This window comes from Petaurus breviceps, unplaced genomic scaffold, assembly GCF_028583685.1.
Source record: "Petaurus breviceps papuanus isolate PSGF00001 unplaced genomic scaffold, PetGlider_PUasm1.0 151, whole genome shotgun sequence".
NCBI lineage: Eukaryota > Metazoa > Chordata > Mammalia > Diprotodontia > Petauridae > Petaurus > Petaurus breviceps.
This window is the reverse complement of record NW_027185712.1, coordinates 6,811,608-7,074,001: the sequence shown is the minus strand read 5'-3', so window position 1 is coordinate 7,074,001 and position 262,394 is coordinate 6,811,608. Positions and strand designations below refer to the sequence as shown.

Genomic DNA, 262,394 nt, shown 5'->3' with positions numbered 1-262,394 from the left:
TTTTTTTTTCCTGGAACTGCATTGTTTTTGCCATAATCTCCATAATCCAAAGGATGCCAGCAGTTTGATTCTCTTGTTCTTCTGCCTCTTCAAAACCCAGCCTACATTTCCAGTAATTCTCTGTTTATATATTGCTGAAACCTAGCTTGCAGAGTCTTGAGCATAACCCTGATGGCGGGTGAGATCTCCTGCCTTTCCCGCTCATTTAAGAAAACTTTCTTACCTCTCTTTGCTATTCTCTGCAATTCTAGATTCAGTTGGGCATATCTTTTTCTTTTTCCTTCACCTTTTGCTTTCCCTTTTTCCTTAGCTATTTGTAAAGCCTCAACAGACAGCCATTTTGCTTTCTTACTTTTCTTTTTTGGGGGGATATTTTTGTTTTGTTTTGCTTTGGGTGTGTGTGTGTGTGTGTATTTATATTTCAAAAGCAATGGGTATGGAATAGAAACTCATGATTTTATTTACATTTCAATTTCTATATTCTATTTAGTATGTGAAAATGCACATTTTATTTTAAGGGATATTTGTTAAAGAAAGAACAAAAATATTCAAAAGAAGAAAAGAAAAATGTAATGGTAATCATTTAAACAGCAAATGGATACCACTTTTGCAGAAATGTTATGAGAATAATGTATAAACATATTGATGTCATCTTTGAAGAAAAATAGGCTAGTTTTAATAAACAATATTCTGTAGTGGACTACAAGATGGAATACAATAAGGATTAATATAAAATTATACACTTTATATTCAGGCCAAATAATCTGCTTCAGAAGCTCAAGACAGGGGAAGTAGTAACTTCCCTATCTCAGCAACCTCAAGAGAAGAATAAGTGCAACAAATTTATAGTAATTAATGATGCATCAATAAAAATTGAAAGGAACACTATTACTTCATTTTAAAAGTTATGAAATAAGGCAATAGCAAAATCTAAATTACTACAAAATGCATAAAATATCTAAGAGTCAATCAACTAAGGCTCACTCAAGACATAGAAATATAATGACAAAATACTTTTTAAATAAATAAAGAATGACTTAAATAGTTAGAGGTATATTCATTGATAACGATTAGGAAAATGCAATATAATAAAAATTACAATTTTCCAAAATTAATTTCAAGATTTAGTGCTATGAAAATTAAACTACCAAAGGGGTACTTTATAGGGTTGGAAAAATAATAACAAATTTATTTGGAGGAACACATATCTGGAGTCTGAAGGGGAATAATAAAAAAATAGAAATGAAGGAAGAATATAGTACTTGAAAATTTTGTTATTTTTAAAGCAGTAATCATCAAAACTTTTTGATATCTGTTAAAAATAAATGAATAAATTAAAATAATAAAATATATAATTTACATTAATTACAATATTAAATTAAATATAATATATAAATAAAAATATAAAATAAATAAATAAAAATAAAAGAATAAATCAGTAGAATAGACTAAATAAAGAAGAATCAGAAACAATTACACTCAATATTCCAGTGTTCAGTAAACCCAAGAAGATACATTACTTAAAGAGAGAATTCTTATTTGACAAGAAATACTGTTCTTATTGAAGCATGTTAGCAGAAATTATGTTTAGACCAATATCTTGCACTACACACCACAATATGCTTAACATAAATAGATATCAAATACAAAGATCACACCATTAAAAACAACCAGAAGATAATATCAGGTGCTTTCATGATATAAGCTAGAGGTGATCAAAAGACATAAAATAGATAATCTAAATTAAATTAAATTGAAAAACTTTTGTACCAACAAAATCAATGCAGCAAGGATAAAAGGGAAAAACATTAATTGCAGAAAATCTCTGTATCTTTTATCTCTGGAAAGAATGTGTTAGTCACAGTGTGCACACATTAAAACAACTATATGAGGTTCAGTAGCCATTAGTAATAAAAAGTAGGCAAAATATAAGAATGGTCTCAAAAAAATTGAAACTATTTACTACTACATGATAGACACCTCTAAATCAATTGTAATAAGAGAGATACAAACAAAAACAAAACACTTTCCTCACAATAAACCTGTGAAGCAGGTAGAATGAGTCCCATCATCCTTATTTTAGAGATAAAGAAGCTAAATCTCAGAAAACTGCAGTGACTTGCCCATAGTGGATGCCAGAACTCAGATCTGAAACCAGCTAACTTTTGATTCCAAGTCTTTCCACCATACCCTTGGAGTTCTGGACAATTCTGTTTAATTCAGAACATGACTGTGTGTAACCAAATGGATAGCTATGGGTTTGAATGTTGTGATGCTTTCTAGATAGGCACAATAATACACTGTTGGTAGAGCTTTGAATTGATCTAAACATCTTAGAAAGCATTTTGGAATTATGCTAAGGGGAGGGGGGGGGTGGAAGGAAAGAGAATGACAAAATTTCCATATGTTGTGATTCAGAGATCTCACTGCTAGGCATTTGAAGGAAGCTGTGAAAGAAAGTTTCCACATGTTTGAAAGTGGAACAACAGAACTCTTTTTGTGGTAGCAAAGAATTGGAAAAAAAAAATAAACAACCACTGATTGAGGAATAGTTAAACAAATCATGGTGGAGTCTATGAATATAATGGAAAATTATTGCACCATGAGAAATAACACATTTTAAAAATCCAAAGAAACCTAGGAAGTCATATGAACTAATAAAGCAAGCAAAACTAGGAAAACCATGTACATAATAAATATGACAATATAAATGGTAAGAACACTAATAACAAAAACAAACTCTAAACCTGAAAACAGTATACATATAATGACCAAACCTAGACCTGAAAAAGAGTCAAGAAAATGCACCTCCCCTCCTTTTTTTTGGAAGAAGTGGGGTGGGTGGGTACAAAATATTGTATTTACTGTTACATGCAGTTGTTATGTTAATTGGTTTTACTGAGTTGCATTTTTCTTTTTCTTTTAATTTTTGTTAAAAGGCAGGGATTCCTGGGTAGAGGATTAGGCGGGACATACAGTAGAACCTCAGTTTATGAGTAACCTGGTTTACATATGTTTTACTAGACAAGAAAAAAAAATTTCTGCAAAATTTGTCTTGCAGGAAGAATAAAAATTCACAGTACAAATATCACGTTTGGACTTGAACGGCTCTCAAAAGGATGAAGCTCAACTAGGGCAATGGTTTTTTTTTTTTTTTATTTTTGCTTTCACATGTCAAACAAAGGAACCTCGGGTCAGTATACTGCCTCATTCAGCATTGACCCTAAGTGAAGGTAGTAGTGTTAGCCTTACTTTTAGTGAAAATAGCATAAGAGAGAACACTCCCAACGTTGAAATCCCTGATGTTCTCATGGAAGGAGATTCTCCTTCCAATCAATAACCCTTCCTCCTCCTCCTCCCTCTCGTTTCCCTCATGCCATCTACGACTCTTCTCAAAGGTAAAGTGCAGGTTAATTTGTTTTATTTTTGGTTTATATTGTGTACTAATCATTGCTATTGTATTTCAGGTGCATTAGGGACAAAAAACTTACTTAAAATTATAAATAATTATTTTTATATGAATATTTTTGGGGATGTGGTATCAATCATCCAACTTTACATTATTTCCTGTGGAAAAATTCACTTTGCAATACGACCAAATCGCGTGACGAACAGAATCTCAGAACGAATTAAATTCATAAATCGAGGTTCTACTGTATTTGGAACTGAATGCTATATAAATGTAACCTGTGTCTCAAAGTCCATTTGATTAAGATTCTCCTCTTTGTTGGAGACTGATTATCCAATGTTCCATGCTTTCATGATGGATGGCAAGTGCTTGGGAGGAGAGAGAGCCTAGTCATCTTGCTTCCAGCTTCTAGAAAGAAGCCGTATAATTCCAGACTTCTTTGGGTGTCTGAAGAGGGAGAGAGAGTCTCTCAAAAGAGGCAGAATATAGAGGATCTGGCACCTTGGACATATGTGTATATACACATATACACATATATGTATACATATATACAAACATACATACACATACATATACACACATATATCTTCTCTGAGTTTTGTATTGCTATTGACTTGGATAACTGGGTTTATTCACTTTTCATTACATGTGCCTACTGTGGAACTGGAATTTGGTAGGAAGGGTGTCAAGCCTTGAATGTAGAGGTTGGGATATTCCTTCCACATTAAGGAATAGTGATCAAGACAGAGCTTGAACCTAAAAATTTCTCCTAGACTAACAACATTTAAGGGAGTAGATAGATATAATTCTTTCTGTTCCAGTACTCTTTCTTTAACAAGAACAGAGTGGCCAGTCTCTGGCCCCAAAATCCTGCTTCCTTTCTTGGCAGGAATTAGTCTCCTTTGGAGAAGGATGGGGGAGGAGACACTAGAAATAACTATTTTTGCCTCCCTTTGAGCCATGAAAATGTACATGGACAAACAGCAAATACACCCACATTACATAAAAATAAAAGGCACTGAATTTTTTTTGAGTAGATTTCTTCAAACTAACAGCCATACCAGAGATGTTTGGTATATACCCTAGAAGATCCCCCAGAATTTTGCACAATAAGCATTTATTGAATGAAATAATGAATAAATGAAAGCATCTATTATTTAAATTGAGACATATTAGAAAACACATTATGATCTTTAATCATCTCAGCTACTCATCATGCTAGTTAAGACCAAAGAAATATTGGACCATTATTCATAAGACCTGAATGAAAAAGCATTGACTCTCAGATATAATCAGAAAAGAGTGAAATTTCTTTCATTCAGTTTTAAATGTGTGTGTGTATGTGTGTGTGTGTGTGTGTGAGATAAGCCCCTACAGAGACAGTAAAGGAGTTGAGATGGGGCAGCTATGCTGTACTTAGGAGCACTATGAAAACTTCCATGGACAGAAAAATTTTGCTAATTGAGAGCCAAAAGATTTCCTTTGGAAAAAAAAAAAAGATTCCCTAAAGTGCAATGTGAGAAAAACTCAGTAACCCAGAAGTCTTTTGGGATCACATAGCTAAAATGTACTCAGAACTGAAGTTACTGTTATGACAATGTGTTTTACTATAAAATAGAATTTTAAAATAAAGATTTTTATAATTTTACCATCATCTAAATTTTATTCATGAATTGTTTTTTCTTCATTTCCCTTCCACAGACATATTCTAGTTTTACTTAAAATAAAGGAGAACATTTTTTTTAAATGACACAATTTATGGTAGTAAGAGATAGGAATATCACAAAGAGGGGCAAAAGCTCAGGTAAAGAACTCTAGAGATAGAGTAATGGAGAGAACATGAGACTTTAAATCCTGGGTTCATATCTTGACTCTTGGTTCTTGGCCATTCATCACTTGTATGACCTTAGGCAAGTCCATTGACCTTTCTGGGCCTCAGTTTTCTCATCTATAAAACAAGAGGTCTGACTAGATCTTTGAGATTCTTTCTAGTTCTAACTCCTATGATCAAGGAATAGTTTCATAGAAAATTGCATTCTTATAAGTGGAGAGATTCAGCAAAGGGTAGTCTAGTCAGTCAGTCAATAAGCATTCATTGAGTGCTTGCTACACCTCATTCACTTTTCCTAAGTATTGATAGTTCAAAAAAAAAAAAGGAATCAAATAGTCCTTGTTCTTAAGGAGCTTACACTCTAATGGGGAGATAAATTACAGGGAACAGTTGGGTGAACAAAGAACAGGAGCCACAAAGTACAAGGAAAAGTAGACTGGGATGAGATTATGGAAGGTCTTAAACACCAGACTAAGAAATTTTTATTTTATTCAGTAGGCAGTGAGCTTTCATTAAAAAGTCACAGATTAGAGAAAAATACATACTTTGGGATAATTATTGATGATGGGAATGACGATATGGATGGTGGTGAAGATGATGATGATGATGCCGAGGAGAAGGATGTTGATGACATAGAAAGCAATTATATTATAACCTGAGACAACTTTTTCTGAAAGAGTTTCATTCTACTATATGGAGGAAGTGTGGATACTATTCTACTATATGGAGGAAGTATAGATACTATTCCAAAAAGGGACTGAACTAAAGGAAAGCCAAGGCACTGCAGCAAGAGATATAAGAGGTGAGGGTACACTGGGAAGAGAATATTAAACATAGATTTTTTGTGGATTTTGTGCATCCTCTTTGTGGATTCCCTGAATGGAAAGTTCTTTTGGTAGAAGTGAATCAGATAGCCAAAATAAAATTCAACACATTTTTTTGAGTGCATATGATATGAAAAGTACAATTCAAAGCACTGCAAGAGATACAGAAATAAATCATGGAGTCCCTGCCTCATAGAAGAAAGACTAGGGCAGTACATAGTTCCAACTTGTGCACAACAAACTATAATACAACTACAATACATGAAATAATATTATATATGAACACATAAAGGCACAGGGTCATATATTTAGAGCTGGAAGTGACCTTAGGGTCATCTTGCCTAAACTCTTGAGTTGATTTAGGAAAATGAGTCTCGGGAAGGTTAAGGTCCTCTTACTCCAGGGCCTTTCACCTATATTAATCTGCTTCCATAGAAGAGGAAAGGAGAATTTTAGAGATGGAAAGGACCATGGAGACAATCCAGTCAAACCCCCTCATTTTGTAGCAGAGGAAACTGAGGACAAGCACTAAGTGAAGATAATAGACTAGGTGGCACTGGTTAAAGTAAGGCCTGTTGAGCTGTCTGTCAATCACTCCTTTGGGGTGGGGAGGAACTCAACTCCTCTTCTCTTCATAAAAGCATGGCTTTCTTTCCCAGAAAATTATTACTCCCTCCTTTCAAATGGTAGAGATTTCTTAAAAACTCCCAGGGTGCTGTGCCTAAATGGCTACCTCCTCGTACTTGTTTAATCACCGCTGGGGTGGTTTTTTCCCTGACTTACATCTCAAAGGAATCTGGTCATATAGCTCTGATAACTTCAACTCTAATTTGTTATGGCATCATTACATACAATTAGAATCACAGATTTTAGAGCTAGAAGAGACCTTGTAGGTCACTGAGTCCAATCCCCTCATTTTACAAATGAGGAACCTGGGTCTGAAAAGGTTAAATGACTTGCTCAGGGTCACAAAGGAAGTAAACATTTGCAGGAGGATTTCAACTCAGTTAAAATCCTGACTCCAAACCTAGCATTCTACACACTAAGCCACCTAGTTGCCTCAGGTTTATAAATCCACAGTAATTTAAGTCTGTTCCACTTTGAGGCTCCTCTCTTCCCAATCTCCTGGATGGACTCAAGTAAACAGAACTGGCGCAAATCCGGATAGCTATCTGGCTTTTAATAGAGTGTCACACATATAATGAGAAAACCTAAATCAATACTACTACAAGAGATAAGAGTTCTAAAGAGGCTGGCCACTCCTCTCAGCATGACAACTGGCTGGGAAAAGAAACACTATAGCTGTTTTCCTTTTGATCCCATGCTCCATTGGAGGGACTTGGGATGAAAGAGGAAATGAAAGCAGGTCCTGGGGAACAAGTCCCTGTTGACTGAGGAGCACAGAGGAAAATTTTCATCTCAGTCTCATCAACATGTGTTCCTGCAGGTCAGCTGGATACAGGCAGGATCTGGATTGTGGCTTCTATATTCAGTGTCCCCAGGCCTGAAGATTCCTTTTCAGTGCCCCTGTCATAGTGAGTTGAAAGCTGCACAGGACACAACTCAACCTACACCACAAGGACCTTTTTTGGGACACTGTCATGTCTCTACCTCTGCCATTTTTCACTGTTGTCAAAATAAGATCAATGGGGACTTTTACCAAGTTCCCCCAAACCAGTGCAAACCTAGACGTTAGGCCAGACCAAATGTCCACAGGCCTCCAGTAGAATTCATGTAGCTCCAAGACCTACAACATTCTCATTGTCTTGCACTTAGGAGCTATAGGAATGAGAGGTACAGAAAAGGGCTTCATTATTCTAGGGAAGGAAATGATTGTTTCTGGCTGGGGAGATTAGGGAAGACTACATGGAGAAAGTGGCACCTAATTGGGTAGGATTTCATCAATCTTCTGTGGCTCCCTATTGCCAGTAGGATAAAATATGAACTCCTTGGATTGCTATTTAAAGCCTTTCACAGTCTTCCTTTTCCAGTCTTTTTTCTACCCTTCATGTACTCTATGTTCAATTCAAATTGTACTACTCTGTGTTTCAAAATTGGCATTCCCCTCCCCCCAGTGCCTTTTCACAGTCTGTACTACATCTCAGGAATGAACTACTTTTTCAACTCCATCACTTAAAATTCTTAGCTTCCTTTAAGAATCAACTCAGCTGTCACCTACAAGAAACATCCCAGATCCCTTAGTAACAACTAAGTGCTCTTCTTCACTTTAAATTATCTTATATTTGCTTTTCTGCTTACAAGTCTAATCCTCCAGTAGAACATAACCTTGAAGTCAGAGACTTTAGATTTTTTTTTGTATCTATGTAGGAGTACCTTGCAAACAAAAGGCACTGAATAAATACTTATTATTTCTTGATTTGATGTGGGGTATGAGAAAAGCAATTCTAAGTATACATGGAAGCAGATGAGAGAAGAAAAAGTCTGTGGATTGGTGATCAGTTCAATTTGGCCGGAATATTACAGAAAAAGAAGGAGAGTATGCATAGGTTGGAAACATGATATTGAGAGACTTGAATTCTAGATGAAGAAGTTTAGTCAGTGAGCAATAAGGATCCTGGAAAGTTTTTTTTTTTATTATTAGAGCTGTAGTTCAGGAAGGTTAATTCATCAGAGAAATGTAACATGAAATGGAAGGGTCAGAGAACCTAAATTTTAAAATCCTAACTCAACTCAATAATCAAGTGTCACCTATGAATTATAAGAAAAAAAAGACAGGTTGTATTATATACCAAAGATTGGTGACTTTTAAAAGGGGTGCTTTTGTGAGTTTGTCATACCTTTGGTCTGTGATTCCTTCCCAAAACGCAGATCATACAGCCTTTCATTCACTATGAAGTTTTCAACCATGTTAACCATAAGTTTTCTACCAAAGATCAATCCAAAGCACTGGAAGCTTTTGTTTTGCTCAGTTACTATCTTGGGTTGGATAGAGAACTGATCTCAAAGCCAGAAACACATGTTCAAGTCCCACTAATGACACATACTGGATGTGGGACCCTGGGCAAATCACTTAACCTTTCAGCGCTCTAGGCAACTCTCTAAGAAGATAAGTCATGGAGAAGGTGATCTGTATTGGTAATGACATGGAGTTCCCTATAAAAATAAAATCACCTGTCAAGCCCCAAGCCCTGTTATCTTGGATAACTACTCAAGCAGTCCTTTATTGTTTCTTAGCATTATTGGGGGGATGGAGGGTATTAGTTAGAGAATCTACATATAAAGGGAAAAAATGGAGAACCATGATCAAACCATAAAGTTCATCTATACATATGTATAGATATACATGCACTTATCTCCAGCCCTTGGCACAGTGCTGGGAACATAAAAGGCACACAATAAATAAATCCTTTTTGATTGATTGTTATAAATATATATGATAATTACAATACATTTTATACCATTTTTAAAGGAAATGATAAAAGTTAAATGGGAAGAAAAAGGGTAAGAAGGAGAAGAAGGTGAAAAAAGGAGAGGAAAAGAAAGAAAAGGAGAAATGATGTAAAGAACATTGTACTAGGAGTTAGGAAATACGGGTTCTTGTTTTAGGTCTGTGATTATCTGTACGACACAACATCTCTTGAGAGTTTAGCTTCTCATATGTATAATGAGATATAATATGTAATGCATAATATGTATTAGATTAACACCGAAACTCCTTCTAACTTTAAAATTTTATGATCCTCAATCTCAGCTTAGGCCTTGCCTCTTACTTTACTGAGAAGATCAAGACCATCTGGTCTGAGTTTCCTCATCTTTTCCAAATTTCAAAATCACTCTTTGCCTTCACTCTACAGTTTTGCCCTCATCTCATAGAATGCAATAGCCCTCCTCTTTGCCAAGGCTAATAGATCCATCTGTGTCTTTGATTTTCTCATCTCTGTCTTGGGCTCTCTACTCTTCTCTCTCTAAACTACTTTCCCTTGCTGTTTTCATCAGCTCCTATAAATATAATTATTGTCTCTATGCTGATGATTCTCAGATCTACCTATCCTGTCCCTACCCTCTCTGCTGACCTCCAATCTTACATTTCTAATTGCTTTTCAGATAGCTCAAATTGGATGTCCAGCAGACATCTTAAATTCACCAGAATAGGACTTTCCCCTTAACTCTCCATCCTTTCCTAACTTTTCAATTACTGTCAAGGGCAAAATCATCCTCCCAAGCCCTCAGGCTCACTATATACCTGTTATTCTTGACTGCTCACTATTTCTCACACCTCCTCCTCTCCACCCCCCAACCAATCTGTTGTTAAGGACTGTCAATTTCATCTTCGAAACATCTCTTGAATATGGCTCCTTCTCCCTTCTGACATTGTTGCTACCAGCCCTGGTGCAGGTCCTTATCGCCTCAAGCTTGAAATACTCCAAGAACCTGAAAGAAGGTTTCTTGACTCAAGTCTCTCCCCACTTCAAACCATTCTTCATTCAGCTATTAAAGTGATTTTCCTAAAGCATAGATCCAACCATCTCACCCCACACTCAATAAACTTCAGTGCTCTCTATCATCTCTAGGATCAAATACAAGATCCTGTTTGATATCCGAAGCCCTTCAACTATACCCCAACACACCTCTTTAGTCTTCTTTCACCTTACTACCATGTACTCTTTGATCCAATAACAATGACCTCCTTGTACACAGAAGATACTATCTGTTAGCTCTATTCATTTTCTCTGCCTGTCCTCCATGCCTAAAATGCTCTCCTTATCTCCCTCTACTGGCTTTCCTGGCTTCCTTCAAATTCCAACTAAAATCCCATCTTCTATAGGGAGCCTTTCCCAACTCCACTTAATTTTAGTGTCTTTCCTTTTTTATTTCCTATTTTTTCCTCTGCATATAGCTTGTCTGTGCACATTTGTTTGCATATTGTCTTCCCCATTTCTTTGTAAGCTCCTTGAAGGTAAGGATTACCTTTTGAGTCTTTTTATATCCCCAGCACTTAGCACAGTGAACTTGCACATAATGGATGCTTAGTAAATGTTTATGGACTTACTGACTTCTTGTCTCCTCTGGTATCTCCACTGATCATCTATATTCTCTCTCTAGCACCTTCTTTCTCTCTACTAGTTTTTTCCCTGTTACCTACAAACAACCTAATTTCTTCCCATCTTAAAACCTTCCTTTATCCAAGTTTATAATTCATTAATTCTTGATTCTTTGTTTTCTTTCACGTTCCACATGCAAGCAATTATCAAGTCCTGCTGATCTCTACCTAAGGGACTGGGAAGGAGATGGCAAAAAAACAAAGAAGGTAAAATAAGGGTCAGGTTTTTGTTTTATTTTTTTGTAGGTTTGGGTAGGGAGATGTTGAGAAATAAGTAGAATTTTGGATATGTCAAGTTTAAAGTGCTAGAGGAACATTTACGTGGAAACATTAGATTTGACTGGTTTATGAAAATAACTTTCAAAACACGTAGAGATACAGAAGAAAGAGATGGCTGTGGCATTTTTCTAACTGGGGACTATGATTTGTAGCAGTTAGAAGGACAAACAGTATTCTTTTCCCAGAGGGTCTGATGCCTTTCCAAACTCTTAAGCCAAAGGTTTAAATATATTTTAGCAGACTCTCAAATTAGCAATCCACCTTTGTTTTCTTAGGTTTATTCAACTCTTCTTTGCATAAAGCCTTATAGGGTTTGGGGTTGTTGTTTTTTTTTTTCATTTGTTTCTCACTCAAATAACACCATAAAAAATATTCACTTCTCTGGCAGCACTGGGAGAAATGAAAGGAAGGATTAAGAATGAATCTGTGCATGACAAGGAATTACCTATGTCAGTAATTACTGCCGTAGAACTCAGCCTCAGTTTGATGCCTTCTTCTTCTGTCAGGGATCTGCATGTCTAAATGTCAGATCAGAAATACTTCTATGATTAAATATTTATACACAATCATAAATGTGCTTGGTACCACACAAGAAACTGTACCAAAAAAATAATACCATTTCTGTTCTATGGAGTGTTGAGAAGCTGAAGATGAGAGTATATGCTGACCAGAATTATGGACTCCACCTAGAATGAGTGGGTTGGAGAGGCATTAACTGGAATAGACTGTAAGATAGTGGGTTCTCGCAAGATTTCTTAAGAAGTAATCATCATCATCATCATCATCAGAAAGAAAGAGAGAAAGAAAGGAAAAGAAAGAAGAAAAAAGAAGTAATCATCATCCTATAATAATACAGAGAAATTAAGCATGTGTTCATGCAATCTCTTATGCAGAAAAATGGATGATGACAGAAAAGCATGTTGAGTTGGGTGGCGCAGACAGATGTATGGAGTGATTTGATGGACTGGCAAAATATCTTTTTGCTCCATAGTATTTCATCAGCTGGTCAAAAATACATATTCTATTTGTATTCTATTCTATTTGATGATATTTTAAGAATGTGATCAAAATCACACACACACCAGGTCACACTTTAGCTATGATTGTGCATAGCCCTTTGAACTGGAATGGTTTTGCATTTAAAAGGCATGTTTGGATAAATCAATGAACTTAGTTTTGCCCCAGAAATTGCCTATAAATTGTTAAGCAAATTATAAAGAGGCTGATTCTAGAATTAGGAGCAAATGTGGAGTTCCCCTGAGAAGGTTCTGCCCAGGAAGGATAGGCCTCAGTTTTGGTCTTAGCCATTGTCTCCTTCCCCTCGGTCTTCCTCCTTTGACCTGCAGTGGATCCTTTAAGTTTCATCCTCCAGGGTCTAGCATATGCTGGGTCTTTCATCTTCCTATTCTTTTCCTATTAACTTCCCTTGGTCTGCTATGAGCAGTGTCTGCATTGTGAGCCAAGGGTAGCATGGGCATAGGTTCACAGCTCTACAAAGGACCTGAGAAAAACAACAAAAAAACTATACTATGCCTCAAAGAATGAACTTCATCAGCAACTAGGAACTACAAATAACCACTTTGCCACATGGGCTTTCTAAGTTCGATCCCAATCTCCCATGGAATATCTGTCTATACTTGCAGAAGAACTTGTCACGGATTTTGGGTGTGGGGGATGATTTTTACCACTTATATGTTTTATACTTTTTATTGTAGTAACATAGTGAATCTCTTTCCACAAACTACTTAAAATGGCTAATTAAATTGATTCTTAACTGATAATCTGTGGGAAAAGCTTACAAGTTTGAGCCAATGGCATTAGAGAATCAATCACCTTTCCCTAACTCCTCAGGCGTATCCCCTAGAGACCTGAGTGATAGATGAGCTAAGCTGTGTGGGCTCAACTTTTAAGTGGGAGTTGGGATATGGATCCTTAGAACTTACATGGGCTAGACCAGTGGTATCAATCTCAAATAGAAATGGGAGCCACTAAATCTATATAAGGATCCCTGGTATCTACATATTGACTTAGAAAACCACATATTAACATTATATATGATCTATTATATTTCATTTCCCTTTTTTTTTGACTGGGATATTACACAGGCAGATCAGAAGAGGCTAAGGGACTATTTCCTAATAATCTAATGTCTATAAACCATGAGCCATCTCCCCTACTCGGGATTATGTTTAAAAGGAGGTTGGGGTAGAGAGTGAAGGAGGCTTGGAAGAAGTGTGGCTCAGGGTGCTATGTCTGGAAGAGCCACCAGGTGGTGGTCTAAATGCTTAGCCGAAGCTGCTCACTTCCTAGACAATACAGGGAAAGAGCAGTGGATTTGGAGTTAGAGCACGTGGGTCCAAATCCTGTTTCTATTGCTCACTGTTAGTGTCTGAGTCTTCTACTTTGCAGGAGGTCCTATTCAGGACAAGTAAAAACTTGATGATTGCTGATATCAGATCAAATGCCAGAAGAGTGAGAGACAGTCACAAAGTACTGCAGTCTGCCCTTTTAAAAGTCAGGTAATGATGACAGAGTAACCTTTGACAGATGCCTTTTACATCTGCCCTGAACCTTTTTTCTTTCTGTACTTCCAACTCTCTTTGGTGCTTAAAGATCAGGAAAACTTGTAGGGGAAAATAGGTCATCCCCCTCTGCAATGGAAGGCTGTGGCAGATTGTTACATTTAGAGTTAAACAGATTATTTGACAAAGTCTCTCATGCTAACCTTCCGGCCAAGCTTGAGAGATGTGGGTTAGATTACAGTTCAGTTAAATGGATATGGAACTGGTGAATGACTAGAGCCAGAGTAGTCATCAGTGGATTGAGGTCAGCTTCGAAGAACTCAAGTGGAATACCTCTGTATTATAGCTTACTCATCAATTTAATAGATCACCTGAACCTGGAAGGTTGGTTAAATAAGCAAAACAGATTCGGGATCAAAAAAGTTTTCATCAAGCTAAACATAATAAGATGAAATTTAATACAGATAAATGTAAAATCCTACATGGGTGCAAAAGTATGGCCAAATAATTCTTTGAATGAGAGAGATTTCAAGGTTTTAGTAGACAGCAAGTACAATATAAGTCAACATGACCTGGAGGCAATTAAAGGTAATTCGGTTTTAGACATCCTTAATCTTTACTTTCTTTTCAAATCTTCAACCTTTATTAACTGTTCCCTTCCATACTTATTAAAAAAAAAATTCCCCCATACTCAAAAAACATTCATTGAAAACTACAGTCCCTGGGGCTGCCAGGTAGCACAGTGAGTAAGAGCACCGGCCCCAGAGTCGGGATGACCTGGGATCAAATCTGGGCTCAGACACTTAGTATCCACCCAGAAATACTTGGCTGTGTAAACTTGAGCAAGTTACTTAACCCCAATTGCTTAAAAAAAACAAAAAACAAAACTACAGCCCTCTTCAAGTTATAATCATATCTCTTCTCCCTTTCTTAGCCAAACTCCTTGAAAAAGTTGTCTACACTTGCTGCTTCTACTTCCTCTTACCTCATTCACTATGGCTTTTGATCTCATTATTCAACTGAACTTGCTCTCTCTAAAGTTACCAATGGTTTCTTAATCACCAGATCTGATTTTTTATTTCTTTGTTTTCCTGAATCCTCAACCTTCTCAACCTCCCTATGATATCTGACTCTGTTGACCACTCTCTCCTCCAGGATTCTCTGCGTTTTCCTAATGCTATTCTCTCTAGTTTTCTTCCTGTCCGAACACTCCTTCTCAGGTTCTTTTGGTGGCACATCATCCACATCACTAACACACTACCACATCTGTGGGGTGTTCCCTAAGGTTTTGCCCTAGGCCCTCTTCTTTTTCCTCTGTACTTTCTCTTTTGATAAGTTCATCAGATCTTATCAATTTAACTATTATACAGATGACTCTTAGATCTATATATTTAATTTACACCTGAGTTTCAGTCCCCTGTCATCAATTGACTACTGAACATTTCAAACTATATGTCTAGGAGTCATCTTAAAACTAATATATTTAAAATTGAATTTATTATTATTAAAATTGAATTTATTATTTATTATCTTTCCCCTGAGATCTTAATTTGGAGTCTGTGAACTTGAAAAAAAAAAGAACTATATTTAAATATGATTACTTTTGTAATCCTATATATTTTATTCTATACACTTTTTAAATATTGGAAAGGGTCAATAGGCTTCACCTGATGGTCAAAGGTGTCCATGACACAAAAAAAGTCAAGAACCTCTCCTTTTTGCTTCCCTCTGCCACCATCACTACCTAGATAACTGATCAATTCAACAAGCATTGATTAAGCTTACTATGTGCTAGTGGCTAGCTGATTTTCTAAGTTCACATCATTTAACTAACACTCTACATCCTTATTTCTGTTGTCTTCGAATCTCATAGTACTCCCTCTTTTCTCAATGAGAAATGCGTCCAGTCTCATTTAATAACTAGTTCTAAGATGGATCTGGTAGGGTTTTATCAGTCTTTCTGGGTTCCCTGTTGTCTATGGGCAGTTAAGGATCTTCACAATTTGGTTCTATCCTACATTTGTATATTTAATAAATATTTCTCCCCCTTGTGTACTCTACTATAAATATCAGAGAAACTAACCTTGCCACTCCACTAACTCAGCATTTCATTTCTAGCCAGGTTGCCTTTTCACAGGCTTCCCTTATTACCTAAAATACACTTCTCCATGATATCTGCTCCTTAGAATCTTTAGCTTCATTTAAAGATTAGCTTTGAAAACTGAAAGATCAATTTTGAAACTTTCCCTGATTCTCTTATTTCTAAGTCCTCTGTCCTGCATTTTAATTTATATTTACATATTTACATATATGGTGCATTCCCCAGGAGAACACAAAGAGATCCCCTCTTTAAAAAAAAGTCCTTAATACCAAACACAGTCTTACACATAATAAACAATACTCTTTTAAAATGAATTTTAAAAAAATTAACAAGCATTTATTTTTCTCTCCCTTCTACTGCCCCTCCCCACTGAAAAAACAAAACCCTAATAACAAATATGCTCAAACAAAACAAAATCTGGGTCAAAAAAAATGTCACTGAATTCCTTTCTAAAATAACTTCAACACCCACAGTTTGAGTACCCTGACCTTCCAATTTCTCAACTTTCCTCTACTTCACAATTTCTTTTTTCATTCTACCTCAGTCACCCATTGGGGAAGGTGATCATCTTAGCATTCATCATTCACTCAAAACTATTCTACCTCCAGGATTTTGAAGTCTGATATTGTCTTCTCTGATCATAATCTACAGTTCTTCCATATCTCCAGATGCCTTACTACTATTACAATTTGTTGTTCATCCTCATTGATCTTCAGTACCATAGTACCTGCCCTATTTTTCCATTGTTTACATTTAATAAATTCTCAACCCTGGGTCACTCCCATATATCTACCTTCTCTACTCGTCCCAATGACTGAAGGCTGGAGGAAGTCATGAGACCACACAGATTAAGCCCACTAAAAATTCACATTGTCCAATCTCATTACGGCCCTTATGGCCACACCACAATCAATCAAAGGTTCTTAGACTTAGAACTCCATTTCAGAAGTTGTCTAGTCTGATCCCTTCCTTCAACAAATAAGGAAACTGAGGGCCCTTTAAATGACTTACTAAAGGTCATGTGGTTAGTAAATGACAAAACATGGATTTGAATTGTTTCTCTGACTCCAAATCTAGCACTTTTCCACTGCTCTATGCTGCCTCTATACTTTCATCTATCTCTGACAGCCTTTATTTACATGCTTCCCACACTGTTTTAAGCCTTCTCCTTTCTCCTGAAGCCCTGAGCTTTACTGTCATCCCTCTCTCATACAGCAAATAACTTTCCTCCTATTTTACTGAGAAAATTGAGGTCGAGTTTTAAAAGATACTTTCACCCACTTTCTTCCATTAAAAAAACAAAATAAATCAAAACAAAAAAAAAAAACCCTGTGACATTTTATTTTTAAGTCAAGAATACATTTGAAGAACAGCATAAGAAATTTGTTTTAGAGTCAGGGTAACCTGGATTCCAGTCCAGTCTCTAATATCTAGACTGTGGGCATTACTAACCCTTTGAGTGTTTCCAGGCAATAAATTCCTGTGTTTTAAGACTGAAATTTGGAAAATAGTTGACTCTCTTCATTAGCAGAGGGAATGTCATCACCAAGAATTCCCCACATTGATCACAAATTTCTTTCACAAATTTTCACAAATTTCACAAATTCTTATTGAGTTCTTGCTTACTCTGTGAGCAAGACAGACTGAAGATATAACTACAAAGAACAAAAGTCTCCATTCTCAAAACCCTTACATTCTAATTGAGAAGTGCATATGAAATGTGTGTGTGTGTAAAGCATAAATATAAAGTGAATAAATACAAATACACAGAAAGCAGTTAAATACAAAGTAATTTGGGAGGGTGGGCACTAGCTATTGAGATCAGGAAAGGCTTCATGTAGAGGAATGTGCTTGAATTGCATCTTAAAGAAGAGAGGGACTCTATAGAGTGGAAGTAAGGGATAAGAAGATAAAATCCAGGCCTATGGGATGGAAAATGGAGCCATGAGTGAGTAATATATACTTTTATATATATGATGAAGTCCTTGCCCCGGAAGATTATACTCAATAAGGGAAGGTCTTCTAGGAGAAACAAAATGTGTATATGACAATACGTTATTGTATTACATTACATTTTTAACAGTACTCTCTGGTATGTTAATCTACTTTAAGCCTCACAACAACCCAAGCACATTAGTAAAGTATTATTTTCCATTTTGCAAATGATGAAACTGAGGACCAGAATATTTAAATAATTTTCTGTTTTCTGTATCTGGTCTATCTGGGAGAATACAGTAACGAACTTAGTTTTGCCTAAGTTTGACTTGATTTTACTACCAACTAGCTAGCTGATACCTAGCTAGGTAAACTTGGAAAAATCACTATCCTTATCTGGACCTGTTTTCTCATCTGTAAAATGAGTGGAAGTTGGGATAGATGATCTCTAAGGCCTCTTCAGATTCTGTTATTTTATGAACCTATGCAGTTAGAATATGGTATCTTAGGTTCGAGTCTGGGCTTTATTTACCCCTTGCCAACTGCATAGGTTCATAAAGTCCCATATCTGTCTTCTGTTTCTAAAAAGGTCAAAGGACCTTTTTGGGAGTATAGTACCAAGAAGTCAGAGGTCAAATCTGTAATCTCTGAAAATCAATCCTACTTTAGCTTCCTGTTTGATATATGGGTGGGTAACTGAAATTTCATTTCTAGCCTTCAATTAGGGAAAGCAACTGGTACACTTTGTCTTAAACTCAACATATCCCAAACTGAACTCATCATCTTTCCTTTCAAACTCCACTTCCTAACTTCCCTGTTACTATGAAGGGCCCCACCATACCCTTTCTCCCAGGCTCACTCTCTTCCTCCCCCTCTCCTGCCCCTCCTCGTCCACATCCAATCTGTAGCCAAAGCCACTGCATTTTAATTGTTACAAATCTTGCATGTGCCCCCCTTCTCCTCTCTGCCACTGCCACCACTCTGGTGCAGGAACTTAGCACTTGGACTATTGTTAGACCCTGCTGGTTGGTCTACCTGCCTCAAGTTTCTTCCCTCTCCAGTCCATCTTCATTTAGATGTCAAAATGATCTTCTTAATGCCCAACCCTTCCCCCCCCCCCCCCATGAACTCCAGTGGTTCTTTATTGCCTTTCACATCAAATTTAAATTACCTTTTTTTTGGGGGGGGGTGTAGGGGACTTTTAAAACACTTCATAAGCTAACCCCCTTCTTACCTCTAGCAAACCCACCCACAGCAGGTAGATGTAGTGACCCTGGCCTCCTTGAGTTTCTCTCATAATCTTTATTTCATCCTGACTCTGTGGATTTTCCGGCGCTGTCCCCTAGGCCTGGGATACTCTTGCTCCTCCCTTCTGGCTCCTGGCTCCCCGATGTCCAGCTACAATCTCTCTTTCTACAGGAAGCCTTTCCTGATTGCTCCTTAATGCGAGTGTCTTCCCTCTGCTGAATAATCTGCAATATCCTTGTTTGGGCTTAGCAGTTTGCATGCTGTCTCCCCCAGGTGACTGTGAGCTCTCTGGAGCAGGGACTGTCTTTTGCCTTTCTTTGTGTTCCTAAGGCAGAGTGCCTGGTATACAGCAGGCACTTAAGAAACGCTAGCAGATTGACACATCAAAGCAAAACAGGGGCTTCCTTCTGCCTCTCTGGAAAGGCAGGATTAAACCTCACTGACCCAGAAGTCAACACGCGAATCCAGTATGACTCCACTTCCGGGAAGCTGCTTTCCCTTAAGCAAGATGAACGCCGAACACAAACGCATGCGTACCTCTTCTCCCTGAGAACCACTCCGCGGTGGTGCTCTGGTTTTCTGAGCTACGATTGGTCGGAGTTGGGCCCAGGGGGGCGGAACCGGAAGAACTGTCTTGTTGTGGCACGGCGGCCCGATCGGTCGTCCGGTCCGGGCAGGCCCGGGTCTGCGGTTCGGCGCCATGGGGGAGGCGGAGAAGTTTTACTATATCTACAGCTGCGAGCTGGACATCAACGTGCAGCTCAAGATGTGAGGGCGGCCGCGGGCAGGGCTGGGTGGCTGGGCTGGGGCGAGCAAGAGCCGGGAGCCCAGGGGAGGAGCAGGGCAGACCCCTGGAGCCAGCGGCCGGAATGTGACAGGGGAGGTGCAGGCCCCGCGAGCCTCCCTTGGGGAGGAGGTGAGACTGTCTTCCGCAGACAGGAAGAGGCCATTCTGGTGGTCCAGGGAACCGAGGGGTCACTGTCATCACCATTATTAGCTGGTATTGATGGTCACAAAGGGCACCGCATTTATCATGTCAGGGAGTCTCAGAACAGTCCTGGGAAAAAGGTGCTCTTATCAACCCCATTGACAGATGAGGAAACTGAGGGTGAGGAAGGTGAAGTGACTTGTGCAGCATCACACAGCCAGTAAATGTCTGAGGCCCAAGTGGAACTCGGGTCTTCCCTGACGCCAAGTCCAGCATTTCATTCACTGTGCCACATAGCTGCTTTTTTTTTTTTTTTGAGGGGGGAAGGCAAGGCAATTGGGGTTAAGTGACTTGCCCAAGGTCACATAGCTAGTAAGTGTGTCAAGTGTCTTGAGCTTGGATTTGTACTCGGGTCCTCCTCACTCTAGGGCCGGTTTTCTACTCACGGCACCACCTAGTTGTCCTCATAGCTGCTGTTTAAGTGAAGTAAGGATATTTTAAAAATAAAACTTCAAAAGAACTATGGCTTTGAATTCCTAGCTTCTTTCAAAGCCAGACTTTGGTACCATCTCCTCCTGGAGACCTTTCCTTATCCCCTCAGTTGGCTCACCAGTGCTCATTCCCTTTGGATATTACTTTGTGTTAGTTTAAATTAATTTATCTGACTGCGTATTACCCCCCCCCCCCTTCCCCAGCCAGGAAAATGTATGCTGTCTATTCTTGATGATTGGGACTTTATTTTTGTCTTTGTATTCCCAGTACTTAGCATAGTATATTTTTTCTTAAAGACAGACTGTGATTTAATTGGTGTAGGACTCTCACTGTGAAGATACACCCTCTGCCAGGGCAGATAAGTTACTTTGTAAGTTAATTTGTAAAATTGCGCTGGGTGCTGAGAGGTTAAGACCCTTTCCCAGGGACACAGAGAAAAAAAAATAATAATAAAAATGCATTTATCAAGTGTGTACTGGGCACCAGACATTCTACTGAGTGCTGGAGATACAAAGATAAAGATAAAATAGTCACTATCTTCAAGGAACCTCTCTGAATATAGGTACATACACAACAGATAAACATAGGAACAATGGAGGGGGCTGGAATGGGATGTCATTTGAACTGATAAAGGAGACCAGGTATTTCAATAGGCAGAGGTGAGGAAGGAGTGCCTTCCAAGCATTGGGAATAGCCAACTCAAAGTCACAAAGATGGGAGATTGAGTGTGGTATATAAAGAACAGTAAGAAGGCAAGTTTCACTGAATCATGGAGATTATAAAGAGGATTAATGTGTAATAAGGCTGTAAAGGTAGCATGGAGCCAGTTTGGGAACAACTTTAAATGCCAAATGGGATTTTATATTTAATCCTAGAGGTAATTGGGAGCCACTGGAGTTTTATTAAGGTGGGACCAGAACCCAGGTCTTCCTGATTCTGAGGCCAGCTTTCTATCTGCTATACATAGCTCCCTTGTAGAGAGTAGGCATTTAATAAATGTATGTTGAATTGAAGGGGATTTGAATTTACAGAGTGAGAATATGTAGAATTAGTTTGGAAGTCTGATGTCCCTGAATCGAGAATGGTTTTTGATAATGCATTTTGAGATAGGGAAGTTCCCATTAAGCAAACTGCCACATTATTTATGTAATTATCTCTTTTAACATTAAACCAGTTATGTGTTAGGACACTGCTAGGGAAGTACACATATAATATATCCCTTCCTGTAATGTTATTAATACATATTTCCTTCTCTTTTTCAGGAAACACTTAAAATAATTTCAGTATGCACAGTTTAAAGTCACCTTTCCCCTCCTTCCCACTCCCTTGACCTTCAATACCAAGTAAATACTTTTAAGTACAATGTATATATTATCTTTTGTGCTTTCTAAATATTTTTCACCATGTGTTTTCCCTTCCTTTTTGTGGTATTTGGAAATGAGTGCAAGTTGACCAGAGATTTATTGTTTAGGAGCTCAGCCCAAGCTGACATGATTGCTCGTTTTAGGGTTTTTCTTTGAAAAATATTTCTAATAACAAATATTTTAAAGTAACAAGATTATTTAATTACAGAGTTGGAATGGACTTTAGTAATCATTCATACACTTTGTTTTGCAGATGAGGAAAATGAAGCTCAGATAGGTCATATGATTTACCCAGTATAACAGTGATTTAGTGACCATTATCATTAGTGGAAGAAGTAACAGGCCACATGATATGTAAATATCTTTTGGTCCTTGAAAAGTGACTCATGTTGGGATTTGGAGATACCACATGATTTGGAATTAAAAACTTTTTAAACTTGATTTATTTTTTAAGCATTTATTAACAGCAGTATTTGACGCACTGTCACTCCTGCCTGTGCAGTGAGGAACCAAGATAAAACAAAACAACAAAGCTTTGCCTTCAAGGAGCTTACATTCTGTTCTCTCCTGTCATTAGAAGTAAAAAGGACTTTAAATTGGTTCATCTGATAAGAGTTTATTAAACATCTACTGTGTATAAGAAAGGAACTGAGGCACTGAGTATACAAAGTCCTTCTCCTACCCCAGAGTCCTCAAAAGTATGGCTTTCAAGAAGCATAATTCTTTTAGGGAAAAACAGTTGAGTACAGATAGATAAATTTAAAATTAATACATGCAAAGTGATTTGTGAGGAGGGCATTAGCAGTTAATGGGGGAAAGGAGTGAATCAGAATAGATCTTGCAGTTTATCCTGAACCAAGCCTTGAAGGAAACTAGGGATTCTGAGCAGGAGATGTGAGGAGGAAGAACATTCCAGTGATGGGGAATGAAGGCAACAAGGCAGGAGGGAAACACTGTGGCAGAGGAGCTATATGGTTAGACAGCAAGTAGGCAAGTTTGCTTGGAAGATGGTATGTTTGAAGAGTCTTAAATGCCCCAAAAGGGAAGTTGTAGTTTATCTAAATGGCAGTAGGGAGCCCCTAGAACTACTTGAGTAGGGGAATGACATGGTCAGACCTGTTTTTTAAGCATGTCATTATGGCCACTGTGTAGGGGAGGAATTTTTATTAAACCAGCTTCTTGGGGGAGTTTTAATAAAAAGTCCTTTGGAACCAAGTCCCCTCTCCTGAATGTCAGTAGTTGTTTTTAAGTAATCATTGAATTCCTAATGCATTGTTATGATTCTTTTGCTTTCAGAGGAAGCCTAGAAGGGAAGAGAGAACAAAAGAGTTACAAAGCTGTCCTTGAAGACCCTATGTTGAAGTTTTCAGGATTATACCAGGAGACCTGTTCTGATCTTTATGTTACTTGTCAAGTTTTTGCCGAAGGGAAACCTTTGGCCTTGCCAGTAAGAACCTCCTATAAGGCTTTTAGTACAAGATGGAAGTAAGTATCTGTTTTCTCTTATGTTGTGTGATCTAGGAGTCCCATTTTTCTTTTATTTGTTATATGTATTTTTAGCTGACCTATGGAGAGAAAATTCTCAATTGTGTGCCTATTGACTTTTTATATTCTAGAAATTAACACAATCCTACCATGACAGGATATTTTAGTTATATTATAATTGTGTTAAGAGTTGATGTTTGAATATACCTAGTGTTCAGTGTATTAAAATATTCTGATAAGCACTTTGGATTTAGTTAAAAAATTCAAAAATGGGGCGGCCAGGTAGCACAGCGAGTAAGAGCACCGGCTCCAGTGTTGAGAAGACCTGGAGATCGAATCCCGGGCTCAGATACTCAGCACCACACCCAGAAATAACTGGCCATGTAACCTTGAGCAAGTTACTTAACCCTGATTGCTTTGAAAAAAAAATTCAAAAGCATCCATCCTTCAGATAGATTTTTTTTTTGCACCTGTTCCATATTGCTGAACAAAAACTCGAGTCATCAAGAACCTGGGCTTTATTCATCACAGTCACGCGTTAGGTGTTTATATATGTGGGGATAGATCTCTTTGTCTTTCTATGTTGGTACAGCTCTCTTGTTTAAGGTCAATGACTTTTATCATCCTAAAAGGTGTCAATTCTTTTGTATTAAAATGTAGTTGTGGAAACAATAAGGATTATGTAGTAGATGGTACACTAGACTTAGATTCAGGAAGACTTGGGTTCAAGTCATGCCTCAGATACTAGCTGTGTCAGCCTTCATGAATCACTTGACCTCTCTGTGCCTCAATTTCCTCATCTATAAAATGTTGGCATGGATATGATGGCACCTTAAGTCTATGATCCTATAACCCCCTTCTGCCTTTGTGATTTTGCCTCATAGTTGAGCAAAGAGAAAGTGAGAGAAAAGATTTACTTTTCTGTAGGTTGAATGAATGCTTTTGAAAATTCACATATATAATAATCATACAAAATGCACGGTCAAGAAGGCAAGAAATTCTTTGTTCGGCTTTCAGAAGGATTAAGAAAAGCCAGTGAATTACTAACATTTTTAATATATCCTTTCCTACTGTTTAAAAAGTTGTGATAGGCAAGTAGGATAGCAATTTATGAAATAATTTGCAATTAATGGGATTTAGTCTAGTAATCTAAGAATAGGATGTTTTATGTGACTTGACTGTAGTCAGAGTAAAATTATATACCCTTAGAATCACTGTACTTTAAATCATAAAGGGGAAATAAATACTTTTGCAAGATGAAATGAATTTTAAAATTTTTCTTCAAAAATTCACTCAGGCCTTTGAAATATTTTGCTGAATCATGAGAACACATTTATAGATTCCTAACACCTTAATATTTAGTGTCTAAAAATTGTTATGAGATACTTGAATGGAACCAATTTGTAACTAACAAACAGGAAAATAAATGATGTAAGCTTTTTCATAAAGGTTATGGAATTTGAGCTGCAAAGGACCTTAGAGACCATCTAGGTCAGTGGTATCCAATAGAAACAGAGCATTCAAACATACATAACAATCCTTGTAGGCTTCATGTTGACCTAGAAAAACATGTTTTAACATTATGTTTTATTGAATTTTTATTCTGTTAAATATTTCCCAATTATATTCTGATCTTGTTGTGGGTCACACTACCCAAGCAGCATGCTCTAGGTTAACCCCTCCTGCATTTTGCAAATGGAGAAGTTTGCCTAAGGCAGGGGTGGGGAACCTGCAGCCTGGTGGCCATGTGTGGCCTTCTAGGTTCTTGGTTGCAGCCTTTTGACTGAGTCCAAGTTTTACAGAACAAATCCTTTTATATTTTATATTTTGTTATATCCTTTATTACTAAGATCTCAAGATCAATTTATGACAAAGCCAGGACTGAAATCTTAATAATCTTTCAAGGGTACCATTTTATTTATAGTGAATGCATAATCTATGAATACTTCTTAGGAGAGAGAGAAAAAAAAACATGTTTACTTTCTTTATGATTTTTCCCATTAGGAGGTAATTTTTAGTTTGAGAGTATCAAAAATGCTCAGGTTTTCTGTGTGATTAAATACAGTAGGTTGCATATTTATCATCTAGTTCTGCCCTTCTGATTTCCAGAAGCCCTGTTCTATAGTTTTTAATGGCTATAACCTAAGAGTTGAAAAAGGAGGCTTCACTTCTTGGCTTTGTTGCTGATGTGTTCTTTGACTCTAGCCTAGTTAATTAACCACTCTGCAGTTTGTCTCTTTGGAAAAAGAGAATAATGCCTATTATTACCTTTTCAGCCTGGCTTACTGTGTAGGTAGAAATTAAATGAATTCATTTAATTACTTAAGCTTATCTATAACTTTGAATGATTTTCTGAAGGTATGTGCCTTATTTTTTAAGAACTGCTCAGAGACCATTTAAGGTATTTAGCAACTTTTAGAATTCTCCATAAAATTGACAGCTACCTATAATTATCTCTGATGTTCTTGAAAGGCCAGTGCTATATACAGCAGTTAGTAGTTTGTTTGTTTTTTTTTATTCCATTTTCATTTAAACAAATTGCAGGATATTTTCTTTTCTTACCCATGCTGACTGAGAGCCAAATTTCCTTTGTATTCATTGCATAGCATTGGGATATGCTCCTATGAGAATAATTTTGTGTGAACAGAAGCTTTTTTCCCAAATCATTGAGTGTGTCTTCTGTATATTACTTTGTGATTATAGTAATCACTTGCATGGTATCCTTTTGGGACTGTGGAAAGCTTCTGCTGATTAGGGGAGTTCTAATTATCAAATGATTCCAGTGTCAAGTTTTAAAGTAAGAGGAAGCTGTCAGAGAGAAAGAGCATTAAATTTGGAGTCAGAGGACCTGGATTTGAATTCTAGCTCTTCACTAACTCTGCAACCTGGGGCAGACCTCCTCCTACCCTCTCTGATGTCCATTTTCTTATCTTTAAATTGGCAATCATAATGCCTGCCATGACTGATAGCTATTGTAAAAGACAAATGAGATAATGTATGTAAAGCACTCTGTAAATTATAAAGCACTGTATAAATGTCAGCTATTAAAGGGAAAGAATAGAAGGTAAGAAAAGACTTGACTTTTGTATTATAGGAACAAATGTCCCTGGTGAGGTTAAAGTGATCTTTGGTGGAAAAGAATGTGCCTCAGTTAAAGGAACAGCACTTGTCCATCTGTAATATTTCAAAAATTACCATAGCATGTTATAAAGGAGAAAGATCTTCTCTTTTTCCCTTTTGTAGTGTTTCTTGCAACTTTGTGGAGGCACTGTGAATCATAAAATATCCTGGTGATGAAACATCACTTGCTTGAAGAAAGATATTTTTATTGTAGTTTAAATTTTTTCTGGATGTTTTATTTTGTTTTTATATTAACTTGCCTTCAGTTTGATTCCTTTTAGCTTTGGCCTAGTTTTTTAAGGCCTAGTTCTGTGGATCTCTTCCTATTTATAGTCATTTTAAGAGAAAACAATGTTCAATTCCATTTTATAGTTGGAATGAATGGTTAAAGTTACCAGTGAAATATCCTGACCTGCCTAGGAATGCTCAGGTGGCTCTGACAATATGGGATGTATATGGACCTGGAAAAGCAGTCCCTGTAGGAGGGACAACAGTCTCACTCTTTGGAAAATATGGGTAAGTACTTTCTTTGCCTCTGTCAGAATTTTGACTCCCTTGTCATTGTCTTTGGAGAGGAATGGTGCTTTAAGTCCCAGCATGTGCCTTAGTTGCATGCATGCTGGGAAGTGGATTCAGGCTCAGTGCATTTCCTCGTTATTCATGAGAATGAGAAATTACTGAGCCAGAGGTATGCCTCCTCCAGAGTGTCATTGTTTCCCATTTTCTCCTACTCAGGAGGGCTTTGGTTGCCATGGAAAAACAAATGCAAAACCCTATATTACCTTCTATATCTTATTGACTGACAGCCCTTGAGAAACTGATAAACAGTCCTTTAGAACAGACTAAAGAGATTTTGGCAGCAATACTAACCACTTCTCTATATTCTCCCCACTCTTAACTTTTTAGAGGTAAAACATTTTGCCTTTTTCAATCTGGGTGTAATCAGTAAGCTACCTATGTCATACTGTGGTTCTTGCACAAGGACATAATTTTACAGCTCTTTCATTTTATTTTTAGCAATAGTAGTACCTTGTTTTAAGATATATTCATATTTATTCAGTGTCAAACTGACCTTGGAAAATGACATTTTCATATTTTTAGACAGAAAAGAGAAATGTGGGGAAATGAAATGACCTGCCCATAGTCACCAATTAAGCCCATGATAATTTATCCTAAGTTAATGTTTGTGGGGCTTCCACTAGGACATACAATAATATGATAGGGCTAAGTTTTTAGAAGTCTAGACCATATGCTGGACTTAAGTAATTCCCAGCCTCCTGTAATTTAATTGGCTTTGACAAATATAGATGTATTTTTAGTTCATTGAGCCTTTTATCATAATTCACTTTCCTGAATGTGAAATATTATGTGATTTTTTTGTGTATCCTCTTCCACTCCTCAATTCATTGATTCCTGTTAACATCTTATTGAAAAGAAAAACTACTTTATCTTCTAGCTAATTAGGTTAAACCATTTTGCTATCCCATTTCAAGATGTCTCTAAAATATTAGAATGCATTATTTGTTTTTCATAGCAATATAATTCAGCAACAAGGTCTATAGACATAAGGCAAACTGAACCTGCCTTTTACAGTGTTAAGTAAATTAAATCATTGAGGCTTTCTAAATCATCTGCCTTTTCTCTTGCCTGGCAGAGACAGTATGAACTGTTCCTAGTGTTCCTACAAAGAGTCTTGAACACATCAAAGTATAGATGCTAATCATACCTTTTAGAGTCTGCCTTAGTTCTGAAATGTCTGCATCATATTTCCTTCCCCTTTATTCCTGACCCAGAAGGACTGGTATGCTCTTGTGTGATGTTGTCATATACTGACATTGCTTTTTTTGTGATCTTGTGACATACTGTGAGTGCTGTCTCATGACCCAGTGCTACTCTGGGATTGTTTAATTACAATGCCCTGTACAGTTTGGGTAGCACAATTTCTTTTAAATTTCTTTCCAAAGATGTCCCTAAAACATTCAGGACACTATCAAGCAATTGAATACTTAGAGACTATAGAAATATATTATTTGCTAATATCTATTTTACATATATGTGTCTGTGTGATAGAAATGTATTTCTTTTTTAAAAACTAGTTTCCATAATCAATACGTATTTCTTCACACTTTAGCCACTTTGATTTTTACAGTTTCTCTTCTATGGCTGAGTGTCTAAGCTGAACCAGAGCTTCTCAGTGAACAGCTTAAGAATTACAAGTCTAATTTATCAAGATAAGACCCTGATAACTTCTTTGCCCTGAATGTGAAATGATAGCTTGGAATATTTCTGAGCAGCCAAAGAATAGATTGATCTTTCAGTTGAGTTGGCCTAGGACCAGAGGCAATCTGCAGAAGATTTCTCCTGCAGATGTTGCTTCCAAATGTGAATTTTGAAGTTAGAGCTGTTGCTACCATAGGACAACTTGGCACTAAGAGCAGCAGCAGCAGCTGTTGCTGGAGGCTGGGCCTGAGTCTGGAGGAGAGCCCGCCTGCTGTGCCCGTCTTTCTGTCCTGCCTGGTAAACTTAATTTCCCAAATGGTCACATTGCTGTGTTCTTCTTCTGGCATGCCACCTGGAAACTGGGAAGCTCTGAGCTGAGGCTCCATTAGTGTCACAAGAATGGAGGTGATTTGAGTCAATCATTTTCAGTCACTTGGCATAACCACTTTCCCCCTCCTCACATATAGGTGACCCTTAAATCACCTGGTGAATCCACTTGCTGCCAAATATACTTATTTCTTGTTCATTTGATTTTAACTAGTCAGAGTACTTAATGTCTTTGTTTTTGCAGATATGTTTATTAGTATTAGTCTTTTCTGTTTTCTGTGGCACTGATAGGCTCTAGTTTTCAAGTAGAATAGAGAATCCTACTTATTATATACTATTGCAGAACATCAAGGTAGTATCTATGTAAATCACAGTTCTTATTTTTTTTTTTTCAGATTTTACCTATAGTTAAATATCCAAAGTTTAGAATCCTCCCCATCACTAACTACTTTCTATGTTGAACCTTTAAACCTCCCTGAGATACAGTCACTATATTGAAGCTTTTGTAGGGCCAGACTTAGCCCTTTTTGTTGTGGAAATCACATGCTAGGTGCCTGTTTGTTTTTTAGAATTTACTACCTAAGGACATTATTACTTGAACACTTTACTTTCACATATAAAAGTTTCCAAGGAAACATTTTAGTTCTCTTAGGAAAATCCATAAGGAAACTATTGCTATATTATAATAGTTAAAATGGAAAGCATTTATATTTGTGTGCATGACGGGGTCTTTTTAAGGGAGGCAGCATGGTTTAGTGGAAAGAGCACTGCATTTGAAGTCAGAAAACCTCGATTAGAATCTTGACTTTGCTACCTATTAGGACAAAGCAGTTAGTTTTGCTGTCAGTATTCTGAACTATAAAATGGGGATAAAATAATACCTGCTTGAACTAACTCACTGAGTTGTTGGGAACCACTATATAAATGAACCATTTTTTTGTAGGAATAGTAAGCAGTAGACATTCCTTTGGAAATAGAAGAAAAAAATATAAATTATTTAATAGTATGTAATATCATTTTTGAGAGTATATCTTTTTTTTAGAAGTATAAAATTGAAGTCTATAAGATACCATTGTTTAACCTACCTAGTATTTACAAGTGCATTATAGAATGCGAATCATATATGTCCCAGAACAAAATTTTTCTAGTCTTTATTTAAGGTGACTTAGTACTTTAAATTGAGATGCATTTGTAAGCTGTCAGTGGTTGAAAGGCAAAGCAAACCAATATTAAGTTGGTAGTATGATATGGCAGCCTTATCATCAAAAATCCTTTGAGTCCAGCTAACCAGTTTATTTCATTGTTATAGTCTAGTTTTGGAGTAGCTTCCCAAATGAAAAAAATGATAATTAGAAGAGAGTAAGTATATTTCATTTTAGAATATTTTATTAGAATTGTAGCCTCATCTCTGGACATCACTTTCATAGGTATAGAAAACAAGCCAACTATAGCTTCATCCCTTTTGATTCTTACCCATTATCATATCCTTTGAGGTTTATGGAATGATACACTAGAAGCCTTACTCTGGATCTTTTAATATTTTGTAGATTTCTTTTTTTGTTTGTTTGTTTTGTTTTTGCTTTTTTGGAGGGCAATTGGAGTTAAGTGACTTGCCCAAGGTTACACGGCTAGTTTTTGTGTTAAGTGTCTGAGACCAGATTTGAACTCAGGTCCTCTTGACTCCAAGGCCAGTGCTCTATTCACTGCGCCACCTAGCCGCCCCCTATTTTGTAGATTTCAATATTAATACTTGGATTGTCTGTTATCCTTCATGCTGAACATATGGCTTTTCTAGTCATATGTTCCACCATTGAATTTAGGGTGAATTTTGATATGAGATGTATCATCTTTTGTTAGGAGTTGGAATAAATCTGTTCAAATGACCCCAATTACATGTTTATTTCCTTCAAAATGTTACCACTCTGATATTTCAGAAGGTCCATGATTTCATCTAAATAGGTTTTTCCTCTGCTAACAAAGATCTCAAAAGTGCTACATCTTAGATATTTTTAATCAGCTGCTATAACTAAAAAAAGTCTTCACCTGTTTGTCCATCTTGGTGAATGCTTTGAGGCAGGAGGAAAAAACTGTATATTTAGTGAGAAGAATTTATTTTTTCATAAACAGCTATACATTAAGCACCTAATATTTTCAGAATACTGTTATTTCCTAGTTAAATTACAAAAATAAGACAAGACTCCTATTTTCATGGACTTCAAATGTGGTTAATTCTCAAATACTTTGAATTTTCATTTCATCTCCTTTAACCAGGGTACTTTATATATTGGGTAAAATGTTGAACTAGATGACCATTGAAGTCTCTTCCTGCTCTGAGTTGCTGTAATTTTAAGGAAAGAACTGGATTTGGAGTTAGAGAATCTGGTTTGAATCCCAAGTTTGTTTCCTGTGTGGCCTAGGGCAAATCACCTAACTTCTTTGGACCTTAATTTACCCATTTCTAAAAAGAGGAAGTTAGACTAAACTAGAGGAATTCTCTATGATAAAATGCATATAGATGCCACTTCTGTCACTTATACACATGTATTCTCTTTAATTTATCTAAGCCTTTGGTTTTTGAATGAAATATCTGTGCCCGTAGAGGGGGAAAATGGCATGTGAAAAACTATGGCTATTACATGATTTGTGATTGCTTTGTTAATTGCTTTACAACTCACTATGGACCTAAAAGCTTGGCAGTAGAGACACATTTCTTCTCTGTGCTTAGGAATCTAAACTTTGCCATAATCATCTTCATTCATTTATTTCCTCTACTGATACATGCCCCTTTCCCTTAGCATGTTCCGCCAGGGAATGCACGACTTGAAAGTCTGGCCTAATGTTGAAGCAGATGGATCTGAACCTACGAAAACTCCTGGCAGGACAAGCAGCACTCTCTCAGAGGACCAGATGAGTCGATTAGCTAAGGTAAAGAAGAAATAATTAGAACAGGTGGGAAGCTTTTTACTATGTCTTGCTTCAAGGAATATTACTAATTCTAAGACAGACTTGAAAATGTGGGTAAACATGGAAAAACTTCTGGTAATCAAGAATTACATGTTAGGGTCCTCTTCCTTGTTTTGCTGCACCTTTAAGCCTGCAAATGTAATAAATACCCATTTTGATTTTAGAATTTAAAGAAATGTCTCCTTTTCCCTTCCAAAGATATATTTTCTTAAACAATTGGATTCTAAATTACTTGTAGTAAGTTATATGCATCTCATAATTGCTATTTTTAAATTCCTCTCTACACTTAGAGGGGGGATTAGTAAGTCCCTTCCAGCTCTGAAATTCTAGATTCTAAGTATGTGTAGCTCTAGCACCTGGTACAGTGTCTTGTACATAGTAGGAATTTGTTACTTGATGAAATGAATGTAAATCAAACAAATTGAACAAATATTTATTTAGTGTTTATTTCATATATGCAAGGCATTGTGAACTAGCTGCTGTTTAAGGCTCTTAACTTTTTTTGGGAAGACTGATCTGCTAGCATCTTACTTTTATATCCTGTCATTGGTATGGATGACTCTTTTTGTCTGGAGAAAGCTTCTTTACCAGGTGTTGTTAAAGCAGTTTTTCAACCTGGTGCTTCAAGGTTCATATGGAAGAAGCCTTAATCATGAAGAATGAAATCTTGAATTGGTTAGTATTTGTGCTTCATCTTGAAATTTTTGGTGACTATTCCACTTAATTGTGTTTCTCTTTTATGGAAAATGATACCATAGCCACTTAATGATCAGACATTTTATTTAATATACTGTTGTCAGTTTAAAAAATTTGATTGTCAGTTAGCTTGTCTGTTCAAGGCAAATAGTCTGAGAGTTTGTTCGTTCTTGAACAAGGGGGATAAAAAGTTCTGAAGCAATAAACATGTCTACCTTCTCTTCCAGTGATTTATCATGGCAATAAACTAACTTTTCATTTAAGCTACTCTATGTGTCTTTTATCAAGATAGCTAACCTTGAGTTTCTAATAGAAAACTCATTAGAATCAGCTCATTTATTGCCCTCAGCCACTATAACGTGAACAAGGTTGAATCTCAAGTACAATAAGAGTACAGTGTATGTTGAAACAAAATCTCTTAAATTGTTTCTAGAGATCAGCACTATGATCCATGTTATGGGCAAAGTTCTAAATCTCAAATCTTTGAGGGGAAAAGGACGAATAAGAAATAGACTGTTCTGTAATTGCCCCATTAATCCATTTTGTTAAAAGAATTATTTAGGCTCTCATACAAAGTGTTCCTAATTATTTTTGATGAAAGGATCTGTACTAATTTATTATAACAACCAGCAATGTGACTTTTTCCCCTCTAGCTCTGTTTGCAGAATGCAAGTGTTTATGCTTCTGCCATAGTGCTGTAGTGTGTATGTTTCTTTATTTTGGAGTTGAATGTTAAAATGTGTCCAGACTTCAAAATTTTGACTCTCCTAAAGTTTATATTGTGTGGTTAATACTTAGAAATATTCTTATTTTTGTTTGTCATAGCATATTAGAATTCTTAGAAATCTCACATGTATGCATATATACATGTGTGTATGTTTGTATGTATATATGTACTGCCGAGCTGCTGGAGAACTTGGGTAAGTCTACCCATGTTTCCTTAATTAGTAACAGTGTTAATTTAATACTGGATGTTGTCAGATGCCAGTGTTGTAAAAGAACACGTGTAATAGCATGAATTAATACTCTTGGATGTCTCAGAGTACTTTGATCATCATTAAGTAACAAATCTTATCTACCTCATTTTCTCAGTCTGTAAAATGGGAATGAATACAGACACACACATACACACACACAGTTTCTGATGCTGATTGGAGTCATGTACTTGCCAATATATCTTGTCCCTGTCAGTAGTATGCTTTTTAAAAAATTTCTAAACTGATTGAAGACTTTAGATCATGCTGTGCTGCTACACCCTTTATTACCATTGAGTGATGTCCTCTAGAAGCTAAATTGGAACTATCAAAGGCAATAATTACTTTTTTAGGGGTGACTAGGTGGGGCAGTGAATAGAGCCCTGGCTCTGGAATCAGGAGGACCTGAGTTCAAATTTGGCCTCAGACATTTAACACTTACTAGCCATGTGACCTTGGGCAAGTCACTTAACCCCAATTGCCCTGTTTTCCCCCTTCTAAAAAGAGAAAAAAAATTACTTTTTTAGGGAAAAAAAGGCTTCATGAATGCAGCAGTACTAAAGATCCTGCTTCCTTTCTCTTTGAGGAGTATTTCTTGGTATTTTTGACAAGCTGTTTCATTGATTCTTTTTTTTGTTTGTTTGTTTTTTGGAGGGCAGTTGGGCTTAAGTGACTTGCCCAAAGTCACATGTCTAGTAAGTGTGTCAGGTGTCTAAGGCCAAATTTGAACTCGGGTCCTCTTGACTCCAGGGCCGGTGCTCTATTCACTGAACCATCTAGCCGGCCCCCACTGATTGTTACACAGGAATTGATCATGCTCTCTGAGGTTTTAGAGAGACTAAAATTTCTCCTTTCAGAGAAAAAATTTTCAAAAATAAGTTTCTTTGTCGGAGTAAAATCAATATGTAGAAATTTATTCACAATTTTCGCCATGCTTTTTAATAAATTATCTTATTTGATTTTCACAATAAACCTGTCAGGCAAGTATTAGTACTGGACTTGTAGTTAGAAAATCTTAGTTAGTATTACTATTACCACTACTAGTACTACCACCAATAGATAGCACTTTTATAGTGCTTTAAAGTTTTGGGTTTTTTTGGAGGGGGGAAGGCAAAGCAGTTGGGGTTAAGTGACTTGTCAAAGGTCACACAGCTAGTTAGTGTGGCAAGTGTTTGAGGCCTAATTAGAACTCAGATCCTCCTGACTCCAGGACCAGTGCTCTATTCACTGCACCACCTAACTGCTCCTAGTGCTTTAAAGTTTGTGAAGCACCTTAGAAATAGTGTATCTTTCTATCCTCATAATAGTCCTGGGAAGTAGGTGCTATTATTATCCCTATTTTACAAATGAGGAAACCAAGGTTGACAGAGGCTAAGTGATTTGCTCAGGGTCATATAGTTGGTTATTATCTGAGGCTGAATTTGAACTCAGGTCTTTCTTACTCTGATTTTAATTTTCCTTTCAGAAACAAGCTTGTTAGAGACTCAGTCAGGAAATAGGTATATTCAAACTCTTGATGGTTTTGTGAATTGATCTAACCATATTGAAAAATAATTTGGAAATATACACAAAAAGTAAATGAATTGCTTATCTTTGACTGAACTATACTGTGCATATGTCCCAAGGAGAGCAGTGGAAAGAAAGAAAAATCCAGTACATGACAATATTCACAACACTCTTTGTGGGAGCAAAAAAAAAACAACCTGAGAGTGAGTGCCCATCAGTTGGGGAATGACTAAGCAAAATGTAGTACATGACTCATAAAGTATCATTGCATCATAAGAAATCAGAACCAACAGTAACATACAAACTCAAAATGATTGCAGTGACCAATCTTGTTTCCAGGGAGGGTTGGAGGAATCATACTTCCATCTTCTTGGTAGAATGGTAGGCAATGTGAATATGGAATTATTTGCAGTTACTTTTTCATTTTGTTTTAAGATTTTTATGGTACAAAAGAAGATTCAGTGGGGGAGAGGTATTGTTGGAAAATTATTCTGATATTTAAAAAATAAGCTAAACTTATTCAAAGAGGAAAACAAAACTCAGATCATCATCCTCAAATTCTTTCATTTGTCCTGCTGCCAATTTTTATCTATTTGTGAGAGCTTTTGCCTGCTGGTAAATATGGTTTGATAGCTCCATATGTACTTTTAGCTCTGTCCAATTTTCCATTAAAGGATTACTTTTTCTTATATGATTGTCAGAATCTTTTCCTGGGTATTAAACTGAACAGATCCAAAATCAAAGTCATAATATTTGCCACCAAATTTATCCTTTTTTCCAGCCTTCCCCATTTCTTTTGATAGCACTATCATTTTAGTAATCCAGATTACAACCTTTGAGTCATCCTTGATTTGTTTTTCTTTCTCAGCTCCCATATCCAGTGAGTGGCCAGATCTTCTTATTTCTACCTCCACACATTTTCTCTCTGTTAACCATTCTCTTCTTTTCACTCACACAGCGTGTACCCCCTTGTTCAGAGACTTTTAGTTCAATTTTTTAAGAGTCAAATTTTATCAGTAACTATTGAATTGCTTACTGTTGTCTAAGGCTGTCAAAAACCTTTAGTTCTGTCTTGAGACCTACTATCACAAGTGGACTAAATGAGTTTTTGCCATTTTCAGATTGAATCCTAAAAGCCTATTGATTTATGTTCTGATCTTATTACATGAATCAACAACACCATCTATCTATAGGACTGACCCAAGACATCTCCACTTTCATGAACATATACTGTAAATGCTTTTGAGAAGACAAGGACAGGAATAAGAAACTAATTTTCTGAATCACATAGTAATAGGCTTTTGGGACTATATAAAACTCAGACATTGTTTTGTACAGTTGAAGGTCTACATTGTATACCTATTGAGAAGGTGTGCGCGTGTGTGTGTGTGTGTGTGTGTGTATGTATGTGTATGATAAAGAGCACAGTCATCTCAGTATTTCATATAGAATTCTTGCTCATTCTTCCCTCACAGAGCTATGTCAAAAGGGACCAAACTTAAGAGAAAACATTTTACATTTATTTAGTGATAGTCATAATTACAGATGTCAATAAGCAATATTTTCTTTCTTAGTTCTTAATACTCATTTATTAATTTTTTTTAGATACTTATTTCATCTGACAAAAAAGATGTAGTGTTACTAGAAATAGCACCAATTTAGAAATCAGATAATCTGAGTTCTGGTGCTTGCTCCATTAATGGCTAATTTTCTTTTTTTTTTTAAATTAATTTGTTTGTTTACTTTTTGTTTACAAGATTCAATTCCACAATTCCTTGAGTTTCAAATTTTGTCCCTGTCCTCCCCTCCCCCCTCACCCTATGGCAGTATACAATCGAGTATAGGATCTGCAAATACTTTCACATTAGACATTAGTCAAGTTATAAAGAAGGATTGTATCAGATGGAATGAAAAATGATAAAGAGGAAATGAAATCAAACAAGAAAAAGAAAAAGATCAGGTGGTTTGCTTCAATCTGGATTCAAACTCAGTTCTTTCTAATTCTTTCTCTGGATGTAGACATCTCCATCATGAGTCTTTTGGGATTGACTTATATCACTGCATTGCTGAGAAGAGTCCAGTCTTATCAAAGTCGGTCGTCACACCCACATTGTATCTGTAATTGTGTACAAATTTCTCCTGGTTCTACTTTTCTCACTCAGCATCAGTTCGTATAAGCCTTTCCTGGTAAATATGAAGTCCATCTGCTCCTTGTTTCTTATAGCACAATGAATGGCTAATTTTCTAACCATAAGCAAGTGGCTTAGCTATTCTGAGCCTACATTTCTTCATGGATCACTCTTAGTTCATAGATTTCCACATGAGAGGGATGAGAATTAAGCCGTCTAATATAGCTCCTATTTTGCAGATAAGGAAACTGAGGCTCAGAGTAGTTAGGTGACTTGCCCAGAGTCACAAGTAGTCTGGTTCCTTTGATCTCATATTCTATGCTTTTTTATACCACACCACAAATACTGATTTTAAGGGTGAAGTAAAGTAATACAAATATTTGAAAATTCTTTCAAAATGTTAAAATGTCTATAAATATAAGGGATTATTTATCCATTAAAACTTTTTCCTTTTGTCTCCCTCATCTACCTCTACTCTACCTTTTCAGTATATGCTTGTTTTGTAGGTACTTTTTTGGGCCCTTTGTAGAATAGAGTGCAGGTTTGATACTCTTTCCCTCCATCCCCTTGAAAATGTGTCTGCCTTCCCATTAAATCTGATAATACATGATTAGTTCCCCAAGCAGTTTTGTGGACATGTTATTATTTGGTTCTTAGGGATTCTTTCGATATAATAGCTTTTCAAACCCCATACTGTTTAATTCTTGGAGACTTCAGGGATGGAGGCTCAATAATTATGCCATTATTTCTGTGACAGTATGCTGCCCTTCAGTGCTTTATATTATGACTGTTTGTGAATTCCATAGAAATAAATCCCTGAGCCTAGAAAGAAAAGAATGAGGCATTTGCTACTTTCTTGACCTATCTCTTTCTTGGGATAGGCACCCTAGTGAGGATTACTTCTTCAGAACCAATTTCAAAACAGATTGCAGTTCCATTACCCTGCTGTTTAACAGAATGCAGATTTTCTGTCTGGGAAGATCTAGGTCACTGACATTTCTAGCTTATAAAGAAATATAAGCTGTCATGACAGGAATAAATCACACATCAACATTCTTTCATGAGTTTTACTTTTGGTGGTAGCCTTTAACTTTCATGGAAAGATGACTGGGATGGAGATGATCAGTTCCTATTCCAAATTTGAATGGAATGAACTATTGTCATCTTTATCGTAACTCTTTTGGGCAAGCTTGGCAGTGTGTGCAGTAAGGTCATTGAAGGCATAAACCCTTATATGTGTGCCCTTTTTGCACTTTTACTTTTTAAAGTATTTAAAGTATGCATTATCTCATTTAACTTGGACTTCACAACAATTCTGTGAAGTATGGGAAGTATTTGTATATCCAGAGTTTGAGTGACTTGCCCAGAAATCTCATAGATGGTCATTGGTGAAGCCAGCGTTATAATAAGTCTTGACCTCCTAGTCCCTAGTTCTTTTCTTGATTCACTTTATTTTAATAAGTATTTTTTGACTGCCTGCTATGTGTAAGGTAGGTAATACAGGAGTTATAGAGATGAGTAAAATAATCCCTTTACTTAGAGAACTTACAGTTTCTTATGGGTTGTAAGATAAATACCTGCATAATTTTGGTATAAGATAGAATGCAGTAAGTTTCATAGTAGAATACAGGGAGAACAGCACAAGAAAAGACTTGGAGGTGCGAAGATCAGGACAGTGACTTAATCAAGTTTCATTGGAATGAATTGCATGTGAAGAGGGAAAAATGGTCATATTGTGGGAACCTTTAATGTAAAGGTTTTTTAAATAAATTTTTATTTATAGCTTTTGTTTTTGTATCCCCTAAATGTTTCTGTGTCCCTTTCATTTCCCACATCCAGAGAGCTGTGATATAAAACACAAACTTTAAAGAAAAAGAGGGAGGAAAAACAATTAGTAGAACTGACCAATAACTGAAAAATTCTTAAAACCAATGTAATTTTCAGCATCCCTCGATCTGCGTCTACAAAGGAGTAGGGGGAGGTATCTTTTCATCTCTATTCTTTGAGGCTATGCTTATTCCCTTTAAATTTGGCAGCATTCATTGTTTGTAGCTATTGTTCTTTAGAGTTTTCATTACTGTCGTCATTGTAGGTATTCTTTTTTGACTTTGCTTTACTTTGCATCAGTTTGCTAGTCTTTCCATATTTTTCTGTGTTCTTCATTATTTCTTAAATCTCAGTAACATTCCATATTGTTTAGCCATTCCTCAGGCAGTGAGTATCTACTTTATTTCTTGTTTTTGCGACCACTAAAACTGCTGCTATAAATATTTTGGTGTATGTGAGTTTTTTCCTTTTTATTAGTGACTTGAGATATATGCTCAGTAGTGAAATCTATGAGCCAAATGTGATGGACATCTTTGTTATTATTTTTCTATTCCTTTCCAGAATGTTCCAGCTTATTCTTTTCCCCAGAACATTAGTTTTTTTTTTCCATAAAAAAATTACATTTTTTAAAAAATGCTTTCTTTTTCTTTTATAGCTCACCAAGGCTCATCGACAGGGCCATATGGTAAAAGTGGATTGGCTGGATAGACTGACATTTAGAGAAATAGAAATGATTAATGAGGTGAGTCATCCTTCTTATATACTTATTAATAAGTAACTTGTTTGTTAAATCTTAAACAACAAAAGCAATTAAACTTTATTTCTTATGTTGAAAATATATATGGTACCTATAAATAAATAACTAAATACACACACACTCTTTTTTTTTCTTACTTGCCTGTCTTTTCATGAATATTTAGGGCTAGCAGCTTACATTCATAATAGATTGTATCATTTTATTTTTAAAATAAATGTTTTGATAATTTTTCTGTTCATGCATCTTTAAGGAGAATCTGGGGTCTGGGTAGCTAGGTATCCTGCATACATGAAAATGTTCTATGTTGTCCTCTTAGGACTTGGTACCTAGAAAACTTTTTTGGGACACCTGTGGCTTCTCTATTTGACTTTAGAACCAGGAAGGGGATAGTATATGTCATAGGTATCTCACATCACAGAAATTATGTTTGTAAAGTTTAGTATTTTTATCTTTCTTATTCATTTGCATTCTAAATAATCTCAGACTACCAATGTCAGATAATTTAGTCACTTTATTTTTATGATCCTACTTACTTCAGGCAATTTGTCCCAACTTTAGAATACTTTCTGCTCAAGTAAAATGGTGCCTATTTTCTATACTCTTTACAGAAATCTAACAGTTCTTGGAATATTACAAAGTATCTTGAGCATTTGTTCTTGACCGTGTATAATGAAAATGGCATGGAAAAATCTTATCAAAGGATGAAATTAGTGCAGTTATTTTCAGAATATAAACAGTTTTACTTTTGAATATTGTGCCTCCATGTACCAGATGTTAAGCCTAACATTATCTGTTTGGAGAATGGAAATAACAATTATATTAATCAAATTAGGAGGGAGGAATATCAATTTTGTAATATGGCCCAGCCTATAATGAGCACCACAGGGTCTAGACAGACTTAATTTAGAGTCTCTGAGCAGTTAGATCATCGCATAGAAAAGGAGAAGGTAGTGGCTTTAAGTGTTCTTTTTCTTACAATTAACTCTTATGAAGGGTTTTTTTTTCCTTTTTACTGATTCAGTTCTCTGTTTTTACTCCAAGTCATTATTGTCAATTTTTTTAAAGTAACTATGATGTCAGATGTTACTTATTTGGAATTTGAGAATAGTGAATTCTTTTTTTTCCTAATCATTTTGAAAATTTGCTAGCAATAGACTTTTTTGTTTTTTGAAGGGGGAAGGGCAGGGCAGTTGGGGTTAAGTGACTTGCCCAAGGTTACATTGCTAGTTAAGTGTTAGGCCAGATTTGTACTCAGGTCCTCCTGACTCCAGGGCCAGTGCTCTATTCACTGCACCACCTAGCCGCCCTAGCAATAGACTTATTGTAAAAACTAATTTGGAATAAATGTTTGTATTCTTAAGTACCAATCCCATTTAACATTTAGTAAAATTATTTTCCATTTTCTACGTGTGTTTTTAAATGTTGATTTTAGCAATTCCTATTTTCTTATTTTTATTTACTCAAGATGCTTGCCTACAAATACTCTTTTATGCATAGTTAACTTTGGCTCAGTAGGCTTTCCTAAACTACTGCTCAGTTTCACATTTGGAATTACTCCTGTGATTGAACTGTTAAATATCTTTGTTTTAAATGACTAAACCTAAGAGGTTTTTACTATAGAAACATAAATCTTCTATGCGTCAGTATTTATATAAAATAGTTCTGGAGTGAGATTTGAGAAAGTTGTTAGAATAACAGATACTAAATGTTTTGATGAATGTGGTGATATAAATAAAAATTATAATCTTTCCAGGAAGTATTATTTTACTTGATATCCTGATCTGTACTCTATATTAATGCAAATTCTAAAACTGCCAGGCTTTACTTTATATAGTTTCTTTTTTTTTTATAGAGTGAAAAGCGCAGTTCTAATTTTATGTACCTAATGGTTGAGTTTCGATGTGTCAAATGTGAAGATAAGGAATATGGTATAGTTTACTATGAGAAGGTATGTGACTTGGACCTATTTATGGCCTCTTTAAAACAGATTGGGGGAGAGAATTTTTAAAATTACTGAACATTCCTGCTGAGATGAATTATTTAGTTGTAAGAAAGCAGCAGACAGCTGTCAGCAACAGCTGTTTATGTACATACAAATCAAATAGTATAGCTACAACAAGATTACAGAAGCCAGTCATTCACGTAATGCAGTTCTAGATTACAGAATTCGATAAAAATGCAAGTGATTAAAATTTTTTGATTTATTGTTCTTCAAATTGGAGAGGAAGACATCAGTAATACTCATAAAATTAAATACTGATGTTTCATTAAAATTATGAAGAATCATGCATACTTTTTTTGAATGATAAATTTAATGAGAACAAGCGACTATTTATAATTTTATTTCTCTTGTGGAAAATAATTTTTCTTCATCTCTTAGTGAGTTTTATTGATATACCTTTATGTACTCCACAAAATTTCTTTCTCTATGGAAATGTGTCCAAACTTTTGAAATAGCTAACATAATAAGTGTTATTGTTCTGCTGCAGTTATAAAAAAAAATGCAGAAAAATTACAATGTATTCTGCTTTAGAAATGACAAATTAACTGTTTGTTTTAATATTATTTTTCCTTAAGCTGTTATGTATTCTTTTCCAGATTCTTTAAGAGGTTTTTGTGACGTAAAGCCAGGGAAGATGGTGTGTTTTTGTTAGCTCATGACCATTTTTGGTGATACTTTTGAATTAAAATTATATGATTTATTTCTCTCTTCATTCTATTTTATGGTTTATTTTTACTTTGTGTATTTCTCCTTTTAGGCTAAAGATTCTGAGTAATGGACCCATTTGAATCCTTCTTTAAACAAGAGTTGGGATGAAATCAGATAAAGCGTTTAATAATTAATGTTTTATAAACATTTTCTACACTAAAGAGTGAAATGTTAAGATGAAACTAACTTATCAGCATTATATAATAACATCATGTGCCCACATACTAATTATACTCTATATAATTAGATTTGAACAATAAATTTCTTGGTCTCATGGGACTATTGTAGTCCAAGCAGAGATAATGAGAATAATATGGTAACACATATATGGAGAAACAGGGGCAAAGTTCTAAATTTACTTAAGATAATTTAATAATTGATAATAGAGTAGCTAAAAAAGTAATTAATAGAATTTCTAAGGGTATTTTTTGAAAGCATATTTCAACAAGTTCTTGATCCCTTTCTACTGCTCCCTGAAAATTGTTCATAAATTAGTAGCTGTCTACCCAACCTGTCATACTTCCACTTAGTGTAAAGATTACTGGTCCAGTGTATTGAATCTAATGGAAATAGACTTTCTTGTCACCTGTCTTTTGTGACAGATAGTCTAAGTGAAGATTACTTGTCACAGTTGGGTTGATAAATGGGTTTTCTGGTGGTGTGACTGAAAACCAGCCTGTTAAATAATGGCTACAGGAGTTTGTGGCTTTATGTAAGACTCAATTACTGTACTGAAGTGAAATGATAATAGTTTTCTTTTTCAGCTTTTCCCAATTTTATTGCAGACTGTTTAAAGAGGAAAATATATCAGTATTTGAAAACTTACCAGCTTGGTATAAACTTCAGTTCACAAATAACTCTAATCTTAATGCCACTGGTCCTTTATGTGGACATAGTATTTATTATTCTACTTTACTTTAATGGTATTGAGGATTAAAAAGCAAAGATTGTTCTTGTGTTAAAGATAATTTTTTTCCTTTACAATTTACAAATTCTTTTTTTTTTTTTTTAAGTAATCTGGGTTAAGTAACTTGCTCAAGGTTACACTGCCAGTTATTTCTGGGTGTGGTGCTGAGTGTCTGAGCCCGGGATTTGATCTCCAGGTCATCCAGACACTGGAGCTGGTGCTCTTACTCGCTGACCCACCTGGCTGCCCCTAAGCACTTGGGGTTAAGTAACTTGCTCAAGGTTATACGGCCAGGTGTTTCTGGGTGGGTGCTAAGTGTCTGAGCCCGGATTCGATCCGCAGGTGATCCCAACACTGGAGCCAGTCTTACTGGCTGTGCTACCTGGCTGCCCCAATTTATAAATTCTTTTAAGATTTACATACTCCTGAGCCAATGTTCCCCTGAAGAGTTGTACTGCTGAATCTTGAATAGTGTATAGATTGGTAGCCATGTGAAATCGGCCACCCCTGTAAGAAGGCCTTGCTCCTTGAATGAACCTCATGTCGTATCACACTTACTTTTTCTTTCCTTAAGCTCACCATATTTACTTGGCAATTTTTGCAGATAAATATAACAAAGCCAGCATATCATTTTATGAAAGTTTCAGAAGGAAATAAAACATCATTGCTCATGGATCTTAGCTCTCTAAAATCTGATGCACATTTTCATCCATAGACTTTGATTTTTCCTTAAATCAGTACCTTGTCCCTATGGCCCCCAAAGGAGGAGAAAAAACACATTAGATCTTTTTCTTGAAGGAGGCCTCCTGATGAAGTATAGAAATTTTCATAATCATCAACAAAAAATATAATGACATAATTAGACCACAACCCATTTATTGTTTTTCAGTATTCCTAGAGCATTTTAAAGTGCTATTTCTTTTTCCTTTCCTTCATTCTTGTATTTTCTCCTTCCTTCCTTTGGCATCTAGGATGGTGATGAGTCATCCCCAATTTTAACGAGTTTTGAGATAGTGAAAGTGCCTGACCCCCAGATGTCTATGGTGAGTTACAGTGCAGTTACAATATATTTCCTAGGATGATGCTTTTTTACCTCATGCTGTTTTCAAAATATATAGCTATACCACTCTTACCTTGAATCCACTTAGCTGGCAAATTCAACTATATTTGAATACCTAGTGACTAAAGAAACTAGGGAGGATAAGGGATATTTAAGTAGGACATGTTATCTCTTTTTGAAGGGCAGTTATGAAATAGGAATTGGCTTTATTCTTTATAGCTGTGGAGAGCAAAATATGGTCTAGTACAGTAGAAGCAAACCAATGTGTAGAAGATTTTCACTCTACAGAAGGAAAATTGACAAGAAATTAGAGTTTTCCAGGGATGAAATGAGCAAGGTAATGAAATTTGCTATTAGAAATTTTATTTAGAGGATTGGATCTGTTACAAATATTTTAGAGAAGATTCTTGCTTTGGATGAAGAATTAGATGATTTTAGACAATCCTGTCAACTCTTAAGTCTCTCTGATTCTAAGTAGGAAAAAAGTATCTTAGCAGCAATCCACATATAGATGTCACAAAGTCCATACACTAAATCTCATGTACTTTTATCATAGGACAGACCCTTACTCAGAGCTGGTATATTTATAAGCAGCAAATTATAAAGGAGTAGGAGGGGCTGCTGTAGGCAGGCACATTTGCAGAAGCAAGAAATCACAACTGAGAACTTGACAGTAATATTGAAGATCAAAAAAAAAGCCCCTGAAACTATAAAAAGTGGACATGAACTAAAAAAGAATAGCCCTCTTAGGGCCATTTAATGTAGAAGCAAACTACCCCATATATTTCAGTAGCCTCTCGGGGTATAACTGTATTACAGCACAGTACAATAATTGATGTTCGTAATAATGACCCTGAGTCATCAAAAAAAAAAGGTTATATTATGTTCAGTATACTCTGCTTAGGGAGTCAGGGAAGTGTGTAATCTATATTAGAAAAATTACTATCCAAAATGTTTAAAAGAAAATAAGATCTGACATTTAAAGGAGAAAACTATAATTTACTTATGTGCAGCCTCTCTCTTAACTGTACCAGGCAATTCGGTTTCACAATTTCACTCTGTGTGTGTGTGTGTGTTTGCTTTATTTTCTGTTGTGTTTCCAAAGTAGCAACTAGGTCTTTATATTAAGTTACTATTAGCTTTCAAATTATAAGTATCTTCTTCATCCTTCACCCCTCCCACCTTAGAGAATATCTTGTTGAGTGTTTTTTATTGATTTCCTTTTGGATTTTTAAAACACAAGAGTGTCCCAAAAGTCTTGATGTAGTTTTAAGCTTTAATAGCACTAACATTTTTGCACCTTGTATATTAATTTAGTTCAGAATCAAGGTCAGTGAATTAACAAAGAAATAAATCTCCCAAGAGGTGATTATAGTTATAGGCATTGAGGAATTGAATCATTTTGGTCAAGAGGGAATATGTGTGGGTACACTGAGAAGAAGAGTAGGTGTTTGAGCTCTGGGTTTCTTAGGGTAGAAATGTACTTCTCTTCCGATTGATAAAGAAAATCATTGACTGGAGAAATACTCACACGAAGCTGTATTCTCTTGCCTCATTATAGATTGGAGGCCACCCTGGAGCACAAGCTCCTTCAGAGCAAGGACTGTTTTTTGTTTTTCATTAATCTTTGTACCTCTAGAATTTAGCACAGTGCCTGGCACATAGTAGATGCTTAGTAAGTGGTTGTTGACTGACTGATTCAAGTACTTGAAGATCTGTTATGTGGAGGAAGGACTAGACTTGTTCTATTTCCTTAGAGGGCAGTAGTTAGACTGGGAGGTAGAAATTACAAGGAGTCTAAATTGCAATTTAAGCTCAATATCAAGAAACCTTCCTAATTATTTAGAGATATATGAAAGAGAAACCTTGAGAGATGGTGGCTTCTTCCTCTTTGGAGGTCTTCAGGCAGAGGCTGAATTGGGTCAGTTTTAGGGCGATTTTTTTTGTGTGTGTATTTATTAGACTAGATGAATACAGAACTCCTTTTTAGTTCTAAAATTCTGTGCTATTGTAAATCTGGAAGTAGTGGGGAGGCTTTTTCTCCCCAGTATCTTGGGACAGCAAGAGACATTGATTCAAATTCCAGACTTGCTGTTTGCTAGCCATGTGACTTTGGACATGGAATTTAATCTCCTTAAGCCCCAGTTCCCGCATCTGTAAAATATGTTTAAACTGAATAGTCTCTAAGTTTCCTTTTAGCTGTATCATTCTGTGATTCTGTGTTTAGTAATTTATAATTTTCTTCCTCAATTTTCCCTATTTTCAAGTTGACAATCTATATTTAATGATAACATTAAAGACTAAAGTAGTATTGATATGAAATACTATAGATTCCTATAAAATTGTCATACTTATGATAAATTGTTTTGTTATTCTCTTTACAACTTGGTTATTAGGACTTACACATTGTTAATAATAATTATACATTCTGAATAATAATACATTCTTAATAATAATTCTTATTTGTAGGAGAATTTAGTTGAAAGCAAACATCACAAACTTGCCCGAAGTTTGAGAAGTGGACCATCTGACCATGATCTGAAACCTAATGCTGCCACCAGAGATCAGCTAAATGTAAGTTAATGTTGAATTTCTTATGTGCTAATTAAAATTTTATAACCTTTGTTAGTATTGAAATTTTTACAGAGTATCTAAGAAATTAAAGTGATTCTTAGATACAGTTTTATCATGTTAAGTGCAATTTTAGTGTCATGGTCTGTTTAAACTTTTTTAGTTTCTATTTTATTTTTCCTCTGCCTCCCGGAACATTTTCGAAGGTCCATTGAATTAGAGGTCCATGAAGATGTAACCTGTAGTTGATTCTTTCTCTAATACTGAAAAATATTCCTGAATATTTTGCCTCATTATGGAAAAAAAATGCCTTGTTTTTTGGTGGATTGTTCAGAAGCATGCGTATGTAGTCTTTGAAATGAATGAATGAAGACTGAAAAGTCTCTAAAGACCAGAGTATATATTCCAAACTACAAAAATCAGGGGCTACATGTACTTATTTGTCTTACACGTTAACTCTGTGAAACCAAAGAGACACTTGAATCTAGTCAAATTACTACTGGTCTAGGACTGATGGAATCAGGTTTGAATCCTACCTGTTACCTCCTCTAGATTAGTCCGTTAGTTTGCCAGTTTGTAAATTGAGGCTGAACAGGATAATCTCAACGGTTCCTCCTAACCCTCTATTAATTTATAATAATCTCTGATTCTTTTGAATGTGAGGGACATACTTGAATCTTAGATGCTTGTGCATCTTCATTATTTTGAGAGGTAGTCATTCAGAGTTTGTCATTAGGGTAAAAAAATTCTGAAATCCAGCTTTTAACAAACAAAATAAATTTCATTATTTTTGATAGATTATAGTAAGTTATCCACCAACGAAACAGCTTACATATGAAGAACAAGATCTGGTTTGGAAGTTTAGATATTACCTTACTAATCAGGAAAAGGTAAGCTTCATGTCTTTTTGTTTCTGTGCCAACTAATATAAAAATTCTTGAAACTTCTATGGAACACACAATTTCTCACAAGGCAAAATAAAAATTCAATGTACTAACTATTCAGTTGTGCAAAAAGTTCTGCTTACTATAAAGTTAAGTAATAATAATTAAGAATTGGGCTCTTAAGAAAGAGCTTAAAAAATGGGCTATTCATTTCATGCTAATAAATTGTATTAACATTATCCATTTCCCATCACCACTAGCTATTTCTCCTGATGTTACTGTTCTCCATGTCAGCCATTCCTAAAACCTTGACATCAGTCCCTCTTCTCTTCTCCATTTGTATTTTTTTTGCTTGATCATCTTATCTTTTCTAATGGATTCACTTATCATCTCTGTACTGATGAGTCTCAACTCTGCTTATCTAATCTTAACCTCCCTGCTGACCTCCAGTCTTAAATCTCTATCTAATATAGACCTCTCTAAATGGAAGTCCTGTTGACTTCATAAGCTCAGCGTGTCCAAAAGTGAACTTTTTTTTTTTTCTCAAATTCTTCCCCCCTTACAAACTTTCCTTTCTTTGTCAAGGGGCATTTACCATCTTTCCATTCTCCAGACTCATAACCTAGGTGTCATCTTTGACTCCTCACTTTCACCCTCCCATATCCAAGCTGTCGATTTCACCTTTGTACTATATTTTAAATATGTTTCCTTTTCTCTTCTGATACTGTTACCATCCTTGTGCAGGCCTTCATCATCTCACACCTGCTTGGTTTGCCTGCCATAAGTCTTTCTCCACTTCACTCTATCTTCTACACTATCAAAATGATTTTCCTTAAATGTAGATCTGACAAGTCATCCTCCTCTATTCAGTAACTCTGATCTACAGAATCAAATATATAATCCTTTTTTTGACTTTCAAAACCCCTTATAAGATTGCTCACCTCATTAACAGCCCCCAATATTCCAGGCTTCTTATACCTTCTAGCTCTTCTTCCCCCTCCTACTATAAAACATATGCTTTCATCCATTGATACTCCCTTTCATGGTATTCCTTGAATAAGATATTTCATCTCTAGGCTTAGGGTATTTTCCCTGGCTGCCCCTCTTGTCTGGAATACTCTCTCACTTTGTATCTTTGCATCCTACCTTTCCTTTCTTCCTTTGGGTCTCAGCTAAAATCTCACCTTCTACAGGAAACTTGTGCTGATTCCTCTTAACTCTAGTGCCTATGTCTGTTGATTATTTCTGATATATCCCGTCTGTAGCTTGTTTGTACATAGTTACTTGCATATTGCCTTTCATACTACATTCTGAACTCCTCCCAAGCAAAGATTGCCTTTTGCCTTTTCTTTTTCTTTCTTTATGTCTATTTTTTTTTTTTTTGGCATACCCAGAGCTTATCACAGTGTCTGGCATATAATAGGCACTTAATTAAATGTTTGTTGATGGACTGACTAAAATCATCTTTGATTTGTAGCCAGTTCTATTTAATTTTTAATCTCTTTTCATTATCTATTATTGAATGTAATTGTTATTGTATTATGATATGAAAAGGATGCATTTATATTCAGCCTTCTTCCTTCCTTTCTTGTTTTTTCCCTTGTTTCTATTTCATTGCAATTATGTTAAATAATGCTTTTATTATTTTCCTAAGCTATTATAATAGCCTTTTAACTAGTTCCCTTCTCTTTGGTCTTCTTAAGTGCTTGAATTAATCTTTCCGATTATAGATTTATAGTTAGTCTGGCAGGTTTAAGAAGTTACTGGGCAAGGCACCCACTTTGGGTGCTCATTTTGCTAGCTAATGGGTACATAGTACCTTTTGGGGGGACTCCAAACATCAGTAGTCCTATCAGTGACAGAAAGTGAGTCAGTTCTCTTCCAATTTATGAGGCACAGGTGCTGAATGGGTGCTGAGACTTAGGGACAGACTAATAATGTCTAACATTTAAGTCCTGAGACTCCTCAGTCCAAGAGGCAAAAGGTGAGAAGTGAACAGAGTTCAGGAAATGAAAGGGATGGTATTTGAGCTGAAAAGCATTGGGGCTCTGAAGCAGTGGTTCTAGCCCAAATATTTGTAGATCCCTCTCACCTCAATTCTGGGCCCATTCTTTGTGTAAGTTGTATTCTAGAACTTAGTCTAGTCCTTGACTCTTTTATTAACTGAAGTTTTGTTTTTCAACTTCAGGAAAAGGAAAATAATTTTATAGTTGTCAGATTATGTATAAAGACTTTCATTTATGGTCCTGTTCCCTTTTTTGATAGTTTGTATAGCAACTCTCTAGAAGAAGATTGATGGGTAATGGAAACTCAGGCATGGGCCTCTTATCTGGATGGCCAAGTAATCAGCATAGACTTCTGTCAACATAACTTTTATCCATCTGATATCACTGAACCAGGAATGAGACAATTTGTAATGTACTAGGTGGAAAGAAGCAGGTGAGATAGCAAAGAAAAAGAGCAAGAAAAATAAGCTTACTGAAAGGAAAGGTGTGACTGAAACCAACTTCTGGGGAGTCTTAAATTTTGTAGCCAGAATTTTATATCCAAAGGACTTGAAAGTTGTTTAGCAAAAAATTGACTTTGGTCATATAGTTTTCGTATAAGCTAGGTTTCAAGAAATAATGTATTGAATTCACCATAATCTAATCCACACTGAACTACAGGATATCAAATTAAGGTAGCTGAAATGTACAGACCAAAGAACACATGGAAGTAATACTATACTAAGCAGCTTTCCCCTCTCAGAGGTAGATACATCTACCCAAAAAATAAACAAGAAAGAAATGAAGGAGAGGAGTAAAATTTTGGAAAGTTAGATATGATAGATCTCTGAGAAAATTGAATGGAAATAGAAAGGAATATACCTTTTTCTCAGCAGTACATGGAACCTACACAAAAATTGACTGTATTGGGATGTAAAAACTTCACAATCAGATGCAGAAAAGCAGAAATATAAATGCATCCTTTTCATATTGTAATACAATAACAATTACATTCAGTAATAGATAATGAAAAAATTAAAAATTAATTGGAAATTAAGTAATCTAATCCAAAAAAACAAGTGGGTCAAAGAACAAGTCATAGAAACAATTGATAATTTCATTAAAGAAAATGACAGCAATGAGACAACATGCCAAAATTTGTGGGATGCAGCCTAAGTGGTATTTAGGGGAAAATGTATATCTCTAATCGCTTACATCAGTAAAATAGAGAAAAAGCAAATTAATGAATGGGGCATACAACTAAAAAAAAACTTGACAAAGAACAAATTAAAAGTCCCCAATTAAACACCAAATTGGAAATCCTGAAAATCAAAGGAGAAATTAATAGAGCTGAAAGTAAGAAAACCATTGAATTAATAAATAAAACTAGAAGCTGGTTTTATGGGAAAAAATAAAGAACAAACCAAAACCTCAATAAAATAGATAAACCATTGGTTAATTTGACTTGAAAATAAAACTGAATTACTAGTATCAAAAAGAGTAAATTAAGACAATTGTTAGGAACTCTTTTGCCTAACAATTATGTGCCAATAAATTTGACAATCTAAATGAAATGGATGAATATCTACCAAAATATAAATTAGCCACATTAACAGAAGAAATAAAATATTTAAATAACCCAGTCTTAGAAAAAGAAATTGAACAAACCATCAATGAACTTCCTAAGGAAAAAATCCCCAAGACCAGATGGATTCACAAGCTAATTCTAACAAACACTTAAAGAAGAGTTAATCCCAATACTATGTAAACTATTTGGAAAAATAGGTAGAGTCCTACCAGATTCCTTTTATGACACAAATATGGTGCTGATAGCCAGACCAGGAAGAGCCAAAACAGAGAAAAAAAATTATAGACCAATTTTCCTAATAAATATTGAGGCACAATTTTAAAATAAATTACTAACAAAGAGATTACCACAATATATAACAAAGCTCATACATTATGACTAGGTGGGATTTATACCAGAAATTCAGGGCTGGTTCAATATTAGGAAAACTATTAGCATAATTGATCCCATCAGTAACAAAACCAACAGAAATCATGATTATCTCAATAGATGCAGAAAATCCTTTGGAAAAAAGTACCCATTCTTGTTAAAAACATGAGAAAACATAGGGTGGAGTTACCTTAAAATGATAAGTAATATTTATATAAAACCATCAGCAAGCATTATCTGTAATGGGGATAAGATAGAATCCTTGCCAGTAGAAGCAGGGGTGAAGACAGGATGCCCATTATCACTTCTGTTATTTAATGTCATGCTAGAAATGTTAGCTATAGCAATAAGAGAAGAAAAAGAATTAAATAAATTAGAATAGGCAGTGCAGAAACACAACTATCACTCTTTGAAAATATGGCATTATACTTAGAAAAACCTAGAGAATCAATTGAAAAACAATTTGAAATCATCAACAACTTTAGCAAAGCAGCAGGATACAAAATTAACCCACCTAAATTTCCATATATTTCCAACAAAGTCCTGCAGCAAGAGACAGAAAAGGACATTCCATTTAAAATAACTGTAGACAGTATTAAGTACTTGGGAGTCTACCTGCCAAGACAAACTCAGGAACTATATGAATATAACTATAAAACACTTTTCACACAAAATCAGATCTAAACAATTGGAAATATATTGATTACTCATGGGTAAGCTGAGCCAACATAATAAAAAAGACAATTCTATCTAAATTAATCTATTTAGTGCCATCCTAATGAAACTATTAAATTATAGAGCAAAAAAAACCAAAACAAAACCCAAATTCATCTGGAACAGCAAAAGCTCAAGTATATCAAGGGATTCAATGAAAAAAAATATGAAAGAAGGTGGTCTAGCCATACTAGATCTCAAACCATATTATAAAGTGGTAATTAGCAAAACAGTGTGGTACTGGCTTAGAAATAGAGTGGTGGATCAGTGGAGTAGTTTAGGTACAAATTACATAGTAAATGACCATAGTAACTTAATATATGATAAACCCAAAGATCTAAGCTTTTGGAACAAAAACTCACTATTTGATAGAAACTGGTGGTAAAACTGGAAAACAGTATGGTAGAAACTTGGTATAGACCAACATTTCACAACATATAAGAAAATAAGGTCAAGGGGCGGCCTGGTGGCGCAGTAAGAGCCACTGGCCCCGGCATCGGGAGACCCGGAATTGGTTCCGGCCTCAGATACTTGGCACCCACTCAAAATAAATGGCCGTGTAACCTTGAGCAAATTACTTAACCCCAATTGCTTTAAAAAAAAAAAAAGGTCAAAATGGGTTCATACATAAATGGTGATACCATAAACAAATTAAGAGAGCATGGCATAATTTATCTGTCAGATTTATAGATAAGGGAAGAATTTAGGACCAAAGAAGATATAGAGAGCTTTACAAAATATAAAATAATTTTGATAATATAAAATTTAAGTTTTCATGCAAACAAAATTAAAAGCAGAAAACTGGGAAATTTTTTTTTTGCAAAAAGTATCTCTGATAAAGCCCTCATTTCTCAAATATATAGAGAACTGAGTCAGATTTATAAAAATATGAGTCATTCCCTTGCTGATAAATTTTCAAAGGATATGAAGTCAGTTTTTAGACAAAGAAATCAACACTATCTTTAATCATATGAAAAAATCCTCTAAATCACCATTGATCAGAGAAATGCAAATTAAAACAACTCTGAGGTACCACCTTATACATATCAGAGTGGCTAAAATGACAAAAAAAGGAGAATGTTGGATTTTGGAGGGGATGTGGGAAAACTGGGACACTGATGCACTATTGGTGGATTTGTGAACTGATCCAACCATTCTGGAGAGCAATTTGGGACTATACCTAAAGGGATATAAAACTATGCATACCTTTTGATCCAGCAATACCACTGCCAGGTCTATATCTCAAAGATAAAAAAAAAAATAGAAAAGGACTTATTTGTACAAAAATATTTATAGCAGCTCTTTTTATGTTTACTAAGAATTAGAAATCAAAGAGATGCTCATCAATTGTGGAATGGCTAAATAAGCTGTGGTGTGTGATTGTAATGGAATATTATTGTGCTGTAAAAAATGACAATCAAGATGATTTCAGAAAAACCTGGAAAGACTTACATGAACTGATACATAGTGAAGCAGACAGAGCTAGGAGGTAGTTCATTTGGACTTGCTGACTTGAATTTGTCCCAGGTACCAAGCTTGGTGCTTGCTTGCTGTTTCCGTACTTAAATTGTTTCAGTTCTGAAATAGCCATTTTTTGTTCTGTCCTTTGCAACCCAAAGATTCTTCTCCATTGCAAAGAAGAAAGAAGCAAAATTAAATTTGAGTACTTATGCCTCTTATAACATTAATTAATGAAATGTGCCTTCTCTTTGTGCTCTGGAGAACATTTTCCATGAGGAAAACAGGCCCCTTAAGCTAATATATAACCTCTTATTTTATGCCTTGATATTAATAGAATTTCTATCTCTGTGGTTAAATCTAAATCTATATCTTGGATGCTTCAAACATGCAGGAGAAAAACCTTGTTGGAGAAGTCAGTTCATTGTTCTTTTTTGTAACTAAAAAATATTAAAAACAGTTGAAATCTTGTATTTTCAAACTTTACATTCAGTTCTGTGAATGAAGATTAATTTTTCTGTGCAAAATTGCTTGCAAAAGCCAGCCTATCACCTTTTCACGTTTTCATCATGGATATTCTCATTGTATGAAGCTTGTTCCAATAAACATCTTATAGGGATGGCAGGGAGTTTTATGGCTCACCCTTTGAAGAATAGAAATAGTCCTGGTGATTTTTTTTCCTGTTTGGTATCTTGCTCTTTCAGTTACCTTAAAAATAAATCCCTCTGTGTTTTAAATATTATGCTTCTTTTAGCATGTATTTTTTCTGTGCATACTTTTTCTGGTTCATCTGCTTTTCTTGATTTTGTCACCTTAAGTGCAAATTCTTTGTGTAGCACTTTAGAAACTGAGATATTAAAGCAGAGGTGTCAAACTCATGTATACTGTAAGCAAAACTTCTGTTGGGGCCCAACAGATTAAAGTGTAATTGGGAAATGTTTAACAAAATAAATAAAAGTACAGTACAACATAGATTATGTTAATTTGTAGTTTTCTAAGTCAGCATGCAGTTGTCAGGGATCTGTTTCTATCTGAGTTTGACACCACCATGTTAAAAGAATTGAAATCCACCATTATCTGATTTTATTTTAAAAAGTGTCTCTTTTTGCCTCTTCTCCCCTCCCTCTCAATGACCTTTAGATTAAAAAAAAATGTAATTTTTTGAATACTTGTATCCTTCTCCCCACCACAATGGCTTTCACATAGTAGGCCTTTAAATCAATACTTGTTTATGAAACATTATTCTATAAACCCTTCATATCCATAAATGAGCTTTGCGAGGTTGGTTGTTCTAAGCTGGTACTTTTAACACTTTTTCACTAGTTGGTAATTATCACTACAAACATTTTCCTGTCTGAATACACACACAAACTTTGGTGTAGTCATCTGATCTTGAGTTGGGTCATATAGGCATATAGCCATTACATTTGGGGGGGGAGGGGAAAGACTCTTAATTTTGTATTGGATGCTTTGGGGATGATCTGGTTTAGGTGAGACTTTTTCCAAGGAGGTATGACTAGAATTCAATGAATGAATGAATGAATGGGCTCAGAATAAAAGGTAGAGATGGGGTAGAGAGAGACTATGAGTTTGTTTGGGGATATGTTTAATTTGAGGTGTTCATTTCAGCTCACTAGTTCTCCTTTATCCCAGGGACTAAGACTATAAGATAATTTGAAGGAGAAGGAACTACAAGTAGAGGGTTCAAGAAAGACTGTTTGCAGGAGGTAGTTCCTTAAGTAAATCTTTTTCTTTTTCCCTTGGAAGAAAGTGGGATTAAATGACTTGCCCAGGGTCACACAGCTTAGTAAGTATCTGGGTCTCCTGATTCCAGGGCCAGTGCGCTATCCACTGTGCCACCTAGCTCACCCTAAAATGAATCTTTTTTTTTTTTTTAAGCAATTGGGGTTAAGTAACTTGCTCAAGGTTACACGGCCAGTTATTTCTGGGTGTGGTGCTGAGTATCTGAGCCCGGATTTGATCCAGGTCATCTCAACACTGGAGCCGGTGCTCTTACTAGCTGAGCCACCTGGCTGCCCCTAAGCAATTGGGGTTAAGTAACTTGCTCAAGGGTTCTGGGTGGGTGCTAAGTGTCTGAGCCCGGATTCGATCCGCAGGTGATCCCAACACTGGAGCCGGTGCTCTTACTCACTCTACTACCTGGCTGCCCCTGCTCTAAAATGAATCTTGAATGAAACTAAGGATTCTAAGAGATGGCAGTCAGAAAGAAGTACACATCAGGAATGAGAAACAGATTCATGGAGGTAGGATATATAATACTGAGTTTGTGGAACAGCAAGTAGGTCAGTTATATTAGAGCATGAAGACAAGCAATAAGAATTGTCTGGAAGAGTAGATTGCAACCAGATTGTGAAGGGTTTTATGTGTCAAACTGCAGAGTTGTTAAAAATCTAAGTGGAAGTAATCCACATGCATTTTGGAAATAGTAACTGGAGCTTAGTTCAGGAAACACCATTGGAGCATTATTATCATGGAGTAATTGACTAGGAATTTAGAGGATCTTTCTGAGGAAGAGAATAAGGGATGAATGAAAACAATTAAGGAAGCGAATATTATTAACATTTACTCCTTGCAGGGAACCATGCTAATATAAACTGCATGGGTTAATTTTTCAAACCTGACAGTTGACCTAAAGGACCTGACTTTTTATCCCTCTAATTCAGGGATTCTTAACCTTTTTTGTGTCATAGACTTATTTGGCAATCCGAGGAAACCTGTAGACACCTCCAAATCATGCTTTTAAATGCAAAATACAATATATAGCTTACAGAGGAAATTAAGATGTATTTTTTTCTCCTTCAAGCTCATAGAGCCCCTGAAATCAATCCACAGATTAGGAGTCCATTGATCCCAGTATAAGAAGCCCTGCTCTTTTAAAAATTAAAAAAAAAAATAATGGTACAATTTGAAGTAAAACTGAATTCTAATCACATTGTGCCATTGCCCTGTGCTGGACACTCAATAAAGCGAAAGTTTGGGGATTTGATATTATTATTAAATATTTTCTCATAACTTTATAATTGTTCTGTTTTCTTTGTTATCTATCTTTCCCTTTTACTATCCATCCTCTTCCTTTGTCTGCTTTCCTGTTTACAGTTGTTAAATTTAATGTAAAGTTATGAAGTTCTGTGTGCAGTAGTGCCTTATGCCCTTTGCTGACAAAGCACTATATATCTTACTAATAAATCTATAAATCTACAAATCTGTGGAATTATGCTTTTTCAGTTACTGAGGTAGATATGTTGGCCTGCTGAATGATTTACTTAAAATAAGTACATAACAATGTATTTCTATTAAAACTTGACTTTCTATGAAATGAGGGAGTTTTTGTTCTAATTATTCATGAAGTATTGTTTTGTTTCCCTCCCCAACTTAGAAATACATTTTGGAAATGAAAATACATGCATTGAGTATCATTTGGTAGTATTTATTGAGCCCTTGTATAGCTAACATAATTTAATATAGTCTGGAGTCAGGGAGACTATCTAGGGAATTATTCAAATGATGCTATAGGAGGTAACAAGAGTTTGATCTAGCATTTTAAATATACATATTAAATGATGAAGAGAGATCCTAAAAATTTGGCAGGAATTTATGTTAGATTTACTGTGAAGGGATTGCAAATCTAGAGTAATAGAGGATTGTGGCATAGTTAATGGTAAAGGAAAAGTGGGACTGGTTGGCTAGGATCACAGTTTAGTTTTTTATATTTCAGATGTTTAGATACCAATCTTCTGTTTGCATTATGATAATCTAAGTACTGGTAAAAGGGAATTGATGTCAGGGTAAGAATTACTATTTGGGAAGTAATCTTGGAAGCGATGTTGAAGTAATAATGAATAGATAGCTTACAGAAGAAGTAAGATTTACAGAGTATATTGAAGATCAATTGAAGGGACTCGGGCTGTATTTAGCCCCAAAATAGAAGACTTCTTGGGGATATGATATATGCATGAAAGATGGATTGGATTTGTTCTTCTTGAGCCTAGAGGGCAAGCTAAGAGTATTGATTGGAAGTTGCATAGTGAGGAATTTAAACTTAATATATAGGAAAATTCAACAGTTAGAACTGTCCATAAGTGGCACTTATTATTTTGTGGAGTCTGAAAGCAAAGATATGAGTTAAACTACATGGTCTTCAAGGTCCCTTCCAACTCAGAGATTATGTAAAATAGGTCAGCAAAGAATATTGGGTCCAAAAGACACTAAATGCTGGTACTCCAGTAGGTGGTGCTGTTTCTGACATCTGTATTCTATTTCTTCAAAGATAGTTCATTCATTAAGTAACTGTTCACAAATGATGTTCTTATCGGTGTTGTATACTTCCCATAGTGCTCTTGCTGAGTGTTTTGTTTTACTCTACTTGTCTAAAGATGAATCAAAATGAAAATAAACTAAATTGTAAGACACTTAGTAATATTTATTTACTTTATACTTTTATGCTTTCAAATGATGTATATTTGTGTTTTTGTGTTTATGCTCTCTCTTTTAAAATAGTTATTTGAATGCCTAGTCTTATATTTAGATACAGGATCTGAGGATGTTCACGTTAATTCAGTAGTCTAAAAACAGATCTAATTCTGTTTGGGGGTGGGGGTAGGAATCAAGTCAGTCAATCAGTCTGTAATGTAGATTCCAGGTTGCCTTGGAGTTTCAAATGATTCGTTATGGGAAATGTTTGTTGCTAGCCATAACAATTTTTGGTTTTGGTTTTATTTATGTTTTTGTTTGTTTGTTTTGTTTTTAGGCTTTGACAAAGTTTCTAAAATGTGTCAACTGGGATCTTCCTCAAGAGGCCAAACAGGCATTGGAACTACTGGGAAAATGGAAGCCAATGGATGTGGAAGATTCTCTGGAATTGTTATCTTCACATTTTACTAATCCAACAGTGAGGCGCTATGCTGTTGCTCGATTGCAGCAAGCTGATGATGAGGTATAGCTTACTTCTGTTTTCTTAGTATACCTCCCTAGAAACTGATCATGATGGTGTTGGGAGCGGGGGGCAGAGAGAGAGAAGAGAGTAATACAGAGAGGAAAAGAGACAGAGAGAGAGGAAAGGCGAGTGAAAAGAGAGAGACAGAGAGGAAAGAGAGAGAGGGACAGAGTGAAATAAGAAGAGAGAGGGAAAGGAGAGATTAAGAGAGACAGAGAGATTCAGCAGGGTATGTGTAAAGCAGGGGGTTCTATCAGAAGTAAATTAAAATATTCCTCCAAGGACTCTTCAGTAAAATGAAAATTTACTCCCTGAACTGTTACCTGACATGACAGTTCCTCCCAGGACATTTACCTGGCAGCACAACTTGTACTGCACTGTCTGGAAAAAGGAATTCTAATGAAAAATGGTTTAATGTAGCACCAGCTAGGGAATAATTCAGGTTCTCTCCATCAGTCAGAATACAACAAGCCACATTTAATTGTAGCCTTGAAAAGCCTCTAGGGTCCTTAAAGCACAGAGCTGTGTGGCCGTGCTGCCTACAACCCCCTCCTTCAACCTCCTGCCTCTTTAAACTTACAGTAGCTCACCATTATGTATATGTGTGGGTTTCCTGAAAGTAGTTCTCAATCCTTCTGGAAAGCAAAGACATCAAATTTTATGATTGCTATTTATGTAGATTACAAGGCCACTGGGGAAGGTCTGTTTCTTTTTCTTTTGACACAGGTCATTGCTAGCTTTCAAATTTTAGGAGTTCCCAATAATATTGACTTACTCAGCAATTCTTTCTTCTCTCTTAATTTTTCCAGTGTGACTATGTTCTCAAAGCCTTGCTAGTCTATTGGGGTTTCTTGGATAAAGCAAAATGCTTTGCTTGTTTATTGTCCTTCAGATATATATATATATTTAGGGAAATATCTTTTAAGAGATTACGCTGTCTTAGCCCACTGGGAAATATATATCTTTTCTGTAGATAGTGATAACTGTTAATTGAATGGGGCAGCTAGGTGGCACAGTGGATATATCGTGCCAGGTCTGGACTCAGGATCAGATATGGCCCAGATACTTACTAACTGTGTGACCCTGGGCAAGTCACTTAACCCTTTTTGCCTCAGTTTCCTCATCTGTAAACTGAGCTGGAAAAGGAAATGGCAAACCATCCTGGTATCTTTGCCAAGAAAATCCCAAATGACATCACGTAGACTCAGACACAACTGAAGCAAACAACAACAAAAACTATTAATTGAATAGCTAAGTTTAGTCTAAGAGAGGGGAGTCATAATAGTTCTCTTTCAGAATTTGAAGAACTATTATGTAAAAGAGGAATTAGCCTTCTTAATGCTTTTTCCAGAAGACAGAAGTAGGACTAGCATGTGAGATGTGCAAAGAGGCAGAGGTAGGCTCAGTATAAGGAAATACTTCCCAATAAGGAAAGCTCTCAGAAGAAAGTTTATAATAACTGAGGAGGTAGGAGTCTCTTCCCTCCATCAAAACTAAAGGTCATTAAGCAAAAACTTGTTGACTGCCTTTTAGATGTCTTTTAGAGGAGATTAATTTCTTAGATACAGATTGGACCATGTAGCTTTCTAGGTACCAGAGGACTCTGAAATGCTATGATTCTGTTTTCATTTAGTGTCATTGATCTTATAGAGAGTGTGGTAGGGGTAGAAGGAGTAAGACAGGATGACAGTGCCTCCTGTCTCTTTACTGTCACTGTTGGTCTTTTCTACTGATAATTCCACTTTGCCTTCAAGACTTTGATGTGGATTTCTCCTGTAATCACCATTGTTTACTGTAGATAGATTTTTTCCCCAAAAAAATTTTAGCGTTAACTTAAAAAAAAAAGACAAAACCCTCCATATTTAGACTGTATGTGATACAGTGATACTCTAAATTTAGAACTGATATGATACAGATCACTGCAATTGTACTCTACAACTCACACAGAATCAAACAGCATTTTAAAGTGGTAAGGGAACTCAGTGACTATATAGCCCAATCCTAATCCAGAAAAGGAATCTCTACTCTAACATTTTATAAGGGGTCATCTAGCCTCTGCTTGTAAGACCTTCAGTGAGGGGGACATCACCACTTCCTGAGGCAACCTATTCTATCATTGGTTTGCTAGGAATTTTGTTTTCTGACATTGTCAAAATATTTTTGTGACTTCACTTTTTCCTCCCAGTTCTGCCCTCTAGAGCCAAACAAGTATCTAATCCCACAACTTTCTTAATTTGCCTGAGTTTTCTCTTTTCCACAGATCTTCATTTGGCAGGGACCAAGGTCACTCAGAATTCTATTTCTGTCCTCTTTTAGTATTCTTTTTTTTTTTTTTAAAGCAGTCGGGGTTTAGTAACTTGCTCAAGGTTACACGGCCAGTTATTTCTGGGTGTGGTGCTAAGTATCTGTATCAGCAATGCCATATTCACAATGCTTATGGAGATTACAAATATGCTGATATAATTATCCGTTACAAAATACGTCATGCTTGCCATATGGGGAAATAAACTAGAAAATTTATTAAGATACCAAAAGACTGAGTCCCAAAACCAGAAAGTGAAAGCCATCAGAGTAGTTATGATATTGGCACAGGTAGATAAAGTAGAAAGCACCCACATTTTCAAGCCTTTAAAACAGAACAGGCTACCTCAGGCAAAGGTCCTCCTCTCCCCACTCACAGCAACCACCCAGCGTCCGGGAAGCGCGCTCCCAGCAGCTCCGGCCCCTGGCAGTCCTCAGCAGGAGTCCTTAGCAGAAATTCTGGCTAAGTCAAAAAGGGCTTTGTGCTGCCGCTGCCTCTGCTGCTGCTGCCGCCGTCGCCACCACCGCCAGCCACTCCAGGAATGCTAGCTTGGCTTCCGCTTCCTCTTGCTCCGCCCTTTCCTGCTACGTCAGCAAGTCCAACGGGGCATGGAAGATCCTTAAATCCCATAACCCTTACAGTATCTGAGCCCAGATTTGATCCCCAGGTCATCCTGACACTGGAGCTGGTGCTCTTACTCGCTGAGCCACCGGATAGTGTTCTTCTTAAGGTGTGGAATACACAACTAAATATAGTACCACAATATACTCTGAGCCAAGTGAGATTATCACCTTTTATTTTTGGAAGCTCTATTTCTCTTAGTGCAGTCCAAGGATGCAATAACTTTTAAGGCTGCCATGACAAAGTGGTGCCTCACTGTCTTCCAAAATCCTCAGATCTTGTTCAGGAAAAGATGATAAATGACATTGCCATAAACCTTTTTTTCTGTTTAATAAGTCTGTAGATTTGACCCTGGGGGCAGCTAGGTGGTACAGTGGATAGAGCACCAGCTCTGGAGTCTGGAAAACCAGAGTTCAACTCCATCCTCAGACACTTACCAGCTGTGTTGACCCTGGGCAAGTCATATTACCCCTCTTTGCCTCAGTCCACAGTATCTGTGAAATGGAGATATTGGAGAAGGAAATGGCCAACTCCTCCAGTATCTTTGCCAAAAAAAAAAAAAAGCCCCCGACCAAAAGAGGAATTTAAAATAAAACACAACTGTACAACAACAGCAGCAACAGCAAAACAGATTTGACCCTGACCTGTGATTATCTGATGTTAGTTTTGGGATAGACCCTAATCCCTTTTTTTTTTCTCTGAAGCCAGAATTCCATTTGACTCTTCTCATTCATTTCTAGAATTATTCTTTTCCAGGCATTATTAATCTTTTTTCACATATCAGGTTCCACTTCTCTGAGTTCAAGGGATGAAATGTGACTCACGTTTCCCTGTTGGAGAAGTGTTCAGGGAAAACTCTTTATAAATTTATGAGACCATAGGCATGGTATGCATACACATACAATGTAATAACCTTATACAAGTTTCATTAGCAGTCAGGAAAGACTCATGATACTAAATGTAGATAGTTCATATTTACAGCATACTTTAGAATTTATAAGGCGCTTTTCTCACAAAAATCCTGTAAGGTAGTGAATACAAGTGTTTTTATCCTTATTCTGTAAAAGGAAAGGTTAAGAGACTTGTTTGTAGTTGTGTAGCAAAATACAAGTCTAGCTGTGACTGAAATCCTGGTCTTTTGAATCTAGGACTGCTGCTTTTCTGCTGTGGCACATTTCCCAATATTCTAGCCTTTTGTGATCATTTTGAAATATCTTTTATTATCTCTTATATTGACTGTCTGTTCCCAGTTTGTGTCATCTACATATTAATGCTGTTGTTTTATCTAAGATATCATATGTAGATATCTGCATATGCTGCTCATTTAAGGTAGTTTTGATGCATCTGATTCTTCTGGAATTATTATGATTACTACATAAAGATCATTTTAAAAGTATTGGGTGGGGGGGCGGCCAGGTGGCTCAGCGAGTAAGAGTACCGGCTCCAGTGTTGGGACGACCTGGAGATCGAATCCTGGGCTCAGACACTCAGCACCACATCCAGAAATAACTGGCCGTGTAACCTTGAGCAAGTTACTTAACCCCGATTGCTTAAAAAAAAAAAGTATTAGGGGGGAATTTCTACTTAAATTACTTGCGATTGAAATCTGTTATTTTAGTGACCAAACTTCATGCTTAAAGAAACAAATTTTTTCCAAATTGGGCTATGAAATGGGAAAGTCAGAACCTTCATCTATTGTTGTAGTTAATATATTTTCATGCAAGTGATGGAGAGTGTACTTTGGACATAGATTGACTATCAAATGGAATCTACAAATGAGATGATACTAATCTGGGAGTAGTAAGCAAGGAGTAACAGATTCATAGCTTTATTGATACCTATAAAATGTGCAGAAGACCTAGGCTTGAGGCCTAGATTCTTAGTGCAGAACCTATGGAACATAGGCATATGAACATAGATAAGAATTGCTCTGAATTAGAAGGTATAGATGGGTTATGATTTGTACTGTAGAAAGAATAGTCATATCAATGAGATTTCAGAGTTTCTGGAATGATAACTAATACTTATGTAGAATTTTAAGGTTTGCAAAACCCTGTTCCTGGAATAATTTCTCAGATGTTAGCATACTCTCTCCCACACTTTCCCCATTCCAGTGATTCTGAACCCCTGACTGCCCCAGTGTACAAACCCTATTACTTAACTATAACTACCTGCACCCTTACTCTCATCCTCTCAGTGCAACCTCTTGTTCCCACCTGTGTCCCTTTCATATCAGCCTTCCCCCTTCCACTGTGCTTTATGAAATATTTGTGTAATTAACAAAATTCCTTTCATTCTAAACCTTTTCTCTTTCTCCTTCCCTCTTTCTTCTGGTACTCGCTCAGGTCTGACTCCTTCCTGACAACACTGCATCCCTGACCATCTTTACTGGTACTAGTTACTTAGCCATACCCTCTTCTCCCCTCAAATCCTCACTGGCTGAGTTGGGAAATTCCTTGCTTCTCAGAGCTACTTTTAGTCTCCCCCTCTAGCACTCACTCGTCAATTTCTCCTCCTTTGAAGTTCATTCAATCCAGATTTATCACTGAGTGTAGATCTTGGTAGCTGCTATCTGGACATTCTCCCTGCTTTCTGAATGAGTTTAGTGCCTAGCTTAAAAGATTTCCTTTCTACTCTAACTCCTGCCCTCTTTTTAGGAAATCTCAGCATATTGATGCTTCCTCAAATCTCATAACTTTCTTGTTCCTCTGTCTCCTTAGTTCCCATGACCTTCCCATTCTACTTCAGCTGTATTTACAGATAATGTTCTTGTCATTGCTTAAAACTTAAATGTTAAGAACTCCAAAATTCTTGTTTTTAATCATAAAAATTATCATTCTGTGCCTCATGATAGCTCCTCCAGTTCTTTATCCTCTTCTCTATTTGCTCAGTTCTTTCCCAGTACATTGCCCCTACTCTGACTTTATTCTCCTCTTTTCCCATCTAGGCCCATCATTGAACTAGTACAATTCTACACTGTCTTCTACTTTTAAATCCCTATTCTATTATATCAGTTATACTTCAACAAACTCCAACCTTGTATTACTCCCACAGTCTGCCTTAGTTTCTTATCACTGATTGATTCCATGCTGATGAATCCACTACAGCTTTATGTTAGATAATTTCAGCTGGGCTTGTGTGCAGCAAGGCAGTCTTTTTATTCATCTCTAATTGATTCGTGATTCCACTCACCATAGCAGCTCTTCAAAATTTTTTTATCCTTCCTCAGTCCTCTCACAGTGCTCTGTATCCCTCATCTCATATCATTTAAACATCTTTTCCCATTATTCCTTCAGTGATCTTTGATGTTATGGTCAGTTCCACTATATATCCTTGATTCCATTGCCTTATTTTCTGCAGATTGCTCCCTCTCTCATCCTCACTTTCTCTAATATCCATCTCTTCCCATATATTGGACCCTTCTCTGCTCTGTTGTCCTTCATTCTTGAAAAGGACTAAAATGACATTACTGTGTTGGGGTCAAGGTACAGTGTATCCAACCGTGACTGATCAGACCAATATGAGCTCAGAATGTTCAACCATAGCTCAGGCACAGATGGTCCATAGGAGCATTTGGAGTAGAGATATCTCTAAATTTGTGCATCTTAGATTTCTTTTGAGCTACTGCAGTTCTGCTTTGCTTATAGAGTACAGCATCTTCTTTGATGCAGGCATGCCATGCTGGATGGTTCAGTGCCAGTATCTCCCATGTCTCACAGTTGATTACAGAGTTCTTCAGGGAGACCTTAAGAGTGTCTTTGTATTTCTTCTTCTGATCTCCATGTGAGTACTTGCCTGGTGTGAATTCTCCATAAAATGGTCTCTTAGGCGAACATACTTTTGGCATTCAGACAGTGTGACCAGGCAATTGGAGCTGTACTCTTAGTAGGGAGAGTTTGAATATTTAATATTTCAACTTGAGAAGGGACTTTAGTGTCTGGTACTTTGTCTTGCCAAGAGATCTTCAGAATCTTCCTAAGACAATTCAAATGGAACCAATTCAGTTTCCTGGCATGTTGCTGGTAGACTGTTCAGAGCTGTACAACAGTGAAGTCTGTTCAGCAGTCTGGTAGGCCTTCAGTTTAGTAGTCATTCTCTCCTGTGTTTGTGTCAATCTCATCATCTACGTGTACATTCCTGGAAAATATGCTACCAAAGTAAGTAAATTTATCCATAGTATTCAGAATTTCTCAATCTTCTGCAACTAGTGGTTCCACATATGGATGATGTGGTGTTAGCTGGTGGAGCACCTGTATTTTCTTGGTGTTAATTGTTAGGCCAAAATTATCACAGCCCACAGAGAATCGATTCATACTTTGTTGCATATCAGCTTCAGAGGTGGCATTGAATACACAGCTGCCTAAATACGTCTCCCCTTTTCTTAAAAAAATGCTTTCTTGATATAATTATTATCTGTAATTTTCATTCTCTTCTTCCTCTGCCCCCAATACACTTCGTGAGAAAGCTCCTTTTCTTATTTCACTTTCTTCTGATTCTTCCTGCATGTGGCTTTTAATTACATCATTCAGTGCAACTGCTCTCCCCAAAGTTATGATAGTTGGAGATGTAGAGATAACTCTGAAACATTTGATACTAACTTTCATTCACCTCTTTATGCTGGGTATGCTTTCCTCTATAGGTTTTCATGACACTTTTCTCTCTTGATTCTCCTCTTACCTATCTGACTTTTCTCAGTTTCCTTTCTTAGCTAGTTATTTAGGTCAAGCTCACTAAACCTGATTGTCTCTCAAGCCTCAATCCTGGTTCTCTTCTTTCTATGTATTATTTCAGTTGGTGATATAAAAGTTCCCATCAATAGTTATTTTTATGAAAAGTATTTCATATCTACATATCTAGTCCAGTCTCTCTCAAGCTCTAGCCCCTCATTTCCAACTAATTTTTGGACATCTTGAACCATTTGTCCTCATAGGCATCTCAAACTCAAAATGTTCATAATAGAATTCTTTTGTTGGTTTTTGTTTAGTCTTTTCAGTTGTGTCTGATTCCATTTGACCCCATTTGGGGTTTTCTTGCCAGAGATACTTGTAGTGGTTTGCTATTTCCTTAACCTTATTTTACAGATGAAGAAACTGAGGCAAATAAGGTTAAGTGACTTGCCCAGGGTCATACAACTAGTAAGTGTCTGTGGCTAGATTTGAACTCATATCTTCCTGACTCCAAGCCTGTCTCTCTATCCATTAAGTCACCCACATGCCCTAGAATTCATTTTTGTTCCCCAAATACCTTCTCTTCCTTTCCAGTTTTCCTATTATTAACCAGGGCACCAACATCTCTGTAATCCAGGCTTGCAAGCTTGTTATCCTCCTTGTTTTCTCATTCTCGCATATTCAGTCTCCTGTTGTTCAATCATGTCACTTTTATTTTCTTTACAATATCTCTCTTACATGTCCCCTTCTCTCTAGTCATATAGCCACTACCCTCACATGGGCTTACATCACCTTTCTCCTAGATTAGTCTCAAGTGTCTCTTCATTCTAATCAATTCATTATTCAATTGCCATAGTGATTTTTCTAAACTCAGGTTTTACCTTGTCATCTCCACTCCCTAACACAGAAATCCCCAATGGCTTCCTTTTACCTTGAGGATCAAATACGACATTGAATATATACATTTAAAGACTTTTACAACCTGGTCCTTTTCTACCTTTCTAGTCACTTACACTTCCTTCCCTATACTCTATGTTGGCCTGTTTGATGTCACTCACATATGATGTTCTATCTTCTAGCTGGGATGGTGATAAAGTAAGCAGTATGTGAGATGAGTATCTGGACTTTGGTCCTTGTAGAGGGAATGAAGAGATAATGAGAGATAAGAGAACCACTCATTACCTGAATATTAAAAGTTTCTTTAATCTGAAAGGGTTTTTCAAAGTAAAATTGTCAAAGCCTCCTTAATGATATATAGAACTGAGAACTATTTTAGTTTTGTAAAATACTGGAAACAAACACATCTTAAACATTAAATTTACCAGCGACATAACTCGTTGCAATAATGGTGTGTTCATAATAGCTAAAGCTACTTTATTGACTTTTCTCTGTCCTCATTTGCCTGTTAGTCATCATTAGGGTAATTTTTTTTTTCCATTTTATGTTCTTTGCAGCTGCTTGGGACTGTTTTCATCTAGACTTTCTTGGAAGCTGACAGGAAAAAAAATTTGTTGTATTGCCATGAATATTAAAATGTCCTTTGTTCCCTGGGCTCTTATGGTCACCAGTCTGTCTCAGTTTTCTTAAAAGTGGACTTTTGAGAACTTAGGGTTTTGTCTCCAAGCAGAAGACAGAGTGAGAGATATAAATGCTGAGTATTTAAGGCTACTGTTGTGTTTTGTGTTTTATAGGGTATTAAGAAGAGATAGAAGATTATCTAACTTAGTCTTGAAACTAATATCCATCCCAGGTTTCTTAATATAGTACTCTCTCTTTCTTTTTCTCTCTTGCAGAATTTAAAATGCGATTATACCTTTAGAAGTTAAATCATTGTGTTCTTTGTGAAAATTTCTGCTAAAGTTTCTTTATTTTTTTTCCTCCTTATTTCATAGGATTTGTTGATGTACTTGCTACAGCTGGTCCAGGCCCTCAAATATGAAAACTTTGATGACATAAAGAATGGATTGGAACCTATTAAGAAAGATAGTCAAGGATCTGTGTCTGAGAGTGTATCAAGTTCTGGAACAAATGCTACTGAAATAGATAGGTATATATTATCAGGAATAAAATTGCATTTTAAAACTGATCACATTTTATTGTCATACTTTGTGTTTTTTCTGTCTTATCTCTCAAATCTGCCTAATTTATGTTTTGGGTTTGTATGTTCTTAGTATATATTGTGAATATGCCAACAAAAGACTAATTATGGAATCTGTTTAGGCATTGCTGTTACTAGAAGAATAAATGAAAATGCACATTATGCTTGTGCGGTTTCATTGAGATTTTGTGTTTCTGTTGGTAGCTAGGGAAGTGAATTCCATTTCTTTGCTTCTTTGAGGTTTCTGCCCCACAGGAGATCATATTTTGAGTTGCTTTTGAATTTGTAGATTCATTGAATTTTAAAACTGGAAGGGACTTAGAACTCAACTAGAGCATTACCTTCATTTTATTCAGTTGAAAAACAACAACAACAACAACCCTTTGGCCCCAGTAAGTGAAATGGTACCTTGCCCAGCTTTGCATGCCTGGATAGTTGCAAAGAGGGTATTAGAACCCAGGTCTAACTGCTATTCCAGGTTCTTTTTTTCTGTACTACTAACTTTTGATTAGATTCTTATCAGTAGACTGTAAGCTTCTTGAGGGAAAAGGATTAGTTTGTTTTCAGCTTTGAATCTGCAGTGTTGGCATATAGTAGGCAGTCAATAAATAACTTGTTTAATTGTGTATTTTACATTTTTCTTCCTAGTTGTAGTATCTTTTGTATTTGAATTAAAAGAGGACTGGGGAGACCTGAGGAATGTTCATTTTTTCACATTTTTGAGGGAGTGAAAGGGAGGAACTGTAAATACCAGAGATTTATTTTTCCTTTATGTCTTATTTTTTTCCTCTTTCAGGATCTTCATATTTCTAGATGTATTCTGCTTCATAATATTATTTTAGCATAATAAGTAATGTTCTGAGGGAGGATAGAATCTCTAAACAATATTGATTTTAATTCTAATAAAAATGAATTCCTTTTATAGACAATTTGTTATATACTAAATAACTCAGCAGAACTCCAATTCATATGTTATTTATACTTTCTCTTTTTTTTTAGTTCCCAAATCATAACTAGTCCTCTTCCTCCAGTGTCTTCTCCTCCTCCTGTATCTAAAACAAAAGAATCTGCAGATGGTGAAAATCTGGAGGTGAGCTAAGAGATTTTATAACTTCTTGTATGAGGATGTTGTGTTAAGAGGTTCTTAACAGATGTACATTTTAATGTTGGTCCTTACAACACAGGTTTTGATTAATAAACTAAATATACAAGTTCATTAAATAACTTGTTTTATGATGTATGTTTATGACTTTTCCCATCAGCATAAATTGCCCTATAGTCTTTAATGAAAGGCATTTTACTGGAGCTTTGGGCATATAAATGGATTCATAAGCAATGTACAGAAGAACTGGATGTAAATATTTTATTAATAAAATCCAGGATATTTAAGATAAGGTATTCATGAATATTACTTTACTGTAATTGTTGTCAGTGCCCTGTGATTACATTATAGAGAGCTATGACTTTGGAATTATAGTAACTACAATAAATGGCAGCTATGAATAACTTACATAGAATATTGGACCAGGTCCTATTAAATAGATGAAGCTCATTTTTGTACTCTTTAGTTCATTAAATATGCATTAAGTACCTACTATGTTCAGAGTACTATGTTGGGGACACAAAGATAATAAACAAAACAATAAACTATTTTTTCATTGTATCTAATTTTCTCAGCGATTGCCATTGTCAGTAGGAATTGTTGGGCACATACATTTGGAAGTTCCTTTACACGCTGTAGAATCTCTTCCAAAGTGACCTGAGAACTGCTAACTGGTGTGTTATCATCTCCTTATTGATTGTAGAATGAGGTGATTCTAGAACACATGGTTATTAAAATAATAGAAGTAATAATGATAATAAATTCAGCTATCAATATGAAAAATTTAATTTGTTTCTCTCTCATTGCTCTGATGTCTCCATTCCCACACCCAGGGCTGAAGCTGATGTATTAAGCAATGAAGAAGTTCTTTTTACTACATTGCTAGGGTTGTATCAATGATGGGTTCCTGACCTTCCTAGTTGGATCTCAGGCTGTCTATAGAATTGTCTATAAATGGTGGTTAGGTTTTTTTGTGTGTTATTATCACTACACATAAGTATTATTTCTGAAATGGATCTTTGTGTCTTACCCTGAAAATCACTTAAAGTCAAGTATTCCTTAAGCTCCAAATCTGACATATCTTTCAGGTTTTTGCTGTTTTTAAGACAAAAAACAATTTGATGTTAAGTTACTTTAGGTGAAAGTGATGTATATCTTTCGTTCTTTGCTTCCATAATAGTCTCCAAATAGGAGGTTTTCCTTCTAGCCCTCATTCTTCCTTTGCTGTGTCATTCTGCTTACTGAAACATCATTCATCTCCTACTCCTTTATTTTATTTATTTGTTTGTTTATTTAGCGAGGCAGTCAGGGTTAAGTGACTTTCCCAGGGTCACATAGCTAGTAAATATCAAGTGTTTGAGACCAGATTTGAACTCAAGTCCTCCTGACTCCAGGGTCAGTGTTCTATCCACTACACCACTCAGCTGCCCTTCTTTATAATACTTCTTTATAATAACTTTCCTTCAGAGCTCTGTCCTGCTTCCCTCTTTTCTCTTTACTTTTTTGTCTCAGTGATATTCATCAGCTGTACTTATCTAATGCTGATCTCTTTTACGAACTCTAGTCCTGCATCATTAGCTGTCTTACAGAATCCTCCTAGATGTGCCATCATATTAAGCTCATTATGTATAAACCAGAACTCAGTATTTTTAAAAAGTGATTTGTATTTATTTCTTTACATATTTCCCAATTACATGTAAAAAAAAATTTTTTTTAAAGCAATCGGGGTTAAGTAACTTGCTCAGGGTTACACGGCCAGTTATTTTTTGTGTGGGTGCTGAGTATCTGAGGCTGGAGCCGATCCCAGGTCTCCCGACGCTGGGGCTGGCACTCTTATTCACTGCGCCACCTGGCCACCCCTATGTCAAAAAATTTTAACAATCATTTTTTAAAGTTTGAGTTCCAAATCTTCTCCCTCCATTGTTTTTGAGAAGGCAAGAAGTTTGATACAGATTATATGTCTGAAGACATTCAAAACATTCCCATATTAGCCATGTTAAAAAGAAAACATAAAACAATAAAAATAAAGAAATTTTCTAAACGGATGCTTCAGTCTATATTCAAAGTTCATTAATTCTTTTTGGAAGCAGATAGCCTTTTTCACCATGGGTCCTTTGGAATTGTTTTGGATTATTGTCTTGATCAGAGTTGCTAAGTCTTTCACAGATTGCTATTTCTGTATATAATGCAGAAATCAGCACATTATATCTGTCCCTTTTTCTTTTAAGGTCACCAGGGAGGATAAAAACAGAGAAAAAGCCATAGGATTTAGTAGTTGAAAACTGAATTTCTGTGGGAAAATAAGTTACAACTAGATGAGTTATAAGAAATTTCTATAGTATAATCTGTTTGGCATCTTCAGATGATTATTATTGTGTGCCCATTGGAGAAATGCTTATGTTTTCTTCTTCCACAAGTATATCAAAATCTCTTCTTGGCCTTCAAAAGCCTTCATGCCCTGGCCCCTTTCTACCTTCCCAGTCTTCTTATACTTTACTCCCCACCTTGCACTCATTGATTCAAGGACACTGGTCTTGTTGATGGTTCTTGCATATGAAATATTTTCTCTTAAATCTGGGCCTTTTCACTGGTTGACCCTTAGGTCTGGAATGTTCTTCTTTCTCTACTTCAACTCCTGGCTTCCTTCAAGACTCACCTTGTTAAATCTCATGTCTTGGCAGGAGGCCTTTCCCAATTTGCCTGCTGCTGTTGTCTTTCTTTTGGGATTATCTTCTATGTATAGTCTATATATCTCATAATGATTTCATTGTTTACATGCCTGTCCCATTTGAATTTGAGTTCCTTGAGTCCAGGAGCAGTGTTCTTTTTTGTATCCCCAGTGTTTGTCATAATTTGTGGCACTTACTAAATGATTAATAAAGGCTTGGTGACTGATTGATAGTATTAACCAATTTGGTCATGTAAAACTACTTCATACAACGTTTTCAAAGAACTCCAATTATAAAGTATCCAGCCATTATTATAATTTTCCTTCACACAATATTTAGCAAAGAAGAAAACCATGTTTTAACTGGTCTATGACAGCTATTGGTTGAAGGGACATGAGAGAGAGTGTGTGTGTGTGTCTATGTGTGACAGTGTGACAGTGTGTGTTCATGTGTGCTCGTAGAACAGATAGGAGTTGGTTGGAGAAGCAGTTTTGCCAGAAAATGACACCTACAAAAGGTCATTAAAGCAAATTCTATTCCTTTAGTACAGAATACTTTTAGAAATTTTCATTTGTTTGTGAGGGATTTTTTCTCTATTGTGACAGACTTTTGTTCACCTCTAAGAAAATTATGCAGTCTTATTCATTAATATTGCACAAGTATGTTTTATGTTTATGTAAGTTGTATGTAAATACACAAGTTTGTAGATATACATTATAAATAGGCATTTGTTTTCTGGTTTAAAATTCCTTCATTATGGATAGGCTCCTGTGTTTACAAAAACATGGATCAGAATAGCAAAATATCATGTGAACTACATGCACTGTTAATAAAATTTACATGGATATATTAAGTTCTGTCTAAACTCAGGATTATCCCATAATGTCTATGCTATATTGTTATTGTTTCCAAGTACAAATTTATGCCCAATTTTAGTTTAAATTGTCCTTTGAAAAAGTGTGAATTAACCATTAGAACCATTAAATTCTACATTTGACCATCAGAATATGTTTACTTTTTTTTGCCTGGATATTTAAAATATGGTCCTCTTGAAAATTTGAATCCATTCTTTATTAAGGGTAAAGTTTTTATAATATACTGTCAGATCTGTAGAGGAGTACTATAAGGTACAAACGTGGAATATCTCTTATTCCCCATTTAGTAGCAATAAGTAAATGACAAGATGAAATCATGTTTTTCTTTTTTGTTTCTTTCAGCAAGATCTCTGCACTTTCTTGATATCAAGAGCCTGCAAAAATTCTACATTGGCTAACTATTTATATTGGTATGTGAAAGTAATTTCAATGTTTTTCATACTGTGACTTCTCAGGGTCATTTTTTCCCCACTGCTTGATATAAAATATGCCCAGAATACATATAATATAAAGTGAATTATGCAGTCTAAAAAGAAAAAATGCGTAGTCGTTAAAAATCCATATGCCACCTGTGCACATAAGGATATGTCCAATTTTATGTTTTATCCTAACTTTTCAGAATTCTTAGCTGTTTCCTTTCTGCAATTAGGTTTCCCTCTTTTAAAAAAGGTTGCTGATACTGTATTACAAGGTCTGTATTATCACCTGCCAAAATATACTTTATTCTCTTGAACTATAGATTACTGAATTTTGAGGGAAGGAGAACTCTCAGATACTACAATCCATTTCTTAATTTTCTGTGACACATGAAGATTAAGTGATTTGCCCATAATTACAGTGCTACTTAGGGGCAGATACATGACTTCACATTTTAAATATTGTATGTTTAATAAATAGCAACTTTATTTAGAGACTATTAGGGATGAAGTCATCTTTAGAAATCATCTAGTCTTGTGCTTTCTTTAAAAGATTAAAAAAGGGTGGCAGAGTCAAGATGGCTGAGTAGAATCAGGACCTCTGCTGGGCTCTGGCTTCCACCTTCCCCGATCCATGTAAAAGGGGACTCTAAGCAAACTTTGGAGCTCTAGAACCCACAAAATGACACAGAGAAGCTAACCTCCCGCTGAGGACAGCCCGGCAGGCCACAGGAATCGGCCAGCACAGTGCTCTGGGAGCCAAGCCCATCCCCACACCAAGGCTTTAGCCACAGGGTGGGCCTGACCAGCCGCTGGCCTGAGGGACTCCAGATCAGCAGCAGCTGTGGCTGTTTCCAGATTTATCAACACATAGATGCGAAGGACAAAGTGAGAGGTCAGTGCAGTCTGGACTTTGGGACCCAGTAAATGGGAGTGTGTGGCTTTTGCCCCCAGGGCAAGAAGCTGCTGAGATGCCTGCACAGCCAGCGCCAAGTGACAGCTTTAGTTCCTGGCCTGCAGAGTGTAGGGGGACCAAGCAACCAGTCTGAGGGGTAATCGCTCTTGCTTTAACCTGCTTGGATCAGGATTGCAGTCTAGGGTGGAGGTCCTGGGGCGTGTCCAGCTTGCCAGAGCGTGTGGAGACCTCAGAGAGGGCACATATCTAATACCTCCGGCAGCTGAGAAAAACCCAGCTATTGGGATGAAAGCTCCCCTGTCTGGTGGCAGAGTCCTATTGTGGCAAAAAGCCCAGGGGTCAAGTGACTGAGGGGCGACATGACCAGGCAAAGGAAACAAAGCAGACAGAAGATTCCAACATTACACTCCTACTTTGGGGACAAAAAGGAGCAAAGCATGGAACAGGAGGAAGACAGTGAAGTCAGAACTCCTGCACCTAAAGCTTCAAAGGAAAATACAAGCTGGTTACAGGCCATAGAGGACCTTAAGAAGCAGATAAGAGAAGTGGAGGAAAAATTGGGAAGAGAAATGAGAAAGACGCAAGAAAATTACGAAATGAGAGTCAACAACCCGACTGAGGAAAATTACACCTTAAAAAATAGACTAACTCAAATGGCAAAAGAGGCTCAAACAGGCAATGAGGAGAAGAATGCCTTAAAAAGCCAAATTTGCCAGATGGAAAAAGAATCACAAAAGCTCAATGAGGAGAATCATTGCTTCAGAATTAGATTGGAGCAAATGGAAGCTAATGACTTTATGAGAAATCAAGATGCTGTTAAACATATCCAAACAAATGAAAGAATAGAAGGTAATGTGAAATATCTTATGGGAAAAACCACTGACCTGGAAAATAGATCCAGGAGAGATATAATTTAAAAATTTTTGGAGTACCTGGAAGCCAAGATCAAAGTAAGAACCTAGAAATCATCCTCCAGGAAGTTCTCAAAGAAAACTGCCCTGATGTTTTAGAACCAGACGGCAAAATCGAGGTTGAAAGAATCCACCGATCACCTCCTGAAAAAGATCCCAAAAAGAAAACTCCTAGGAATATTATAGCCAGGTTCCGGAATTCCCAGATTAACGAGAGAGTATTACAAGCAGCCAGGAAGAAACAATTTGAATATTGTGGAAACACAATCAGGATAACCCCGGATCGCTTGGAATATGATATTCCGGAGGTCAAAGGAGCTGGGATTAAATCCAGGAGTCACCTACCCAGCAAAACTGAGTATCATTTTTCAGGGGAAAATATGGTTATTCAGTGGAATAGAGGACTTTCAAGCATTCTTGCTGAAAACACCAGAGTTGAATAGAAAATTTGACATTCGGATGCAAGAAGCAAGAGAAGCATGAGAAGGTAAACAGGGAAAAGAAATCATTAGAAACTTATCAAAGTTGAACTATTAACATTCCTACATGGAAAAACAATAATTGTAACTGATGAAACTTTTCTCAGTAGTTGAAGAGAATAGAAATATATCTATATATGAGGGTATATGGGCATATGAATACATATGTGACTGTGTGTATATATGTTTGCAGGTATACATAGATAGAGGGCACAGGACCAATTTAATAGGAAGGGATGATACTTAAAAGGTGAAATTAAGAGGTGAGAGAGGAGTATAATGAGAGGAAATGGGGAGAGACAGATTGGGGTAAACTATCTCATACAGAAGAGGCAAGGGAAAATGGCTACAATGGAGGGGAAGAATAGGAAAGCAAAAGGGAATGGGTCAACCTTATTCCCATTGAATTTTGCTTGAAGAGGGAATGAAATACACACTAAATAGGGTATCTCACCCTCCAAGAGAGTAGAGGGGGAAGGGGATGAGAGGGGGGATGATGGAAGGGAGGGCAGGCTTGAGGGGAAGGAAGTTGGGAGCAACCACTTTTGAAAAGGGATGGGATCAAAATAGAGACTAGAACAAGTGGGAGGTGGGATAGGAGGGAGGGAAATATAGTCAGTCTTTTACAATATATCTACTATGTTATTGTTTTGCATTTAGCTACACATGTACAACCTATACTGAACTGCTTATCTTCCCACTAAGGGTGGGAGACAAGGGAGGAAGGGAATAAATCTGGAATTCAAAGTTTTAAAATCCAATACTCATATTATTAATACTATTTTACATGTAATTGGGAAATAAGATATACAGGCATTGGGGCATAGAGATCCACTGGAAAAGTCAAAAGGGGTATGGGAGAAGATATTGGAGAGAGCAAATTGGAGGAGGGGATATCCTGTGGGACTGCTATTTTGGGGTGGTGGGTAGGGGAAAACCAGGGAGAAAATTTGTAACTTAAAATCTGGCGGAAATGAATGAGGTAAATCAGAAGTTAATAAAGCGTTTGAAAAAAGAAAAGATTAAAAAAAACACTGAGGTCTTGGAGATAAAATGATTTGCCCATGATTAAATAGTAAATTAGTGGCAGATGTAGGTTTAGATCTCAGATTACCAATTTCCAGTACTGTCTCTAATTTAAAAGCTGTGGCAAATTATTCTAGCACAGTATACAACTGAATATAAATCGTGTTTTATTTTAAATTTTTTACTATACAGTTTTCCTGTTTTTCCTTTCCCTTTTTCAATCTCTCTTTCCCTTGACACCCCAGTGGAGGTCTTTTAGGATTTTGTGGAGCTGTTTATTTCTTTCTTTTTTTTTCTCAAGGTAAATGTTAGTTTTCTCTAAGTGGGGTTACTGTCTGGAGTACAGGACTAAATGTCAATTTTAGCTAAGCCTCTCTGAATGCTGCATCATTTGTCATCCAGAAAATCTAACCTTTGTTTTGTCTATTTTCTTAACTAATAAAAGCACCAATATGTGTTTTGCAGGTATATTCTATGATTTATGATCAAGTGTCTAGATTTAGGAGTGCTGAATAGACTTTCTCCTTAAACTCTTCAAACTCATTCTACTTATCGATAGTAAAATTCCTTTCAGAAGTAGCATTCCATAGTTTGAGAACTTGAACTTCAAATAACACTTTGAAACAGAATATGGTAGTTTAAATTCACAAGAAATTGGATATGAGAAATTTTTTTAGGAGTAAGTTTTGATATGGAGAGAGAGAGAGAAAGAGAGAGAGAGAGAGAGAGAGAGAGAGAGAGAGAGAGAGAGAGAGAAGAGAATAAAGAAAGACAGGATGGAGGAAACACTGGTATAGTACAGAGAATCATTTGATATTTATTTGCTAGAATTTGCCAGAAATCTATTTTCCTGCTCCTGTTTTATTTACTTCTTAATGTCTTCTTTTCCATTCTTATGCATTCTCTGTTTTCTCTATACCCCCTAAAGTAATCTGTCCCTTTTTACCCTTCTTGCTCCTCTGCCTATCTTCCTTTGTTCTTTTCTGCATCTTTATTTCTATTCCATTTACTCAAGCAAGCCACAGTACTGTATTAGAGCACATTTTGTGTTTATGTTCAGTTTGTCACATCTCTTACCAAAAAAGCGCAGATTAAATTAATTTGCTTTCCATTTGTAGTCATTGAGTAATTTTTTTTTATACTTCCAGTCATAGCAAAAAAGTTTCTCATTCTTTCTTTACCAGAGTTATGATTTAGTAACCAAACTTCTCTCTTGCAAGATCTGCACTTTCTAATGTTGGAACATGCTACTTACTATGTTGGAAGTACTAAAGTATTAAAATGGATGTGATACAGAATTCTAATTGTCTTGATCCTTTATGCATCCTGATTCTGTCCTCTTTTGTATCAGCTGTCCTTTCTGACTTAATATCAGTCTTAAATTTTATAAGAATATAAACCTCTATTCAGGCCTTGTAGCACTTTATTACAACTTAATTTTACATGTTTTTTCTTATACAGATTACATGATGTTTTTTGAAATTAAGTACCTTTTCATTGAATGTCAGTCAGAAATTAGCAGAAGCATCCTCTACAATAATCTTTAAGCTGTATGACTCTTCCATTTTTTATCTGAAGCATGGAGAGCTTTCCATTCAATCTGAAAGCATACAGAAACAGTTGGAAAATTCATGGATTGTGTAGTCTCCAAAAAATTACTGAAAGTTTCTTGTTTCAAAATGGTATTTTTTTTCCTCTACATTGATTAAAACAGACAAAGCCTCACCTAAAAGTTTTGTATATACTCTATCAAATTGATTTTATATTTTTCTGTAAATTTCTGATTTATTCCAACACAAGAATTCATAAGTGGGATTCAGTGAACTTTTTGACTTTTGTTAACTGTCTTTCGATATAATTGATTTTCGGGTAATATGGATTTTATGCAGTTAAATATATTATTATTCCAAAAATAATACTGATTATAATTCTAAGAATAAGTTCAAGGATCCATAAGCCCTACCAGACCCCAGACAGGTGTGTCAAAGAACCTATCAGAGAGGTCTCTCTTCTTTTTTTTTTTTTTTTTGCTTTTTAGAGGGGGAAAGGCAGGGCAGTTGGGGTTAAGTGACTTGCCCAAGGTCACATGACTAATAAATGTTAGTGTCTGAACTCGGGTCCTCCTGGCCACCCCTAAAATGAAATGATTCCAACTTTTTCTTCTTTTTAAAATTTTTTGGGGGAGGGTTTGGAGGGGGAAGGCAGGGCAGTTAGGGTTAATTGACTTGCCCAAGGTCACACAGCTAGTAAGTGTTAAGTGTCTGAGGCTGGTTTTGAACTGGAGTCCTTCTGACTCCAGGGCCAGTATTCTATTCACTGAACCACTTAGCTGCCCCAAGAAAGGTCTCTTGATATACAAAAGGTTACAAATCCCTCTTCTAGCAATAGAGAATATGAATCATGATTAGCTATTTGCTAAAGAATGATTTTTTTTGCTGTTTAAAATCAGTATAATAGGTATTCCTTAGCAATAGTAAATAATTTTTTATTCTTTTGATGTTAGGTTATTGCCTTTGATACAAACTAGACCATTGTTACATGTAATAATTTGGCTAATAATTTTAATTTGGTTCAAAATTGCTGTGTTTTTTTTTGCAATAGATTGTAGATAATTGACAAAGATAGGATTATACCTGTATTAAACATAGCATATTCAATTATTTAAAATAAATGTTTTAGACTATTGTATTATTTCCTGTAGATTATTTTATGTTTTCTTTTTCATATATTGCTCCTTCCAAATAATTTAATTAAAGTTTCTGTTGTAGCTGATATCTTTAAGGATAGAGAGTTATCCATACAATCCTTTTCGAATGAATAGTGTCAACCTTTTAAAGCCACAGAGGGGAGTTATAGTTCCCAATCTGTAAGGTGTTAGACATCGAGTTATAAATGGTTTCAGTTTTTATAGTCCTTTCAGTTTCTTGAAATTTCAAGTAAACTTTAGACATTTTGACACTCTTTCTATAACTTATAAGTCCTTTCAAGGTAATGTGGGGTGTTGACCTCCCAAAACCAAATTGTCAGGGAACTGGTGGCCTGCTGATGTAATCTCACTGAAGACACTGCTATCAATTTTGTCTTTGTTGCTCTTTTCAACTGACAACCAACATGAGATTACCTTGGAGAAATTTTCAGTGTGTATCTTATTAGAGTGCACGGAGAACTCTGAATTATGAATATTTCAGTTATGACTCTTTAAGTCTTGAGGGAGATATACTTACATATACATACATAAATGTATATATGTATGTACATGTAAGTATGTATGTACATAAACACATGTGCATACATACACACATATGACTTGAGGCAGCTAAGTGGTAGAGTGCATAGAGTACTGGGCCTAGAGTCAGTTAGACTCATCTGGACATGTCTCATCTCAGAACAGGGTCATTTTCATTGGTATATAATGTAGACTCTCTAGTCAGAAAGAGGAAATAGATAAGGGTTTGAGAATAGATCACAAACCTGCTAGTGAAGTTTGACCTAGTATTAATGGCAGACTTCAGGTATCCAGGTGCCTTTTAAAATTCACTTTTCTGGAAGCAACTAATAATAACTTCTTTACTTGTCCTAGAGATAATTTAGTTCATCTAAAGGTAAAGGGACCAAGAAAGGAGTCTGGGTCTGATTCTTAATTAAAAGAGAGGGACTGTTTGCTGGCTTGGAAATGATGAGAATCCTGAGGAGAATTGATCACTCCATCCTGGAGTTTGTAATAGAAGAGAAAAAAATCTGGGCATATTCTGAAATCTACTCTAGATTAAAAAAAAAAAAACAGATTTCAGAGAGTACACAGGAAAAGATAGGATTCCATGGAATGTAGGGAGGGATGAGAAGTACTCAAGAAGGAAATTTTAAGGAAAAAAATGAAAATAGTTTTAATGAGGCTGAACAACAGGATTTGCCTAAAGATACATAGAGAATTCATCAACTAACTCATATTTTTAAAAAAAGAAATGTACAGAAAAATGGAAGCAAGTCCTGCTAACAGAAAATTGATATAAATGTAGCGTGTTCCTTTAAAAACAGTTTCAACAGTACTAAAGCTCAGAATGGGCTAGGATTGGCAAGGGAGGCTAAGGACAACAAAAAGTTTCCCTATCCCCCCTTTGCCTATGTTAGGAGAAAAAGCAGAATCAAAGAAAGAATAAGACAAACATAACTGACCACAGAGAAGGGAGAACTACTCAATTAATATTTGGGGGTTTTTCTCTGCAAAGGAAGAAGATATATCTGCTGAAAATGACAAAACAAAAATGATATTCCAGATAAGTACAGAGATGGTAAGAGAGTGTCATGCGGCCCGTGTGGAACTAACCGCATTCACCTGTGAGTCTTAAAAGAAGCGGCAGGTGTGATTGCTGAGCAGCTGTCGGTGGCATAGTAAGGGTGTGCCCATGTGCGTGTGTCTACGTGCACGTGTTTTATCAATGATAGTTGAAAAAAAAGTGACTAGACTCCAGGACAAACATGGTTTTGTTACTTAAAATAGGACAGCGGAAAAAAAAGTCTGTGAATTATAGGCCTTTGAGTTTGACTTCCATTTCTGAGAAAATTCTAGAATTGATTTATTAAAGAAATGATTTGAAGACTTTTTTTTTTGGAGGGCAGTTGGGGTTAAGTGACTTGCCCAAGGTCACGTGGCTAGTAAGTGTTAAGTGTCTGAGGCCGGATTTGAACTCAGGTCCTCCTGACTCCAGGGCCGGTGCTCTATTCACTGCTCCACCTAGCCACCCCAGAAAACTTCTTGAAAGGGAAATGGTAATTAGAAAGAGCCAACAAGGATCCATCAAGAATAGATTGTGACAGACTTACCTTTCTCAGGATTACTAAATAGTAGATGAGGAGATTTCTTGGAATGTAGATTTTAGGAAAACTTTTGATAAAATATTGCAGTATTTTTATGGAAAAGATGGAAGCATATGGAATTAGACAGAAATAGATTCCGATGTGTTTAGAACTCATGTCTTCCTGCCTCCAGGCCTGGTGCTCTATCCATTGTACCACCTAGCAGTAGTACTGTTTTCAGTTTTGAGCATATATGGTTCCCAAATAGTGATTTTTTTTTTTACAGTGACAGTTACGATATTTATTAGTGTTTACAACAAACAAACTACAGCCACTATCTTCAAAATTAAATTTTAATTCCAACAAGGATGCATTTTTCAAAAGGGCCATACCTGGCTAGAAATTCTATGCAAATGAACAGATTCTACCTTGACAAAACAGAAAACAAGAAAAGATTATATAATACAGAATAGACATTCAGTTGGTTCAATCAAGATAAGGTATCCCTTGAACAAAAACTTTATTTTCAATATTATGAGTGTTTCACTCAGTCCAGTAGATGCCAGAAACTGTATTAATGTTTGGTGGTAGTGTGTGGCTCTTTTGATTGTTCCAGAAAGGATGCCTGATATCACCTTCTTTGTGTGAGGCTATTGCCGGCTCTTCAATGTTTCTACTAACCTATAAGAAGAGAATACATTTTAGTGGAATAAACTTCAAATGTGTGTTCACCAGACTTGGAGAGCACAGATCTTTGCAATCTAGTATTCTATTAGTGTACATTTGAAATCCCTCAGCACATTCAATAGAACCCTGGTCACAGCATTTGGGGAATGCAAAAGCCAGTATCCTTGCCTGTAAAACGAAAAGGGGTGGCTTGGCTCCCCCTTCCCAGTTGCAAAATCCCACAATCTTGCATTACTAGTCAGGAAGTCTTGGAGGTTAAATTAGGGGTTCAATCTCTGTGGGCCAATTAGTGTAGAATTCCTCTGTGAGGGAAGGCCACATTTCTTAGGATGCAAACTTCCAATCAGAGGCGACCAGGCCAGAAAGAAGGAGCACATCACTAGTGCCATCATCACAACAGTAAAACTTGTGCAAGCAAAGTGATACTTGCCATTCCATTGCCTCATCAAGGCCAGTGCCTTTAGTTGCAGATGTCTTGAAAATCTGCCATTTTCAGTCTTTCAAGGCAGGAAGCCCGAGTAAATTTGCCATCTCTGTAGGGGTCATGGCCTGTTCCATGTCCTGTTTGTTTGCAAACACCACTAAAATCGCTTTCCTTAGCTCTTCTTCCTCCAACATGGCAACTAACTCTGACTTGGAAGCTCCAATGCGGTCTCGATCACAGCTGTCTACGACATAAGTGACTGCATCTGTGTTTGAATAATAACATCGTCAGTATGGCCTGATACTTGTCTGTCCTCCTAAATCCCAGACTTGAAATTTAAGGTTTTTGTATGTTACCGTCTCAACATTGAAACCAATGGTGGGAATAGTAGTAACAAATACTCCAACTTGTAATCTGTACAAAATCGTTGTTTTTCCAGCTCCATCTAATCCCAAAATTAACATTCTCATCTCCCGAGTTCCAAACAGACTGGAAAAAATAGTTGAGAAAAAGCCACCCATGGTTGCGCCGGCTCCCCGCTGCTTGGTGCGCGGCCCCCGAGTCCTACAACGTCTTCTTGGTCCTTAGCACTGCCGCGGCCGATCGGCCTCCTCGGGCTCCCCGGCCCCAGTAGAGCGGCCTTTGCAGCAGCGACTTCCATGTCAGACTCCTGGCAGAAGCAGGGGTGGGGAGAAAGGCCAAATAGTGATAAGTTGAAAAGTGTCTAGAAGATGGCAGCATGAGTGGCAAGAGGGACTTGAGTCCATATTGTATGAAGAGATTTTTTGAAATGATTAGGCATGTTTCACCTGGAGAAGAGAAGACGCAAGGGGACATGATGCCTCACTTGAAGTATTTGAAGTGCTCGCATGTGGAAGTGGGATTAGATTTTTCCTCTGTGGTTTCAGAGGAAAGAGTAATGTTGCCAAAAGGTCACTTTAGATGTGTTCTCAAGAAAAACGTCATCATGATTCCAGCTGTCCAAAAATAGAACTGACTGCCTTGAGAAATAGTAAGTCCCTCCTTCACCTCACATACACACATATACACTCTTAAAGCTAAAATATCACTTGTTGGGTAGGTTTAGTGGAGATTCTTTTCATGAATAAATTGGTCTAGATTTCCTCTGAGACCCCTACCAATTCTCACTTGTTCAGCTCAGCATTAATTTTCTTATATAAAGTTGGTTTGACTCCCATTAACTTCAACCTGTTGATACTAGTCTTTTCTCTATAGCCTGATCTTTCTTTTATATGATAGCCTGTGAGATATTAGAGAATAATTTGAAAGGTGTTCAAAAAGAATTCAAAATTTGAGAGGGATTTCATAATTTAGAGGTGTTCAAAAATAGGATGGACTATATCAGGAAGGAATATTTTGAGAATCGGCTTTTTAGTGAGAGTTGAAGATTTGAAAAGGGAAGGGAAGAATGTTTAGTGAGACAAAGCAAGGACTGTGATCAGCAAGACTAGAAGGGAAAAATTAACTTTTGTACATAATAGTATGGGGCGAGTTATAGTATGTGATTAGTTGAAAATTGTTCTAATCAACTTAGGTAAGAAGTATGCTTTTGGCTAGGTGATTTATCCTTCTGGGGTCTCAACTTCCTCTGTAAAATGGCATTAATAATTATTCCTGACCTACTAGCCTTGTAGGGATATTGTGGAGACCACATTAAAAAATGCCTGCAAAACACTTTGTAAATCATAAAGGACTGTATGCAAGTGATCACTAATCTTCTACCTTAAAGTCCTCTTCTGAAGTTTCAGAAATGACTGGGTTCTCCAGTACCTTGCTAGAAAAATATAGTAGCCTCCAGCAGGTCTTGGAAAAGGAAAGACCAACACCAAAATATATTGGGGTATATTGGGCCTAGGTAATAGAAGACGGAGAGAAAATTTTGAGAAATGATGGGGAGAGGCATAGTGGGAAAAATAGGGGGCTTCATTTTCCTCTTACACTCTTTTCATTTCACTCTTCTCTCACTCTTGCTTCTAAACTCGCTGAAGTCTGGGAAGTGGCCTTAGATCATGGGTGAAAGATGAAATGCCTAAGGTAACAAGGTTCAAGCTTCTGAGCATATTGATTTATTAACCAGTGCATGCCAGTTGCCTAAAAAATTGAGACCAACCCCCTCAGCTTTGGCAGTGGACTCTGAATACAGAGGGAAACATATGTTTATGCATTAAAAATAATCAAATGAGAATAAATAATTAAAAGAAAATGATTAATAGACTTTAAAATTAGGTAGTTTGACTTTTTGACTTCTAATTGGAGGAAAGATTAGAGACTTTCCAAGTTAGGAGTAGAGTGAATTAGGTGTCATTCTCTGAAATCAAAAGAAGGTGTCCCACTGCCCAAGTGTCTGTATTCAATCAAAAGAACATGGAAACAACAACTTATTAACCATTACAGGGTCTGTTTTCAGATAAGACATATGGGTTTCTTGAGATGGATAATTGTGAGAAAACTCCTTGCATCAGTCTTCGAATTTGACTATGTCTCTGGTCAACATAACCCAAGTCCTTAGGGATCTCTAAGCAGCAGGTAGAAGTGGCCCAGCTTCCCAGCCACAGAGGCTAGGTTCAAACAATACAATAAAATTTTCTCACAACTCCCACAACTGAATAAAGTTTTCTCACAAGACAGAAATTGGACTTGACCCATAATTGAATGGAAAGGAAACTGAGCTAGCTTCAGAACTGCATCAAAAGATGAACTCTCTAGTTCATTTAGTTCCCACTACCACTTGATGTTTTGTTTCCCTCAATTCTCATGCAGTTGGAAATGCTATCCAAAGTAATTAGTGATTTGCTGATTGCTAAATTTAATGGCTTTTCCCCAGTCTGAAGTCTTTTTGACCTCTGCAGATACAGTGGTTCCCCTCGTCATACTATTGATCACTCATTTTTCCTGTATGCACTTTCCTCTCTAGATTTCTCTGACACTGCTCTCTCCTGCTTCTCCTATCTCTTCAACTGTTATTACTCAGTCTTTGTGAGAACTTCATTCAAGTCACACTCCTTAAGTGTCATTGTCCCCAAGTCTCTTCTTTACCTTCTATCATATCTGCCTTGGTAAACTTTCAGTTCTCACAGACTTTATTTGCCACCTCTACACAGATGATTCCTAGATCTATGTATATAACCTTAATCTCTTTCCCAGGCTTGATTTTCTCACTTCCAATTGCCTTTTGGACTTCTTAAATTGGATCCTGGAAGTATCTCAGATTCACCATATCTAAAATAACTCTTTTGCTTTCCTCCTAAACCTTCACAACTTCCTCACTTTTCTATTATTGTCAAGGCCACCACTATTCTTTAGGTCACCCAGGCATACAGTTTTGTGGTCTTTCCCAGTAACCCCACATGCAGTTTGTCATCAAATTTTCTTTACTATATGCATGACATATCTGGTATTCAACTCACACCTGCTGCCCTGGTTCAGGCCTTCATCACTTCTCTCCTAGACTATTGCAGTAGCCTTTTAACAATCTCCCTTCCTCAAGGTTCTCTCACTCAGTTTCGTTTTTCACTAAACTACCAAAATTATTTTCCTTACATGCAGTTTGACCATGTCACCTTCCTTCCTATTAGTCCCTACTGGCTCCCTTCTACCTCCAAGATCAGTATATTCAAAACAAAATAGAAATCCTATCTAAATCCTTTCACAACCCAACCCCTTTGTAATTTTCCAGTCTTCTTATACTTTACTCCCCTCCATGGGCCCTGCAATCTAGTGACACTGTTTTCCTGGCTGTTCCTCATATAGGACACTGTAGTCTTCTGACTCCATACATTTGTACTGGCTGTTCTAGTCTCAGATCAAATCCCACCTTCTTTTGGGGTTCTTTCCAGTTTGTCTGGCTGCTAGGGCTTACTCTATTAGAATTTCTTCCATTTACAATGTATTCAATTTATGTGTACATAATTAATTTACATGTCATCTCTCCATCTGAAATCAGCTCCTTTAGTTTAGGAACAGTGATTTGTCTTTCTTTGTGTCCCCAGCATAGTTCTTGGCACATAGTAATAAATGCTTGTTGACTGTTAACTTGGAAAATTAATAAGTAAATATTTTGTTTATAGAATTATAGTTCATAAAAATAGAGGGAGCATAAACAAGGTATCCAACATTCAGCATTTATTAAGTTATATAGAAGTTCCTATTCTCCTATAGATATCTTGGAGAATTGGATAAAAAGCCATGTTTCTGAATCAAGATGGTTCTGCTTTCAAGTCCTGCCTCTCATAAACCCATACACACACTTATTCTCTCTCTCCCCCTTGGTCCCCTCTCTCTCCCTGTCTCTCCATCTCTTTCTCTCCCCCCCCACCCACAAGTCACTTAACTAGTTGTTCCATGCCCCAGTAAGTTGTAGACTACATAATAGGCTGCATTGTTAGACAGTTTGTTCACTAGGGAGCTGCCTATGTGGATCTAATCACGTCCAGACCCAAAAAACCCACCCCCAAATCTAGAACTGCAGTTCACTGAAGTCCAGAAAAACTTGAGAATTAACTGTATTAGAAAGATGAAACTGGTTGAGTGAAGAGAATGTAATTACAAAGTGCAAAATCTTTTATTTCTCATATAGACTCCTTTATATTTTTTTTCTCACAAAATTCTAAAATATATTATTAGAAGGATGCTTTATGAGTGTTTAGAAAGGAGAGAGTTATCATTAAGAGCTAATTTTTGATCATCAAGAAGAGGTCACATTAGGCTAATTTCATTATTCTTTTTGACAGGGTTGTTAGGCTGGTAGATCAGGGAGCACTATAGTTAAAGCGTGTCAGCAAGGCATTTGACAGAGTTTGTCATGACAGATTTGTGGGCAAGATGGAGAGATAAGGACTGCATAATAATACATTTAAGTGAGTTCACAATGCATTGGATGACTGGCTCTAAAGAATGGTGATTAGTAGATTGATGTCATTTTTGGGGGAGGCTCTTAATGGTGTGCTCCAGGCATTTTGCCCAGGTTTTGTTTTATTCATCATTTTTAAACAATGACTTGGTTGCCAGGCTATCAAATTTGAGTATCACACACAGCTGAAAGTTATAGCCAAGATGTTTGATGTCAAAATTAGGATCCCAAAAGACTTTGAGAGTTTAGCATATGGGCCAAAAAAAAAAGGTTAAATTTAATAGAGATAAACATAAAACCATATATTCAAATTTAAAAATTCAACTGCTTAAGTTTTAGGGGGCAGGAAATGCTAAACAATAGTGTGAAAAAAAACTAGGAGTTGTAGTAGTCTGCAAGTTCATTATGACAAGCATCAAATGGTAAACACAAAAGTTAAATTGTTTTAGACAGCATTAATAAAGGCCTATGCCTTTATGTGCTTCTAGAATGAGAGTTCATAGTAATAGAGTACATACAGTCTGTTGTGGTTAGATCACCTTTGGCACATTTGATTAAGTTCTGGTTCCAAATGAAAACTCACTTGAATGAACTGGGAGGTATTTAGCTTGGAGAAGAGACTACATGAGAGACATGATGACATATTTTATGAATCTAAAACTATGTGGGAAAGGGATGATATTTGGGCATCTAGATCTCAGAAGATAAAACTTAAGAGTAGTAGTGGGATATTGTAGTGTGGGAGATTTTGACTGATTATAAGGAAAAACTTTACATGTATTATCTAAAACAACAGAATCCAATGTTATCCTTTCATTAAAAAACAGTACAAAAGAGTTATATTGCTCAGAGTTTTGAATGAGAAGATTATGGATTCTAGTCCTACCTCTCCCTCCAGTGTCTTTGTTACTCCGTGCAAGTCACTAACCTTTTATTTTCACTTTGTTCTGTAAGATGGGTCGGATCGTCCTTGTCCTCCTACTTGCTGAACTGTTATGAATTTCAGATAAAGTGATTGGTATGCCCTGCTTTCATAAAGCATGTTACACAAATCTAAGGTATTGCTATCAGAGTACTTCTTAACAAAAAGTGTTTATGTCACTGAATTAATTTTTCATCAATAAAAAGAGTATTCTTAGTTTTTTCTTATTTTTTCACATTTGATTTCGTTGTTTTAAAATATTCTGATTTCATTGTTATGAGGTACTTCAAGTGTGGGGGAGCAGTATTAGAAGAGAAGGACTCTTAGTCATACAGCTGGACAACTACTCTCCAACTCTTAAAAAAATTGCTTGGGGCACTGAGAAGTTTAATAACTTGTCCTGGCTCCCACTGTTGGGATGTGTAAGAGGTAGAACTTGAGATCAATTTTTCCTGATTTGGAGATTTAGCTTTTTCTTTGTTATGTCTGTCATATTGGCTTTGTATGTTTGAGAAAAAAGACAGGTATATATAAATTATGATGTTAATGGTGGTACGAGTAGCTGACAATTATATTACTCTCTAAGGTTTGCTAAGTGCCCGTTTTCTTACTTGTGCTATATGAGTTAAATCAGCTTCATTTTGGTTTTAGACAATAAGAAACTCTTATCTACTTTTAAAGGTATGTTATAGTGGAATGTGAAGATCAAGATACTCAACAGAGAGACCCAAAGACACATGAAATGTACCTGAATGTAATGAGAAGATTCAGTCAGGCATTACTGAAGGTAACATTTTTAATAAAGTGAGCCTTTGCTTGAAAATAAGAAAACAAAGAAATGCTTTCCCATGTGCCTTCTCTGATCCCTATTTTTCTAGTTTATACTAAGTTCATTTATAGATGTCTAAGTGTGATCCTCCCAATTCAAAATCTTTTCTTTCAATATTAAGTTCTTCCAGGACTACTTGATTTCCTTTTCTAGTTGACACTGATTCTAAAAATCATGTTGCTGGTCAGCCAGTAGAGGGTGTGAGAGTAATAAGAAAGAATTGCCTTTTTCTGCTTAAATCGATAGCTTCTCTTGAAGATACTCATAAAGTTGTCTAGCACTTCGTAGTTTAAATACATTTTATTTTAATTTTAATCTCAAGATAATTAAAACTGTACATTCCTATTGTGGTATGACACTTGCTTGTGGTAAAGGACCTATAATTGTTAGAATTATAATTGTTAATTCTCCCCTTGAGTGATTGACTTCACACTGCTCTATCTTTGCCCCCTATTTAAATAAAAGTCTCAGCTTCAGTACGTTCTCAGCTATCTTCCACTTCTTACAGTCTTCCTTTTATTGTACAGAATGTACAGGGTGTCTCAGAAATCTTAGACTTAGACTTTTAGAATACCCTCTATAATATTCATCTTTTCTACCATTTCATTAGCTCCTTGAGGGTAGATACTTTTTTTGTCCAAGTATTTGCATTTCCTGGAGTGCAACCAATTCCTTGTACGTAGTAACCACTTAAAACATTTGTTGAATGAATATTAAGTGAATTATGTATTGTTACATGAATGACTACTATAAAAAGTGTCATTTTTGACAAACTAATTTTTATTGAAGAATCAAACAGTTTAAAATTTTAGAAGTGATAATGAGACTTTAACTGGAGCCAGTGTTTCTCATTATCTTTAAATCAAGATAATTAATCTTTTTCAATTCAGCTTTGTCTTGAAGTTTATGACTATTAGAAGAATAAATAAAGATCACCCAAGCATCTAAAGAAACCCTCATTACTATTGTATAGAAAAGTAATTTTCCCTTTCTTTTAATCCCCTGAGGGTGATAAGTCTGTTAGAGTTATGCGTTCTTTGCTGGCTGCACAACAGACATTTGTAGATCGACTAGTTTGTCTAATGAAGGCTGTGCAACGTGAAAGTGGAAATCGTAAGAAAAAGGTAAGCTTTTGTTTAGTTTTCTGCTTCTAATTGAGGACCCGTTGTGGCAAAGAACTAGGTTTTATCTGTTATCAACTTAGGCTTATTTGTATTGTGAAACTAAAATATGATACTTTAGAATGATAAAATTTCAGAACTAGACAAGATCTTAGGATATCCAATGTCAAATGACCTTTTTTTATAGATGAGGAAATTGAGGCTTAGATCAAGTGACTTGCTGGAAGTCACACAAGTTAGTAGCAAAATTGAAACAAAAAACTGAGTCTCTTTACTCATGATCCAGTTTCACTGTCTATCACATTGTTTCTACTCAGGGCATACTTGTCAATGGAAATTTCTTTCTATTTCACCTCTGAAAATTGCATTTTGCAAACATTATTTGACTTTAATTACATACTTATCAATGAGAATTTTTTTCTATTTCAGCTCTGTAAATTACATTTTGCAAACATTATTTGACTTTAATTGCTTAGGAAATTTTTGGTACTGTGTTATTGAGGTACTTTTTCTTAGTTTGATTTATATGTGGTGATATTACTTTTTCTGTGTCTCTTTGAAAGTAATTATTCTCAAGCTTATTCATTATTGTAACTTTCCATGTTACCTAGCAATCAAAAGAAATGAGCATTATTTCTGAGCTCTTGAGCAGTGCTACCAGCTATCATTTATTTAACTTTTTTCATAAATAATATGAGTTTGAAATTCTCCTTATCTAAAAATGAAATTGGGGAGAGGACAGAAGGGATATGAGGGCAAGGAGAAGATGAATAGTAAGGTAACAGGGAGAGATAACTAAGGGGCTAAGGATAAATCAGCTGGTGGCAGTATAATCGCATAGAATGCGCAGAAGCAACATGACAGCATTCTCAGTCCTGTGGCGTTTAAGAGTCTGAGACAAGACTTGAGATGAATTCCAAAAGGAGAGCTTTGGCAAGTTGCCTTCCAGGCCCTTTGAAAAAGAAATTTAATTCTTTAACTTGGGCCTAAGTGTGACCCTGAATATATCTTCAAGTTTAACAAGGTCAACTTCACTTCAGTCTTTCTTACAGAATTTTTTGTTGATATCAAGGAATTTTTCCTTTCTTTTATAACATATTAAGAGATAGTCAGTATCTGGATCTTATAAAACATGTTTCTCAGCAGCTGTGATCCAAGTCTTTGATCTCTTAAAAGACTTAAGCCATGAATGGCTCTGAAGTTAGTCAAACGAGTGTGTGTCCCATATGCCTTCCTTCCTTCCCTCCCTCCCTCTCTTCCTTCCTTCCTTCCTCCTTTCCCTCTATTCACAAAGTGAATCATACCCTTAACCTTTAGGTGCTCTGCCCAAAGAAATATGCATTTTGATCACTGAAATCTCACAAAATATCTTGCACTTTATGTATTGGATTTCTTTTAAGGAAAGTACCTAAATCCCAAATAAATCACTCTGGTTCTCATTGATTGGCCAACAGTAGGTCCCAGCCCAAGCCTCACTTGGTCATTGTTTGGAATAGGATGGTTCAGAGTGAGTGTAAATAGCAGTTGTTTCTGTTTTGGTCAGAAACTCCAGGGATTTTCCCCTTCCACGTTGATTTTTTTGTTTTTTTGACTAGGTAAAAGAGGCCACTTTTTTCCTCATTTCTTTCCTTATTTCTTAGACCTGGAAAAGACCCTAATTTTAAAAGGCCAAGATTTCCACCTGCATTTGGGGCCATCACCAGTTGTCCTGATCTTTTTCTTGGCAATGGACCCAGATGGTTCTGGAGAGTATGAAGCTGGTTACTTTGTACAACTCTGCCTCACTTAAATCCAGCTCACTTAGAAGTCATGACATCACCTTCCTGATGTCATTGGTCATCTGAGAATGAAGAATAGACAACAAATGCCCCATACTCCACGCATATATGCTTAAATACATATTCATTCTATCTCTTTTTTGTTGTTTTGTATATTTTGTTGTTTTTGTATATTGTTGTTCAGTCATTTCAGTCATGTCCAATTCTTTGTTACCCCATTTGTGGTTTTCTTGGTAATGGCAAGTGTTTGCCATTTCCTTCTCTAGCTCATTTTGCAGATGAGGAAACTGAGTCAAACAGTGTTAAGTGACAGCTAGTAAGTGTCTGAGGCCAGAATTGAACTCTGGTCTTCCTGACTTCAGGCCTAAAGCTCTATCCACTATACTACCTACGTGTATTGTTTTTGTATATTTTTACTCAAAATAGAATGCCTCTTGGCTAATAGTGAAGAGGTTATAATACTTCTTTTAATATTTTTACCATTTGTTGTTGAATCTATTTTATTTTGATCTAATTAAACTTTTATTGTTTTGTTCCCCTAGAATGAAAGACTACAGGCATTACTGGGAGATAATGAAAAGATGAATTTGTCAGATGTGGAACTCATCCCATTGCCATTAGAACCACAGGTGAAAATTAAAGGAATAATTCCAGAGACAGCTACACTATTTAAGGTAATGATAGATGCATGGACCTTAATTTGTATCACATGAGATTAATTTGGTTCTCCAAAGTTTTGGAAAAATTACTACATTATAGAGACTACAGTTTAATAATTTAATTATTATTGACAGTTAATAATTAAATTATTAATAATTTAATGATATAATTTAGCAAAGTATAGTTAAAAAAGAAGAGGGGAAACTTTAGTTTTTCATGTACCTTAGTCTTTATATCTCTTTTGTCATATCTGTACATTAATATTTTTGGTATGTGTAATGTCTTTTTATGTCCCTGTTATCTTATTTAAAAATCTTAAATGCGCAGAGTTGATTAATGATCAAAAGCCATACTTGCCCCTGTAATACAGGGTATTAAAAATTATTTTAACTTTGCAAAAACTTACACATTATACCTTCAGTGCATATCTTTACATGGGTGAATGTGAGTCCCATTTGACCATTTTAATACCATCCTGCCTTCAGATTTGGTTAGTAAACTCTGGATCATGCAATTCCTTTTAGTCCTTAATGTTCGCAGCTCCTTGACTGGTTGCAAATTGACTTGGTACTGTAAAGCTGACTTTGCAAATGGATGCAGATTGCAATCTGTTAGGTATCCCAGTGGTGCATATAAGCTCACCATCTTCTGATGGCCCACAGGATATCTGATGCAAAGGGGGCAGGCCTGAATTAGTCTGGATTCAGGATTTAGTGGATATTGAGACTAAAAAAGGACAAGAGAGTAAAGCTCAAGAGATTGACATGGAAACCAAGAGTGATTTAAGCAATTTAAAAGTAATCTATAAAAGACAAACTTATTTTCTTTTGTTGAAACACATTCAGCACACAAATATTTAGTAGAAGCACAGAATTTGAGAGTTAAAAGGGACCTCAGCAGAAGGAATCCCCATACAACACACTTCCAGGCAGGAACAATTCGTTGTTCCTTGTTCTGACATCTGCTTAAAGATTTCAAGAAGAGGGCCCTTCCTACCTCTCAAAGGAGGCCATTCTTTTCATTTTTCTATAACTCTAATTGTTAGGAAATTTGTCTTGCCTAACATGAAATGTAAATTTGCCTCTTTTCAGCTTCTTCCCATTGTTCCTTGTTCTGCATTCTGGGTTCAAAAAAAAATTCTAATCTACCCTCTCCATTGACAGCCTTTCATGTACATAAAGACAATTATCATGTTCCCCTACATGCCAAGCTTAGTATGCCCAGCTTTTTTTTTTTTTTAACTATTCTTCATATAACTCAGGGCTCTTCATGGTTCTGGTTGTTTTCTTCTGGACAGTTTCCAGGTGATCAGTGTTGTTCTTAAAGGGTCATGCCCAGAAATAAGTACAGTACTCAAGATGAAGTCTGGTGAGGACAGACTATAGTGGGATTATCACCTCCCTTCTTTCCTCCCTCCCTCCTCCCTCTCTGCCTCCCTCTCTCTCCCTCTGTCCCTTTCTCCCTTCCTCCCAATCTCCCTCCTTCTTTCACAAAACCTTAAACCCAGTTCACTCTGAAGCTCATAAATTGAACCATAATAGGTCCTTGCCCAAGCTCCACTTAATGGCTGTATTTTTGGCCCTCCAGGCTTAGAGTGAATGTCTAAGGTAACTGTTTTTCTTTGGAACAGCAAAACTGAGGGTCTTACCCTAGAAGCTTGATTTTTTTTTTTTTCTAATTAGAGGCCTATTCACTAAATAGCTGTTACCTGAGTCTAACTGAGTATGTGAAAAGACCATAATCTAAAAGGGCCAGGGTCTCATTGCATCCTGGGTCGTCTCCAGTCATCCTGATGAATATCAGGTCATTGAACCCACATGGCTCTGGAGGAGAAAGTGAGGCTGGTGACTTTGCACAGCCCACCCTCACTCAAATCAAAGTTAACTGCAAATCATGTCATCATTTCCCTGATGCCATGGTCCTCTTCGAAAAAGAAAGACAAACACAACTCAATTAAGATTTTATCCTTATTGAACTTCATTTTGTTAGATTCAACTCAATCTGTAGCCTGTCAAGATCCTTTTGGATATGAATCTGTTATACCATTCCACTTTTTATTTTATACACATTTGATGAGCATACCATCTATTCCTTTATTCAGCTCATTAAAAATTTTATACAACACAGAACCAAGCACAGATCCATGGGATACATGGACTAAAGTCCACTTCCTGCCTTGTGGACTTTAAATCATTAACATTTATTCTTTGTGTCCCATAATCCCACCATTTCTGAATCTAATTGTCATTATCTAGTCCATATCTCTCTACTTTTCTCTACAAAAATTATATGAAAATTGAGTGTAATCAGTATAACAATCGAATTTATTGAGGCTGTAATATATGCAATATAATTATAGTAAGAGTTTACATTTATATATTGTTTTAAAATTTGTAAAGCATTTCATATAGTAAAGCGTTTGTTTCTCACAGCTCTATTATGTAGGTGCTGTGATTATCACTGTTTTATAGATGAGAAAGATCAAGATAGCTTACTGGATAAAATGCTGTGCCAGAAATCAGGGAGATCTAAGTTCAGGTTATGATTTCAGACACTTACTAGCTTTGTGATCTCGTCAAGTGACTTAGCCTCTCTCGTCCTCAATTTCCTCAGCGTTAAAAAGAGGATAATGACAGCACCTACCTGCCAGGGTTGTTGTGATATCATATGAAATAGTATTTGTAAAGTGCTTAGCACAGTGCCTGAAATTTAAGTAGATGCTGTATAAATACTGTGATTGTGATGATGATGATGATGATGATGATGATGATTGATGATGATGACAACGACAACAGTAGTGCCGACAATGACTTACCCAGTCATACAACTAGTAAGTACCTGAGTCAGGATTTGAACTCGGGTATTCCGAGTTCTTAAGTCCCGTGCTCAGTCCAATGTGCCATGCTTCTCTCCTATACTAGGTGCTGAGGTAGTACTTTTCTAAGTGCTTATTGGATTCAGAAACTTAAGATACTCCCAGACTGCCAGGGAGAACTTCAGTCTAGAGCAGGTCTGCACAACTTGTGACCCAGAGGCCGCTTATGGAGGCCCACCAGATGGTTTCCTCTGCATACAGAGGATGTTTTTCACTACCTTTTTTGTGGGGAGCACAGAATCCTTTGGCATGCCTCAGGTATGCAGTCCTGGTCTAGAGGAATACAGCTATTATCAGGGGTAGTAGGTGACTCTAGTGAGTTTCTCTCTTAGATATCTCTGAATTTATGTAACTGTAACTTTTCATTTGGGAAGCTTGGTGGCACAGTGAATAGAGTGCTGGACCTGGTGTGAGGAATACACCTTTTTCCTAAGTTCAAATCAAGCCTCAGACACTTACTAATTGTGTGACTCTGTGCAGGTCACTTAACCCTATTTGCCTAAATTTCCTCCTCTGTAAAATGAGCTGGAGAAGGAAATGGCAAACTAGTATCTTTACCAAGAAAACCTCAAAGGGCATCAAGAAGAGTTGGATATGACTGAAATAACTGAACAACAAACACATTGTTACTTAGTTTTATGGATAATGGACAGTGCTCTCATGCTTTCCCAATCAGCAATGGAAGGCTGTGTGCTTGCTCCCATGCTTTTTTAACATGCTATTTTCAGCTATGTTGTCAAATGGTTTCAGTGAGGATGAGCACAGCATCAAGGTCAACCATCGCACTGATGGTAAAATTCTTCAACAGGCTATAAGCCAGGACCAGAGTGGAGGGAGTGTTGGTGCGTGATTTTCTGTTTGCAGATGATTGTGCACTCAGTGCAACCTCTGAGGCTGAGATGCAACAAAGTGTGGATCAGTTCTCTGCTGCTTGTGATAATTTTGACCTAACAATTAATACCAAGAAAACTCAAGTGCTCCATCAGCCACTACCACACCATCCAGATGTGAAACCATTGGTTACAGCAAATGGAGAAGTTTTGAATGCTGTGGATAAGTTCACTTACCTTGGTAGTCTACTTTCCAGGGATGTACACATTGATAATGAGACTGACGCATACAATGCCAGAGCTAGCTCAGTGTTTGGGAGGCTCTGAAGGAAAGTATGTGAAAGAAGAGAAATTAGACTGACTACCAAACTGAAGGTCTAAAGACCTTCGTTGTACTGACCTCATTGTGGTATGCCTGTTAAACCTAGACAATATACCAGCACCATGCCAGAAACGCAATTGTTCCCATTTGACTTTTCTTAGGAAGATTCTTAAGATCACCTGGGAGGATAAGGTACCAGACACTGAGGTCCTTTCTTGAACTAAACTGCCAACCATTCAAACTCTACTTCAGAGAGTGTTGTTCGAATGTAAAATGTATGCTTTTCAAAAAGACTGTTTTATGGAGAACTCACCCAGGGCAAGAGTTGACATGGTGGTCAGAAGTGATACAAGAACACTCCTAAGGTCTTTCTTAAGAACTTTGGAATTGATTGTGACATGGAAGACACTGACATAGGACTACTCAGAGGGTCATGCACACATCAGAAAAAGTTTCGTGCTCTATGAGCAAAGCAGAATTGAAATAGCTCAAAAAGAAAAAATGCAAGATGTGCAGATTTAGAGAATCTACCCCACTTGTTCACATGGACTATTTATGCCTGACCTGTGGTAGAGGATTCCAAGTTCATATTGGTGTGGTCAGCCACAGTCGGACACACTGAAACTTGACTCTAGCATGATGATGGAAAATACAAATAAGGATGCCCCTAATGTAAGGGGAATAGTTTAGTTAGATTTGGGGTTCGGGACTGGTGAGTAGAGGTCCTGCTAAGAAGTTCCAACATGAATCCACAAATCTGGAACAGACCTTAATTGTAAGAAGAGTAGCTTTTTATATTTTGGATTTGCAGTTTTCTTTATAGAAAACAAAATACCTGTATTAGTGGGATCTATTTAGAGCATTGTTCATTCTAATGATATTTATAGTTTTAAGCAAGCGCCTTTGCAGACAGACAACTTCAGTTTTGTAACAAAGAAAGGAAATATATTGAAAGGGCAAATTGACAGAGTTGACAGTAAACTTTGAAGTGTACAAGGAGAATGTTTATTCTTAATACAGAACCCCTGGAAACATTTAGCTGAAGAACTAGAGCTTCTTAACCTGTCCAAGTCATTAAAATATAAATGGCTCAGTGACGTTTCAGAAATTTATTTGGCAGGATCATAAACTGATGTAACAAATCTATGTCACTTTCATCCAGGTTTTTGACATGTGACATCATATTTCCACTTGGGGAAATGTATTTTTATGATACCTGCAATTCTTCCCTTCTGGCTGTACTTTATTATTGGGGATTCCTAAAGCCCAGAAGATTTAGAAGAGTTGATCAGTTTCAAATCTCCATAGAAAAGTGACTTCTTTGTTCCTAATTCAGCATATGTTGTGCCTGTACTTCAAATATCTAATAGATTCGAATATACAACAGATCCTACTAAAACCTCCAGAGACTTTGAGCACTTTTATGCATTGTGTGTTAATATCCATATAGATATTTCAAGGGTCCATGTAAGTTCAGAGTCAGCTAATTTAACTACTCCTTTATTATCAGTGATCAGATTTTTAGGTTTCATATCTTTGTGAAGAACTTTTCTTGAGTGACAAAAGACAGTGCTTTTAAAGATTTGGTATAAATAACTTGTAACAAGTGATGAATCTATATATTGGCTACAAGGTATAGAATCCAAGTATTTCCACGGAAAGGAATTAAAAAATGAAGTGTACTCTAGCATTTTGCATGTTTATATCTTGAAAACTACCCCTGTCTTTAAAAAGGAAGACCCTTTATCACCCCCTTAGTATTAAATTGATCTTGTTAGGTATTGCTTCAGAATTATGGATGCTTTCTTTCTAACCACTCACTTGCAGTATTTTATCCATTTCTTTCATCTATATGTCTTCTAACTCTTCTCAAAGAAGAAAATTATGTCAATCTGGCATTAATTTGCTCCTTAGAAAGCCATTTTGATATCTTATTGACCACATAATGATAAGGTATGATATCTTCTTGGGATTCTGGAGTAATCTGATCCAGATATACTTATGGTTAGCATCCTTTAACAAAAATAAAAAAAAAAAGGAAGGGTGGCTAGGTGGTGCAGTGAATAGAGCACCGGCCCTGGAGTCAGGAGGACCTGAGTTCAAATCCGGTCTCAGCCACTTAATACTAACTAGCTGTGTGACCTTGGGCAAATCACTTAATCCCAATTACCCTGCCCTCCCCCCTTCAAAAAGCAAAAAAAAAAAAAAAAAGGAAACTGTATCATTGTGAATTGTCATGAACTTCTGGAAGGTCTTCTCTCATTTCTCAAAAACAGTGCTTATTGGTGCAGTTTGCTAGTGTTTAATGTATCAGTCTCCAGGTTTTTCAGTATTCTTAATTCATTTATTTCCATTGTTTCTTTTTTTTATTAAAGTCATTGATTAAGAGCCAAATTTGAAAAAAAAAATTATTTTTTCAGAGTGCTCTTATGCCTGCCCAGTTGTTCTTTAAAACAGAAGATGGAGGTAAATATCCTGTGATATTTAAGCATGGAGATGATCTACGCCAAGACCAGCTTATTCTCCAAATCATTTCACTCATGGATAAGGTAACTATAACCATTTTGGAAGATAGAGATTCATCTTTAAAAAAACAAAAACCTAAGATTTAGAACACAGATTGAATTTGCAAATAAAACAGTTTGTCATATTAAGAAGAGATATTAGCAACTTAGCCATCTTTACTTAAATGCTAAATAGGAACGTTTCTATTATTTTTGTTCACATCAGAATGATTCCTATATGTTTGATCTGAAATGAAATTGCATATGTTCAGTATGAAAAACTTATTGAATCTTCTGAATTTTTTCTCTTGATAGTTCCTTTTGCTATCTTATCTATATTTCTCAGACCTTTTCAGTTTTATCTTTTTTGCGTGACCCATGCCTATGTTTTTCCTTCTCTCTTCCCCTGCTCTAATTTCTTTCTCTACCCCTTATTCCTAACATTCCTGTATTCCCTAAGAAGAATACTTACCTTGTTTTTCTCTTTAATTTATATAATAACCAAATTGAACCCTCATAACCTCTCATGGATCTCTGTGCCTTAACAGAAACTCATTCTGAAATCAAATGATAAAAAAAAAGTATTTGATTTAGGTAGAAGTCAGAACATTTAACACAGTTTTATATGGAAGATTAATTTCATTTTGATAACTATAATGATTGAGGCTTGCCTAAAGATAGTACATATATGAAGCTTTTCTATTGCCCATCAACTAAATTTAATTCATAAAGTAATTCCTCCAGACTTGACTAATATATTTGTCCTTTACCTTGCAGTTGTTACGGAAAGAGAATCTAGATTTGAAGTTGACACCTTATAAGGTATTAGCTACTAGTACAAAACATGGTAAGTGTGATTCACATTATGCTAATGCTAGGGCTTAATATTCTTATGTTCACTGAGTACGTTTTCTTCCTTTAAAAGTAAACCCTTTAAAATATTGTTAAATTATATGTAGTCATTTTCTTATGAATGATTAATGTCTAGATTTTTCTATATTCATTGGAAATAAGTTCCATTCAATAAACATCTATTTAGCATCTAGTATTACTAAGAACTATGTTATACTGAAAGAAATAGATAAAAACGAAACACTTACTGGCTTTAAGGAATTTTTCTTTTCTTGGGGTATGTCTACACAAATAAGTAAATTCCAAGTAATTTCAGAAGGAATGGAAAGAGTACTAATCAGAGAATCAGAAGGACTTCCCATTGGAGGTGACACCATATCTCAGCCTATAAGGAACCTGAAAGTCCTGAGAAAACATAATTAAGCAAGAAGTATATTAAAGGAATTTGAGAAGGATGCTCAAACATAATTAAGCAAGAAGTATATTAAAGGAATTTGAGAAGGATGCTCTATACAGAGGCACTGAGGTGGCCTAATGGAATGATGAGTTCAGGAAACAACAGGAAGGCCAGTTTGCTTGGAATGTTAACTATATGAAGGAGAAGAATTTAGGATCAATACTGAAAGGTAGATGGTAGCCAGATGCAGAGTTTTTAAACGCTCGTCTTTAAGAACACAGAAGATATTTATGCATATAATTATAGGGAGACTTTTGACAACCTTTCCTTTCTGTCCTCACCTAGAAACCTTTAGGTTTTTTATACTAAAAAGAAAAGTAGCAATTTTTCATTATATTATCCATGCAGATGGGATTATCTTCAATTCAGCATTTATGCAGAACTTCATCATTGTTAGTGACATAGCAGGGATCATATTAGGGAACAAAAGTAAAGAGGAATATGTTATTAATAGGAAGATAAGGAGATTTTTTTTCTTTTAAAAATATTTTTATTTATTTGTTATTAGTTTCTACAGTTACACAAGTTTTCAAATTCCAAATTTTCTCCTCCACCCTCTCCCCCCGTATCCCCTATTGCAGCATGCAATCCGTTATAGGTTCTACATATACCTTCGCATTTAACATTAGTCAAATTGTAAAGAAGAATTATAACCAGTGGAATGAATAATGAGGAAGAAAAAACAAAACAAAATGAAAGAGCAAGTAGTTTGCTTCAATTTGCATTCAGACTCTATAATTTTTTCTCTAGATGTGGATAGACTTTTCCATTGAGAATCCTTTGAAGTTGTCTTATAACCTTGTATTGCTGAGGGGAACCCAGTCTGTCAAAGTCAGTCATCACAAATACGATGTATCTGTAATTATGTACAATGTTCTCCTCCTGTTCCCCTCACTCAGCATCAGTTTATATAAGTCTCTCCAGGTTGTTATGAAGTCCATCTGCTTCTTATTTCTTATAGCACTATTCCATTACATTCATATACCACAACTTGTTCAGCCATTCCCCAGTTGATGGGCATTCCCTTGATTTTTTTTACCACTGCAAAAAGAGCTGATATAAATAATTTATGTACATACTGGTCCTCCTCCCACTTATATGATCTATTTGTGATACAGCCCTAGAAGTGGTATTGCTGGGTCGAAGGGATGTTTTTATAGCCCTTTGGGCATAGTTCCAAATTGCTCTCCAGAAAGGTTGAATCAGTTCATAGCTCCACCAACAAGGCATTAGTTCCAATTTTTCCATATCTTCTCCAGCATTTATCATTTTCCTGTTTTGTCATGTTAGCCAATTTGGCCAGTGAGATGTAGTACCTCAGAGTTGTTTTGTTTTCCATTTCTCTAATCAACAGTGATTTAGAACATTTTTTCATATGATTATAGATATCTTTAATATCCTCCTCTGAAAACTTCCTGTTCATATCCTTTGACCATTTATCAATTGGGGAATGACTTGTATTCTTGTAAATTCAACTGATTTCTCTGTATATTTTAGAAATAAGCTTTTATCAGACACTGATTGTAAAAATTTTTTCCCAATTTTCTGCTTCCCTCCTAATATTGGTTACATTGACTTTGTACAAAAACTTTTCAATTTAATGTAATCAAAATTATCCATTTTGAATTTTGTAATTCTCTCTGTTTCTTGTATAGTCATAAATTCTTTCATTCTCTATAAATCTGACAGGTAAACTATTCCTTGTTCTCCCAGTTTACAGTATCAGCCTTTATATCTAGATCATGCACCCATTTAGACTTCATTTTGGTATATGCTGTAAGATATTGATTTATGCCCAGTTTCTGCTGTAGTGTTTTCCAATTTTCTCAGCAATTTTTGTCAAATAGTGAGTTCTTATCCCAGAAGTCTTTGGGTTTATCAAGCAGTAGATTACTATAGTCATTGACTACTGTGTCTTAAGTACATGTTCTTTCCACTATTCTACCACTTTATTCCTCAGTCAGTACCAAGTAGTTTTGATGACTGTAGCTCTACAATACAGTTTAAAATCTGGTATGGCTAGGCCACCTTCCCTAGCATTTCTTGTCATTAATTCCCTTGATATTCTGGACCTTTTGTTCTTCCAGATGAATTTTGTTACTATTTTTTCTAGCTCTATAAAATAATTTTTGGTAGTTTGATTGGCATGGCACTAAATACGTAAATTAATTTACGTAAGATTCTCATTTTTATTATATTAGCTCCACCTAACCACGAACAACTGTTGTTCTTCTAATCATTTAGATCTGACTTTATTTGTGTGAAAAGTGTTTTGTAATTCTGTTCATATAGTTCCTCAGTTTGTTTTGGCAGGTAGACTCCCAAATATTTTATAATGTCTACAATAACTTTAAATGGAATTTCTCTTTATATTTCTTGCTGTTGGACTTCATTAGAAATATATAGGAATGCCTATGATTTATGTGAGTTTATTTTTATCCTGCAACTTTGCTAAAGTTATTTATTATTTCAAGTAGTTTTTTACTTGATTCTCTAGGATTCTCTAAGTATATCATCATATCATCTACAAAGAATGATAGCTTAGTCTCTTCTTTATCTTTCTAATTACTTCAATTTCTTTTTCTTCTCTTGTTCTTAAAGCTAACATTTCTAGTACCAAATTGAATAACAGGAGTGACTGTGGACATCTTTGTTTTACCCCTGATCTTATTAGAAATACTTCTAGCTTATCCCCATTACATATAATACTTGGTGTTGGTTTTAGATAGATGCTACTTATTATCTTAAGGAAGACTCCATCTATTGCTTTGCTTTCTAGTATTTTTTAATATGAATGAGTGTTGTATTTTGTCAGAAGCTTTTTCTGCATCTTTTGAGATAATCTATGGTTTCTACTAGTGTTGATATGATCGATTATACTGAGAGTTTTCTTAATATTGAACCAGCCTTACATTCCTAGAATAAATCCTACCTCACCAAAGTGTATTATTCTTGTAATAGGTTGCTGTAATCTTTTTTCTAATATTTTATTTAAAATTTTTGCATCTATATTCACGAGGGAAATTGGTGTATAATTTTCTTTCTCTGTTTTGGCTCTTCACAGTTTAGGTATTGGTACCATATTTCTATCATAAAAAGAATTTGGTAGGACTACTCCAATTTTCCCAAATAGTATACAAAGTATTGGAATTAATTGCTTTTTAAATGTTTGATAGAATTCACTTGTAAATCCATCTGACCCTGGAGATTTATTCCTAGGCAGTTCATTGATGGCTTGTTCAATTTCTTTTTCTGAGAAGGGGTTATTTAAGTATGGCTTGTTCAGTTTCTTTTTCTGAGATGGGGTTATTTAAGTATTTTACTTCCTTTTCAGTTAATCTGGGCAAAAGGTCTGGAAGTCTCTTTATTTCATTGAATGACTATCTCCTTGCCTAAAAGATTCTCTCAGTTTTTTAGGTAGTTGATCCTTGGTTGTAGTCCAATCTTCCTTGCCTTAGGATGTACCATATTCCAGTCCCTCTGATCCTTTAATGTAGAAGCTGCAAGGTCCTGTGTGATCCTGACTGTTGTTCCACAATATTTGAATTGTTTCTTTCTGGCTGCTTGTAATATTTTCTTCTTGACCTGATAATTCTGGAATTTGGCTACAATATTCCTTGGAGTTTTCAATTTGGAATCTCTTTCAGGATATAAATAGTGGATTCATTCAATGACTATTTTACCCTCTGGTTCTAGGACCTCAGGGCAGTTTTCCTTGATTATTTCTTGGAAGGTATTATCTAGGCTATTCTTTTCATCATAACTTTCCAGTATACCAATAATTCTTAGATTCATCTCTGCTGGATCTGTTTTCCAGGTCAGTTGTTTTTCTAATGTAATATTTTGCTTCTTCTATTTTTTTAGATTTTATTTGACTGATTCTTGATGCATCATAGAGTTGCTTCAACTTGTGTAATTCTGATTTTTAAAGAATTGTTTTCCTTAGTTATTTTTTGAATCTCTTTTTCATTAGGCCAGATTTTACTTTCAGGGATTTATTTTTTCCAGTTAGGTTTTGAATATCCTTCATTTGTATAATTGTACTTTTTAAGGAGTTCTCTTCAGTGAAATTTTTTTACATTTTGCCAATTGTATTTTTAAAATAATTGGTCAGTTTTTCTTCTACCTCTTTAATTTGGCTTTTAAAATCCTTCTTGAACTCTTCCAAGAATGCTTTTTGGGCTTGAGATCAGTTCATATTCCGTTTAGAGGTTATAATGTCAGTTCTGACCTCTTCTGAATGTGAACCTTGCTCTTCCCTTTCACCATAATAGAATTCTAAAGTCTTTTTTTCCCAATTTGTTTTTTTCCCATTGTGATTGCCTATTTCCTGGCTTTTAAAGTGGATCTCTGCTTCTGGGGCACAGAAGGCTCTGACCCACGCCTCTTAGGCTGGGAGTTAAGGACCTGGTTATTGGCTTTGTGTGCTGTCGCCTCAGTGTCTAGACTGAGTCTAAAGCCAGGATTTTCATCGTTTTCCAGGGTAACACTGAAGCTTAATAGATGTGGGGAGGAGTGGTCTGGCTTCTTCAGGTTTCCCCCCTCTGTGCCCCTGGGCTAGAGCTCAGCCAGGCTCAGCCACTGGTGGCCCCGGCCACACTGGTGTCTGGTGATTCCCCTGATTATGTGAAGTCACACTTGGGGTTCTGGTGTTAGCTCTTGCTGACTCCACCTCCCTGGGGTTCAGGATCTCCCTATGGGACATCTCCCGACATGCATTGGTGCCCTTCAGCCTCAGCACAGCCACAGCCATGCCCTTCCTCTAGGACTCCCAAACCTGCTGTTTCTACTATTTCAGGATTTTGCACTGGGGCAGTATTCTCTGGGTTCTCAGGGTCAAAGGGTGGGGAAGAGAACAACTATGGTTTGCTCTGCCATCTTGGCTTCTGAAAGTTCAGGTCTGATTTTTAAACATCTAGACTGTAGGCTGCTAGTTCCAGGCTTCTGCTGCTGCAGGCCCTGTGCTTGTCTCTTATCCAGCTCTGCCAGATGCCCATCCTGTGGTGAGAGGTTTGGGAGTTGACCCTGTGGTGGGTGAATCAGTTTGCTTGGGCTTGCTATGGCTCTGTTATGGTCAGGTCTGTGTTGGTGCAGCCCACGTGCTCCACCAGTGCTCTATCCTCCCCGACCTGGCGCAACATGTCCTACCTGAGCATTCTCCATGTTGTTGGCAGGGGCTGGACATCTGCCACACTGTCTCTTAGTGGATTCTGCCACTCTAAAATTTTTTTCAGATTCACTTTTTAGCAGTAACTGAAGGAATTTATGGGTGAGCTCAAGTGAGTCAATGCTTTTACTTTGCCATCTTGGCTCTGCCCCCTTGGAAGTTTTTCTCTTTTTGCTTCTACAAAAGGAAGAGTAACAAGGGATGTAGTGGGTTTGAGGAGAGATGGTTTGGTATAGTGTAAGGGTTATGGGATTTAAAGATCTTCCATGCTCCATTGGACTTGCTAACGTAGCAGGAAGGGGCGGAGCAAGAGGAAGCGGAAGCCAAGCTAGAGTTCCTGTGGTGGCTAGCAGTGGTGGCGACGGCGGCGGCAGCAGCAGAGGCAGCAGCAGCGTGAAGCCCTTTTTGAGTCAGCCAGAATTTCTGCTAAGGACTCCTGCTGAGGACTGCCAGGGGCCGGAGCTGCTGGGAGTGCGCTTCCTGGACGCTGGGTGGTTGCTGTGAGTGGGGAGAGGAGGACCTTTGCCTGAGGTAGCCTGTTCTGTTTTAAAGGCTTGAGAATGTGGATGCTTTCTACTTTATCTACCTCTGCCAATTTCATAACTACTCTGATGGCTTTCATTTCTGGTTTTGGGACTCAGTCTTTTGGTATCTTAATAAATTTTCTAGCTTATTCCCCCATATGGCAAGCACGATGTATTTTGTGATGGATAATTATATCAGCATATCTGTAATTTCCATAGGCATTGTGCATATGGCATTGCTGATACATATAGGAAATTTAGTAGAGAGCTAATTAAGAAATAATAAAGTTTAGACATTGAAGGGCCTTAGATAGCTTGGCACAGTCACTTGATTTTCTCTGGTAGCGCAAATCAGGAACATAAAAGTAAATGGTTGGAGTTTGGCAAGGGAGCAGGGGCAAAGTGTCAGTAAGACAAGAGTGCAAGGGATTCAAAGGTAGAGGACCATTTTTATTTGAACTGGTCAATCATAAGGTTAAAGAAAGGAAAATTAATACAAAATCAGCAGAAGTTTCAAGGAGTGGGAGTTACTATGGGTCTTAGTGACACTATAAGACTATGGGTCTTAGTGACAGTGGAAATTATGTTTAGGTATGTAACTGAGGAAAAAAATGAAAGGATAGGAAGTAATGATCTGAAATAGAAATTTCAAAGTTTGAAATCATGGAGATAGTGCAGTATTGGCGAGGTATGAGATGTAAGACCTTTGGGTGGCTGAGATGGAGTGAAGATGATTGATGAATCTGGGAGACCAGTTTGTTTGAGTAGGAATTAGATGAATGGAATAAACCTCAGAGAACTAAGGGGGAGAACTAAAACTCAGGATTATTCAATAAGCCTAGTCAGTGATATATTAGGCACTATGATAAGTGATTTGATAAAGTACTATGATAAGATACATAGATTACATATGATGTAATTCTTTCTTGCAAAGGCTTACATTATTTTTTAAAATTCTGAGCATAATAAATTCCAAATAAGGTATTTTCATATGAATAGTAGAGCAGAAAAAGATTGTACATGAAACTGCAGATCAGTGTTTGTAAAGCTTGCTTTTCTTTTCAACTATATTAAAAAGGCAACCAAGAGCTTTTTTTTTCCCCTGGTTTTTCTTCTGGTTTTTTCATCTGTATTGAAAAAATGTCTTAGTGATTCTTCCCTCTCTTTTGTCTTTCATGGGAGTGGGGGAAAAGAAAGAAAGACAAAGCCTTTGTAACAGATATGCATGGTCAGGCAAAACAGATTCCCATATTGGCTGCCTTATTCTACCTTTCATGCAGGTAATCTGATATAGTTAGTATTTTTTCCACTATGCCATGAAAATTCATCCTAAGAGTTTACCTTTTAGACTACAGATTACACTCATAACTATATGTGCACATAAGAGTACTTTGTTGTATTTTCCTGGCCAAATTTTTATTTCTATTATTCAGTAAATGCCTATTTTTAATGTAATTCATATATTTACAGGCTTCATGCAGTTTATTCAGTCAGTTCCTGTTGCTGAAGTTCTTGATACTGAAGGAAGTATTCAGGTACTACTTCTATTTCATTCACTACTATTACTTTGTAAAGTATCAGATTAATGTAATAAAAGATAAAGACCTCTCCAATTTTTGTATCCAGTAAGCATGTGGATTAGAGATTTTTGTTCATTTTAGTCCATTTCAACCTGATTGAACCTGCTAGAACTTTCTTTTACCTTTCTGACAGATACTTCAAAAGCTTAGATCACCTTTCTTTTAGGTTGAAGAGGAGTGCCTAAGTTTGGGCCCAAGGATAGAGCTCAGAAAATAACAATAAGAAGGCCCTGAAGCCTAGGGCATCATTCTTCACACCTTGGGACTGGAATCTACTGTATACTAATAGCTATAAAAAATAAAATAAAACTAAAATGAGTAAGCAAAGGAGAAAGAACCCAACCATAGATAGCTACTATGGGGATAGAGAAGATTTGGATTCATATTCAGAAGAAAATAGTAGATAGAACTAAAAAAAGACACTCCTTTTTCAGTGAAAAACTGTTAAATGGTCAAAAAGGGTTCTTGGAAGAACTTAAAAAGGATTTTAAAAATTAGTTAAGAGAGATCAAGGAGAAATTAGGGAAAAAAAAAACAAGAGCAATCCAAGAAAATCAAGTTAACTATAAAAAGAAAGTTAACCAACTGGAAAAAGAGAATCAGAAACTTAGTGAAGAAAATAATTCCTTGAAAACTAGAATTGGGCAAGGGGAAGCTAAGAACATTATAAGGCATCAAGAAATAATAATAAAAATTAAAAGAATGAAAACATAGAAGAGAATGTGGAACATCTCATCAGAAAAACAACTGATATTGAAAACAGATCAAGGGGAGACAATAGGAACAGTTACACTACCTGAAAGTTATGAACAAAAAAAGAATCTTGATACAAGAAATTGTTAAGGAAAATTGCCCTGAAATACAAAAACAGGAAGGTGAGATAAAAACAGAAAAAATCTACTGATCACCACTTGAATGAGTTTCCCAGAGGAAAGCTTACAGGAATATCATAGCCAAATTTTAAAGCTCCGCTATAAAGTAGAAAATGTTGCAAGCAATAAGAAAAAAAAAATTCATGGAGCAACAATCAGAATTACACAAGTTTTAGCAGCTTCTGTATTGAAGGACTATAGGTCCTTCAATAGTTTTACAATACTATATTTCACAAAAGAACTGAGGTTATGATCAAGGTTACCTTACCTAGCAAAGTTAAGTATAGTTCTGAATGAAAAAAGACATCGGACATTTAACACATTGAAAAACTTTCAGGTATTTGTAACAAAAAGAGCAGAACTTAATGGAAAATTCAATATATAAGATCAAGAACTATAAGGTAAACATTAAGAACTATAAGGTAAACATTAAAGATCAATTATAAGGGACTCAATAAGATCTTACATTTGAAAATGTTATCAATCTTGTGGTTGTCATTATTTGGATAGTTTAAAAGAAGGCTTTGGGCTAAACTATGTATGATGGCATAATTCTAAAAAAAAATAAACTGTAGGGAGAGGCAAAAAGGAGTAATTATCTCATACAAATGAGGCATGAAAGGAAGAAATGATACAGAAAGAATAAGTTAGAGTGGAGGGCTGGTAGTGCTGGAACCTTACCCTCATCAAAAAGAGGTTAAAGAGAGAAAACAACATGTTTATTTGGAAAGAGGATATGAGCCTTCTAAATTTAGAAAGAAATGGTGACTAGGAGATAGGATAAGGAGTAGGCTTTTAGAAAGGTATGTAGATAAGAACTATGGGGGGCAGGAAAAGGGAGATTATGGAGGAGAGTTGGGGGAGAGTTTAAGGGAGGGATTCTTATAGGGATGAGTAAATTAAGGAATAGGAGGGCAAGAGGTAGAAGTAGTTTAGATGAGTGAGGAGGGATAGGATAAATAGAGTGAGAAGGACAGTGAGGAAAAATAGGAGGGAGGGAAATACACAAGTAATTGTAACTTTAATATAAATGGGATGAATTTACCCACAAAATAGAAATGGATAGAAGAATTAATTAAAAATTTGAAATTCAACAATCTGGTATTTTCAGGAAACAATAAAAGTGAAAGTTACACAAAAAGTTAAAATAAAAGACAGGAGTATAATTTATTATGTAAAAAAAAGAGCAGGGGTAGTAATCATCTCAGACTAAGTTAAAGCTAAAATAGACTTAATTAAAAGAGAAAAAAATAGCGGAAACTACACTATAGGTGTAACCAATATCATTCAGGTCTCATTTCTCAAATAAAAGAACTTTTGTCAAAATTATAAGAATACATATCATACCACAGTTGATAAATGGTCAAAGGATATGTACAGGCAGTTTTTTGAGGAAGAAATCAAAACTAATGTAATCTTATGAAAAAATGCTCTAAATAATTATTTATTAGAGAACTTTGATATCACCTTATACCTATCAGATTGGCTAAAATGATAGATGCCCTTCAATTGGGGAATGGTTAAGCAAGCTATGTTTATATGATTGTGATGGAATACTACTATGTTATAAGAAATGATAAGCTGATTGATTTAGAAAAACAGATAGACTTGGACATATGAAGGAAGATGCTATCCACCTCCAAAGAAAGAACTGCTAAATAGAAATATGCATAGTACATGTATGCATATGTGTGTGTATGTTTGTTTATAGATATGTACAAATTATGTAGATGTTTGCATTTAATTTTAGCCTTCTCTTGGACAGGGGGCAAGAGGCAGGGAAATAAAAAGTCCACAGCAGAGAACAAGAGAAAACCTAGAAGGAAGCATAGAAAAGAGCTGAGCAGCTTTGAAAACAATGTGTAGTACTTATTACAAAGGTTTTCTTGAAATGGAAACTTACTGTTTTATTTTGAATCCCCTCTTATCTTCTTTGTATGTGAAATGGCTTTTTTTTCTTTTCTCCTTTTGTATTTAAGTTTAAAATGAATAATATTTTTTTAAGGATTATTATGAGGGTGTTAACTTTGTGGTTCCAGAAACCTAGAATTTGAGAGATATAGTGATTGCTGACCTTAGATATCATCTATTCTAATACTCTAATTTTGTAGGTAAGGAAATGCAGGTCCAGGGTATAACTTGCCTAAACAGAACCCAGGTTTGCTGAATCCTAGTCCATTTTTCTTTTCACCACAGTAAACTGAAAAGGAGGTAGGATAAATAATAAATATTTTATTTGATTATGTGATTGGAGGCAGCATGTCATATTGATTAAGAGTGTTGGATTTAGAATCAAGAAGGCTTGAGTTTAAGTGTATGGAGTTGCATTAGTGGGGAGAGTCCCTGTGCTCAGAATATCAGCTGTTTCTTTCACATGATGTGAACTATAAAACCTGAATTTGATGAGGAACTGTGCTAAGCAATTTGTCATTAAAAAAAAAAGTATAGAATGTGGTATTTAGAATAAATTGACAAGTTTTAAGATTTTATATGTGGGTAATGATTGGACCTCAAAGATGGTATAAGAATTCTGCATTGAGGGAAGCATGAACAGATCAGAAATGTGGTGGTTTTTTGGAAGTCTTCAGTCTTATTAATTGCTCATGTGATTCCTTTTTTTAACTGCTAAAATTTAGCATTTTTATTATTTTTGTATTTAGGTTTCATTTTATTGATTTTTTTTAAAAGCAAAAACATTTCAGTGTATTTCTACTTAAAAGGTAATTTTAAAATTCAATGTTCATATTGCAGAGAATAATAAAACAAAGAGAGAAAATAGGATGAGACGTATAGCACTAAAACATAATTTACTTTGCTTTGCCATGGTTATTGTTTTCTCATGGTGTGGTTGTACCAGCACATATATTCTTATGTTTAGTCTTGACAGTCCTCTAAATAGGAAGACCAGATCCTGAGGAGTGTCCATTCTGTTGTCTCAGTATGATAACGTTAAAACCAAATCCTCTTTGCTCATTTAAAAAAAAATTCTTTACATTTTTGATGTTGTATCCTTCATTTGTTTCAGGATTGTGTTGAATAATTATGTAAATAATGTCCTTTCAGAACTTTTTTAGAAGATATGCCCCAAGTGAGAATGGACCTAATGGAATAAGTGCTGAAGTGATGGATACTTATGTTAAAAGCTGTGGTAAGTCTTAAAGTTATTACTTTATACTGATGTTCTTAAATATAGACAAGTAAGCTATCCCTTTGGTCTTAGGAAATAATGACATTCATATGCATTATTGATATAAATAACATTTTTTCTGAGGTGATGTCGCCACATCCATACCGTTTTAGAGCATGTTAAATCTTAAATGCTGCATGGGATTGTAGGAACAAAAACAAAGCACCAAAGCATCTTTTATGATGCTTGTGAACAGTGGTGAAAAAGAGCCTTTGTATTTTGCCAAGACAATAATAACACAGCATTAATTTAATTTAATTCTTTGTGAATGTGATGTTTGCTGGAGAAAATGTTCAAGGATCTATTCTGCAGCCTCATTTATTATATAGAAGCCTAATTCCTATGATTATCCAATAGATTAAATATTTTAGGAAAGAGGACTCTGCGATCTGATGACCCATTTTGCAGTCTATTACTTGAACTCAGTTATAACTGCAACAAATCTAATTTAACAAGTTTGTCCCTAAGAGAAAGAAGACAAGGCTTCCTGGTGGGGAATTTTTAACTAAAAAGGACCCATAAACCTCTTAGATAAGTGAAATCATTTTCATATTCAGCAAATATCCCTTGGGATTGAATGTTTTTGTTACTTCGTTAGAATTAACTTGAGTTCTGGAGGACTCCTAAATATCAAAGACTTATTTTCCAGAAAACCTCCCAACATATTTTAGAATAAGTGTTCAGTGATTAGGTTGCTTTCTAGGGATCAGCATCTCAGAATTCTAGATGTGTTATTGTAGGCTGTATTCTTGTATTATAAACAGAATTCACTAGTTGTTTTGAAAAAGGAATTATTAACTCTAGGCTTCACTAAGAAGAAACCCAGAATTGTAAATAATTAGCCTAATCCTAAATGCAAATTATCTTTTAAAGTAGGAGAAAATCATGTGGATAGATTATATTTCCTTTGTTCAAATGCATATGATTTAGAGACATTAGCTTTATGGTCAGGAAGGCCAGGGTACACGTTCCATTTCTGACACTTTTTGTGTATGTGACCCAGTATTAACTTTTCTGTGATGCAATTGACTCTTAAATACTCCTATATGCAGAATAATTGCCAATATACATAGGTTGAAAGTCTCTTCACTGAGAGTTTCTTCACTGTTGAAATCATAGGTCTGGTAAAGAAAAGAAAAGAAAAAGCTTCAAAATACCTTAGCACATCTTCTAGTATATACTGTCTTAAAAGCAATAATTTTATCATCCTAAACTTCAAAGTAATTATTAATATTCTCATAATTTTAACATATTTAATAATGGTGAATTTTCTTCCTTAATGTGTCATTCCTCATAAATATTCACTGAAAACTGATATTACATCTTCCTCGGTAAAGTAATTGAATAGAATGCCACTCATGTACTCTGGACATTTACTATTATGTATTTATATAATGGCTCATTCTCCCCAGAGATATATGAAATAAAATTGTATGCCTTTTGGTGTCATAATGTAATAATTAAAATTATTAAAACTAGTGGCATTCAAATTAGATCTTAGTCCTTTGAAATTATTAGACTTTGAAATTATATATTTTCTTATCACTGGATAACAAATATGGTGATTGACCTTTTTTTTTTTTATTATTTTATTCTACCTAGTATTTTTGGTATCTCTTAGAGTAGTGTGAAATAATCTAGTGTACCATACTGAGTTTGGTGGCATTTGGAGTGGTAATGCAACATTAAATCTATTAAATGGTTTATTAGTTTATTCAAAGGCAAGAATTCACAGCATCATTGAAGTAATCTAACCCCTTGGTGTTATAAATGAGAAAAACAAGTGTTTGTAATTTGTAATGGGCAAGAACCTGGTACAGGAAATTTAAAATCTACCCATGTATCTACCTGCTTAAGGAAATATGACGTTGATTTAGAGTGGGGGATTGTGTCTCTTGTTTACTTTTTTCATTTACAAAAGAAATAAAGTGGTGTTTTTTTTGCTTTTTGGAGGGAAGTTGGAGTTAAGTGACTTACCCAAGGTCACACAGCTAGTAAGTGTTAAGTATCTGAGGCTGGATTTGAACTCAGGTCTTCCTGACTCCAGGGCTGGTGCTCTATTCACTGCACCACCTAGCTGCCCCAAGAAATAAATTTTTAATATTTTATGTTCGGTGTCCTATCTCAAAAACATAATTTCTGATTTCTTAGGAACCTCTAATTTTCGAAATTCTTCTAGAAAAAAAATTTTCTTCTCCCTTAGTCTTTTTAAATTAATCTTTAATAATTGCATATATAATCATAGAATCTTAAAATTAGAAGGAGCATAAGAAGTAAAACTTCTGTATTATGAGCTTTTAGTCTTTTTTCATGTCATGGAATCCTTTGACAGTCCAATAAAACTTTTAGACCCCTTGTCAGAATAATACTTTTTTTTCTTTTTTTTTAAGCAATTGGGGTTAAGTAACTTGCTCAAGGTTATACGGCCAGTTATTTTTGTGTGGGTGCCTAGTATCTGAGGCCAGAACCGATCCTGGGTCTCCCGACGCCAGGGCTGATGCTCTTACTCACTGCGCCACCTGGCTGCCCCCCGAATAATACTTTAAAAAAAAATCTATGATTATAAAGGAAAGCCATTATATTGAAATAAAAATGTAGCTTTTTTTCTGTTCACATTCATAGATTCCCCCCCCCTCCAAAAAATCTTTCTACCTTTGGAAAGATACTTTGTAGTTTAGTAAACCCCATATTAGAAACATTTGCTTATCAGAACACTGAATTTTCCCTATGGAATATTCCATTGTTTATCCATCCTACACCTGAAAATCTCCAGTGTCAAGGAACCTCTAGAAGGGTCTTTTCCGTTTTTGTTCAGCCCAGGATATTTTTCTTCTCAAATAGAACAGAAATCTCCCTTCCTGTAGCTCATACCTATTGGTCCTAAATCATTCCTCTTGGGCCCAAGCAGAGCAATTTCAGAGCAATTTGAATTCCTTCAGATATATGGAAATCATCTTTTCCCTAGACTAAACATCCCCATCACCTATCACCATCATTGGGTTGTTCTCATCATCATGGTATTCCTTCTCTAACCCTGTTTTAGCTCATTTATGCTCTTAATTCTTATGGCATTCAGTATTTAATACAGTACACAGAATGTGGTCTAAAAAGGACCTTACAATGGGACTGACTCCTGCCTTCTATAAGAAGCTAATTTTACATTAGCTTTTTTGACTGCACTATTATTTATTGATACTAAGTTCCCAAGTCCTTTGAACATAAACTGCTTTCCAACCATATGTCTTCCTTTCCAATTTTTTGTCCAATTTACTTTTTTGCATGCCAGTCTTAAACATTACTCTAATCTCTATTAACTTCATTCTTGTTAACATGAACCTCAAAAGCTAAATGAACCTTTTGAAGACTTTATGAAGCTAAGTTTTATCATCTCTGTTACCTATTACCTCTAGCCTTGTATCATCTCTAAACTGGGTAAGCATGACATCTAGGCCTTCATCCCTATCACTGATAGCAAAAAAGAACCAAGAAAAGAGCCCTGTCATTTTACACTTGACATCTCCTTCTAACTTGTCATCAACCCATTAATCACTATTCTTTGTGTCCAGTCAGTCACGTACTAAATCTACCTAAGTGAGCTCTCATCAGCCTTAATCAGAGTGTTTAGAGTACTAATTTTAAAACAGTAACAACACTCTGTAGGCTTTATTTTATTGACAAGTCATTTACAAAAACAATAATCCCTCTGATCAAAAGGTATATGCATGGTAGATGAACAGAATTTCTAGGACTAACTTAAATCCTTTGCATTCTTTGTTTCCTGACATATATCCCTTTAAAATTGTTCAGTTCTTTCCTTGAATCTGTTGCCTACATCTGTTCTGTCTCTAGAATGTTCTAGACACTGCCTATTCAATTACCAGGCTCTTCCTAGTAAATCAAGATGTTGTTCTTTCCCACTACAACATTCCTAAGCTTAAAATTTTAAACTCTTGAATATTAAATATATTTGTCTTTTAACTTATACATAACTTAAATATGGCATTTATTTAGTGTATGAGCTATGACCAAACTAGTGTGATTGACTTCTTTTTTTAAACAAAATACCCAAATTTAAGGGGTGTTTTTTCATTTAAACTAGTTAGCTTAGGAGGGCAGTAATTGTTGCTCAAAACTTTTTTAAAAATATTTACTTGAAATTGCTTTTAAAACCTGACATATATCCTTTTGTATTATATCAATAGTAACAAATCCATGGAGGGTTAATTTGACCTTTTTCAAGAGAGCTAAAAGACTTTCTGAACTAAGTTTTCTTTAATAAAAGGTAGTTGAGCAAACTCAGTCTAAATCTGTTAGGAATAACTGTTAGGAAGTAGGACTGATTTTCTTGTGTAATTCATAAACCGTCTATGGAAGTGACTACAGAAGAATTGCAAAAATGTTTTGAGCTTTGGCAGCTTTATTGGATTAAAACTTATCTTCTGTAGTGAACTTCTTGAAGGCCAAGAAAACAATTGGTATGTATGTTTCAAAAACAAAATGAAAGCTTTCTCCCCCCCCTTCTCTCTCTGTCTCTCTGTCTCTCTCTCTGTCTCTTTTTCTATCTCCCCCCTCTCTCCCGGTTCTCTCTTTCTTCCTCTCTCTCCCCCTCTCCTCTCTTTCTCTCTCCCTTTCCCTCTCCCTCTCTTTCCTTTTATCTGTAGAGAGATATGCAAGTCTCTCTAAAGACAGAGATAGAAAACCTTTTTATAAGGAGATATCTATATGTTTGTTATTGTTTAGTTATTTTTCAATTGTGTCCTAACTCTTTGTGGTCCCTTTTGAGATTTTCTTGGCTGAGATAACTGCCATTTGCTTCTCCAGATCATTTTACAGATGAGGAAACCAAGGCAAGCAAGGTTAAGTGACTAGCCCAGGATCACACAGCTAATAAGTGTCAGGCCATATTGGAACTCAGGAAAGTGAGTCTTCTTAACTCCAATCCTAGTTTTTTATCCACTGTACCATCTAATTATAGAGACAGAAATAGAGATATTTCTATCTCTGTTTCTATATATTTATCTATATCTATACATATACATACATATATATGTATATACCCATACACACCTATACACATGTATACATACACATGCATGTACTTACATGCATACATATACATACACACATATATCACTAGGCAACCTTGATCTGCCTAGATGCCAATGTGTTTTTAAATTTTCAAATAATATCACTTCTTTCTCTATGGGCAGATCCTCCCACATACAACAAACTATTCAGCACAATTAGTAGTGATGTAGTAGAAAAAACAGTGACCTGAGGCTTAGAATCTTTGTGACTTTCAGTAAATCCCTTCTCCTTTTTTGGTCCAGTTTCCTCTTGTATAAAGTGGATAGCAGTCATTGTCTTGCTTGCCTCAGGCATAATTGTAAGGTGTGTGAAATCATGTATCTAAAAGTTCTTTGGGAACTGCAGAATTCCATATAAAAGGGAATAAACAGTGACTATACAAATCGCTGTTTACATACAGATCAGTTTGAACTGATTCATTTTCTAAGTTTTCAAAGCCCATTATCTAGTAAATATTATTGTTCAATAAGTTTCATGTGAGAGGAAGGGTATATTATTATACTATATCATAACTTGAATTTTCTCATAGACTCTTTCTTAAAGCATATTGACACATCCGTTCATTTTTAAGGTTTCTTGCATTTGGGCAGAACTGATTTGAAGATTTGCAGAAATAGTGTTAAAAGAATCTGATTATAGTTTATAATTATTGTTATTTTAGTCATAGGGAATACTGATATAGATGATAAAAGTTACAAAAGATGAGTTGCATCTTTAATTCACTGTCAGTTTCAAATTCTAGTTTTTCAAATTCTTTCTTAGCAGTGGAAGAAACACAAAAGCACAAAAGGAAGGAAAAAAAAAACAACAAAGGAAACTATATCCAGACTTTCTAACCCTTATCATGTCACTTTTCTTAATGGGTTAGAAGGAGTTCATAGCAATGGTGCTTAAAAGCCATTACCACTAAAATAAGTGCATCTATTTTCCCACCTGCTGTCAGTTCAGAAGATTCACAATTTAAAGAAAAAGCTCTTCAGCCATCTCTGTAATCTTAGCAGATAACAGTCCCTGCGATCTTATCAGGATGGTAACTTTATCTTTTGTATTTCTGTGGATACTTTTTGCTTTTTAGGGTGTTTTAAATTGTATCTATATTGAAATATAACACAGGCATAGTTTATAATTACATTTCCCGATATGTGATTTAACCTTTCAGCAGTTCTATAATTTTGCAAAATCATATCTTTGTTGCAAATACAGAGATTCTGCTTATTTCCAAATGGTACTTTTGTGGTATTAAAAAAATTACAGTAGTAGTAATAATAACCACTGGCATTTATGTAGTACTTTTAGTTTTTCAAATACTTTATATACATTATATAATTTTGTCCACAGAATGACCTGGCAAGGTAGGTACTCCACATATTATAATTGTTGAATTTAGCTTAAATTTATTATAAATTTAATTATATATGTAATTATATATATATATAATTACATATATAATTATAAAATAAATTAGTTTAAATTGTACTGAGCTTAAAAAGTAGTTAGATGACTTGCCCATGGTTACACAGTAAGTGTTGGAGGCAGGATAGTAATAACTATATTGTCATCATAATAGCATAAATTGCATTTACAGATTCTGACTTTGTTTTTAGTAATTTGCCTTTTGAATTGTCATTGCAGCTGGCTATTGTGTGATTACATATATCCTTGGAGTTGGAGACAGGCATTTGGACAACCTTTTACTCACAAAAACAGGTAATGAATCAAGGCTATTGATGTATTCATGATTTAACTTAGGAAAAGAGCAAATTTGTACAAAGTGTATAGAAGAGGTTCTCCTATACAGAATCATTGGTTAATTTTGGTTAATGGGATCACTGCTTATTTAAAGCACAAACCATAATAACTGATAACTTAATGGCCTTTTAGTTCAGCCTTCCATCTAATAGAGAAATCTCTAGTCTGTTGTATTTGCTTATCCTTCAACTTCATTATGTCATAGAACTGCTTACTCAGTTCTTAATGTATGGCACCAGTTGTTAAAGAATTAGTTCTTAAATGATATTGAGTCTTCTCTTTCACCCGTTTTTCCTCTTTTTTTCTCTCCAGCATAAAAGAAAAAAACATCTTCCTTTTTAAACACATTTATGCCTCATTGAAGTTTCTTTTACTAATCGTTAAACAACTCTAACCCCCTTAGCTCTTTTTCATATCACATAATTTCCAAATGTATAAAAAGGACTGTACAATCCTGCTAGTCTTGCTCTGGACACATTCTTTTTTCATGGTCTCGCTTAAATTTTGGTAACTGTACACATTGGCACAATACTTTTAAGTGTAATTCAACCAGCATAAGTATGGAAAGACTGTTGATTTCCATGAACTATAGTTATAAATCAATATCTGACACTGAAAATAATATTATTAGTAATATTACTAATATTGGTAATAATATAAGTAATATTATCAGTAAAACATTAGTTTTGTTCTACTTATGAGCTTGTGTGCCATATTCATGGTAGTGCTATCTTAAAAAACAAACAAACAACCCCTTTAAAACTTAGATACTAAGGAAGTCCACTGTTATAGTATTATAGACTTTAGTCTTGTTAAAATTACAAAGGCTAATTTTAAAAGGTTACAAGAGTATATAGAAGGTAGAACCAAAGTGGCAGAGTGATAGGAAGCAATGTATTGAGCTCCAAACACATCTTAAAATGCACCAGACTGAATCCTGATGGAAAAATTCAGGGGGAAAAAAATCACAGTGAGTCATACCCCAGCTTAGCATAGGAAGGCAAACAGGAATGTCTGGGGACACTAGGATCTGGTTTGGGGCAGGATCATACTCTGTACAGAGCCCTCCAGTGCACAGGGAGAGGCTGTGCACCAGGACAAAAAGAGGTCCCACATCCATGACAAGGCTCCATTGGACCCGTCTGAAGCCACTGATAAAGGGACAAGTGTGAACTGGCATTTCTGTCACCAACTACCCCTTTCCAGGTCACAGACCCAGGGCAGACTGAGAATGGGACCTCCTCAGTGGATTGGTGTTTGTTTATATTCCCATATTTGGATGCCCTGGACAGTATAAAAAGGAAGCTCAGAAATTAGTAGAAGCAGTGTGACTTAGATCCCAGCTTAGAGCAGGGTCTTACTTCTAGCATCTAACCCTGCCTACAGAAGAATAACCAGGGCAGGAACCTTGACCAAAGCGAAGCCTACAATTCTGCCACTTTGAAACAGCTTCATAGGGACAGAATCTGTCAGCAGTCTACTCTTGCTCAGACCCAAATCCAGGTTACAAACTTGGAGAACTCAGAGTGGTCGGTAGTACTCAGTCTTTGTTCTTGATAAGACTACTTTGCAGTGTTGAATACTTGCAAGTTCCTAGTCTTTCTCTGAGATCCTGAAATAACAACACTTAGTACTCCAAGAGAGGAGCAACAGGACCAGCCCAGACCTTCCTTCCAGAAATACGACGGAGCTTAGCCCTGACATAAAGTCTGAAATCAAAAAGTAGCCAGAAGAATAAGCAAATAAAAAAATGAACCTCACCATAATGAGCAATCAGGGAAGCAGGGATGCTCAAAGACAAATGTAAAGGAAAGAATGACTTCAAAATATCTACAGGCAAAAGCCTTGAAGTAAAACATGACCAGGGCAGAACATCAGCTATAATTCCTGGAAGAGATAAAGTGAAAGTTTAAAATAAGAATTAAAAAATTATAATTATTATTTTTTCATGAATGAAATGAAATGAGAATATGTGAGGGAAAAAAATGGAAAAGAAATGAGAGCTTTAGAAGAAAGAATTGGAAAAGGGAATTAACAGCTTGGCATAAGAGGTACTAAACTTTACCCAAGCAACAAAGAAGCCAAGTTCATGAAGCTACAAGAAATATGATAACAAAGTCAAAAGGCCAACCATAGAGAATAAAATGTCAGGTGTCTCATAGCAAATAGAGCTGTCCTGGAAAATAGGTATTGGAGAAAAAAATTTAAGAATCATTGAACTATCTGAATGCCATGACCAAAAGGAAAAAAGAACCTAGATGTCATATTTCAAAAAAATCTTAAAAACACACAGATCTCTTAGAATCAGAGGGCAAAGTAGATATAGAAAGAGACCATTGATTGCCTCCTAAAAGAAATCTGAAAATGAAAATTCCCAGGAATATCATAACCAGCATCCAGAGTTTCTAGGTCAAAGTAAAAATAAAGCAAACAACAAGAGAGAAGGAATTCAAATTCCAAGGAGCCAGTAAAGTTCCCACACTATTTAGCAGTCACAAGTATAAAGAAGAGAACGTGGAATATTGTTCCAGAAGGCAGAAAATAAGAGCTTACAGACAAGAATGAGAGCCAGTAAGACTGAGCATAATTCTGCAGGGGAAAAATGGACCTTTAATGGAAAAAAAAGAACTAAGTGTTCTTTCTTTGTTTGTTTGTTTTTTAATTTAAATGCTTTATTAACTGCTGATTTACATCATTCATTTCCGCCAGATTTTGAGTTACAAATTTTCTCCCCATTTTTCCCCCACCCATCCCCCCAAAACAGCAGTCCCACAGGATATCCCCACCTCCAATCTGCTCTCTCCCATATTTTCTCCCATACACGTTTCAACTTTTCCAGTGGATCTCTATGCCTCAGTGCCTGTATATCTTTTTTCTTAATTACATGTAAGATGGTATTAATAATAGTATATACACACACACACACATATATATATATATATATATATATATTTGAATATTTGATTTAAACTTTCAATTCCAGATTCATTCCCTTCCCCCCCCTGCCACCCACCCCCACTGGGGGGACAAGCAGTTCAGTATAGGTTGTACATGTGTGGCTAATGCAAAACAATAACATAGTAGATGTATTGTAAAAGACTGACTATATTTCCCTCCCTCCTATCCCACCTCACACTTGTTCTATTCTCTACTTTGATCCTGTCCCTTTTCAAAAGTGGGTGCTTCCAACTTCCCTCCCACCCAGCCTGCCCTCCCTTCCATCATCCCCCCTCACATCCCCTTCCCCCCCTATTCTCCTAGAGGGTGAAATCCCCTATTTAGTGTGTATTTCCCTCCCTTCTCAAGCCAGATTCAATAGGAATAAGGTTGACCTATTCCCTTTTGCCTTCCTATTCTTCCCCTCCATTGTAACCATTTTCCCTTGCCTCTTCTGTATGAGATAGTTTGCCCCACTCTGTCTCTCCCCATCTCCTCCCATTATATTCCTCTCACCTCTTAATTTCACCTTTTAAGTATCATCCCTTCCTGTTAAATTGGTCCTGTGCCCTCTATCTATGTATACCTGTAAACGTATATACACACATTCACATATGTATTCATATGCCCGAATACCTTCATATAAAGACATATATATATATATATATATTTTTTTTTTAATCCCTTCAACTACTGAGAAAAGTTTCATAGGTTACAATTATTGTTTTTCCATGTAGGAATGTTAATAGTTCAACTTTGGCCAGGTGGCTCAGCGAGCAAGAGCACCGGCTCCAGTGCCGGGACGACCCGGATCAAATCCGGGCCCAGACACCCAGCACCACACCCAGAAACAACAACCGGCCATGCAACCCCGAACAAGCCACTCAACCCCGATTGCTTAAAAAAAAAAAATAGTTCAACTTTGATAAGTTCCTTATGATTTCTTTTCCCTGTTTACCTTCTCATGCTACTCTTGCTTCTTGTATCTGAATGTCAAATTTTCTATTCAACTCTGGTTTTTTCAGCAAGAATGCTTGAAAGTCCTGTATTCCACTGAATGACCATATTTTCCCCTGAAACATGATACTCAGTTTTGCTGGGTAGGTGACTCTTGGTTTTAATCCCAGCTCCCTTGACCTCTGGAATATCACATTCTAGGCCCTTCAATCCCTCAGTGTAGAGGCTGCCAGATCCTGGGTTATCCTGATTGTGTTTCCACAATATTCAAATTGTTTCTTCCTGGCTGCTTGTAATATTCTCTCCTTAATCTGGGAATTCCGGAACCTTGCTATAATATTCCTAGGAGTTTTCTTTTTGGGATCTTTTTCAGGAGGTGATCGGTGGATTCTTTCAACCTCTATTTTGCCCTCTCGTTCTAAAACATCAGGGCAGTTTTCTTTGAGAACTTCCTGGAGGATGCTTTCCAGGCTCTTTACTTTGGTCATGGCTCTCAGGCAGTCCAATAATTTTTAAATTATCTCTCCTGGATCTATTTTCCAGGTCAGTGGTTTTTCCCATGAGATATTTCACATTGCCTTCTATTCTTTCATTTGTTTGGATCTGTTTAACAGCATCTTGATTTCTCATAAAGTCATTAGCTTCCATTGCTCCAATCTAATTCTGAAGCAATGATTCTCCTCAGTGAGCTTGAGATTCTTTTTCCATCTGGCAAATTCGACTTTTTAAGGCATTCTTCTCCTCATTGCTTTTTTGAGCCTCCTTTGCCATTTGAGTCAGTCTGTTTTTTAAGGTATTATTTTCTTCAGTCAGGCTGTTGACTCTCATTTCATAATTTTCTTGCATTGTTCTCATTTCTCTTCCCAATATTTCCTCCACTTCTCTTATCTGCTTCTTAAGGTCCTCTATGGCCTGTAACCAGCTTATATTTTCCTTTGAAGCTTTTGGTGCAGGAGTTCTGACTTCACTGTTTTCCTCCTGTTCTTTGCCTTGCTCCTTCTTATCCCCAAAATAGGAGTGTAATGTTGGAATCTGCTCATTTTGCCACTCAATGATTTGACTTTTGGGCTTTTGCCACAGTAGGACTCTGCCACCAGACAGGGGAGTTTTCGTCCCAAACGCTGGGGTTTCCTCAACTGCCGGAGGTATTAGATTGGTCTGAGGTCTCCACACGCTCTGGCAAGCTGGACACACACCCCAGGACCTCCACCCTAGACTGCAATCCAGATCCAAGCAGGTTAAAGCAAGAGCAATTACCCCTCAGACTGGTGCTTGGTCCCCCTACACTCTGCAGGCCAGGAGCTGAAGCTGCCACGTGGTGCTTAGTGGTTTCTCGCTCCAGGGGTAAAAGCCATGCACTCCCACTTCCTGGGTCCCAAAGTCCAGACTGCTCTGGCCTCTCACCTTGTCCTTTGCATCTCTGTATTGATAAATCTGGAAACGGCCACAGCTGCTGCTGATCTGGAATCCCTCTGGCTGGCGGCTGGTCAGGCCCGCCCTGGGGCTAAAGCCTTGGCGTGGGGCTGGGCTCAGCTCCCAGATCGCTGAGCTGGCCGATTCCTGCCGGCCTTCCCGGCTGTTCTCAGCGGGAGGTTAGCTTCTCTGTGTCATTTTGTGGGTTCTGCAGCTCCAAAGTTTGTTTAGAGTCCCCTTTTTACATGGATTGGGGAGGGTGGAAGCCCGGAGCCTCGGGAAGGTCGTGCTTCTACTCCGCCATCTTGGCTCCGCCCCTTCAGAAGAACTAAGTATTCTTGATAAAAAAAAAAAACCTGAACTGTGGAAAAACTTTGAAGTTCAAATGTAGGAGTGAAGAGAAACATAAAAAATTAGATATGCATAAACAATGAAAAAGCACTAAACAAGGATAAACTGCATTCAAACATGGGGAGAAGATACATGTATCCCATCTGAATTCTGTCTTCAGGGTTCACAGAGGCAGACCAGTTGACCAAGGACTCAGAGTGGTTCTATTAATCTTAATGACCTTAAGGACAGAGGGAAAGAGAAATACACTGAAGGTGAAGAAGAAGGGAAGTTGGGGAAAATTATCCTCACATAATGAGGGTGCCCAAGTATACCTATACAAATTACGAGGAGGGGTTGGAAGGGCCAGGGCTGACACTTGATCCCCACTGTCCTCTGAACAGACCAAAGAAAGAGCAACATACAAACATAGTTTGTCATAGAGATCCATTTCACTCAATAGGAAAATAAAAGGGAACGGGGAAAAGAGGGGAGGGAGAATTACAAGACAAATTATGGGAGGGATTGGTCTTCAGCAAAACAAACTCTAAGGATACACAAAAATATTTATAGCTCTTTTTGATGTGGCATAGAATGGGAATCTGAGGGGGTGCCCATAAATTGAGAGTTAAATAAACAAGTTATGGTATATGAATTTGATGGAATACTATGGTGCAGAACTCTCATCAATATAATGACCAACCAAGTTTTCAGAGGACTAACGATGAAACATGCCATCCACTTCCTAATAGTGAATTGTAGGACTCGGTATACAGAATGAGATAGTTTTTTGGACATGGACAATGTGGCAGTTTGTTTTGATTAACTCAACATGTTTGTAATGAATTTGTTATTTTTTAAAATTCTCATTTGGGAGGAGGGTATTGGTGTGGGATGGGGGATCTTGGCTGAATTAATTTAAAATATTTAAAAATGTTAAAAGAGACTTGTGTACACTAAATTAACTGGCAAGAATTATGATGGTGACAAACTTATCTGGCAGTGATTTTAGTACAAATTCAGCACTATAAATGCAATTGGTCAGCTGAGAGATCAGATGTTCTAAAACAGTTCCTATAAATTGAATCTACTACATATGGTCAGCATAGTAAATATCCATTCATTCAGCAAACATTAATTAGTGCCTACTATGTGCCAGGCTCTATGTTAGGTGCTGGGAATACAAAAAGAAGCAAAAAACAGTACTTGCCTTGAGGAGCTCATGATCTCATGGGGAAGACAGTGTGCAAACAAATATATGCAAAGCAAGCTATATACAGGATAAAGAGGAAACTATTAAAAAAGGGAAAGCATTGAGACCAAGTGGTAAAGGTTAGGCCAGGCTTTCTGCAGAAGGTGCGATTTTAAAGGAAGCCAGGCAGGTCAGTAACCACAGTGGATGAAGATAAGCCTGAAAGACAAAATGCCCAGATCCAAGAGGTGGAATATCTTGGTCATGGAACTGCCAGGAGCAAGTGTCACTGGATTGAAGAGTACATTTTAGGGGAGTAAGATATAAGAAGATTAGAATGGTAGGAGGGGACTAGGTTATGAAGGGTTTTGAATGCCAATCAGAAGACACTGTAGGAAACCACTTGTGTTTATTGACTGAGGGTCAGGAGGGTGATGTGATTGGACCTTCATTTTAGGAAAATCTCTATTGGCTGAATGGAGAATGGATTGGCATAGGGAGAGACTTGAAGCAGCAGGCAGCTGCAGTGATCAGGATGCAAGGTGATGAGGACTTGTGTGTGTGGGGGAGGGGCATGTGTCAAAGGAGAGAAGGGCTTGGATGTAGGGGGTGAGAGATAGTGAGGAATCCAGGATAACTCCTCGGTTGTGAGACTGAAGAACTGGGAGGATGGGATTGCTTTCTGTTAGTGATAGGGAAGGTAGAATGTAAGGGCAGGTATGGAGGAAGAGATAAATGAGTTCTGTTTGGGATATATTAATTTTAAAGTGTCTGCTGGACATTGATTTTGAGATATCTAAAGACTGTTAGAGATGCATGATTGGAGGTCAGCAGAGAGATTGAGTCAGGAAAGGTATATTTGAGAAGCAGCATAGAGATGGTAATTAAGTGCTTGGGAGCTGATGAGATTATCAAGTGAAGTATAGAGAGAGAAGAGAAGGGGATGCAGGACAGAACCCTGAAGGACTCCCATAATTAGAGGGAATGATCTGGAGGAGGATCCAGCAAAGGAGAGAGAGAAAGAACAGTCACTACCTCTTCATAGAGAGAAACATACTGTCATACTTTATGAAAGGTGTATGTTGTACTAAGAACACTGAACAAACAATAGATTGTTCAGGTGCTTTACTAATACCTTTGAAATTTAGGAAGACCTAGGGCAAGGCCTCCTATGGGATTGGGGGTTGGGTGGGGGGTGGGGAGGTCCTCCTAAGAACTTTCATTAGAAAGGAAGGTGGGGTGGCTTACAATCTATATTGACAGAAGGTACACCCTTGATAATAAGATCACAGAACTCTGTGTGTGTGTGTGTGTGTGTGTGTTTGTGTTTCTTACAAAGCCTTTGTTGTTGTTGTATTTAGACTTCATTCCTAGCTCATTCTGGAAATTTCTGATTGAATTATTACGGGACTCCCTCATTTGTAATATCTTTGTATCTTCATAGTTCATTTTTGAGAGTTGTCCCTCCCTCCTGAGCTGATTTTCTCTAATAATTTTAGATTCCTCTACAAGTCTTTTCTTCTCTCAGAATCTAGGGTGATTGTTTGACTATGCCTAACTTATTTTTCTTCTATCAGAATTTTAAAGTAGAATAGTCACTTATCTCAAGACTTCCAGTATTTCTTCTTTAGTAACCATTTCCTTTGTCAGAATTAGTTCAGAATAGTGTGGCAGGAGTAGCCATACTATTGATAAACTCAAAGATCATCAGAGGTACATACTGTAAATTTATATATGTACATACATACATACATACACACAGTACATACATAGTTTTTTTGTGTGTATTTATGTATAAATATGTATGTGTGTGTGTGAAATTATAGCTTTAATGAACATTATCAGGAGTATTCAGCACTAAGTAAATATTTGGAAGTTACTACTCTTTCAAACTCCTCCCAGAAATTCCTAGCATTTATTCTGCTGTATGCTTTTTAAGGGCAAGGATCATCTCACTTTTGTAGTTGTGTTCCCAGGCCTAGCACAATATCCAGCATATATTAGGCACTTAATAAGTACTTGATTGGTTGTTGTATTTTTATGAATTTTAAAATATCTTCTTTTAATCTAGGGACTTCTAACTGATAATATGGCTGTGCAGGAGGGAGAATGAGGGTTGGATTACAGTCCTAAGACTTGTAAAGTGGGTATTACCTAATATATTTTGATGGATTAATCTGAGTCAAGGTTTTAGATTATTTTATTGATAATGTATTTTAATATTTCAGATAAAAGCTTTGTCTTTTCATGTTTCATTATCCAGGCATAGTTTACCACTAGAGGGAGCTCTGAATTTGTTTTTAAAGACAAAGAAATTACTATATGCTCAGATGTACTTGTAAATAAGTAGGACATTTCTTTTTTTTTTCTTTTTTAAAACAGTGCAATTTGAATTCTGTTTTTTCCAACTGCTTCCTAATTGTTTTTTTCAGTCATGTAGACAGACATTTTAGGACTTGATCACTGGCAGGAAGATTTTTTTCCATTTTCAGGTTTAACTTGAATAAAATTAGAATATGTTGGAAAAAAGATTGGTAATTTCTAGAGCAGTGGTGATTATCATACATTCTGGAGCTTCTGAAAACTCTTAATCATATCACTTTATTCATTTTGTTATTGACAAGTTTTATCTCAAAGCAATTTCAAGATCTATTAATTAAATGTTGTACAAAGGCTTTGTGCAGATAATTTTGACAGCTATTAGGCATTTAAACAGAATTCAAAATGCATTTTATCATAGAAAATACATTTTAGTACCTGTTTAATTTTAAATGCTTTAAACCTCTTGTGTTTCTTCCTTTGGCACACATTAGTTGTATCCCAGTTCTAGTGACACTGATTTAATACTCTACTAGACCAAGAATTTTAAAAAGCACTTTTAAGCACTTAAAACATTTTTTTTTCTGCTGCTCTCTAAGCATTTTTCAGGGCAAGGTACCCTTCTGTTTTCTTCCACAATAGCCTTTCTTTCCAACAAGAACTCAAGGCTTATGCTATTACTTTCCCTTTGCTTTCGCTGGTCATCAGTTTTATTTAGTAATCTTGAAATGAAGGAAATTTTCTAAAATAACATACATGAAAATGCTTGTAAAGATTAAAATATCCCAATTTAAGGTAAAATTATTAACTTCCAGTTCCTTAGTACCAGTAGTGAACAGGAGGAAAAAAGTATAAGTTTTCTGAGCTTTGGAATGCATGCAATTGAGAATCTACTTATGACTTTTTTTGGCGGGGGGGGGGGAAGGAGGGTAGATTGGTGAGGGCTCATATCAATGACTCTTCCTCTTTTACTATGTGTATCTAGGAGGTACAGACAGAAGAATCAGCCTAAGAACAATAGATTAACATGCTGATACTAGTAGCTGAATATTAGAAATATTCTTCACTATACAGATAGTGATATGCTATATACTATGCAATGTAATAAATTCCTATAGTTGTAATATGTTTTCCCAAAATGTAATGCAAAAAAGCTAAGCAAGAAGAGAACTGTTTGCCATTCAGTTTTGGGGTCTCTTTATTCCTAGTTCATTTTTTTTTGTTCATTTTAAGCTGACAGTATCTTGGAAAATTTTCCCAAGAAAGTATCAGCTGGTACAGCAGATGGCACTGTACATCCACTAAGAATTCAGAGCTTGTAAATTCCTTTGTCAGTAGGCTGTAATGTATATGCAATCATTTTTAACATTGTGGTCTTGGAGGTAAATTTGAGGAGAGTAATATATCAATTATTAATAGAACTTCATGCTTTTCTTCTAATGTGGTATCTTTGTAAGAGAAATCTTACTAAATTCAAGGCATAGTATCCCCAAGTTAGGAGAAAAAGAGGGAGCCTTACAGAGGTAGTTTTAGAAAAAGCATTCAGGAAGCTATATTATGACTCAATTCATCTGGAGCACAACTTAATTGTATTTGGATATTTTTTTGAGAAGGTATCTAGGTTATTAAATATTCATGAGGGAAAATACAGAACTAGGAAGGAGTTAAACCTAGTACCCACTGTGTTTGGAAAAACTGTTTAATTCTCATTGTTTGTGAAGCTTATAGTATCTGGGTCCCTGATAAAATATGAAGTAATAAAATATACCCAGGGAATTGGGCTCCAAGTTAGGAGTCAGAGGTGGATCTTGGAGTGAGGTGGGACTGACTGACCCAGTAGCCTCAGGCTACTTAGCCTCCCTAGTTGTCAGTTACTCTTATCTTTGATATGAAAAGAAAGCTCTGTCTTTGTCTCAGGACTCCACAGTGAAGACTAAAATAATAATGTATGTTTAATTTCTCTGAACCTTTTGGAAGAGAATACAAAATAAGGAATCCTGGACTCTTTCATCTTTTTATTTTATTAAGTCTAATCATTATACTTTTTTTGAATTGGTTCAGATTCCTTTTATATCTAGTGTTTTGCCATGAACTAAATAAATGATAGTTGTTTCTAGTTGTACAGCTAGAGAAACAATTTTTATATTTCATTATCTTCTTTTCATAATGCTTATCCAAGAGTTATTGGACTTAGGGTGAAAAAAGGAATATTTAAAATCCTTTTAGACTACTGTGTCAAATTCAAATGAAAACTGGCATCATTTAATGATACCTGTGGGTTCTATATTGACTTTGAAAATCACATATTAAGATTATCATTGTTATTTTGTTAAACATTTTACAGTTACATTTTAATCCAGTTTAAGCCACACTGGCTTGTGTGACACCTCTGTTTTAAGATATTCCTGTACTTATACATTTTTCAAGTAACCTTTTATTTCTGTATAATGGGAAAAAAGATAACAAAAGAAGCTCCTCATTTGTTCATTAACTTAGTTTTATCTTTTCTACATTAAAAGCAAAATAGCAATGTTCTAAAAAATAAATTGTAGCACAGTTGTAATTTTTTTTCCTCAGAAAAGCTGACACGATTTTCATTTGTGTCCATAGTACTTGTTTTATGTAGAAGGAACTAATTTGCTACTAATAAATGTTTTGATAACAATAGTTAATCAAATATTTGCATTTAAGTCTATATATTATGGTATATTTAATATTCTTGCAGAAAACCTAATGCCTCAGACTTGGCTTTGTAATGAATTTGTTTATTCCCATGGATATAAGAATAAGTGAATCAGTGTTATATACTCAGTAGTCGCCCAGTGAATGCCTATTAAAAGAATAAATGAAATAGGTTTTTCATTTTCAGGTTCAGCAGGTTTCTAGATCTAGCTTTACACTCCATCCAGAATTGTATTGTAGACACAATATAGTTTCCTATTTGAATTAACTAGATTGGCTTTGTGTGTTCTTTGGGAATTTTGTGAAGAGTTCATAGGGGAAAAGTTTTACAGCTGTGTTAGCTACATCATTTGCTTAAATACTTTAATAAGATCATAGAACTTTTCTAACAGATCACGATAGAAAAACAATAGAAATCACAAAAAGAAAAAGTGAGATTTTTTAACAGTTTTAACCTGCTTTAAATGAAAGTGAATCTGCAGTAACTAGAACACGTAAAAGAATATTCCACAGGGAAGTTTTCCATTTCAGCCACGGGCTCATTCATTTAGTTTATTTAAGTACTCTCTTTAAATATTTCAACTTTCAAGAACAATTATCTCTTCTATAAGAAGTTTTCTGTCAGATAAGTAGGATACTAACATGTAATAAATGTCTTGAATTCTTTCAACTTCACTAAGTCAGTCAGCAAGTTTGATATCTGTGAGATGCTCGGCACTGTTGGTACGATACTGTTCTATATCAGAGATAGAGAAAATAGCTCCCATCTTGAAGGGAGCCAAAGGCTTGACCCTTATAGGTTAATCTGGTTGGGAAGACAAAAATTCTCAAGTAAAGAAGGTAAAAGCTAATTGTGCATAGAGAGTTGAGATGAGTTTAAATTGGAGTAATTGGAAAAGACTTTTTTAAAAGAAATGGAAATTGTAATATGGGTAGAATTTAGAATTAGACTTAGAGACAAAAGGAATCTTTAGGTTATCTAGATAAGTGGAAAGGGGGAAAGGTGAACTTCACATTCCTGAGGAAACAATAAGCAAAAACCTAAAAGCAAGAGTGAATATTAGTTTTGTGGCAGACATTCAATAGGTTGGCCTGATTAGAGCAGAGGATCTATATGGAAGGGAGTGAGTAATAAGTTGGTGCTATATGATAGAAGGCTTTGAGAGGTAGATCCTCTTGGTTCATTTTTAAAAGTCAGTTTCCTCATTGTGACCAAAACCACTTTATAGGAAACTTAAATAATCTGCACACCAGTTAAACATTGTGCAAGTAGATTTTTCATGGTTTTTTTTTTTTTTTTTTTACAATAAATCATTCTTTTAAATGGGCCTTTGTCCCTAGGCAAGTCACTTCATTGCTTTGGACTTATTTCATCATGTTTGATGTGGGGATTGAACAAGTTGTCACCATACTAATACCAGGCTCTGTCTTCCCTTTTTTTGATTTATGCCTATGATTTGATTATTATAGGAAACCCCTCTTCCAATGCAAGTCTGACAACTTTTCTACAATTTAGAGTCTTTAAAGGGTTATCTGGGTACAGTAAGAGGTTAAGCAACTTGTCCAGGATCATGCAGTTCATACATGTCAGGATTTGAATTGAGGTCTTCCTGGTTCTTAGTCCATCATTTAGGTCAAACTGCCATTCTTTTCTAGGTATGCTTTTTAAGTGATGGAGATCCCAGCATCTCATTTATGATAGACTCCAAGTAGGGTAGCAGAGGAAGATGAAAGACTATCAAAATAAAGTTTATTTATTTGAGGTAGCTAGGTGGCACATTGGATAGAATGGATAGAGTGCTGGACTTGAAAACAGGATCTGAGGTCAAGATCCAGCCTCAGACAGTTCCTAGCAGTGTGATCTTGGACTAGTCACTTTTGTTTGCATCAGTGTATTCATCTGTAAAATGGAGATGATCAAAGCACCTACCTCTTAGTGATTGTTGAGGTATAAAATGAGGTAACATTTATAAAACACTTGGTTTACTTACTTTAGCTAGTCAGTATTCTTTGAATATTGACAGGGCAGCATGAATTATATGGCCGTCATGTAGACAGATGAAGAAGTAGCTACCATTTTTTTATATTTTGCTTTTCAGAAAACTAAAAACTATTCTAAAAATTAAAAACAAAAACAAAAAAACACTCTCTGGTTCCTTCAAAAACCAGCCCAGGAATGTGACTTAAATTTCTGGCAAATTGGGGTGGAGATAGAGTGCTTGTTTATTTTGTCCTGGAAGCTAATTGTTTTAACCATCTCTTTTGATATCTCCAAAGCCCATCTTGAAGACTTGAAGTTGAAAATATTAATGTCAACTCAGGATCAGTCTCCTGATTTCCTAATTTATGTGTATATCTAAATCTTTCTATCTATCCATATTAAAGTATGAAGGTTATATAAATATCATTGTATACTAAAGTACTTAAGATCTGTGGAGACAGAGGTATTAGTACTCCCTTCCACCTACATAGATTGCAATCTCCCTATGATTTAGTAGATAGTCTTAGAGAATTGTTCCTGACAGAGGTCTTCACCATCCATCAGCCAAGATGATAATGGGCTTCTGTGAACCTTTTCTATATCTTTACTGAATGTGTGTGTGTGGAGGGGAGAGGAATCAATCAATTAGGATTTAATATGTGCAAGGCATTTTTAATTTTTATTTTCTTAATGCTTTATTAACTTCTGATTTACATCATTCGTTTCCACCAGATTTTGAGTTACAAATTTTCTTCCCGTTTTTCCCCTACCCACCACCCCAAAATAGCAGTCCCACAGGATATCCCCTCCTCCAATATGCTCTCTCCCATATTTTCTCCCATACCCCTTTCGACTTTTGAAGTGGATCTCTATCCCTCAGTGCCTGTATATCTTATTTCCCAATTACATGTAAGATGGTATTAATAATAGTATATATATGTATATATATATACACACACACATATATATATATACATATATATTTGAATATTTTATTTTAAAACTTTGAATTCCAGATTCATTCCCTTCCTTCCGTGTCACCCACCCTTACTCGGAAGATAAGCAGTTTAGTATAGGTTGTACATGTGTGGCTAAAGCAAAACAATAACATGGTACATATATTGTAAAAGACTGACTATATTTCCCTCCCTCCTATCCCACCTCCCACTGGTTCTATTCTCTACTTTGATCCCGTCCCTTTTCAAAAGTGGGTTCTTCCAACTTCCCTCCCCCGCAGCCTGCCCTCCCTTCCACCATCCCCCCATGTGACAGTAATGGCAATTAAAGATTCCCCTGTATTGGCTTGGTTTTCAAATTGATTGTGTTAAAACCCAGAGTTTGTTAATCCCACCTGTGGATTGGGCTTGTTGATGTGAAAAGAAAGTCCTGAACTGCACTGCCAGGAGCTGGTGAGGTAGATTTGGAGAGACACTAGAGAGAGGCGGAAGATCTTTTTGGAAGCAGCACCTCGTGGAGAAAGAGAGACTAAGAGAATTTCTGGTGGCCGCTTTGAATTGCCCTGGACTTTTGAGACCTGCCCCCTGAGCTGCCAAGGACTGAGGAGACATGGCTGTTTTGCTGGTACTTTGTCTGTCTGTTTTGATGTTGTTTTGCCAGATTTGTCCACTGGTGAAAGACAGTCCTTTTGTTGAAGAAGTCCTGGAACCTGGCTGTTCGCTAAGAAGCCCTGAGACTGTCCTGCAGACAGAGTGAATACTGTCCACTGGTGAAGGACAGTGCTGTTGTTGCAGGGGTCTGGAGACTGTCCTGCAGACAGAGAGTGAATACTGTCCACTGGTGAGGGACAGTGCTGTTGTTGCAGGGGTCTGGAGACTGTCCTGCAGACAGAGTGAATACTGTCCACTGGTGAAGGACAGTGCTGTTGTTGCAGGGGTCTGGGAGCCTTTCTGTTGGTTCAGAAGCCCTGAAGAAGGATTTTCTTGTTGTATGTTTACAGAAATCCTGGGAGAGGGATGTTCAGGGGTTCTAGGACTGTTCTACAGACAGAGGATAAATTCATGAAGGGACTGGCAATGTATCTTGTGGCCTTGCTAAGCCTTGTCTCCCCAGGAACTAAGATTGCTGAGAACTTGCCTCCTGTCAAGATGAAGAAAAGACCTCCATTTGGGTATTAAGTGCTGTGTTTAAACTTGATGTAACTCTGGGGTAGATTCAATTGTGATCCAGGGGTGGGGAACTTTTGACCTTATGTTTGGAAACTAATCTCCATTTGAGAAGAGGGGCTTTGTGGTGGACTTAATTAAGGTATAGCCTAGGGGTGGAGAAGTATTTAGAACAGAGACTTTGTAATTGATTGAATGATTGGAAGGTCCTGGGGTGGGGTAGTCCTTGGAGATTATTTAATCACTCTTAGTAAATGCTGTATTTTGAATGATGTCATGTTTTGATCTTCTCTGTTCTTGGTTTGTCACTGAATAAAATGGAGAGCACCTATGCTGGTATTCTGAACCTTGGGAAGTTGCCTTTCTTTTGGCATTACATTACACCCCATCATCCCCTTCCCCCCTACTCTCCTGAAGGATGAGATACCCTATTTAGTGTGTATTTCATTCCCTCCTCAAGCCAAATTAAATGGGAATAAGGTTGACCCATTCCCTTTTCTCTTCCTATTCTTCCCCTCCATTGTAGCCATTTTCCCTTGCCTCTTCTGTATGAGATAGTTTATCCCGAATCTGTCTCTCCCCATCTCCTCTCATTATATTCCTCTCACCTCTTAATTTCACCTTTTAAGTATCATCCCTTCCTGTTAAATTGCTCCTGCACCCTCTATCTATGTATACCTGTAAACATATATATACACATTCACATATGTATTCATATGCCCATATACCCTCATATATATATATATATATATTTCTAATCCCTTCAACTACTGAGAAAAGTTTTATAAGTTACAATTATTGTTTTTCCATGTAGGAATGTTAATAGTTCAACTTTGATAAGTTCCTCATGATTCCTTTTCCCTGTTTACCTTCTCATGCTTCTCTTGCTTCTTGTATCTGAATGTCAAATTTTCTATTCAACTCTGGTGTTTTCAGCAAGAATGCTTGAAAGTCCTCTATTCCACTGAATGACCATATTTTCCCCTGAAACATGATACTCAGTTTTGCTGGGTAGGTGACTCTTGGTTTTAATCCCAGCTCCTTTGACCTCCAGAATATCATATTCCAAGCCCTTTGATCCCTCAGTGTAGAAGCTGCCAGATCCTGGGTTATCCTGATTGTGTTTCCACAATATTCATATTGTTTCTTCCTGGCTGCTTGTAATATTCTCTCCTTAATCTGGGAATTCTGGAACCTGGCTATAATATTCCTAGGAGTTTTCTTTTTGGGATCTTTTTCAGGAGGTGATTGGTGGATTCTTTCAATCTCTATTTTGCCCTCTGGTACTAAAACATCAGGGCAGTTTTTTTTGAGAACTTCCTGGAGGATGATTTCTAGATTCTTAATTTAATCATGGCTTTCAGGTAGTCCAATAATTTTTAAATTATCTCTCCTGGATCTATTTTCCAGGTCAGTGGTTTTTCCCATGAGATATTTCACATTACCTTCTATTCTTTCATTTGTTTGGATCTGTTTAACAGCATCTTGATTTCTCATAAAGTCATTAGCTTCCATTTGCTCCAATCTAATTCTGAAGCAATGATTCTCCTCATTGAGCTTTTGAGATTCTTTTTCCATCTGGCAAATTCAGCTTTTAAGGCATTCTTGTCCTCATTGCCTTTTTGAGCCTCTTTTGCCATTTGAGTTAGTCTGTTTTTAAGGGTGTTATTTTCCTCAGTCAGGCTGTTTACTCTCATTTCATAATTTTCTTGCATTTTTCTCATTTCTCTTCCCAATTTTTCCTCCACTTCTCTTATCTGCTTCTTAAGGTCCTCTATGGCCTGTACCCAGCTTGTATTTTCCTTTGAAGCTTTTGGTGCACGAGTTCTGACTTAACTGTCTTCCTCCTGTTCCATGCTTTGCTCCTTTTTGTCCCCAAAATAGGAGTGTAATGTTGGAATCTTCTGTCTGCTTTGTTTCCTTTGCCTGCTCACTTTGCCACTTAATTGCTTGACTTTTGGGCTATTTGCCACAGTAGGACTCTGCCACCAGACAGGGGAGCTTTGGTCCCAAATGCTGGGGTTTTTTCAGCTGCCTGAGGTATTAGCTGGGTGCCCTCTCTGAGGTCTCCACACGCCCTGGCAAGCTGGACACACACCCCAGGACCTCCACCCTAGACTGCAATCCAGATCCAAGCAGATTAAAGCCAGAGCAACTGCCCCTCAGACTGGTGCTTGGTCCCCCTACACTCTGCAGGCCAGGAGCTGAAGCTGCCACATTGTTCTGGCTGGCTGTGCTGGGGTCTCAGCGGCTTCTCGCCCCAGGAGGGCAAAAGCATGCACTCCCACTTACTGGCTCCCAAAGTCCAGACTGCACTGACCTCTCACTTTGTCCTGCGCATCTATGTGTTGGTAAATCTGGAAATGGCCGCAGCTGCTGCTGATCTGGAGTCCCTCTGGCCATTGGCTGGTCAGGCCCGCTCTGGGGCTAAAGCCTCTGCCTGGGGCTGGGCTCGGCTCTCAGAGCACTGCCCTGGATTCCTGCCGGCCTGCCAGGCTGTCCTCAGCGGGAGGTTAGCTTCTCTGTGTCATTTTGTGGGTTCTGCAGCGCCAAAGTTTTTTAGAGTCCTTTCACATGGATTGGGGAAGGTGGAAGCCGGAGCCATAGGAAGGTCGTGCTTCTACACTTCCATCTTTGCTCTGCCCCCGGTATTGTTAATGTTAAATGCAGTTGTATATACTAGTGTGTCTGGGATTTAGAATTTCTTCGGATTTAAGAACTGCTCCTTCTTATAATTTTCTTTTATCTAGTTGTTCTATTGATCTATTTCACTGTTTTTAACCAATATCAGATGGTTTTGATGCCTGCAGCTTTATCATATAGTTTGTAGTCTCAAAATACTATTCTCCCTTTGTCTCTACTTCTTTTTATTATCTTCCTTGATATTATAATTATATTGTTTTTTTCAAATGAAATTTATTATTTTGGAGGGTTTTGAAAAGTATCCCTTTGACATTTTGGTATTAAATTAAAAATATAAATTAATTTTAGTAATGTTATTTTTATTATATTGGCCTGTACCATTCACGGACAGTTATTTAAGTTATTCTTTGTTTCTTTAAAGAGACTGTAATAGAATCTATTCAAGTATTTCATGTTCTTTGGTAGCTTGATCCCCTGATATATGCAATTTATAACAAATAATAAAAATAACAATAAATAACAAATTATCTTTATTAATTCCCTATAGTTTTCTAGATAAAATTATCATCTTCAGCAAAAAGGTATAATTTTATGTTTTTTATCTTTAGACCTTGATTTTGTTTTTATTATCATAGTACTACTGCCAGCATTTCTAGAACAATATCAAATAATAGTGAGGAAAGGGATATCTTTGATTTTCTCCTGTATTTACTGTGGAAGATTTTAGTATATTTCTGTTTCCTAGCATACTTTCTTTTGGTTTTAGATAGATATTTTTATGACATATATATGTATATACATATATAAATATTATAAAGACCCTTATTTACCTATAGTGTATATACACTATTGGGTTTTTAGCATAAGTGAGTGCTATATTTTGTCAAAGTTTTCTCCACATCTTTTTTTCCTTTACTTTATTTCACAATAATGTAGACACTGTTGACTTCCCCATTTCTAAATAAATATACTCTCTCTTCTCCAGGTTTTCATGACACTTACCTTTCTGACCTTATTCTCTTTGGCAGGATGTCATCCAGTAAAATATCATTCATATTCTTCCTTCTAACTATGGGTTAGACTTTCTGGAGATCCTGGTTTGCATTACCAACTTCCTATTTAACTATTCCTTTTTAACTAGATGTCCCCTAGGCATCTTTAAATCAGTATGTCTAAAACAACTCATATTTCCCCTAAAATAACAGCTTTTTATTTTCCCCCCATTTCTGTCATAACTATCCTTCCAGTATTTCTACTTCAGTATCATCATTGAGACTTTCCTCTTCCTAAGCCTCTGTCCTCACCCTCATATCTATGTTACAAAGTTTTGTTAATTCTGCTTCCACCACATTTCTCATATCTAGTAGCCAAACAACTACCACTACAATTAAGATCCTTAAAGTGATATTCCTAAAATTCAATCTGACATAGTCACTTCCTGACTCAGAAAGCTTCAGTGTCACCTTTTGCCTTTAGGGCATCATGCAAACTTCTCTGCTTGACAATTAAAGCCCTGAACAGCCTGATTCCAGACTATCTTTCTTGACTTCCCTCACAGTGCTCTGTTTTGCACACTCTACAAGCTCTCCAAACTGTCCTCTACTCAAAACACACACATTTCATCCCCCAAGTCTGTGCCTTGTATAGGTGACATGACTTTCCCTTCCCCCCACCCCCCCCAGCTCTTTTTCCTATTCTTTCAGTGTATTCCCTCCCCTCCTCCACTTCTTAGAATCCCTAGATCCTTTCAGAATTCATTTCAGGTGTTATCTTTTTCATGAGGGCTCCCTGTTGCTAGTGTCCCTCCTTGAAATTATCTTATATTCTTTTGTATATGTTTTTAATTTTTTTAAATGAGCACATGTTGTTTCCCTCTAAAAAAAAAATGTAAGTTCCTTGAAGACAGGAGTTGTTTTGTTTTTATATCCATAGGACATAAAAAGTTAACCTTTGCCTGAAACATAATATTGCTGAGTTGAATCAAATATTGGAATATTGGAAACCTGGTCACTAGAGATATCTGAAACTAAACATAAATTAATATAAAAAAGATAAACATATTTCAGTATATCAGAGATCTGTGATTTCATTCCAGTACACTTCCATTGACACATATTACAACCCTTTTATAGTTTAGTGGATATTTTCTGGAATTGCTGTGGCTAAAAATATTCATTGTTCTGTGAAACCAACATAATGATAAACTTCTCTGAGCTTATCTGGTTGGTCCTCACATGGTAGACATAAAGTATCAGCATGCATATTCTCAAGATATTTTAACCTTTGTAAGACTGTAAGAGTATATAATGTGATTTCAGTGCTCTTGAAAATCCAGGTTCAATTCTATCTTTTTTTGTGTCACAATCAGATATGAAAATAGAATTTAGTGAAAAAAATGTAATTGTTGAAGTTCAAATGGATTTTCATGGCTTTGTGCCATTTGACTCATTGGATCATTTTATTAGCATCTAATGCTGAGATAGCTGTGTATGTGTGCATGTTTATTTTGCATTTTTCCCCATCAGTACATAACAGTGATCACATCTGAGACTACTATACTTGCATCTTTATGATTATGAAATGATATTGTAATAAGTAGCACTGGTCATCTAGGATTTGGTCTGTTTCATTTAAATAGATGGCATTGCCCAACTCTGACATGACTAGAGATTAAGTTCCTTTCTAACTCAATTACATAACTTCTAGCAACTTTTTGAGTGTTTGTAGAATATATTTCATTGCATGAAAAGCCAGACAGCCGCTGACACAGTATATTGCTTCCCCTCCCTCCACAACTTCACATTTTTTGCTGCTCTGATTTTCAGGAGAGGTGATTTTTCATTATTTGTCATGTCTGTGTTGAGAGTATGACAAATTTCAAACGAGAAATGCATTGAGGAGCCCCCTTGGAGGGAATGCTCTGGTTTATTAAGTTGACAGAAACAAATAGCTAAGAGATACTTAGAGGTATATTTGTGCTGCATTTTCACTGAACCAGCTTCCTGCCTACATCCACAACGATTTTCAGCCTCATAACATGTGTATTCTCATAAAGTATTGTGTGATATGAACATCTATGAAAATCTGGAAAGCCATTGTGTGTTAGAGGAATTGAACAAAAAAAGTAATGGGAAAAAATATAGGTCTGAAATGGAAAAATTCCTTAAAATTAAAACTCTTCAGAAGTGGAGCAGGCTACCTGAGGGTGGAATGTCTTCCCCCTCACTGGAGGTCTTCCAACAAAGACAGGAGGACAACTTGTTAAGTATAATATAAAGGAGTGGAGTTGCTCTAGACTTAGAAAGCTCTAAATTATCATTATCTGTATTCTATCTTATTTTGTTAAATATTTCCCAGTTACATTTTAATGTGCTTCAAGACACTTGCCAGCTAACCCCTCCTGGGTGCTTGACAGCTCTAGAGATGTTTTTCTGTGGCTTCTGATGACCCTTTCCATTCTATTCTAAGCACAGAATGTACTCCAGAAATAGCTTTTAGTCTAGTCCGGCTTAAATGTGGAACATGAGATAAGCAAAGGTATTGAGATATTTTAGTGTGAGGATTAAGGCCATACTTAGTGAGCTCCTGAAGTACCCTTCTTTACAACCTTATTTCTTTCTCTGGTCTCCTTCCTTCCATTCTCAGAAGATCAGGTGGCAATTTTATACTTCTAAGTTAACTGTACTACCGGCCTTTGAAGTCCCTTACAGTGCAAAGTCTATGATATTGTTATGCTGTTTCCTCTGTGATCTGACACCATCATTAATTGCTGCTCTTTCTTATTTAATTTCCCTCTTTTTTGTCTTTCTTTGGTCTACAAAATATTACTCACCTCTGTATAAAACAAAACAAATATTCCCCTTGCCCCTGCTATTTCCTCAAGTGATAGCCACTCTTTCACTTCCTGATCACTGCTTAACTTCTAAAAATGTAATCAATACTCACTTCTTCCACTTCCTCACTGTTCAGTTTCCTATAGTCTGACTTTAGCCTCTCACTCCATTGAAACACTTCAGAACCACAAGTGACCTCTCCATTGTCACATTCTTCTTCTGTGATAAATTTTTTCCTTGTGCCCTGCTCTTAGCTCTGTTGTATCTCAACCTAGATTTTTTGACTATTTCATCTTTTATAATATCAGTGTCCCCCAAGGGTAATCTCTTTCTCTGTCTCTCTCCTCTCCTACCCTACCCCGACTTTAGCCTTGGTTATCCCCTTTATATAGATGAACAATAAATTTATATATTGACTTCTGGTTTCCTCAGAATCCCAGTTCCCTATTTCATGCTGCCTATTGAACCTTGATATCGCATTGGCATAATAGATGTTTCATAAATGTTTATTGAACTAAATTGAAATGGAGGTTGAAACCAACTTGTAGTGAGGACTTAAATGCCATGCATTTTTGTACTTTATTTGGTAGACTGTAGGACACTGATGTTTATGCACATAATAATAAATAATCACATTTCCAGGTTTACAAAGTGGTTTCCTTGTAACAATTCTGTGAAGTAGTTACTGAAATAGTAATAGTCCTATCTTGAATATAGGATTGTTTCACTTGCAGTTATGATCTCAATGCTGATAGTTCTTGGCTCTACTAACTCAGCTCTAACGTTTCTGCTGACATCCAGTTTTGCATGTCTGCCAGTTAGTCAGTCAAAATTTATTAAGTACCTACTATGTACCAGGTACTGTGCTAAGTTCTGGGGATACAAAAAGAAGCAAAAGAAAGTCTTGCCCTCAAGCGACTCAATCTAATTGGGGAGATAGCAGGCAAACAGATATGTACAAACAAGCTCTATATAGGATAAATAGGAAATAATTAAAAGAGAGAATCCAGAATTAAGAGGGGTTGGAATAACTTCAACTCTTACTGCCTATTGGACACCCATAATTAGCTGTCTATATAATTTAAACTCAACATGTCCCAAACTTACTTAACTATATATATATATTTTTTTTTAAATGCAATTTTGTTTTCCCCCCAGTTACATGTGAAAACAGTTTTTAAAAAATAATTTTAGTTCCAAATTCTCTCCCTGCCCTCACCCCCTCTTTGAGGTAGTAAGCAGTCTAATATAGGTTATACATGTTCATTCATGTAAAACATTTCCGTATAAGTAATATTGTAGAAGAAAACTTGAACAAAAAAAGGAAAGAAAAAAAGAGAACGTGAAAACCAGTATGCTTCATTAGTTCTTCTTTTTCTAATTTTTTGGTAGTTTGATTGGTATGACATTGAGTATGTAGAGTACGTAGATTAATTTAGGTAAAATTGTCATTTTTATTATATTGGCTCATCCTACCCATGAGCAATTAATATTCTTCCAATTATTTAGATCTGATTTTATCTGTATGTAAGAAGTATTTTGTAATTGTGTTCATATTTTTTCTGAGTTTGTCTTGGCAGATAGACTTAATTTAAATGGAATTTCTTTTTCTATCTCTTGCTGTTGAACTCTGTTGGTAATATATAGAAATGCTGATGATTTATGTGGGTTTATTTCATATCTGCAACTTTGCTAAAATTGTTACTTATTTCAAGTAGTTTTTAGTTGATTCTCTAGGATTCTCTAAATATACCATCATATTATCTGCAAAGAGTAATTGTTTTATTTCTTGCCCTATTCTAATTCCTTCAATTTCTTTTTCATCTTTTATTGCAATAGACAGCATTTTTAGTACTATATCGAATAATAGTGGTTATGTGTGTCCTTGCTTCACTTCTGATCTTATTAGGAAGATTTCTAGCTTATCTCCGTTATAGATAATGCTTGCTCATGGTTTAAATGGATGCTACTTATTTTATATAAGGCTCCATTTGCTCTCTACTGTTTTTAGTAGGAGTAGATGTTATATTTCATCAAAGGCTTTTTTCTGTATCTTTTGAGATAATCATATGATTTCTGTTGATTTGGTTATTGATATGGTTAATTATGCTGATAGTTTTCCTAATATTGAACTAGCTTTGCGTTAATGGGATAAATCTCACCTGGTCATAGTATATGATCCTTGTGATATATTGCTGTTATCTCCTTGCTAGTATTTTGTGTAAAATTTTGGATCAATATTTCTTAGGTTAATTGGTTTATAGTTTTCTTTCTCTGTCTTTGTAAGTCCTGCTTTAGGTATCAGCACCATATCTGTATTGTAAAAGGAATTTGGAAGGACTCCTTTGCATACTTTTCCAAGTAATTTATGCAGTATTGGAAATGATTATTCTCTAAGTGTTTGGTAGAATCCAGATGACTGACCCTTCACATTTTTTTCCTAGAGAGTTCACTGATGGCATGTTCAATTTTTTTTTTAAGGTGGAGTTATTTAAGTGTTCTATTTTTATTTAGCTAATCTTGGCAATTTATATTTTTGTAAACATTCATCAATTTTGTTTAAGTTGTCTGGGGGTTTGGGGGCTTATACTGTGACAAAATAGTTTGATAACTGCTTTAATTTTCTCATCATTGGTGGTAAATTCATGCTTTTTATTTTTGATATTGGTAATTTGCTTTTTCTTTTTTAAAATCAAATTAACCAATATCTATTTACCATAAAATCAGTTTCTAGTTTTATTAGTTCAACAGTTTTCTTATTTTCAATTTTATTAATCTCCTTTGGCTTTCAATATTTCCAATTTTGTATTTAATTTGGGGGATATTTTCCTTTTTTTCTAGGTGTTTTGGTTGTATGATCACTTCTTTGATTTTTCTCTTCCTCTCTTTTGTATAGAGATATAAAATTTCCCCCTATGCACTGCTTTGGCTGCATCCCATAAATTTTGATATATTGATGTCATTCTCTTTTTTCCCCCATTTTTAAAATGCTTTATTAACTTCTGATTTACATCATTCATTTCCGCCAGATTTTGAGTTACAAATTTTCTCCCCTTTTTTCCCCCACCCACCTCCCCAAAATAGCAGTCCCACAGGATATCCCCTCCTCCTATCTGTCCCTCCCATATTTTCTCCCACACCCCTTTCGACTTTTCCAGTAGGGCAGGGTGGATCTCTATGCCCCAGTGCCTGTATATCTTATTTCCCAATGTAAAATAGTATTAATAATAGTGTATATATATATATATATATATATATATATATATATATATATTTTTTTTTTTTTTTAAACATTTGATTTTAAAACTTTGAATTCCAGATTCATTCCCTTCCTCATTTGTGACCCACCCTTACTGGGAAGATAAGCAGTTCAGTATAGGTTGTACATGTGCAGCTAATGCAAAACAATAACATAGTAGATATATTGTAAAAGACTGACTATATTTCCCTCCCTCCTATCCCACCTCCTGTCCCTTTTCAAAAGTGAGTGCTTTCACCTTCCCTCCCCCCCAGCCTGCCCTCCCTTCCATCATTCCCCCTCTCATCCCCTTCCCCCCTACTCTACTGTAGGGTGAGGTACCCTATTTAGTGTGTATTTCATTCCTTCCCCAAGCCAAATTCAATGAGAATAAGGTTAACCCATTCCCTTTTGCCTTCCTATTCTTCCCCTTCATTGTAACCATTTTCCCTTGCCTCTTCTATATGAGATAGTTTACCCCATTCTGTCTCTCCCCATTGCCTCTCATTATATTCCTCTCTCACCTCTTAATTTCACCTTTTAAGTATTATCCCTTCCTACTAAATTGGTCCTGTGCCCTCTATGTATACCTGTAATCATATATACACACATTCACATATATATTCATATACCCATATACCCTCATATATAGACATATATTTATTTCTATTCCCTTCAACTATTTTCATACTGAGAAAAGTTTCATCAATTACAATTATTGTGTTTCCATGTAGGAATGTTAGTAGTCCAACTGTGATAAGTTCCTTATGATTTCTTTTCCCTGTTTACCTTCTCAAGCTTCTCTTGCTTCTTGTATCTGAATGTCAAATTTTCTATTCAACTCTGGTTTTTTTCAGCAAGAATGCTTGACAGTCCTCTATTCCACTGAATGACCATATTTTCCCCTGAAACATGATACTCAGTTTTGCTGGGTAGGTGATTCTTGGTTTTAATCCCAGCTTCTTTAACCTCCAGAATATCATATTCCAAGCCCTTCGATCCCTCTGTGTAGAAGCTGCCAGATCCTGTGTTATCCTGATTGTGTTTCCACAATATTCATATTGTTTCTTCCTGGCTGCTTGTAATATTCTCTCCTTAATCTGGGAATTCTGGAACCTGGCTATAATATTCCTATGAGTTTTCTTTTTGGGATCTTTTTCAGGAGGTGATCAGTGGATTCTTTCAACCTCTGTTTTGCCCTCCAGTTCTAAAACATCAGGGCAGTTTTCTTTGAGAACTTCCTGGAGGATGATTTCTAGGTGCTTACATTGATCATGGCTTTCAGGTAGTCCAATAATTTTAAAATTATCTCTCTTGGATCTATTTTCCAGGTCAGTGGTTTTTCCCATGAGATATTTCACATTGCCTTCTATTCTTTCATTTGTTTGGATCTGTTTAACAGCATCTTGATTTCTCATAAAGTCATTAGCTTCCATTTGATCCAGTCTAATTCTGAAGCAATGATTCTCCTCAGTGAGCTCTTAAGATTCTTTTTTCATCTGGCAAATTCAGCTCTTTAAGGCATTCTTCTCCTCATTGCCTTTTTGAGCCTCTTTTGCCATTTGAATTAGTCTTTTTTAAGGTGTTATTTTCCTCAGTCAGGCTGTTTACTCTCATTTCATAATTTTCTTGCATTGTTCTCATTTCTCTTCCCAATTTTTCCTCCACTTCTCTTATCTGCTTCTTACGGTGCTCTATGGCCTGTAACTAGCTTGTATTTTCCTTTGAAGCTTTAGGTGCAGGAGTTCTGACTTCACTGTCTTCCTCCTGTTCCATGCTTTGCTCCTTTTTGTCCCCAAAATAGGAGTCTAATGTTGGATTCTTCTGTGTGCTTTGTTTCCTTTGCCTGGTCATGTCGCCCCTCAGTCACTTGACCCCTGGGCTTTTTGCCACAGTAGGACTCTGCCACCAGACGGGAGCTTTCATCCCAAACTCTGGGGTTTTCTCAGCTGCCAAAGGTATTAGTTGGTTGCCCTCTTGGAAGCCTCCACACACTCTGGCAAGCTGGCCACACACCCCAGAACCTCCACCCTAAACTGCAATCCAGATCCAAGCAGGTTAAAGCAAGAGCTTTAACCCTCAGACTGGTCACTTGGTCCCCCTATACTCTGCAGGCCAGGAGCTGAAGCTTCCACGTGGTGTTGGCTGGCTGTGCCAGACGTCTCAGTGGCTTCTCGCCCCGGGGACAAAAGCCAATGCATTCCCACTTACTGGGTCCCAAAGTCCAGACTGCACTGACCTCTCACTTTGACATTCGCATCTGTGTGTTGATAATTCTGGAAATGGCCACAGCTCCTGCTGATCTTGAGTACCTCTGGCCGTCGGCTGGTCAGGCCCACCCTAGGGTTAAAACCTCCGGCTCACACGGTCCTGTGCTCGGTTCCCAGAACGCTGCACTGGCCGCTTGCTGCCGGCCTGCTGGGGTGTCCTCAGCAGGAGGTTAGCTTCTCTGTGTCATTTTGTGGGTTCTGTAGCTCCAAAGTTTTCCGGAGTCCCCTTTTACATGGATTGGGGAAGGTGGAAGCCGGAGCTGCTGGGAGGTCCTGCTTCTACTCCATCATCTTGACTCCGCCCCTAGGTCAGAACTTTAAACCAATAGCGATGTCATTCTCTTTAATGAAATTATTGTTTCTGTGATTTGTTCTTTTACCCACTTATTTTTTAGGATTAGATAACTTCATTTCCAGTTTATTTTCTATGTTTCTACTGCCCTTTATTCATTGTAATTTTAATTTCATTATGATCTGAAAAGGGTGCATTTACTATTTCTGCTTTTCTGCATTTGTTTGTAAAGTTTTAATGCCTAATACATGGTCAGTTTTTTGTAGGTGTCATGTACTACTGGGAAAAAGTTTTTCATATATATAAATTTTATTAGAGGGGGAAGGGCAACACAATTGGGTTTAAAGTGACTTGCCCAAGGTCACACAGCTACTAAGTGTGTCGAGTGTCTGAGGCCGGATTTGAACTGAGGTCCTCCTGACTCCAGGGCTGGTGCTCTATTCACGACACCACCTCTTTCTCTCTCTTTCTCTTACACACACACACATCTTTTAGCCTTCCCTCACAAGTATTTTAATTCGACCTCCCCCAGTCTACCCTACTTTCTATAACCCTCTCTTTCTCTTATCCTTGTCCCTTCTTACCGCATTACAGGATAAGATAGATTTCTGTGTCTAACTGAATGTTTATGTTATTCCTTTTTAGAGCAGTTCTGATGAAATTTATCATTGCCTGCCTCTTCCTCATCTTTCCGTCCACTGTAATAGCTCTTTTGTGCTGCTTTTATGTGAGGTAATTTACCCTATTCTGTCTATCCCTTCCCTTTTCTCCCAGTGCAATCCTCAATCTCATGCCTTATTTTTATTGTTTTGGATATTATCCCATCACAGTCAGCCCATACCCATACTTTCTGTATACAACTTCTAATTACTCCAATATTGATAAAGTTCTTAAGAGTTACAAGTATCTTTTTAAGTAGGAATGTAAACAGATTGACCTTATTGACTCTCTTATGTTTTCTTTTTCAAACTTTTAACTTTTTTATGCTTCTCTTGTATTTCATATTTAAAGGTTTTTTTTTTTAATTCAACATTGGTCTTTTCATTAGGAATTCTTGAAAGTCCTCTATTTCATCATATGTCTATTTTGAAAGATTATACTCAGTTTTGCTGGGTAGATGATTCTTGGTTATAATTCTAGCTCCTTTGCTTTCCAGAATATCATATTCCCAGTCCTTTAATGTAGAAGTTGCTAAAAGCTGTGTAATCCTGGATGTGGCTCCAGAATATTTGGATGGTTACTTTTTGGCTGCTTGCAGTATTTTTTTCCTTGACCCAGGAGCTCTGGAATTTGACTATAAAAGTTTTCATTTTGAGTTCTTTTTTAGGAATTAATGGATTCTTTTAATTTCTATTTTAGGTTCTTTTTTTGATTATGACTTTTAGGTAGTCCGATAATTCTTAAATTATCTATGCTCAACTTATATTCAAGTTATTTTTTTCCAGTGAAAATTCACATTGTCTTCTGTTTTTTCCTTTTGATTTTTTAAAAAATTGTTTCTTTGTGTCTCATGAAATCATTAGCTTCCCCTTGTCCAATTCTAATTTTTCAGGAGTTATTTTCTTCATTGAGCTTTTCTAACTCTTTTTCCATTTAGTCAGTTCTAATTTTTAAGATGATGTTTTCTTCTGTGAATTTTTGTATATCTTAACATTTTTTTGTCCTTTCTTTACTAGGTTGTTGACTCTTTTCTCATGATTCTCTTGCATTCCTTGCATTTCTTTTCCCAATTTTTTTTTTATTTTGCTTTTCTTATTTGGCTTGTAAAATTCTTTTTAAGCTCTTTCAGGAGTAATTTTGGGGCCTGAGACTAATTCATATTTTCCTTTGAAGCATATGTAGACATTTTGACACAGTTGTAGTCATCTAAGTTTGTTCCTCTCTGTCAACATAGTTACTTTCTGTGGTCAGGTTCTTTTATTTTTGATGCTCGTTCCTCTCTCACTTCAGTGAAACAGACCCTTTCCTGCTAACTTTCAAGGGGTCCTGGGCTGGAAAACCGATTCACTTCTCCAGATTTGGTTTTTAGGCATTATTTCAGGGTTTTTTACATGGGAATTTGGGAGGTCTCAGGCAAGTTTCTGACTCAATCTTTCATCTTGACTCAAGAAGGCCCTCACTGTCTTTATCTCCAGACGTCTTCTTGTTCCTAATTTCCCTATTACTGTGGAAAGTTACAGCATTTGCCTCATTCACCTAGACTCACAACCTAGTTATCACACTCAGTTCCTCATAAACCCCCTTCCCTCCCTCCCCCGCAAACTCCCAGCTCCCAGATATCCACTCTGTTGCCAAGGCCTGTTGATTTTCTCTTTGTAATAATTCTTGCATGATCTCCTTTCTCTTCTCTTACGTTGCTACTGCCATAATGCAGGCATTCTTCACCTCACGCCGGAACTATTGCTCCTGCTTAGGCTACCTCTCTTCTAGAGAGGCTAAGTCTCCCCTCACTTCTGTCTATCCTCCACTCAGGTGCAGAATGATACTAAGACCTTTATATCCCCCCCTTACCCACCTTTCCAGTCTTGTTACCTCCTTCCACATGCACACACATATTACTCTGTGATACAATGACACACGGCTTTGCTGTTTTTCAAAGAATACATTCCATCTCCCAACTGTGCATTTTCATTGATTGTCCCCCGTGCCCACAATGCTCCTCATCTTTGCCTCCTGGCTTCAGACATTATTGTCGTTTAGTTGTTAGTCGTCTGTCTCTATGTGACCCCATGGAGTAAATGGTGGAATTTTTTTGGCAAAGATACTGGAGCAGTTTGCCATTTCCTTCTCCAGTACATCCCCATTTTGCAGATGAGGAACTGAGGCAAATAGGGCTCAGTGTCATTCAACTTGTAAGTGTCAGAGGCTGGATTTGAACTGAGATCTTCCTGACTCCAGGCCTAGTGCTCTGTCTACTGCACCAGTTTAATTGATGTGACGTCCTGAATTCAATGGCTTCCTTCAATTCTCAGCTAATGTCTGTCCTTCCGAAGCCTCTCGTAATCCTTCTTAATCGTAGTGCCTTCCATCTGTTTATTATATGCTTGTTTGAGCATGGATTTTTTTTTTTAATGTCCCCCTGTTAGACTGTGAACTTGCTGAGAATTGGTACTATCTTTGGTCTTTTATCCCCAGTGCTTACTCCAGGGTCTGGCCTATGGCAGTCTCTTAATAAATGTTTACTGACTGACTAAAAGATGGAAAGAATAATTGATATTTACAGTTAAGCATCAGAGCTAGGCTTTGAACTCAGGTCTTCCTGACTCTAGGTTCATTGCTCTAGCAGTTACAAAACAAAGTGAAAGCATCTCTAATCTTAACTTTGAAATCTTGCTCTTAGTTTATAAATCAGACTACATTGTTAATGCATCCATGGCATTCTAATAGTGTGGAAAGTTCACTAAGGAGAACAAATGTATACAAATGAAATGAACTTAGCATTTGAATTTCTCCTGTGGACTTATTGTTTTATATTACATACTAGACCTGTACTTGACAATAATGATTACCTTGTTATAGCTAAACTTTGCATTTCTTTAGCTCCTACCATTGCTCCACATACAGGAGGCACTAAATGTATGTTTGAAGAATTGACTTGAACTAGAAAAAATTAGGTAGATTTTATGGTGCAGACTACAAACACAATTAAAGGAAATGGAAAGTGCAGTTTGAATTTGTGTAGTCATAAAAGTCTTAGTTGATGATGATGAAATTGAACTTTCTTGAAAGACATATAGGATTTATATTTGCAACAAATGAGGTGGATGGCTCGGTTATGAAAGTTGAATGAGCATAATTCCCAGACTGATGAGTTTTAAACTTTATGTAAACAGAGAATTTATCTAGCAAAATTTTTGAAATTCTACCATTAAAAAAAAAACCTTCACTATTAGATGTCATCAGTTTCAAGTTATCATTCCCTTCAAGTTATCTGTGTGCTAAACTATTTTAAACTAAATTTTAGTTCTCAGTCTCTAATGCAAATAATAGAAAAATTAATTATCACTTATTCCCTGTGTATTGAGGATCTGCTTCAAGAGGATGTAATTACAGTGACCAGAGTTACTTTGTTTTATGCACACTTTACCTCTTGACTGTTCAAGGTGATAGATTTGAGTAAGACAAAACTCCCCAAACTTCTTAATTAAACATGTTTTCAACTTCATTTTTAAAGCCCTATTAGTTTCATTTAGAGAAAGTAACTTTTAAAAAGACATTCTCTTTGGTATGTAAATTTTCTTAAAACATTAATAGGCTCTTACACAGGCTCTGAACTTGCAAGGCTGATTCTTTTGTGTCTTATAATTAAGCGATAATCCTGATCTTTGTGGATATTGTTATAAGAAATCAGAATGTAGTGGAATGGGAATTTTGTATTCCTAGCTTGGAGCCAGCAATGAATTGTCAAGTTCTGAATTCCAGTAAAGCATGCATTGTACACAGTGAGTTAATTGGGTATTTGTAGTGAATTTCTCAGTCTTCATAATGCATTAACTCAAACCATTGGGTAACTATTTAATGCATATGAACAGTTAGCTTTGCTTTTGGAGAATAAACTTAGAGAATAAAATAAATAAATACTTTTGTTTTTAAAATTAGAATTATATATATGATATTATCCTCCATAACCTAAGTACAATGAGTGGACATGGGAGAAAGTTTCAAAAAATATTTGACAGATTTCCATGCTGAAGACTGTTGTTATTACTTTTTTGTTATTAATAGTAGTATCTCAATGAATCTGGGATAGTGTTTATTCATGGGTAATGCATATGACAGAAAATAAAAAGTTCAGGGATAAGTTGAAATTTCTCTGAATGGAAGGGTCTAAATAATGAGAACCCCAGACACTGCTGTTGGAAGAAACTTCCATTCCTCTTTAAAGTACACAAGCTGTCTCTGTGATGAGTTTTTCCTTAAATGTTTTGAAGCAACCCTTCTACTAGAGGCTCTGTTCTCTCTCCGTACTCCCCTCCACCATATTCTAACTCCCTGCAAAATTCTCTCCCATGTGTCAACCTTTTCCATAGATTTGGAATTTAATTTAACTTATTGATTCTTTTTCTTTCTTTTATTTACCTAATTCTTCCCTTTCTTTTTCATTTTTCCAATCTCAGCTGTTTAATTCAAAAGCTCTCCTTTCTTCCCCTCTAACTTCTTTTTATTAAATTATTTTTTCTTCTGTGCCTTTTTCCAAGGATTTCTTTTCTTTGTTATTTTCATGAGTTCTTATGCCTTCTTTATTCCGAAATTTTATATTCATTGTCTGTATATTTGTTTTTAATTTCAGTTGAAGCTTTTGAATTACCAAGTTTGAACTCCCACTTCTATTTAATTTCTGAATTATTGCCTTGTAGATCTCTACCCATTATTCTTTTTTTCTATTGTATCTCAGTCTTAGAAGTCTTATGAATTCATGAAGGAAATAATGAGAATAATGGAAGTTACCCTGTTCCAAATCAAGGTGGCCCATTTTTGTCCCCTACCTTATTCTTTCTATTTTCTACGAAATCTCTTCTCCGGGTCCATATCTGCCTATCCTTCTGGTTGCTGGTTTCCCCTAAGAGATCTAATTTACCTTTTTCTGAAGTAAAATGTTGTCTTTGGAGGCATACTACTCTCAAGAAATAGTTTCCCAACTCCCCCCAGATTAAACCCATACTAAGAATCATCTCCTATTACAGACATATAATTCTTCCCCCATGAGACATTTCCTTTGATCTCACCATTTTGATACTTTCTTCCTTCTGCTATTTCTCACATTTTTTTTCAAAAATTACTTTTTCTTATATCTTTAATTTATCCATAACATAGTACAATAAAAAAGATGATTGTACATGAAACTGCAGATCTACTGTACACAGTATGCTATTCATTTCAAATATACAGCAAAATTTATCCTGTAAATTTTTTTCCCTTCTCCTTCCCTCTGTCTTAAGAGATGGCTACCATTAGATTCAAATAGGGGTGTGAGTGTGTTTTTGTGTGTGTCTCCGTGTCCCTGTGTGTGTGTGTGTGTGTAAAATTATTCTGTACATACTTATATTTATCATTTCTTTCTTTGAATACAGATGGTATCTTTCTTCATATGTCCTTTATAGTAAATTTGAGTATTTGTAATAGTCAGAATAACTTATTTGCTCAAAGTTCTTAAAACAATACTGCTGTTACTATATACAATGTTCTTTTGGTTCTTCTCATTTCACTCTTCATTATTTCATGAAAGCTAGTGTTGCAGTTTCATGGTGTGTTGTGGGGGTCATCTCAAAAGAATTCAGACTCAGACCATCTCCAATCCAAGCAAAGTCATTTATTGAGAGTGATGCCTCTCAGGAAGCAGTCTGGATTCCAAGAGGAAGAAAACAGCAGTTTAATGAAAGCAAGACAGATTTTCATAGGGCAGAAGATGTAATTATATAACAATATATGGATATTAAAAAGGCAGGAGGGGTTTGTCAAGGTTTTAGGCAGTAGGGGAGGGGTCCTAACCTCAGTGGAATTGCTGGTGTAGTCCATACAGAAAAACTCTTTTGGGAGGGTATGTATGTATCATAATAAGATAATATGCCTCTTTACATCATATGTTCACCTAAAGGACAGCTTTTCCTGTTACTGCACAGGTACCTGCTTAGGAAAGTCCCTTCTATTGTTTTGTGTCTACATCCTGCTTGGGCTTCTTGGTGGTGTTACTTTCTGATTGGCTGGCTATTGTGGTCTTGTCTGAGATTAGATGGATGTGGTTGTTGTTGAGTGCATGGACATACCTGCTGTTTATGTGAGAAATATGAGAATTAGATCAGGGACAGTGGCTAGCTAGAGGCAGTGGCTATGATTCTATTTCATGGACAAGCCTGCTATTCTAATGAGCCACATTTGGGATATTGGGTCTGGAGGGACCTATGGTGTGGTTAAAACCTTATTGTGTGATCAAATCAGGACATGCCTGCTATTCAGTGTGGCCCGTAAGGAAGGTAGAACATTGGAGCTGGGGGCAGTTTTATTAGGATTCCATCGCTAGGAAGCAATAAAAAAAAATGAGATTTAGTAGTACCAGATCTTAAACTGTATTATAAGGCAGTGATTATCAAAACCGTCTGGTACTAGCTAAGAAATAGAAAGGTTGATCAATGGAATAGAGCAGACATACAATTTACAGCAGCAAATAAACATAATAACATTGTATTTAACAAGTATAGACTTAAGATTTTAGGTTAAGAATTCATTGTTTGGTAAAAATTGTTGGGAAAACTGTAAAGTGGTATGGCAGAAACTGGTCATGGACGAATATCTCACACCATTTACCAAGATAAGTTCAAAATGGATACATGGCCTAGATAAAAAGGGAGATTTTACAAGAAAATTAGAACATGGAACATATTAACTTATTATATTTATGCATAGATGAATAATTTATGAATAAATAAAATGTAGAGAGCAAATTAGGTATAAAATGGATAGTTTCTCCCAGTTTCTTGTAGTACCTTTTCTTGTTAAGAGACTAAAGGACTTATTTTCCTTTCATTGTTCACTTACAGATTTTATCAATGTATATCCCACATTCCCCATTATGTAATTTTTTTGATTGAAATACTATTTAATTTACTTTTAGAGAGTAAATGTACTTAAAATAAAAACTTTGGTATGTATATAATATCATCCTGCCTGTAGGACAGAGTCACCAAGTTAGTAAAGGGACACAAAGTCATGCTATTTGAAAATCAGTTTAAAGAATTCTATTCTTAACCAGTCTTGGGATTGGGGGGCAGGAAGGCTACCTCCAAGTGGCTTCTCGGTTTACTAGTAAATGATAGAACAAGGATTAGAAGCTAGATCTTCAAGCTTGTAGGTCACTGCTCTTACTACTATACTAGGCTGCAAAAGACCCATGGGTAGCCATGGCCTACTTCTGTAGAAATTGGCCTATTATATTGCTGTAGCCAGAAGGGCCCATAGTGCTGGAAATGATGAGGAGGACATTTAAAATGTTTTTGGTCACTACTTTAAGGAAAATATGGAACTAGTCAAAAAAACTATAATGATCAAAAGAATAACATGTGAGGCAGGTAGATGGCATAGTAGATAGATTGTTGAATATGGAGTCAGGAAGACCACAGTTCCAGTGCTGGCTCAGACACTTAACTGTAACAAAGAACAATGCCTGGAACATTAGGAGAGGTTATTATTAGGGCAAAATAGCTGGAAGTTTACCATAATTTCATAATTGATATTGAATTTTTTATAGTGATTAGTACAAGAGTGTGGTATATATTGAAACCATTCAAGTTATGGCTTAGATAAATGAATGAATGGTAAACCCATAACAAATTAATTTTAGTGCTTTGTTCCTACTAGTTTTAAGAAGGGCAATAGTTATTTCTCACAAGGCATTGACACTGCAAAACAGAATACTGATTTGGTAGACCCTTTAAGTGTAGCCAATTATGATAATTCTTATGTTCTTATAAGGATCAAAGCCTGTTTTTCCCTTGCTATGTATGCTCTAAGCTATTTATAAGTAATTATCATATTATCCCACTTCAACATTGGCATTTACTATACATAGTTATTTTAATTTGTGTGGTTTTTAAGCAGTTCTTCCAAGGCTTTGATCATTTTGTTCTCCACATTTTAAGAAAAAATGTTTTTAAGTTGGAGCTAATCCAGAGAAAAACAACAGGATATGGTTTCAGAATTGGAAAATTGTTCCTAAGAACAGTTATAACAGTTGGGATTAATTTATCTAAAGAAATGGTGAGTTGATAACAAGCTTTAAGCATTTAGTGATTGTCATAATGAGGGCCCTTTCCAACTGGTATTCTTCTTCGTAGCAAACAAAAACTGATACAAATCTTAAATTTCCATGCCTCTATTTTGAGATTATCTCATTCTCTAGCTTCTGTCTTTCCTTACCAACTTCTAGTAGAACCTAAATGTGAGATCATAAGTCTGTTTCCCAATAGCCTCTGCTAAGTTGGTCTTTTTGGAGACTAGTATCAGTACATAAAAAGTTGATGAGTATCCTACAGCATGGCTCATATAGAATATTGAATGCAATTTCTCATATAGTCTTATTGACCTTGTTTAATTTTCAGTGTTATGTTCTCTGTGTGTGTACACATACACAGTAAGGGCTATAGTTGGGAAATGGGTTGTTCTGGGTAGTCACTGTTCATATAGCATGCATATTACTCAATTTGAAAGAAACAGAATGAAATAAAGTTTGATGAACATTAAAATTTTACTAAATAGAATATTTACAAGACATTGAGGATAGAAATATGAAAAACAAGGTAATATTTACTTTGAAAAAAGTATTTTACAAAGCCTTAGGATTATAAATGTAAATGCATTGCTAATAAATTGATAAAATATTGATTTATAAATATTTTCATTTAATGTGATTCCATATACCAGAATTTAAGATTAGGAGATAATTAGATTGCCTAGGAATGAATGGAGTTTACTGTGTGCTAAGCATTGAACTAAGCACCAGGAATATAAATAGGAAAGGCTAGACCATGCTTTCAGAGAGTTTACACTCCAATTGAGGGTTGAAACACATTCAAGAAGTCTCCCTCCTCCAAGTCAAATAGAAAGACTTGGAGGCCCAAGAAGTTCAGGATCAGTGCAGATAGCTTAGGGGTCCTTTGGCTCTTGTAGGTCAGATAATAGTGCCAAAGGTCTACAGAGTTAGAAACAAGAGTATAGGCTAAAACCTGTTAGGCTTTCATCTTTCCAAAAGGAATAGTATTGATGAATGCTATTTTATCCACCAGTGTGAGCAGTTAAACAGCTCAGATGGGTTCTGGGGTCCTTGGTGTGGCATGGTTCCCAGAGGGCACTTTTTTCATAGGATTCTTGTGGTGGTTGGTATATAAGTATTATTAAGCACATGTTGCAAATGATTCACTGCATTTGAGGCATTCACTTAACCATGTCCTTAAGTGATCCATTTTAGAATTTTCCCAGAAATTGAAGACAGATTATTGACCTGAGGTTTGTAGATGCTGTTTTTTCCATTAAGAAAAAAAAAGTATTTGCTGTTTTCAGCCATCTTGTGTTCCTCTGACTTTCTGTGATCTCTCAATCATCAATGATAATGGTTTGTTAGATGCATGTATCTGTTCTTTGAGTGCTTGGGCATGTAGTTCTTCTGGACAGGTGCATTGAAATCTTTAAGAAAAGCTAAGGCTCTTTCTGTGGTCCCTCTTATATTGAATATTAACTTCCTGTTAGCCATTTTTATCCTTTCTTTTCCAGTGCTAAGGTTATCCCTCTTGGCAGAAAAAACAGAACCAAAACAAAGATTGAACAGTTTTGCCCTCTCTTTATTGTTAACATCATCCTGTGTTACCCCAAGCATAGTCCCAGCCCCTGCTTTGGTTCTTATTCTCCCAATCTAGGGACAGGGAAGGGGCTTAACTGTTGATTTCTTTGAATTGTCAGGTGAGGAAACTTTCTCTAGCAATACAATTCATTCTTTCTGTGCAGCCTATAGTCTTTGAGTGGAGTTGCCCTGAATGTTAGAATAAGAAAGACCTGGATTTTAATCCTGCTCCCAAAACTTGCTGGGAAACTATTCACAGTTCATTTGATTTTTATAATCTTTTGTTTCCTCATATGCAAAATAAGAATGAAATAGCTGCCTCAAGGGGCTATGAGGCTCAAATGGGATAATGCTTACAAAGTACTTTACAAATTTTAAAGTCACACACACACGTGTGTGTGTATATATGTATGTATGTATAGTTAGCTGTCATTATTGGTGTTATTAATATTATTCACCTTTAGACAACTCTGATTGTTAGGAAGCTTTTCCAGACATCAAATCTCAATTTGCCTCTTTTGAGTTTTATTTAATGTTTTTAGTTCTGCCCTCAATAGACAAATAGACCGTCTAAACTATTGTTCACATGGCAATTGATACTTGAAGATAGTTATCATGACCTCTCCCCCTCCCTACCCCTTTAGGAAAAAATAATCCCAGGCTGTATAAATGTGCCCAGTTTCTTCATCAGATCCTCATATGGCATGGACTCAAGATACTTCACTATTCTGGTTCATACTCTAAACACTCTTTAGCTTATCATTGTTCTTCCTAAACTGCCCAGGAATGAACGCAATGCTTCAGATGATTTGATGAGTGCAGAGTACGGTGGGACTATCAACTCCCTATTTTTGGAAGCTGCGCCATATCATAATGCAGCCCAGGATCACATTAGCTTTTTTGACTGCCATATCACATTGCTTACTCATGAAGCTTGCAGTCCACTAAAACCCCCAGGAAAAAAAAAAACCCTGCTGTCACTCTAGTAATGGCACAGTAGAGAATTATCAGAGTAATTATATATTTGAAAGAGATAATTTATAAAGAAAAATGAAAGAAAAGTTAAAGAAACAAGGGATTACTCATAATGGAGAAGAGCAATTTGAGAGATGATTTAATAAAATATCTTTTTATATTTGAAGTTGTAATAACATTCTCTATTTCTGTTGGAGACTGAATGAATCAGAATAAGTTTAATCTATACCTTAAGAGATTTGTTACATAAAAAGAGTGAAATACCAGCTATGTCGTAAATACTGGACTAGGTTATTGATTTTGTCTCAAAATAAAAGTAGTCACTCATATGGTATAATTGTGACTTTGAAAGGTTGGGGGGGTATGGACTGAAGAAATTTTGAAGATCATTTATAACTTCATGATTGTTTGGGAATATATTTTATGTACTTTATCATGAGCTAGTAAGCCTTATAAAAAAGAAGATATGAGTTCTATTTAGGTGTATAGTTCTCAGAGTATGAATTAAACTTCTAATTTTTAATTTTAAAGAACTCAATAGAAACAAATATTATCTCTTCTCCAAATGTAGGCAAACTCTTCCACATAGACTTTGGATATATTTTGGGTCGAGATCCGAAGCCTCTCCCTCCTCCAATGAAGCTGAATAAAGAAATGGTGGAAGGCATGGGTGGAACACAGAGTGAGCAGTATCAAGAGTTCCGTAAACAGTGTTATACAGCTTTTCTCCACCTGCGAAGGTAAAATTAGCTACATGCTTTTGATGGATTTGGAAATCTCATATCCTTTTCATATTACATGATGTGTAATATGTCCTCCTTCAGTATGGAGGCCACAGGAATGTTCTACATGCACAGTCTTTAGTCTTCTTTATACTTCCTTCCTTTTCCAGAATGACATGGGTGACAGTATTTCTTATTTATCTCATTGGAAGATGTTTGAATAATAATATGCAGAGTATAGGATTTGGAGTCGAAAGACCTGATTCCAGACATGGTTTTACTTTATACTTGTAGCATCACCTTGAAAAACTCACTTCTTGAAATCTCAAAGTTGTAAGAAACCTTAGATATCGTCTAGTCTAATCCATTCTGACTGTGAATCACGCTCTATAATATCTCTAACTAGTATTCATCCATTCTTCACTTGCAGACCCCTGTTAAAGGAAAACCTAGTACCTCCTTAGGCAGCACATTTGATTTTTAGACAGTTTCAGTTAAGAGGTTTTTTTTACATAGAAGTTAAAGTTTCTTCTTTATAACTTTGACTCTTATTCTGTTTTCTGGCTCCAGTTGCTCCTAATACTGCCCTCTATCTAGTCTGTCTTGTATGTAAAGACCCCCGACTCCTCCTTATGCAGATTAAACGTGTCCAGTTCCTTTAACCAGTTCTTATATGCCATAATTTTTAGACCGTTGGCCATCATGATTGCACATAATGCTTTCAATGTCCTTCTTAAAATGTGGTACCTAGAGCAAAGAACAAATGTGGTCTAAACAGGAGATAGAACACAAGTCATATCTCCCTAGCTCTAGACACTAACTCTCTTAACATAGCCCAAGATTTTACTAGTTTTTTCTTCTGTTGTATGACATTGTTGACTCATGTGTTGCTTGCAAGCCACTTAAATACCCAGATCTTTTTTCAGATATACTGTTGTTTATCAAAATCTTTTTCAGCTAAATTTAGTAAGCATTCATTAAGTACCTTTTGTGTGCCAGGCATTGAGCTAGGCACAGGGTATACAAAAATAAAAATGAGTCTCTTTTCACAGAGATTGCATTTTACATTTTAGATCCTGACTTTTTCATGCACTTTGTTAGCCTCCAGGCTTTGTTCCATCTTCAGATTTCATAAGCATGTATTTCATAAGCATTTCATAAGTTATTTATGCCCTTATTCAGGTCATTGATAAAAACCTTTTACAACATAGAGCCAAGCATAGATAGTGCTGCATTCTACTAGTGATCCCCTTCAAAGCTGTTATTAAACCATTAATGTCTTTTTGTGTTTTGTCATTAAATCACTTCCAGATCCTCCTAATTATGCTATTATCTTTCCTCATCTCTCCAGCATTTTTGTAGATGCAGGAGACCATTTTAAATACTTTGGCAAAGTCTAGGCAGAGGATATCTACAGAAGTCCCTGGTCTACCAGTTTTATAACATTTTTCAGAAAGCAAATGAAGTTATTCCATAATAGCTCTTCTTAACTTATGCTTGTTCTTTGTAATTACCACCAATTTTTCTAGATGTTAATAACCATGCTTTTTAGTAAATCATTCCAGGCTGGTGCATGCCTACAATTTGTGCTAATGGAGAGAATGAAACTGGGGGATTGCTTGAGTTTGGGACCTCTGAGCTTCATTTGGGCTAAAGCTGATCAGGTATCCTAACTAAACCCAGCACACATATAAGCCCTGGAAAAAGGGCAACCAGGCTGCCTAAGGAGGGGCAAATTGGCCCAGGTGGAAAATAGAGCAGGTTGAGGTTTCCATACCTATCATTAGTAGGATCAGACCCTTGAGTGGTCATTGTACTTCCAGCCTAGGCAAGGTAGAGAGACCTACTCTCCAGAAACAAACAAAAAAATCCTAGAATTTTTCCAGGGACTGAATCAGACTCACTTTGTTATATATAATACAACACCTTATTTATTCTTTTTTGAAAACTAGAATAATCATTTCCTTTCTCCATTTTTTTAGTACTTTTACTCTTCATTATCTCTTAGATACTAACCGTGGCTCAAAATTCATATCTGCCAGTTAGTTATTTTGCTAGGGTCAGTTAGCTAAGAGTCTTCCTACAGGTGGGCATTGACTTATTTATACCTACTATTTGGCTTCAGTCATTTAAACAGTTTTCAGTTTGCTTAAGTGAAAGTCTGACAACTTCTACCATGTTGAGAAGGCTTTGAGATAAAATCACAACATACTGTACCTATTGTACAAGAACAAGTCTAGCTAAGAACAGAAAGACACCACACCACAATAAGATGGTTCATTAATTCTATGCCTCTGGAAATTCTTAAGAAAAATTCTTAAGTGCTCCTCAGCCCTTGCCAGACTCTTCTTCCTTAGTGGTGATGAAGTAGTAGTGGTAAGAGAGGAGACAATAATAATAGTAATCACAAGCTTTGGATTGTTTGCAAATATTATTGTAATCTAAATGAGAGCTCTTTATCCATTGACCATCAAATCTATGTACTGTTGGAAGAAGTAAACATCAGTATTTTCATTCATTTGTACAGTAACTGAATCTAGAAGATAAAAGGAAGTTGCAGTGAAATGCAAGGAAGTCTCTTAGCTTCTCCTCAGATAGACAAACAAATTGGCAGAATTGATTTTTCATTATATGCCCCAAAGCAATAAAAAACATCATTTCATGGAGCACTTGGTTATCTTTCTGTGCAATTCTCACAGTGAACATAAGCAAAGAGATTAACCTAAGGATAATTATAGCTTATATTCTAACATCTGTTACTGACAATAAAGAGGTAGAGAAATTCTATTAAAATTTTGACAGGATCCTCCAAACCAAGGCAATATATGCATTGATACTTGGTGACTTGAATGCAAAGAGTTGGTTGCAGTCTGAACTGATGGGAGATATGGCCACATCAGTAAAATGATGGAACTTTTGATTAATTGATATCCATATGTGTGTATATATATTTAAATACACATATATATCTCCAAATATACACACATATATACTTATGCATATACACCACATACAGATATGTCTCCAGCTATTTAAAGCTCAAAATAAAATGGGGGTCATAATGGCACCTATCACAGTCTTGTTATGAGGATAAAATGAGATGACAAGTGTTTAACAAACCTTAAAGTACTATAAAAACATTACCTGTCATTGTTATTATAATTTTTTAAATGTCTCCAGTTTCCAGTAGTTTTCTATAGTCTGAATGTTTTATATAAAAGTAAAAAATGTTAAAGTATAATTCCCATATCTGTAAAGTGTGTTGGGTTTTTTTTATATCAGCTGTCAAATCAAAAGAAAAGATGTTATCAGAGAGTTGTATGACTGAGAAAGGAGATAAGCTTGTCATAGTAATAGTAATATTAAGGTATATTTTCTTAGTTCACAGTGCTACTCTACTTTCACTTTTACTTATTCCGTTCTTTTGGAGCTGTATTTTAATCATGGATACCACCTTATCATTTCCTAGTCTTACCTGCTATGTCAGTTTGTTTCCTTACCCCAAGATCTTTAATTCAGCTTGATTATTACTCCTAGTTTGCATATGTGGGTCTAGTCACGTGAGGCTAGACAAATCTGAGGATTTTTTTTCTGAATTTTTTTTTTTGGATTTCGTCTTCTGTGATTTTCTAAACATTCTACATTATAGTTAAAGTCTGTAGCATCTAGCTTGGTATATAGGCACATTTCCACCTTCCATTATCCCTTTTCACTTTAAAACCTTTTGATTAGCTATAAAAAACTTTACAAAAATTATATTTTCACCAGTCCTCAATAGGTATACTTTATCCCTAACCAAGAGCCCATTATTCCTGTTTCCTTATTTGTAAAATTAGGGATTAGACAAGGTGGTCATCAAGGTTATTTCTACCTTTAAATTCCATAAAAGAAAAAGGCATCCAACTCTGTGGAGGTTATGAGTGTCAAGCCTCACAGAAAGAGGAGCAAACTCAGCTATAAGTGAAGCAGACGTGACTTCTACAGAGTGAGATCAGCAGACTGGCATCCCTTTATATAAATTCCAGGGATTGTACTTTTATAAAACTGGTAAAGACAGAGAGAACCAAGCTAAAAGATCTTTTCCCTGTAATGATTCCTTTGTTCTTTACTGTTTTCCAGGAGGTCTGTGGGGAATGCTTTCCTTACTTAGGTTGGCTTCCTCTTTTGCTATCTAATAAAAAAGTACTTACCTTACTTGAAGTGTTTTCTAATCACTTATCTTTAACCTGGTAGTGTCCTCATCATCTTCATCTCTGCCTCTTCTGCCATTGTTCTGAGGTTAAGGTCTTATATGAACCAAAAGAGACCATGATGCATAGTTCGGTCTTCTGTTTTAACATTTCAGTATTTTCTAGAAAGAAGTAGTTGGTTTGTCATTCACCCTCACTTTTTTTCCCTGTGTCAGTGTACCTCATGCCTTCCTCCAATTTTTTTATTTAGGGTTGATTGTTACTACATCATCAAAAGGTAACAAGAATGATTGCTTAAATAAAGGGTTTATAACTCCAGTGATTAATCAGAAATGACAGGACCATTTGCCTCTGACTTTTTTCAAGTTAACTATACGAATAAGTATGTGGTCTTAGCCTAGCTTCTCACAAGTAAGGTTTGTGTACAATAAAAAAGTAGCATGTTAGACTTGGTATTGTCATTAGAAATAACCACAAGTAAAAATCATGCACTCTCTGCCAGGGTTTTTTAAAGTATGTATTATTTGAGGCATGTCTATGGGACAGGTGTACAAAAATTTATACTATTATTAATCATGTTTTATCTTTTCCATAAATAAGTCTTCATTTTATATCCTTCTCCATATGGCAAGTTTCATAAACTCTTTAATTTTACAAAATGCTGCCTTATTTGTGCTTAGAATAGCTAAGTATATTAGTGTAACTTTGTAAATCTCCTAAGAAAGTTAGAAGTAAATCGATGTTCTTTGGATTTGCCAACTGATGCAGAAGCACTTTACATATATGAAAGTTCCTTAATGAATATATGGATTTTTTAATAAATGAAACACTACAGAAAACTATATTGAAAAGTAGTGATCTAGAAAAGTAGTAAACAATAACATAGCTAGATGTCAAAGGTACACTTTCTCACTGAAAACAAACAAACCAGTGCCATAGAAACTGTCATTTATTGTGGATTGACAGCAGTTCAGCAGGGGAAAAAACAAAAAAGTTATTAATTGAGAACTCAGTTAATATCTCCAACTACTGAGCATAATCATGAAGGTAACCTTAGTAGTCCACACTTTAAGATAGTATAGAATTTATTACAGAAAATTGTTTCTTTTAAAAATGTTAGATTTGCAATATTATTTACATTACTCCTTCCAAGTATGTTGATAGAAATGTTTGCACTTTAAAATTTTAGACTATCTATGATGTCATATTGTAGATTTTTCTGTTATACATTATGTTTAGGATATGGTTGAATATTAATCTGATAATTCAGTACAAAATAAATGTGTTAGTTATTTGATTGTCAGTGATTCAGAACTATAAAACATTGAGCCCACTTTCTTCTTTTCCAATTTACATTTTTAATGTGTATAACAGATGTGCTTTTGTAAATCTAGAAAAACTAAAAATAAATTTGTTCTATTCTAACTGTAACTTTTTTCCTTGTAAGTTTTCTTAGTGCTTAGTAACAATATTTAGAAAGTTGTTGAGACAGCTATAAGATAATAGATTGAGAATTGTAAGGGACCTTACTGGTCATGTAGTCCAACATTTCTTATTTTATAGATGAGAAAACTTGGGACCTTAATGGATAAGGTACTTGTCCAGGTGATATAGTGAGTTAGTAGCAAAACGGGGATTCAAATTCAAGTCCTATGACTCCCAAGTTCAATTCTTGGTACTTAGCACCATGCAGCCTCCCAAATAAATTGAAATAATATATTTGTATAGCAGGGTTTTGAAAAATAATATGTACCTGCAATATGCAAATATGTTAGGTGAAAAATATTTGCAGGGGACTGTTGGAACTTGATGGAGTTGTTCATAGACTTCCTTCATTGTCAGTGCAAATACATAAATGTCTTACCTAGAAACTGAAAGAAAATTGTGTTCAATTAAATAAATCCTAACCTTACATTGGCCAGTTGATACTGTGACCAGAATTGTTGGGATGTTTAATTTCTTTGGACTTGTAGGCTTTTAAAATTTCCTTTTATCTTTTTTGAACAAAAAAAATTATGCTCATTTCATTTGAAATGGTGTTGGACTGTTATAATTCACTGGGCTTAGTTTAGGATAAATCAGAACATAAAATAGGATCATCTTAGATAGTAATATAGACGTATTCCACTTTTGAAGGAAGTGAAAGCATATTAGATTTTTTACATTACAAATGTGATCAGAAGCTTTCCTAATTAAGAGTTTATTGGTCACTGTTGTTTGATGTATCCAGTAGAAAGAAGAAATTCAAACTAGCAGATTCTACTTTCAAATGAAGATGAAACATCTCTCGAATTATTTATGTCATTCGTCAGGAAAATAGTTTGTTGTTTCTCAGTTGTTTAGTCATGTCTGAGTCTTTATGACTTCTTGGGCACAGCATACCAGGCCCTTCTGTTTTTCATTATCACTTGAAGTCTTTCCAAGTTCATATTTGTTGTTTCCATGACACTATCTATATATCTCATCCTCTGTCATCTCCTTTTCCTTTTCCTTTCAGTCTTTCACAACATCAGGGTCTTTTCGAGTGAATCTTGTCTTCTCCTTATGTGCCCAAAGTATTTGCCCCCCCCCCCAGGTGAATAACCTGAGCTAATTTCTTTTAAATATTGACCGATTTGATCTCCTTGCTGTCCAAGGAATTCTCAGAAGTCTTGTCCAGCACCACAGTTTGATGGTGTTGTTTCTATGGTTGACTGTATTCTCTATTTGTCAGAAAGTAATGAGACCAGTTGCAAAGATCTTCTTCTCCCTCCCCCCATTTTAAGCTTTAAGCCAGGTTTTATACACTTTCCTCTTTTACCCTCATCAAGAGGCTTCTTAATTCTTCTTTACTTTCTGCCAGTCGAGGTTCTTATCACCTGCATATCTGATATTGTTGATACATTTCCCAGCAACCTTGATTTTGGCTTTTGATTCACCTAGCATGGCATCTCACATCTCACATCATCTCTGCATGTAAGTTAAATGAAGTAACAATATACAGCTTTTGTTGTACTCTTTTTTTTTTTTTTTTGCCTTTTTGGAGGGCAATTGGGGTTAAGTAACTTGCCCAAGATTACACGGCTAGTATTTTTGTGTGGGTGTTAAGTGTTAAGTGTCCAGAACCAAACTCAGGTTCTCCTGACTCCGAGGCTGGCACTTTACTCACATGACACCTAGCCACCCCTGTACTCTTTTTCTAGTCTTAAACCAATCAGTTGTTCCATGTTTGGTTCTAACTATTGCTTCTTGACCTGAATACAAATTCCTCAGAAGACAAGTAAGATGATCTCCCATCTCTTTTAGGACTTGCCACATTTTTTGGTGATTCACACAGGCAAAGACTTTACTGTAGTAAATGAAGCAGAAGTAAATATTTTAAAAACCATTCTGCCTTTGTGGTAATTCTTGGTTCACTACCTTGCAGAATCTTCTGCATAACCTCACTGGAGCATGAAATGAGTATAGTTGTTCAATAATTTGAACATCCTTTGCCATGGTCTTTCTTTAGATGTAAACTGATCTTTCCACTGTTGAGTTTTCCAAATTTGCTGGTATATTGAGTGCAGCATTTTAGCAACATCATCTCTTAGGATTTTAAATAGCTCAGCTGGAATTCTCTCATCTGGACTAGCCTTATTGTTAGTGATGTTTTCTAAGTCCCACTTCATTTCAGTTACCAAACCATTATGTTTACTGGTGATGTTAAGATCTTCGTTGCATAGTTCTTTTGTCTCTTCTGCTTCTGTTTAAGTGCCTATTATTTTTGTCTTTTATCATTCCCATTTTTTCATGCAATATTTCCCTTGATATTTCTACTTTTCTTGAAGAGATCTCATCTTTCCCAGTCGGTTTACTTTTATTCCTTTTCGTGGCTTATTTAAGAAGACCTTCTCATCTCTCCTTGCTGTTCCTTGGGTATCTTTCCATTCGTGCTGTACCTTTTGCTCTGCTTCTTTCCTCAGCCCATCAGACAGACATTTTGTTTTCTTGCTCTTCTTTTTATTTGGGAAGTTCTTTGTTGCCGCCCCCTACCTGGTATTGAGACCTTTAGTCCATAGTTATCTACCAGATCTAATTCCTTAAATTTGCTCATCCCTCCACTTCATATTCCTAAGGGTTGTTGTTTAAGTCATTCCTATGTGATACTATGGTTTTCTCTACTTTCCTCGATTTAAGTCTGAATTTTCCCATGAGAAGTTCATTATCTGAGCCACAATTCGCCCCATGTCTTGTTTTTAACTCACTATATAAAGCTTATGTACTTGGCTGCCAAGTATATAATCAAGCGGATTTCAGTATTGACCATCTTGTGATGTACATTTGTAGAGTTGTTTTTTGGGTTAAGGCCCAGAGGTGTTACATAAAGGTCATTTAGGTTCTAAGTGTTAGAGGTTGGAATAGAACATAAATCAAATCTTCTGATTTTTGAGCTGTGTTCTTTTGAATGGACCAGTGTGTCAAAGAGGAGATTATTTTTAAAATTGTGAGGGGGGGGAGGAGGAGGGGAGGGACACAGTATTAATTATTCAAAATGCCAAACAAGAAAGCATTCATAACCACTAGTCCAAAAACTTCATCTTTCATCCCTATAAAATATTTTTGAATGTGGTTTTCACCAAGGAACTATCATAACTATCATAAAAAAAAATACAGTGAGGTCATATGTTTGAGGAACTTTGGACCAGAGAGGTTAATTCCTTGTCCATAGTCAAATAGCTAGTTAGTATCAGAACCAGGACTACAAACCAGGTTTCCTAACTATTCAGTGCTTTTTCCTTTTGTGTTTCAAATGTGGATATTACATATTTCTTCAGGGAACCAGTTTCAAAGAAAATCACCATCATCAACTAAGTGACCACACCAAATTTCAAGTAGCTAGTCTGCCTTTCAGCATTGCTACCACATGCCTAACAAAATATTGTGTTTCTAAAAATTAGCATAATGGAGCAAGAATTAACTTACTTTAAAAAATGCAATAAGGGTAATAAATGTGTGTGTACGTATACACACATAAAATACTGCTGTTCCTTGATGAACAAAACTGTGTGTATGTGTCTTTGTGCCCATCAAGCTTTGTCCATCAAAGGTGAGAAGTATGATTTTTTTTCAATTAGCAAAATGTTTTACGTAAACTTCATCCTAAAATATATTGGGAATGAAGGAAAAAAGGCAAAGATGGTAAAAACCTATTCATGCAAATATAAATTCACTCATTTATGCTGAGTTCCTCAGTGGAGCATCTGAAAGGATATTTTTCTCTGTCCTCTTCATTTTTTAAAATGTGCCTGAGATAAGGATTAAATCCAATACAAAAGCATCCATTTCATAACTGTACACTAACTTTAAAAAAAAAACTATAGTTAATGATGAAAGACAGTGTGACCAATAGATTCACTGAGGATTGCACTGAAGACTGGACCAGTAAATGGAAAGTGTAGGTTAATGCTGACAGATGTAAAAGTATTAAGTCAAAGGGCAGTGAACCAAAATAGAAACTACATATTAAATGGAGCAGCCATGCAGTATCCTGTCCAGAAAAACAGATTTAAAGGTTATTAGAAATCTTTGAAGCCATTATCAACATAGAGCAATTCTAGGAGATAAAAGTAAGGTGGAGATAGAGTAGGATGCATACACAATGGAGTAAAATGTAGACTCAGATGTGGAAAGGGGAAAGGAATATACTGAATTTTAAAAGTAAGTGATTTTACTGCTTTTACCCTAGATATAAAGTAGGGAAATTTTAGATACCAATAAATGTGAGGGTTTCTATGTTTTTCCATATATTCACTTTTTAAATACAGTAAGACCCTACTAACAACAGATCAACACAGCCATTTAGATTTACTTTACAACTATTTGTATTTAAATAAGTTAATTTAAGCACATAACAAACAATAATTTTTCAACCACGCACTTCTTCCAAACTCTGCTCAGTTCAATTCAACAAGCATTTATTAAGCATCTTAGTATAGGGCAAGCAATATGTGCTGGTGATACAAAGACATATACATACATGCATGCATGCATGCATGCATACATACACACATACACAAAAAATATATCCAAAGTAAAAGAACTAAGGGTATTTACTAAGAATCAAGGGGATCCCAAAAGACCCCTGGTTGAAGTTCCACATAATCCAATATTTATATGAATACATTCTGAAAGACATAATTCTCATTCCTTTTCTTCCAGCCCCTGCCCACCTCCCTGCTTCCATCTTCTTGGAAGTATGAGGATGATGTCCATAATCCATTTGTATAAAATTAAGGATTGTCTTTTTATACACCTTTAGTCCTAACATTCAGCTACTAGAATTATTTTTTAAAAGTTGAAATAATTGAAATATACATTTTTTTAAAATACCTGCTGTGGCCATTCTTATATTTAAGAGTAAGTTGAAATCCAAAGTAACCAAGTGACTTGTCCCACCTTACACAGAAATCATTAGCCAAACTTAAATTCAGCTTATGAGCTCCCAGTTCCCTAGGATATACCTGATTTACTAAATTATGCTTTCTTTGAGGGAAGGGTAAACTGGCTGAGATTTCCTTTTAATGAAGACTAAAGGACTTCATCAAGATAAAAGTTTTTATTATAGCCCTTGTTGATTTTCACAGGTAATATAAAAATTTGAAAATGATGGTGGACAATTAAAAATTTAGATGGTCATTTTCCATTAGATGTAATTAGATGGTCATTTTCACTAGAAGTTACATTATCATTATATTCCAGTATCATTATCATATACTTTAGTGATTTTTATCCTCTAGTACCAATTTATGAGTTCTTTGTTTTGGTTTTTTGTTTAATATATATCTGCCATACTTCAAATATTTAAACTTCCTTATTTAAAAAAAAGTTCAACACAAATCTACTGTTAAAACATTGAGTTTCCAAGTTTAAAATGCCAGTAGACTAGACATATGAAGCTTAAGCCTCCATATCATCAACTCCATCTAGTTTAGGTGAAGAAAAAAATTAAAATGCACAGGTACTTTCATCTGGGGATCAAGGCACTTTACTAATGTCAAACACCCATATGAAGCACATGCATAAAGATATGTCTTCCTCCCGGAGGTTTGATATAAAAACAGATTGTCTGATTTTACTTAAAAAAAAATTAGACTCTTTCTTCTCTCCCCTCTTCTTCCTCCCCTTGCATTCCTAGGTTAAGCTTCAGCTTCCTGATTTCTATAACTTATAGTTGAACTACACAGATGTCATCAGTTCAGCTTTTGTCCATGCCCACTTTTCATACAAAAATTTACTAGGTATTCTCCCCTCCATCAGTCTGTTAGTCAGCAAGCATTTATCAAGCACATATTTTCAGACATCAGGATTACATTCAGCTGAGTAAAAGCTAGAAATTATAGAAGGTACTATTTGATGAGAATAAGTGATACTTTGCCCCAGCTGTCAAATAAGTACGCATTTGGAATAAAATATTGTCCTTATGAGAATTTACTAGCTATGCTCCATCTTTTATAGTGAGAATAGCAGGAACCACTATATTCATAATGGAGTGGAGTTATCCAGGTTATGTTTTGGTCTAAGACTCCTTCCAAGAATTTAGCTACTCGTTTACTAATGGTCTAGAGATTAGCAGTGTAGTAAATCTGTCTTGTACCAGTCTTTCAGGGAGTAAAGGCAGTTTATTAATAATTTTAATATCTTAATAATAATTATAGTGCTGTCTAATATTTATATTATACTTTGAGATTTACAAAGTTTTTTATGTATATTTTCTCATTTGATGACATCCTAGTTTACTTGAAATGATGGCTTCCATAGAAAGAAGTTGTCCTCTTTACTTTAATGCCATGAGTCATTGGTATGGGAGAAATGCATAATACTGACCTCACCATTTTATTCCCCCCTTCCCTTCTTCCTGATCCTTTTAGGTATTCCAACCTGATTTTGAACTTGTTTTCACTTATGGTGGATGCCAACATTCCAGATATTGCTCTTGAACCAGATAAGACTGTAAAAAAGGTAATTGTGAAGCTTCTTTCCTCAAATATATATAAAACCTTGGAGACAGTGCAATTTATAAGGTTATTTGAACTGTAAAATTAGCAAAAGGAGATGGAATAACCTCAGGGATGGAGGTTCCTGGGTAGACTGATTGTGGAACTCATCACAAGGAAGCATTGAGTCCTAATGTGACTACTTAATGTTTTCTAGGTCTCTATATTAGACAGTAATCGAATACAGCCAATCATTTTCTCTTCCATTAACCCAAATAAACATATGTGGTTTACTTTGCCTATACATTACATATAATTTTAATATAATCTCATTTATCTTAGCAGTCATTTTTATTGATACAGAAATTAACGTTGGAAGTGTATTTTTTGTTTATTCCTCAGTCATTATATTATAATTCAGGATCCCACAAATTCTTTTATTCAACCTTTAGGTGTTTAAGAGAGAAATGTGTTTCTGTCAATCCAAATAGACTATTCATGATACTGGCTTTTGACATGCTTTGTTTTCTGTAATTTTTATTTTTTGTCATTGACTATAGCTCATCCATCAAAAATTATAATTGGCTGATAAAAATTTCCTTTGCTATACTCAGCTGTTATACCAGATTTCAAAAGTTTCCATCCTTTTGGCATGTGCTGCCTTCATGGTCTATCTTACTGCTTATTTTCATCCCATTCATCTCTGTCATGGCTTCACTGTTCCTTGAATTGATTTTATTCATTTTTGTTTTGAGGTCTTTTTATAAGAGTCTTGACAGTATTTGTCAACTGAAATCTCCCAATTTTTTCTGCCAATTAAGTTACAGTGCTCTTCTTTATTAATTCCATATCTTTTTTTATTTGGAAAAAAAATCCTTTCATTTCTGAATGTGAAAATACTCTTTTTTCCAACTGTTTGATTAGTAATGTAATTTGTTGTGAAATTCTGGGTTTTTTATTTGACAGTTTATAAAAGAAGCATGTGCTTTAGTACTTTTTTTTTTGCTTTGCATCTTCCCAGTATTTCTTGTGTTTCTGATTCAATTAAATAGATTTTGAAACATAATTTTAGCACTTTACAAAGAGAACTTTTCAAAAAGACAATTGTTTTCTACTATATATTTCATTGATAACCAAAATTCTATAATTTTCCCATTAAAATCATAATGATCTAGAAATTATGACCGAATATTTTTAAATTTATTGCATCGCAAAATGTGTGCTTTAACAATAAATAGAAATAGTTCCTTTTCTTTTGATGAAACAAATTTGTTGGCATTCCTCATAGAGTCTCATTTTTCTAATAATATTACCAATAGACTGGGGTTCCTGTGAGTAACACATTTGCCTCAAGCAAGCCCATGCTATTTGATAGAGCTTTGCTTTGGCTTCATGATTGGGTTGGATTTACAAGATGATTAGACCTTGACCTCCCTTGTTGGCTGCTTAAATTTCATTTGTTGTTCTCTGGGATATAGAAGCAAAATACTAAGTTTTGTAATAATATCTTTTTTAAAACTGCAAGTTATCCACAGTACTTGAAGTAGTATGACCCAAGTTTATTAAAGCTAAGAATCCTTCTTTTAGTAACATATATTCTTTTGGACAGTGTGACCTTGTAAAAGTCGCTTAACATCAGAACTTCACTTTTTTCATATGGGAGTAATAATAGTTCTAGAACTACTTTGTTTCTTTCACTCAGTTTTGATGATCAAATAAGACTGTGTGGGAATGTGCTTTGTAAACTATAGAGCTATATACAGTTGTAAGAGGTCATTGTCATTTGAGGACATTTGCAAAGTTGATATGTAAGTAAATCAAGATTGCTTGGCCTTTCAAGTTATTAATGCTCCTGTCTTCTATACATTGGTTTTTGCTAATTATTATATTCTAATTCTTAGACAATTGTAACCATATTTATGCTATGTGGTATCTGATATATAATCAGAATAACTCATTTATTACTATCTTCTTCCCCAGCCATATTAGGTCACAGAATTTCAGGCATTTAGCCCACCATCATCATCAATATTTGAGTACCTCATACCAGCAGGCCCACTGGGTTACTATGCATGAAATAATACTTCCATATTTAAATGTATTTTTATTCCCTCCAACTTTGTATAAATAATAGCTAATAATAAATAATAGTCATACAAATAGCAGCTCATCTTCTACCAGCTTTTTCTTTTCTAACCAAGAAAATTAGAAATATTTTCTACCTTCTTTAGGTTTATAATTGAAAGTAAAGTGGTATCATGGAGAAAGGGTATACCAATAGTCTAATAAAAAAATTAAATAAGGAACAAAGTATTTTGTGTTACAGCTAATGTCCATCGTGTAGCTTATATCTATTAATTTGCCAATTGGTAAATTGTTTTGGAGACTATCCTTCTGTTCACTTTTAAATAATTTCTTCCCCACACTCTTTCACATACCTCTTTTGTTCTAAGGAGGGTACTATACTAAAACCAACTATTAGGTTGAAAAGAGACTTTTGGACATAAACACAGTCTACTGATTTACAGGTCCTCGATGGATATACTAAGTTAATGAACTTTAACTATTACCTTGTAGATGACAGATCAACAATAAGAGCACACTTTATAAAATGCTGCAAGGGGGAAACTTAACTCACTACTTAAATCCAAAAGTTTGCTTTTTAAGGTTAATTGAATAGCCAAGAGACATAGTATTCTGGTTTGAAGAAAGTTAGTTTTAGGCATTTGACAAGTATGAGAGTAAGATGAGCCAAGGAAGGAGTATTTAAACAGATAAACCTGAGATGGCAAAAGGAGAAGCACTGTGTGTGTACTGTGAAGGAATTTTTTTTCCTGCCCTTTTTATTAGTGTAAAACTTTGCAGTGCTCTAATAGATCTGTAACTTCATTGATAGAGATATTTCACTGATAATAATTTCATAGATCACAACCTATCCATGCCTATCCACCTTATGAAACATTTCCATATGTTCTGCCATATACTAAAAAGTGGAGAAACAAAATTATCAATACTGCAGTAGGTTAAGGTGCTGTGCTAATATCTTGTATGACTGGCAAATGATATCATTAAAGAGTCAGATATTCTTGTTAGGAGGCTATACATGGAGTATTGGTTTTCAAAGAATTACTTCAGGATGCATAATCAGTTGGTGTGAAACAGAATAAGTAGTAGATGTTTTAAAGACAGATTTTACTCTCAGAGTGCTTAAATTTTCCTCTGATTAAAAAAAATATATATGTATGAAGCCTGCATATAGAAATGCTAAGATAGAGCATAGGTTATAATAAATTTCAATCATAAGGAATGGGCCTTTCAACTTTGTTGAGTGACAAGTTTGTTCAAAGTCATTTAATAAGATAATACTGTATCTTTTTGGTAGAAGAATTAAATAGATGTTTTCAGCTTCTGAATCAATATTTCTAAGCTTTAAACAAAAAATCTATATATATTTCAAGCAACTCCAAATTAGCTAAAGATCTATTTTGAACTGACCTGTAAAATTAAATTACATTTGGTGTCTGTGAGGTCAGTAGCCATTCAGACCATAATAACATTTGTGCAAAGCTTAGCGATATATTTCTTTTTTGTTTCACTAGTGGCCATGTCATATTATAAGGGAGAGATTCATTTGCTTTATTTTTTAAATAGTTAAAGCTTCAATCATAATCATATTTGTTTCTTTTTAAAATGCTCTATATTTTTAATTCCAGGTTTTATTCAAGGCAAGAGAAAAAAAATTATCTAGTTCAGCTAAAATAATCAGGTGAACTCGGCAATAAAATGATGTTTAGATTAAAACTTGTCCTTTTAACCTGATGAATCAAAATTGGTTTTTGTTGTTGTAATTACTTTTGTTAGTAAACCATTAGGAAATGTGTACAAGGAAAGAATTTTTGTTAATGTGGAAGTCCCTAATCTTTTGAGTAAGGGAACTTTAATGGAAAGTGTTTTACTTTAATTGTTTAAATAAAAGGCACTCTTACTTAAGAGATACAGAACATTAAATTATTTCAAGTGAAAGTATTATTCCTTTTGTATTAGTGAATGTTAAATAGTGTTTTCAAATACTATATTTTGAGCTTTGTAGACAAAAGGGTAAAAATTGGGTTTAAACATTGAAATAACTGCTTTTTAGGAAAGATAATGAAGTTACCTCTGGAAAATGCATTTTAGCTTTTTGTTTGTAGTAAATAACCTTATATATTGAGTATGTAGACCTGAAAGAATAGCTATATAGATCATCCTGCTATCAAAAGCAAATTGAATGTTCACCATAAATAAGAGAGATGTTTTCTAATATATTAAGCTTAATATATTATTTTACATACAAGAAAATTGTCTACTTCTGAGACAGATCAGAGATTTCAGGTTATTCTTTCTATATTCAGTCAAATAATGTAAATTAGTTCCTAGAAATGAAAAAAAGATGGCAGATAGCCAGTCCTATGTGAGGCTAAGAAAGGATGAGCTGTAGGCTCCCCACCAATGGATATGTATTGGGTAGTTATAGATTGATTGTAGGAAAATCAAATTCCAAGTGAGGTGAAGCTGCTTTTTTCCTGACCAATTAAATAATAGCTAATTCCTAAATATGGCACCAATGGGAATCATCTGAGGTTGGATTCTCTCTTATTGTCAGAAGAACATAATTCTAAAAAGAAAAATATTACTCACTCAAGATTTGACTAAAAAGCAGAGTCTGATAAATCAGAGCTGTTTACTCTTGAGGATCATCATCTTTCCAGTAATGTTTTAACTCCCTAGGGATGAACTGTTGTTAGAGTATAATTTTATAATCAACCTCCATATCTAACTGAAAGCAAATTGCCTAGTTATCACTTCTGTCCAATAACTGTAAAATGTGTTAGTTGAAATATGTGAATAGAAAATAACAGTTTGTGTCATGTGTAACTTCCTACAAAATTAAGTACAGGTTGTGTAGTTTGACATAGTTTATGTAACAAAAAAACTTCATTGTGAACTTGGGGAAAAAAACAACTTTAATTTTTTATTCTTTTGTTCAAGAAGAATAAAGTCGTATTGGATTGTGTAGCTGATCAGTTTTTTAAGTTTGGAGGTAGTAAGACTACCTAATGTTAGATTTTTGTATGTGTGTCTTTTTAGTTTTAATTTTATCATGTCTTTATTACAGAAAAGTGGCTTATACTAGTCATGAGTTTTGAAGTGAAATGAAATAAGACACAATATAACTAATTGATCATCCATAATGTGGACTGCATATAAATTCAAGTTTATAAAGATAGAGACAAAAATGCTAGAAATTTGAATATAGTACCCAACATAGTGCTGGGTTCAAAATGTGTGCTGAATATCTTTTTTTAGTTGGTTGCCGTGTCCCATACTTGTATGCTTTAAGAAAACTCAATCTAGGAAAATTCACACTTTTTGAACAAATAATAAATGTCTATTGATACCGAAACAAAATTACATTTAAAAAAAGATTTTTAATTTTAAAAGATCAGTTAAGAATTCTTTTTTAAAAGTTCCCCTAGCATATTTAGCAATAGCAACAAACATAAGTATCCACATACAGATAGCACTGTATAAAGTACTCTGCTAAAGCACTAGATGAAAGCTAATGTTTATTTAAGGTGACATGATTCTTGCCCTTATAGTAATGACAATAATATCTCCTTCATCTCATGTAATCTTTGTAGTGATATCAAAATGTCATTTGGACATAGCAGTTGTAAAATTCTTAATGTATAGGGAAGCTAGGTGGTGCAGTGAATAGAGCACTGTCCCTGGAGTCAGGAGGACCTGAGTTGAAATCCAGCCTCAGACACTTAACACAAAAACTAGCCGTGTGACCTTGGGCAAGTCACTTAACCTCAATTGCCCTCCAAAAAGCAAAAAAAAAATTTTCTTAATGTGTGCTAGCTTTATCCTTCTTAGGAGAGAAATCAAAACGTTTGAACTTAAATACAGATACCACATTGAATCAGTAGATTTAAACAATACTAAAAATACCTTGGTCTCCTCTTAGCAAGAGACACTGTGCACAACACTTTTAAGAATTCTGTGGCTCAAATGTGTTGAGACTGTGCATCCTAAAATTGAAGCTACTAAGCATCTACATGATTGGATCTGTAAACTAGATCCTAAGAGATTTGAAAAGTATCCTAGTACAGTCCCATGCAATATTAATGAAATGTCAACCCTCTATAGCAGCTATAGAAAGGAAGAAAATTAACAAATATTTTCAAAGCACAAGATGAAATGGTCAGAAAACAGCAGTAATACTTTTTGAACAAACAAAGATTAAGGCAGTGACAAGTATATACCATTGAATTTGTTGAATATAACCAAAAGTGGCAGTAAATATAACCACTTTTGATGGCAGTAAAACACGGTAGAACAAAAAGGCCTCCATGGGCCATGGGCAACATCTGCATTAACTCCATGAACATTATGTGAATAAAGAGAAATCAAATAAATGCCTGAATCATGTGAGTTTGTTATGGAATTGGAGAGTTTCAGGGTGGCAGGTGTCCATGTCATTACTTCCAGAAATTATATAAAGCTTATTCTTTAGGACCCCAAATTTAATTATCAATACTTATTATGCAAGGAAATAATAGACTCTTTGTAACACTTGAGTTCAAGCTGTAAAAATTTAGCATCTACCTCTGGTGCTGTACATCAGAGGCTTGCTGTCTTTCATGGACTTGCAGATGGCAAATCCACCCACTAGAAAAATAGACCTTAAGAACTCGAGCAGTAATTATACCAGAACTCAACCATTATCACAAACAAAACTGTTGCTCATAGTTACTTAGTTAATACTGATCCTTAAAACCTTATGAGAAACATTTTTAATACATATTTTTATAGCAAATATTCACAGTATTTAAGCTACATGGCTTGAAAAATTGCCAGACTTTCAGGATTTTATTGCAAAAAGACCTGAACACAATAGAAAATTTTATATAGGAGCAGCTAGGTGGCACAGTAAGTAGAGCACTGGCCTGGGAGTCAGGAGAACCTAAGTTCAAATGTGACCTCAGACACTTAACTGTGTGACCTTGGGCAAGTCACTTAACCCCAGAGCCTTCCCTCTTCCAAAAAAAAAAAAAAGAAAAGAAAATTTTATATACTAGATGTAAGAGAAATTATAAGGTAAACATCAGAGACTAATTACAAGTGATTCAATAAGGACAGAAAATTTAACTGTGTCTAAAATTGTAATTAGTAATTGGGTAGTTCAAAAGAAAGATTGGGGTAGACCTGAATATGCTGTGATTCTAAAAAGTAATACTGTCTAAGAAAAGGTAAAAAGAGTTAATTATCTTATACAAATGAGGTATGAGAGGGAGAATTGACACAGAGGAATTAGATGGGGGAAGAGGGCTAGTAGATCTGGAACCGTACTGTCATAGCCAATGGGTTAAAGAAGGAATGATACATATGTATTTAGAAGGGTATAAAAGTCTTCTAAATTCAGAAAGAAATAAGACTAAGGGGATAGGGAGGGGAGAGAAGATAAAGGATGAATTTTTAGAGGGAACCCCACACATCACATCTGGGTCAAAGAGAGAACATTATATACATTTAGAAGGAAATAAAAGTCTTCTAAATCTATAAAGAAATAAGAAGGTGAAGGACAGGATGAGGGGTATAGAAGGGTGTCTAAATTAATGGGAATGGGATAAAGAGGGAATGACATATTTGGAAGACTATAAAAGTCTTCTAAATTCAGTTAGAAATAAGAGGGTAAGGGGAAAGGGGGGAGAGATTAAGGGAGGGATCTTTGAAAAGGGGGTAGGTTAAGTAATAGTAGGGCAAGGTAGCAGGTAGAAGTAAAGTAGAAGAATCAGGAGGGATATGAAATAAGGGCTATACACATATAATAAAGATCAGGAGTAGAATTTATTAGGGAAAAACCTAGGGTAGTAATCATGATCTCAGACAAAGTTAAAGCTAAAATAGATTTAGTCAAAACAGGAAAACTACACTATATATCAGCCATGTTAATCCATATTGTTTTAGACTTTAACTAGACAGTATGAGGTTGGAATATTTCTGTGGGGTAAAAATGATGAGTTGGTGGACTTAGAAAAATATGGAAATACTTAGGTTTATGAAGGAAACCTTCCACCCTCAAAGAAACAGAGGACAAACAAGTATAATACAGCCTTACAGAGATACATATGAATGTATATGTATATATATGTGTGTGTGTGTCTGTGTGTATATATGTATAATTTTAGATATCTAAGTTTATATATATGCTTGTGGGTATATGTATATATAAATAGGGGGTGTAGGGGGTGCGAGGGTGGTAGATAAGAAGAGGGAAAAAGCAAAGTTAAAAGTGCAATACAATATGTAGTATCTGTTAAATAGGCTTTCTTGTAAAGGAGATTTATTGCTGTATATTTTGAATCCTCTTACATTCTGCTGTGCACATGGCAATGCTTTTTTTCTTATTTCGTATTTAAACTTTAATATTTAAGTTTATAATGTGTTTCTTTTTCTTTTCTTATTGTGTATGTAAGTTTAAAATAAATTAATGAAAAAAAGACACAGGTAAGAGGTATTAATCTTTGGAAAGAGCAGTCGTGTGTGTGTCTAAATTCAGTTAGAAATTGTGTGTACGTATCTTAGAGTTCACATATGACGGCCCCAATCTTAGCTATTGAGTGTGGCGGGGGGAGGAGTCGGGGCTATCAAGATCTTGTGGCTTCAGCCCTTTGACTGTCCAAACTTCACAGAATAAATCCCCCTAGGAAAAAGATTTGTTCTAGAAAAATTTGGACTCAGTCAAAAGGCCTCACCTAACAACCTAAAAAGCCACATGTAGCCTTGAAGCTGCAGGTTCCCCACCCCTGCCCACTAGGTCATTTGAAGTAAATTTGAGATATAAAACTTATTTTCAAAAATATATTTTACATATACCTGGTAATACAAATGATGCATGAAATATACTGTTTTAGAGACTTTCATCTCATGCACCATTGTTAAAATTCTTCAAAATGGTAAAATTAAACTGATGATTAAGAAAAATGGAAAAACTGACACTCTGATATACCATATTGTCTTTGTAGTTATATAGTACCTTTGGTCAGGCATCTTGTCATCTTTAACATTATGCAATGGAATATAGTGTAGGAAAAGATTGTCTTATTTATTCTAAACTCCTTGGGAGCCAAACCTTTGGAATATTCATGACCAGGTCAAATCAAGACTTTTTTGGTTTTTTTAAAGCAATGTAATAGAATATGAGGAAAGTATCAAGTGATTTAAAGTAGTAATATATATTTGTCTATGATAATTATTCTTTTAAATTTTATTTTATTTTTAAGAAATAAAACAAGCATTTCTTTAACATAATAGAATTTTTTTAAAAAAGTAATTGCACATGAAACTGCAAATCTATTATGTACAATTTGCTATTCCTTTTAAATATATAATAAAACTGTTACACAGCTTATTTCTTTTTTTTTCTCCCCTCACTCTATAGATGGCTACCATTAGACACAAATATATATATATATGGATAAAATCTATACATGATTCTATTTATCAGTTCTTTCTCTGAATGCAAATAGTGTGTTTTTTCATAGGTTCTTTGTAGTTAATTTGAGTATTTATTATAGTCAAAATGACAATCACTCAATGTTCTTAAAACAATATTGCTGTTATTGTATACAATATTCTCTTGGTCCTACTAATTTTGCTCTTCATTATTTCATACAGGTCTATCCATGTTTTTCTAAAATCAATGAGCTCATCATTTCTTTTTCTTTTTTTTTTTTTGCTTTTTTGAGGGCAATTGGGGTTAAGTAACTTGCCCAAGGTTACATGGCTAATTTTTTTTGTGTGGGTGTTAAGTGTCTAAGGCCAGAACTGAACTTGGGTCCTTCTGACGCCGGTGCTTTTACTCACTGGGTCACCTAGCTGCCCCTGAAAATCCTCATAATGTAGTCCTTAAAATGACAAACCCCTTCTCAGTGAAAGAACTCAGAAACAGAGTGTGCAGAGGAAGGTGTTTATTTATGCTTCGAGCAAGGAAGTGGGTGTGGTGCTCACTAGGGACACACTCACACCTCTTATCATTTCTTATAGTACAGTAGTATTCCCTCATAATCATATACTATCACTTATTCAGCCATTTCCCAGGGCATCCCCACAATTTCCAGTTCTTTGCCAAGAGAGTTGTTATAAATAGGTTATAACATGTATGTTCTTTTCCTTTTCCCCTAATAATCTTTGGAAATAGACCAAGGAATGGTATGCTAGGTCTAGGTCAAAGGGTAAAAAGCATTTTAATAATTCTTTTGGGCATAATTTCAAATTGCTCTCCAAAATGGTCGAATCAGTTCACAGTTCTACCAACAGTGAGTTAGTGTCCAAATTTTTCCATATCCTTTCCATCATTTGTCTCTTTCCCCTTCACTCATTTTAGCTAATCTGAAAATGGTAATAGGAAATAGTAATGAAATGGTAATAGGAAAATGATACCTCAAGGTTGTTTTAATTTGCACTTCTCTGATCAATAAAAATTTAGAGCCTTATTTATATGACTATAAATTATTTTGATTTCATAAGAAAACTGCCTGTTCATATCCTTTGACCACTTATCAGTTGGGGAATAACTCATTCTTATAGATTGGACAAAGTCCTTTATATATTTGAAATAAAAGAGACCTTTACCTGAGAAACTCTCTTTAAAATTTACCCCCAATTTTCTGCTTTCCTTCTGAACTTAGCTACATTTATTTGTACAAAACTTTCATGTAATCAAAATTATCCATTTTTTTTAGCCCACACTATTCTCTACCTTTTGCTTAATAAATTAATTAATAAATTGTTCACCTGTCCGCAAGTTAATACATCGTATATTCTATGTTCTTCAAGTGTTCTTGTAATCTCTCTATTTGTATCTAAGTCATGTATACTTTTTGATCTCATCTTGGTAAATAGTGTAAGATATCTTTGGTCCATGTTCAATTTCTGCCAGACTGCTTTCCAGTTTCCCAGTAATTTTTTTTTACCAAATAGTGAATTCTAGTCCCTAAAACTTAAGTCTTTCCACTTGTCAAATATAAGGTTACAATATTTATTTACTGCTGTAAATTGTATGTCTACTCTGTTCCACCACTCTACCTTTATTTTTATCTAAGATAATTAGAGATGCAATCAATCAATTCTCATCATTCTTGCATGTGCTACTTCAAGCATTTGTGTGGTTTTATTAGTAACCTCATTTTCACTTTCACATTGGCAACTGCACACATTCATGGCTATGTGCAATACAAGTTTGAACAATCTCCCAAGATTGTGCCACTCACAGTTTCCAAGTTGGAAGGGCAGCTTGGCATAATCAACCAGCTGGCAAAAGACATTGAGGCTTGTGTCAATCCCATCATTGATCACAACCTCAAAGTTAAATGTCAGCTCACTTTTGCTGTGCTCCTATACCCCTGAGATCCTTAAGAATGTCACATGTTTTGATTGTATTATTTCAAGCTGGTGTGCCCTTCACCATCTCTGATATCTTGAAGAAAAGAGCATTGGAGGTGATGTCAAGACCTTGCCAGTCTTAGTGTTTTCCAACAGCAAGTAAAATTTGAGCAATCTCTACCTTGTTTTTTAGAGGGCTTCCAAGATAAAGACGTTGACAGCAGTATATAGTATAATATTTTCACATTGCCATCTGGCACAGTGGTAGTTTAAAATTTGGGTTAAAAAATTTTAGTTTTATTAATTTTATTTGCTACATGGTATTTATGGTATTATACATTTCATGTGTTAAGAAAAATGAGTATTATCTGAAATTAATGTTTTTTAATTGATATGTTAGCACTAATAAAGGTCAGAATTCTAGAGAATTATTATTAGCAAGAAAAAATGTTTTACATGTTACCAATTTTATTTTGTGTACTACATTTTATGGCTTATTTCATGGTTATAGTGTTAGGAAAAGTGTGTGTTATCAGAATGTTTTGTTTTCACGATTGTTTGGAGAATGGGGTTGGGTAGGTGGCACAGTGAATAGAGCACTGGCCCTGCAGTCAGGAGGACCCGAGTTGAAATCCAGCCTCAAACACTTAACTTACTAGCCGTGTGACCTTGGGCATCACTTAATCCCAGTTGCCCTGCCTTCCCCCCTCCAAAAAGAAAAAAAAAAGATGAAAAAAATATATTTTCATCGATGTTTAGCAAAAGGGTACAGTTTTGGTTGCCACTGGAACTTATGCAACCCTGTTTCTCATAGGTTCAGTGTATCAACATTTGTGTTTTTGACTTCGAACCATTTTCTAGGAACTTTACCCCTGAAAAAGTTGAGGATTGAATTGATTCAAAAAGGTCAGGTTATTGACAAAGTTGCATTTGAACCCATCAGTATGCTTATTTATATTAAGTGTATATTTTCAATTTGAAAGGGAGATATATCAAACAATCTCCTTAAAACATCTTTGTCTGATCTGGATTCTGTATTCTCAGATACTACCAGTGTAGTAGTTGTAGTAGTAGTTTCCCATAGCATCTTGTACACTATCAAAATCCAAAATAAATGTTGATTAGTGATTGATGATACCGATGAACCAAAGATAATATTTATGCAGTGATAATATATTCTTCTTTTAGTACCCTGGTTCCCTTTTGTTCTGCAATATTATTATTTTTCCTCAGTACATAAGAGTATATCACTACTAAAGTTCTTAAGTAAAAAACATTTCTTTCTTAGGTTTTCTAATGACTATCCTCATGTTTTAGTAGCCCCACAAATATCTTAGGAAATAGGAAAGATGCAATACTTGGTAGTAAAACAACTTTTTGTCTCCAAAAATAAGAAAATACATCTAAGGTTTTGTTTATTCCAAAATTTAGATCACTAAATTAAAACTAATATTTAACTTTGAAATTATATTGTTTATTAGTCACATCTAACCTATTATACCTTACTATAATTGTCTTAGACAACATGATACCACATAGGACCATTATATATTGCCGCGGTGTGTGTGTGTGTGTCTGTATATGCATAAAGAAAAAAAGATCACCCATTTTTCATTTATTCATACCCAGAGCAATTCATGATTATTCATTGTTTTTTTTTTCTGGTCTTCCCCCCTCCCCCTTTTCTCCTCCCTCTGCCTTTTTGTTGGGGGCAGGAGAAATGGTAATTTTGCAATTTACTAGAACTCACTAACAATAAATAGAGATTATGCAAAGATTATACTGCACTGTCAATATCCATTTTTGGGGAGAGTTAGAGTTAAGATTGGGCAAAGTAGCACAAGGCAGCCCTAGGAAATAATATATAGGGGTCACAGCAAGGGACACTGCTTAATATGATTGTTATCACTTAATATATTTGCTAGAAATGTCAGAAAGTCCTAATCTCTGTGACATATTGTCATTCATTTTGTTATTAGTCACATGTGCTACTATAACAATTCAAATCTTCTGTTAGGCTATAACATGGGGCCAAGGAGTGTGGTGGATTAGTCTGGACCTATGTTTTCCTCAATAGTGGGAAATCTCAGGTAAGAAGCACTGTCTACAAATAGTAACTGCTCTGTGGATTATAATTGTTGGAAGTTTGCTAAGACACTGAAAGGTTAGGTATCTTGCCCACCCAGAGGTATATAAACAGTATGTATCAGAGACAGGATTTTTAACCCATACCTTCCTGACTTAAAAGCTGGCCTCTGTGCCCCATACCAACCTACCTCACATACATAAGTACACATAGATATGGAAATACATATATACATATGTGTGTGGATGTATATTCATTTTTAAAAATCTATTAATATAAATAGTTGAGAATTACCTGTGTTGGTGAATAGTTCAGTTGAGATTCAGTTGAATATATTTTAAAAAGTTCATAGAACTAAAATGCATTTAAGAAAAAGAATAGACCCCCTCCCTCACTTTTTCAATAGCTCCAGTAATTGTCATTTCTTTTCAATTTAATTGAAACCATGAAGTAAAGCGTTAGAATTTCAAATAAGTGGTCAAATTCAAAACACAATGCAAAGATGATTGGTCCTCTAGATTTAACAGGAACACTTGGAAGATTTGATTTTTTTAAAAAAGGACATTTTCATTTGGAATTTAGAAAAAAAAATTGCATCTGTTTTTCATTATAAACATGACCTTTAAATTTGACATCAGAAACCTGTGATTCGTTGATAATACAAATAATTCTGCAAGTATTAAAGAGTGCACTTCTCATTACCTAAGGTTAAGTCCGGGAATGTCCATTGATTATAGTATATTCTTCTAGTGTGAAATGCCATCCTATCTAGGGTGTGTTTTTAGTGAAGATTCCTTGAAGCAGGAAGTGCAGAACTCATCAAAAGTATGTTCTCTCCTTTCAAGCTAAAAGAGCCATTATGTATAAAATTGGCATCCTAAGTAGGATTTGAATGTCTCAAAGTGGAGCTGTCATCAATTGAGTAGCAATTGTGTTTATCATTAATTATATCCCTTCTAGTATCATTCAAATTAAATGACAAATACTCAGAACCATTGTTATTACAGTGTCTCAAGTTTTTGCTCATTACATCCTCTTGAGAAAAATCCTTTGCATATTTGTTTTTTCTTATAGCAGTTGAAACATCTGTTGAATTTCTTACATCATCTTTGAATTTTTATGGATGAGACACTGAAGCAGGATAGAGTAGGTGATTTACCTACCCAGGAAATAATGAGTTTGATTTACCAGCCAATTCTGTCGGTCAGAATAACTTAAATGCTTAAAGTATCTGTGATTTTGGCATTACAGACACTCCCTATACCAACAGATCACAATCACTTTGTAATATTTTTTCTAGCCTTTTAGTAATTATCAAAAGATTTATCAAGTAATTGCAATTCTAGTGGCTAGAATGGCCATTGGCATCATGAAACACCTTTCCTGCTTGGCAGCCTGTAAGCTTGTGTTGTTGCTGGTATGGTGTTTGAGATGAAGCATATCATAACTGGATATATAACATATCATCTTCCCCTACACAACATCCTGGACTCAAACTAACATAGCCATAGGATAGATAAAAAAAATAAAATGCTCAACATGTGGGGAAAATTCCCCATGCAGGCCAAAATGGGATAAACAAAATAGTTTTAGGAAGCTCTAACATTTTCTTGCTTTTTCTTCTTTTCCAGGTAGTTTTTACCCATCAAATGGTATTCTAATATTATTATTCTTAATATTAATTCAATTATCATTCATTTAATATGAAACCAAGAGCAAATGACAGTAGTAAGCTTAGAATTTACATTTCAGCATTTACTTTACATCCTTAGCTCTCTAAGCACAGATTCTGTGCGTCTGTGTGTCTCTTTGGTTAGCATTTTACCCCAAAAAGAAATCCTAGCAATATATTTCTTAATGATAGAAATAGTATAAAGGAGAATGATGAAGTATAAATGTCATTAATTACCTGCACTTGTAACTTGGATTTGAGAAACTCTTGGCAGGGGGTGGGCTTGGGAAGGCCAAGGTGGGGAGAGAAGGCTAGGGATAGGATAGCTATAGGGCATGGTTGAATCAAGGAAGGGTTTCTTAAGACTAGGGGAGACCCAGGAAAGTTTGTAGGTAGGGCAGGATGGAACCAGATAGGAAAAGATTGAAGATAAGAGAGTGGGGATGGTGAGAGCTGGTCAATCAACATTAAGCACTGCTATGTACCAGGCACCAGTGCTAAGCACTGAAGATACATAAAAGTAAAAGACAGTTTCTGCTTTCATGGAGCCACAGTCTAATGGAAGAGACAACATGCAAACACCTATTCTCAAACAAGCTATGTACAACATAAATAAATTTTATAGAGCAAATAATCCACAGAAGGAAGGCATGGGGTAATGCTTCCTATAGAAGGTTGGGATTTTAGCTGGGACTTGGAAAAATAAAACAGGGAAGTGAGGAGGTAGAAGGATGAGCAAAGAAAGCATTCAAGGCATGGGAGACAGCCAGTGACAATGCCCAGAGAATGGAAGCCAATTTACAGAGGATTTAGAAGGAAGTGAGAATAATAAAGGAAGTAAAGGCACTAATGTTAGATGGCTAAATTCCTTGAGAAAGCCAAATATTATCAACCCCTCTTCTTCCTTTCCTCTCACTGTCTTCTACATCCTTCCAACTTCATCAGAGAACTGAAACTGCCCTCTCCAGAATTGCAAATGATCACTTAATTGTCAAATCCGGTGCAATCTAATCATTCAATCCAATTATTCTAATTTTTTTTTTTTTGAGACTGGGTTTTTCTCTATATTGTTTAGGTTGGAAGTATAGCAGCTTCTCATGAACCTGATATCATTAGAGTTGATCAAGGGAGCTTTTACTTCCTCAGTTTTTCCATTCTGGACCTGTTCACCTCTCTTTGGAACCTGGTTGGTCTCCTGTTCCCAAGGACTTCATAATATTGGTGCCAGAAATAGAATGCAAATCCAATAGATTTAGCTTATTATAGCTCAAAACTCCTAAGCACAAACCATCTCCAGCCTCTGCCTCTCTGGTTTCAGCGAATATATAAGGGCATGTACTATTATGTTCTGCAATTTCCTCTATTTATTTTCCTTGACCTCTCTGCAGCATTCTGCCTGTTAATCACCCCCTGTTAAAGTTTTTCTTTCGTGACACTACTTTCTATCCATGTTCTCCTGACTACTCCTTAGTCCCCTTTGCTGGTTCTTCTCTCATGTTCTGATAATCTCCCTCTATGTCATTTCACTTAATGAGATCAGAGCCCATAGATTCAGTATCTCTAGCAGATGGTTCCCAGATCTCTGTGTCCTGTCCTAGTTTCTCCTGAGCTAAAATCACAAACACCACCTCCTTCTAGGAGATCTTTAACTGGATATCCTGTTGTCATCTTAAACTAAACATGTCCAAAGCCAACTTATTATTTTTCTCCCCAAATCCTCTCCCTTGTGAATTTTTCTGTTATTGTTGAGAGCACCTCCATCCTCCCCTGGGCCTTGATGTCATCCTCACTCCTAATCCTTACTCCACATATTTATTGAATTGCCAGATTTCTTTGCTTTGTTCATCTGTTATCCCCAGTTGATGGGTACTCACTTTGTTTCAAATTCTTTGCCGTAATAAACCACTGCTGTAAATAGATTTGTGCATAGCCTCTGAAGGTTCTTGAGGACCAAGAGCTAGGCACTTATGTAATTTCCTACTCTTTAACAGTTTTATAATAAAATATCAGACAGAAAAGGAAGGGAAATGTGAGCAGATATAATCTACAAATTGAAATTCTTCTTACATGGTAGTTCTAGTTTAAAAAAACAAACAAGTTTCACAAGCCCTTAAATATGTATTATAAAAAATATTTTAATCTGCTTTATTTACTTTAAAGTAGAAGAGCCTAACAGAATCTTATTTTTATCAAAGTTTTTATGTAAATGTTTTATCTTAAGCATAAAACAAATAATTATGTGCACAGTATTATATAAAGAATATATAATACATTAAGCATTATTATATAGTAAATGGCCATAATCAAAAGAATAGCCTTGTAATTCATTCAAAATTGTAACTTGTGAGTTATGGGTCATTACTCCTCCAAAGAAATAACTTGCTCTATATCATAACAGTACTTTTATTGGTTTGATTCTGTTGTTGGAGAAATCTGTGTTTGTTTTTCATCATTTAAGAAGCCATCAAACTCTTTTCTAGGTGCAAGATAAGTTCCGTTTAGACTTGTCTGATGAAGAAGCAGTGCATTATATGCAGAGCCTGATTGATGAAAGTGTCCATGCTCTTTTTGCTGCAGTGGTGGAACAGATCCACAAGTTTGCTCAGGTATGTTTGTCATTCAAGGCTCTGGTTAGTTATCCCATCCTCACCACTTTCTATCTTACATACATACACACCACACACACACACACACACACACACACACACACACACACACACACACACGCAATATTTAGTTGAAGGAACAAAAACTTACTGTTGTTCAGTCATGTCCGGCTCTTCATGACCCCATGGACCATAGCATGCCAATATTGTCCAAAACTGGAATTTTCTTGGCAGAGATATCAGTTTGCCATTTCCTTCTCCAGGGAATTATATCAAACAGGTTAAGTGACCTGCCTAGGGTCACACAGCTAACAAGTGTCTGAGATCACATTTGAACTCAGGTCTTCCTGACTCCAGGCCCAGTGCTATATCCACTGAGCCATCTAGCTACCTCTGAAAACATCTTACCACTGATAATGTGTACTGTCTTGTTTTATGCTAGCCAGGCCATCTGTTCTATTTCATAGAAATATGCAGTGGTAATTACTGTTGCATTAATGATATCTCAAAAAGTATCGTTGTTGAAATAAGAAAATAATGAAAAATGAAGTAGAGATAGCTCAACTTTGAGTGTACTGGGCGGGAGGGGGGGGTGGATTCTGGCCCAAACTCATTTCTCTACCCTTATCTTTGCATAGTAATTTGACCCAGAGCTATGTAATATCATGAATTTGGGTATGGGGTGGTCATTTATTGAGAGCTCCACCTGTGTCTTAAAAAACTTTATCATTATCTCCAGAAAAACAGAAGTAGGGAAAAGTATCTTTTAGAAGCTTTCAACACCCTGTTTGCTTGTGAATGACTTGAAGAGTCATATTGAAAATTGAGACTGTATTTTATTTCTTGTTGTCCTTGCCCCTTATCAGCTTTGAGGTCTAAAGGACATATTCTTTATTGTTCTTTGTACAATAAGAATCATAGAAAATTGATTTTTTTTAAAGCTTATTATCTAGGAGTCAAAGTTTATAGAACTTTGTTTTCCTTAGAGTAGATTAGGAAAGATGACAGATAAGGTTGATGAAATAACATTTCATGTCATTAACTGAGAACTAATTTTTTCATAGCATACTATAAGGGAGTCTATAGATGGTAAAGAATTAAGAAAGAAAAAGAGAATGGGTAAACCAAATGAAAAATTTAATTCAGTAAGATGGAGTGATAAAAACATCAAACCCCACCAGCATCAACAAGACCCTAGAACATACAAAAAGTAACTGATTTTTCAGGAATTTGTTCAGCAATGTTTAGTAACTTATTTATGTTTAGTGTGTGTGTGTGTGTATACACATGATGCAGCGGTCTCTTTGTGAAATAGATTCTTATTAGCAATATTTGGTACAAAGTGCATTTCTATTAAGGAAATCTTTCATGTTTGTCTTCTGTCATAAAATCAGAGATTAATTCCCATTGAGAATAGCTCTCAGTAGAATGAGTTGAAAGGTAGTAATGAGGAAGAGGTATCCATAGGTTGAATTAGCATTTCTTGTCACTTTAAGTGTTACAGTTCAAGAGTATCACACATTTCTTCACACTGTCAATCAGATTTATTAGTTTTTTTCTCTGTACATAATACTGCCATTATAGTATCGCATGTCTGAAAGAACTGTCTTTAGTCTTTACCTTCTTTGATCCATCCAATATACTACTATCACATGAAACTCCCCCAGAAATCATTAGTTCCACTACCGTTTGTAATCACTGCCATTAGTCAGTAACCTTTATTTTGAGGTTCTCTTTACCCACATTAATCATCCAATCAGGATCTTGTAACTATTACCTACCATACTTTCTCAAGAAGTTCAGTATTTAACTCATATTTAACTCTCTCCCTCTACCAGAATTCCTGCCTTTGTACTAAGGGACATCTGCATTCATGTTATTGTTTCCCCAAACACCCTTACTTTCCAGTTGCTTAACTTACTCAACTCTTATGACTTATTCTTTGTTTCTACCTCAGTTACACATAGGAATGAATGGTCATATCCATGATGTTGTTCTTTTTCATAGTTTTTCCATTTCCAAGATCAGACAACTCTGAATTTATTTTATATGAATATAAGTTCTTATCCATTTTCACCGTCCCTATACCTTACCCATTCTAAACCTCTTTTTCATGCTCACCACGTCCTTCCACTCCTCAGTACTTTCTCAGATTACCACCCCTGCTCTACCTTCATTCACTTCTCTGTCCAATGTGGACACTTTAGTTAAATAGTTTAGCCCTATGCTGTCCTCTACTCTCAAGTGCCTTGCTCCTGTCCTCTTGATGCTCATGACTTGCTAAATGCCAGTTCTTGATACCAACCATACGCCTCCTCAATCCTTACTCATGTGTTGCAGAAAAGAATTAAAGGAAGTCATATAAGTTTACCAACTAGTTCTCAAACATCAGCTCAAGTTCCACCTTCTACATAAAGATTTTCTTGATCTCCACAGGTTCTTTTGTATATATGTACATATCTCTTTTTATAAGTTTCTTGAAGTTGGGAACTATTTATTTTTTGTCTTTATATCTAGCACAGTCTGTGGGACATAATAGACACTTAATAAATGTTTATTAGTTAATTGATTTACTTAAACTATAAAATTTAACAATGATTTCCCATTATATGTTTCTTAGCTTGTCATTTAGACTTAACTATACCTACACATTTTTATCTTCTACACAATTTAATTCAATTCAGCAAGTTTTTACGTCTGTGCAAGGTACCATAATAGGGAATATAAATGCCCTGCTGGGCATTTATGTCAGACTTTTATGTCAGACATAATGTCAGACTGGTGTCCTTACTGTTTCCCTATATTCGTGGGGTCCTCATCCCCACTTCTAAGCTCTTGCTCATACATTACAGTATTATGAAGTAGAAAGAGGACCTACAACATTTGACATTTTTGGCTACCCTTTAAGTGAACATAAGTTGCAAGATAACCTGCATTTCTTAAATGTAAGAACTTTACATTTATATTTATTAAATTTAATCTTATGAAGTTTGTCCTAGTATTCTAGTGTCTCGTTCTTTTTTAGATCCTAATTCTGTCATCCAGCATGTTAGCTAGCCACCACTTTCTGTCATATACAAATATTATAAGCAATCCATCTGTGTCTTTATGCTAGTCAGTGATAAAAATGTTAAACACCTGTCCCTTGGGCATGCCACTAAAGACCTCCTTCCAAGTTGCCATCGTATCATCAATGATTATTTTGGAGACCCTACCATTCAGCTAGTAATAAATTCATCTAACCCTTTTGTATGCCCTAGGTCTCTATCTTATCCTGAGGAATAACATAAGAAACTGTATCACATGCCTTGCTAAAATCAAGATAAGTGTTATCTATGGCATTCCCCTAGTGTATCAATTTACTAATCCTGCCAGAAAAGGAAATATGTTAAGTTTGGCATGACCCGTGCTTTACTTCTTTGTTATTACCACTTTCATTCTGAGGTACTCACTACCCCTCCCTTTAATAATACTTTACATAATTTTGCTAGAAATTATAAGTCAGATTTCTAATATGTACTTTTATTCTCTTCCCTTTTTAAAAAATTTGGTGGTGAGTTAGAAAAGTCAATGTTACCTCTCTATAGTCCTATAATACCAAACCCATTCTTCAGGATCTTACTGCTCAGCAATCAGTCCCAACTGGTAGTTGCTCAGGTACTTTGGATTATACTTCATTTGGGCTTAGTAACATGAACTTCTCAAGGAAAGTTAGGTGTTCTTTTGCTACCTCCTTATTTTGGGTTTAACTACATTTTAAGCCATTTTTGTTCTCTCCTTTCTCTTTCAGTAGTTATTCTCCTGGATAGATTTTTTTTTTCAAATCTGAAGTAAAATAGGACTAAAATTATTCTCTTTGTCTTATTTTATCACAGTCCTATATTTCTTTTCTCTAATGTAAAATTGTGTGTGTGTTTTTCTTAGTCTTAACCAAGTCACTTTGCAGTCTTGTTCTAGCCTACCTTTCTAGACTGATTCCATCTTATACCTCTTAATATATTCTATGTTCCAGAAAAACTGGCTTATTTACCTTTATTCAAGCTCAATTTGTATTCTCCTGCACTTCCTTTACTTTTATACACTGCCCCATGCCAGAAACCTATTTCTTTAATATCTCTTTTTGTTCAATTTGTTCCCTTTTCTCTACGACCCAGCTCGAATGCCATCTCTTTCATGAATTTTTCCCAGATTTTCCCTCCCCTTACCCCAACTAAGAGTATTTACTGTGTTTCCTAAATTTTCGTGCTGCTCTGATGATGTGACTATTTTGTGTCATCATTATTTGTACACAACTTATTGCTTGCTAAAGTGTAAGTTCCTTTTGGTCAGAGACTATTATGGTTCATCTCTTTTTCCTTAGCTTCACATACAACACCTTGTGCCATTTAGGTGCTTAACTAGTAAATGTTGATTTGAATTGAATTGAACTGTGCAACTCAGCTGTCTCAGCTGACCACCTTCACTATATTAGAGCTTTGTTCTTTGTTTTGCCATGGTAAACACACTTAGAGATAAATATATTCTCGAAAAAGATAACACATAGGAAAAAAGAAATCTGCTATATTAGAACTTCTTTTATTATTTTCATTTTGTCCAAAGGAGTGTCCTCCTAAAAGTGGGAATAAACATGGTTATAACATAATGATGTTAAATTAAGTGAAATTTTGCTTAGGTTCTGTGACCCAGGGACACTAAATAAGACCCTAGCTGCACATTAATCTTTTCCACTATAGAATGTGACACTAGTTGGTTCTTGACTAATCTATTGAGAGGAAGTTCATTTTTCTCTGATGACTGCCACACTATAAGTCCTACATTTAGTTAATGTATTTGCTAAGCAGTGATACTAATAAATCACATAACTCTCAAATTTTGATGTTGGCCATCTGTTTCTTTAGTCAAGGCTAATATGCATGCTTCCTCAATAGTATAGCATACCTGCAGCTATAAAAGACGGAAGAGTTTTTAAGACCCATAAAATGATTTTTTAAAACTTTTCTCATGATAATATGATCGTAACTATACATATAACAGTCAGATAGTGGATGTTTATTGATGGATTATTTTAATTTGATTCAGGATAATTTAAAGAGACAAGTTGACAGTTCATCAAAACAATTTTTAAAAGCAGTGTAGTCTACTGTAAACAGAATATATAGTTTTTTATTACTAGCTTCAGACATCTGCTAATAATTTCTTAATTTGCCTTAGTTATAATTTCATCCTTCAAAAGTCAAAGGAACCAACAAGGATAAATTCTGTTCTGTATTTGATTCTTACTATCATGAACTGATTAGAGGAAATGATGGGCACATTGGAGGGAAGTGACCATTGCCTCCTAGAGTTTTATAATAAAAATGGAGAGAAAATGTCAGCATGGTTTGACATATAACTTAGTTTTTTTTTGAAAGCAGATTTCAAAGAGTTGAGAGGAAAGATAGGTATGGTCCCAATGAAAAAAAGTGCCACAGGATAAGTCAGCTCAGTAAAGATAGAAGATATTCAAGAATGAAATTCTTTAAACACAAATGGAAACAATTTCAGTGACAAGGAAAAGTCTGTTTGCCTAAAAAGTCTAACCACTATGCACAGATAACTCACTGAGCAAGTTAACATATGCAAACATACACACACACACACAGAAAATTGAAACAACTTCATAAGTACTCGTGAATTTTCTTTTCTGAGATTCTTCTGAGTGCTCTAGCTTGTTAAGATTGTCTTAACTCTGTCATTTCATGTGTTGACTGTGTTTCCCAGGTATGTGTCACCCACAAACTTGATGAGTTTGCCATTTATCACTTTATCCAGGACATCAGTAAAAAAAATATATTCAGAAGGATAGACCTTGGTAGACTTCTGGAGACTTCTTGCCAAGGTGACATTGAATCATTAACAACTACTCTTTGAGTCCAGCTTATCCTACCAGTTCTTCTAATTATATCAGTCCAGTCCTTCTAATTATATTATTGACTAGAAAAGACTCAGGAGCGACATGTAACTGACTTTAAGTAGTTGAAGTGAAGAAAAGGTATTAGATTTGTTCTTTATCTCCAGAAGACAGAAATAAGGTCAGTGGATGGAAGTTTGCAAAGAAGCAAATTTAGACTTGATATTAGGAAAAAGTTTCTAATAATTACAACTGTCCAAAAATTGAATGGGCTTCTTTGAAGGGAACTGAGTTCTCCCTCCCTTGATGTCTTCAGGCAGAGACTGTATTACCACTTGTTGGGTATTTCACAGTGGAGATTCCTCTCTTATATGGATTGGACCAGATGGCCCCTGAGAGAGAGGTCTCTTCCAATCCTATTTTGAAATTTTGTGACTTTTTAAAAGTTTTATCTCCAAAAGACAGCAGCCTCCTAGAGCCTTGAAAGATATTGTTAGATTAAAATTCTGAAAGATGTCAATGCCCTACTCTGGAGACTTAAGGTACTACATTTTGTTGCTTAGCAGCAAATTTATGTGTTAAAGATGTATGTCGATTTCCACCTTAGGAGTGTGCATATAGCTGATATCTGGTTAATATATTTGTAGAATATTCTTCTTTAGGTTTGTGGGCCTTGAAATTGCATACCTAGAACTCTGCCCTAGGGGAACAGTTTCCTAAATCCATTTTCTAGCTAATTTTTAAAGACAGACTCTAGGTGAGTCAGTAATCCTGGAATTAGAGTTTAACAGTATTTCCTATTTTTTGAAAAAGGATCTATTCGTTGCATTTTGCTATTCTTTGTTCATTCCTTTCCTCTTCTGACTATTATTAGAAGGATTAAATTGGCAGGGTGTAGGAAAGGTTTTGAAGTGGGTATAGGAGCATGATGAAGTCCTACAGATGATCTGAGGAGGTGAAAGATTCAGAACTTATTTCATCTTTCAGAGAGATGAGTTTGTAAAGATCATGAAGTCTAGGAAATCAACTGATTTGGAAAAGATGAGGTGAATTCCTACAGAAACCTTCATATTATGGTAGAGTATCAGTGAAGATGCATTTATTTTCTGCCTTTACAATGACCCATCAGAAGGAGGGAATGGGACAGCTAGGTGGTGCAGTGAATAGAGCAGTGGCCCTGGAGTCAGGAGGACTTGAGTTCAAATGCGGCCTCAGACACTTAACACACACACACACACACACACACACACACACACACACACACACATACTAGCCGTGTGACCTTGGGCAAGTCACTTAACCCCAATTGCCCTCCAAAAAGCAAAAAAAAAAAAGGAGGAGGAGGGAATTGCCCAAGGGGCAGCAGGTGCTGAGAAGTGAATTTCAGAATTGATTTCATCTTGCAGAGAGATGAATTTCTGGAGAATATGAAGTCCAGGAAAACATCTGGGTGAGAAGTGAATCTAATGTCCAGTGTAGTGTTGCCCTAGTCAGGCAGTATTATGAGTATTATATTCAGTTCTGGGCAAGGTACCACATTTTGGGAAAGGACATTAACCTGTTGGAGAGCATTTAAAGGAAGGAAACCAGGATGGGGAAGATCATGTTATATGAAAAATGGACTAATGTTTTGCCAAAAAAAAATAGATGATGTAGGGAAGCTTTTGGAAGAGTGATTAGTTCTATACTGCTTGGGAGCAAAATTAATTAATTAATTAATGGGTGGAGGTTGCAAAGAGAAAGGTATAGAAATAAAGTTAATATGAATTAGATAGACCAGGGGTGGGGAACTTGTGGCCTTTGACCTTTCTCAGAGAGAACTGAGCTTTTTCAAAAGGTGATATGTCCCCCTCCCTGGTGATTTTCAAGCAAAGCCAGACTACTTCTGGGTAGGGACTGTTTGATTTTTATCTGGATCACCATCACATTGTAGATGCTTAATAAATGCTTGTTGATTGATCTTGTAGAGGAGTTTCTTAAGTATGAGTTAGACTGAATGGATTCTCATTACATGTTGAAAGTAGAAATTTCAATCTATAATCTACTTATTTATTTATAATTTTTGGATATTTACCAGTTTTTTACAGTAGCCATAAAATATATTTCTTTAGACTATGTCTGAACATTAGCTAACAGTCTCTCCTAATAACCTATGCTACAGTACTACTAAAGATCAAATACTCTTTTGTAAGGAAATAATTGACAACAGTATGAATTATATAGCTCATCATAGTAACATAATGGAAAAAGCACACAATTTGGAGTTAGGGTATCTGGATTTGAGTCCTGTTGCTACCTCTTACCAACTATGGGACCATAAACAAGTCACTACTCCTGAGCTTCAGTTTTCTTCTCTGTAGGGCAAGAGTAATAACATTTATATCACCCATTTCACATAATTTTGTAAGAATAAAATGGGATTGACTGTACAAATCACATTGTAATCTGCAAGGCATTATAAAAATGTAAGCTGCTAATCTTACCAATAATAATTTGGTTATTACTTTCAATAAGGTCATATTCCTTTCCTAGCAAAATCAGCCCGTGAAGGATTTACTGAGTGTCCCTGATATGAAATACCAAATTTGTGAAAAATGCAGGTACTTTTTCATATTCATCAGGGGAGAGTCTTAATTTTAACAATTCTTGAGAACAGAAATGCTATAAAATGACAATTTAACATTGCTGTTAGGCCTTGCTGCTTTCATTTGACTTTTAGATGTGACATACACTATTGTAATATATATTTTATGTGTAAATATATACATGTAAGATATAACATATATCACTGTTATGGTGTAATATATTACTTTCTAAAATTTCAGATCTGTTAAGTTTAATTGGATTCTTATTTGCTTTATGAAAGTATTTGGTTAGCAGGTTTTTCTAATTTTTAAAAATCAAATCAATTTTTAATGATCTTCTATTTTTCTGAAGGCCTCTCTATTTTTGTGAATAGTATCCATATACAGTTGTATCCCTTTTTCAAATTTGACCTCTTTTTCACTTTCACTTTGCTTCTGTCTACTTCAGATCTCTCTAGAGTCAACATAGAGCCTCCCTCTGGTTTTAATCCTTGGTGACCAGTGGCAAATTTCCTTAATGTGATTAACATTTACTCCACTTACCATGTGGAAAAGGCAAATATTTATATTCCTTTGGTTATATTCTTTTGGTTTAGTACCCTCCTAAATCCATCCCTCCTTGTATTCCTTTCTATACCATCTACTCCTTTGTCCAAATATCCTATCGCTTTAATTGGTAAGATCCTAGCCACTTCAGATTTGAAAATGATAACCCAGTGAGTAAAGATTGAGTACTAATTTGGACCATATCTTGTGGGCCTCATACTGGTTTGAATCATGTAGAAATGAAAGGCAGAAGGTATTTTGCAGTATTTGAACAGAACACTGTCTAAATGCCATGCAGGAACAGCTTGGCTCTAAGGTCAGGTTGGTACTAGGTCAGTAATTCATTCCTCAGCCTCTCATATCACTTATATTTTGTGCCAGTTGTCAATATACCTAAAGGAATTTTTTTTCAGTAGTCTGTAAAAAAAAAAAAAAGCATTTGGGTAACACCAAAGGACTATGTAAAATCAGTTTGTATAATTTAGCGTCCTGTCTACTCATAAACCATTTGAACTGGGATTGGTATTAGGTTATTTTTTTTCTTAGCGTACATCCACACCACAGTTTATCATACATTAATATTCTTGAGTACAAGCAGGAAGGTTTTAAATGCACTTGTGGTTTGTTATAAATGACATTTTAATGTTTCTCTTCCCTCCCTTTCATCTGACCACCCAATAAAGATATCTATCAGCTACACAAACAGCCAAGAAAAGTTGGTGGATAGTGGGGTCACTGGGAGCAATTAAGACTACATAAATATGCAATATCGTGTTTGTTTTGCCCATTGGCCAGAACCAGTCTTGAATTTCATTTTGCCCAATGTATTCTCTCAGTGCTCTGCAATCAGTACTGCTGCAAAAACAGCAATTAAACTCACAATGTTTTCTTTTCTTCTTTTTTTTTAAACAGGCATTTGTTACATAATAAATGGGTTGAGGCCTTATGGTTAGTTGCTTATTGGAGCAGCGGTCAGCAGAATACCCTGCAGTTCTTTTAGTTAAAATGGCCTTTAGTTTACTGTCCATTCACATGCATTTATTTTCCTTATCTTCTTTAAAGAAAATATGCAAACACTTGAACATAATCATCAAAGAGGGTTGTACCTGCTTAGTTAACGGTTTTTATTATGCTCAGTTATTACAGTATCTGTTGTATTTCAGTGTTCCGTGAATGTTTGTTTCTTATCAAAGCCGTTAGAGGATAGAAAGTGAATTTAGTAATAGGGGTTTTCTCAGCTACAGAAAAGCACAGATTTCATTTTTCTGAGTACTTTCTTCATACGTTTGGAAGTTTTAATAATCTGCTAGATAGAGATCATCACAGAAATTGTCAAAGACATATATATGATGTTCCTTTGTGAACTCATAATTCATTTAAGTGTGAAGATGAGGAGTTTCCTTTCATGCATGTCTTATTCATGTATATTTTTGTTTAATTTATGTAGTGCCATACCTTGAAATCATAGGTAGAGCTGAAAATGTGGAGCTGAAAGTTAATGGTCATCTAGTCCATTTCATTTCCTTAGAGATAAGGAAGTAGAGTGCCAGACATGTAAAAAGACTTAACCAAGTTCACGGAGCTAGTAAATAACAGAGCCAAGATATAAATCTGGGTCCTCTAAAAATAAATCCAGAAGACTCTATGCTATACCACCACTCTGCTGCTGCCCCTAAAACATTTTTAAAAGCTTTTAAAAACTATTTCCTGGTCATAAATCTGCATTTTTTTCCTGTTGTCTGTATCATTTTTTCCTATTGATTAACCAATTTTTACCTATCTGTAAAACTTTACTATCAGTGATCTTTCCTAAAATTTATAAACTTAAAATCCTAATTTCTCTTTTTACTTCTGTTCTTTACTCTTGACTCTCAATTTTTCTGTTATTTTGTTTCTTGCCTTCTGAATTACCACTTTGAAGCTGTGAAGAATAAAGTGGTATAAAATTAGAAAATTCAGGTATTTTAACAAACCACTATAGTTTTGTTTAGGGAAATGCTGTTCAGAATTCTTAACTTAGCATTCAAGTCTTTCTATAATATGACCCAAATCTATAGACTGTGAACAGAGAGAAGAGGTTTGATAAAGAGTTGTGGAGATAGAAGTACCAGTATTTGACAGCTGATATGGCACGTTCCTTCTCAGTCTCCTTTACTGGATCCTCTTATAGGTCCCTCCCTATAACCATAGGTGTCCCACATGGTTCTGTCTTGGGCCCTTTTGTCTTCTCCCTCTATACTACTTCGCTTGGTGATCTCATCAGCCCCCTTAGATTTAATTACCATATCTGTGTTGACTTTTCTCAGATCTATCTGTCTTACTCTAACCTCTCTACTGACCTTCAGTCACATATCACCAGCTGCCTCTCAGGCATCTTAAATTGGATGCTCACTAAGACAATTTCAAAACAGACCTCCTCATCTTTACCCCTAACTCCCACCTCCTACAACTTACTATTTTTGAGGGCAAAACCATTCTGCCAGCCTCACAACTTAAGTGTCGTTCTTTATTCTCTCTTGACTCTCTCACCCCATTCTATCCAAGCATTAATGAAAATAAAACAATATGTAACACAAAAATCCCCCTTCAGCGCCTATTAAATGTCTCAAAATTATCTGTCACTTTTGAAGAATGAAAAAAAGGTTAAATGAAGCTCCCTATGCTCAACTACAGAAATACTAAAGTGCATATCATCTTCATATATGATGGACAGGAAAATATTGGAGATTATTTTTTGTTAAAAGGTATCATTTTCTTAATAGACTATAATTTAAAATTATTCTATAGTGATTTTACAACTTCTGATAAATATGAATTACATTCTCTGATAAAATTCTGTTACTGACATTTTTTATAATTCCAAATAAAACCCTGTAACTGGAAAAGATTTGAAATTTTTTCTGCTAAAAAATTGAGACGGATTTAAACCAAATGAACATGGGGCCAAAATGTGAGGCCTTTACCCACTGGTCCTAACTTTGCTCTCTGAAACAGTGAGTCTAATCCTTCTACATGACAACCTTTCTAATATTTGAAGAGAGATATTTCTCTACACATTTCTTCTTTTCCAGGATGAGTTTCCTCAGTTCTTTCAAGTATTCTTTATAAGATTTGCCTTGCAGAACCTTCACAATCTTGGTTACCTCTTCTGAAAGTTCTCTAGATAACTTCTAAGAGTTAGAAGATATCTAAGGCCATCTATTTAATTCAGCCTAGACCTGATGGAGCCTTCCCTCTGCAAAAATCCCCTCAAGGTGTCAGTTATTTATATGTCTCCTAAGATTAGTACCCTAAATAATAGTAATATCTAGCATTTACCTAGTGCTTTAAGGTTTGCAAATTATATATGTTACATTATTTGGTCCTCGTAAGCGAGTAAGACAAAATATAATATGCCAAATGTAGTACATTGGTACTATTGGGATTCTCCCAGAGTCTACATTCTGTTCTTCTTTCAGTACAATGTAAGTTTTTACTTCTGGCAGTCATGCTACATCACACCATCAATGGCTCATATTGAATTTGTAATGCCCTAAAACTGCCAAGTATTTATTTATTTTCTTTCTGTTTCTTTTTCCCCCAATCTGTTTTTATTGGAAAGGAAACATATGTAAAATGTGTATCAGAAAGTTAACCAAATATATCCACAAAATTAATTCCTATATCTACCCTCCCTAGCATATGCGATATTTACAGGCTAAGTCTCCAGAATCAGGGAAGCGAGGTGGCATAGTAGATAGAACACAAGCCCTGGAGTCAGGAGAACTTGAGTTCAACTCCTACCTCATACTAGCTGTGTGACCCTGGGCAAATTATTGCCCCATTGCCTCAAAAAAAAAAAAAGACTCTTCTGACTCACCTCACGATGCCCTCTTCTAATATTCCATGCCCCAGCCTCTTTAGGAATGTCGCCTCGCATCTTCTTTGAAGGGGCAGCTAGGTGGCTGTAATATAATGCCAAGGAAAGGCAACTTCCCAAGGTTCAGAATACCAGCATAGGTGCTCTCCAATTTATTCAGTGACCAACCAAGAACAGAGAAGATCAAAACATGACATCATTCCAAATACAGCATTTACTAAATGTGATTAAATAATCTCCAAGGACTACCCCACCCCAGGACCTTCCAATCATTCAATCAATTACAAAGTCTCTGTTCTAAATACTTCTCCACCCCTAGGCTATACCTTCATTTGGTCCACCACAAAACCCCTCTTCTCAAATGGAGATTAGTTTCCAAACATAGGTAAAGTACCTTCATTTGTCAATCACAGAGCACAATAAGGTCAAAAGTTCCCCACCCCTGGATCACAATTGAATCTACCCCAGAGTTACATCAAGTTTAAACACAGCACTTAATACCCAAATGGAGGTCTTTTCTTCATCTTGACAGGAGGCAAGTTCTCAGCAATCTTAGTTCCTGGGGAGACAAGGCTTAGCAAGGCCATAAGATACATTGCCAATCCCTTCATGAATTTATCCTCTGTCTGTAGAACAGTCCTAGAACCCCTGAACACATTAGCAAAGCCCTCTCCCAGGATTTCTGTAAACATACAACAAGAAAATCCTTCTTCAGGGCTTCTGAACCAACAGAAAGGCTCCCAGACCCCTGCAACAACAGCACTGTCCGTCACCAGTGGACAGTATTCACTCTGTCTGCAGGACAGTCTCCAGACCACTGCAACAACAGCACTGTCCTTCACCAGTGGACAGTATTCATTCTGTCTGCAGGACAGTCTCCAGACCCCTACAACAACAGCACTGTCCTTCACCAGTGGACAGTATTCATTCTGTCTGCAGGACAGTCTCCAGACCCCTGCAACAACAGCACTGTCCTTCACCAGTGGACAGTATTCACTCTGTCTGCAGGACAGTCTCCAGACCCCTGCAACAACAGCACTGTCCTTCACCAGTGGACAGTATTCATTCTGTCTGCAGGACAGTCTCCAGACCCCTGCAACAACAGCACTGTCCCTCACCAGTGGACAGTATTCACTCTCTGTCTGCAGGACAGTCTCAGGGCTTCTTAGCGAACAGCCAGGTTCCAGGACTTCTTCAACAAAAGGACTGTCTTTCACCAGTGGACAAATCTGGCAAAATAACATCAAAACAGACAGACAAAGTACCAGCAAAACAGCCATGTCTCCTCAGTCCTTGGCAGCTCAGGGGGCAGGTCTCAAAAGTCCAGGGCAATTCAAAGCGGCCACCAGCAATTCTCTTAGTCTCTCTCTCTCTCCACGAGGTGCTGTTTCCAAAAAGGTCTTCCGCCTCTCTCTTATCTCTCCAAATCTACGTCACCAGCTCCTCCCAGTTCAGGACTTTCTTTTCACATCAACAAGTCCATCCCACAGGTGGGATTAACAAGCTCTGGGTTTTAACACAATCAATTTGAAAATCAAGCCAATACAGGGGAATCTTTAATTGCCATTACTATCACAGTGGCACAGTGTCCAGCACCAGGCCTGGAGTTAGATAGACCCAAATTGAAATCTAGCCTCAAACACTTAATAGCTGCATGACCCTGGACAAGTCACTTAACCTCTGTTTGCCTCAGTTTCCTCATCTGTAAAATGAAAATAATACCAACTACCTATCAAGGTTGTTGTGAGGATCAAATCACATAGAACTATAAAGTACTTAGCATAGTACCTGGCACATAGTAAGCACTATATGAATATTAGCTATCATTATCATCATTGTTATTATTGTTATTGTTGTTATTATTATAATTATTATTGTTATTTTTTTAAGCAATCGGGGTTAAGTAACTTGCTCAAGGTTACACGGCCAGTTATTTCTGGGTGTGGTGCTAAGTATCTGCGCCCGGATTTGATCCCCAGGTCATCCCAACACTGGAGCCGGTGCTCTTACTCGCTGAGCCACCTGGCCACCCCAGTTGTTATTATTATTGAAGGGGGTTTGGTAGAATCACAGTTTCAGAATTGGAGGAGAGAGTAATGGCTGTCTAGTAAAGTTCAACGCATGCTTGAATCAGTGTCCCCTTTGTAGTATAACCAAAAAGTAATCACTCAGCACTTGGCTGAAAACATCTAGTGAGAGGAAACCTATTATATCCTAATACAACTCATTCCACTTTGGTTGTTGTTCAGTCATTTTTCTATCATGTCTGACCCTCCATGACCCTATTTTTAGTTTTCTTGGCAAAGGATAGTAGAGTGGTTTGCCATTTCCTTCTCTAGCTCATTTTATAGATAAGGAACTGAGACAAACACTGTTAAGTGACTTGGCCAGGGGTCACACAGCTAGTAAGTTTCTGGGGCCAGATTTGAACTCAGGAAGATGAGTCTTTCTGTCTTCTGGCCCAGCACTATATCCACTGAGCCAATTGGCTGCCACTTTCCACTTTTAATAGCTTTAAATACAGTAAAGTTTTTGTTTATTAGGCCTAATTTTGTCTGTTTTCAGTGTCTACTTCAGCTTCTTGTTCTGTCTTTTGGGACTAAGCAGAGCAAGTCTATTTACTATTCTTCCTAATAGGATGCTTTAGTTATCCTATCCTGCTTAAGTCTTCATTTAAATCTAGACATTCCCCCGTTCCTTTAGTCAATATTCATATGGCAAAAACTCAAAACATTTTGCCATTCTTGATACTCTACAACTTAACAATGTTCTTCCTAAAATGTGGCATCTGAAAGTGAAGACAAAACTCTGTGTAGTTTAACCATAGCATAATACAGCAGAACTATCATATCCTTATTCCTGGATGCCATTCTTCTCTTGATTCATTCCATCACGTCATAAATTTGAGTATACTTGTATTACACTAAAATCCCCGGAATTTTTTTTTTAATGAATAATTATCTAGCTATACTTTTTATACTACCTGGTACTAAAGAAGTTGTACTTTAAAGTGTTCTAGACAGTAAAGATCTTTTTATATCTTGACTGTTGTCTGATTACAGGGGTTTTAACCCCAAGGAGTGATGTGCTTAGATAGATGAGGGGAAAATACATTTTCATTTCCACTACCCTGTAACAGAAATTTATCATTTTCTTCAGTTATAAGTTTGTTTTTTGAAAAAAAGCACGTTCTGAGGAATCCATGATATTCACCAGACTGCCAAAGGGGTTGGTCCATCACACACACACACACACACACACACACACACACACACACACACACACACAGAATCCTTGATCCAGTTTGTTAACTGGAAGTCCTTATTGTGCATTATTTTGTCAAGATCATTTTGAGGTCTCCTTGTTGGTCTCCCTCTTATTCTCTCCTAGAGGTAATCTATTTTTCAAACTGGTGTCAAGGTAATTTTTTTGATCAATAAACTTAATCAATAATAATCAATAAACTTAATCAATAAACTCTAGTGGCTCACTATGACCTTTTAAAATAAAATATAAACTCCTCTGTTTTATCTTTTGAAGCTCTTCACAATCTTTGCCCCAAATTATGTTTTCTGTTTTATTATATATTACTTCCCCTCTCAAAGGGTAGCTAGGTGGGGGCTGGAATTGAAGTCAGGAAGACTCATCTTCCTGAGTTCAAATCTTGCCTGAAACTCTAGCTGTGTGACCCTGGGCAAGTCACTTGAGCTTTTTTGCCTCATTTTCCTTATATGTAAAATGAACTGGAGAAAGAAATGGCAATCTACTCCAGTATCTCTGCCAAGAAAACCTCAAATGGGATCACGAAGAGTCAGACACAACTGAAAAATGACTTGTTTCTGTCCTTCATACATAATAGTCCATTTCCCAGTCTCTCTGCCTTTTCACTGGCCACTGTCCTGGCCTAGAATATTCTCCTTTGGTGGGTGGCTAGGTGGCACAGTAAATACAGCACTGGCCCTGGAGTCAGGAGGACCTGAGTTCAAATCCAGTCTCTGACACTTAACACTTACTAACCATGTGACCTTGGGCAAGTCACTTAACCCCAATTGCCCTGCCCTTCCCCCTCCAAAAAAAAAAAAAGAGAATATTCTCCTTTCTCACTTCAGCCTTCTAAAATCCTTTCCCCTTCAAAATGCAATTTCACTGGCACCTGTGACATAAAGTCTTTCCTGATACCGACCTCCCCACTCTAGCTTCTCTTATTCTTTTTTCTATGTATTCAGTATATACCCATATATAGACTTGTCATCCCTGTTAGAATGGCATATCCTTGAGAACAGAGATTGCTCCATTCATCACATTTGTAATTCCAGCATCTCACACAGTTTCTGGCATATAGGCTTGTAATATTTATTAATTAATTTGTTTGATATGCAAGTTTGACAAGCATGTTGTCCATGATTTTATCCAAGTCACTAACGAAGAGCACAGGGCCAAGAACACACATCGCTGAGAGACAACACTGGAAGTTTTCCTATTTGACATAAAAATTTTGATGATTATTTTTCAGGTCTATCTATTTTTCTTAGCCACTTTTTCCTGTGTAGAAAGGGAAGGCAGGTGGCTTCAAATCATGCTCTAACCCCTAGCTGAACACCACTGGTCATGTGCCGTACCAGCTATGCAGTAAGCCTGATTTGGAAGGGTAGAGGGAGGGGATGGTTAGAGAGGGGTGTCACTCTCCAATTTTTCCAAGGAAATGAAAATTGAGGGGTCCAGAACAGACTGGTTCTTCTTATGATACAAATTAGTTAACTCTTCCCCCTTGAAAGTTATCCATTAGTTTTTTTTTACTGTATTAGAGGGGCACAGAACTCCCAGGTCTTTTCAATATGAACTGCTGCTTCATTTTATTTAACAAACAGAAGTATTTCTGTATCAACTTGGTATATAAAAAGATATGAAAATTAAGACTGGCCTCTTCTTTCATTTCCTTATTTGGTCAATGAACTCTTATGAAGCTAGCAAATTCTTTACCTTCGATGCTACCAGTTTTCTGTATGCAACAAAAAAGATGTCAATTATTTGTCATCATGTAGCACAACTTAGGCATTTTAAAAGTAACTCATTCATTTCTGCTAATATGCCATAGCAAATACAGAGTCTTTTCGTGTGTGTGTGTGTGTGTGTGTGTGTGTGTGTAAAATACAAATTGTAATTGTTGAAGTAAAGACCTACAAAGATCTCACCTGCCTGAGTGCTTCTTTTATAACTCTAAACTTCACATCTCATAATTGTATGTGAACATTTAAACTAAGTGCTTTCCCTCATGTTTATTTTTAATTTTTTCTAGTATTGGAGAAAATGAAACTGAATTTTGCTGTCAGTATAATGGAATGTCAAGTCATGTCACTTGTTAAAAAAAAAAGCTACTTTAGAAGATACTTAGAGAATGAAGACTTGGATGGAAAAGAAAACTTCATCTCTGAGCTACATTGGTCTCTGAAATGCCAGGGGCTTGAGCATAGTTTCCTGGGAAACCATTGCTTCAAGTGTTCCAGAAGATTTTGTTTTGAAACACTCTTTATATTTATTTTCAACTGTACACATTGTTAATATGAGAGATAAGTTTCACTGTTTATAACTTGTTGTTAATTTTCAAAGGAATTATGTATCCGATGTAGAACTTTTTATTCTTAAGCGCCTGGGATGGTCCACTATCACCTTCACTTCTTTAAGGCCTTATAAATAATGATATGGGTTGATTATGCTTGGTTTTTGTTTGATTGGAGGTTGAGTTGGAGATTGGGGTGAGAATCTTTAAAGGAAAGGGTAAATTTTTCTTTTTTTTTGCACCTATAATTAGTATTTTACAATTTATGAATGACTCTTTCCCAGGTCAGGAAATGTTTTCATTTGGAAAAGACAATCATTTCCTCCTACTTATAAAGAAATATTTTGAAAATATAGATCATTGCTCAGATAAGTTGTAAGTATGTAAAGTAGAAGAGAAATAAATAATTTAACTGACTAACCAAACAGCAATATTGTAGTAGTTTTCAGTATCGAGCTTGAAATATTTTTATGTATAAATATAAGCATATACTCTGTGATTTCAATAAACTTTTTTTTGACAAACTTTGCATCTATAAGCTTTTTCAGTTATTTTGTTTTGATACTTGTGAAGTGGAATCATGTTTACTCATAGATTTAAGTTTAATCGTGCCTTTCATGTTTAATGTTACATGCAGTATGATATATGTGGTCAAAAGAATCCAGTGGCTCTGGGTTCAGATTCTTGTTCTTGACACTTAATTGCCATAGAAAGTCAGTCAGTTGACTTTTCTGAACCTAAATTTTCTATAAAATGAGGTCATTAATATACCATCTAATTTATAAGGTTATGGGGAAGGGGAAAAGGAGAGAGACTTTGTGAACATAAAAGTTACTTAAATGTGTTTAATTCACAATTTTCCAGCCAGTTCTTGGGCCTCATAGAGATAAAATAAACTCGTATACATAAGTTCAAATTTCTAAATATGATACCCCTTATGTGATCATTTAGCGTATCTTTAAAGGGAAAAAATAACACCTCATATATTTGATGCTTGATAAATATTAATTAAAAGCAACCTTCTGAAAAGAATGGATGACAGAGAATGTCAGATTAACAGTGGTTTAATGATAGAATACCTGTGATTCACAGTTTCAGTCCTATTAAGATCTTTTAGAGGCTGTCTGATCCAGCCATTTTCATTTTATTCATAATGGATCTGAAATTGAAAAATCATAGGATTTAGAGATGGAAGATACTTGAAGATTATTTGGTCCAGCCCTCATTTTACAAATAAAAAGACCTGTGTTGCTCCAAGAAATGAAATAAACTTGTTTAAGATCTTAGGGCTAATTAGTGACATTCTGACCATGTCAGTTATCTCCATTTATCCCTAAAATCAAATAGCAATTCCTCTCTTTGACCTCTAAACTTTTTACAACCCAGCCCTGACCTACCTTGTCAGTTTTATCATACATTTCTACTTTTCACACACTCTGTGGTCCAGTCAAGCTGGACCCTCCTAGTTTTGTCATGGCATCCCCTTTTTTTTCTTACTTTCTTCCTTCCCCATTGCTAAGGGAGGAGAGGCAATATCTCCTAAAGAGTTCTTTTCAAGCCCTAGCAAAAACTGGCAACCTGAAATCTTGTTAGATTTGTGCCAGGGGAAACCACACAAGGTGGCAACAGATCACGCTTCCTTGGTCAGTGGTGGGCCCTGCGGCTACCTTGATCAAAATGGGGGGAATGTGGAAGTACCTCTGAGATTAATGTCTGTTTTCTATTAGTTACTTTACCAGCCAGGTGCACTGGACACAAAATAGGCCTTTCGCTGAAAGGAGACAGTCAGGAGCTTACAAAGCCAAAGTCTGATTCACTCCCAGTTACTGTTGCTAGTGTTCACTGGGTGACCTTGCTGAGCTGTGCCCCCCTCAAACTAGCACAAACCATCATTGTGGTCAACTGTTCCTGCAAAACATCCTACTTCTGTTTCCCACCTGTTCCTGAAAAAAGATTGTCCATTCTTTATCCCAGCCCCTCCCTAAATCTTCCTTTTGTGGTTTTCAAGCATACATCTTCCCTGACTCTCCTGAGCTTGGGGCTCTGTTGTACTTTGTGTGGGGGTGCCTCAGTATGAGTGTCTGATTTTTCCTCTTAATAAAACCCTTCCGCTTTCAACTCAGCTTGGTTTCCTCTGCGTTTTGAGGGTTGGACTTCACCCAGTTGACATCTTCATATATGACACTACATTTTTTTTTTTGCTACTGTGTCTTAGTCCTGTCTCTTCTCCCGCCCCCCATTTCTTGAAAAGCCCTCCCTTCTCACCTTTTCCACCTTTTAGAATCCCTTCGTTCCTTCTAAATTTATTTGCTACCTTTTACATGAAACCACTCAATCCCCCAGCTGTCGGTGATTTCCCTGCAAAGCTATTTTGTGTTTACCATTTGTATATTTTGTTTATATTGATACATGTACCTTTGAAGAATGTAAATTAAGTGAGGGCAAGGATCATTTCACTTTTGTCTTTGTATCTCTAGCACTTAGCACAGTGCCTGACACGTTGTCTATGCTTAATAAATTGCAAGTTGGTTGATTGATATATCCCAGGTGGCAATTTAATTCTTCACTTATACTTTAGCATAATGAAATGGAAAGCATCCTGGTCTGGGAGTGAGGAGACATGGATTTTGTTCTCACTTCTATCACCAACTAGCTTTATATGTGACCTTGGGGAAATCACTTTTCTCAACTGTAAAATAAGGACTTGGACTAGATCACAGTTTTATGACCCCAGAGGCCATCTAATCCAACCCATACTTGAACAAGCATTCCCTTTACATCATACCCAACGAGTAGTCATTAGCCTTTGCTCAAAGACCTCTAGTGAGGAAGCTCACTACTATCCAAAGCAACTTACTCTAATTGTGGATATTTATAGCTGTTAGGATTTTCCCCTAATAATCAAGGAAATTTCCCTCTTCTCGACTCCCTATTGCTCTAGTTTTGCCCTCTGAAACCAAACCAGTCAAATCTAGTTCTATTCCCACATGACACCTCTTCAGATACCTGAGGGAGATTTTGTATCATCTAATTTTCTCCAGACTAAACATCTCATTCTTTAATTTTCTTCATAGCATGAACTTTAGTCAATTCACCACAGTCGCCATCCTCTGGAAGCCCTCTTGGTATTCAATGTCCTTCAAGAATGTGATCCCCAAAATTGAGCCCAAAATTCTAGATATGGGCCTACCAGGTCAGAGTTAAGTGGAGCTGTCACTTTCCTAGTCTTTGACTTTGCCTTGCATTATTTTTGACACAACTTCTATTACATATTACATTTCTGACTCATATCAAGCATATCATTAGTTAAAACTTTAGGCTTTTTTAAAAAAAAAATGACCTGTTATATGTTCTTGTGAAGTTGATGGGCTGTTTTGATGGGCCCAAATGTAAGACTTTATACTTACATCTATTAAATTTTATTTTATTGGTTTTGGTTTAATATTCTAGGTTCTAAAATTTTGTTTGTTTGTTTCATAGACCCTTTTGGCAATCTGATAAAACCCAATGACCCCGTCTCAGAATAATGTTTTTAAATCTGTAAAATAAAATACACAGTATTACAGAGGAAACCAATTTTATTGAAATGCAGTTATCAAAACCACAACAACAACAGTTCACAGTTTCCAAATTAAGAACCCTGGCCTAACCTGATAAGAACCTTTTTGAATCCTGACCCAGTCATTGAGTATAGCTATCCTTGCCTGTTATCTCAGTAATATGATAAAGTTAATGATTTTTTTAAAAAGTTAATTAGTACAAAGTCAAAACACAGAAACCTTCCAATTTGGCATCAGATCATCAATGACTGTTCTTTGCGTCTGGCTATTCAACCAATTCCAAATACTGTGATATTGTCTAGTGCATCCATCTTCATCTTTTCCAAAGAATAGCATGGGAGACTTTCAAATGCTTTGCTAAAATTTATGTGAATTACAGCTCTAGCATTCTTCTGTTCTATCAATCTAATACTTCTGTCAGAAAAGAATTGTTTAGTCTGACACAACTTCTTTTTTTATACATTTTATTGATATGGTGTGCTTTTACATCACCTTACCCCAATATATTCTTCCCCTTCACAGAAAGCCCTCAGTTATACAGTTTGACAGAATGACATAGGGGGGAGGGGAAAAGCAGTTCACAGCAAAACTATCCAACACATTAAAAAAATCTGGCAATATAGTCAGTGTTTTTACACCGACTGTAGAGTGACTAAGTCACCCTTAGTTACATACCTTCCTTCTATTCTATATATGTATTTATAAAACGAAATTGGTTGATGTTCTTTAGAAAGCTCTTGTTTTCTTATCGGGATTCTTTCTCTTTGTATCTTGAGAATTTCATTCTTTAGAACTTCTCAATTCTTTTGAGCAAACTTCCCTGTAGAATATTAGTCCACATCATTTTACCTTCCTTTCTCTGAATCCTCTGATCTCTTTTCCACAAATCTAGGACATATTTCAGACTATTCCCAGTTTTCTTTGCCTCTATCATAAATTCTCAGAAGGAATAATTACTGGCTCACTAGGTTCCCATCATTTCTACCCTAGTAACCATTTCCTGGTCAATGAAAATCAAATATAGAATAGCATTTACCTTTGGTTTCTCTAACTTTTAAAGAATGAAATTGTCACTAAGGCAAATCATAGAATTATCAGCTACTCAGCTTAGAAGTTCTCTAGATACCCTTTCAGCTATAAAGGCTTATGATCCTATTTTTGATGTATTTCTCTAAAAACTGTATTTCCATGCTAGGATAGAAAGCTTGTTAAAAAATATATATATTCTTCATTTTGAAGGGGAACACTCAGGCCTTGAATGATGAATGAATAAATGAATTAAAAAGCATTTATTAAGTGCTTATTATGTGCCAAACAACGTGCTAAGCACTAGGGATGCCAATAGAAAATGAAGACACAATTTAACTGCAGAAGGCAATACGTGTCTTCCCAAGTTCAGCTACTGGGATAACAGAAAGGTTCAGAGTTCTCAAGAGTTCAGAAAGGCCCAGAAGTCCTTAGAACTCATCCAAGTGTCTGTTTTATACCAACTTTGGTTTGTCCGTTTATGCCAATTTTATCTTCCTTGGCCTCAAAGAATCTCACAGAAATGATGAGCCCACCATAGAGAGCGTTCTGAGTTCTCTTTGGCAAGGGTGAGAATGTGGGGCTCAGTTCCCAGGAGCAGGGAAGGGATGTTTAGCGGGAAAAATTGGGAGTGGGCTATGGGGTAGATGAGATAGAAGGCAGTCTTGCTTGGTTCTAGCTAGACCCTTCAAGCATTCCTCATGGAGCCTGGGTAGGGTACTACAATGGGGAAGAAGGAAATCAAGTCCTGCTTGGTACCAGGTTTGCCTGGGACCTTCTAGGGTGTAGTTGCCAAAACTTTCTATGCACAGTTATATTCCAATAAACCTTAGAATTCAAGGCATATGTCTTAGATGAATGATTTTTTAAAAGTCCCCCACACACCAAAAAATATTTGTAGAAACACTTTCTATAGTAGCAAAGAACTATAAACAAAATGTGTACCCATTGCCTGTGTCACTAAATAAGTTGTGTAATAGTGTCATACTGGAAGAAATGACACATGATAAATAAAGAGAAGGAAAGATCCAAATAAGCTAAAATAAAGGATACTATAGCACATGCTCTGAAACTACTCTTCTTACTCCGAACCTTATGACTGACTTGGTCCCCAGAGCCTGGCTGCCACATTTCCCCTTAGGATACTGGCCTTGTCTTTTTAAGTTCATGAGGCCCCCAAAATTTGCTTCTCTACTGATTATGTTAGTATCAATTAGTTAGATTTAATTAGCTTTTAGAAAGGGAGGTTTTACTGATGTGGTAGCTTTAACTGCAGTGATAGAAACAAGTTGGTATAAAACATCCCCCCCAAAAGTCTGTGACACATTATGAGTCCAGGGGGAGCATTATCCAGCTGATAATGCTCAGAGAGCATTGTATGTCAAGTCCAATATACTGTAAGTCTCTTTCTCCCTTTTGTGGGGTGTTTGTGAAGATCCTCTTAGGCCTATTATCTCCTCTGCTGGGCTCCTCATAGAACTGAAGTTGCCTGTATTCAGTCTGTCTAGTTTGTCCTTAGTTCTCAAATCAGACACCACATTAGCTTTTTCAGAGATGCTGCCAGGACTGCAGTGGAAAGCCCCCCAGACTCATAACCTGAAGTTCACAAGATATTCCTCTGGTCAAGTGGATTGTGGAGGTGACCAAGGCTGAGGCTGACTTTCTCTTCCCACCTCCTTTTCTCACCTCCCTTTCCCACCTCCCCTCAGCAATTTCTTTCTCCCCTTTTTAAAAAGAATTTAATTTATTTTTAGTTTTCAACATTTGCTTCCATAAGTTCTATTTTTTTCCACCTCCTTCCCTCCTCTCTCCAGAAAATGGCCTGCAATATGATACAGGCTTTACATATACATTTCTATTAAACATTTTCACATTACTCATGTTGTATAGAAGAATTATAATGAATGGGAGAAACCATGAGAAAGAAAAAATTAAAAAAAAAAGAAAATTGTCTGCTTCAGTCTGCATTCGGACTCCATAGTTCTTTCTCTGGATGTAGATGGCATTTTCCATCATGAGTCCTTTGGAATTGCTTTAGGTTCTTTGCATTGCTGAGAAGGGCTAAGTCTATCAAAATCAGTCATCACACACTGGCTGTTACTGTGTACAATGTTCTCCTGATTCTCACCTCACTCCGCATCAGTTCATATAACTCTTGCCAGGTTTTTCTGAAGTCTGCCTGTTCATCATTTCTTATAGCACAATAAATAGTATTCCATTACATTCATATACCACAAGTTGTTCAGTCATTCCCCAATTGATGGGCATCCCCTCAATTTACAGTTCTTGACCACCACAAAGAGAGCTGCTATGAATATTTTTATACATTTTATACATGTGAGTCCTTTTCCCATTTTTATGATCGCTTTGGGATACAGCCCTAGAAGCAGTATGGCTGTGTCAAAGGCCAGCAATTCCTTTTTAGGGGTTTACCTGGAAGGACTTTTCTTTATGCTAGCAGACACACAAATCCTATATTCCAAACTAGTTTCTTGATTTTCTAAAGCCTTGTAGGGCATCACCAAGTCTCTCAACAAATCCTAATCTCACTCTATTTAACCCTGTGATTATCAAGGACTTCTTAATTGATCAATGACACTTACTCTAAAGCTGTTGACTGATTCAAGGCAGGTCTTAGAACTCTGGTAAGGGAACAGTATTTTATTAGCAGCTTCAAGTGAGAGGGGGTGATTTGAATTTTTTAATCATTCCCCACCCTTACATAAATTGACCAGGAAAACAAAATTACAATAATGCAAGTGAAAGAACAACAAAACAGTTGGAAGCTGGGAAATTTTAATGACCAAGCATGGCCTAAAGAAGAGATATGAGAAGTCACCTTCCTTCTTTTCAGAGGTTAGAAATTAGGGATGTGGAAGCACTGCATGTAATTTCAGAACTGACTAGTCTATTTGTTTTGCCAAACTTTTTCTCCTCTTTTTTCTTCTTTCTTACAAGAGACAGCTCCCTTGGAGGGGAAAAGGGAGGGACACATTGGAAATGTAGAGGATTTAAAAACAAAAAAGTACTAAGTACCTGCCATGTGCCAAGCATTGTACTAGGCACTAAGGACACATGTGCAAAGAATACAATAATTCTACTATACCGTATTGCCTCCAAGTTTATTGCCATTTCTAACATATTAGAGTAAGAAGCTGTATATAAAATGGGATCCAGAACATGGATAGCTGCGAAAAGAGAGGGGCCTCATCACGTAGTGAGACTGAGGGATACTGGATGAACAGCATGTATATTTTTTAATGAACCTTATATTGTTTGTTAATAGACATAATGATAATTTTAGAGGAATTTACTACAAGCATTTCTGCCAAAGTTTTGTTTAAAACTTAAGGCTTTCAAAGCATTTGAATCTGAAGATATATGAATAAGAATGAGAATGCATATGTGCTAATGGAGGAAGTATCCCTTCCAGTGAGATCGCTAATGTATTGAAGGATTGAGATAAATTCAATCATGGCCTCACAAGGTATTTAGGTAGGTTTGTCCCCACCTCCACCCCCATTAGATGTGAAGCAATGAAAATTCCTGGAAAATTGGGTAAATATTTTTTACTATTAACTTCTAGATATGAACTGGCCCTAAATCACAATTTCCTCTATTTGTACAGTTTCCTAAAGATATTTTTCAATTTAAAAAATTACCACTTCATTATAAATTAAAATTCGGGGCACTTGCTATATGACTTGTTTTCCTAAGCCTGAAATACTTTGTCGTGGTATAGTGAGATGATTTATTGCAAAGTGTAATATTTTTTGTTTGTAATCATCAACTGTGTATTGAGCACCCCTGCTGTGTGCCTGACACTGTGCTGTTGAGTTCCAGACTAAGTGCTGAGATACCTACCACAGGCTTAATATTTAAATGCGACATAGAAATATTTTTAGAATTCCTAGGTCTCACCCTAAAGGGTGATTGAACTGCTCTGTCCCACTGTTAAACATGCTGGAGCAGTAAGAGGCTAAAGTAAAGCTTGCTAAGGGGACCAGAGACTCATGGTATCACAGAGTAAGAGCTAAAAAGGAACTTATGTGTTATTTATTTGGATGTCTCTATTTCATAGATGAGAAAAGTAAGCCAGGATTTGAAACTAAGTTCTTTGACTCCAAATTCAGTGTACTTTCCATCGTACCACGGCTGGAATTAGATCCACATTATTTTTCCCCCAAAGAAAAAATGTATATCCAATTTATTCATTTAACTATTAATTTTTTTCACTTGTAAATTGTCTAAAGAATCTTTATGTCTCTATGTGATAATTGAATAAAATGTCAGCTAACTAGACCCCTAAAAATCTCAGTTATTTCTGGTAAGTTAACATCAAATCTCTATAGTCATTTATATATAGCACCTGGGTCATCCCCTTTCCCATCAAGGACCCCTACCTCAAATCTAATCCAGGTGTAAGGCACTCTCTGGGTTAGCACTAAAAGCACGATTCACAAGCTCCCACTTGTGTATATAATTTTACTAGCAGGCCAGAGGACATATGAGTTCCAAATAAAATGGCATTTAATTGGCAGTATAGCAAATAAAGTGAAAAGAAAAGCTCTTCCCATGTACAAATAGCCTACAGCTACTAAAGGGTACCATACAACCCATGAAAGGCAGCACACATTCACAGAGAATGTGTGACCAGAAAATACCCACAAGAAACATATTTCAGGGAATATGTGTAGCCAGAGTATTTGTGTGAAGGTGCAGATTCAAGAAATCCATGTACCAACAGCACACACAGGAAGAGACTTGTGTGGCCTTTCATGCTGCAATATTGCCCATCTTCTCTGGTGATGGCATCATGTTAATCACCAAAGATCACAACTCTGCTCTTTGCTGGGCACATCATCTCTGTTAAACATAATGTCATTATGCTGGGCATATCACCTGAGCTAGATGCCTTATCTCACCTTCTTCTAAGCCTAGCTTTGTCTCTTCTTTGTGTGTCCTTGTTCTCTTATTTGCCAAGCTCATGGTCACGTAATTCTTTCTATTTATAAATTTGGAAATTTCAGTTCTTCAGGCCTACCTGTGGACTAACATATGGTGCCAAGAAAGTCTCCCTAACTAGGATAGACTGAAAGGTCTTTAGGCTACCACTGACCACATTGGTGGTCCACACTACAATCCATAGAGACTACACTAACTTATCACATGATCCTTCTCATAAGTGACAAGCAGCCTCCTTTTAATGCCACATCAGCTCTTTGTCTAAAATACAAATTTAAAGTTTGAGCGTTTTTGGATCTGAGATTGAAGCACATACCCCACAACATATCTAAGCCACCAGCATGCCTATGGAGATATGGACAATGGCACACATGTACCTATGATGCTCTTCAGTGGGATCTGATCTCCTCCCCTAACTGCTGTCCTTGTGTGACTGTGTCGCTCTTCAGAAAGAACTCTCTCCCCTTTTGTCTTAACAACTGGATTTTCTCCCCTCTGTTCAGTTCTTGCTTGGTACTTTTCTTACCTAAGTATTCTTTTTCAGTCTTCTTTTCTGTATTATCATCCATACATCCATTCCTTTAACCAAAGGTGTACTGCCAGGTTCTGTCTCCTTGTTTCTTATCTCTCTCTATCTTCCTCTTGGAAATTTCATTAGCTCTCGTTAATTCAAATTTCACTTCCATGCTGATGGCCCTGGGGTCTGTCTAAATAGCCAGTCCTAGTCCTTCTCATGAGCTCAGTCTAGTTCCATAACACCAACTGACTATTGGTCATTTCAACTTGGATATCCTGCAGGCATCTCAAAGTCCACATGTCCAAAATGGAACTCATTATCTTCCTCTTTCAAACATCCCTGGCTTTTTTCTGAGGGCACCACAATTTTTCTATCCACCTATGTTTGCAACCTTCAAATCATCTTTGACTCCTCACTTTCCCTCACTCTGCATAGCCAATAATTGGCCAAACCCTGAAATGTTGTTCCTCGACATTATCTGTCACACATTGAGTACAAATCCTTTCCTGGACTATTGCAATGGACACCTAGTTATTCTTCTCTCCTCAAGCTTTTCTCCATTCAGATCCATGCCTCACACAAGTACCCAGATATATTCCTAAATCATAGGTCTGAACATCCCATTCCACTGCTCCAAAACAACTCCAGGGCACCCCAGTGCCTCTAAGATCAAATACAGCCTCCTTTGTTTGGTAATACAGAGTCCTCACTCACCATGTGGCTGCTCCTTCAAGCATGCTTCGCTTCAATCAAAATGACTTTTTTCTGCTTTTCACAGCTGACAGTCTATCTTTGTTCTCTGTGCCTTTTCTCAGTCTGTCCTCCCCAATCAGCATCCCAAGTTACCTTCAAAGCTCCATTCAAAATGTTACCATCAACAGGAATCTTTGATCCCTATGGCTTAGTGCCACCTCTCATCAAAATTCCTTTATATTTTAAAAACAAATTTGTATATTCTTATACATATACATATTGCCTCCTCCAGCTCCTCCAGAATATAAGCTCTCTGATGGTAGGGACCCCTTCCTTATTTTTTCTTTGTATCCTATGGCCTAGACAAGTCCCTTGCATATGATCAGTGCTAAATCAATGCTTACTATGAAATATCTCTTTTAACATATACAAATACTTTAGAGAAGGTCTGCACAATATCATGGGCCACTTACTGCCACACTGCTTGCCACCCACCAAAGGATTTCAGGCAGCCTGCGAAAATATAAATCCCTCAACAAAGCTGACTCTACGAAGTTCCCTCAGGGCAGACCTGTACAGCATACTTTGTGCTAGGCCTTATGCCACCTGCCAAAGGATTTCAGACAGCCTATGAAAAATGTAGAGAATGGTTTTTAAAAGAATGCATACTCTTTTATTTTAGGATCACAGAATTTAGGTCTAGAAGAGAATTTAAAGATAATCTAATCCAACCTCCTCACTTTACAGATAAAACCAAGAAAGAATTAGTGATTTGCCAGCTATCACAGAGCAAAGTGGAAGAACCAGGATCAAACCCAAATCTCCTGATTCTACACTCAGGGATCTGTCTCCTATAGCAGGCTGTCTTCTCCTATAATTTTTCAATGAATGTTTGTGGTCTTGAAGGAGGTTTTATAGATTACTACTTGTTAGGGATGGTATAGAAAGAACTCTTACCCAGTTCAAAGCTGTTCTGGCTGGCTTCCAAGGTCCCTTCTAGCTCTGAGTTTCTATAATTCTGTGACATTTTAATGTTTTTTTACTATGTGTGAAGAATAAATATTATGTATTCACTGAAGTCCATTCCAATGCCTCCTCATAGCTCTACAAGATCATTCTGACAGAGTGCAAACTCCATCAGGTCCTTTTATCCTCAAAGCAAAAGCTTTGAGTTCAGGCCCAGTGATGAACTCAAATGAAGATTAATGAAGATTATCTAAGATCTAGTGTTTGGAATGGCTTGAGGTTGATCATTAGACACTGATTTTTCTAGCCTTAGTAACTCACCAAGTCTGCCTATTAAGGCACAAAGGGGTTGCAATCAGGGGATGAAGTACTCACAATGATGGGTCATGAATCCCTGAAATATGGAATGAAGTAAGTGCTGTTATCGCCTTCTGGGCTTTGGTCACATCCAATGATCTGGCCTTTGTCATAGGATCATTGATTTAGAACCAGAAGAAATGTCAGAGATCTTCTAGTCCACTGTCTTCATTTTCGAGATGAGAAAACTAAGGCTCAGGTTTGTCTGGACCTATAATTTCATCTCCCTCTATTGGGAATTTCTCCATCATTTAGTGTTCAAGAGTTACTTGCAGAGGTTAAATGACTTACAAAGGGTCACACAACTTATATATATATATATATATATATACATACATTTGAAGCAGCATTTGAACCTTTTAACTCAGGCTCTTTATCCACTACAGTGATTTATCTCTCTCTGTCAGTCACAAAATGCAGTTTTTCAGGATATTGAGTCCTGAACTACTCAAAGATGGAACATATTGTTACTCTCAGTGCTTAGGGTAATGGGACAATCTCCTTTAAAAATATCAGCTTTGGGAATAAGACAACAAAAACAAGCTGCTCATCATACCTGATAAAGAGAAAAAAGGAGCTTAAGCACCTCTGAGTTTTTAATCCATCAGTCAGTCAACAGGCATTTGATCAACCAAAGCAATCAATAATCACTTATTAAGTACCTGCTATGTTCTAGGCATTGTGTTAAGTGCCGAGGATACAAAAAAGGGCAAAAGAAAGTTCCTGTCTGTAAAGCCAAGCATTAGCAGCTGTCCAGAGGATGGCTGCTGTGAACAGCTTTTAAGGTTCTGATTACATAGTATAGTAAACACTTTATTCAATAACAAATCAGAGCAAAACATTCACAGAGAATCAAGGTACAGCATTCACAACGTTACAACTTATCACAGAAAATCAAAATATAGCATTCACAATGACTTATCACTAAAATGGCCACATAGTTTTCACCAAAGTGGTCACTATAGTTTTATAGCTTTCAACAAAATACAATCATTTAGTAACTCAATCATTCAGTCATCCTATTAAATCTTCAGTCACTACTCAGTAACTTCTTATAGGGTAATGGAAAATACAGAGGTCATCTACCCCTAGGTCGCAGTAAATGGTAATCTTCTCAGTCAGTACACAGTACCCAAGTAAAGTCTTCTTTCAGCTTGACTCGAGGCTGGCTCTCAGCTTCCATGGTTCCTCTTCCATTGTCCCAGCTCCAACTGCCACCTGGGTTCAAAGGCAGGCAACTCCCAGTTCCCTGTCCAGCTCCTTGCCCAGTTTTTCATCCAGTTCCCATTCCATATTGAAGCTCACAGTGTCCAGTCCACCTCAAGTCCTTCATAGTTCCTGTTTCTGGGAAGACAAAGCTTAACAGAATTACAATAATATTCATACTCAGTGCCGACACTATCATCAATTCATTATCTGCCTGTGAAATCATCTCAGACCCACCAACAAGGTCTGAGAACTCAACACAAATCATCAACATAGAAATCAACACAGACCCACAAACAAGTTCCAAGAGGTCAGCACTAATCATCAGTAAAGTCCCAGGACTTCTAAAACCCTCCTCTAGGAATTCTGTAAACATACAACCAGAAAATCCTCTTTCAGGGCTTCCAGTAAGGTCCCAGAGCTTCTGTACAAAGTATCACAAACATCAACACAGACAGAATAGACAAACAGAGTGCTGGGATACCACAAATATTCTCCTTGACTCTGCCACCACAAGAGTCCTCTTTTCAGCTCCTGCTGTCTCTAGCCCTGGACCTTTCCTTATATAGTCATTAGCTCCTCCCCAGGAGTTCACAAGTTGTGGAGTTCACACATTCTGTTTCTTACAGAATGAAACAGGTTGTGAATTCAATAGCTGAAACAAGGTGTGAACCACTTCTGTGCTTGCCATTACACTGTGCTCATACCTAAAGGGCAAGACAACATACAAATAAATATATATATATATATATATGTATATATATGTATATATATATATGTAAAGCAAGATATAGACAGGATAAATAGTATATAATTAACAACAGAGGGAAGGCACTAGAATTAAGAGGTGCTGAATAAGGCTTCCTCTAGAAGATGGGAATCTCTTACTATTGTTAGACACTGTGCTAAGTTCCAAGGGCACCTTCATGGGTTAGTGGATAGATCACTGGACCTGGAGTCAGGAAGACCTGGGTTCAAATCCAGCCTCAGACACTTTCTAATTGTGTGACCCTGGGCAAGTCACTTTAACCTCTGTTTGCCTTAATCCACTGGAAAAAGAAATGACAAACTATTACAGTATCTTTACTAAGACAACCCCATGGATATACAGTATGGTCTACTACATTACAAAGAGTTGGAAATAAATGAATGAGTAAACACCAATGTACTAAGTTCTGGGAATAAGAAAACAAATTAAAAAGAAAAAACACTCACTCCCAACTTTCAAAAAGCTTATATTCTAATTGGAGTGGTAACATATCTGTAAATTTATACATACTAAGTAAATGGAAGTATAACCTCTAAGAAGAAGGCACTGGCAACACCCCTGGCTGGGGCGGCCAGGTAGCACAGTGAGTAAGAACACCGGCTCCAGCGTCGGGATGACCTGGGGATCGAATCCGAGCTCAGACACTTAGCACCCACCCAGAAACACCTGGCCGTGTAACCTTGAGCAGGTTACTTAACCCCAATTGCTTAGGGGTGGCCAGGTGGCTCAGCAAGTAAGAGCACTGGCTCCAGCGGCTCCAGCGTCAGGATGTCCTGGAGATCAAATCTGGGCTCAGATACTTAGCACCACGCTCAGAAATAACTGGCGGTTTAACTTTGAGCAAGTTACTTAACCTCAATTGCTTAAAAAAAAAAAAAGAAGGCACTGGCAACATGGAATGAATTATGAAAGGCCTTGTGCAGGGAGATGCTACTTGAGTTTAATCTTAAAGGAAACCAGAAGTTTTCTGAGATGTGAGGAGGTGGAACATTCCAGTCCTGGGGAGCAACTAGTTCAATTGCGAAGTTAAGAGATGAAGTATCTTGTGTGATGAACAAGTAAGCCAGCTTGCCAGCACCAAAAGTATTCACAGGAAAGAAATGTGTAAGAAGTCTGAAAGGTAGGATGGGCTAACTTGTGAAAAGTTTTAAGTGACAAAGGAGTTCATAATTGATCCTAAAAGTATTAGTGGGTCTTTTCAATCTATTTGGTGATAGGCAAACCTGTTTTAGGAAAATTGCTTTGACAGTTATGGGAAGGGTGAATTAGAGACAGGAGGTACTTGAAGCAATTCAGTTGAGGCTATTGACACAATTCAGTGGAGAGCTGATGTAGGTCTGTATTAAGGTGATAACTGTGTGAGTAGAGAAAAGGGGGGGCATATTTAGGAAATTCTATGTGGAAAGAAATTACAAAATTTGGCAACTAATTGGATATATGGATATAGGAGTAAGAGTGTGAGTAGTTAAGGATGACACCAAGTTTGTGAACTAAAATCCCATCTTTTACAGGAAGCCTTTCCCAGTCCTTCTTAATTCTAGTGTCTTCCCTCTATTAATTATTTTCTACTTATTCTGTATATAGCTTGTTCTGTATATATTTGTTTTCATGTAAACCCTGCCCACCCCAGCACATTAGATTGTAAGCTCTTTGAGGGAAGGGACTGTCTTTTGCCTCTTTTCGTGTTCCCAGCACATAATACAGTGCCTGGAATATAGTAGGTGCCTAGTAAATGCTTATTGATTTATTGATTGAATGGACAAATGAAAGCATATGGTTCCCTTAACAGTAATGAGGACGTTCAGAAATTAGTGGTTGGAAGTAAAGATAATGAGTTCTGTAAAGTAGGAACAAGGCTAACTTGAATAATGGATATATATGGAAGCCCCTTCTTAATTTTAAGTCTTTGGGAAAGTTCCCTTTCCACCCTCTTGATAATGGCCCCCACTCCTCTGTATAATACTTCTCTCCCATCGAAAGGGAGATATCAGTGAAACTTCTATTTTTTTTTTTTTTGCTTTGTGGACGGGGGAGGGTAGGCAATTGGGGTTAAGTGATTTGTCCAAGGTCACATGGCAAGTTTTTTGTGTTGTGTCTGAAGCTAGATTTGAACTCAGGTCCTCCTGACTCCAGGGCCGGTGCTCTATTCACTGCACCAGCTAGCCTCCCCTGAAACTTCTAAAAGAAGAGGCAACAATAATGATACACTAAATATTTAGGTACTGAATAAAGAGCAGTTGGTAATATAATAAAGGGAAAATATGAGAGTTGGCAAGCAGAAGAGAGTTAATATATAATAAGGTAAAATAGAGCTGAATTCTGGCCTATGCCTTACCTTGGGTTTTGTGACATATATGAAATTGTTGCTGCAGGGAGATTAGTTAGAGATTGCTTTGTTTTCATAATGATGTTTAGAATGGTGAATGAATAATAAATACTAATGATCATTGTATCACATCCATGTGGTAGAATATTGAATTTCTCTTTCCTGAGTCAAAATTGCCTCGTAATTTCCTACCCTTGGTTCTAGCTCTACCCTCTGGAACTATGCTGTCTAAGTCCAATCCTTCTTCCACTTGACAGCTATAGGATCATGGGATTTAAACCTAGAAGGGATGATGGAGCTCATCTTGTCTAATTCATTTATTTCACAGATGACGGAACTGAGGCCTGGAGAGGAAAAGTCCCTCAAATACTATAAAATAGCTATCATGTTTCCCTACATGACTTATTTTTTGTTTCAAAGGATGACTTACTGTGTAGGAGAGAAGAGGGGGATATAACTGGAAATGAATGTGATATAAAAGCAAAAGATAGCAATGATTTTTTAAAATGAGTCTTTGTACTATGAGAAGTTTGGGATCATTAAAAACCCTATAGATTTATCAAGTGAAAGCCTGTCCAATCTCTTTTTCTTAATCAATTCTTTGCTCAATTTCTATCTACCTGTAATACTTTTCCCAGAGATGAGTGCTAATGGTTACACTCAATGGATTGGCCATTCCAATTGGTTTCAATAATTGGCATTTTTGTCCATTTAATTTTTCCAGTATACATTGTTAATTTCTTTTGAGCAATCTTAGATATTACAGAGTAGACCCTGTAATATTTTGGGATGTTTAACATAATCAGTATGGTATTATCTGCAAACGGGAACATGAAGAAGATCTTACCATCTAGATAAAATTCTTTTTACATGTATACCAGGACTCTCAATGATAGTAGAGGATGCCTTTGGTGATCATATATCTCCTTGTTCGATGCCTCTTTTGAGGATAATAATCAGTGGTTTGTTGAACAACCATCTGCGTGGTAGCATTTTCCAAGACTCTTGCATGATCCTAATATATGCATGAGAGATTGGGTATAAGAGAGGGCATAAGGTTGTATTTTGCTCTCTGGTGCCAATATTTTTTTAAAAAGCAAACAAACAATAAACACAGAGTGATATTGTATTCCTTGCACTTCTGAGTCAATTATGTGACTATAAAGACGTAGTTAGCTATAGAAAATCATTTTTAAGAGCTTGCCTATCCCCTTGTTATATTGCCCAGAAAGACACTCTCAATATAGAGGTAGATTGTTGTAAAAAATTTATAAAGATGAGAAAGCAAATATTTGGGTCAGAAGTTATTGAGGATCTCTCAATCACTTTTTGAGGATATTAATGTTGTCTGATTTTTTCCCATTGCTTTGGCATTTTCCCCTTTTTTGAGATATCTTGTAAAATATCTCTTGTTGCTTACAAATTTAAGTTGTGTCCAGCCCAGAATTCTTCAGAATATTTCATCTGTCCTAGCCATTCCTTTTGGCCATGTTCTTAAATACTGTTTTAACTTCCTGATTAATTTAGCCTATTAGGGACTAATATGCTAGAGGCTGAATTCAGTAGCTTCATTGTCACTGATGATAAAAACAGACTACTATAGAAATTTTTTTAGATGTTCTCCATTTACTACAGATATTTGTTGACTGCTTGGTCAGGTTCAACTCTGAATACTCTTGGGTGAGTGCCATGCCAAGTGATCTACAGAATGGTTTATTTCTCCACTAATTTTTACTGTTTTATGAAGTGATAGTACTCATAATCTGCCACAGTTTTCTTGTGCATTTTGCACATAAGTTTGTACTTTAAACAGAATTTGCCTTTGCTTCCCATGTCTTCTGATTGGGTAATGAGATCAAGGGTTTCTCTAGTTCTGGAAGTCTGGGGACTTTTTTGTCTCCTCATTATTATAACTACTTTACCTTAGTTAACCTTTTGTAATATGTAAGTTCATAATCATGACCAATATCTATGTCTTTCTCAATTTCCTTTTTTTTTTCACTTTGAAGGCTTGTGTGAATAGGTCAGGTTGAAGCAGTATCTTCTTTCTCATTTTTATCTGTTCTTTCTAATTCTAGGATATTGTCTTTGACTTTCATTATAATTAATCAGTGATCTAATTATAAAGACGAAGAATTATGTAATCAATCTCTCCATTAGTAAGTGATCATTTCCTTTCAGTTAAGATATGGTCAGTTTCATATTTTGGTAATGGTTAGTTCTCACAATGTACAGTACTGTCTGGCTGTTTTCTTAAAGAAACTATTCATAACATATAGCTGTGGGTTTTCTAAAGATTTTGGCCTTTTAATTTCTTAAACTGGGATTATATTTTATATCATGCTTTTCATCATTCTCTCCTGTGGCCACCTGTGAAGTGAAGTCACCAACTATCAGGATTTTCATTGATTTGGAGGACACTGTCAGGTTTCTTACAGTGTTTCTTATCTTTGCATCCTGTACAATAGATGATAGTATATAAACTTTACATATTTCCCTAGAAGTCTTTTTCCTTATGGTGATCATAAGTACTATAAGACAAACTGACCAAATGTAAATGTTAAATCACGATTGACTATAACATCTTAACCTTGAAAGGATCATCAGGGGTTCTAACTGCTACCTCAGATATGATAGTATCCCCCATCAAGCAGGCATCTAGCCTTTAAATGAATAACTTGAGTTAACAAGTACTTACTACTGACCAGAATTCTACTGATAAGTGAACTTCAGTGCACAGCTTACCAATTAATATACAAAATGAAATTCAAAATATGTTATTAGTTACCAGCTTACTTTTCAACTCTAAGATAAAGCTTACTAAATGAAATAATATAAGTCTTGTGTATGTAAAATCTAGTTTGAAAGACGTTAGAAATCACTGAACCCATCTTTCTACAGTTTAGGAATCCTTCATGTAATATTTCTGTTGGATAATCTTCCCATTTCTGTTTGAATACTTCCTATGAGAGGGAGTTCACCTCCTGTCAGGTCAGTTATGCTTTTCCCACTAAGAAAAGGAAAAATATTACCCAACAGGAAGGAGAATGAGTATAAAATATACTCACTGAATGTTGATTTTCATCAAGCATGGAGTTTGAGAATTTTTTTCTTTCTTCTTTCTCTCTTCCAGAGATTTCAGTTACTTTTCAATTTTTGTTTGTTTTCCAACATGAGAACATTTTATTATGTAGGGAGAACCATAATTTGGATTTGGCTTTAAGAATTCAGAACAAAGGTCAACAGCCCCATCCCTGCCCCTCCAGTCTTTTAGCATTCTATGCCAGGGACAGGATATTCAGTTAAGAGGAACTTACTCACTACAGCACAAATATCTGTTGGTTTGGGGGAATTGCCACAGACATGTAAACAAAGCAGCTTGAAGTACTGCCTTGACCTAAGAGACCCCTTTTGTTCTGACTGGGTGGATGTAACTGTGGGTTTGATTCACAAAAGAGGTGAAATAGTTTGGAGGCTATGGGCTATACTCACAAGTACTCACAAGAACTTTGAATAATCCTCCCTGTGTGAAGAAAACAAAACAGCTTCATTTCAGCAGAGAATCAGCAGATGGCAGTAGCAACTCATCAGAAAATCAGCACATAGTCCTTAGAGAAAGCCACTTAATAGAGGATAGCAATTTAGCAGGGAAATATCCAGCAGAACTTCAGAGGCAGAGGAGGCAGCATGGTATAATAAGGAAGAGCATGAATTTGAGTCAGAGGACCAAGTAATCTTTTGCAAGAACATCCTTAAATCTCATCTGTAGAGTAAGTTGACCTGGATAAACTCTAAATTTTGCCTCTAAAGCTATAGTGTTTTGGGGTATTCCAGTGAGGACGCAGCCCTAGGAAAATGAATTTTCTGGGCTATATATGTTATTATGTATAATCCCTCACCCACTAGGGACATAGAACTTTGTGGGGAGTGTACCACAGTATTGGAATGGGGAGGATTTTTCCCCAGAAGAATAAAATAGAGACATCAGAATGGTAATGGGAATGGGGCCAATGAATGGGAAGCCATTAGTCCCAAAGATACATATAAATTCTCAGTCACTTGTAGTCCCAGGTTAAGATTTTCTCTTTTGGAGACCTCCACCCTCAGAAGTCCTGCCTTTGCCTATTGCTTTCTGCCAGCCAGAGGTGAATTTTATTCTTTGTTTAATTTTTCTGTTCCTTCCCGCTCTTTCTAGCTCTAAAGCACAACTGCCAAGTTCGTAAAATTTCTTCAGCAAGGCAAAGATCAGTCTCTTGTCTTCTCCATCTTTCAGTACTTTCTTCCTCATGCAAAATTAGGATATAACCTCTAGAGCTGTCCTTGTGTCCTGAACTACCACAAGTCCCTTCTCTTTCTCAGGTGCAGGTTGTTGTTTTTGTTTGTTTGTTTCTTTTTCCCTCTCTCTAATCTCTACCAATTACCAAGCCATATTTCACCACACATTCCATTAGAGGACATCATTCATTTCTTTATATCACTTGAGTGGAATAAGAAATGAGAAAATTCCACAGCTTTTGTTATATGCATAATCACATGCCTAATTATGGGCTATTTGTAGGGGTCTGACCACCTCCTTCCTTGTACTTCATCCCTTCCTGTTTATCTTGCTGATCCCTCACAATGTCTCATCCTTCCCATTTTCACACATTCATCTTTTCCACATTCCCTGCCATCACACTCATTAAAGTCATTATTGCTTTAGTTTCTTTAGTATTCTTCTTAGTCACAACCTTCTATTCTTTCTCCCCCTCTAGCTTTCTCCCACTAATACTTCTAGACATATTAGTAAAACACAACTTTGATGATGTCATTCTCCTACTCAACAGCCCTTAAAGGTTTCCTATTGCTTTTAGTATAGTCAGAACTACTTAGCTTGGCATTTAGCACTTTCCATGATCTGTCCCCAGACTATCTTTCTGGCTTCATTACCTCGTATTTATAAAGTATATTCTCATATTCACCTTTCTAAACCCTTTGCTCTAGCCAAACTCATTGATTTTCCAGTAATCTCTTGAATTTCCCAACTTCAGTACCTTTGCTCAGAGGGCAGAACCAGGAGTGATACATAGAAGCTGCAGAAAGGCAGATTTCATCTCAGCATAAGGGGAAAAAAACACCCAACAACTTAACAATTAAAACTATACAAAAGCGTGACAGATTGTTTCCATGGGTAATAAGTTCTTCATGCCTGGGAGATTTTAAGCAGAAACTGTGTGACTGCTTCTTGGTAATGTCATAGAGAGGATTCCTGTTCTGGTAGAGGCTGAAGTTGAGGATCTTTAAGGTTCTTCCCCACTAAATCCTATAATGCTGAAGATCCCTAATAGCTCCTTTATGATGCTCTAAATCCTGCACATCCTTTGAAACACAGCTTTTTTTCCTTTCTCTAAAAACTTTCTTAGGTCATGCTGACCTGTCCTTTCAATAAACCACAAAAAAATAGCAGCTTTGTTCTGAACCACTCATTTGGCAACAGAATGTGCATGCCATTATCAGCATATTGAACTGGTATTTTTTTTGGATAATATTAAACTGTGTTGCTTCATTATTTGTGTCTTATCTCTCCCCTTAGATTATAAATTCCTGAAAGGCTTCCATGAAAGAAATATACTTAATGAATTAAAAGGCATCTATTAAGGATCTATCTATTTATGAATCTATCATTTACTATGAGGCAAAACACTGAGCTAACTGCTGTGGATACAAATACAGCTGCTAGGATAATCTATGCTCTCAAAATGTTTACATCTTTCTAAGCATCTTTTTAAGTTTTATTTAATTAAAAAAATTCAGAACCTAAAAAAACATAAAATATAATGAGAATTTTCATATAGAAAGCAGAGCAGAAAAAATTGCTCCCATCAGCCCCATGTGCAGCTTGCTTCTCCTTCCATGTATGCAACAAATCCATGTGTTATTTTTAAAGCTGTCCTGCTTATGAGATTCCAATTGTCTAAAGATAGTTATATTCTGATGGGAGCGATAACCCCTGAAGGGGAATGGTGTAATGCCCCTACTAACCTCCCCACCCTGCTAAATAAAGAGGCCCAGTGAAACTTAAAAACTCGAGTCATCCTGTCAGAGTAAGACCAGCAATAGCAGTCTCTTTCCTTCCCTGTCATAGAGTTTGAGGACCAGTTAGACTCCAGTTTTCCAGTAGTATCTCAGCAGTATGAATGAGCGTCAATACCCAGCTCCAGGTTCCTCACTCCCTCCCCCAAATTCATTGCCCTGTTTGACCCCGTTAAGGACCCTCTAAAAATCCACCAGATGTTGTTGGATTTGTGTACCCAATTCCACTCAGTGTCCTACTGGGCCTGCTCTCTGATGACACTTCTTTATTGTAAGTTTGTCTCCTCAATATTCAGCTTACTTTATAGTCTTGTATATTCTTGTGTTCCCTTGTACTGGGCTATTGGTATCTTGAAATCTTAAACCTTTTTTTTTTAGGGAAAGTAAAAAAAGTCAAACCATTTATTTTTTCATCAAACCACTAGGAAAATATGACAGAGCCTTGAAACACTGAACAGGAAGGCTATGTTAATTGCATTCAGTAAGAAGTTGGTATAAAGAGAACCAGATCTTTTCCAACACAAGGCCTGGTACTAACATGTTGCTCAAAGTTTTAACCAAGTGATAACCGGATAATTGGTGCACGCTGCCTCCTGTACTCTGGGGTAGACGAAAGCTCCCCTTTGCAACCTGCTTAGAAATTTAAGTTGTCTTCCTACCCTTCCCTGTCCTAAGAGAGTACTCTCAACAAGCTGTTTCTGTTGAAGAGTGCCAGGGTCAGGCATCACATCTTTTCTCCTTTGGGGAAAGCTGACTTTCCTCCAAACCAGTCAGCTACCATTCCATTAAGCAAGATACTTAAGATTGTTCTGTAAGCAAAGGGAGGCTTTCTTTGGCCTTCATGCAAAACCGTTTCATGTTAGTCTCAAAAAGCACTCTAAATGAAGTGTTGCCCCTCTAGTACCTTCCAGAAGGGCAAGAAAAAGTAACCTGAGCAGCAGTCCTGGAAAAGCCAGCATGAAGGAACTTGAGCTTCACATGCCTGGTGAGAGATTTCCCATTTACGCTCTTCCTTGGTGTCCCAGCTGAAAGCTCATGTGAGCATTGTCTTCATAAAAGGGGAGATCACCCAGCAGCTGCTCCGAGCGCTAATCGAAGTAACCCTCTTTCCTCAGACTCTTCTCTGAATGCCAGGTTCTTGTGCTTCTCTTTTCCAATCAGTAGTGAACTCATGGCTGCTGCTTTCTGGTCTATGGGAAATGGTTCAATCAGGTGGGTGTGAAGTTGGCACCAAACAAAAGTGGACGGCTACCTCAGGGATTCATACAAAATGGGAGGTAGGTTGGGGAGGAGAACTGCTAATACCTATCAACCCAAAGGGCTATTCCAGTTTCTAGGAATGGAATACCTCTGAACCAGCTGAAAGCCATTAAGGGCTCCAACAGATAGAACAGAGGGCATCTTCACTGAAGGGATGGACCTTCACTGAAGGGAAGGTACTATCAGCCTTCCATGCTGCCTCCAATCCAAATCTGAGAACCAATTTCTTCCATATCTTCACCTATGGGCTAAAACATATAATAGAACCGACAGAGTCCAGAGGCAGATGTGAAATTCTCATAAAGGTATTCTTTTTTTTTTTTTTAAGCAATTGGGGTTAAGTAACTTGCTCAAGGTTACACGGCCAGGTGTTTCTGGGTGGATGCTAAGTGTCTGAGCCCAGATTCGATCCCAGGTAATCCCAACTCTGGGACTGGTGCTCTTACTCGCTGCGCTACCTGGCCACCCCCATAAAGGTATTCTTAAACTTGCTACCAGCCTCAATTTCTTCATTCTTAAATTTTCACTGAAAGGTAAAAATTTCCATACATTTTTACAAGTAGACCCATTCTCCCACTCCAGATGACTACTGACAATGACTATTTTGCAATAGATGCCAGGGATTATTCCCCTACCCCTTCCACATGTCTAGTTATTTATGCTCTCTCAACCTCCTTACCTTGTATTTACTTATCTGTGTAAATCCCATTTTCCCCAGCTCAAATGGAATCACCTTGAGGACAGAGGCAGTTTTATTTTATTTTAGTTTTTCTAGCATCCATCTCTTTGATTTGAACATAACAAACACCTAATATTTTCTTTAATAAATGTTTTTAAACATATTAAGAACAAGTCAAATGAAAATAACCTCCTTTCCTTATTTGACAAAGTTATTTAAAACACTAGTAAAATACTATTTAAAATACTACTACTTTGTAAAGGTAGCATGGTGTCATGGGAAGCCTATTGCATTTGGAGTCAGGAGTCCTTGATTCAGACCCTTTAATAAACTTTCTATGTGATGTTGGCTCAATAAAAACTTTCCAAGCCTTATTTTCCCCAACTATAAAGAGACAATAATAATACTTGCACAACCTACATATTTCACAGAGTTATTTCAAGGAAAGTGAACAACTTTGCAAACTTTAAGCAATTATGGAAATGTGAGTTATTATTTGATGACTATATTATGCAATAATATAAATAAGCTACCTGGACTTCAGCAAAGTATTCGACAAAATCTCTCACAATATTCTTTTTTTTTTAAACTTTAATTTATTAATTTGTTTGTTTCCTTTTAGTTTACAGGATTCAATTCCACAATTCCTTGAATTTCACATTTTGTCCCCCTCCCTCCCCTCCCCCCCATGGAGGCTTATTATCAAGTATAGGATCTGTAAATACTTTCACATTATATAATAGTCAGGTTATAAGGATGGATTGTACCAGCTGGAATGAAAAATGGTAAAGAGGACATAAAATCAAATAAGAGAATGAAAAAGATCAGGTATTTTGCTTCCACCTGGATATAAATTTAGTTCTTTCTCTGGATGCACGTTTTTCTCTCCATCATGCGTCTTTTAGGATTGACTTATATCCCTGTATTGTTGAGAAGAGTCCAGTCTATCAAAGTTGGTCATCACACATATGTTGTGTCTGTAATTGTGTACAAATTCTTCCTGGTTCTACTCTTCTCACTCAGCATCAGTTCTTTTAAGCCTCTCCAGGTAAATATGAAGACCGCCTGCTCCCCGTTTCTTATGGCGGAATAGTATTCCATAACATGCATATACCACAACTTGTTCAGCCATTCCCCAATTGATGGGCACCCCCTTAATTTCCAATTCTTTGCCACAACAAAAAGAGCTGCTATAAACATTTTTGTACATATGGGTCTTTCTCCCATTTCTATGATCTCTTTGGGGTATAACCCTAGGAGTGGTATTGCTGGATCAAAGGGTATGAAAGTATTAATAGCCCTTTGGGCATAATTCCAGATTGCTCTCCAGAAAGGCTGGATCAGTTCACAACTCCACCAACAATGCATTAGTGTTCCAGTTTGCCCCCATCCTCTCCAGCATTTGTCATTTTCCTGTTTTGTCATCTTAGCCAATCTGACTGGTGAGATGTGGTACCTCAGAGTTGTTTTGATTTGCATTTCTCTAATCAATAGTGAATTAGAGCATTTCTTCATGTGCTTATAGATAGCTTTAATTTCTTTCTCCGAAAACTGCCTGTTCATATCCTTTGACCATTTGTCAATTGGGGAATGACTTGTATTCTTATACATTTGACTCAATTCTCTGTATATTTTAGAGATGAGTCCTTTGTCAGAGACATAGGTTGTAAAGATTCTTTCCTAATTTCCCATCTCCCTCTTAATCTTGGTTACATTGGCTTTATTTGTACAGAAACTTTTCAATTTCATGTAGTCAAAATTATCCATTTTACATTTTATAATGTTCTCTAATTCCTGTTTCGTCATAAAGTCATTCCCTCTCCACAAGTCTTGATAGGTAAACTATTCCTTGTTTTAGCAGACTGCTTACAGTATAACCTTTATACCTAGATCATGAACCCATTTAGACTTGATTTTGGTATATGGTGTTAGATAATGGTCTATGTCTAGTTTCTGCCATGCTATATTCCAGTTTTCCCAGCAGTTTTTGTCAAACAGTGAGTTCTTATCCCAAAAACTAGGGTCTGGGGGTTTATCAAACAATACATTACTGTAGTCGTTGACTTCTGAATCTCGTGTGCCTAATCTATTCCATTGATCCACTTCTCTATTTCTAAGCCAGTACCAGGTAGTTTTGATGACTGCTGCTTTATAGTACAGATTGAAATCTGGTAAAGCTAGTCCACCTTCCCTAGCATTTTTTTTCAATAATTCCCTTGATATTCTGGACCGTTTATTCTTCCAGATGAATTTTGTTACTATTTTTTCTAACTCTATAAAGTAGTTTTTTGGTAAATTAATTTGCATGGCACTAAATATATAATTTAATTTAGGTAAAATTGTCATTTTTATTATATTAGCTCGACCCAGCCATGAGCAATTGATATTTTTCCAATTAGTTAGATCTGACTTTATTTGTGTGAAAAGTGTTTTGTAGTTATGCTCATACAGGTCCTGGGTTTGTTTTGGCAGGTAGATTCCCAAATATTTTATAATGTCTACAGTAACTTTAAATGGGATTTCTCTTTCTACTTCTTGCTGTTGAATTTCATTGGAAATATATAGGAATGCTGAGGATTTATGTGGGTTTATTTTATATCCTGCAACTTTGTCAAATTTATTTATTGTCTCAAGCAGTTTTTTACTTGATTCTCTAGGATTCTCTAAGTATATCATCATATCATCTGCGAAGAGTCTCACAATATTCTTAAGGGAAAAACAGAGAGATATGGGTTGGATGGTAGTACAGCTGGGTTGGATGACTGAACCAAATGATTGTTGATTCATTGATTTCAGTGTGAAGAATGCCACAGAGTTCTGGCCTTGTTCCCTATGATTAATAGCTTGTGTGATAAGAAAATTCTTGCATAAACTTTATTATAGCCATATACTTAAGGTCAGTGGTTGCAAACTCAAGCCGAGACACCAACTACAGCCATGGTGTTATCTAATTAGTTCCTGCTCTGTTTGAAAATTTCAGCTTCAGATATCAACTATAGTTCTAGTTTATAGTTTACTGTCAAGTTTCCTGTTTTATTTGGGATATATTTCCCCCTTCTACTATCTGTTCTTTGGTCTGCAAATAATCATCCTCCTTTATTTACTCTTTAAAATTTTGTGTTACCCATTTAGCTTATGTAACTAAAGCCTATGTAAGATTCCTGAAACTAATGTTCAGGGATCACTGGTTTTTATTTTAATAATACCTATTCTGACATAATAAAATGAATTTTTTTCCTTATACCTCTAGATCATTGATTATATAATTGGCAGTAATACCTATCGACAGGTCCTTGAATACTTTTTGTCACACTTGATTATAAATATATATATAATGTGCTTATCAAATTTGTGTACAACATCAAACTGAAAGGGGTAACTAATATACTAGATGCCAAAATTAAGATGCAATAAGATATGAATTGGTTAGAATAGCAGGGTGAAGTAATTAAGATTATATTTAATAATGGTAATTGAATGAAACTTCTAGGATACCTCCAGTCATGTTACCTTTCAAATATCTCAGCCTCTCCTTTTCATATCTATAATTTTCTTTTAGAGTTTAGAGTCTTCTCCCATTAGGATGTAAATTCCTTGAATGTAGGAATTTGTTTTGCTTGCTTTTATTTATATCCCAGAGTTTAGCACAACCTCATCTCTAACACAGTAACCTTTTAGTGGTCCAGGTTACTCTTTAAGACCTTATGTTGCATCAGAGTATCTCTTGTGGGATTTTATATGGGCAGAGCTCCCCAAATTCATGAAATCACTGGTCTGGGGGATAAAAAAGGTAAAATATTCCTAATAGACAATTGATTATATTTATCCTGTTTTAATGCTACCAGCAGCGAGGTGGTGTAATGGATAGAGTGCCAGCCTTGAAATCAGGAAGACCTGAGTTCAGATTTGATCTCAGAAACATACTCTGTGACCCTGGACAGGTCACTTAACCTCTTTGCCTCATTTTTCCTTATTTGTAAAATGAACTGGAGAAAGAAATGATAAAGAATTCCAGTATCTTTGCCAAGAAAACCCCAAATGGGATCACAGAGAGTCCGGACACAACTGAAACAACTCAACAACAACAACAAATTCTAATGCTTTGCTGATACCAGTTCTGCTTTCTTAGGATATATACAATATAAAGCTAATCTTTCTCACATTGTAGCCCTTCAATACTTTGCAATTTCTTTACATAAAACAAATAATACTCTTTTAGGAGTTTTCTATATTTTGTTGGAATCTCTTAAGATGGGTCACAGTTGATTTATTTTTTTACCCTGCCTTAATTGTTTTTTTATGAACTTTGTAGTTCTCAGAGAAGATGATGTTTATCATCCTTGAGAAAAAGATTTAAAGTATAAATTTCAAGAGGGTGAGTATTCATAGGTGTGACAAGCATTTCAGAAAGGTAACAAAGTGCAGGTTGGAGCTGTTTGTTTTACTCAAAAGCTATGTTGGGAGGGTTTTAGGGAAGGAAGTTTGGAGAGCAGCTGGGAAGATTTGTTCCTGCCTGCTCTCTAGACACCCTCCAGAGGTCTTCTGCTTTAGATTTACATATGAGTATGAAAACAGAACTATAAACAAAAATACGCATTTATCTTTTCTCCTTATGTGTTACAAACATACTTGAACATTTTACAAAATTCGCTTCATATCCAGGTCTTAGGCATAAAAATTGGGCCCAACTTGTGGTTTTAAAGGGGTAAGAAACCCTTAATAAAGAAATCCTCTCTGCCAATGCTTTTAGCACTTTCTTCACAATTTATAATCTTAGAGAGTTGCCAGCAGGTACTCACTAGTTGTGTGCTCCTGGGCAAGTCAATTAATGAATCTGAGCCTTAGTTTCCTCATCTGTAAATTGGAGATGATAATAGCATCAGTTTCACAGAATTTTTGTTAGAATCAAATAAGATTTGTAAAATGCTTTGCAAACTTTAAAGAGGTATACAGATGCAAGCTATAAACAACTTGCAGGAGTGGGAGGCAGTGGGAGAGTTTCAGAAAAGGTTTCTCAGTAAGAAGCAATACCTGAACTGAGGTGATGGAGGTGATGAAGAGAAGGGAGGATATTTACATTCCAGACATTGACGAGGCAGGAAATGGAAAGTCAATTTCAAGACTTGTAAAGTAGCTCGATTGAATGAACCTTAAAGTGCATGAAAGAGAGAGATGTGAAACAGCACTGGAACCATAGTCTGGAGACAGAATGTGAAGGGCTTTCAATGCCAGCCTGAGGAGTTTCTTTTTAATCCTAGAAACGATAGGGAACCACTCAGGTTTGTTGTCCTTCAGTTGTTTCAGTTGTGTTCAACTCTTTTTGACTTCATTTGAAGGTTTCTTGGCAAAGACTCTGGAGTGGTTTGCCATTTCCTTCTCCATCTCATTTTACAGATAAGGAAACTGAGGCTTGCCCAGGGTCACACAATTAGTGTCTGAGGCCAGATTTGAACTCAAGATGATGAGTCTTCTTCCTGAATACAGCCCAGCTTTCTAGCCACTGCACCACCTATCTTCCTTCAACCACTCAATATTATTGAGCAAGAAAGTAGCATGATCTGATCTTTCTTAAAAAGCTTGAAATTTAGTTCCTAGTCTAACTCACAGGGTTCTCATTAGGAAAGTACTTGTTAAACTCTAAAATGGTAGCAAAATATGAGCTATCACCCTTATTTCTCCAGGAAAAATGTCCTATTATGAGGCCTCACTGTGTCATGGAGGCGACCCTGGATTCTTAAAGCTTATGCTTCAAGTTCTGTTAAATCCAGCCATGTTAGAGAGGCTTTTGGTTATATAGCTTTTATAGAAAGGCTTTTACCATAGATTTAGAACTAGAAGGGCCTATCACCCCAGACCCTCATTTTATGGATGAGGAAACAGAGGCCAGAGAAATTAAGTGATTTATTCATGAGGCCACTGGTAGTAACTGCCTGAAGCAAAATTTAAATCCAGATCTTCCTGACCCAAATGCAGTGCTCCTTTACACTATGGTACCCCTAATTCCAGTGACAAAAGATCTTTTGAGTCCCACACTTAAGATTTCTACTATAGAGCATTAATAATAGTTGATGTGTATGTTTGCAAAGTGCTTTATGTTTTTATCTCATTATATTAATTATGTATAATTATGATAATATTTATATTAATAATAATAGCTAGCATTTGTAAAGTGTTTTTAAGTTTTGTAAAGCACTGTACAAATGTTATCACTTGACTCTCACATCAACCAGCTGAGGCTAAGATGGGTTAGATGATTTGCCTATGGTCACACAACTAAGAAGTATCAGAGGCAGAATCTGAGCCAAGACTCTCAGGTCTTTACATTCATCACTCTTTCCCCTACACTGTGCTGTATTAACCCCATCTCTGGCACTGGCAGAATAAGAAGATGGCTGGGTGATGGTCACATGGATAAAAGCTTCCACTGACATTTATCATGTTGTTAAAGTGTCTCCAGGTATCTTGCTAAGCAGGATTTATGTGGTATCCACAGGTGCCTCAGTAGGATTCTAGGTCCTTTTGAGTCACAGCAGCTCAGTGAAGGAGATTAAAAGCAAAGACCAGAGTAAATGTTCTTGTAAACAATTAGGAAAGCTGGAGATACTGCTGTTTACTCTAAGATGAATGGAAAATGTTATATCTGTATCAAAAAATGGCTTTTTTTAAGCCAGTCACTCTGATTTTTTAAGTATTTGAAACACTGGTGATAAAAACCTGTAGGAGGTCAAGAAAACTTCCCCTTAGGAGATGAGGCTGCATCTGCATAATCGAAGACCCTTATTTATGGGCATAGAAATTCCTTTTAGAAACTTTTCTTTAACTACAGCATGATTTGGTGGCATGGCTACTGAGGGCAACATGGTGCAGCAGGAAGAGCTTTGGTCTGGGGAGTCTGGAGATCTCAACATTAGTTCTAGCTCTTCTGCTGACTAGTTTGGACAAGTTGTTCCACCCCTCAGTTGTCGTTTCCTCATATGTGAAAGAAACGGGGTTGAGCTTGATCCTCTTAAGGTCCCTTACAGCTCTGGCATTCTATGACTGTACTTATTGGAGACTCCAGGGCACTTTCACTGACTTGGTAGAGTGTTTTTCTTCTGCTTTCAGCAGGCCATGGATCCACATCAAGGCAAGATATACTTCTCTTATCAAGAATAGCTCACCTTTATATATCCCCTTCTCCCTCACAAGAACCCTATGAGATTGCTAGTACAAATATTATTATCTCCATTTTACAAATGAGGAAGCTGAGGCTCAGGGGAAGGTTAATTGACATAGCCAAGGCCATACAGCTGGAAAGTATCATAGCCAGAACTTGAAGCCAGGTACTCTGACTCTAAGAGGAGAGTTCCTTCTATTATAGCAGCACATTACTCCCCCCCCCTTTACCCAATGCCGCTATACCATGTATCCTGCAAACATCATTATTGTCATCATATGTAGTATTTGTATAGCACCTACTATGTGCCAAGAACTTTACAAATATTATCTCATTTGATCTTTAAAACAACCCTGGAAGGTGGGTGTTATAATGATTCCCTTTTTAAAGTTGATGAAATTGAGGCAAATAGATAAAGTGACTTGCCTACAGGTACATAGCTATTAAGTGTCTGAGGCCAGATTTGAACTGAGATTTTCCTGAATTCAGGACTCGTGTTTTATCCACTATTTCCTCTAGTTCGATCCACCCTTACCTCATAAGAATATTGGGGGGGGGGGTTAACATCATAATGAATGTGATCCATGGTTGTCATCCTGAAGAATGACAACCATCCAAAAGAGTTTGGTCTGACCAGCCATTCATATAAGAATGACCTAGTGAATGAGGAATGTCTTTTGTCCAGCATACAGTGCATTTAGGTGGACAACCTATAAGACTTGTCCATGACCCTTTTTTCTTAGCTACAATTTTTTTTCTTATTCCCAGTGATTGCCTTGTCATTTTCATGGGCACGTGTCAGGGTTCCTCCCAAGGGATTACAAGCTGCTTTATGATAATAGCAGAGCTACCTGTTCCTTTCCTTTCTAACTTCTGATGGGGATTCTCCAGAATACTTAAAAACTGTAGCAATAGTTCACAACTAGGACAGGACAATCTGGGGTTGTTTTTTTATTTTGTTTTTGTTTTCCCAGGATCCAAACATAGAGGAAAGAAGGGGGACTTTGGGTTCCCAGTGGCTCAGTCCTGGTAAGAAGCTGATGGGGCTAGAATCTGATGAGAGACATTTTTCCTCCAGAAAAGGTTTTATGACTTCAGGCAGAGGGATGACAAAGTTCCTAGGCAGTTCAGGGCTGTGGGGGCATGGACAAAGGTACAGGGAGTGGTAATGGTAGTAGACAAAATAAAAGGGAGTCTTTCAGGAATTTACAGGCTCAGAGGGAGAGAATAAACTTTAGGATCCTTATATTCTTCCTGGAGATAAAGAGCATTTCAGGGTCCTGGTCCATCAAAGAACAAAGTTTGAGCTTCTTTGAGATGGAATATGTGCTTTTCTGCATCATATTTTGTATAGGATTGGGGACAGGCAATACAGATCTTGGGTTGTCTAGGAGAAACAGTGAACTGGGAATCCCCTGAACCTGGAGTCTCCAAAAATTTAAATTATGTAACCCTATCAAGAAAAAAATTTTGAGCACGTACTCCAATATAAGCATATTTATAAATTATATAATCTATTATTTTACTAATATATTATGAGCATTTTAAATATAAAAATGAAAAAGAATGAGATAAATATGAAAGAACAATATTTTAATGTCTATTAATATCACAAAACCCGTTTGTTCTCAAGAATATTATTAATAATATTGTTTAATGAAATGTGTGGGGCAGCTAGTTGGCACAGTGGATAGAGAAATGTGTTTGGAATCAGGAAAACTGATTCATGATTCATGAGTTCAAATCTGAACTCAAACACTTAAGTAGCTGTGTGTCCCTGGGCAAGTCACTTAACCGTCTTTGTCTCAGTTCCTCTTCTGTAAAATGAGCCAGAGAAGGAAATGGCAAACCACTCTAGTATCTTTGTTAAGAAAACCCCAAAATAAGATCACAAAGAATACTGCTTAAATGACTCAACAGCAACAACAACATTCTTCATTATTTCCAGACTTTTAAAATAGTCATTTACTGTTAACAATTAATTAATTGAATAACTATAGCTAGCCAAGCAGGGTTAATTTTGGTTTTCAAAATACATTTTTTGTCAAAAGATATACAACACAGCAATCAAATCTTTAGCAATTAGCAAACATAACAGATTTTCAACAAATCCTATTTCTTTCTGTATAGATAGATAACATCATACAATGATGAAAAAATAAACTGTTAATTTTATTGGATTTTAACTCATCATAAAGTCTTCAATATAAATCTATTCATCTTTCTTTACCCATTTCTGCTTAATGGCCACATTTTCTCATTCATATTTGCATACTTTGTGTTTTTATATGAGTACTAGGAACAGCAAGAATATCAGTTTGGCATGTCCATAACATGCAGTAAAAATACTAAGGCTAGAAAGATGGATTGTATCCATGTTATAAGGGCCTATCAATGACAAACAGAGGGTTTTGTGTTTGATCCCAGAAACAATAGGGAGCCACTGGTATTTATTGGGAAAGGGAATGCCATAAACAGATCAGTAGTTTAGGAAAACCCTTTAACCTTAGATCACAATTCCAACCCCTTCAAATGGATTTACTTTAGTTTTTGATGATGGGACCACTTTCCTTACTGAGGCCATCTTCTCTTCGATGCACCTGTGATTCCATTCATGCCCACCTTCTTCAGTAGGTTGACCCTACTATCCTCTCCCTCTCTCTATTTTTCAATTTCTCCCCATATACTGGTTCTTTCCCTCAAGTCTCAACCATCCTTAAAAAAAATTCCTCACTAGACCCCACCATCCCTGATAGCTATCCTATATCTCTCTACCCTTTCTCAGCCAAATTCCTTTAAAAAAAATCCATCATGATTCTAAGCCTCCACTTCCTCCCCTCTTACGCTCTTCCAAATCTTCTGTATTACTTGGAACTATGTCCAGAAAGCTATTAAACTGTGCATACCCTTGACCCAGCAATACCATTGCTAGGTCTATACCCAAAAGAGATAAAAAAGAGGAAGAAGACCTATATGTACATAAATATTTATAGCAGCTCTTTTTGTGGTGACAAAGAATTTGAAATTGAGGGGATGCCCATTGATTGGGGAATGGCTGAACAAGTTATGAGATGGAATATTATAATGCCATAAGAAATGATAAAGGGGAGGGTTTCAGAAAAACCTCAGAAGACATATGAACTAATACAAAGCAAAGTGAGCAGAACCAGAACAATTTGTTCAGTAACAGCAATATCATAAAGATAATTAACTTTGAAAGACTTAGTAAGTCTGGTCAACATAATTATCTATCACAATTCCAAAGGACTCATAATAAAATATGCTATCCACCTCCAGAGAGAGAACAGAAGGATTCAAAGTGTAAATTGAAGAATATTTTCTTCTCCTTGTTTTTTTTTTCTGGACACAGCTAATGTGGGAATGTTTTGCATGACCTGACATATTTCTGATGGGCTTTGTTCTTCTTGCCTTCTCAATGGATAAAGAAGAGGGGAAAAGGAGAGAATTTAAAGTTGTAAACTAAATAAAACTGAGTTAATGGGGAAAAAAGTCTGCAATCTGGCTTTTGATTTCATCATTCAGCTGGAAGTATTCTCTCCAAATTTACCTTCACAAAGCTGCCAAAGTGATTTTCCTAAAAGTGTTAGAAGCATGTCATCTACCTACCTGATAAACTCTAGTGGCTTCCTTTTACCTCTAGAATCATATTGCGTTTAGGATCCTTATATTTTGCCTGGGAAGAATTATTCCCGCCTGCTGTGTGAATCAAGAATCAGATATAAATTTTGACATTAAAGAACTTCTAATCTATTCCTTTCCTGCCATTCCAGTTTTATACATTACTCTCTTCCATGCCCCCTATGTGATCTAATCATATTGGCCAAATTGCTATTCCACGAACAAGATACTCCATCCCTTTGTCGCTGTGACTTTTCACTGTCCTCCTACTCCACATACCTGTAGTCCTCCCTCCCTTCACCTCTGCCTTGGAATCTCTGGTTTCCTTCATGATTCAGTTCAAGTACCACATTCTATGCGAAGACTTGCCTGATCTTCCTACTTGCTAACGCACTTCCTTCCAGGATACCCTGTATTAATTTTGCACATATTCAGCATATGATTAGATATGTATGTGTTTTCATCCTCATTATAATGTAAACTACTTGAGGTTAAGGACATTTTTTTTATATTCTTTCATTATATCCCTGGCTCTTAGCATAGTACCTGGAACCTTACAGATATTTAGTGCTAATTTTGATTGATCTCAGCCAGCAACCAGAATTCCTAGATAGGACTCTAGCAATTGGAGTTGACTTCTGTGGAACTGGTTAAGTTTCAAAAAGGGAAATATAACCAATTCATTCAATCAACAAATACTTGAGTGGTTGTATATGCATAACCCTGTGCTAGGCCCACGATACAGAAGAAATGTAGCCCATCCTCTCCAGGTATTTACAGTCTAGTGGGGGAAACAAAACATATAGACACAATAAAACAAGGCTCAAATGAGGAATATACAGAGGGAAAAGTGGGCTTCAGAGTGGTCTGGGGAAATTGGGGTAGGCTTCATGGAGAAAGTTAGACTTGAGATGGACCAGGAAAAAGTAAGATCTGGATTGCGATGTGGAGAGGATAAGGTCATCCCAGTAAAGAGGGAAGAAAAATACATGGCATAATGACATGTTAGGAGTTCTGGGGGAGTAAACTCTTTCCAGTTCTAGCTATGCTTAAGTTCCTTTGCTTTAACAGTAAAGCATGATCTATTTTGAAAGGAAAGTGCCAACAAGGCCAGATTAGAAGGAAGATATTGCCTTAGTTTAGAGAGGGAAAATAATTGAAAAACTCAGTTTGAGATAGAGTTTTCTGTTTTCCTTTCTCTCTTTCCTTAATCCCTACCAAGCATTAGATGGAAATACAAGGTGGCTTTTCACCTCGTACCTCTTGGCTAGGGTCAGCATATTTGGAGGGAAGACTTGAAATTTTGATCAAGCCTGGAGGAGCAGAGCTTGGGCTGCATGAGCCACTGGCAGGTTGTTTTACCTCTCAAGCAGGCAAGGCTGATGCTTTTATCACCCTTCCCTCGACTTTGAGAAAATGCAAAACAGGGTGGCCTCCAAAATGAGAGGTGGCAGTGAAAGGGGGTGGGGGGAGAAGCCTGCCAACAGATTCATTTGGAGACCAGATATCAATTCACAGATCTCAGGGAGAGACTGAACAAATGAGAAGGATTATTGGAGATGATGCTTTTCTCTTTTAATATGAATGATGGAATGGATCAAAAGGCAAGGGACTAAGGGAGGTTTTTATGAATCTAAATAAGCAGCTTAATGGTGCTGAATAGGAAAAAAAAGCCTAGATAAGAAGAGATGTCTCAAGCTTGCAACTTCTGAGGTTCAAACAGAAGAAAGGAAATGGAAGTGATGAGTTTCTGTGGAGTGAATCTGAACAAGGGTAGCTGGAATGTATGTGTGTTGGGGGGGGAGGGGAGTCAGATGACAGAAGGTTTAATTGAAGCCTTAGCAAGTAACTTCTCTGTGGGAGATAAAAAAAAAGAAACAATTGAAACAGCCTTTGAATCAATTCTCTTTGCAGTCAGTGATTGAGTAAACCTTGTTCTAAAAATGCTACAAAGTTCCCCAAGGGTGATAGAGTCCCATCTGAATTTTACATTGAACTTAGCTAGGAAAAAAGGACATTGTCAGAGAGATGAAAATATATATTTATAAAAGGCCAGAATCAGAAAACAATTGAGACATTTAGTTCTTTGATCTTAGCAGAGAAAAAATTAAAACTAGATTTTGTAATGCAATTGAACCCTTTTCTGAGTCATTGCAGGGAAGGGCATTAATTTAGTAACCACTTTGTTCATCTCACCCTCAGCCAGGTAGGAGATTTTCACTATCAAGGTATGGTGTGGGCAACGCTGGAGAGGCCTCTACCCAGGTGCATGGACTTTTCTTACCCACCTCTTAAGTTTTCTTTGGCCAGAAAAATGTCTTAGCCAACCTTTTGTTGCCTCTCTCACTCTAAAAATTTATTTGAGGGATTGTTTTAAAGTTATTTGGAGACTTCAGCTGGGTGGCCACCCCTATTTCATCATTTTGGCTCTGATCCCTCCTTGAATTCTTGTGGCATTTCATAATGTGGATCAGCTTCTCCTTCATGTTACTGAATTCTCTTTGTTCTACCAGTTTGACTGTTCCTTCTGTCTATTTTTGTTGGCTCCTCATCCTTAGGCAGCTAGATAGCTCAGTAGATAGAGTAAAGGTGATTTATCCACTCCCATGACTTTAGTTATCCCTTCTATGTAGATTAATACCAACATATACATACCTCTAATCTCACCCCAGAGTTCCCAGTTCTGTATTTCCAACTGAATAAATAAATTTAAAAGCATTTATTAAACACTTTGAAAGATCTTTAATAGTACTAACTTTCAAATAAGTTTTCTTTCTGAGTGTTGGTAGAGTTTCATACAACAGATAAGTGCATAGTTGATTCTTCTTTATACAAGAAGCATCATCATCCTGGAAACTGCTTTTTCCCCAGAAAAACCAAGAGTAACATACATTAGCATTTCTAACTCAGGGTTGTTATAAGTGTGTTTGTAAACCTCAAGAATCGGTTTTTAAAAAGGTAAGGTATCACTACTGTTGCTGCTTCTGGATCTGGAGTCAGAAGACTTAAGTTTATTGATACCTTTTGTTTTGTACATAAAAGTAATTACCTGGTATCTATCCATCTCCATTGGATTCACCCTTGTACAGATAAAAGTGGTTAAGCAAAATCGACCCACAGAATGACCACATTTGACAGAGAATACAAAATGTCAGATCTCAATTTGTCATACTTGTGGCAAATCTTTTCAATTCTTGGCAACATAACGAAGCAGCATGGGTAAGGTTTTATATTGGTATGATTCACCATTTCTGAGTCTTGGTCAAACACTACTTTTTCTTTTAAAAAAATGATTAAATCATTTATTTTAACTACTTTAATTCACTCAAGGGAAGCCTCAGGACTAAAACATTATTCTGGGAACAGTGGGAAGAAGGGAGAAAGGAATTTGGGGAAAAGAATTCAAATCCAATCCAATCAGCCTATTAAGTACCTACCCATCACATGCCAGGTACTGTGCTAAGCACTAGTGATGCAACTAGTTCTTGTCTTCAAGGAGCTTGCAATCTAAAGGGGAAGATGATACACAAAAGGAGGCAGGAAAGCAGAGGGTGAGGGGACATCAAGGGACATACTGTTCTATGGAATTGAAACCAGGTAGGGTCGCAGATGCAAAGTGGAGTGAATGAGCTGAGAGTCCGATAGCTGGCCCTTTATAAAGGTAGGCACTGGTAGAAGTTTGTTACTCCATCCTCATACCCTCCAATCAGAAGGGAGCAGAGGCTAAGGCAGGTGGTGTCAAGCAGTTAGGAGCTTTTCCTGGGAAGGACACATTGTTTGGAGTTGAAATCAGGCAGGGTAGCAGATGCAAAGTCAAAATCACTAGTAAGTGTTTATATCTGTTTGTGATTACTGAGCATGGAGTGGGTGTGCAGAATTACAATGTTGTCTCAGTTATCAGAGAGGTACACTTCAGTTCTGACAAACTCTGCTTCTCTTCTTTCCCTGCCTGCCAAAAGCCCGAGCTGATTGTTCCACAAATAGGTATCTCAGGTTTTCACTGAGGTCTTGGTTTCTATAGAGATTGAGAACTAAGATTATTCTTCTGCGTAAGAAGTTGGGGAAGTTCCACCTTTTCTATTAATCCTTTCTTTACCCTCATTGGTCTCATCTTCTTGGAACCCCTGTTGAAGCTCTAATCTGTACCACACAATTTAAGACCAAATTATAATATTCATGATCTTGGGATAGCCACTTCTCCATTCTGGCTTCTGTTTCTTCACCTGTATAGCCAGGGTTTTGAACTAAAAAACTTCTAAAAGTCACTGCCAATTCGCTAAATCTATGATTTTGTGATTCAGAAAGAGTGTTGGTTCACACTGATTACTCTGAGGTCCCCATTTAGACCATCAGAAGTTCGAGAGCAGGGATCTTTTAAAACTCTGTTTATCCTAGTAGTGTCTAGGACAAAAATGAGCATATGCATGTAATTACATATTTGTTGATTCACTGATTTTCTGTTTACCAACTTTTGAAGCCTAGAATGTGGCAAAAGGCTTTAAAAATTAGAGTATTTATTTAGTATTTTTAGTAGAGAGAAAGTTACGTCAGAGTGACCTACATTAGTGGAGAGAGTACCTTTTTCCGAGCTTGGAAAAAAAATCAACACTGTGGGAGGCACCTGGAAAAGAAGGATCATGCATGGGGACTTGGTTGGGAGAGGAAAGGCCATCTTCCTTTAAGAGCCACTCCAACCCTCCAATCCTATTCCAGGATGCTATAGAAGTAGCCTTATCCTCTATACGGCAGAGGAAAGCCAAGAGGGCAGAAGAATTTGAGGACCTTCTCTCTGTCAGCATGATGAGGTAGATAAGTATAGGAGAGACTCATCAATGTCATGTTACAGTTCTGAGTACTTCTTTCCTTCCCACCCCCAAATGCAATGGGATGGATCTAAGACTAAGTGGAGAGTGGAGACCACCACCACCACCACCACCATCATCATCCTCATCATCATCACAATAATGATAACAAAACAATAATAATGTCAGCTAACTTTTACATGTTATCTCATTTGATCCTCAGGACAGCTCTAGGAGGAAGGTGCTATTACTGTCCCCATTTTCGGGTGAGGAAACTTAGAATAAGAAAGGTTAAGTAACTTGCCCAGTGTTAAGTGTCCGAGACAGAATTCAAATTTAAGTCTTCCTGATTCCAAGACTAGTGTTCTCTCTACTATACCACCTAGAGTAGACATTTCCATTACCATCTTTGAAACTTAGAAAAGAATAAATTTGCATTTGTATTTTTTTATTTTATCTTTTTTGGATGAATTATTTTTATTTTATTTTTTGTTAATTCAATTTATTTTATTTTTAAAGATTCAGTTCTAAATTCTCTCCCTCTCTTTAGACCTTCCCCCATCCATTGAGAAGGCATGCAAAATAAATTTCTCATCTAGTCATTTTCAGAAAAAAATATTATAGAGCAAGGAAAATAGAGGAAAAAAATGCTTCAATCTTCACTCTGAGTCTGACCATCCTCTCTCTGGAGGTGGATAGTATTTTTCATCAATAGTCCTTTAAAATTGTGGTTGGTCATTGTTTTGACTAAAATTGCAAAGCTTTTCACAATTGATTACAATACTTCTTTTACTATGTAAATTGTTCTCCTGGTCTGCTCACTTCATTTTGCATCAGTTTATATAAGTTTTGCTAGGTTTTTCTGGGATCTTTGGGTGTATCAAACACTTGGTTATTGTGCTCATCTGCTCAGTAATCTATTCCATTGATCAGCCTTTCTATTTCTTATCCAGGACTAAATTGTTTTTATGATCACAGCTTTGTAGTTTAGTTTTATATCTGGTACTGTTGTACTATAGTACCCTTCCTTCTCATCTTTTTTTCATTGATCCCTTTGATAGTCTTTATCTTTTGTTTCTCTAGATTAAATTTGAATTGTAAGTACTTTTTTTCTTTCTCTTTTGATTTTGAGGGACAGGGGCATTTAGATATAATTTGCAGTGAGGGAGAGCAGACTGGCCCCTAACACATGCTGTAACGATGGGTAACTCACCTAAACACTTGGTGTTTTACACCATGGTTCTCCAGAATATTTTGACAGTGAATCCCATTAGTTAAAAAAATTCTAAATTATATTCATGTATCACGTTATTTATATGTTACATTATGAAACACAAACACACAAAAAGACATTAAAAAGGAGATAAAGGTCAAAGAAATGATTTTAAAAATTTTATTTTATTAATGATTCAGAAACCTTTTCCTTCTCACTGAAATATTAATTTTTAATCTTTAAATATTGATATTAACATGCTCTTTATATTCTGAGCAGAGAGCTACTTTTGATGTCCTCTATAAGCACCAACTCATCACATTGTGTGAGATGTTATCTTCTGTTAAGCAGTCCCATATTAGAGGCTAGATACTGTGTCTATAGATTGGTATACTTTCATTATTAATTTTCATATTTGTATGTGTTTAAATTATCATAAGAAACTATGCAAAAAAGAGTTGTAGTACAATTTCTTTTTTTTCCTTTTTTATTAACTTCTGATTTACATCATTCATTTCCACCAGATTTTGAGTTTCAAATTTTCTCCCCATTTTTCCCCTACCCACCGCCCCAAAAAAGCAGTCCCACAGGATATCCCCTCCTCCGATCAGCTCTCTTCCATATCCCTTTCGACTTTTCCAGTGGATCTCAATGCCTTCAGTGCCTGTATATCTTATTTCCCAATTACATGTAAGATGGTATTAATAGTATGTATATATACATATATATATATACATATATATATTTGAATATTTGATTTTAAAACTTTGAATTCCAGATTCATTCCCTTCCTTCCGTGTCACCCACCCTTATTGGAAAGATAAGCAGTTCAGTATAGATTGTACATGTGTGGCTAATGCAAAACAATAACGCAGTAGATATATTGTAAAAGACTGACTATATTTCCCTCCCTCCTGTCCCACCTCCCACGTGTTCTATTCTCTACTTTGATCCTGACCCTTTTCAAAAGTGGGTGCTTCCAACTTCCCTCCCCCCCAGCCTGCCCTCTCTTCCATCATTCCCCCTTTCATCCCCTTCCCCCCCTACTCTCCTGGAGGGTGAGATACTCTATTTAGTGTGTATTTCATTCCCTTCTCAAGCCAAATTCAATGGGAATAATGTTGACCCATTCCCTTTTGCCTTCCTATTCTTCCCCTCCATTGTAACCATTTTCCCTTGCCTCTTCTGTATGAGATAGTTTACCCCAATCTGTCTCTCCCCATATCCTCTCATTATATTCCTCTCACCTCTTAATTTCACCTTTTAAGTATCATCCCTTCCTATTAAATTGGTCCTGTGCCCTCTATCTATATATAGCTGTAAACATATATACACACCTTCACATATGTATTCATATGCCAATATACCCTCATATATAGACATATATAGATATATATTTCTAATCCCTTCAACTACTGAGAAAAGTTTCATAAGTTACAATTATTGTTTTTCCATGTAATAATGTTAATAGTTCAACTTTGATAAGTTCCTTATGATTTCTTTTCCCTGTTTACCTTCTCATGCTTCTCTTGCTTCTTGTATCTGAATGTCAAATTTTCTATTCAACTCTGGTTTTTTCAGCAAGAATGCTTGACAGTCCTCTATTCCACTGAATGACCATATATTCCCCTGAAACATGATACTCAGTTTTGCTGGGTAGGTGACTCTTAGTTTTAATCCCAGCTCCTTTGACCTCTGGAATATCATATTCCAAGCCCTTCGATCCCTTAGTGTAGAAGCTGCCAGATCCTGGGTTATCCTGATTGTCTTTCCACAATATGCAAATTGTTTCTTCCTGGATGCTTGTAATATTCTCTCCTTAATCTGGGAATTCTGGAACCTGGCTATAATATTCCTAGGAGTTTTCTTTTTGGGATCTTTTTCAGGAGGTGATTGGTGGATTCTTTCAATCTCTATTTTGCCCTCTGATACTAAAACATCAGGGCAGTTTTCTTTGAGAACTTCCTGGAGGATGCTTTCTAGGTTGTTACTTCGGTCATGGCTTTCAGGTAGTCCAATAATTTTTAAATGATCTCTCCTGGATGTATTTTCCAGGTCAGTGGTTTTTCCCATGAGATTTTTCACATTGCCTTCCATGCTTTCATTTGTTTGGATCTGTTTAACAGCATCTTGATTTCTCATAAAGTCATTAGCTTCCATTTGCTCCAATCTAATTCTGAAGCAATGATTCTCCTCATTGAGCTTTTGAGATTCCTTTTTCCATCTGGCAAATTCGACTTTTTAAGGCATTCTTCTCCTCATTGCCTTTTTGAGCCTCTTTTGCCATTTGAGTCAGTCTGTTTTTAAGGTATTATTTCCCTCAGTCAGGCTGAAATTATGTCATTTCATAATTTTCTTGCATTGTTCTCATTTCTCTTCCCAATTTTTCCCCCACTTCTCTTATCTGCTTCTTGAGGTCCTCTATGGCCTGTAACCAGCTTATATTTTCCTTTGAAGCTTTTGGTGCAGGAGTTCTGACTTCACTGTTTTCCTCCTGTTCCATGCTTTGCTCCTTTTTGTCCCCAAAATAGGAGTTTAATGTTTGAATCTTCTGTCTGCTTTGTTTCCTTTGCCTGCTCATTTTGCCACTCAATTACTTGACTTTTCGGCTTTTTGCCACAGTAGGCCTCTGCCACCAGACAGGGGAGCTTTGGTCCCAAACGCTGGGGTTTTCTCAGGTGCTGGAGATATTAGCTGGGTGCCCTCTCTGAGGTCTCCACACGCCCTGGCAAGCTGGACACACACCCCAGGACCTCCACCCTAGACTGCAATTCAGATCCAAGAAGGTTAAAGCAAAAGCGATTACCCCTCAGACTGGTGCTTTGTCCCTCTACACTCTGCAGGCCAGGAGCTGAAGCTGCCATGTGACTCTGGCTGGCTGTACTGGAGTCTCAGAGGCTTCTCGCCCTGGGGGGCAAAAGCCATGCACTCCCACTTACTGGGTCCCAAAGTCCAGACTGCACTGACCTCTCACTTTGTCCTTTGCATCTGTGTGTTGATAAATCTGGAAATGGCCACAGCTGCTGCTGATCTGGAGTCCCTCTGGCAGGTGGCTGGTCAGGCCCGCCCTGGGGCTAAAGCCTTGGTGTGGGGCTGGGCTGGGCTCCCAGAGAGCTGCGGGCTGGATTCCTGCTGGCCTGCCGGGCTGTCCTCAGCGGGAGGTTAGCTTCTCTGTGTCATTTTGTGGGTTCTGCCACTCCAAAGTTTGTTTAGAGTCCCCTTTTTACATGGATTGGAGGAGGTGGAAGCTGGAGCCACGGGGAGGTCATGCTTCTACTCCGCCATCTTGGCTTCGCCCCCTGTAGTACAATTTCTAATATGCATGATGGGTGAAAGAGGAAATGACTAAGGAAACAATGGTTTGATCTTCTGAGCATATCTATTTATTAAGCAATGCATACCAACTGCATAATAAATAGGGACCAGGCCTCCTCAACTTTGGTGCTGGACCCCCAAAACAGGGAGAAACAGACTTTTATGCATTAAAAGTCAATGAAATAAAACCAACTAATTAAAAGACAGCAATTAACAGGGTATAAACCAGGATATAAAATTAAGTAATCTGATTTCTAATTGGAGAAAAGATTAGGGGCATTCCAAGTCAGTAGGGGGAGAACAAACAGGTCCAGTTACCTGAAATCAGAAATAGAGGTGCCCCACTCCCCCAGAGTGTCTGTTTTCAGTCAAAGGAATAAAGAAACAATAACTAATTGACCAATATAGGGCTAGTTTTCAGAAACGATATATGGGTTGCTTGACATGTATAATTGTGAGAAAAGTCCTTTCATCAGTCTTTAGATATGACTTGGTTTCTGGTTAGCATATCCTATGTCCTTAAATAAAGGTCTCTAACAAACAGACAGAGGTGGTCCAGCTTCTGAGATACATGGTTTCAAACACACTAGTAAAGTTCTCTCAAAATTCCTATAATTGAATAAGGTTTTCCCACAAGACAGAAAGTGGACAAAACCCATAAGAAAGAGAACTGAACTAGATCCAGAATGGAGTCACAAGTTGAAATTAGTATGTTTCACTCAATTCCCACAATTTCCTCATATTATTACAAGTTTGTATCTGTAATTACTATTTTGATATATTTTGTATTAAAGGAAAATTATTTTTTAAATATAGAGAAAAAATGTTATTTTATCTGAGGTTTCAAAAAATAACAGTATAAGATATAAAGACAGTATCAGCATTCTATTCTTTCACTTATTTTGTCAATCCAAAGAATAATATTTAAAAATTAAACTTTAGTGTAAGACATAAAATTGTCTATTTCATAAACATGATAAAGGTGCTGAAACAGATTTCTGATCTATGATAAGGTTTTATTCACTCTGTTTTATTCTTTGACACATGCTATTACAAAAAGGAAAACATAAAGTTTTTCTTGGAATGTGTACTATTGAGGAGTGAGGTTACTGTTTGATGTATTCTAACTTCATGTATCAGCTATCAAATGGTACTGAAAACACTTTCTGAAAATGAAGCCATGGATATTTGTGGCATGTGAAGGGACCGAGAGCTGCATAGATGCTGCATACATGGGAAGTAAGCCATCCAGGTGTAAACAGTTTTCCTAAATTATCTGACGAATGGTGTTGTAAAAAGTGAAATGGGTAGGGGCATTTATTCTTTAACTCTCAGGGACTGATAAATCAATATACCTCAAATGAACTTAAGAATTTTGTAATAATAATAATACCAGGATTTTTATAGTGCAATAAGGTTTGTAAAATACTTTACTAACATTATCTGATTTAATCTTTACAGGACAATTGGGAGGTAGGTGCTATTATTATCCCCATTTTGCAGATGAGGAAACCAAGGCAAACACTATCAGTGATTTTCCACATAGTATAGTCACATAGTTACTAAATGTCTGAAGCTGGATTTTAAACTTGGGAGTCCCTGACTCCAGGTCCAGTACTCTACCCAGTGTACATACCTGCATCATTTTTTAGTCAAATTGTTTAGACAGCCCTCCCCACAAAAAACATTACCCAGAGTCCCTCACAACCTAGAGATGTGGACTGATATACGGTGTACACATGGACTGATATACAAGGTATTTGAAGGGAAAGAAGATACCAAAAGCATGAAAAAAATCTTGAACCTTAGAACAAAAAGAACCTTTGAACCAAAGACAACAAGGATTAGTAATTGAATTAGTAATTGAATCTATGTCCTCAAACTCTTCTCACACTAAGCTTTTGCAATTCCCTTACTCTGTAGCTATTATTATTGTCCTTCAGATTCAAACACTATGCTGGAGATTCAGCAAATTAAAAAGTTCTGTTTTTCACAAGAAACCACTTTAATATAGTGGAAAAAGCACTGACTTTTGAGTTGGTGAACTTGCATTCAAAAATTTCACCTCTGATACTCTGTATGACTCTGGTTAAGTCACAATCTCCTTGGGTCTCAATTTTCTCATCTGCAAAATGAGGAGTTTGGAGACTATATTGATTCTGAGGTCCATTAGAACACTCTATTTCTGATCCTTTGATTCTATTATGGAAAAACTAAAAGTGACCAGGAGAACATAAGTAACTCCTGGCACATAGTAAGGGCTTAAAGACAGCTTTTCATTTGTTAATGTTACTCATTTGCTTAAGATATTTCATTGACTTTATCTCTCCTTTAGGATAAAATTCAAACTCCTCAGCTAAGCATTTTGAGCCCTAAACCTTATTTTCCTGGTCTTATTTTATATTATTCTCCTCTGTGTGCTCTAAATTGGAGCCAAGCTGCTTTCTGTAACTGACATTCCATCTCCTGCTCCTATTTATTTGTAAAAGCTATCCACCATAACAACAATTATAATTAAAATTTACAAAGCACTTTTCACATGATGCCATTTGATTTTCATAATGGCTCCATGAGATAGAAGCCATAGTTATCCTCATTTTACAAAGGGAGAAGCTGATGCTTTGAGAGGTTAAGTGACTTGCACATTTATGGCACTTTACTCAGCTAGCTAGTAGGATAATGTCAGGATTCAAACTCAAGTCTGCTGACTCCAAAAGCGACATTCTATTCACCCAACCCTCTAGCTGCACTTTACAACTCAACCTCTTCCTTGTCTTCTTTCAAGGCTCAGTTTCAGGTGCTACTTTCTCCATAAAAAACTTTCTCTGATCTTACTCCTTCAATAATACACTATCTTTCATCAAATTTTCTTTCATTTACTTATCTAAATACCTGTCCAAATGTCCTAGCTTTATAAAGCCAGTGGAATATAAACTGCCTGAGGCAGGAATATAATTTTTTTTTGTCTTTGTATCCTAAGAACCAAACACAAGTCTCTTATAAACAGTAGGTATAACACACTGACTTGATGAATTGATTGAAAGTTCTAAGCAAATTTGAGGTGGGAAACATCTGACATAAAGGGAGACTTCAGTAAAAAAAAATTTGAGCTGATTTTTGGAAAGTTATTAGGATTTTAATTGTCAAGTTGGGGGTGAAGACCAGATTAATGAACAAATAGGATGTTTATAAGAAATGATGAATTCTACAGTTTAGCTGGAAAGGAATTAGTCACATTTTTATAGAAATTTAAGGCTTAGAAAGCACTTTCCTCACAACCCCTTACAAGTATAGTAGATAGTACAAATATTCCTAAGTGTGTATATGGGTCATGTTAAGTGTGTCCAGACACAGCATCATGTCTTTTAAAAATTACTGCTTTGTCTAATTTTAACATTTGTGTTTTTAAAGTACATTCTAGTTATTGATTAAAAAATAAGATAGCTAAGCTTTAGATTCCTTAGTTTGAATGAAAATAATGTTCTTTGTGATAGAGTATTCGATAAATATTCACTTAAAGATACAATTTCAGTTGCACATCCTAATAATAGGTGCCACACACACAAGTATTCTTATTCCCTTCTAATAGATGGCATATCTTGGAAGTGTTTGAGCAGAGAACAAAGAGTACACAGAAGGAAGTATTGTCACATGATGTCCAGAAAGGCAAGGTGGTTTCAGATTGTGGAGGGCCTTGAAACCCAGGTTAAAGAGTTTGATGAGAAGGATCTACACTTTCTGTATTTAATAAGATTCCTTGAGCTCCTTCCAGAGATTTGGCTCTTTGTCTCACAATAGAACATCCTTTAATGGATTGATAGGATGAGCAGTGGTGCAGTCCAACTTTTCTTTCCATGGAAAGAACACTTTCCACAGGAAGCACAATGGTAGTTGGAAGACATGACTTATAGTTTTGCTTCTGCCATTATCTTGAAGTGAGACCTGAGGCAAGTCCTTTCCCTCTTTGGATCTCAGTTTCCTCATTTGTAAAATGGAGATTTAGATTAGATTATTTCAGAGGTCCTTAGAAGCTGTGACATAGTATGATTGTCAAATTTAGTGGACAGCATTTTCTTCTGTTATTTTTTTATATGTTGCATTATTTTTCCCTTTAGTTTTTTGAGTAAACAAAGGCTTCTATAACTTTGATTTCCAGTCACCTGTAGATAAGTTTGTAAATATGTTTGCATAATTTGCTTTTCAGTGTATATACCCAACAATTGAGGCTTTCACAGCAGACAGCTGCCCTTTATTATTATTATTGTTAATGCCTGTAGCTTTAAGGTAACTTATAGATCTGCTGTAGAAAATTAAATATTCAGACCTGGAAAGAAGGAGCACACAGGCTCTGATTGAAGAGATGTTCCATATCCATTACCCCAGGCACAAAATACTGCTAATTAGGAAATCCATATAGATTCATATTAACATAAATTACAGGGATTATAGCTTTCAGACAACACTGAGTTGATTCATCACTTCTCTAAGTAATGTCAAACTCTGTGCAGCCAAGTCTTCAGGCAATGCTTGGTCCTGAGAGCTTTATTCCTTTTGTAGACTCTACCTTTCAGAGAATAGAAAGGGTGATGGATTTGGAATCAAAGGACCTGGGTTATATTCCCTTCTATGTCATTTTTTTACTTTACGCAGGTAGTGTGACACAATACGAGTTATGTGAAGTCATAAATGACAGAGGAAGGGATTTGAAATCAGGTCCTTTGATTCTAAATCCATTACCTTTTCTGAAAGCATAGGGACCTCTCCCTATTTCTGGCTTCCCTTCATGTATTGACTTTTCTTCTTAGGAGGTAAGCTTCTTGGGAGCAAAAATGGTTTTACTTTTTTATTAGTATCCCCAGTACCAAAGGCAGTGTCTGGCACACAGTAAGCACTTAATAAATGGATTATTGGGTTGTCTGTCTGACCCCTGTTAGATTCAAATTTTCAGTTCTGTGATTCTCCAGAGAAGTCAGTTGTATGAAACTCAGCAAGTGTCTAGAAAGTACTTACTGTTCAAAGAACCAGATTTATAGACTATTAAGTACTTAATACTTAATTAAGTATTAAGCTGAAGTTCATAGTTTGGGGTCTGTGAACTTGTGTTGTTAATTTTGATGACTTCCAATATGATTAATTTCCTTAATAATTGTATTTTATTTTATTCATTTAAAAACATGATGCTAAGAGGGGTAATTGGATAGACTTTATCAACTGCCAAAAGAGTCTATGGCACCAAAAAAAAAAAAGAACAATCCTTAGTTTAAAGCATCCAGATCTTAGTTTGAGATATTTTCCTAAACTCATGTAGAAGACAAGGCATCTCACTGAGGTTACTAGGCTTTGCTTAGTGAGGTGGCAGAAAATGTCAAGATATTTGACAATCCTAAGGATTATTAGTATTTTTAGCACGTGCCTCCTTTCTAAAATAATAGTATGTCAGACATTTATGTTTTTTGAAATGAATTATTGGAATTCTGCAACACCCCTTGCAAAGATTGGCAATACCCTGGGTAGCCTAATTCTGAACTGAGAATTGTTGACCTACTTATAAATATTTTAATTAAAGGCAACAATTCATGCAGGTCAAACTGAAAGGTTCATATTGAACCTTCATAGTATGGTAAAAATGTATTCCCCAAAGCCCATTTTATTTTTTAAAAGTTTTATCTGACATCACTTGTTTTTACATTATATTTATAAATAAAGCCCTTCCTGATTCCACTGGACCTTCCCCTTGTCAAAAACAAAAACAATTAGGCAAAATCAACAGACACAATGACCAAAAAAGGGTACAAACTTTTAGTTACTTCTCTTGAATAATTCCAATGTGTTTTCTAAGATGGTGGGTTAATTCATAGCTTTTTTAGTCATATAAATGTATCTATTTTCTCACAGTCTAAAACTGATTATTTCATACTTGTCAATTTGATAGGTATGAAGTGAAACATCAGAATTAAGTTTTATTTCTCTTAGTAATTTGGAGCATTTTTTTTCATATGGCTTACAGAGAGCTAATTCTTTTGAAAACTAGGTGTTCATATCTTTTGATTACTTATATACTAGAGAACACAAACCCATTTTATATAGAGTAGTAGGTATTTTTGAAGATTCTGTCCTGGCGTATAATTATCATTTTTTTATTTTTTATTTTATATGACTCACAAACCTATATATCCATCATGGGTCTCTCTCCTGAGCTTCTCTTCCATATCATCCACTGTGTACTGGGCATTTCAAAATGTATGTTAAAGAGATATACAAAATTCATTATGTCCAAAGCCGAACTAATTATTTTACCCCACCTCCCCACCCCAAGACTCCCCTTTTTCAAACTTCCCTGTTTCTGTGAAAGTCACAATAATTTTTCCCAGGTCTGTAACCTTAGGGTTATCCTCTACTCTTCATCCTCACTCATTCCACATATCCAGTAAGTTACCAAGTTTTGCTGTTACTACCTTTACACTTACATATAATCCTATCTCTTTACTCACAAAGTCAATACCTTTGAGTTATGACCCACAGCACATCTTACCTAGGTTATTACAAAAGCCTCCTAAATTGATCTCCTTGCTACAAATCTCTACTCTAGTCCATCCTACATACTGCTGCCAAAATAACTTTCCTCAAGTCCATTTCATTCCTATATTCAGTAAACTCCAGTAGTTTACTATTGCCTCTAGAAAAAAAATCTTCTGCCTATCTTTTAAAACCCTTTTTAACTTGCCCCAAGCCTATCTGTCCATCCTCATTGTACATTACTTTCCCTCACATACTTTGCCATCCAACTAAACTGGCCTTCTTTCTAACTTTTCCCACCCATCGTCATGCCTTTGCACTGGCTGTGTATGCCCTTGCTTACAAATGGATCCCCTCCATACTGCCATCTCATAGAATCCCTCAATTCTTTCACAACTTACCTCAAACATATCATGTTCTATATGAAGTCCTTCCTTATCTGTCCAACCCCAACTACTAGTGTCCTTCCACCTTTATCTTATTTTATCTACTTTGTATTTCTTTTCTTTATATTTGTTCTGTATAAACATATATGTACTTCTCTCTCCTTTTAGATAGTAAACTGAGAGAACCAATGTGGTGGAATTGTTAGAAGCAATATTTTGAAGTAATTAGAAGAAGTGTGATGAGCTCCTGACTACAATCTTCTTTGGACAGATCTAGAAAATGCACATGACTAATTCTTGATGAGAAAATCCAGAAAAAGTAAAAGTGAATACTTTGCCTAGCCCAGGGCAGCATAGGGACACAGAGATGTCTTTGGACATTGGGAACAAGGCAGGGTCAGGAACCCATATAGAAAAGCTGAGTATAATGATACAGGGGACAAAATGGATCTTTAATGAAATAGAGGACTTCTAAGTATTACTGATAAAAAGGCCAGAGCTCCATAAACTTTAAAGTTCAGACATGGGAGTGAAGAGAAATGTATAAAAAAAAGAAGCAAACATGAATAAACAATGAGAAAGAATTAAACAAGGATAAACTTTTTGGTTATTATTCATTCATTTTCAGTCATGTCAGACTCTTTATGACTCCATTTGGGGTTTTCTTGGCAAAGATACTGGAGTGGTTTGCCGTTTCCTCCTCCAGCTCATTTCCAGATGAGGAAATTGAGGCAAACAGTGTTAAGTATCTTACCTAGTGTCATACAGCTAGTAAGTGTCTGAGGCCAGATTTCAACTCCAGATGATGAGTCTTCCACACTCCTGGACCTGACTCCTGGACCCGAACTCTATCCACTAGGCCACCTAGCTGTTCTAGGATAAACTTCTTACATTCAAATATGAGTAGGTGATCCATGTGTTTCCTCTGAACCCTAACGTCATCAAGGTTCATAGAGGCAGTCCAATCACACAAATCCTGGAAGTGCTTCTGTTATTTCTTAGAAAGAGAGGAGAAAAGGAATACCCTGTGAGAAATGTGTTAGAGGGTGAGGGAGGGAAAGGAGGGTTAGGGAAAATAACTTCACAGAAGTTATCAGACAGATAGTGTTCAAGTAGTCCTCTGTACAAACAAGGAGGAAGGCCTGGAAGAGAGGAGTTAACCCTTGAACCTCATTTTCATTTGAACTGGTCAAAAGAAGGAAGACTAAGCACATATAGATTTGGGTACAGAAATCTATGTCATCCAACAAGAAAATAGGAAGGCAAGGATAGAAGGGAGGAATAAGAATTAGAGGAGTTTAGATGAAGGGAGGGATTATAAAGCTCTAAGCAAAGCAACTTCTAAGGATATAAAAAAATACTGATCTTTTCGAGTTGCCAAAGATTGGGCATCTGAGCGGATGCCCATAAGCTGGGGAATAAATGAATGAGTTATGGTATGTGGATGCAAATGGAAAACTCTTGTGATGAACTCTTATTGGTATAATGACCAACCATGATTTCAGAAGCCAATAATGAAACATGCTATTGGCAGTTGTCGTTTGTCCTTCATTCTCAAAGAGTACCTATGAAGTCAGGAAGGTGATGTCATGACTTGCAAATGAATTTGATTTAAGTGAGGTAGGGCTGTGCAAAATCACCAGCCTCACTCTCTCCTCTAGAGCAATCTGGGTCCAGTAGCAAGATATAGATAGAGATGCCTGGAGATAGCTCCAAATGCAGTGGGAGACCTTAGCCTTTTTAAGATAAGAACTTTCTATTGTCAATACAGAGGTCAATAAATCAGAGTATGAAATGACTTTTTAAAAAAAAATATGGCCAGTGTAGAAATTCACAATTATTTGTAATGGATTTTTGTTTGTTTGGTTGGTTTGTGAGTGTGTGTGTACTCCCAGCTGGGAGGTGGGTAGGTTTTTTGTTTTTTTCCACTTTCCCTTGTTTGTTTTCTAGGTCAATTATTTTTGCTTTGAGGGAGAGATAGTAAATCTTGGCTGATTAAAGCAAGCAAAATGCTTTTTTTAAAAAAGTATAAACTGATTGAGAGTAGAGATTATTTCATTCTTTGTCATTTTATTTATAGCATGTAGCATTTTGCTTGCCACCATGAGAATGGCTTAAAGTTTTTTGGTTTTCTATGGCTTTAAACAGGAGGCTATAGAGAGGATAAGGTATCTCGTAAGGCAAGCAGCCATACTGAGGATCTTTGTGCAGAATCCCATAAGTCACTTGGGGCAATGCTATCTTTGCAGTCACCAAGGTTTACAACTTTGGACTCAGGTCCAACTCTTCTCTCTTCATTACACTCCACCACATTTAAATTGTTGCAATTCCTGTTGAGTCTTCTTCCACAACATTCCTCACATCCACCTCCTCCTTTCAATTCACAAACCCCCTTAGGGCACTCATCTTGCCCAACCTAGATGATCACAGTGGCCTCCCAGTGGTTTACTCTGGCAATAGTTTCTCCCATTCTCCAAATCATCATCCAAACCCAGTACAAACTGAGAGTCCTAAGGCACAAGCCTGACGGTATTAATAGTCCTTTTAAGAAGCTTTAGTGGTTACCTTTGCCATGAGGGTACAGAAGTGTGGTGTAGAGGAAAGAACATTGGGATTTGGAGTCGGAGGATCTGGGTTTGAATTCTGGCTCTGCTACTTATTACCTGCATGACTTTGGGCAAGTTATCTAAAACTTTAGGCCTCGGTTTTCTCATCTGTAAAATGATGGGACTGGAATCCATGACTTTAAGTTCTCCTCTAACTCCAGATGTATGATCTTATATTTAAATTTCTCTGTCTAGCATTAAGTGCTAGATTACAGTTCCAAAGAAACTTTGGGAAGTCAGTTAAAAGCAGGAAAAGGGGTAGGGGAGAAGCTATCTGAGACAGGGAGACTGGACTCAGTTACAAATGGACCTGGCTTAATCTACCACTGTCTCTGGTCAGAGGCTGGTGAGTTCATAATATGAATGCCAGGGAGGAAGAAT

At 36.2% G+C, this 262,394-nt stretch overlaps 1 protein-coding gene and 1 pseudogene across 4 annotated transcripts; one reads left to right on the top strand and one right to left on the bottom strand.

The window, feature by feature from the left end:
- The first annotated feature begins 19,799 nt into the window (after positions 1–19,799).
- On the top strand, positions 19,800–208,508 carry PIK3C3 (phosphatidylinositol 3-kinase catalytic subunit type 3). 4 transcript variants are annotated; one of them, XM_069075528.1, is made up of 25 exons: positions 19,801–19,979; positions 23,292–23,480; positions 26,973–27,116; positions 31,943–32,072; positions 39,899–39,985; positions 41,853–41,948; positions 44,589–44,660; positions 47,147–47,251; positions 48,046–48,138; positions 59,015–59,200; positions 68,683–68,837; positions 69,888–69,978; positions 73,877–73,944; positions 89,661–89,766; positions 90,816–90,932; positions 93,250–93,381; positions 99,815–99,943; positions 100,676–100,745; positions 108,369–108,433; positions 112,414–112,498; positions 119,258–119,332; positions 159,458–159,626; positions 171,688–171,778; positions 189,422–189,547; positions 207,724–208,508. In XM_069075528.1, the coding sequence occupies exons 1-25, from the start codon at positions 19,912–19,914 to the stop codon at positions 207,736–207,738; spliced, it is 2,664 nt and encodes an 887-aa protein (XP_068931629.1). In that variant the 5' UTR covers positions 19,801–19,911; the 3' UTR covers positions 207,739–208,508. The 4 variants fall into 4 exon arrangements, with proteins under 4 accessions (XP_068931653.1, XP_068931629.1, XP_068931637.1 ...); XM_069075543.1 differs by lacking the exon at positions 19,801–19,979 and adding an exon at positions 21,894–21,974; XM_069075552.1 differs by lacking the exon at positions 26,973–27,116 and having other exon boundaries at positions 19,800–19,979.
- LOC138151957 (ADP-ribosylation factor-like protein 1) lies at positions 82,348–84,405 on the bottom strand (annotated as a pseudogene).
- Positions 208,509–262,394: the final 53,886 nt, after the last annotated feature.

Coding starts and splice junctions, on each gene's coding strand:
- PIK3C3 (XM_069075528.1), top strand. CDS start 19,912: ATGGGGGAGGCGGAGAAGTTTTACTATATCTACAGCTGCGAGCTGGAC. Junction 23,481..26,972: donor GCTTTTAGTACAAGATGGAA/GTAAGTATCTGT, acceptor TCCATTTTATAG/TTGGAATGAATGGTTAAAGT. Junction 69,979..73,876: donor CAGATGGTGAAAATCTGGAG/GTGAGCTAAGAG, acceptor TGTTTCTTTCAG/CAAGATCTCTGCACTTTCTT.